General features: G+C 49.7%; 2 protein-coding genes across 4 annotated transcripts; one reads left to right on the top strand and one right to left on the bottom strand.

The window, feature by feature from the left end:
• The first annotated feature begins 44,330 nt into the window (after positions 1-44,330).
• On the top strand, positions 44,331-62,485 carry PEX2 (peroxisomal biogenesis factor 2). Of its 3 annotated transcripts, none has more exons than XR_005456238.1 (2): positions 44,331-44,459; positions 56,553-56,584. XR_005456238.1 is itself a non-coding variant. In XM_038766613.1 (2 exons), exon 2 carries the CDS (start codon positions 61,437-61,439, stop codon positions 62,334-62,336), a length of 900 nt encoding a protein of 299 aa, XP_038622541.1. In that variant the 5' UTR covers positions 44,331-44,459; positions 61,418-61,436; the 3' UTR covers positions 62,337-62,485. The 3 variants fall into 3 exon arrangements, 2 of the variants coding, with proteins under 2 accessions (XP_038622541.1, XP_038622542.1); XM_038766613.1 differs by lacking the exon at positions 56,553-56,584 and adding an exon at positions 61,418-62,485; XM_038766614.1 differs by lacking the exons at positions 44,331-44,459; positions 56,553-56,584 and adding exons at positions 56,762-56,779; positions 61,418-62,485.
• Positions 62,486-89,280: 26,795 nt separating this feature from the next.
• ZFHX4 (zinc finger homeobox 4) lies at positions 89,281-233,946 on the bottom strand. The gene is made up of 15 exons (XM_038766534.1): positions 233,877-233,946; positions 193,083-194,345; positions 191,923-192,803; positions 190,278-190,765; positions 159,423-159,657; positions 119,957-120,058; positions 109,099-109,235; positions 108,745-108,945; positions 108,081-108,198; positions 104,910-106,255; positions 104,301-104,840; positions 102,414-104,213; positions 102,155-102,260; positions 101,293-102,084; positions 89,281-90,515 (listed from the first exon to the last, which is right to left on the bottom strand). Exons 2-15 carry the CDS (start codon positions 194,297-194,299, stop codon positions 89,281-89,283), a joined length of 9,198 nt encoding a protein of 3,065 aa, XP_038622462.1. The 5' UTR covers positions 194,300-194,345; positions 233,877-233,946.
• Between the last annotated feature and the right edge of the window lie 54,412 nt (positions 233,947-288,358).

Genomic DNA, 288,358 nt, shown 5'->3' with positions numbered 1-288,358 from the left:
GTTATGGTACTTGTTAAGCACTTACTATGCCAAGCACTCTTCTAAATGCTGGGGTAGCTACAAAATAATCAGGTTGGCCACAGTCCCTGTCCCACATGGGGCTCACAGTCTTAATCCCCATTTTTCAGATGAGGCAACTGAGGCCCAGAGAAATGAAGTGACTCGCCCAATATCACCCAGCGGACAAGGGGAGGAGCTGGGATTCATTCATTCATTCGATCGTATTTATTGAGCACTTACTGTGTGCAGAGCACTGTACTAAGCGCTTGGGAAGGACAAGTCAGCAACATCAAGATGCTTCCGATTCCCAGGCCCAGCCTCTAGCCACTACGCGATGCTTATGCTCTGCTGCTACCCATATCTGGAATTGATTTTAATGTCCATCTCTCCCTCTAGACCATAAGCTCCTTGTCCGCAGGGGTCGTCTCTATCCACTCTATCCCAAGCGCTTAGTACCGTGCTCTGTCCTTGGTGAACGCTCAATAAATACCATTGATGGACTGAAGGATTCGACTGGACCTGCGGAAAGGTGCTGAGGTCAAACGCAGCAGGAAGGATCGGGGTGCTGTTTGCAATCTGATGTTCGGCAGCTACTATAAACTGCTCAGAATCGGGGGGCCCGGAGGGACTGGAGGGGGGGAACAGAGCCTTGAAATCCCGAGCTTAAAACAATTTAGTCTTTATGTGCTACCTTGGAATCCATTCATTCATTCATTCATTCATTCAATAGTGTTTATTGAGCGCTTACTGTGTGCAGAGCACTGTACTAAGCGCTTGGGAGCTACAAGTTGGCAACATATAGAGACAGTCCCTACCCAACAGCAGGCTCACAGTCTAGAAGGGCTTTCCCATTAAAGAGCATTTTGGAGAGGGTTCTGTCTACAAGTATCTTTAAATTCTATATTACTAAGTATTTATTTATATTAATGTCTGTCTCCCCCTCTAGACTGCAAGCTCACTGTGGGCAGGGACCATGTCTGCCAACTCTGCTGGACCGAACTCACTCGAGCACTTACTACAGCCCTCTGCACATAATAAGTGCTCAATGAGGATGAGAAGCAGTGCGGCCCAGCAGATACAGCCCGGGCCTGGGAGCCAGCATCATCATCATCAATCGTATTTATTGAGCGCTTACTGTGTGCAGAGCACTGTACTAAGCGCTTGGTAAGTACAAGTTGGCAACATATAGAGACAGTGCCTACCCAATAGTGGGCTCACAGTCTAAAAGGGGGAGAGAAGAACCAGAGAGCCAGAAGAACCTGGGTTCTAATCTCGGCTCTGCAGCTTGTCTGCTGCGTGGCCTCGGGCAAGTCACTTCACTTCTCTGGGCCTCACTTCCCTCATCTGGAAAATGGGGATTAAGACTGGGCGCCCCATGTGGGATGGGGACCGTGTCCACCCTGATTTTCTCGTATCCACCCCAGCGCGTGGTACAGTGCCTGGCACATGGTAAGCGCTTAAAAAACTTGTACTTCCCAAGTACTTGGTACGGTGCTCTGCACACAGTAAGCGCTCAATGGATATGATTGAATGAATGAATGAATACAGCAGACAAGATTAGAACCCCAGGCCCGCGCTCTAGCCGCCTTTATTTATTTTATTCTGTTAATATGTTTCATTTTGTTGTCTGTCTCCCCCATCTAGACTGTGAGCCCGTTGTTGGGTAGGGACCGTCTCTATATGTTGCCGAGTTGTAATTCCCAAGCGCTTAGTACATTGCTCAGCACACAGTAAGCGCTCAATAAATAATAATCATAATAATAATCATAACAAATACCACCATTATTATTATTCTCCCATCAATCGGTGGTATTTCTTGAGTGCCTGCTGTGTGCAGAGCACCGTACTAAGAGCTTGAGAAAGGACGCTCCCTGCTACAACGGGTCCCCTCCCTCCCCGCGACTTCTTTTTTAAACCCAACTTTCTGTCACCTACAAAGGATTGGCTACTTATGTGGCGCTTTTGGCCAATGGAGTGGAGAAAATGGCAGCACGGCGAGGAGTCCCAACTTTGACGGCAGCCACTAGATGACGCCGGCAGACCTAGCGGGCCCAGAGGACGCGCGCACACGGGCTCCCAACTTGAAAAATAAAATGCCGTTACTATGGCGACCGGCTGAGATGACGGATAATGAGACTACCATGTTTTCGGCTCTCTGAGGAGCTGTTGTTTTCCACATCTCGCTCTACGCCGAACCTTACCGACCTTCCAAATGGGTCGGAAGCGTTGCTCCTTCTCCTCGCTTCATCTCGGGGGAGGGACTCCTGCCCGGTCCCGTCTTCTTCCCGAGGGGCCCCGGTGCGGCTGGATGGGGCAGTGGTCCCCACCGAATAACGGCGAGGGGCATCGGGGATGAGAGGGCCGCCAGAGGTGTGACCGGTGGCAGACGTCGGAGCTCTTGAACTGGGTTGGCCCCGAGTTCCGGCCCGCGTTGCCTCTCCGGTCGGAGAGATAGGTCTGATCCTATCCAACGTAATGAAATCTCTCGCTTGAGAACGTTTCCGGATATGGACAGATGGACTGTCAACCCGGGGCCAATCTGGGAAACGTTTGATTCAATTACAGGGAATTTTGGACGACAGGCCCGCTCCTCCTTCAAGATCCGCTTTCACCCAGCAACGTAACAGGGATTGGAGAACGGATTCCACCCGTTCATTCATTCAATCGTACTTATTGAGCCCCTTGCTGTGTACGGAGCACTCTACTCTGTGCTTGGGATCCATTTTGGGCGGCAAACCGAAGAAACGCGCCCTTCCTAAGGTTCCGGCTCTGCAATAAATCGTGCTGATTCTAGTCGGGGGGAAAAGAGGAATAAAATCAAACAACCCGGGAATGTTTTTATTCTCTTCCTTAACCACCAACCGTGGGTTGATAATCCTCTCACCGCACCCAACAGACACGCCACGAATGAGTAGGCTTCGGAAAATCACAGCTTCTTTCCTCCAAACGCCAGTCTCTCGGGAGAGGGGAGACGTGGAGTCCCTAATAGAATTATGGCGTCTGCAATAACGTCTCACGGAGCACTTCTCCAAGAAAGAGAAGTCTCGAACGGCTGAGCCCAAGAGGGAAGATAAATGAAAAGATCTGAAAGGCGAATGGAGGAGGAAGGATTCCAGATGGATTTTCCACGATGGAGTTTTTCCATAATGAACACCACTGGAGAGGGAGAAGTAAAACTTGCCAATCAATCGACTGTACATATTGAATGCTTACTATGTCCAGAGCATTCAATCGTATGTATTGAGCGCTTATTGTGTGCACAGGACTGTACTAAGCGTTTGGGAGAGTACAATACAATAGAATTAGAAGACATGTTCCCTGCATGTAATGAGCTGACAGTCTAGAGAGGGAGACAGAACATTGATACAAAGAAATGAGCAACTTAATATATATAATTTAAAGATAATAACAATTGTGGTACTTGTTAAGCACCTGGCATTGTACTAAGCACTCGGATAGATAAAAGCAGCGTGACTTAGTGGAAAGAGCCCGGGCTTGGGAATCAGAGGTCGTGGGTTTTAATCCCGGCTCCGCCACTCGTCAGCTGTGTGACTTTGGGCAAGCCACTTAACTTCTCTGTGCCTCAGTTCCCTCTTCTGTAAAATGGGGATGAAGACTGTGAGCCCCAAGTGGGACAACCTAATAACCTTGTATCTTTCCCAGCACGTAGAGCAGTGCTTGGCACATAGTAAGTGCTTAACAAATACCAACATTATTATTATTATTATTATACAAGCAAATCAGGTTGGAGACAGTCCCTGTTCCACAGGGGGTTGTAATCCCAGCTCTGCTACTTGACTGCTGTGGGACCTTGGGCAAGTCACGTCCCTGCTCTGTGCCTCAGTTCCCTCATATGTAAAATGGGGAATAAGATCAGGAGTCCCATGTGAAACATGGACCATGTCCAACCTGATTCTTCCCCAGTGCTTAGAACAGTGCCCAGCACACAGTAAGTGCTTAACAAATAACATAAAAAAAAGACAGGATTCCCTGCCCTTAAGGGGCTTACAGTCTACTGTGGGCAGAGAGCTCTAATCAATCAATCAATTGTATTTATTGAGCACTTACTGTGTGCAGAGCACTGTAGGTGCTTAGGAGAGTACAAAACAACCCCTTGTCAAAACTCTTCTTTTGATAAGCACGAGTCCGGGAGTCAGAATGTCCTGGGTTCTAATTCCAGCTCTGCCACTTTGCTGCGTGGCCTTGGGAAACTCACTTCACTTCTCTGTGCCTCAGTTCCCTCATCTGTAAATGGGGATTAAGACTGTGAGTCCCGCTTGGGACAACCAGATTACCTGGTATCTACCCCAGCACTTAGTGCTTCGCACATAGTAAGCGCTTAATAAATACCATCATTATGATTATTCTTCCCCACTGCTTTCAAACATGCCTTTGTTTCCCCTGTCCTAAAAAAAAGGTCACTTGACTGGATGGCTCCCTCCAGTTAGTGCCCTTTCTCTCTCCTACCTTTCCTCTCCGAACTCCTTGAGTGAGTTGTCTACACCCTCTGACTCAAGTTCCTCTCCTCCAATTCTCCTTGACCCCCTCCGATCTGGCTTCCGCTCCCTTCACTCCACAGAAACCGCCCTCTCAAAGGTCACCAATGATCTCCAATTTGCTAATTCCAAAGGCTTCTACTCCACCCTAATCCTCCTGGACCGCTCAGCTTCCTTCGACACCTTGGACTAAATCCTTCCCCTGGAAATGTTACCTCATCTCGGCTTCACTGACTCTGTCCTCTCCTGGTTCTCCTCTAATCTCTGTAGCTGTTCATTCTCAGTCTCCTTCGTGGGCTTCTCCTCTGTCTCCCACCCCCTAACTGAGGGGGTCCCTCAGGGTTCAGTTTTGGGTCCCCTTCTATTCTCCACCTACCCCCTCTCCCTTGGAGAACTCACTCACTCCCATGGCTTCAACTACCACTTCTATGCAGATGATTCCCAAATCTACATCTCCAACCCTGATCTCTCTCCCTCTCTCCAGTCTTGCTTTTTCTCTAGCCTTCAAGATCTCTCTACTCGGACATCCTCCCTTCACCTCAAGCTTAACATCACCAAAAGAGAACTCCTTATCTTCCCACCCAAACCCTGTCCTTCCCGTGACTTTCCCATCGCTACAGATGACACCACCTTCCTTCCTGTCCCACAAGCCCGTAACCTTGGTGTTATCCTTGACTCCTCTCTCTCATTCAATCCACATTTTCAATCCATCACTAAATCCTGTCAGTCCCACCTTCACGACATGGCTAAAATCCACCCTTGCCTCTCCATCCCAACCGCTACAATGTTAATACAGTCACTCATCCCATCCCACCTGGATTACTGCATCAGCCTCCTTGCTGACCTCCCAGCCCTCTTTCTCTCCCCACTCCAGTCCATACTTCACTCTGCCACCCAGATCACTTTTCTACAAAAATGTTTAGGATATGTCACCCCACTCCTCAAAAAGCTCCAGTGGTTGCTCTTCCACCTCCACTTCAAAACTCCTCCCTGTTGGTTTTAAAGCTGTTTATCTCCTTGCCCGCCTCCTACCTCACTTCACACTCTTTTACTCCAACCCAGCTCGCAAACTTTGCTCCTCTAAAGCCAACCTTCTCCACTGGGCCTCCATCTCACCTATCTCATTGATGACCCCTGGCTCACATCCTGCCTCTGGCATGGGCCGCCTTCCCTCTTCAAATCCCACAGACAACCCCCACCGTCAAAAGCTTATCGAAGGTCCATCTCAATCAATCAATCGTATTTATTGAACGCTTACATCTCCTCCAAAAGGCCTTCCCAGACTGAGCCCCTCATTTCCTCTTCTCCCACTCCCTTTTACGTCACTCTGACTTGCCCCCTTTATTCAGCGAGAAGCAGCGTGGCTCAGTGGAAAGAGCCCGGGCTTTGGAGTCAGAGTTCAGGGGTTCAGATCTCGGCTCCGCCGTCAGCTGTGTGACTTTGGGCAAGTCATTTAACTTCTCTGTGCCTCTGTTACCTCATCTGTAAAATGGGAATTAAAACTGTGAGCCCCCCGTGGGACAACCTGATCACCTCGTAACCTCCCCAGCGCTTAGAACAGTGCTTTGCACATAGTAAGTGCTTAATAAATGCCATCATTATTATTATTATCATCCCCCCCTCAGACCACAGCATGTATGTCCAGATCTATCATTCATTTATTTATATTCACGTCTGTCTCCCCATCTTAACTGTAAGTCGTGGGCAGAGATTATTATCAAGTGCTGTCGAGGCATTTCCGATTCACAGCGACTCTATGGATAAATTTTCTCCGGAAAGTCCTGTCTTCTGCCATAATCCGTAACCTTTCTAACTGCTCTTCTGTCATGGTTGTTATGGTCTCTATCCACCTAGCTTCTGGTATGCCTCTTCCACATTTTCTCTGGACTTTTCCTAGCAGTGGGCAGGGAATGCATCTGTTTACTGTTCTCTTGTACTCTCCCGAGCGCTTATTAAAGTGCTCTGCACACAGTAAGCGCTCAATAAATACAACTGAATGAATGAACGAATGAACATTTATCTCAGCCGACGGTGTATGGTAGCTGCTTGTAAGACTCAGCTATGCTGGGCTAATTCCCACCTCTTCCTCTCTCCTTTTTCCACTCACCCCCTTCCTCCATTCTCTCCTTCCACCTCAGCCTCCCCCAACTCAGACTGGGGTCTCAATACCCCAGACTCAACTTTATTTTTTTTATAGTATTTGTTAAGTACTTACTATGTACCAGGCACCATACTATTCACTGGGATAGCCACAAGCAAACTGAGTTGGACGCAGTCCCTGGCCCACACAGGGCTCACGGTCTTCATCCCCATTTTTCAGGTGAGGGAACTGAGGCACAGAGAAGTGAAGCGACACGCCCAAGGCCACCCAGCAGACGAGTGGTGGAGCCGGGATGAGAACCCAGGTCCTCTCACACCCAGGCCTGGGCTCTTTCCAGTAGACCACAAGGCAGGCACCCAGTACAACAATCTGCACACAGTGAGTGTCCAGTACAGTGCTTTGCACACAGTGGATGCTCAATAAATATCACCACTACTACCTAGTGCACTACTGGAGGGCACCAAAGTGGTCAGAGATGAATTGGCAAGGGGCACAAAGGGCCCAGGCCCAGGGGAAAAATAATAATAATAATAATAATGGTTTTTGTTAAGCGCTAAGTGCAAGGCACTGTTCTAAGCGCTGGGGTATATACAAGTTAAACAGGTTGTTCCACGTGGGGCTCCCAGTCTTCATCCCCATTTTACAGAGAAGCAGCATGGCTCAGTGGAAAGAGCATGGGCTTTGGAGTCAGAGGTCATGGGTTCGAATCTCGGCTCCGCCACATGTCTGCTGTGTGACCTTGGGCAAGTCACTTATCTTCTCTGAGCCTCAGTTCCCTCATCTGTAAAATGGGGATTAAGACTGTGAGCCCCCCGTGGGACAACCTGATCACCCTGTATCCCCCTCAGCGCTTAGAACAGTGCTTTTCTTTTAGACTGTGAGCCCACTGTTGGGTAGGGACTGTCTCTATGTGTTGCCAATCTGTACTTCCCAAGCGCTTTGTACAGTGCTCTGCACATAGTAAGCGCTCAATAAATACGATTGATTGATTGATTGATTTTCACATAGTAAGCACTTAACAATTACTGTCATTATTATTTACAGATGAGGGAACTGAGGCACAGAGGAGTTAAGTGACTCGCCCTATGTCACACAGCTGACAAGTGGCGGAGGTGGGATTAGAACCCATGACCTCTGACTCCCAAGCCCGGGTTCTTGCCACTAAGGCGCGCTGCTTCTCAAACCAATAAACCAATAAAAAAACCAATAAATATGTCCCCTGTTGGTACCTATACCTGCTAGGTAGGTACATGGAACAAGACATCTGCCTGTCACCTCACCGGGTGACTGAAAATTCAGGGAGGCATCATCATCATCAATCGTATTTATTGAGCGCTTACTGTGTGCAGAGCACTGTACTAAGCGCTTGGGAAGTACAAATTGGCAACATATAGAGACAGTCCCTACCCAACAGTGGGCTCCCAGTCTAAAAGGGGGAGACAGAGAACAAAACCAAACATACTAACAAAATAAAATAATCAGGCATCAGGGAAGCTCACTCTTTTGTCCCCCCGCCGCCACCACTATCTTTAGTTCTGGCCTTTACTCGGGACTCACTGTGTGCCAAACACTGTGCAGAGCGCCGGCTGTAGATGCAGGATAATCGACTCGGACTCAGTCCCCGAATTACAAGGGGCCCATGGTCTAAGACTCAGGGAGAAGTTGGGATCTTCTCCCCGATGTACTGATGAGGAAACTGAGGCCCAGAGAGGTGAAGTGACTCGCCCAAGGTCACGCACAGAGTGCCGGGGGCCAATCTGGGACCCAAAGAGGATGTCCTGACCCTCGGTTCTGGGCTCTCTCCCTCAGGCCCCAATCTCCCTGTCCCACATGGGACACCCATTCTTAACCCCCATTTTACAGTTGAAATGACTGAGGCCCAGAGAAGTGAAGTGACTTGCCGGAGGTCAAAACCGGGATTAGAACCCAGGTCCTTCTGACTCCACTAGGCCAGGCCGCTACTACTAAAAAAATACCACGTTGCAGGAAATGGAATTTAAATCAGAATTGTGCTCGCCATCTATCTGTCCACTGTAATCGTACATTCGTTCACATACTATATTTAGCCTTGATGAATTTTGCAGTCACACAGGGGTGGCGGAATGCAAATCGTGTGGAATTAAATCTTCTTCCAATTTGCCGACAGAAGGACAAGAAATGCTAAATTTAAAACCTTCTTCCAACTACAATAAAGTCCAATTATTGTCATTATACAACAGTGTTTCTTCTCCGGCAGACCAAATCTATGGCAATGGAACGGCCAAAATCAACTTAACTCCCATTTTCAGCTGCCTTCGTCCAAACCAAATTTTTACTCTTCCTTGAAGCTGCCGTGACCCAACTTTAGAAAGAATTCTATATTGTAATTAAAGAGGTTGGCATTCCAACCCTCCGCGTCTGTCCAAACCATATCAAACTCACCCACAACGCGGAGACATTTTCTCCCCGAGACACTGCTGACGTGGCAGCGTAAAGAGGACGCAGCGTCTTTCCGCAAGGGTGTTTTGAAGAATTAAAAAAAAAAAGAACGTACGGGTAATATGAACATCAAACCCTTCGCCACCTTCCACTGGAAATCCTTAGCGGTTCTGCTTCGCTTGCAGAGAGGAAGAGTCAGCTTGTCGATCAGATGGAAAAATCAAAACCACTGGCTCATTCCCGAAAACTTCAGAAGCACTCAGCACCTAGTATAGCGCCTGGGGCACAGTGAACGCTTAACAAAATACATTAAAAAACCCGAAAAACATCAAAAGTCGTGCCTATGGGGTGCAAAATGCTATACTGAGTGACTCCCGGCTCCGCCACTTGTCAGCTGTGTGACTTTGGGCAAGTCACTTAACTTCTCTGTGCCTCAGTTCCCTCTTCTGTAAAATGAGGATGAAGACTGTGAGCCCCAAGTGGGACAACCTAATAACCTTGTATTTATCCTAGCACTTAGAGCAGTGCTTGGCACATAGTAAGTGCTTAACAAATACCAACATTATTATTATTATTATACAAGCAAATCAGATTGGAGACAGTCCCTGTTCCACAGGGGGTTCTAATCCCAGCTCTGCTACTTGACTGCTGTGGGACCTTAGGCAAGTCACATCGCTGCTCTGTGCCTCAGTTCCCTCATATGTAAAATGGGGATTAAATGACTACTTAAGTGACTACTTAATTATACTGAGTGACTACTGAGTGCAGAGTGCTGTATTAGAAACTTAGGTGCCCTACTAAAGTCATATAATAATGATAGTATTTGTTAAGCGCTTACTATGTGCAAAGCACTGTTCTAAGCGATGGGGGGTTACAAGGTGATCAGGTTGTCTGTCCCACGTGGGGGCTCACAGTCTTAATCCCCATTTTAAAGATGAGGGAACTGAGGCCCAGAGAAGTGAAGTGACTTGCCCAAAGTCACACAGCTGACAATTGGCGGAGCCGGGATTTGAACCCCTGACCTCTGACTCCAAAGCCTGTGCTCTTTCCACTGAGCCACACTCCTCCAAGAAGCCTGTTCTGACTTACCTCTCACTTCCCCACATTAACTACCTTCCCTTCTTTTCTTTTTTTATGACATTTGTTAAGTGCTTACGATGTGCCACTCGCTCTACTAAGCGCTGGGGATGATACAAACTGAATCGGACACAGTCCGTGTCCCACAGAAGGCTCACAGCCTTCATCCCCATTTTCCAGATGAGGAAACTAAGGCCCAGGGAAGGTCACACAGCATTCATTCATTCATTCAATCGTATTTATTGAGCGCTTACTATTTGCAGAGCACTGTACTAAGCGCTTAGGAAGTACAAGTTGGCCATATATAGAGACGGTCCCTACCCAGCAACAGGCTCACAGTCTAGAGGAAAGCAATGTTCTAAGCACTGGGGAGGTTACAAGGTGATCAGGTTGTCCCGGGGTTGGGGGCTCACAGTCTTAATCCCCATTTTCCAGATGAGGGAACTGAGGCCCAGAGAAGTGAAGTGACTTGTCCAAAGTCACACAGCTGACAATTGGCGGAGCCGGAACTTGAACCCATGACGTCTGACTCCAAAGCCCATGTTCCTTCCATTGAGCCACGCTGCTTCTCCAAAAAAATCAATTACAGATACGTACTTAAGTGCTGTGGGCTCTGTACTAAGCTCTCAGGAGAGGCTAATAAAACACAATTGGTAGACACGTTCCCTGCCCACAAGGAGCAACCAGTCTACAGCGGTTGATGAATCTCCCCCACTGGACGGGAATTCCTTGAGGCCTAGGGACCGCATCTTTCTCCGTCTCTTTCGAACATTTCCCAGGGGTCCGGCACGGAGTGGGTGTCCGCAGCACCCCAGGGGTGCCGTAGCCGACCCGGCCGCTGAGGAACTGAGGCACAGAGAAGTGAAGTGACTTGCCCCAAGTCACACAGCTGACAATTGGCGGAGCCGGGGTTTGAACCCATGATCTCTGACTCCAAAGCCCGGGCTCTTTCCACTGAGCCACGCTGGCAGACCCGGGATCAGAAACCAGTCAGTCAACCGTATTTACTGAGCGCTTACTATGTGCAGAGCACTGAACTAGGCACTTGGGAGAGTACGATAGAACAGAATAACAGATACTTTCCCTGCCCACAATGAGCTTACAGTCTGCAGCAGGGCGCAGTGGCTAAGCAGGAGAAGCAGCGTGGCTCAGTGGAAAGAGCACGGGTATTGGAGTCAGAGGTCATGGGTTCAAATCCCAGCTCTGCCAATGGTCAGCCGTGTGACTTGGGGCAAGTCACTTAACTTCTCTGTGCCTCAGTTACCTCGTCTGTAAAATGGGGAGAAAGACTGTGAGCCCCCCGTGGGACAAGATGATCACCTTGTAACCCCCCTAGCGCTTAGAACAGTGCTTTGCACATAGTAAGTGCCTAATAAATGCCATTATTATTATTATTATTATTATTATTATTATTATTAAAGCCCGAGCCTGGAAGTCTGAAGGTCCTGGGTTCTACTCCCAGCTCCACCATTTGTCCCCCTTTTAGACTGTGAGCCCACTGTTGGGTAGGGACTGTCTCTATATGTTGCCAACTTGTACTTCCCAAGCACTTAGTACAGTGCTCTGCACACAGTAAGCGCTCAATAAATATGACTGATTGATTGATTGATTTCTGTGCGACCTTGGGCAAGTCACTCCACTTCTCTGGGCCTCAGTTCCCTCATCAGGAAAACGGGGACTGAGACTGGGAGCCCCACGGGGGACAGGGACTGTGCCCAACCTGATTTGCTTGTCTCCATCCCAGCGCTTAGTACAGTGCCTGGCACATAGCATGCGCTTAACAAATACCATGATTATTATTATTACTATTATTCGAGTCCAGAAGGGATCTCTGTTGATCCAGATCCCTCTGATTCCCAGGCCTGTGCTCTATCCATTAAGCCACCCTGCCTCCTTCTGCGTCCACTATGCACTTAAGTCTGTACCCCTTTTAAGCACTTTGAAGTTCAGCGCAGCCCCAAGCCCACAGCATTTCTGTCCACAACTAGATTGTCAGCTCCTTGAGGGGAGAGGCTGTGTCTACCAACACACAAGCGCTGCCACTTGTCCGTTGTGTGAACTTCTCTGGGCCTCAGTTTCCTCATCTGGAAAATGGGGATGAAGACTGTGAGCCTTCTGTGGGACATGGACTGTGTCCAACTCCATTAGTTTGTATCATCCCCAGTGCTTAGAGACACACAGCGTGGCTCAATGGAAAGAGCCCGGGCTTTGGAGTCAGAGGTCATGGGTTCAAATCCCGGCCCCGCCAACTGTCAGATGTGTGACTTTGGGCAAGTCCCTTCACTTCTCTGTGCCTCAGTTACCTCATCTGTAAAATGGGGATTAAGACGGTGAGCCCCCCGTGGGACAACCTGATCACCCTGTAACCTCCCCGGCGCTTAGAACAGTGCTTTGCATGTAGTAAGTGCTTAATAAATGCCATTATTGTTATTATTATTATTAATAACTCGACAGTATTCTACCCTCCTGAGCGTTTAGTACAGTGCTTGGCACACAGTAAGAGCTTATTGAATACCACTGGTTAATTGACTGCTGGCATCTGCTACATGAAGGCAGTGTATGGTGTGCCTGCTATGTACAGGGCACCATGTTAATAATAATGTACTATTATTATGGTATTTGTTAAGCACTTACTATGTGCCAGGCACTGTACTAAGCGCTGGGGTGGATACAAGCAAATCGATTTGTCACAGTCCCGTCCCACGGGGGGCTCACGGTCTCAATCCCCGTTTTACAGATGAGGTAACTGAGGCACAGAGAAGTGAAGTGACTTGCCCAAAGTCCCAGTGGGTCTCGGTACACGATCCGGACTTTCTTATCCTTTGGGCTAGAAGCATCTAGCGCGGTGAGTCTCGATTTGTCGGAAGGAGCTGCCCGCTGCCCGGTCCGTACAGAGAGCTTTTTGTAAGCTTTCTGTACTAATTTTCTGTCTTTTAATTCCACCACATCACATTATCCTTGGCTAAAAGTTAGGGCTCCACAGCCTCAAAACAGGCCTTCATTATATCATCTGATTCTTGGATTCTCCTCTGAAAGAACCCAACTTATTTTTGGCACTAAACAGCCCCGTCTGAAGTCATAAAATTACCGACCAATAACCGCAATCTTCGAAGCCTCGTAAATTAACCGAGCCCATATCATATGCACTTGGACCGTAATTTTCCAATATTTTGCTGCGTAATTAAATCGCCAAAAAAAAAAGGGAGGTCTGAAATAATCCCGCCGACTGAACATCTAAGTACTAGTTACAGAAAGCGGCCTGACTGTGTAACGTTCAACTAACCGCATTTTATTTTGAAAAAATGATTTCGATTGGGACAAAGAACATGGGATCATCAAAGGCAGGGGAGAGGAGAGTAGGAAAGGCGAACTATTCAGGGTAACGACGATGCTGTTCGGAAAACCACCACGTCGGATAAATGTGGTACTCAAAAATACCATCGAGATTTCGCTCAGAACCCCTAAAACGCTTACCCTCATAAGGTTCTGAAATCAAATATCCCATTTAGACTGGAAGCTTCTTGAGGGCTGGGATCCTGTCTCCTCACTCTATTGTCCTAGAAGTGCTCAGTACAGTGTTCTGCCCACTGGAGCCTGCAAGCTCCTCCAGGGCAGGGACTGTGTATTAACTTTTTTTTTATTATGGTATATATTAAGTGCTTACTAAGTGCCAAGCACTGTACTAAGTGCTGGGATAGATACGGGGTAATCAGGTTGTTCCACGTGGGGCTCACAGTCTCCATCCCCATTTGACAGATGAGGTAACCGAGGCACAGAGAAGTTACGTGACTTGCCCAAGGTCACACAGCAGACAAGGGGCGGAGCCGGGATTAGAACCCACGTCCTCTGATTCCCAAGCCCGGGCTCTTTCCACTAAGCCACAAGCGCTCAGTACAGTGCTCTACACACTTTAGACTGTGAGCTCTTCAATGGCAGGGATTATGTCTACTAACTTTAGTGTTCTCTCCCAAGCGTTCAGTACAGAGCTCTGCACACAGTAGACTGGAAGCTCCTCAAGGGGAGGGATCCTGTCTACTAACCCGACCATGGACACGTACTGAAGCCTTAAAATGGGTGTGAGGTCTGCAATGGCTTCAGAGCTTGGAATTTATATCTATAATTTATATATTTCTATTAATGTCCGTCTCCCCGCTCTAGAGTGTAAAATCTTGGGCGGGGGAAGTGTCTACCAACACTGTTACATTGTAATAATACATTGTAATACATTGTTACATACGATTGATGATGATGATGATAATAATAATAATAATAATTTTGCTATTTGTAAAGCACTTATTTATCAAGGCCCTGCTGAGAGCTCACCTCCTCCAGGAGGCCTTCCCAGACTGAGCCCCTTCCTTCCTCTCCCCCTCGTCCCTCTCTCCATCCCCCCCATCTTACCTCCTTCCCTTCCCCACAGCACCTGTACATATGTATATATGTTTGTACATATTTTTTACCCTATTTATTTATTTATTTATTTTATTTGTACATTTCTATTCTATTTTATTTTGTTAGTATGTTTGGTTTTGATCTCTGTCTCCCCCTTTTAGACTGTGAGCCCACTGTTGCGTAGGGACTGTCTCTATATGTTGCCAATTTGTACTTCCCAAGCGCTTAGTACAGTGCTCTGCACATAGTAAGTGCGCAATAAATACGATTGATGATGATGATGATGATGTGCAGGAACTGTACTAAATGCCGGGGGTGGATACTGGAAAATCGGGTTGGACACAGTCCCTGTCCCATGAGGGGCTTACAGTCATTCAATCGTATTTATTGAGCACTTACTGTGTGCAGAGCACGGTACTAAGCGCTTGGGAAGTACAAGTTGGCAACATAATACATAATACAGTCTTAATTGCATTTTCCAGATGAGGGAACTGAAGTCCAGAGAAGTCAAGTGACCTGTCCGAGGTCACACAGCAGACAAGTGGCAGAGCCGGGGTGAAAACCCAAGTGCTTTTGACTCCCGGGCCTGGGATCTATCCACTAGGCTACGTTGCTTCTCTCCCGAGTGCTTGGTACGGTGCTCAGCACACAGTATGACCTCAATAATGAGCCCCCTTTTTCCTCTCCTCCTTCCTTCCCCTCCCCACAGCACCTGTATATATGTTTGTACAGATTTATTACTCTATTTTACTTGTACCTACTTACTATTCGATTTATTTTGTTAATGATGTGCATCTAGCTTTAATTCTATTTGTTCTGACGACTTGACACCTGTCCCCATGTTTTGTTTTGTTGTCTGTCTCCCCCTTCTAGACGGTGAGCCCATTGTTCCGACTTGTACTTTCCAAATGCTTAGTCCAGTGCTCTGCACACAGTAAGCGCTCAATAAATACGACTGAATGAATGAATAAATACGGATCGATTGATTGATGGATTGAGAGAGGGTGCCTCCGAACTCTGAATCTCCAGACTAAATTGTTATGGACAGGGGACGTGTCTGCTTATTCCACTGTACTGAACACTCCCAAACACTAAGTGCTGAATAAATGCCACTGATTGATTGATCGATCGGGACAATTAAGGCATAGAGAAATGAACTGACTCGCCCAAGATCACACAGCAGGCAAGTGGTGGAGCTGCGATTCAAACCCAGGCCCTTCTGTCTCCCAAGCCCGGGGTCTACCCATTAGGCCACGCTTCCCTTTTCTGCAAGCAGGCAGACCCCCGAGAGGGTATTTCAGTTCACGGTGCCATCGGGACGCTCGTTGCGGCAGTTCAAAACAGCATCTTTATTCGCTCATCAGCTCTAGCTTCATGAACTAACAACCGATGGTATTTACGGAGCGCTTATCATGTGCAGAGCACTGTACTGAGTGCTTAGGAGAGCACAACATGACAGATTGGGTATATACATTCCCTGCCCACAAGCAGCTTTTTCCCCTGTATTTTTATGCTACCTGTTAAGCGCTCACTACGTACCAGGCACTGTACTACGCACGGGGGTAGATACAAGCAGATGGGGTTGGACACAGTCCACGGGGCTCACAGTCTCAATCCCTATTTTACAGATGAGGGAACTGAGGCAGAGAGAAGCAAAGTGACTTGCCCAAGGTCACACAGCAGACAGGTGGCAGGGCCGGGATTAGACCCACGTCCCAGACTTTCCCCTAGGCCATGCTACTTCCCAATCTTGGGTTTTCCCTCCTTGAGCCCGTCTCCGGCCTGCAGCCCTGGCGGGCCTCGTTGGGCGGGCAGGGCGACCCCCGCGAAAGGGGTCCACCGGGTGACACTCATCCAGGCCGGGCAGCCCTTTCTCCCCTGCCAATCCTCCGCCCGCCCGCGTTTCCCGTGGGTGATGTTCGACACGGCGGCGGGGCTCGCCGGAACAATTAACCCCGCTGTTAATTAGAAGGAAATGTCAGCGTGACAGATGGTACCAGCTTGGCCGCCTGCCATCCCCACAACTGCGGCTGGGAACCGTTCCGCCACCGCTCCCAGCTGTTCCCTCCGTTTCCTCCCCGTAGCAGATGGGCCGACACGCCAGCTGACGGGGAGCCAGCCGGCCTGGACCACGGGGGTCGGGCGGGCGAGGCCGGGCACCTAAAAATGATAATTGGGCATTTGCTGGGCGCTTACTTTGTGCCAGGCACTGGACTGAGCGCTGGGGCTAGACTGTGAGCCCGTTGTTGGGTAGGGACCGTCTCTATATGTTGCCAACTTGTACTTCCCAAGCACTTAGTACAGTGCTCTGCACACAGTGAGCGCTCAATAAATACGATTCAATGAATGAATGGTGTGCAGATGAGCAAATCGGGCTGGACGCGTCCCTGTCTCACGTGGGGCTCACGATTCCCATTTTACAGATGAGGGAACTGAGGCCCAGGGAAGTGGAGTGCCAGCCAACAGAAAGAAAGAGGCCGCAAGAAAACAGTCTGTACTGGGTCTCAAAAGGGCAGAAGACGATTCTCTTAACTCGCAGAAGTCAGGTGCAGGGCGGAAATGATTCCACCTTTATTTCTTCCCGATGTTTGGACGATACAACATGGTTTGCACCTGGAAGGCTCTATTTCATACTCTAGACACAAAAGCACACAACTCCACATGTAGAAGGGCACGTCTGTAATTGATTTTCTCATCGTCATCTATGGTACTTATTGAGCACTTAGTGAAGTGCAGAAAAGATAATATGACAGAGATGGTAGACGCATTCCCTGCCCCCAACAAGCTTGCAGTCCAGAGGGCAAGATGGATAATTGCTATAAGTTAGTTATAATGTATAATTTATATAGTTCCGTGTCTCTCCCCTGTTAGACTATGAGCTCCTACAGGGCTGGGACCATGCTGACTAACTCTACTGACCCCTCCCAAGCGCTCAGTACAGTGCTCGCCACACAGAGGGCTGGAAGCTCCTTGACTTCTCAACTCTCCCTCCAGTGACGCAGCACAGACCACCCAATCCCTTTCTCTTCCGACTCCAGCCCTGACCCGGCCTGGACCACCCGACACCCCTGGCTCTCCCTCTCGGAACATCGATTTATCTACTAGATTTATCTACCTACTTTAGCAATAACCCTGTTCTCAGTGCCAACCTGTCAGGTGGCGGTCTCCTGGATAATGGAGGTTTCAGCTGAAAAGGAAATCCAAATTGGCTCAGAACACCAGGGCAAACAGGATGCGGTCAACTCCTGGCCCTGTGACTGTGAGGATTTTTTCCTAATTTAACAAGGGACTGCGGCTTCCGATTTGATAGCTTTGACTCCACAATTATTAATTAGCCTCCTGGCAATCAAGGCCATCTAAATAAATCAAAAAATCCACCCTGCCTTCCATTCCACGGGAACTAGCCTAGATAGGAATCTGTTACTTTACTGATTTCCATCTAGACTTGTAACTTCTCTTTTTAGTTCTCTTCCTCCTTTTCCTTCTCTTCCTCCTCCTTTTCCTCCTCATCTTTTTCCTTTTCCTCCTCCTCCCCTTCTCTTTTCCTTCCTCATCTTTGTCCCCTTTCTCCTCCTTTATTTGTCCTCTCCTTCTCTTGCTTTTTCCTTCTCCTTTTCCTCCTCCTCTTCTCCCTCGTCCTTCTTTTCCTCCTGTTTTCCTCTTTTCCCTCCTCCACCCCTTCTCCTTTCCCTCCTTATCTTTGTTCCCTCTTCCTCCTTTTCCTTCTCCTTTTCCTCCTCCTCTTCTCCCTCATCCTTCTTTTCCTCCTGTTTTCCTTTTCCCTCCTCCACCCCTTCTCCTTTCCCTCCTCATCTTTGTTCCCTCTTCCTCCTTTTCCTTCTCCTGGCCCCCTCCTCCTTTTCCTCTTTTCCCTTCTCCTGTTCCTCCTCCTCCTCTTCTTCCTCATCCTTCTCCTTTTCCTCCTTGTCCTTCTCTTTTTCCTCCTCTTCCTACTTTTCCTTTTCCTTCTGCTTCTCTTTGCCTCCGCCTCCTCATTTTCCAGTCTCCTTTCCTGACTCCTCCTCTTGAGTTACTAGATCTCAAGAACTATCCGACGCCTGGATTGTGTTATTTTGAACTTGGAGAGGAAGAGCTTTCACGTGTGAGCAGATTTTCCTCTCTTAATCATATGTGTAATGTGCAATGATATGAAATCAAAGATCTTGTCGTGCACTTGTAAGTTCAGGAAGAAAGCTGCGATTTCGAAAACGATTTTCAATCCGTGAAAGGTCATGAATGCAGGATACAAAATACAAAATCAAAACTCCTTGGGAATTAGAATAGGAAAGCCCCTCAAACCATTCCCATAGTACACCTGAAAGTCAAAGGGTGATTCCAGAGGAGCAAAGCGTTGAACATAAACTGTCCTCTCTGCTACTGGTTCTAGAAGGCAAGAAACATGTTTCCTAACTCTGTTGTATTGTAACAATAATAATAATTAATAATAATTATGGTACTAGTTAAGTGTTAACTATGTGCCACGCACTGTTCTAATCCCCACTCTGCTGCTTGTCCACTGTGTGAACCTGGGCAAGTCCCTTTGCCTCTCTGTGCCTCAGTTATCTCATCTTTAAAATGGGGATTGAGACTGTGAGCTCTGTGGGGGAAAGGGACTGTGTCCAACCGCATTACCTTGTATCTACTTCAGTGCTTAGAACAGTGTCTGGCCCATAGTGAGTGCTTAAAAAAACTACAATTATTATTATTATAATGATGGCACTTATTAAGCACTTACTATGTGCAAAGCACTGTTCTAAGCACTGGGGAGGTTACAGGATGATCAGGTTGTCCCACATGGGGCTCACAGTCTTCATCCCCATTTTCCAGATGAGGGAACTGAGGCTCAGAGAAGTGAAGCCAAAGGGGTTAGGAAGATACTTTGCTTCCTTAAAACTGAGAAACTGAAGCAAGGATTCAGACACCTCTTGGTTCAGCAAATGAATGTGGAGCTCTGCTTTACTTGGAGCTGAGGTTGGCTTAAAGTGTCACTACTACTACTAATTGTGGCATTTGCTAAGCGCCAAGTACTGTGGAAATTACACTGTAATAATAATAATAATGATGGCATTTATTAAGCGCTTACTATGTGCAAAGTACTGTTCTAACCGCTGGGGAGGTTACAAGGTGATCAGGTTGTCCCACGGGGGGCTCACAGTCTTCATCCCCATTTTACAGATGAGGGAACTGAGGCCCAGAGAAGTTAAGTGACTTGCCCAAAGTCACACAGCTGACAATTGACAGAGCCAGGATTTGAACCCATGACTTTTGACTCCCAAGCCCGGGCTCTTTCCACTGATCCAGGCTGCTTGTCATTATTATTATCATTCTTCTTATTAAAACAATCAGATCAGGCTTGGGTTTCATCTCAGCTGGGCCTCCCAGCAGAGGGGAGAGCTAGGATCGGCCCCCTCCACGCCCCGTTTTACAAAGGAGGAAATCGAGGCCCAGAGAGGTCAATTAATTAGAAAGCACTATGGCCTAGTGGAAATAATAATAATAATAATAATGGTATTTGTTAAGCACTTACTATGTGCCAGACACTGTACTAAGCGCTGGGGTGGATAAAGGCAAATAGGATTGGACACAGTCCCTGTCCCATGTGGGGCTCACAGTCTCAATCCCCATTTTCCAGATGAGGTAACTGAGAGAAATGAAGTGACTTGCCCAAGATCACACAGCAGACAAGTGGACGAGCCAGGATTAGAACCCATGACTTTCTGACCCCCAGGCCCGTGCTCTATCCACTAAGCCATGCTGCTTTACAGGCCTGGGAAAGAGCTTGAGCCCGGGAGTCAGAGGACCTGGATTCTCCTACGTGACTTTGGGCAAATCGCTTCACTTCTCTATGTCTCAGTTATCTCATCTGCAAAATGGGGATTCAATCCCTGTTCTCCCTTAGTCTGGGAGCCCCATGTTAGTATTTCAGATGTATTTATTGAGCGCTTATTGTGTGAAGAGCACTGTACTAAGCACTTTGGAGAGGACAAAGACTGTGAGCCCACTGTTGGGTAGGGACTGTCTCTATATGTTGCCAACTTATACTTCCCAAGCGCTTAGTACAGTGCTCTGCACACAGTAAGCGTTCACTAAATACGACTGAATGAATGAATATCACAGAAGCATTCCCTGCCCACAGTGAGCTTACAGCCTAGAGGACTGTGGGAATTGATGGTCTTGTATCCACCTCAGTGCTTGACAGCTAACTGCTTAAAAAAAAACTATTATTGTTACCATTTATTATTGTTATTATTATCATTATTATTATTGTCATTATTATTATTATTATTATTAAAGGACTTAGCCAAGATGCCACAGCTGGGCAGGAAGGGACAAGAAGTGGGGTCCTCCGGCCGCTGTGCTCTCCCCATTGGAGCACCCAGCCTGATCTCGTCTGTTATCACCCAACACCAAGGAGCGCGTGGGGAGCTCCGTCCCCCTCTTCCTGAATAATAGTAATTAATAATAATCATGGCATTTGGTAAGCGCTTCCTATGTGCCAGGCATCATACTAAGTGCTGGGGTGGATCCGAGCAAATCGGGTTGGACCCAATCTCCTTCCCACGTGGGGCTCACAGTCTCAGTCCCCATTTCTCCAGATAAGGCCCAGAGAAGTGAAGTGACTCACCCAAGGTCACCCGGTAGACGAATGGCGTGGCCGGGACTAGCGCCCAGGTCTTTGAACTGCCGGGCCCGGGTTCAACCCACTAGGCCCAACTGCTTCTCAAGCCGCTTCTGGAGCCAACCGATCCCTGGAGGACGTACTGATCTACGAGGGAGGGTCGAGAGGATCGCATCATTACACGTCTGAGGCCGCCCCCGCGACGCTCCCAGCAGCGGGGACTTCACTAATGTCGTCTCGACAACGAAGAACCATTCATGCCGCCTCACGGTCGGCCAGAGCTCATAAATCAGGCCCGGATCCTTCGCTCCCGGCCCGGCCGATTCCGAGCCAACGGAGACGGAGGGAGTGTTCGCTTTCCAAGCAGAGTATCGGCAGCCGCATTGATTTTAATTAGTCTAATTAGTTCATTACACTAAAAATCAAACAGATCGTTTATTACATCCCACCTAATGGCAGATGATCAAGGATTTAATATGATAATGAAGTAGATCAATTATCGCTCATAAAGGCAGTCATTAAGAAGTGTAAACATTGTCGAGCGGAATCCCATTACGGATTGTGAAGTCAGAGCGGAGGCATTTGCATAAGCAGGCTCCTCGATTTCTGAATCCAGAACGAGAATCTAAAAATGTTGGTATCTGTTGAGCGCTTACTACGCACCAGGCACTGTACTAAGCGCGGGGGTGGATACAAGCAAATCGGGTTGGACACGGTCCCTGTCCCATGTGGCGCTCAGTCTCAATCCCCGTTTTGCAGATGAAGTAACTGAGACCCAGCAAAGGGAAATGACTTACCGAAGTCCCCACAGCAGACAAGTGGAGGAACCGGGATTAGAACCCATGACTCTGTGATTGTTCGGCCTCAACGCCAATCTCGAAAAATTGTGCTTCTGAATTTCGCTGGTGCCCGCGAGGGAAAAGTTCAGCCCCCTAATGCATAGTGGGTAATAATAATAATAATAATAATAATAACAATGTCATTTATTAAGCGCTTACTATGTATCAAGCACTTTTCTAAGCACTGGGGAGATACAAGGTAATCAGGTTGCCCCATGCTGGGCTCACAGTCTTAATCCCCATTTTACAGATGAGGTAACTGAGGCACAGAGAAGTAAAGTGACTTGTCCAAAGTCACATAGCTGACAAGTGGCAGGGCTAGGATTAGAACCCATGACCTGACTCCCAAGCCCGTGCTCTTTCCGCTGAGCCACGCTGCTTCTCTGGTAAATCCTGGCTGATTTTTCTCAACGCGGCCAATCGATTGACGGATGGTGTTTATCGAGCGCTCACTGCGTGCCGGGTCAGTCGGTCCACCGTATTTTTTGAGCGCGTACTGTGTTCAGAACACTGTACTAAGCACTTGGAGACTACAAGATGACAATAAATGAACACATTCCTTGTCCACATGAGCTTATAGTCTAGAGGGAGAGATAGACATTAATATAAGTAATAATAATAATAATACTGGCATTTATTAAGCGCTTACTATGTGCAAAGCACTGTTCTAAGCACTGGGGAGGTTACAAGGTGATCAGGTTGCCCCACGGGGGGCTCACAGTCTTAATGCCCATTTTACAGATGAGGTAACTGAGGCACAGAGAAGTTAAGTGAGCCCACTGTTGGGTAGGGACTGTCTCTATATGTTGCCAACTTGTACTTCCCAAGCGCTTAGTACAGTGCTCTGCACACAGTAAGCGCTCAATAAATATGATTGATTGATTGATTGATTAAGTGACTTGCCCTAAGTCACACAGCTGACAACTGGCGGAGCTGGGATTGGAACCCAGTCTTCTAGACCGTGAGCCCACTGTTGGGTAGGGACCGTCTCTTTATGTTGCCAACTTGTACTTCCCAAGCGCTTAGTACAGTGCTCTGCACACAGTAAGCGCTTAATAAATACGATTGAATGAGTGAATGAATGAACGAATGACCTCTGACTCCAAAGCCCGTGCCCTTTCCATTGAGCCAGGGTGCTTCTTCAAATAAATCAATTACAGATACGTACTTAAGTGCTGTGGGGCTCTGTACTAAGCTCTCGGGAGAGGACAATAAAACACAATTGGTAGACACGTTCCCTGCCCACAAGGAGCGACCAGTCTAGAGCGGTTGATGAATCTCCCCCACTGGACTGGAATTCCTTGAGGCCTTGGGACCGCATCTTTCTCCGTCTCTTTCGAACATTTCCCAGGGGTCCGGCACGGAGTGGGTGTCCACTACACCCCAGGTGTGCCGTAGCCGACCCGGCCGCTGAGGAAGCCGGCCGTGAGCCTCATCGCCCAGCCCGTGGCCAACTGGGGGAGACGCTTAACCTCTCATTAACACTGCCGTTCCACATTTATTGGATGCTCCAGGATCGTAATTCGGGGCCGTTGAGACGCAGAGGCAAAAATAAAAAAGGACGTGGAGGGAATCCAGCTGGCAAAAATTCAACGGGATCAAAGGGAGGCTAATGACTGGGGAGGAAGAACTGTTTTTAAACAGCGTCTCGCTAAGAACACAAACCTCACCCTCAATTAAGAGCGGGGGCTGGTGGGGGGGGGAGAGAGCGGAGGGGGAAGAAAGATCCTAGTCGTTGGAGGGATGGAACAAGAAAACGGAATCGGGGGCTCGGCCTGGAATATGAGCAGGCCGTCCGGATGCCCAGGGCATGAGGGGAGGCCGCAGGGACACCATTTCCCACCGGCAGCGGGACCAGCCTCAAGGATTTCTCCCAGAGGAGCCAGAACACCAAAGACTCTCCCATTTAGGCCTCGTGAGTCCTTCTAATTAACAACCTGAAACACAGTTCTTAAGCTGGGTGGATCCACTTCTCTGCTGCCAGCCACGCTTCGATCAATTTCCTATCCACATTCAGCCATTCAGGGGAATTCCACAACAGACTGTCAATCAATCAATCAATCAATCAATCATAGAAAAGGAGAAGAAGAAGAAGTGTGGTATTTGTTAAGTGCTTACTATGTGCCAGGCACCGTACTAAGACCTGGGGTAGATATGAGATAATCAGGTTGGATATAACCCCTGTCCCCCATATGGCTCATAGTCTTAATCCCCATTTTACAGATGAGGAAACTGAGGCACGTTGTAGTGAAGTCACTTGCCCTAGGTCACACAGCAGACAAGTGGCAGAACAGGGATTAGAACCCGTGTCCTCTGACTCTCAGGCCTGTGTTCTTTCTACTAGACCAAGTTGCTTCCCCATTGAGCGCTTACTGTGTAATAATAATAATGATGGCATTTATTAAGTGCTTACAATGTGCAAAGCACTGTTCTAAGCGCTGGAGTGGTTACAAGGTGATCAGGTTGTCCCACGGTGGACTCACAGTCTTAATCCCCATTTTACAGATGAGGTAACAGAGGCACAGAGAAGTTGAGTGACTTGCCCAAAGTCACACAGCTGATAAGTGGCGGAGCCGGGATTAGAACCCATGACCTCCTGACACATAGTAGGCACTTAACAAATTCCAAAATTATTATTTTTATTACCGGCCCTCTCTCTGCCCTCTCCCAAGCACTTTGATATACTCATTTATTAACTGACTCACCCAACACTATATCTCGACTACTGTATTAGAAAAGATATTTTTACGTCAGTCTTCCCCGCTAGAGTGGATTCCTTGTGGGCAGGAAATATCGACCTCTTTTTTATGGTATTTGTTAAGTGCTTCCCATGTGCCAGGCACTGTACTAAGCGCTGGGGCAGATACAGGCTAATCAGGTTGGACCCAGTTTGTGTCCCACCTGGGGCTCCCAGTCTCAATCCCCATTTTACAGATGAGGTTTCTGAGGCCCAGAAGAGCCAAGTGACTTGTCCAAGGTCACACAGTGGACAGGTGGCAGAGTCGGGATGAGAACCCAAGTCCTCTGCCACCCAGGCCCGGGCACTTCCCAGTAGGGCGCACTGCTTCCTCGAGGGCCAGGGTGTGCCTACTTCAATCAATCGATCGATCCTATTTATTGAGCGCTTACTGTGTGTATGCAGAGCACAGTACTAAGTGCTTGGGAGAGTACAACAGAACAATAAACAGATCCATTCCCTGCTCACAACGAGCTCCATGGTATTTAATGAGCACTTGATGCCTTTGCTCTACTGTGCTCGCCCTAGTGCTCAGTACAGAGGACTTTTCCTTCATCTTCCTCCTCCTCCTCCTCCTTTCCACTGGACAGTTAATGGCTATTAGCACCACGCTTGACAGCAATTCCAGGATCTGGCTCCCGGCTCGGCCCGGGGCCCCCGGAGGGGGGACCCTTCGGATCGGGCGGACGGATGGATGGATGGATTTTTCCGGCGGGCCTGTCAAATCAGCACTGACTCCCGCCAGCCCGTTTCCGCTCGTGGCCTAGAAATCGATAAGCCCGATCCGAGGAGATCTCACTCGTTAACGGCGGGACGATTATGAAATATTGAACTCGGGCCCTTTGACTGCTCCCGGCCTTCCCTCCGGAGAACCGAGTCACGGCCCGGAGGCCTCGTGGACCCTGCCCGGGGGCAGGGGGAGCGGGAGGCAGCGGAGCTGGTCCGGAGAGGAGAGCCGCAGTCAGAACTGGGGGAAGAAGAGAATATCAGACCGAGTCATCAATCAATCGTATTTATTGAGCGCTTACTGTGTGCAGAACACTGTACTAAGCGCTTGGGAAGTCCAAGTTGGCAACATATAGAGACAGTCCCTACCCAACAGTGGGCTCACAGTCTAGAAACGACAGGAGGCCTTGAGGAGCCTAGCCCTCTCTCTCTGTTCTCTCGCCCGGGGAGGGGGGTGACACAAGCCCACCCTTGACTGTGAGCTCGTTGTGGGCACAGAATGAGTCAGTTTGTTCTGCTAGTGTACTCTCCCAAGTGCTTAGTGCAGTGCTTTGCGCAAAGAAAGCGCTCAATATATACGATTGAATTGGATGAAAACAGAGAGGCAGCACAGCCCAGTGGAAAGAACCGGGGCATGGGAGCCAAAGGAAGTGGGTTATAATAATAATAACTGCATTTAAGCTCTTACTATGTGAGAAGCACTGTTCTAAGTGCTGGGGGGGGGATACAAGGTGATCAGGTTGTCCCACGTGGGGCTCACAGTCTTAATCCCCATTTTACAGATGAGGTAACAGGCCCAGAGAAGTGAAGTGACTTGCCCAAAGCCACACAGCTGACAAGTGGCGGAGCTGGGATTAGAACCCATGACCTCTGGCTCCCAAGCCCGGGCTCTTTCTAATCCCAGCTGGGCCACTTGCCAGCTGCGTGGCTCACACTTTTAATCCCCATTTTACAGATGAGGTAACTGAGGCACAGAGAAGTTAAGTGACTTGCCCAAGGTCACACAGCAGGCAAGTGGCAGAGGCGGGATTAGAAGCCACATGCTCTGACTCCCAAGTCCACGCTCTTTCCACTAAGCCATGCTGCTGTACCTACCCCAAGTCTTAGTATAGTGCCTGGCACATAGTAAGCGCTTAACAAATATCATTAAAAAAAAAAGAGAGAGAAAATGAGGGCTCAGTCAGGGGAGGCCTCTTGGAAGAGATGTGATTTTAATAAGGCTTTGAAAGCGAGGGGAGTTTAAGGCTTTGAAGTTATACAATCAAGTATTTATGCATAATTTTGGATCAGTCTTTCCCCGTTAGACTATACATTCCTAAGTGGGTGAGAATCACGTCTACTTTTCCGGTGCTTTCCCAAGCGCTCGGTCCAGCAATCACCCCACAGGTAGTCATTCAACAAACCCTACAATCCAGTCCTTCAATAATGAATATTATTGTTATCGTCGTTATCATTATAGTAAGGGGATTTACTAGACTTTAACACACTGTTGGGTAGGGACTGTCTCTATATGTTGCCAACTTGTACTTCCCAAGCGCTTAGTACAGTGCTCTGCACACAGTAAGCGCTCAATAAATACGATTGATTGATTAATTGATTTACTAAGTACTTACTTTAAGCTCTAGAATGGAAGCTTGTTGTGTGGAACATGTCTATTATATTGTTGTAGTGTACTCTCCCAAGCGCTTAGTACAGTGCTCTGCAACAGTAAGTGCTCAATAAATACGATCGATTGATCCGTCAATAAGATCAGACACAGTCTCTGCTCCACGCCGGACTCCCAACCTGGGAGGCAGAACTGGTGTTTTAACTCCATTGTACGGGTGAGAAAACTGAGGCACAGGGCAGTTCAATGACTTGCCCAAGGTCTCCCGGCAGGCAAGTGTCAGACTCCAGGTCAACTGATGCCCTGCCCCGGGCTCTTTCCGCTAGGCCACACGGCCATCGGCGCCGCTACCTGATCGTTTGGGTGACAAGGAAAATCAAAAAAGCAAAACCACTCCTCAGAAGATGTAAGCTCCCTGTGGGCAACCTATCTACTGACTGCTATATTGTCCTCCCAGCGCTTAGTAGAGTGCACTGCCCTCAGTAAGCGCTCAATAAATACATATGATGGAATTAGGTCAGCGCTGTTCACTCCCCTACTTACTCGATGGCTTGGTTTTCCTTTTTTTTTTTTTTTCTGGGGAGGTTTTCAGCAACTCCATAAAATTGATGTCACTTTTGATTAATTCTTTCTCTACTCGGATGACAGGTAATGGAATGATTTGAAAGCTATTTGCTTTACAGAAAAAGATCCAATAGAGCTGCCTCCTGTGCCCTTTTTCTTAATGCTTTTTACTTCTTCTGCCTGAGATAATTAGGAAAAAAAGACGAGAGATTGCTGTAATTACTAAGCATTATAAACTCTATCTGGATGCCCGACTTTAGCAGGAACTGTCATTAAAATTAGATCACTTGTCTCCTCTTAATGAAATATCATTTTTACTATTTTGATAATATAATCTGAAAAAAAAATCTTAATGGCCTTCTTCCTCTCCAAATGGCGTGCTGTCCCTCTCTCCTGGAATTCCTGAGATGAAAATAATAAAGCTCCCAGTCGGCACACAACACTTCACCTCCCCGAAGCGTTTCCCAGTCCTCCATCTCATTCTCTCCTCACAAAAATCCCCAAGGGGTCCGGACGGAGATGCATTAACAGCCCCCTTTTGCAAGTGACGGAAACCGAGGTCCAGAGAGGTTAATCACCTTACCCGAGGTCGCCCAGGAAGCCGGAAGAGCGGAAGAGTATACACCTGTATATATGTTTGTACATATTTATTACTCTATTTATTTATTTATTTATTTATTTTACCTGTACATATCTATTCTATTTATTTTATTTTATTAGTCTGTTTGGTTTTGTTCTCTGTCTCCCCCTTTTAGACTGTGAGCCCACTGTTGGGTAGGGACCGTCTCTATATGTTGCCAACTTGTACTTCCCAAGCACTTAGTACAGTGCTCTGCACACAGTAAGCGCTAAATAAATACGATTGATTGATTGATTGATTGACTAGAAGCCGGCCCTTTCGATCCCCGCTCTTTCCCAGGAGGTCACGGATCGGGACCCTAGGATCCCGGGGGTGAGGAGGGTGGAAACTAAGATCGGAATCATGCCAGGCTGCAGTTCGAAGACTAACTCATCATCATCATCATCATCAATCGTATTTATTGAGCGCTTACTATGTGCAGAGCACTGTACTAAGCGCTTGGGAAGTACAAATTGGCAACATATAGAGACAGTCCCTACCCAACAGTGGGCTCACAGTCTAAAAGGGGGAGACAGAGAACAAAACCAAACATACTAACAAAATAAAATAAATAGGATAGATATGTACAAGTAAAATAAATAAATAAATAAATAGAGTAATAAATATGTTCAAACATATATACATATATACAGGTGCTGTGGGGAAGGGAAGGAGGTAAGATGGGGGGGATGGAGAGGGGGAAGAGGGGGAGAGGAGGCTGTGGGATTAGAGGGGAGGCATTCCAGGCCGTGGTCATTCCCTTCAAGATGTTCGCGACATTTGAGGGGGCAGCAGAAACGGTCCTTAGGCAGTGGATCGTATTTATTGAGTGCTTACTGTGTGCAGAGCCCTGTACTAAGCGCTTGGGAGAGTAGACGCATTCCCTGCCCGCAACGAGCTGGCCGTCTGGAAGACTATTTACTGAGCGTCCACTGGGCACGCCTTTACATAAATAGCTCCAGATCCTTCTCTTCCGCTTCAAACTGTGGCTTTCCCCATTGTCCAGGCCCTCCAGAAACCATTCCTCCCCCAGGAGGCCTTCCCTGATTAACTGCTGTTTTCCCCAGGCCCTATCTCTCTAACTACTCCCTCAAACCTTCTGGGCCAATTTAGGGCTTGGGTACTTGGGTCAATAATAATAATAATAATAATAATAATAATGTTGGCATTTGTTAAGTGCTTACTATGTGCAAAGCACTGTTCTAAGCAGTTGGGGGGATACAAAGTGATCAGGCTCACAGTCTTAATCCCCATTTTACAGATGAGGTAACTGAGGCTCAGAGAAGTTAAGTGACTTGCCCAAGGTCACACAGCAGACATGTGGCGGAGCCGGAATTCGAACCCATGACCTCTGACTCCAAAGCCCGGGCTCTTTCCACTGAGCCACGCTGCTTCTGCCAATCAACCCAGCAAGCAAGCAATGCTACTTACTGAGCATTTACCGCGTGCACAGCTCTCCGCCGGGCACTTGGGAGAGATTAGAGTTGGCAGACAACGATCCCTGCCCGTGAATTTACAATCCACCCGCACCATTTCTGAACAATCCAACCATCCAACTTCTAATCCCTGCTGTATGACCTTGGGCGAGTTGTTGGGTAGGGATTGTCTCTATCTGTAGCCGACTTGTACTTTCCAAGCGCTTAGTACAGCGCAGTGCACACAGTAAGTGCTCAATAAATACAGCTGAATGAATAAATGAATGAACTTAACTTCTCTGTGCCTCATTTACTTCATCTGTAAAATGGGGATTAAGACTGCAAGCCCCACGTGGGACAACCGGATTAAATTGTATCTACCCCAGCGCTTAGAACAGTGCTTAGCACAGAGTAAGTGCTTAACAAACACCCTTATCATCATCATCATTATCATCAGCTAACATTCCCTCCTACCGAAGCATTAACTCATATCACGTCCTTATCCACAAGACTCTCACTTCCTAACGCTCCTGTCCACTCCGTAGTTCAGGGCCCTGTACACAGGACCCTAAATTCAGCAATCGCGTCTAATAACTCTCTCGTCTTGTCCCAAGTGCTCAGTATAGTGCCTCGCACATTGTAAACTCTAAGCTCCTCGAGGCCAGGGATCCTGTCTATTAACTCTATCATTCTCTCCCCAGCGCTCTGTACAGTTAAACTCCTTCAGGGCAAGCATTGTGTCTATTAAATCTATTCTCTTCTCCCAAGCGTTCAGTACAGGGCTCTGCACAAGTAAATAACTCTGTTTATCTATTTTGATGCTATTGATGCCTGTCTTCTTGTTTTGTTTTATTGTCAGTCACCCCCATTCTGGACTGTGAGCCCATTGTTGGATAGGGATTGTCTCTATATGTTGCCAACTTGAACTTCCCAAGCGCTTAGGACAGTGCTCTGCACACAGTAAGCGCTCAATAAATACGAGTGAATGAATTGAAGTAAACCGTAAGCTCCTTGAAGACAGGGATCTAATCTACTAATAATGATGGTATTTGTTAAGCGCTTACTATGTGCCAAGCACTGTTCTAAGCCCTGAATTGTAACTGCAACTAACTGTATCGTCCTCTCCCCAGCACTCAGTACAGAGCTCTGTACCAGCAGACTGTAAGCTCCTTAAGGGCAGGACTGTGGCTACTAATTCTACAAGCACTCAGTACAGAGCTCTGCACCCAGGAGTCTGTAAGTTCTTCGAGGGCAGGGATCGTGTCTACTAACACTACCGGGTACATGTACTGAACCCCCCCATAAAACGGGTGCCGAGTTTGCCAGGCAAAGGTGGCAGAGCGGAGAAGGAGCAATAATTATAAAAATAATAATTGTGGTATTTGTTAAGCGCTTACTATGAGGCAAGCACTGTACTAAGCGCTGGGGTGGATACAAGGGACGGTCCCTGTCCCACTTGGGGCTCATGGTTTTAATCCCCACTTTCCAGATGAGGTAAGTGAGGTCCAGAGAAGCGAAGTGACTTGCCCAAGTCAGAGCAGGATTAGAACCCGGGTCCCTCCGACGACCAGGCCCGAAATCTAACCATTAGGCAGCCCGGGGGCCGGAGTAGGTGGGCCGGCTTTCGGCGAGCCATCGTGCGGACCCCCGCCCTATCGTAGCCCCCGATGTGGAAACCGCGGGTCACAACGAGCCCAACGGAGGAGAGTCGATGCCGCGCTTGCCAATTCATCCTCCCTTCCGTCCCTGGAACACGCAGTCGATTCCATTAAATGTGATAAATGAAATGGAAATTAAAATTTTAATAAGGTGATGGTTAATCCATTTGTTCCCGGCTAATTTGAAGTCAGTTAAATTGGTTCCTCATTATGAATATTAAAGATATGATTGCCACCAACCTCAAGGGCAAACCGGGGGACCCGGGTCCCACTGGGTTTTTTGTTTTGTTTTGTGTTTAACGGTACTTGTTGAGCGCTTACTGTGCGCCAGGCACTATACTAAGCGCTGGGGCGGACACAAGCTAAGGAGGCTGGATACAGTCTGTGTCTGACAGGACGCTCACAGCCTTAATCCCCATTTTACAGGTGAGGGAACTGAGGCCCAGAGAAGTGAAGAGACTTACCCAAGGTCACACAGCAGACCAGTGATGGAGAGTCATTCATTCAATCGTATTTATTGAGCGCTTACTGTGTGCAGAGCACTGTACTAAGCGCTTGAGATGGGATTAGAACCCAGGTCCTTCTGACTCCCAAGCCCGAGCTCTATCCCCTAGGCCACACAGCCTCTCAAGACAGACCTGCCGTGTGTGTGTGTGTGTGGCCCTGTACCCAATTCCTTTGAGAAAGCCAACCCGTCAATCGATGCTATGTACTGAACTCCTACTGAGAACTTGGGGGCATACACCAAGAACAAGATGCGCATTCCCTGCCCTCAAGGATCTTATGCTGTACTGGAGAGCTTGTACAAGGCTAAGCGCTTAGTACAGTGCCCTGCACACAGTAAGCGCTCAATAAATACGACTGAATGAATGAATGAGAGGGAAGGTCTTTGGCTTCCGTGGCTCCACAAATTATGAAGTGCAACAGAACCCTTGGAAAGCCACGCTTTCTGCTGGAAAGAAGAGCAAGTTATTAATATCAGATGGATTTTAGTCATTCTTTCTTCCAATCGATCGATCAATTGTATTTGAGTGTGTGAGTGTGCACAGCACTATACTGCAGTAGTAGACGCCATCCCTGCCCTCAAGGAACATAAAGCCTGTTTTGTACAGAGCACTGTACTAGGTGCTTGGGGCGACTACTGTAGAGTTCATAATGATGATAATTATTATTATGGTATTTGTTAAGTGCTTACCACTTGCCAGACGCTGTACTAAGCGCTGGGATAGATTCAAGCAAATTGGGCTGGACACGGTCCCTGTCCCACATGGGGCTCACAGTCTCTACCTCCATTTTACAGATGAGGTAACTGAGGCACAGAGAAGTGAGTTGCCCAAGGTCAGCCAGCAGAGAAGTGGTGGAGCCAAGATTAACGGCTCCAGAAGCAGCGTGGCTCAGTGGAAAGAGCACGGGCATTGGAGTCAGAGGTCATGGGTTCCAATTCTGACTCCAATTGTCAGCTGTGTGACTTTGGGCAACTCACTTCACTCCTCTGTGCCTCAGTTACCTCATCTGGAAAATGGGGATTAAGACTGTGAGCCCCCCCGTGGGACAACCTGATCACCTTGCACCCTCCCCAGAGCTTAGAACAGTGCTTTGCACATAGTAAGCACTTAATAAAAGCCATCATTATTATCATAGAGCCTGGGCCTGGGACTCAGAAGGAGCTGGGTTCCAATTGCAGCTCTGCCTGCTCTCTGACCTTGGGGAGGTCACTTCACCTCTCGGGATCTCAGTGACCTCATCTGGAAAATGGGGATTGAGATTATGAGCCCCATGTGGAACAGGGACTGTGTCCAACCCGATTTGTTGGTATCCACCCGAAGGCTTAGAACAGTCCTGGCACATCCCAGCTGTGCCACTTGTCTGCTGTGTGACCTTGGGCAAGTCACTTCACTTCTCTGTGCCTCAGTTACCTCATCTGTAAAATGGGGATTAAAAATGAGCCCCACATGGGACAACCTGATTACTCTGTATGTACCCCCATGCTTAGAACAGTGCTTGGCACATAGGAAGCGCTTAACAAATACCACAATTATTATAATTATTACTATCTGCCTAGTGTTCCCTCCAGCTGGCTGTTTGGGGACCCCACTGGCTCCTCGGAATGGGAGTGGGAAAGGCCATGCACTTGCGGAGAAGGAGGACAAAAATTCCCTCCACATCGAAGTCTGCCAGTCCGGTCCCAAAACATCTCCCCATGGATGCGTATTGAGGAGCGGAGCCTCAAGACGTCAAAGTGGTGTTTTGATTTTTCTTCTCACCTTTGAATATTAAAAAGTAAATTTCTGGAGTGAAAAAACCACTCCCTCGGAGAACCTTTCACGTACATGGAATCCTGCCAAGAGGGATCGTTTTCTGCAACAGAGCGGCCGACGTTAAAAGTACGGCACTGGCCGTTTCCACCAAGTGGGGCTTCCCTGGTTGGGGGCCACAGCTCGAACGAAAGCAATGGAAACGGGCCCGGGGGCCAGCGGAGGTCCCGAAAGTCAAGAAACCCACCCAGGCTGAGCTGGGGCATAATAATAATAATAATAATTGTGATATTTGTTAAGCGTTCACTATGGGCCAAGCCTTACCATGGCAGGAGAGTTCGCGTACACTGATGAAGTCATACAGGGCTACCCAAGGTCGAAGCCAAAGCGGCAAAGTCGATTCACCCATGGCAGGCAGCAGTGGCACAGGAAACAACAGTCAAAGGCCGATGATCAAGCGACCGAAACGTTGATTAAAGACAACGGCAGAGACTCAAGTTTTTACCGTGCGGCAGAAGGCAATGGTAAACCACTTCCGTATCTTTACCGAGAAAACTCTAAAGACTGCATATAGTGGAACGCTCTCTTCCTCCCTTCAAGGCCCTGCTCAGAGCTCACCTCCTCCAGGAGGCCTTCCCAGACTGAGCCCCTTCCTTCCTCTCCCCCTTTTCCCCCTCTCCATCCCCCCCATCTTCCCTCCTTCCCTTCCCCACAGCACCTGTATGTATGTATATATGTTTGTACATATTTATTACTCTATTTATTTATTTTACTTGTACATATCTATTCTGTTTATTTTATTTTGTTAGTATGTTTGGTTTTGTTCTCTGTCTCCCCCTTTTAGACTGTGAGCCCACTGTTGGGTAGGGACTGTCTCTATATGTTGCCAATTTGTACTTCCCAAGCGCTTAGTACAGTGCTCTGCACATAGTAAGCGCTCAATAAATACGATTGATGATGATGATGATGATGATGACAGAAGATAGGATGTTCTGGAGTCAATTGAGTCCATTGACACCTGTCTACCTGTTTTGTTTTGTTGTCCGTCTCCCCCCTCTAGACTGTGAGCCCGTTGTTGGGTAGGGACCATCTCTAGAGGCTGCCGGTTTGTACTTCCCAAGTGCTTAGTACAGTGTTCTGCACACAGTAAGTGCTCAATTCATTCATTCATTCATTCAATCGTAAATAAATAAATAAATACGATTAGAATGAATGGAGTCGTGATGGGTAAGAACCGACTCGACGGCATTTGAAGAAGAATTGGGCCAAGTGCTGCACTAAGCTCTGGGGTAGATACAAGAGAAGCAGCGTGGCTCAGTGGAAAGAGCCCGGGCTTTGGAGTCTGAGGTCATGGGTTCAAACCCCAGCTCCGCCAATTGTCAGCTGTGTGACTTTGGGCAAGTTACTTAACTTCTCTGTGACTCAGTTCTCTCATCTGTAAAATGGGGATGAAGACTGTGAGCCCCCCGTGGGACAACCTCATCACCTTGTCACCTCCTCAGCACTTAGAACAGTGCTTTGCACATAGTAAGCACTTAATAAATGCCATTATTATTATTATTATTCAAAACCAGCTCCGCCAGTTGTCAGCTGTGTGACTTTGGGCAAGTTACTTAACTTCTCTGTGCCTCAGTTCTCTCATCTGTAAAATGGGGATTAAGACTGCGAGCCCCGTGGGACAACCTGATCACCTTGTAACCTCCCCGGTGCCTAGAGCAGTGCATTGCCATCATTATTATTATTATTATACAAGAAAATCAGGTCCCACTTGGGGCTCGGATTATAAATGGGAGAGAGCACAGGTGCTGAATTCCCACTTTGCAGATGAGGGAACTGAAGCACAGAGAAGTGAAGTGACTCCAAGGTCACATGGCAGGTAAGTGGTGGAGCTGGGATTAGAACCCAGGTCCTCCAACTCCAGGGCCCGGGCTCTTTCCGCTATGCCACGCTGCTTCTCTACGGCAGCGGCGTCTGCAGAGTTGGCAGATATTTTCCCCTTGAATCTGTCCCAGGGATCCTGCATGTGGGCTTTAAACGTGGACACGAATCTTTGAAATTATATCAAGACCACTGCAGTGAGCGTTCGCCGAGAATGGTGCTGTACTGGACGTGGACTGTATGCAGATCCCTGGCCCAGGATCCTGCTTGGGCATCCTCTGAGGGGACCCTGGGTTGCCCTGGAAGGGAAACCACAGATGGGCACCCTCCTTTAGTGGCTCCCTGCAGACATGAGAAGACGGCACGGATTTTAGACTCTTTTAGCCTCTAAGATTTAAGATTTTAGACTCTTTTAGACTGTGAGCCCACTGTTGGGTAGGGACTGTCTCTATATGTTGCCAATTTGTACTTCCCAAGCGCTTAGTACAGTGCTCTGCACATAGTAAGCGCTCAGTAAATACGATTGATGATGATGAAGCGCTTAGCTCAGTGCTCCAAGTCCTTCCCTGACAAAGCCCTTTTTTCCTCTTCTCCCACTCCCTTCTGTCCTGCCTTTCCTTGCTCCCTTTATTCATCCTCCTTCCCAGCCCCTTTCATTCATCCAATGGTACTTACTGTGTGCAGAGACCATATCAAGACCACTGTAGTGGGCGTTCACCGAGAATGGTGCTGTCCTGGACGTAGACTGCATGCAGATCCCTGGCCCAGGAGCCTGCTTGGGAATCCTCTGAGGGAATCCTGGGTTGCTCCGAAAGGGAAACCGCAGATGGGCACCCTCCTTCAGTGGCTCCCTGCAGACATGGGAAGATGGCACAGATTTCCCTAAACCAGGCAAGGGAAATAAATGCCACTCGGGCGTCAGGCTGTTAATGCTACACTCTGGGGCATGGCTACCACGTGGCTGTTAGATTGTCCTCTCCCAAGCGCTTAGCTCAGTGCTCCAAGTCCTTCCCTGACTAAGCCCTTTTTTCCTCTTCTCCCACTCCCTTAATAATAATAATGATAATGGCATTTATTAAGCGCTTACTATGTGCAAAGCACTGTTCTAACCACTGAGGAGGTTACAACGTGATCAGGTTTTCCCACGGGGGTCTCACAGTCTTAATCCCCATTTTACAGATGAGGTAACTGAGGCACAGAGAAGTGAAGTGACTTGCCCAAAGTCACATAGCTGACAATTGGTGAGCTGGGATTTGAACCCAGGCTCTTTCCACTAAGCCACGCTGCTTCTCCTTTCTATCTGGCCTTGACTTGCTCCCTTTATTCATCCCCCTTCCCAGCCCCTTTCATTCATCCAGTGGTATTTACTGTGTGCAAAGCACTGCACAGTGCATTTGGGGTGGAAAATACAACACTAGACACATTCCCTAGAGAAGCAGTGTGGCTTAATGGAAAGAGCACGGGCTTGGGAGTCAGAGGTCGTGGGTTCTAATCCCGCCTCCGCCACTTGTCACACTGGATCAGGGTCAGGACTGAAGCCTGGAAAACCAGGAAGGGAGCAGGCATGACAAAGCCAGAACTGCCTCTCCCCAAATTCCATCCCACCAGGACACGGGGTGCCCGGGAAGCCGGAGGGAAGCAGCTTCGGAACGAACAGGGAAACACGTCTAGCCCGGTGGAGAGTCAGTCAGTCAATCATATTTACTGAGCACTTACTGTGAGCAGAGCACAAGGCTAAGCACTTGGGAGAGGACAATAGAGCAAGATAACAGATGCAATCCCTGCCCACGATGAGCTTCCAGTCTAGAGGGGGAGACAGATGTGGACAGAAATAATGTGCAAGTCAGGGAGTCCGGCCCATGTGGAGCCGGAACTGGGAAAAAGAGCAGGTCACCGATGGGCTTGGGGATGGATTTATGGAGGACTTTATGTGCAAATCCCTGGGGGAGAGTCACAGATGGACAGGGGGAAAGTCAGGGAGAGTGGATGGTCCGTGCTGGATCCCTGAGAGAGGACCAGGGATGGAGAGGGAAGGGTCAGCGGTGTTGGATGGTCCGTGCTAGATCCCTGAGGGAGAGTCGGAGATGGAGAGTGGTGTTGGACGGTCTGAGCTGGATTACTGGGAGAGAGTGAGGGATGGAGAGGGGAAAGTCAGTGGTGTTGGACGGTCTGAGCTGGATCACTGGGAGAGAGCGAGGGATGGAGAGGGGAGAGTCGGGGGGTCCGTGCTGGCTCAGTGAGGAGAATCAGGGATACAGTGGGGAGAGTCAAGGGTGTTAGGCAAGTCTATGCTGCATACTAGGGGAGAGTGAGGAATGGAGAGGGGAGAGTCAGAGGTGTTGGATGGTCCATGCTGAGTCCTGGAGGAGAATCTTGCATGGGGAGGGGAAGAGTAAGGGGTGCTGGACTAAGCTGGCCAGTGGGGGAGAGTCAGGGACAGAGAGAGAAGAAGCAGGAGTGTTGGATGGTCCATCTGTTACCATGATGGTACAGGGTCTGGGGGGACACCAGGACACGGTTCCTGCAAGCATCTTGGTCCCCCAGTAGGAAGCAGAGCCCTGGGCTGGACGGACGAGGGGCTGACCCATGGATGACCTCGTCCTCCTATCCACGCTCTCGAACGGGGCTGGGAGTCCCCACCCGATGCAGAATTAGATGAAACCCTTGCCGCTAAATTTCACTCCACATCATCCCGCCCCCGTCCCCAGTGAGAAAAGCCGGGGTGCTTTGGATTTCAAACTAGTCCGTGTTACACAGCAAAAATCCCATTTTTAAAAAGAGAATTCTCCAACAAAAGGAAATTGCCTTTCCTCCTGAGAAAACATGGCAGCATTTTTTCCCCTCATTAAAATTCACAGATTTAAGCCACGAGTGGCGGAGGAGAAGAGAAACAGAGGGTGCTTTGGGTTCCTTTCGTAGACACAGGCTGGGGGTTCTGAGGAAGGATAATGCGGGACTAGGGGGGAAGGAATCGGAAATATCATTGTTTTATTAGCCACTGGTCACATTTCCATGTTAAAATATACAGCACACTATCAGCGACGCCTCTGAAATACACTCAAGATCAAAAGCCGCCACAGAAAAAAAAAATCTGTAAATATTTATTCAAAAATCAAATATACTACGCATCTAACACTATGTAAATCCCCAAAGATTTGACTTAATATATTTTTCGATATTAGCCCTTGTAAATATCAGGGAAAGAAATGTGTTTTTATATTGCTTTTTGAATTATTCCCAATTACCGCACACTGCTTTCTTGTGCCATGGGAAGCTGTTGGGAAATATCTGTACTCTGGAAGACAGTAATTTTTCTTATTGGACTTGCTTAGAACAAGCTAAAGCTGACAACATTTAGTAGTAAAGCAGATATGCCTCCAAATGTGACAAGGAGTGTCAGGAAACTTGTAAAATCTAGTCATCTTCCATCCCCAGTTGGCCCCAACCCGATCCTTCAGCTTCTCTGTCTCTCTCGGACTCCTTTTGGATAATAATAATAATAATAATGGCATTTATTAAGCGCTTACTACGTGCAAGCACTGTTCTAAGCACTGGGGAGGTTACAAGGTGATCAGGTTTGGAAGTCGGAGGACATGGGTTCTAATCGCAGCCCCGCCGCTTGTCAGCTGTGTGACTGTGGGCAAGTCACTTCACTTCTCTGTGCCTCAGTTATCTGTAAAATGGGCATTTAGACTGTGAGCCCCACGTGGGACAACCTGATAACCTTGTATCTATCTCGGCGCTTAGAACAGTGCTTGGCCCATACTAAGCACTTTTTTGAGAAGCAGTGTGGCTCAGTGGAAAGAGCACGGGCTTGGGAGTCGGGGGTCATGGGTTCTAATCCTGACTCCACCACTTGTCAGCTGTGTGACTTTGGGCAAATCACTTAACTTTTCTGTGCCTCAGTTACCTCATCTGTAAAATGGGGACTAGGACTGTGACCCCATGTGGTACAACCTGATGACCTTATATCCCCCCCCACTAGTGCTTAGAACAGTGCTTGGCACAAAGTTAGTGCTTAATAAATACCATTATCATTATTATTATTAGTGGAAAGAGCACGGGCTTGGGAGTCAGAAGTCATGGGTTCCAATCCCGGCTCCAGCACTTGCCAGCTGTGTGACTTTGAGAAAGTCACTTAACTTCTCTGTGCCTCAGTTACCTCGTCTGTAAAATGGGATTGAGACTCCACGTGGGACAGGGACTGTGTCCAACACCTTCATGTATCCATCCCAGCGCTTAGCACAGTGCCTGGCACATTCATTCATTCAATCGTATTTATTACTACTACTAATAATAATGATGGCATTTAGTAAGCTCCGCCAATTGTCAGCTGTGTGTGACTTTGGGCAAGTCACTTAACTTCTCTGGGCCTCAGTTGCCTCATCTGTAAAAGGGGGATGAAGACCGTGAGCCCCTCGGGGGACAACCTGATCACCTTATAACCTCCCCAGTGCTTAGAACAGTGCTCTGCACATAGTAAGCGCTTAATAAATGCCATCATTATTATTATTACTATTATTAAGCGCTTACTATGTACAAAGCACTGTTCTCAGCGCTGGGGAGGTTGAGCACTTACTGTGTACACATAGTTAAGTGCTTAACAAATACCATTATTATTGGTAGTAGTAGTAGTAGTACAGTGCTCTGCACACAGTAGGCACTCATAATTCTAGACTGTGAGCCCGCTGTTGGGTAGGCACTGTCTCTATATGTTGCCAACTTGTACTTCCCAAGCGCTTAGTACAGTGCTCTGCACACAGTAAGGCCTCAATAAATTCAAATGAATGAATGAATGAATACAATGCACTGTTCTCCGCGCTGGGGAGGCTGCGCACTTATTGTGTGCACATAGATAAGCGCTTAATAATAATAATAATAATGGCATTTATTAAGTGCTTACTATGTGCAGTGCACTGTTCTAAGCGCTGGAATGATGCAAGGTGATCAGGTAGTCCCACATGGGGCTCACAGTCTTAACCCCCACTTTCCAGATGAGGGAACTGAGGCATAGAGAAGTGAAGTGACTTGCCCAAAGTCAAACAGCTGACAAGTGGCGGAGCCGGGATTTGAACCCATGACCTCTGACTCCAAAGCCTGGGCTCTTTCCACTAAGCCACGCTGCTTCTCAACAAATACCATTATTATTAGTAGTAGTACAGTGCTCTGCACACAGTAAGCGCTCAATAAATACGACTGAATGAATGAATAGTAGTACAGTGCCCAGCACACAGTAAGCACTTTAATACCATTTTAAAAATGAGGGTATTGGTTAAATCCTTACCGTGCCAGACACTAGGTTCAGTTCCCCTGTCCCCCCCAGGGTCTCACCTTCTAAGAGTCAGGGAGAGCAGGAATCTTCTTCCCCTACACCCAGCACCCAGTAAGCACTTTAATATCATTTAAAAAATGAGGGTATTTGTTAAATCCTGACCGTGCCATTCATTCATTCCATCGTATTTATTAAGCGCTTGGGCTTAGTACATCTAGAGACGGTCCCTACCCAACAGCGGGCTGCCAGACACTAGGTTACACACTGGGGCAAATTCAGTTCCCCTGTCAATCAATCAATCGTATTTATTGAGCGCTTACTGTGCGCACAGCACTGTAAAAAATGAGGGTGTTTGTTAAATCCTGACCGTGCCATTCATTCATTCATTCAATCGTATTTATTGAGCGCTTACTGTGTGCAGAGCACTGTAATAAGCGCTTGGGCAGTACAAGTTGGCAACATCTAGAGACGGTCCCTACCCAACAGCGGGCTGCAAATCAATCAATCATATTTATTGAGTGCTTACTGGGTGCAGGGCACTGTACTGAGCGCTTGGGAAATACAAGTTGGCAACATATAGAAACGGTCCCTACCCAACAGTGGGCTCACAGCTGACACTAGATTACAATCAGTCAATCATATTTATTGAGCGCTTACTGTGTGCAGAGCACTGTACTAAGCACTTGGGAAGTACAAGTTGGCAACATATAGAGACAGTCCTTACCCAAAAGTGGGCTCACAGTCGCCGTCCCACGTAGGCCTCATGGCCTTCAGCCCCATTTGACAGATGAGGGAACTGAGGCTGGAGGAGTGAAGGGATTTGCCCAGGTTACACACTGGGGCAGATTCCCCTGTCCCCCCCAGGGTCTCACCTTCTAAAAGTCAGGGAGAGCTGGAATCTTCTTTCCCTATGCCCAGCACCCAGTAAGCACTTTAATACCATTTAAAAAATAAGGGTATTTGTTAAATCCTTACTGTGCCATTCATTCATTCATTCATTCATTCAATCGTATTTATTGAGCGCTTACTGTGTGCAGAGCACTATACTAAGCGCTTGGGCTTAGTAATAATAATAATACATCTAGAGACGGTCCCTACCCAACAGCGGGCTGCAAATCAATCAATCAATCGTATTTATTGAGTGCTTACTGGGTGCAGAGCACTGTACTAAGTGCTTGGGAAGTACAAGTTGGCAACATATAGAAACGGTCCCTACCCAACAGTGGGCTCACAGCCGACACTAGGTTACACACTGGGGCAGATTCAGTCCCCCTGTCCCCCCCAGGGTCTCACCTTCTAAGAGTCAGGGAGAGCAGGAATCTTCTTCCCCTATGCCCAGCACCCAGTAAGAACTTTAATACCATTTAAAAAATGAGGGTATTTGTTAAATCCTGACCGTGCCATTCATTCATTCATTCAATCGTATTCAGTGAGCGCTCACTGTGTGCAGAGCACTGTAATAAGCACTTGGGCTTAGTACATCTAGAGACGGTCCCTACCCAACAGCGGGCCGCCAGACACTAGGTTACACACTGGGGCAGATTCAGTTCCCCTGTCAATCAATCAATCGTATTTATTGAGCGCTTACTGTGTGCAGAGCACTGTACTAAGCGCTTGGGAAGTCCAAGCTGGCAACATATAGAGACAGTCCCTACCCAACAGTGGGCTCACAGTCTAGAAGGGGGAGACAGAGAATCAATCAATCGTATTTATTGAGCGCTTACTGTGTGCAGAGCACTGTACTAAGCGCTTGGGAAGCACAAGCTGGCAACATATAGAGACGGTCCCTACCCAACAGTGGGCTCACAGTCTAGAAGGGGGAGACAGAGAATCAATCAATCAATCAATCAATGGTATTTATTGAACGCTTACTGTGTGCAGAGCACTGTACTAAGCGCTTGGGAAGTCCAAGCTGGCAACATCTAAAGACAGTCCCTACCCAAAAGTGGGCTCACAGTCTAGAAGGGGGAGATAGAGAACAAAACCAAACATACTAACAATAATAATAATAATGGCATTTGTTAAGCGCTTACTATGTGCAAAGCACTGTTCTAAGCGCTGGGGGGGGGATACAAGGTGATCAGGTTGTCCCACGTGGGGCTCACAGTCTTCATCCCCATTTGACAGATGAGGGAACTGAGGCTCCGAGAAGTTAAGTGTCACACAGCAGACAGGTGGTGGAGTCGGAATTCGAACCCATGACCTCTGACTCCAAAACCCGGGCTCGTTCCACTGAGCCACGCTGCTTCTAAAATCAATAAACAAAATAAAATAAATAGAATGTACAAGATATGTACCCTGTCCCCCCTCAGGGTCTCACCTTCTAAGAGTCGGGGAGAGCAGGAATCTTCTTCCCATCTTAGGGAGGGGGAAACTGAGGCCCAGAGGGGTTAGGGGCCTGGGCCTTGGTCCCCCAGCAGGGGAGGGGGGAGGAGCTGGGCCACCGGGGGGATCATGTTGGCTATAAGGGGGCAACCCGCGCAACACAGCTGGAGGCCCAGCAGCCCGGGCGCGTTATAACCGGGCCCAGGTGCGCTATAGCACTGAGAAGCAACGTGGCTCAGTGGAAAGAGCCCGGGCTTTGGAGTCAGAGGTCATGAGTTCAAATCCCGGCTCCGTCAAATGTCTGCTGTGTGACCTTGGGCAAGTCACTTAACTTCTCTGAGCCTCAGTTCCCTCATCTGTAAAATGGGGACTGACTGTGAGCCCCACGTGGGACAACTTCATCATCATCATCAATCGTATTCATTGAGTGCTTACTATGTGCAGAGCACTGTACTAAGCGCTTGGGAAGTACAAATTGGCAACATATAGAGACGGTCCCTACCTCACAGTGGGCTCACAGTCTAAAAGGGGGAGACAGAGAACAAAACCAAACATACTAACAAAATAAAATAAATAGGATAGATAGGTACAAGTAAAATAAATAAATAGAGTAATAAATATGTACAAACATATATACAGGTGCTGTGGGGAAGGGAAGGAGGTAAGATGGGGGGGATGGAGAGGGGGACGAGGGGGAGAAGAAGGAAGGGGCTCAGTCTTAATCACCTTGTCACTTCCCCAGCGCTTAGAACAGTGCTTTGCACAAAATAAGCGCTTAACAAATGCCATCATTATTAATCAATCAATCAATCAATCGTATTTATTGAGCGCTTACTATGTGCAGAGCACTGTACTAAGCGCTTGGGAAGTACAAATTGGCAACACATAGAGACAGTCCCTACCCAACAGTGGGCTCACAGTCTAAAAGGGGGAGACAGAGAACAGAACCAAACATACCAACAGAATAAAATAAATAGGATAGAAATGTACAAGTAAAATAAATAAATAAATAGAGTAATAAATATGTACAACCATATATACATATATGCAGGTGATGTGGGGAAGGGAAGGAGGTAAGAAGGGGGGATGGAGAGGGGGACGAGGGGGAGAGGAAGGAAGGGGCTCAGTCTGGGAAGGCCTCCTGGAGGAGGCCAATATAATAATATTATTATTATTATTATTATTATTATTATAGCAGGGATGCCAGGCTTCGCACAACGCGGTGGCCAACCACCGGGCGTGGTGACGTCACCACGCACGGGGTGGGGGGCGCCCGTTCCCGGTGCGTGCTTACGTCATCACGCACGGGGTGGGGGGGCGCCCGTTCTCGGGCCGGCGCGGAGTGCGCAGGCGCGCGCCGCCGGGCCTGAAGTCTCGCGAGGGCGGGAAATGGCGGGCGCCGCCTGAGGAGAAGGAGCGGCCCGTGACGGGGGGGGGTCGTCAGGGGTCGCGCCCGCCGCCGGTAAGGGGCCCGGGAGACGCTGCTGGCGGAGAAACCTCATCCCAGCCTGACCTCTGACCCCTCCGTTGTGTGTGTGTATTTGTGTGTTGTGTGTGTGTGAGTGAGTGACAGGCGACTGACCAACCGACAGACGGGACCGGCGGGCGGGAGGCCCAATACCCATCTTATCCTCATCAATATTATCGTTATTATGGTCCTTCTTCAACCCTCACAATGTCCCCACTGCTCTGCTAAGCGCTGGGGTAGATCCAAGTTAGTCAGGTTGGCCACAGTCCTGTCCCACATAGGCCTCACGGCCTTCAGCCCCATTTGACGGATGAGGGAACTGAGGCCCCGAGGTGTGAAGGGACTTGCCCAAGGTCACACAGCAGACGTAGTAATGATTGTGGGATTTGTTAAGCGCTTACTATGTGTCCAGCACTGGCCTAAGCGCTGGGGTAGATCCAAGTTAGGTTGGCCACAGTCCCCACTCCACATTTGACAGATGAGGGAACTGAGGCCCCGAGGTGTGAAGGGACTTGCCCAAGGTCACACAGCAGATGTAGTAATGATTGTGGGATTTGTTAAGCGCTTACTATGTGTCCAGCACTGTCCTAAGCGCTGGGGTAGATCCAAGTTAGTCAGGTTGGCCGTCCCACATAGGCCTCATGGCCTTCAGCCCCATTTGACAGGTGAGGGAACTGAGGCCTCGAGGTGTGAAGGGACTTGCCCAAGGTCACACAACAGACGTAGTAATGATTGTGGGATTTGTTAAGTGCTTACTATGTGTCCAGCACTGTCCTAAGCGCTGGGGTTGATCCAAGTCAGGTTGGCCGTCCCACATAGGCCTCACGCCTTCAGCCCCATTTGACAGATAAGGGAACTGAGGCCCCGAGGTGTGAAGGGACTTGCCCAAGAACAGCAGATGTAGTAATGATTGTGGGATTTTTTAAGTGCTTACTATGTGTCCAGCACTGACCTAAGCGCTGGGGTAGATCCAAGTTAGGTTGGCCACAGTCCCCGTTCCACATTTGACAGATGAGGGAACTGAGGCCTCGAGGTGTGAAGGGACTTGCCCAAGGACAGCAGACATAGTAATGATTGTGGGATTTTTTAAGCACTTACTATGTGTCCAGCACTGTCCTAAGCGCTGGGGTAGATCCAAGTTAGGTTGGCCATCCCACATAGGCCTCACGGCCTTCAGCCCCATGTGACAGATGAGGGAACTGAGGCCCCGAGGTGTGAAGGGACTTGCCCAAGGTCACACAGCAGACGTAGTAATGATTGTGGGATTTCTTAAGCGCTTACTATGTGTCCAGCACTGTCCTAAGCACTGGGGTAGATCTAAGTTAGGTTGGCCGCAGTCCTGTCCCACATAGGCCTCACGGCCTTCAGCCCCATTTGACAGATGAGGGAACTGAGGCCCCGAGGTGTGAAGGGACTTGCCCAAGCTCACACAGCAGACGTAGTAATGATTGTGGGATTTGTTAAGCGCTTACTGTGTGTCCAGCACTGTCCTAAGCGCTGGGGTAGATCCAAGTTAGGTTGGCCATCCCACATAGGCCTCACGGCCTTCAGCTCCATTTGACGGATGAGGGAACTGAGGCCGTGAGGTGTGAAGGGACTTGCCCAAGGACAGCAAACGTAGTAATGATTGTGGGATTTTTTAAGCACTTACTATGTGTCCAACACTGTCCTAAGCGCTGGGGTAGATCCAAGTTAGGTTGGCCACAGTCCCCGTTCCACATTTGACAGATGAGGGAACTGAGGCCTCGAGGTGTGAAGGGACTTGCCCAAGGACAGCAGACATAGTAATGATTGTGGGATTTTTTAAGCGCTTACTATGTGTCCAGCACTGGCCTAAGCGCTGGGGTAGATCCAAGTTAGGTTGGCCACAGTCCCCGTCCCACATGAGCCTCACGGCCTTCATCCCCATTTGACAGATGAGGGAACTGAGGCCCCGAGGTGTGAAGGGACTTGCCCAAGCTCACACAGCTGACGTAGTAATGACTGTGGGATTTGTTAAGTGCTTACTATGTGTCCAGCACTGTCCTAAGCGCTGGGGTAGATCCGAGTTAGGTTGGCCGTCCCACATAGGCCTCACGGCCTTCAGCCCCATTTGACAGATAAGGGAACTGAGGCCCCGAGGTGTGAAGGGACTTGCCCAAGAACAGCAGATGTAGTAATGATTGTGGGATTTTTTAAGTGCTTACTATGTGTCCAGCACTGGCCTAAGCGCTGGGGTAGATCCAAGTTAGGTTGGCCACAGTCCCCGTTCCACATTTGACAGATGAGGGAACTGAGGCCTCGAGGTGTGAAGGGACTTGCTCAAGGACAGCAGACATAGTAATGATTGTGGGATTTTTTAAGCGCTTACTATGTGTCCAGCACTGTCCTAAGCGCTGGGGTAGATCCAAGTTAGTCAGGTTGGCCATCCCACATAGGCCTCACGGCCTTCAGCCCCATGTGACAGATGAGGGAACTGAGGCCCCGAGGTGTGAAGGGACTTGCCCAAGAACAGCAGATGTAGTAATGATTGTGGGATTTTTTAAGTGCTTACTATGTGTCCAGCACTGGCCTAAGCGCTGGGGTAGATCCAAGTTAGGTTGGCCACAGTCCCCGTTCCACATTTGACAGATGAGGGAACTGAGGCCTCGAGGTGTGAAGGGACTTGCTCAAGGACAGCAGACATAGTAATGATTGTGGGATTTTTTAAGCGCTTACTATGTGTCCAGCACTGTCCTAAGCGCTGGGGTAGATCCAAGTTAGTCAGGTTGGCCATCCCACATAGGCCTCACGGCCTTCAGCCCCATGTGACAGATGAGGGAACTGAGGCCCCGAGGTGTGAAGGGACTTGCCCAAGGTCACACAGCAGACGTAGTAATGATTGTGGGATTTCTTAAGCGCTTACTATGTGTCCAGCACTGTCCTAAGCGCTGGGGTAGATCTAAGTTAGGTTGGCCGCAGTCCTGTCCCACATAGGCCTCACGGCCTTCAGCCCCATTTGACAGATGAGGGAACTGAGGCCCCGAGGTGTGAAGGGACTTGCCCAAGCTCACACAGCAGACGTAGTAATGATTGTGGGATTTGTTAAGCGCTTACTATGTGTCCAGCACTGTCGTAAGCGCTGGGGTAGATCCAAGTTAGTCAGGTTGGCCATCCCACATAGGCCTCACGGCCTACAGCCCCATTTGACAGATGAGGGAACTGAGGCTGGAGGCGCGAAAGGATTTGCCCAAGGATAGCAGACGTAGTAATGATTGTGGGATTTAAGCGCTTACTATGTGTCCAGCACTGTCCTAAGCACTGGGATAGATCCAAGTTAGTCAGGTTGGCCGTCCCACATAGGCCTCACGGCCTTCAGCCCCATTTGACGGATGAGGGAACTGAGGCCCCGAGGTGTGAAGGGACTTGCCCAAGGACAGCAGACATAGTAATGATTGTGGGGTTTTTTAAGCGCTTACTATGTGTCCAGCACTGCCCTAAGCGCTGGGATAGATCCAAGTTAGTCAGGTTGGCCATTCCACATAGGCCTCACAGCCTTCAGCCCCATTTGACAGGTGAGGCAACTGAGGCCGCGAGGTGTGAAGGGACATGCCCAAGCTCACACAGCAGACATAGTAATGATTGTAGGATTTCTTAAGTGCTTACTCTGTGCCAAGCACTATCTTAGCACTGGGGTAGATCCGAGTTAGGTTGGCCCCACACCCCATCCCACATGGGCCCCACGGCCTTCATCCCCACTTGACAGATGAGGGAACTGAGGCTGGAGAAGTGAAGGGACTTGCCCAAGGTCACACAGCAGACATAGTAATGATTGTGGGATTGGGTAAGTACTTACTCCGTGCCAAGCACTGTTCTAAGCGCTGGGGTAGATCCGAGTTAGGTTGGCCACCGTCCCCGGCCCACATGGGGCTCACGGTCTTTATCCCCATTTGACAGATGAGGAAATTGAGGCCCCGAGAAGCAAAGGGACTTGCCCAGGGCCACCCAGCTGACCAGTGGCAAAGCAGGGATTAAAACCCATATCCTTTGACTTCCAGGGCTGTGCTCTAACCAGTAGGCCATACTTACCTCTGACCCCCAGGCTCAGGGTCTTTTTCATCATCATCAATCGTATTTATTGAGCGCTTACTATGTGCAGAGCATATTAAGCCACGCTACTTTTGACTTATATGGTACTTGCCCAAATACTTTATAGGATTTATTAAGCCCTCTCTCTGTGCCAGGCACTGTACTGACCGCTGGTGTAGATACAAGAGCATCAGATCGGATACAATCCATGTCCCACATGTGGCTCCCCGTCTTAATGATCCCCATTTTACAGACGAGGTAACTAAGGCCCAGAGAAGTGAAGTAACTTACCCATGGTCACACAGCAGACAAGTAGCAGAGTCGGGATTAGGACCCAGTCCCCCCCCACCGTGCTCTATCCACCGGGCGATGCTGCTTGAGAATCAATCAATCGTATTTATTGAGTGCTTACTGGGTGCAGAGCACTGTACTAAGTGCTTGGGAAGTACAAGTTGGCAACATATAGAGACAGTCCCTACCCACCAGTGGGCTCACAGTCTAAAAGGGGCTCACAGTCTAAAAGAAGCAGCATGGCTCAGTGGAAAGAGCGCGGGTTTAGGAGTCAGAAGTCACGAGTTCTAATCCCGGCCCCGCCACTTATCAGCTGTGTGGCTTTGGGCAAGTCACTCAACTTCTCTGGGCCTCAGTTCCCTCATCTGGAAAGTGGGGATTAAGACTGTGAGCCCCATGTGGGACAATCTTATTACCTTGTATGTCCCCCAGCGCTTAGAACAGTGCTTGGCACATAGTAAGCGCTTAACAAATACCAAAATTATTATTATTATTTCTTAATAATTATTAAGTAGTAAGTAGTATTAGTAAGTATTATTTCTTATTATTTCTTCCCCTCATCCCCCTCATCTTACCTCCTTCCCTTCCCCACAGCACCCGTATATATGTATATATGTTTGTACATATTTATTACTCTATTTATTTTATTTGTACATATCTATTCTATTTATTTTATTTTGTTAGTATGTTTGGTTTTGTTCTCTGTCTCCCCCTTTTAGACTGTGAGCCCACTGTTGGGTAGGGACTGTCTCTATATGTTGCCAACTTGTACTTCCCAAGTGCTTAGTACAGTGCTCTGCACACAGTAAGCGCTCAATAAATACGATTGATTGATTGATTGATTAGTACAATGGGACATTCGAAGTATCAGATTTACTACTGATTTTGTACAGATTTATTACCTTTGTACAGATTCATTACTCTATTTTCCTTGTACATATTTACTGTTCTATTTATTTTATTTTGTTAATTTGTTTTGTCGTCCGTCTCCCCCTTCTAGACTGTGAGCCCGCTGTTGGGTAGGGACCGTCTCTAGATGTTGCCAACTTGTACTTCCCAAGCGCTTAGTACAGTGCTCCGCGCACAGTAAGCGCTCAATAAATACGACTGAATGAGTGAATGAATGAATCGGCCCACTCAGCAGCACTTAGAAAATACCACCGAGAGGACTTATGAAACGGTTAAATTCCTGGGACGTCCAGGCCAGGAGGACCCGGCCTGTCCAATCCAACTCCTACAATCTGTTCAATCAATCCATCTTTATTGAGTGTCCACTGTGTGCAGTGCACTGTACTGAGCGCTTGGGAGAGTATGCCAGGCATAACCCCTGCCCTTAAAGAGCTAACAGTTTGCAGCGTTGGCAGGCTCTAAAATAAATTACAGCTAGAGAAGGAAATAATAAAGTATAGAATATTTATACATAAATGCCCTGGGGGTGGTGAGTACTGAAATACTCACCTCACCGAACCACTGCAACTGGACTGACATACTTCGCTCCTCTAATGCCACACCAATCTACTCACCGTACCTCCTTCTTCGGGGCGGAGAGAAGAGAGATCGTGTCCACCTACTCTACTGTAAATATTGGTGGTATTTGGTAAGTGCTTACTATGTGCAAAGCACTGTTCTAAGCGCCGGGGGGGATACAAGGTGATCGGGTTGTCCCACGTGGGGCTCACAGTCTTAATCCCCATTTTACAGATGAGGCACGGAGAAGTTAAGCGATTTGCCCAAAGTCACACAGCCGATAGGTGGCGGAGCCAGGATTAGAACCCATGACCTCTGGCTCCCAAGGCTGGGCACTTTCCAGTGAGCCACGCTGCTTCTCTACTGTATTGTACTCTCCCAAGTACTTACTCATTCAGTTGTATTTATTGAGCACTTACTGTGCACAAAGCACTGTACTAAACACTGGAAGCAGCGTGGCATAATGGATAGAGTGCAGGCTTGGGAGTCAGAATGACCTGAGTTCGATGCCCGGATCCACCCCTTGCCTGCCGTGTGACCCCCTCTAGACTGTAAGCTCGTTGTGGGTGGGGAATATATCTGCCAGCTCTATTATACACTACTCTCCCAGCGCTTCGCACAGTGTTCTGCACACAGGAATTGCTCAATAAATATGATTTATTGATTGACTGGTATAGCTGAAGAGGTATATCAACGTGTACAAAAACACCAAGGGAGGTTGTGATTGCCAAAGTGCTGAGGAAGCTGATTTTTGAGAAGCAGCGTGGGTCAGTGGAAAGAGCCCTGGCCTTGGAGTCAGAGGTCATGGGTTCAAATCCCGGCTCCGCCAATTGTCAGCTGTGTGACTTTGGGCAAGTCACTTAACTTCTCTGTGCCTCAGTTCCCTCATCTGTAAAATGGGGATTAAGACTGTGAGCCCCCCGTGGGACTACCTGATCACCTTGTAACCTCCCCAGCGCTTAGAACAGTGCTTTGCACATAGTAAGCGCTTAGTAAATGCCATCATTTAAACACCTGAAACAATACAATAAACAGACACATTCCCTGCCCACAATGTGTTTATAATCTAGAGGACAGTGCCCTTCTCTCAATAAGTGCTCAGTAAATATCATTGATTGATTGATTACTTAGGTGACTCAGAAGTCCTGAACTGATAGGGGTGGGGGGGTAATAATAATAATAACTGGTATTTAAGCGCTTATTATGTTCCAGGCACAGTACCAAGCACTGGGGTGGATATAAGCAAATCAGGTTGGACACAGTCTCTGTCCCACAAGGGACTCACAGTCTCAGTCCCCATTTTACAGATGTGTAACTGAGGCCCAGAGAAGTGAAGTGACTTGTCCAAGGTCACAAAGCAGACGTGGCGCAGCGGCGATTTGAACCCAGGTCCTTTTGATGCCCAGGCCCAGGCTCTTTCCACTACGCCATGCTACTGCTTCTCTTAGACGGGAGAGAAGAGCGATTAATCAGTTCTCTGGTCAAAGTGATTTCAGGAGAGCTTTGAATCAATCAATCAGTGATATTTATTCAGCACTTACTATGTGCAGAGCATTATTATTATTCAGTCCAGACTCATCGGACCAAGTGGGAAAAGGATAATCAATCAGTAGAATTTATTGACTATGCCGTAAGCTCGTTGTGATCAGGAAATGCGTCTACCAACTCCCCGCTCCCAACCGCTTAGCACGGTGCTCTGCACACAGTGAGCACTCAACAAGTAGGATTGATTGATGGATAATTAAAATAATAATTGCGGTATTAAGCGCTTATGACACGCCAAGCATTGTACTAAGCACTGGGGTAGATGCGAGATGATCCGGTCGGACCCAGTCCCTGTCTCACAAGGGGCTCACAGGCTAAGCGGGAGGGAGAACAGGAAAGGAGAATCTTTGGGAAAATACAGTAGCGTTAGTGTATACGGTTCCTGCCCTCAAGGAACCTACAATCTAGCAGGGGAGGTAGACATTACAGTAACTCCTTCTGGGCACTGATTGACTAACTATCACACTCTCCCAAGCAGTTAGTACAGACAGTAATCACTCAATAAATAGCACTGATCATTCACCTATGGAACGGTGTGTGTCAGACAGTGACTCTCCCCCCATTCCAGCGCTTAGAACAGTGCTTGGCACATAGTAAGCGCTTAGCAAATACCAACATTATTATTATTATTAGTCAACATTGCTCGGCACATAGTAAGTGCTTAACAAATACCGTCATTATTATTATAGTTATATTATATATTATTGTATTATATATATTATATATATTATATAGTTATATTATTATAATTATAATAATTATTCAAAGCCTTTTTGAAGGCCCGTCTCCTCCAAGAGGCCTTCCCTGACTCAGCCCCCCATTTCTTCTCCCACTCCCTTCTATATCGTCCTGACTTACTCCCTTTATTCATCCCCCCTCGCAGCCCCACACCACTTAATGTCCATACCTGCCATTTATTGATTTTTATTGCTGTCAGTCTCCCCCTCTAAACTGCCAGCTCACTGTGGGCAGGGAATGTGTCTGTTTATTGTCATATTGTATTCTCCCAAGCCTGTAGTCCAGTGCTGTGCACACAGTAAGCACTCAATAAATAGCTGAATGATGGATCCGGCACACAGCAACCACTCAGTAAATACAATTGAATGAATGCCAGGGGAGTGGATCAAGGGCTTCCCTATCCCCTCCAGGGCGGATGCTATTTCCTGTGCGGAGACATCGCTGCTCGGGCCTGGAGCAGCGCTGCGCCCGGCTCCGCCTCTAGACTGGAAACTCCTTGTGGGCAGGGAACGTGTCTACCAACTCGGACTGTCCTCTCCCAAGCACCGAGTACAGTGCAATGCACCCAGTAAGCGCTCAATAAATACCACTGATGGACGTTAGGGCCAGGGAAATCCAGTCCACCCTCTGGGGGAAACCTGCTGATCCATCTAGTGATCCTCCTGTCAATTTACCCTCTAGACTGGAAGCTCTCTGTAGGCAGGGAATGTGTCTGTTATAGTGTCCTATTGTCCTCTCCCAAGCGCTTAGAACAGTGCTCCCGCATACAGTACGCACTCAGTAAATACGATCGACTGACTGAGTCACTTTTGTGCAGACATTTCTCTCTCGCTCCTCCTCCAGCGGGTTCCACTTTTGATGCAATCAGCCTCGTGTTCTTTCTCCAATTCCCGGGAGACCGTAGAGTCTCGGAGGAAATGTACTATGGGAACAGCGGTCTCACCCTTAGAGATTTCCTCTTGATCCTGCTGGTTGGAAAAATGATTGTGAAAACGAAAAAACAAAAAAACAAAAAAACAAAAAAAAAAAGAGGATGACAGTCAACTCTTCCCCACATTTTCAGCTGTTTTGGTGACTTGCCAACGGGAGGATCTGAGATTTAAGATTATAGAAAGGAGCTTTGATACCCAATTTTTGAGGGCTCCGGTAGCCCTTGGTGAAGGGAATTATGAGAAACACGGGTCATCATCAGTCGTATTTATTGAGCGCTTACTGTGTGCAGAGCACTGTCAGGTGGGCTACGAGAAATGGGGTCTGGGGGACGGGGGAGTGGGGAGGTTGGGTGGAAGGACCCACCTGGACTATGGGGTCTGTAAGCTTGTTGTGGACAGGGAAGGTGTCTGTTTATTGTTGTACTCTCCCAAGCGCTTAGTACAGTGCTCTGCACACCGTAAGCACTCAATAAATATTGAATGAATGAATGACTAGTCTGGGGCTAGTCCCCGTGGCTTTGGAGAACCAGGTGTGAGTCCTGTTGTGGGCAGAGCATGTGTTTGTTGTGTTGTTCTATTATCCTCTCCCAAGCACTTAGTACAGTGCTCTGCACACGGTAAGCACTCAATAAATACGTTCAACTGACTGACCTAATAATACTGGAAATATTTGTTAAGCGCTTATTACGTGCCTGACATTGTACTAAGCCCTGGGGTAGCTATAAGCTAATCAGGTTGGTCACGGTCCCTGTCCCACGTGGGGCTCACAGTCTTCATCCCCGTTTTCCAGATGAGGGAACTTAGGCCCAGAGAAGTGAAATGACTTACCCAAGGTCACACAGCAGACTGGTGGCAGGGCTGGAATTAAAATCCAGATCCTCTGTCTCCCAGGCCCAAGGCTCCATCCATTATCCACACTGCTTCTCTAGACGGAGACGGCTTTGGGGCGGAGCTGAGTTCCGAGGGAATAAGGGAAGGGGAGTTGCCCATTTTCCATTAAGGTTGTTCAGTGAGCTCTAGGTTTCTCTACATTCCCTGCGTTCCTGGATTTTGCACGACGGGTAGAAATATGTTTTCCTGGCCCTCGTTTTCCAGGGTAAGGAAACAATCTGGCTTGAAAGAACGATATAATCTTCAAGTAACGGCGAAGTGTCTTAAGCCCAGTGCTAACATTTTAAACAGATTTGATCATCATGGAGCTAATTCAGAAGTAAGATTCCTTCTGGTGCTTTGGGAAAAAAAGGGAAAAAAAAACAACAACCAAACATGAACTGTTTTTCCAGAGAGGGATTGCGTCCGCGTTGAGCTTCACAGCGCGTGACTTCCTGGTGTGGTTTATTCAGTCATAGCGGGAAAATTCCCGGGCACAAATGTAATGAAGATTTTTTTGCTTTGGTCCCAATTGGCGTCATTTTTTTTTGCAAGTGCTTTAGTGGGTGTTGATTTCAAAAAGGAGAGATTCAATTCGACTGGGAAATAGGAATTTTTTTTTATGGTATTGGTTAAGCGCCTGCTGTGTGGCAGACACTGAACTGAGCACCGGGGTAGGTAGAAGGTAGTTAGGTTGGACACAGTCCCTGTCTCCCGTGGGGCTCTCATTCTGAATCACCTTTTTACAGATGAGGTCACTGAAGCCCAGGGTCATAACGCTGAAAAGAGCAAAGTTGAATTCATGCAACGAACTCAAAGCCTCCTCATTTGATACCAGCAATCGATGGTATTTATTGAGCACTTGCCCGCGTGAAGAACGCGTTGAGGAAAAGCCAGAGCAAATGGTGCCACTTCTTCAACTATTTGAGCTGGACTGAAAAATAGAGCAATTGTACAAAACCAGTTGCTTTTTGGTAACAATAATAATGATAATTGTGGTATTTGTGGAGCACTTATTATATGCCGGTACTGAACTAAGCGCTGGGTTGGATATCATCATCATCAATCGTATTTTCTGAGCGCTTACTGTGTGCAGAGCACTGTACTAAGCGCTTGGGAAGTACAAGTTGGCAACATATAGAGACAGTCATCATCATCATCAATCGTATTTATTGAGCGCTTACTATGTGCAGAGCACTGTACTAAGCGCTTGGGAAGTACAAATTGGCAACAGTCCCTACCCAACAGCGGGCTCACAGTCTAAAAGGGGGAGAGGTTGGGCAACAGTCCCCATCCCATGTGGGACTCACAGTCTTCATCCCCATTTTACAGATGAGGGAACTGAGGCACAGAGAAAGGAAGGGACTCGTCCAAGGTCACACAGCAGACAAGTGGCAGAGCCTGGATTAGAACCCATGACCTCCTGACTCCCAGCCCCGTGCCCTGTCCACTACACCATGCTGCTCCGCACGGCTATGGGGTGCCCACCTCCGGGCAGACCCAATCAGTCAGTGGTATTTATTGAGCACTTACTTTGTGCACAGCACTGCTTAAAGCGCTTGGGAGAGGACAATGCGACAGAGTTGGTAGATACGTTCCCTGCCCACAAGGAGCTTACGTCAATGGATGAGTTCACAGTCTAGAGACCGTGAGATTCAGCAGGCATGCAATAAGTAGCATATGTAATCGATCAGTCATGTTTATCGAGTGTTTACCGTGTGCAGAGCATTGCACTAAACATGTCAGAGAGGACAACCCAGCAGAGTTGGTGGACACGTTCTCTGACCACAAGGATTCCCCCAAAACAGCTTAGGGAGAAAGGACCGGTCCTGGTGGTCCTAACCATCCATCCATCCCAGAAAAGGGGGTCCACTATTTGAACAAAGGTGCCCCCCGCCCGAAAAATGGGGCTAAGAGTGGGAGCCCCATGTGGGACAGGGACTGTGTCCAACTTGATTAACTTATATCTACCCCGGTGCTTAGAACAGTGCTTGGCATATAGTCAGCATCTAACAAGTGACATTATTATTATTATTATTATTTAGGAGAATGTGACCCTCATCCAGTTTGGCAGTGGTTCCCTTTTTCCGCAGATGTTTTTCTGGCTGATGACCCTTAAGGTGATACTGCAGAAGTTTTGAGACTGCTTTGGTTTTTAAAATGTTTGAAAAATTTGAATTTCCCACTTATTGCACAGAGAAGCAGCGTGGCTCCGTGGAAAGGGCACGGGCTTTGGAGTCAGAGGTCATGGGTTCAGATTCCGGCTCTGCTACTTGTCAGCTGTGTGACCTTGGGCAAGTCACTTCACTTCTCTGGGCCTCAGTTACCTCATCTGTAAAATGGGGATGAAGACTGTGAGCCCCCCGTGGGACAACCTGATCGCCTTGTAACCACCCCAGCGCTTCGAACAGTGCTTTGCACAAAGTAAGTGCTTCATAAATGCCATTATTATTATTATTTGCAATTTTCAACTCATGTTTCTAAATAGAATTAGGAAGGGAAACTGTTACTAAATCTTGTCTTTCAGTTATGCCATCAAGATTTACGTATGTATATATGTTTGTACATATTTATTACTCTATTTATTTATCTTACTTGTACATATCTATTCTATTTATTTTATTCTGTTAGTATGTTTGGTTTTGTTCTCCGTCTCCCCCCTCTAGACTGTGAGCCCGCTGTTGGGTAGGGACTGTCTCTATGTGTTGCCGACTTGTACTTCCCAAGCGCTTAGTACAGTGCTCTGCACACAGTAAGCGCTCAATAAATACGATTGATTGATTGACTGATTGATTTTCCCCGGGGTGCCCGGTTCCTGCCGCCCCTCTTCACGAGTGGCTGCAAACCCTCCAGACTCTGAAAGCGGCCTCGGAAACTGTCAACCCGATGGTTCCTTCGGGGACCTCCAGGGCAGAAACTGCCCGCAGAGAGAATGTGGCACCTAGAAACTGCCCAAAGAGAGAGTGTGCCATCCACAAATTGCCCGGGGATACTTGGAGTTGGAGACATCTCAGGTCAAGGGCCACAGGAGGAAACTGGAATGTATCAAGAAGCAGCGTGGCTCAGTGGAAAGAGCCCGGGCTTTGGAGTCAGAGGTCATGGGTTCAAATCCTGGCTCCGCCAATTGTCAGCTGGGTGACTTTGGGCAAGTCACTTCACTTCTCTGTGCCTCAGTTCCCTCATCTGTAAAATGGGGATTAAGACTGTGAGCCCCCAGTGGGACAACCTGATCACCTAGGGACCTCCCCAGCGCTTAGAACAGTGCTTTGCACATAGTAAGCGCTTAATAAATGCCACTATTATTATAAACGCCGGGCGGCTCATCATCACCATCAGCGGTATTTACTGAGTGCTGACCATTTGCAGAGCACTGTGCCAAGTGCTTGGGAGAGGACTGTACTAAGCGCTTGGGAGGATGCTTACTATGTGCAGGGCACTGTTCTGAATGCGTGAGCACAACAGAGTTGGCAGACACGTTCCTTGCTCGTCAAATTCTACACGCTGGAGAAGCAGCGTGGCTCAGTGGAAAGAGCCCGGGCTTGGGAGTCAGAGGTCGTGGGTTCAAATCCCGGCTCCACCACTTATCAGCTGTGTGACTGTGGGCAAGTCACTTAACTTCTCTGAGCCTCAGTTACCTGATCTGTAAAATGGGGATGAAGACTGTGAGCCCCCCGTGGGACAACCTGATCACCTTGTTAACCTCCCCAGTGCTTAGAACAGTGCTTTGCACATAGTAAGCGCTTAATAAATGCCATCATCATCATTATTATTATTATTATTATTATTACTCCCTCACTCCATAAGCGACAGGCTTAGCCCATTCATTAGAATCCTCGGCCTCACCGTTTCCGTTGGTTTGAGCAAATAAGAGTATTTGGAGTCCAAACTAGAGCAAAACTTCTGTATGGCCACTCCCTGGAGACCCAGTTGCGGGGGAAAAATAATTCAAGAGTGGGGTAGATTAGACCGTCAACGCCCCGAAGACCGTAAACTCCTTGCGGGAAGGGATTACATCTGTCAACTCTGTCGTACGGTACTTTCCCAAGCACTCAGTACAGCACACGGTGAGCGCTCCATAAATACCACTGATTGAACTGAGCACCAGTTGCACCAAGTCACATCCTTGTGTGGCTCAGTGGATCTGCGTGGCTCTGTGGAAAGAGCCCGGGCTTTGGAGTCAGAGGTCATGGGTTCAAATCCCGGCTCCGGCAATTGTGAGCTGTGTGACTTTGGGCATATCACTTAACTTCTCTGGGCCTCAGTTCCCTCATCTGTAAAATGGGGATTAAGACTGTGAGCCCCCCATGGGACAACCTGATCACCTTGTAACCTCCCCAGCGCTTAGAACAGTGCTTTGCACATAGTAAGCGCTTAATAAATGCCATTATCATCATCATCATCATCCTTTCACCGAACTCACGCATCCGTGGTCATAGCTTTAATCAAATCAGTAATACGTACTGAGCGTCTGCCATGCGCAGAGCACTGTAGTGAGCGCGTGGGAGAGTCCAGTCGAGACAGAAGATCCGATCCCTACCCGCGAGGAGCTTCCAGCGTACTGTGTACTGAGCGCTCAGGCAAGGACAATCAAGGTAGAAGACACGATCCCTGCCCGCCAGGAGCGTCCAGTCTACTGTGTGCAGAACGCTGTACTGAGCACTAGGGAAGAGACAATACAGTAGAGTCCGTGGACACAGCTCGAGAATTTTACAATCTAGTGAAAGCGTCACCATTGCGATCACCGGTCAAACACGAGTTTCCAGCGGCCCAGTAAATTTAAATGTAGAGTTTTCACCGGCCGCCCAAACGGCAATACATCTAGCACCGAGGATCTCGCAGTGGAGTCGATAATAACGCTTCTATCGATAGCGGCAGCGGAGGGGATGTTACTGGGTATTCTAGCTAAAAATCCATGGTGTCCCCTTAATCATAATTACAGTAATATCGACAGGCCCTTGACAACGCCACATTATTATTGATAGATTTCTGTCAATAACGAGGTTCCCGGTAAAATATATTCATTCAGAATTTGCACGGGGCCGTGAAATGCAGCCGCAGGAATCTCCACGTCCTTTAGTGATGTGCGGTGATCGGAGTGATCGTGAGACGGGGGGGATTTGGGGTTTGCCGTTACCAGAGACGGCGCCTGGGGGGGTCCATGGGGAGTGGGGGAGCCCCCTCTTCTGAGTAAACCCGTTTCTGATTGGGCTTGTTGGGGAGAGGAGCTGCCAGCCGGAGAGGAAGACCCAGAAAATGCTGGGTCTTCTAGACTGTGAGCCCACTGTTGGGTAGGGACCGTCTCTATATGTTGCCAACTTGGACTTCCCAAGCGCTTAGTACAGTGCTCTGCACACAGTAAGCGCTCAATAAATACGATTGAATGAATGAATGAAATGCCCACAGAAAGAATGTGCTGGGTTTCTCCCCGTGTTGCCGTGGCACGTCAGCTGCCCGCTATTTATAATAATTACGGTATTAAGTGCTTACTATGTGCCGAGCACTGTTCTAAGCGCTGGGGTGGATACAAGGTGATCAGGTTGTCCCACGTGGAGCTCACAGCCCTAATCCCATTTTACAGATGAGGTGACCGAGGCATAGAGAAGTTAAGTGACTTGCCCGAGGTCACACAGTAGACAAGATTAGAACAGTGCTAAGCGCTTAGTACAGTGCTCTGCACATAGTAAGCGCTCAATAAATACGATTGATGATGATTAGAACCCATGTCCTCTGACTCCCAAGCCGATGCACTTTCCACTAAGCCACGCTGCTTCTTTAACGTCTGTCTCCCCCCTCTAGACCGTAAGCTCATTGTGGGCAGGGAATGTATCCGTTTATTGTTCTGTTGTACTCTCCCAAGCGCTTAGTCCAGTGCTCTGCGCACAGTAAGTGCTCAATAAATACTACTGACTGATTCTAAATTCAGAATGTAGTGGGTCTGTGGGGGAAAAGTCCCGAAGATCAGGGCTATGCCCAGAAACATGTGGTCTTGGGAGCCTGGACCTTGATATTTAATCATTCATTCCATCGTATTTATTGAGCGCTTATGGTGTGCAGAGCGCTGTACTAAGCACTTGGAAAGTACAAATCGGCAACGTATAGAGGCAGTCCCTACCCAACAACAGGCTATTGAGCACTTACTGGGGGAGGGCACTGGGCTGAACGCTTGGGAGGGGTCAGCAGAGGTAGTTGACACGTTCCCTGCCCTCGGGGAGATTCCAGTCTACCATGTGCAGAGCATTGGGCTGAGCGCTTGGGAAAAGACAGTATAATTAGTAGTCAGCTTCCTCGTCCTTGAGGAGCTTCCAGTCTACTTTGTACACTGTACTGAGCACTTGGGAGAAGACGGATGAGGTAGTGGTCCCCCCCAACCCCCCAGCAGGGAAGCAACCTCACCGTGGTCTGGCAGGCGGTGAGACGGCGTTTCCCGTTGGCCTTCTCGGGCGGACTCCGGGGGTGTCTTCAGTCCCACTTTGACCTGCGTCTTCCATGAAGCAGCGTGGCCCAGTGGATAGAGCCCGGACCTGGGTTCGAATCCCGGCTCCGCCACGTTTCTGCCGCGTGGCCTCGGGGCAGTCACTTCACTACGCCTCAGTTCCCTCATCTGTAAAACGGGGATTAAGACTGTGAGTGGCACAGGGACCGCACCCGACCCGATTATCTTGTATCTACCCCAACGCTTAGTACAGCGCTGGGCACTGCCTAACAAATACCACGATCATTCATTCATTCAGTCGTATTTATTGAGCGCTTACGGTGTGCAGAGCCCTGTACTAAGCGCTCGGGAAGTACAAGTTGGCAACATATGGAGACGGTCCCAACCCAACAGTGGGCTCACATTCTAGATGATGATTATTATTAGTGCCTGGCACAGAAACAAGTGCGCAGTTTCTCCCCCTTTTAGACTGTGAGCCCACTGTTGGGTAGGGACTGTCTCTATATGTTGCCAATTTGTACTTCCCAAGCGCTTAGTACAGTGCTCTGCACATAGTAAGCGCTCAATAAATACGACTGATGATGATGAAGTGCCACGGTTATAATTATTATTCTCCGTGTCTTTCGCAGAGGCCTCCGGGGCGAAGACATGGGTCCTGAGGCGGAGCGGGCGGGGAGCGCCCAGCCGGTGCTCCGCGTGAGCCAGCTGGACGCCCTGGAGCTGGACCGGGCCCTGGAGCAGCTGATCTGCTCCCAGCTGACGCAGTGCTTCCACGGCTTCCAGCCCGGCCTCCTCGCCCGCTTCGAACCCGAAGTCAAGGCCCTCGTGGGGCTCCTCCTGTGGCGCTTCAGCGTCTACTCGCGGGACGCCACCGTGGGCCAGGGCATCCTGGGCATCCGCTACGACCGCGGCGGCCCCCTGAGCCGGCGCCAGAAACTGGGCTTCGCCGCCAGCGCCGTGGGCGGCCCCTGGCTGGAAGCCCGGGCCTTCGACCTGTGCCGCGCCCGCCGCCCGCTGCCCCCGGCTGGCCTCGGGCGCTGGGCCGGCCTGGCCGCGGGGCTGCTGAAGCTGGCCGGGCTGCTCAACTTCCTCCTCTTCCTCCGCGGCGGGCGGTTCGCCACGCTGACCGAGCGCCTGCTGGGCCTGCGCTCCGTCTTCGCCCGCCCGCAGGGCGCCCGCCAGCCGGCCTTCGACTACATGAACCGGGAGCTGCTGTGGCACGGCTTCGCCGAGTTCCTCATCTTCCTGTTGCCCCTCGTGAACGTCCAGAAGCTGAAGGCCAGGCTCCGGTCGTGGCGCTTCCCCGCAGCGAGGGAGACCCCCGGGCCCGAGGCCCCGGCCCCCCGAACCACCCGGGCCTGCGCCCTGTGCGGCCAGTGGCCCACCCTGCCCCACACCGTGGGCTGCCCGCACGTCTTCTGCTATTACTGCATCAAGACCAGCTGCCTGATGGACGCCCGCTTCTCCTGCCCCGCGTGTGGAGCAGAGGCGCAAGACCTGCAGCCCCTCCGCTCCTCCATCGAGATGGAGGAAGTCTCCGGGCCGTAGAGGCCGGCACCTGGGCCGCCGACTGGACTCTCACCACGCGGCTGCTGACCCACCCGTCCGAGGGGGCTCGGTTTCCGGGCCGCCGTACGGCTCCAATTTGTTCCTACCGCCCATCTCGCCCGACCCGCGGCCTTCGAAATAAAATCGTGCCCCCGGCCCTCTTGCCTGTCCTGTTCCGTACCGGGGCGGGGCGAGGATCACACCTCAGGTCGGGCTGGGCCGCCGCCTCCCGGCAGGCTTCCCCAATCCAATGGGGAGTCACTCCCTGTTCTCCCTCCTGTTTCGACTAGGAGCCCCAGTGTGGGACAGGGACTGTGTCCGATCCGATTAGCTTGTATCTATCCCAGCGCTTAGTACAGTGCCCCCCCTCAGTAAGTGCTCAACAGTGTGGCCTGGGTTCGCATCCCAGCTCCTCCACTCGTCTGCTGTGTGACCTTGGACAAGTCACTTCACTTCTCTGGGCCTCAGTTCTCCTGTCGTTCATTCAGTCGTATTTCTTGAGTACTTACTGTGTGCAGAGCATTCATTCATTCATTCAATCGCATTTAGAGAAGCAGCGTGGCTCAGTGGAAAGAGCCCGGGCTTTGGAGTCAGAGGTCATGGGTTCAAATCCCGGCTCTGCCAACTGTCAGCTGTGTGACTTTGGGCAAGTCACTTCACTTCTCTGGGCCTCAGTTCCCTCATCTGTGAAATGGGGATGAAGACTGTGAGCCCCCCGTGGGACAACCTGATCTCTTTGTAACCTCCCCGGCGCTTAGAACAGTGCTTTGCACATAGTAAGCGCTTAATAAATGCCATCATTATTATTATTATTATTATTGTTTATTGAGCGCTTACTGTGTGCAGAGCACTGTACTAAGCGCTTGGGAAGTCCAAGTTGGCAACATCTAGAGACGGTCCCTACCCAACAGCGGGTTCACAGTCTAGAAGGGGGAGACAGACAACAAAACAAAACATATTAACAAAATAAAATAAATAGAATAGTAAAAATAACTTTTAATATATCTCTACTCCTCAGATCTCAAGCACAAAAGGAAGGCCCGATCTGGGTGGCACCAGTCACCCTCGACACCCCAGCGTGGCACAGGTGGTCCGTTAACTCATGTTGAAAACAACCTACCTCGCCCCAGGCCCTGGTCCCAGCCCCGGTTCTGGCCCTGGTTCCCACCTACCCAGCTCACTACTAAGCGCTTGATTAGTATCAAGTATTAGCTGTCAGTATTAATAATAATAATAATGGTATTTGTTAAGCCCTTATGTCTTCTAGACTGTGAGCCCGTTGTTGGGCAGGGATTATCTCTGTTGCTGAATTGTACTGTCCAAGCATTTAGTACAGTGCTCTGCACACAGTAAACGCTCAGTAAATACGACTGAATGAAAGTCCCCGTCCCACATGGGGTTCACGGTCTCAATCTTCATTTTACAAATGAGGTAACAGGCACAGAGAAGGGAGTTGCCCAACCTGATTAGCTTGTATCCATCCCCGCAGTCAGTACAGTGTCTTCCACGAAGTAAGCGCTTGACAATTCCCATCAGAAAAAAGAGCCCAACCCCTGGCCCGGAGAAGCATCTTCCAAACAGCATTCCCGACGTCCACGCCCGGCCCCCGGAAGCACGCGGTCAGAAGGATCCATCAGCATCCCACCTCATGGACCAAGTGTAGGATTGAGAGGAGTCCCCGCCGCCATTCATTCATTCCATTCAATCGTATTTATTGAGCGCTTACCGTGTGCAGAGCACTGGACTAAGCGCTTGGGAAGTACAAGTTGGCGACATATAGAGACGGTCCCTGCCCCGGCCGCGATGGCAGACCCTCTCGGAAAGGTCGTCTCTCCTTTTACGAGATGGTGTGGAGCCCCCCGCACAACCACCGACCCCTCACCCCAGCTCAGGGGAGAGACACGCAAGACCTCCGACAGGAGAATTATTCCCTATTTTTTCCTTCGAAAGTGCAGGCAATTTTAGAGCTGTCAGTTTTCACCGCGTCGCTTTAAATACCCCTTCCTCCCCACGTCTAATGGGGCTGCCTGCGATTTTTAAAAATTCCATTATGGAAGTAATAGCCCCGTTTGGGTGTTTGTAAGCAGATGATATCCTCGCAAGAGTCTGTCTCTGCAGCCGCGCATTACTCTGAATTTTGAATTCTATTATTTTACATCCACGGCGGCTTAGAGTGTATTTTTTATAAACAGCAAACTTCACCTCATAAAAATTCATTACAGAAGGGCATAAACAGGCACTTTTCCTTCCAGTCATCAGCAGTAAGTGATTCATCAGTTTTCCACTGAAAACCAATTTCATCTCCGATGTTTTGTAATTTCCAATCCCCCTGAATTGTAGAACCGTATCCCGCAATCCCCACGCCCGGAATGGAAGGATTTTTTTTTTTTTCCCTTTCAAGAAGAAAGGGGGTATATGCTTAGTCGCTCTAATAGGATCGAATATCATTTGCTGTCTCATCAAGTTTGGTAAAATGACCCTAAAGAAATCGGTCTCTCAATCTTGCCTTTCCAACCCGGGGTGATTTTTTTCTCTTCCTGGGTGGAGCCCGGGAGGGAAAAGGGATTCTTCGAAGATCCTCTCGGCTGTCGGGTAATTTATTCTCTCCCCGTCTTCCGAGGTCGGAAGCAGAAGCGATGACATATGGAGAATTAAAAATAACATTCGGCTGAGAAGGGTCCCCTCGCCCTTCACACCCGTCTGCTTATCCGGTGCTCGTTTTCTGTCTTTCTCCATGCCGGGAAGAGAAAACGAAGGAGAAAAACGTCGCCGCCGCCGCCGTATTAGACCGACCGCAGGTTGGCGGAGAGCAAATCCCCACCGGGTTTGACGGCCTTTCTTACCCGATCGGCGAGACGCGCGTCGGGACGTTAAGTCGAACTGACCTGGAAAATAAAAACGATGCCGGGAAGGAAATAAATAAATTAACGAGGCCGGCTTGCTGAAAAACCTGGCTCCGAACCACGGCTGAGTCACCGGGCGCTTAGTGTGGTGCTGCGCACATAGTAAGCGCTCAATAAATACCATTGATTGATTGAGGAGGGTGGACGCGGAACCATCTGGGCCACCCCCCGCCCGTGACCCCATGACAGGAGGGGAGCAGGCCAAGATTTGTGACCGGGTGGCGGTGGTCATGGCTAATGAATGCCAGAGAGATCGGTGCTTAGGCCTGGCCGGCCTTTAAGTTGCTTTATTAATGATCTGGAAAGGGGAGCGATCTGGGAATTAAATTTACAGATGGTACTAAATTTAGAGGCATCGGGAGGCCGGCCAGATGTCTGAGCCTCCTCGGATGGCTCGTCTTCCCCGTCCCCGGGACAAGCTTCTTTCCCGATGCTCCTGGCTTCTGCCCCCCTTCATCCTGGACCCCCGGCCCAACCCCCACGGCCTACAGAAGCCTCTTTGTTCTCCAAAGTCCAGGGTGCTGGGTCTTGGGAGGGTTGGAAGTATCTCCCCGATCTTATCGAAGCACTGTGCACTAATAATAATAATAATAAAAATGGCATTTATTAAGCGCTTACTATGTGCAAAGCCATGTTCTAAGCACTGGGGAGGTTACAAGGTAATCAGGTTGTCCCACGGGGGGCTCACAGTCTTCATCCCCATTTTACAGATGAGGGAACTGAGGCCCAGAGAAGTGAAGTGACTTGCCCAAAGTCACACAGCTGACAATTGGCAGAGTCAGGATTTGAACCCATGACCTCTGATGTCAAAGCCCGGGCTCTTTTCCACGGAGCCATGCTGCTTCTCTGCTTCACTAGTGGCTAGAGCCCCGGGCCCTGAAGGGGCTGACAGTTCATTCATTCAATCGTATTTATTCATTCATTCAATCGTACGACAAAATTAGCAGACACGTTCCCTGCCCATAACGAGGGGCTTCTGTCTGTTCATTGTATGTTGGAGTCTCCCAAGTGCTCTGTACAATGCTCTGCACACAGTAAGTGTTCATTCATTCATTCATTCATTCAATCGTATTTACTGAGCGCTTACTGTGTGTAGAGCACTGTACTAAGCACTTGGGAGCGTATGATATGACAAAATTAGCAGACACGGTCCCTGCCCATAACGAGGGGCTTCTGTCTGTTCATTGTTATATTGGAGTCTCCCAAGTGCTCCGTACAATGCTCTGCACACAGTAAGTGTTCATTCATTCACTCATTCATTCAATCATATTTATTAAGCGCTTACTGTGTGCAGAGCACTGGACTAAGCGCTTGGGAAGTCCAAGTTGGCAACATCTAGAGACGGTCCCTACCCAACAATGGGCTCGCAGGCTAGAAGGGGGAGACAGACATCAGAACAGGTGGACAGGTGTCAAGTCATCAGAATAAATAGAAATAAAGCTAGATGCCCATCATTAAGAAAATAAATAGAATAGTAAATATGTACAAGTAAAATAAATATGACTGAATGAATAAATGAATAATCAGTCCTTACATGGCGAAATCAGTGAGCTCGGCGCACTTATGTTCCAGTCGGTAAGTTAGTGGTGTTTTTTGAGTGCTCACTGTGTGCAAAGCACTGTACTGAGCGCTTGGGAGAGCACGATAGAACAATAAACAGACAGTTTCCTTGCCCTCAAGGAGCTTACAGTCTAGCCAGTAACCTTGGTCCGATACTCCAGCGTTAGCTCCATTTATCCCACTTGGCTCCCTGTTCAGGACTTCTTCCAAGTTACCCCGTGGGCGGGGATGCTCTGGGGAGGCCTCGTCAGACACAATTTCCCCTGGATTTGGAAATCCGTTCCCTTTCCCTTCTTGGGGAAATTTCAGGCTAAAGGGTGATTTCCTGACGCAAACCCCCCCTCCCTCTCCCTTCCTATTCCCCGGTGTGGGGCTCAGAGATCCGTGGCCCGCCACGCTCGGGACGCTTCAGTGGGGCCGCGCCAGGGAGTCCAACCCTGATCTTCAAGCGAATTTAATGAGACTCCCGCTGTTTCCCAACTCAACCTCCTCCTTCCCAGCCCGTTGCCCTCCTTCCTGTGTCCTCTTGAGCCTCTCAGATTGGGGAGTTTGCCAAATGAAGGACCGGTAGCCGTGGCAACAGGCTGCAGCCTATTCTGCCCCTTCCTTGCCACTCAGATGCCCAGGGGCACGGGTCTGAGCAGAGACACGGGACGGCGAGCGGGCTCCACGTCCCAACGTGTTCCTGGCATGATTTTTGCCTCTCTTGTCAATGGACTAAGGCTGCGCCTCACTGCATCTTGACAGCATTTTCTCTCTGCCCCTTGCTTTCAGTTGCCCCATTCCAGCTCACTGTCCACGAACTTCTTGGGTATCCGGTCGCCATCCACTCTCCTCTCACGTAGTCAGGTCTCCTAATGTCATCCATTCTCTTCCCTTTTAGACTGTGAGCCCACTGTTGGGTAGGGACCGTCTCTATGTGTTGCCAACTTGTACTTCCCAAGTGCTTAGTAAAGTGCTTTGAACACAGTAAGCGCTCAATAAATACGATTGATTGATTGATTCTCCTCCCACGGTTGCGTCTTCTGCTGTCATCCGTTCTCCTCCCAAGGTTTACTCTCCTGCTGTCCATTCTCCTCTCACTGTTGAGAGGAGGCCTTCCCAGACTGAGCCCCCTCCTTCCTCTCCCCCTTTCTATCCCCCCATCTTACCTCTTTCCTTTCCCCACAGCACCTGTATATATGTATATATGTTTGTACATATTTATTACTCTATTTATTTATTTTACTTGTACCTATCTATTCTATTTATTTTATTTTGTTAGTATGTTTGGTTTTGTTCTCTGTCTCCCCCTTTTAGACTGTGAGCCCACTGTTGGGTAGGGACTGTCTCTGTATGTTGCCAACTTGGACTTCCCAAGCGCTTAGTACAGTGCTCTGCACACAGTAAGTGCTCAATAAATACGATTGATTGATTGATTGATTTCCATCCCCCCCACCTTACCTCCTTCCCTTCCCCACAGCACCTGTATATATGTATATATGTATATATGTTTGTACATATTTATTACTCTATTTATTTATTTATTTTACTTGTACATATCTATTCTATTTATTTTATTTTGTTAGTATGTTTGGTTTTGTTCTCCGTCTCCCCCTTTTAGACTGTGAGCCCACTGTTGGGTAGGGACTGTCTCTATATGTTGCCAACTTGTACTTCCCAAGCGCTTAGTACAGTGCTCTGCACACAGTAAGTGCTCAATAAATACGATTGATTGATTGATTTCTATCCCCCCACCTTACCTCCTTCCCTTTTCCACATATCTATTCTATTTATTTTATTTTGTTACTATGTTTGGCTTTGTTCTCTGTCTCCCCTTTTTAGACTGTGAGCCCACTGTTGGGTAAGGACCGCCTCTATATGTTGCCCACTTGTACTTCCCAAGCGCTTAGTCCAGTGCTCTGCACACAGTAAGCACTCAATAAATACGATTGAATGAATGAATGAATGTATAGATGTTTGTACATATTTATTACTCGATTTATTTTACTTGTACATATCTATTCTATTTATTTTATTTTGTTAATATTTTGGTTTTGTTCTCTGTCTCCCCCTTCTAGACTGTGAGCCCACTGTTGGGTAGGGACCGTCTCTAGATGTTGCCAACTTGGACTTCCCAAGTGCTTAGTACTGTGCTCTGCACACAGTAAGCGCTCACTAAATACGATTGATTGATTGATTGTCATGTCATTGTCCATTCTCCACTCACTGTTGAGTGTCATGTCGTTGTCCATTCTCCTCCCGCGGTTGGCTCTCCGGCTGTTGTCCATTCTCCTCTGACGGTTCGATCTCACGCCGTTGTCCATTCTCCTCAGATTGCTGGCTCATTCGCTTTCGTTCATTCTCCTCACATTGTTGGCTCTCCTGCCGCTGTCCATTCTCTCCACACGGTTGGGTCTCCTGCTGTGGTCCATTCTCCTCACAGGGCTGGGTATCCTGCCGCCGTCCATTCTCCTTGCAGGGTTGCGCATCCATTCTCCCCCAGACTGAGCCCCTTTCTTCCTCTCCCCCTACTCCCCCTCCCCATCTCCCCCGCCTTACCTCCTTCCCCTCCCCACAGCACCTGTATATATGTATATGTTTGTGCATATTTATTTTATTTGTACATATTTATTCTACTTATTTTATTTTGTTAAAATGTTTTGTTCTCTGTCTCCCCCTTCTAGACTGTGAGCCCACTACTGGGTAGAGACCATCTCTATATGTTGCCAACTTGGACTTCCCAAGGGCTTAGTCCAGTGCTCTGCACACAGTAAGCGCTCAATAAATACGATTGAATGAATGAATGAATGCCACCCAGTGCAGTAAGCGCTCAATAAATATGATTGATTGATTGATTGATTTATTGGGCCTTGTCAGGGATCTGGACGGGATCCTTCCTGAGACCTTCCTCCCACAAAGCTGTGGCCCCTCACCTCCGCAATGGGGAGCAAGGGTGGCCTAGTGGAAAGAGCATGGGGCTGGGAATCAGGCCACCTGGGTTGTTGTCCTGCTCTGTGACCATGGGCAATCACTCAAACAAACAACCAGCATGATCCAGTGGAAAAAACTTGGACCAAATGACCTGGGTTCTAATCCCAGTCCCACCACCTGTCTGCTGTGTGACCTTGGGCAAGTCACTTAACTTCTCTGTGCCTCTGTGACCTCATCTGTGAAGTGCATTTAGCTTTAATTCTATTTGTTCTGACGTCTTGACACCTGTCCCCTTGTTTTGTTTTGTTGTCTGTCTCCCCCTTCTAGACTGAGCCCATTGTTGGGTAGGGACCGTCTCTATATGTTGCCAACTTGTACTTCCCAAGCGCTTAGTACAGTGCTCTGCACACAGTAAGCGCTCAATAAATATGATTGAATGAATGAACGAATCAAGTGGGGATTTAGAGATTTAGAGAAGCAGTGTGGCTCAGTGGAAAGAGCATGGGCTTTGGAGTCAGAGGTCACGGGTTCAAATCCCAGCTCCACCAATTGTCAGCTGTGTGACTTTGGGCAAGTCACTTCACTTCTCTGTGCCTCAGTTACCTCATCTGAAGAATGGGGATTAAGACTGTGAGCCCCCCGTGGGACAACCTGATCACCTTGTAACCTCCCCAGTGCTTAGAACAGTGCTTTGCACATAGTAAGTGCTTAAATGCCATTATTATCATTATTATTATTTAGGCTGTGAGCCCCATGTGGGACAGGGACTATGTCCAACCTGTTTCTCTCCTTTCTACCTCAGCGCTTAGAAAAGTATTTGACACATAGTAATCACTTAAACATAATTATTCATCTTTATTACTAATATTTATCGAGCACTTACTTTGTGCAGAGCATTGTACTAAGCACTTGGAGGAGTACAATAGAACAGAGTTGGTAGGTACGTCCTCTGCACTGACCCTCTCTGGGCCTCAGTTTCCTCCTCTGGGAAATGGGGATAGGATCCCTTGCTCTCCCTCACTGTTAGAGGGGGAGCCCAATGGGGGACAGGTGTGTGTCCGATCTGATTATATCCTATGTACCTGAGTACCTAGCACAGTGCTTGGCACATAGGAGATGCTTAATCAATGCATTTAAAATGGGCTTTCCGGGTGCTGATAATAATAATAATAATGATGATGGTATTTGCTAAGCGCTTACGATGTGTCAAGCATTGTTCTAAGCACTGGGCTAATCAGGTTGCACACAGCCCCTGTCGTACATGGGGCTCACAGTCTTAGTCCCCATTTTACAGACGAGGTGACTGAGGCACAGTGAAATGAAGTGACTTGCCCAAGGTCACACTGCAGACAAATGGAGGAGCCAGGATTAGAACGGTGACAGAGTCCGGCCTGTGTGAGCTTGGACAACTTCTCTGTGCCTCCGTTTCCTCAACTATAAAATGTGGATTCACTACCTGGTCTTCCTCCTACTCAGACTGCGAGCCTCATGTGGGACAGGGACTGTGTCCAACCTGATTAGCTTGGATCTACCCCAGCGTTTTGAACGGTGCTTGGCACATTGTAAGCGCTTAACATGTACCATAAAAAACCTCTCTCACTTCCCCTCTCCTAGCTTTTCCTGGCCCGGGTCTGAGAGCAGGTTGAGGCCGGGGCCGGCTCACTGTGATACCAGCCCAAGCCAGTGCCGAGAGGGAGTGTGGCAGGAAGCGTAAGATGGGACGGTCTCTCCTCCCTCTGGGAAAACAATATCGTTGTGGGAATCTGACCACTTTCTGTCTGAAAGAGCCTTCCATGCCGCTTCCCAGCCCGGCCTGGTCCAGCCCGGCCCCTGCGAGAGCAAATCTTCCCATGACGGTCAATCCACATGCTTCTGTCGGGTCAGCAAAAATGGCCATTATGTCTTAGTGCTGACTTAGTGTTCTCCCTCTCCAGCCTCACAGACCTCTCCTTTTCTTTTTCAATCCTTTCTCTTCCTCTTTTTCCTCTCATTCTTGCTCCTCTCTCTTCCTCTCTCTCCTCCTATCTTTCACACATTCATTCTCTCCTCTCTTCTTCCCTTTCATTCTCTTTCTCCTCTCTTTTTCTCTTTCATTCTCTCTCCTCTCTTTTCCTCTTTCATTCTCTCCTCTCTCCTCCTATCTTTCTCGCATTCATTCTCTCCTCTCTTCTCTTTCATTCTCTCTCTCCTCTCTTTTCCTCTTTCATTCTCTCTTCTCTCCTCCTCTCATTCACTCTTCCCTCTCCTCTATTTCTCTCATTCTCTCTCTTCCTTTCATTCTCTTCTTTCCTCTCTTCTCTCTCTCCTCCTCTCCATCCTTATCTTTTCTCTTCCTGTTTCTTTCATTCTCACTTTCTATCCACTCTCTCTTCCTCTCTTTCTCTCTTCTCTCTCCTCTCTTTCTCTCATTCTCTCTCTTCCTTTCATTCTCTTCTTTCTTCTCTTCTCTCTTTCCTCCTCTCCATCCTTATCTTTTCTCTTCCTGTTTCTCTCATTCTCGCTTTCTATCCGCTCTCTCTTCCTCTCTTTCTCTCTTCTCTCTCCTCTCTTTCTCTCATTCTCTCTCTCTCTTCCTTTCATTCTCTTCTTTCCTCTCTTCTCTCTCTCCTCCTCTCCATCCTTATCTTTTCTCTTCCTGTTTCTCTCATTCTCGCTTTCTACCCGCTCTCTCTTCCTCTCTTTCTCTCATTCTCCTTCAGTCGTATTTATTGAGCCGCTTACTGTGTGCAGAGCACTTACTAAGTGCTTCAGCAGTACAAGTTGGCAACATACAGAGACGGTCCCTCTGGCTCACAGTGGGCTCACAGTCTAGAAGGGGAAGGCAGAGAACGAAACAAAACATATTAACAAAATAAAATAAATAGAATAAATATGTACAAATAAAATAAATAATTGTAATAAATAGATACAAACGTATATACATATATACATTCTCCTTCCATCCCTTCTTCCTCTTATTCTTTTTCCTCTCTTTCTCTCATTATCTCTCCTTTCCTTTCTCATTCCTCTCTTATTCTTTCTCGCTTTCTCTCTCACCCTAATCAATCAATCATATTGATTGAGTGCTTACTGTGTGCAGAGCACTGTATTAAGCACTTGGGGCAGTCCACTACAACACAGCTGGTAGATCCATTCCCTGCCCATAACTAGCTTAGGGTCTAGAATTTCCTCATTCTCTCTCTCTCTCCTTTCATTTTTTCTTGGGCAGATAAGCTGAGCCACCTCCCCAACCACGCTGGCACTTTCTTGCCTGCCACTAATCATTCGGGGGAATAAAATAGTAGTAAATTCCACAGATCATCTGATTTCCAAATTACTCAGTGTCTAGTTTAAAAGACACACATATATGTGCATATGAAGCAGTGGTCCTAGGGGAAAGACCCCAGGCCTGAGAGTCAGAGAAACTGGATTCTAATCCCAGCTCCACCACTTGTCTACTGTGTGACCTTGGGCGAGTCACTTCACTTCTCTGTGCCTCAATTACCTCATCTGCAAAATGGGGATTAAATCCTCCTCCATCCTATGAAGACTATGAAGACTCCCCCCAACCCTACCTATCCTCCCCGCCCTATCTCCTTCCCCTCCCCACAGCACCTGTATATAATAATAATAATAATAATAATAATGGCATTTATTAAGCACTTAGTATGTGCAAAGCACTGTTCTAAGTGCTGGGGAGTACAAGGTGATCAGCTTTTCCCTCGTGGGGCTCACAGTATTAATCCCCATTTTACAGATGAGGCCCTGAGAAGTAAAGTGACTTGCCCAAAGTCACACAGCTGACAAGTGGTGGAGCTGGGATTTGAACCCATGACCTCTGACTCCAAAGCCCGGGCTCTTTCCACTAAGCCTGGTATGTACAGATTTATTACTCTATTCACTCTATTTTGCTTGTACGTATTTACTCTTTCATTCATTCATTCAATCGTATTTATTGAGCGCTTACTTTGTGCACAGCACTGTACTAAGCGCTTGGGAAGTACAAGTCAGCAACATCTAGAGACGGTCCCTACCCAACAACAGGCTCACAGTCTAGAAGGGGGAGACAGACAACAAAACGTATAGAAAGGTGTCAAAATCGTCAGAACAAATAGAATTAAATGATCTGTGTCCAACCTGGTGAGCTTGTATCTACCCCAGTACCTAGTACAGTACCCGGCACATAGCAGCGTGGTTCAGTGGAAAAGAGCCCGGACTTTGGAGTCAGAGGTCATGGGTTCAAATTCCGGCTCCGCCACTTGTCAGCTGTGTGACCCTGGGCAAGTCACCCAACCTCTCTGTGCCCCAGTTCCCTCACCTGCATTTATTTTGTTAATGATGTGCATTTAGCTTTACTTCTATTTATTCCGACGACTTGACACCTGTCCACATCATCATCATCATCAATCGTATTTATTGGGCGCTTACTATGTGCAGAGCACTGTACTAAGCGCTTGGGAAGTACAAATTGGCAACATATAGAGACAGTCCCTACCCAACAGTGGGCTCACAGTCTAAAAGGGGGAGACAGAGAACAAAACCAAACATACTAACAAAATAAAATAAATAGAATAGATATGTATAAATAAATAAATAAATAAATAGAGTAAAAAAAAAATATGTACAAACATATATACATGCTTTGTTTCGTTGTCTGCCTCCCCTTCTAGACTGTGAGTCCGCTGTTGGGTAGGGACCGTCTCTATATGTCACCAACTTGTACTTCCCAAGCGCTTAGTACAGTGCTCTGCACACAGTAAGCGCTCAATAAATACGATTGAATGAATGAACGAAGACTATGAGCCCCATGTGGGACAGGGACAGGATTAACTGTATCTACCCCAGTGCTTAGAACAGTGCCCAGCATGTAGGAAGCATATAACGAGTACCGTAATTATAAATACACATGTGTGCACATGGATATTTGCATCCAAATCTTACAGTTCCTAAGAGAGCGGGCATTAGCTAGCTTTTGGCGATCTCCTTTCTAAAGCGCTATTTTTTCAGCCACCCCATCCATGACCCTGCCCGGCAAGAGCTGACACCGAGCGACACGCTGCTTTCTCGAGGCTCTCCGCAATTAATCCTATAAAACTTAATTTCACGTCTCCCGTCGGCCTGGCATCGCACGTCTAATGAATCCATCCAATTAACTGCAACGCGTTTGTTCGGTTTTCGCGAAGAAAGAGATCTAATTTGATTTCCCCCACCTCCCTCGTTGTTATTGATAAGAAAGCAAGAGCTGAGCCCTTTGTTAAATTGCCGAGAACGGTGTTATCAGCCCTAGAAATGTGCCCTGCTCTGCTCTCCCAGAGCCTGAGCTTTCATTCATGTTTACTGAGTGCTTGCTGTGTGTGGAGCACTGTACTAAGCACCTGGGAGAGAGCACTGTAACAGCCTCAGTAGGTACATTCCCCATCCACAACAAGCTTACAGTCTAGAGGGAGAGACGGACATTAGTAGAAATCAATCAATTATAGATATGAGAAGTAGCGTGGCTTAGTGGAAAGAGCATGTGCTTGGGAGTCAGAGGTCGTGGGTTCTAATCCCGACTCTGCCACTTAATAATAATAATAATAATAATAATAATAATAATAATAATAATGGCGTTTATTAAGCGCTTACTATGTGCAAAGCATTGTTGAAGGTGATCAGGTTGTCCCACGGGGGGCTCGCAGTCTTCCCCATTTTACAGATGAGGTCGCTGAGGCCCAGAGAAGTGAAGCACCTGTATATATGTATATATGTTAGTACATATTTATTACTCTATTTATTTATTTATTTTACTTGTGCATATCTATTCTAGTTATTTTATTTTGTTAGTATGTTTGGTTTTGTTCTCTGTCTCCCCCTTTTAGACTGTGAGCCCAATGTTGGGTAGGGACTGTCTCTATATGTTGCCAATTTGTACTTCCCAAGCGCTTAGTACAGTGCTCTGCACATAGTAAGCGCTCAATAAATATGATAAAAAAAAAGTGACTTGCCCAAAGTCCCACAGCTGACAATTGGCAGAGCCGGGATTTGAACCCCTGACCTCTGACTCCAAAGCCCGTGTTCTTTCCGCTGAGCCACGCTGCACTTATCAACTGTGTGACTTTGGGCAAGTCACTTCATTTATCTGTGCCTCAGTGACCTCATCTGTAAAATGGGGATTGAGACTGTGAGCCCCACGTGGGACGACCTGACTACCTTGCGTCTATCCCGGTGTTTAGAACAGTGCTTGGCACATAGTAAGCGCTTAACAAATACCATCTTTATTATTATTATATGCTGTGGTACTGAGGAGAGGGTGAAAAAAAGGAGCAAATCCAAACGCACTAGGGAAAGGAAATGTGATCTTGTGTGTCTTAAAGTAAAACCCGAAACAGCCGAAATTTCTGGATCTTTCAAAGGAGGCCGGTTTTCTGGAGGGAAAAGGCTGAGCCATGTCATAAGAAGAAGAATGCAGTTTGAAGCGTTTCATCTGATTTCTTTTTGTGTGTGTGGCATTTGTTAAGCACTTACTATATGCCAGAAACTGTACTAAGCGCTGGGATAGATACAAGATGATGAGATTGAACACAACCTATGTCCCACATGGGGCTCACAGTCTTAATCCCCATTTTACATATAATCAATCGTATTTATTGAGCGCTTACTGTGTGCAGAGCGCTGTACTAAGCGCTTGAAGAGAACTGAAGCATAGAGAAGTGAAATCACTTGCCCAAGGTCACACAGCCAGCCAAGCCCTGGTTGAAAATAAGGCCACACATTCATTGTTCAAACTGTGGGTAGCGTGGGTAGAGAAGAAGCATCACTAGAGAAGCAATGTAACTCAGTGGAAGGAGCCTGGGCTTTGGAGTCAGAGGTCATGGGTTCAGATCCTGGCTCCGCCAACTGTCAGCTGTGTGACTTTGGGCAAGCCACTTCACTGTGCCTCAGTTCCCTCATCTGTAAAATGGGGATTGAGACTGTGAGCCCCCCGTGGGACAAACTGATCACCTTGTAACCTCCCCAGTGCTTAGAACAGTGCTTTGCACATAGTAAGCGCTTAATAAATGCCACCATTATTATTATTATTATTATTATTGTAACCTCCCCAGCACTTAGAACATGTGCTTTGCACATAGTAAGCGCTTAATAAATGCCACCATTATTATTATTATTATTGTAACCTCCCCAGCACTTAGAACACATGCTTTGCACATAGTAAGCGCTTAATAAATGCCATTTAAAAAAAAAAAAAAAGAAGAAGCCCGGACCTGAGAGTTGGGACACCTGGATTCTACTCTAACCTCCTCTACTTGCCTGCTGTGTGACCTTAGGAAAATTGGAAAAGCTCTCTGCGCCTGACTTACCTCATCTGTAAAATGGGGATTAAAACTATGAGCCCCACATGGGACACGGACTGCATCCAACCTGATTAGCTTGCGTCTACCTCAGCGCTTAGTACAGTTTCTGGCTCACAGAAAGCGCTTAATGAATGCCATAAAAAAAATATGATGAATTGCTTCAAACCGCATTCCTCTTCTTGTGACATGGCTCAGCCTTTTCCATCCAGAAAATCGGCCCCGTTTGAAAGAATCAGAAACTCAGGCTGTTTCGGGTTTTACTTTAAGACACACGAGATCACATATCCCTTCCCCAGTGCGCTTGGATTTGCTCCTTTTTTTCACCCTTCCTTCAGAGCCGCAGCATGTATGTCCATATCCATAATTTAATGCCTGGCACATAGGGAGTGCTTAATAAATACCATTTTTAAAAAAACAAAGCTCTCACGCACCGCGTCCACGGAAGTCCAGCCCGGTCCGTCTCCTGGTCCCTGGACACCAGCGGGGGGAAGGAGGAAAGGGGCGTCCCACAGCCGGCGGAAACTGCGGCCGAGTTGCGTTTGCTGCAATGGTGAGGAGTTGCGCTGAGCCATCCCCACTCTCTAAGACCTCCACAGCAGCTGTTCCAAATAATTAACCCAGTCATGTTGATTCATGAGGCGACATGGGAAGCAGCGGGGATTACTGGTTAGAGCTCGTGTCTGGGAGTCAGAAGGAACTGGATTCATTCAATCGTATTTATTGAGCACTTGCTGTGTGTAGAGCACTGTACTAAGCGCTTGGGAAGTACAATTCGGCAACATACAGAGACAGTCCCTACCCAGCAGCGGGCTCGCAGTCTAGAAGGGGGAGACAGACCCGCCGCTCACCTGCTGTGTGACCTTGGACAAGTCACTTCGACTCTTTGGGCCTCAGTTCCCTCATCTGTACAATCAATCAATCAATCAATCGTATTTATTGAGCCTTTACTGTGTGCGGAATTCCCAAAGGGTTTCAATCAATCAATCAATCGTATTTATTGAGCACTTACTGTATGCAGAGCACTGTACTAAGCACTTGGGAAGTACAAGTTGGCAACATATAAAGACAGTCCCTACCCAACAGTGGGCTCCCAGTCTAAAAGGGGGAGACAGAGAACAAAACCCAATGTACTAACAAAATAAAATAAATAGAATAGATATGTACAAGTAAAATAAATAAATAGAGTAATAAATATGTATGTAAAATGGGGATTGAGTCTGTGAGCCCCATGGGGGACATGGACTTTGTCCAACCTGATTACTTTATATCTACCCTTGTGCTTAGAACCGTGACTGGTGAACATAGTAAGCGTCTATCAAATACCATAAAAACAAAAAAAAAACCAATAAAAAAAGCAGTCATCTGTGCAGGTCTACACAGTGGGCAAGCGTCAGAGCCGGGATTAGAACCCAGGTTCGCGCTCTTTCCAGTAGGCCACGCCGCTTCTCTGAATCCCGCCAGAACTCTCCTGGCAATTTGTTCCTTTTTTTCCAGAAACCTACACTCTCAGTTTGATCATGTCACGCCAATAGCAGGTGGAACCGCGTAAACAGAAGAGAAGCCCACAAGAGGTTTTTCCGCAGACACTTCCACACCCCCTCCCCCTAAATGCGAACATACGAACCGCCCACTTAAATAGAAACCGTCTTCGTGCCTTGCGACAAGTAATCTCCCCCTAAACTCCCCGTCTGAAGTCCTAATCCCACGGAGGGAAGCCCGTGGCGTTGATAAATGATGCCACCAGTTTGCCTGGCTTGAATTATGGCCTTAATTATTTACACCTGGCAGTCATTAGTCCCCGTATCGCCCGCTGTCCTGGCATGATCTCGTCCCGGGGTCAGTTGGCATCGCGCTGCAGTGCCAACTCCCCGTCCCAACATCAGAGCTGTTGAGCAGGTGCGGATTTGGTCACAGGGAAAGCAGTAGGGGTAGGGTGATGACCGCCCGCCCGATAATAATAATAATTATGATATCTGCTAAGCCCTTATTTTGCGCAGGGCTCTGTAAAATCAGGTTGGACACAGTCCCTGTCCCACGTGGAGCTCACAGTCTCCAGCCCCTTTTCACAGATGAGGAAACTGAGGGGCAGAGGAGGGAAGTGACCTGTCCAAGGTCACATTTCCGCATGTTCAGTGGTCCCCGGGCAGTTCAAAAGGCGGGCACCCATGGCTGAAATCAAGCAATCGATCAGCTGCACGTACTGAATGCCTCTTAATAATAGGATTTATTAATAATAGGATTTATTAAGCGCTTACTATGTGCAAAGCACTGTTCTAAGCGCTGGGGAAGTTACAAGGTGATCGAGTTGTCCCACGTGGGGCTCACAGTCTTCATCCTCATTTTACAGATGAGGTAACTGAGGCCCAGAGAGGTTAAGTGACTTGCCCAAAGTCACACAGCTGACAATTGGCGGAGCCGGGATTTGAACCCATGACCTCTGACTCCAAAGCCCATGCTCTTTCCACTGAGCCACGCTGCTTCTCTAATAATGATGGCATTTGTTAAGTGCTTACTATGTGCAAAGCACTGTTCTAAGCGCTGGGGGATACAAAGTGATCAGGTTGTCTCACGTGGGGCTCACAGTATTAATCCCCATTTTACAGATGAGGGAACTGAGGCTCAGAGAAGGGAAGCGACTTGCCCGAGGTCACACAGCAGACATGTGGCGGAGCTGGGATTTGAACCCATGACCTCTGACTCCAAAGCCCGGGCTCTTTCCACTGAGCCACGCCGCTTCCTCTTGCACGAAGAGTGCTGGATTGAGCGCTTGGGAATTAGCGGGGATGATCCCCCGTCTTCAAGAAGCTTACAGTCGACTGCGTGCGGAGCACTGGAGTTTTTATTGTTGTATTGTCCTCTCCCAAGCACTTAGTAAGAGCACACAGTAGGCGCTCAGTAACTGTTCTGAGCAGAAAACGTCACTGTTTATCGTCATATTGTACTTTCCCTAAGCTCTCAGTACAGTTGCTCTGCACACAGTAAGCGCTCAATACGAACGAATGAGTGGGAGTGAACGATAGAGTCAATAGACTTGATCCCCTGCCCTCAAGGAACTTACAGTTGACGGTGTACACAGCATGTGAGAAGCAGCGTGGCTCAGTGGAAAGAGCCCGGGCTTTGGAGTCGGAGGTCATGGGTTCAAATCCCTGCTCCGCCAGCTGTCAGCTGTGTGACTTTGGGCAACTCGCTTCACTTCTCTGTGCCTCAGTTCCCTCATCTGGAAAATGGGGAGCAAGACTGTGAGCCCCCTGTAGGACAACCTGATCACCTTGTCACTTCCCCAGTGCTTAGAACAGTGCTTTGCACATAGTAAGCACTTAATAAATGCCATTATTATTATTATTATTATTATTATTATTATTATTACTGGACTGAGCATTAAAAACACCAACTTCAGGAGGCCTTCCCTGATTGATCGCCCCCTTCCCCTGGTCACACCATCTTCTTGGCAATTCTTCCAATTAATGCCTACATTGCTCTGTTTTTTCCCCCTTATATATTCCTATCCATTTGTCATTCACTTTTATCATTTGCATCTGACTTTTCCCCCTTGTTCCTATTGTCCATTTTCTGCGTACTAGTCAATCGTACTTACTGAGCGCTTACCGTGTGCAGGGCACTGTACTAAGCGCCCTAGGCTTCCCATTCCCCACTAGGCTCCTCGAGGGCAGGGGCTGCGTCTCCTACTTTTATGGAGCGATCCCAAGTGGTCTGCACACAGTGGGCTCCCAGTACAGCCCTCTCCCCGCCGACAAGCGCCCAGCACAGCACTCTGCTCCTATAAGGGTTCCGTGAATATTGATGGCGATGAGGACTGGAAACGAAGTTTGGAGGCCCGGGAGTCGGAAGGACCTGGGTTCTAATCTCTGTTCTGCCACTTGTCTGCTGTGCCAAGCACTTAACGTCTCTGTGCCTCAGTGACCTCATCTGTAAAATGGGGATTAGGACTGTAAACCCCGTGTGGGACAGGGACTGGGCCCAGGCCAATTTGCTTGTAATAATAATAATGGTGGCATTTACTAAGCGCTTACTATGTGCAAAGCACTGTTCGAAGCGCTGGGAAGGTTACAAGGTGATCAGGTTGTCCCACAGGGGGCTCACAGTCTTAAGACCCAGTTGTATCCACCCCAACGCTTAGTACAGTGCCTGGCGTGTAGTAGGTGCTTACAAATACCATAATTATTAGTATTGTGATTTATAAGGGGGTCCCCCACTCAGAACAGAGGTTGCCAGGGCTCCTGGGATGGGGGCTGGGATGGGAGGGGGGCCCATGAGGCAGCGTGGGAGGCTTGGAGGCTGGGGGAAACACTTCTCTCCTGACCTGGCTGGACTCTGGGCCCCTTACAATGGAGGGGAAGGCCTCCCTCTGCCCATCCGCCAAGCTCGCTCTCTTCCTCCCTTCAAGGCCCTACTGAGAGCTCACCTCCTCCAGGAGGCCTTCCCAGGCTGAGCCCCTTCCTTCCTCTCCCCCTCATCCCCCTCTCCATCCCCCCATCTTACCTCCTTCCCTTCCTCACAGCACTGTATATATGTGTATATGTTTGTACATATTTATTTTACTTGTACATATCTATTCTATTTATTTTATTTGGTTAGTATGTTTGGTTTTGTTCTCTGTCTCCCCCTTTTAGACTGCGAGCCCCCTGTTGGGTAGGGACTGTCTCTATATGTTGCCAATTTGTACTTCCCAAGCGCTTAGTACAGTGCTGTGCACATAGTAAGCGCTCAATAAATACGATTGATGATGAGGGGAAGGGGCAGTTTACTCCGGGGTGATGGGCTGGTGGTTCTGGGCCCTGGCTCTGGGCGGGGGGATGGAACTGTTGAAATGATGAGATGGGGCTGGGGATGGTTTTCCCAACCACCCGTGGCACGTCCGTAGAGATCATTAATCCCCATTTGTACAATGGGGATGAAGACTGTGAGCCCCACGTGGGACACGGACTGTGCCCAATAATAATAATAATAAATAATAATGGCATTTATTAAGCGCTTACTACGTGCAAAGCACGTTCTAAGCGCTGGGGAGGTTACAAGGTTGTCCCACGGGGGGGCTCAAAGTCTTAAGCCCCATTTTCCAGATGAGGAAACTGAGGCACAGAGAAGTGAAGTGACTTGCCCAAAGTCACACAGCCGACAAGCGGCAGAGCTGGGATTTGAACCCATGACCTCTGACTCCAAAGCCAGGGCTCTTTCCACTGAGCCACACTGCTTCTCCAATCTGACAGCCTTGTAACTACCCCAGCATTTACAACAGTGCTTGGCACATAGTAAGCACTTAACAAATACCATCGTTTTATCTTTCCTATCCCTTTTTTCTTTTGCCTCCTATCTGTAAATTATTTTAGTGTGTTTTTCTCCTGCTAGATTCATTCGTTCATTCAATCGTATTTATTTTTTTCTTTTGCCTCCTATCAGTAAATTATTTTAGTGTGTTTTTCTCCTGCTAGATTCATTCGTTCATTCAATCGTACTCATTTTTTCTTTTGCCTCCTATCTGTAAATTATTTTAGTGTGTTTTTCTCCTGCTAGATTCATTCGTTCATTCAGTCATATTTATTGAACACTTACTGTGTGCAGAGCGCTGTACTAAGCGCTTGGGAGCGTGGCTCAGTGGAAAGAGCCCGGGCTTTGGAGTCAGAGGCCATGGGTTCAAATCCCGGCTCCGCCAATTGTCAGCCGTGTGACTTTGGGCAAGTCACTTAACTTCTCTGTGCCTCAGGTCCCTCATCTGTAAATCAATCAATCAATCGTATTTATTGAGCACTTACTGTGTGCAGAGCACTGTACTAAGCTCTTGGGAAGTACAAGTTAGCAACATATTAATCCCTATATAAAATGGGATTAAGACTGTGAGCCCCACGTGGGACAACCTGATCACCTTGTAACCTCCCCAGCGCTTAGAACAATCAATCAATCAATCAATCGTATTTATTGAGCGCTTACTGTGTGCAGAAGCGCTTGGGAAGTACAAGTTGGCAACATATAGAGACAGTCCCTACCCAATAGTGGGCTCACAGTCTAAAAGGGGGAACAGTGCTTTGCACATAGTAAACACTTAACAAATACCATTATTATTATTATTATTATTGCTACAATAGAACAACAGCCACATTTCTGCCCATGATGAATTCACAGTTTAGAGGGGGAGATGGCAAACTCCATGAGGGTAAGGTTTGTGTTTGCTAACTCTATTATGCTCTCCCAAGAGCGCAGTAGAGTGTCCTGTAGACTGTCAGCTCCTCAAGGGCGGGGACTATATCTGCTAACTCTACTGGACTCTCCCAAAGCACTCAGTACAGCGCTCTGCTCATCGTCGACTACAAGCTCTTTGAGGAAGGGGATCGTCTCTGCTGTGTCTTTTGGACTGTCACAAGCGCTCAGTTGTGTGCTCTGCACTATGGCCATACCACCCTGAATGTGCCCCATCTCGTCTGATCTCGGATGCCAAGGAAGGTCAGGCTGGTTAGTACTTGGATGGGAGACCACCTAGTAATACCGGGTGCTGTAGGTTTCAGCACTTAGTACAGTGCCTGGTACCTAGTAAGCGCTTAACAAATACCATAATTATTATTATTATTATTAGAGTGTGGCTCAGTGGAAAGAGCGCGGGCTTGGGAGCCGGAGGTCAAGTGTTCTACTCCCAGCTCTGCCACTTAGCTGTGTGACTTTGGGCAAGTCACTCAACAGCTCTGGGCCTCAGTTACCTCATCTATAAAATGGGGATTAAAACTGTGAGCCCCCCGTGGGACAACCTGATCGCCTTGTATCCCCCCCAGCGCTTAGAACAGTGCTTCACACATAATAAGCGCTTAACAAATGCCATCATTATTATCATTAGTCAGTAAGGTCCTACAGGGCAGGGATTATGTCTGCTCTATTAGCGTGGCTCAGCGGAAAGAGCCCGGGCTTTGGAGTCAGTGGTTATGGGTTCAAATCCCGGCTCCGCCAATTGTCAGCTGTGTGACTTTGGGCAAGTCACTTAACTTCTCTGAGCCTCAGTTCCCTCATCTGTAAAATGGGGATTAAGAGTGTGAGCCCCCTGTGGGACAACCTAATCACCTTGTAACCTTCCCAGTGCTTAGAACAGTGCTTTGCACATAGTAAGCACTTAATAAATGCCATTATTATTATTATTATTATTATTATTATTGTCCTCTCCCAAGCATTCAGGACAGCGGTCTTCTTAGCATCCGTGGGGCACAGGATCAGAGTCAGGGAAACAGACACTAGTTTCTTGATGGTGGAGCCTGGAGGGGCTGCAGAGAAGAAAGACAGGGTGATCCTGGCGGACCTGTGCTTTTTTTAAAAAAAAAATGGCATTTGTTAAGCACTTACCATGTGCCAAGCACTGTACTGAGCGCCGGGGTAGATACAAGGAAATCAGGTTGAACACGGTCCATGTCCCACGTGCGGCTCACAGCCTTCACCCCCATTTTACAGACGAGGTAACTGAGGCCCAGAGAAGTGAAGTGACTGGCCCAGGGTCACACAGCAGACAGGGGGTGGAGCCGGAATTAGAACCCAGGTCCTTCTGATTCCCAGGCCTGGGCTCTTTTTGCTGGGCCACACTGGTCTCAGAGAATGCCGGGGAAGGGGAGAATGGAGCTGCTCGGATGGCCACTGAGCCGGTGGGAAGAGGTGGGATTGGGCGGTGGGGGGCAGGGGAAGAGGTTCTAGGATCCCCCACCTCAAGCGACATTTTTCCCTCTGCATCCCGACACTAAACAATGCTCTGTCTGGCGCTAGCGGAAGGGAAGTCTTCCCTGCTTTACTGCCCAGTGCCCATCGCTGCCGTTCCACTGAATGTAGGAGCACCCAGAAGGAGCATCTGGGGCCATCTGGTCCTGTTGGAGTGGCAGGTGGAGGCCGAGCCTGGGTCCGTGTGACATCATTGCAGCCCAATGTGATAATAATAATAATGGCATTTATTAAGCGCTTACTATGTGCAAAGCACTGTTCTAAGCGCTGGTGATGACACCATCCGGAGGCAGGGGTAGGGAAGATGGCAGACGGCGTGTCTTTAGGGACCCCTCAGGAGCCCTGACTAGTAACCCCCGCCCCCCGCCCTTTAACAGATCAGGACCCCGTTGGATCAGAAGCTCCCCGGGGGACGGGATCGTGTCGCCTAATCCGACTGAATTAATAACAATAATGATGGTATTTGTTAAGCGCTTCCTATGTGCCAAGCACTGTTCTAAGCACTGGGGAGGTTACAAGGTGATCAGGTGGTCCCACGGGGGGCTCACCGTTTTCATCCCCATTTTACAGATGAGGTCACTGAGCTGCAGAGAAGTGAAGTGACTTGCCCAAAGTCCCGCAGCTGACAATTGGCGGAGTCGGGATTTGAACCCATGACCTCTGACTCCAAAGCCCGCGCTCTTTCCACTGAGCCACGCTGCTTCTCCAAACGCTTTGCACAGTGCTCTGCACACAGTCGACTGAAGGCTCTTTAAGGGCAGGTCTCATAGCTACTGACCCCTTTGTACATTCCCAAGTGTTCAGTATAGTCAGTCAATCGTATTTATTGAGCAGTCACTGTGCGCTGAGCACTGTACTAAGCGTTTGGGAGAGTATAACAGTAACCAGACACATTTCCTGCCCACAGCAGGCTCACAGTCTAGAGGACTGCACAGAGTGGACTGTAAACTCACTGTTGGGTAGGGACTGTCTCTATATGTTGCCAATTTGTACTTCCCAAGCGCTTAGTACAGTGCTCTGCACATAGTAAGCGCTCAATAAATACGATTGATGATGATGATGATGATGATAAACTCCACGATGGCGGGGATCACATCCGCTTGCGCTTTCCCAAGCGCTCAGTAGACTGGAAACTCCTGGAGGGTGGGAATCTTGTCTGCAGACTCTTACCATCTTCTCCCAGGCACCGTTTCAGCCGGCGCTCAGCACCAGGTCAGTGCTCGATGATTGGCGCTCCGGTTGGAACGCGCTCCGGTGGAATGAAAAGTTTCCCATCCCTTTTATGTCCATAATGGAAATCTATTTATTTTTATTAACGTCCCTCTCCCCCTCAAGAACCTGAGATCGATGTGGGCGGGAATGTGTCTGTTCTATCGTTCTACTGTCCTCTCCCAAGTGCTCAGTACAGTGCTCTGCACACAGTTAACGCTCAATAAATACGACTGACTGAACGATTGACTTTTTGGGCAGCTTAATCCAGCGGGCCCTCCGGTCGAATCCTCCCGATCCCTAACTACCCCCACAGAGGGGCCCTCACGACCAAAGGAGGAAGAAAACCTGGGTAAATATGCAGATACAGTTTTTAATGTATCACAATGAGCAACAAACATACCGGATGAACTATTTCCAGAAGAATAAGTTCAAATACCATCTACAATAAACATCATTTCAACTATGACGACAGGTCTGTGACAAACCCACCCTCCCCCCCCCAACAACAAAAAAAAAAGAGAGTTTTCAAAACCATGTTCTTGTAGCGTAATACGCTGCATTGGAGACGCCAGACAGTACGGTAACGAAAACTAATGAGACTACTCTCTATAGAAAACATCGATAACATTTTTGGTTTTAGTTTAAAGTTATAGCCATACGGGCTTCGGTGAAAAACCTCAGGATACGGCTCCGATGGCAGCCGTCACCGCGATCCCTTTTGATATCCCGGAAAAAAATAAAATTAAAAAAAAATCCCATTCTCCTTCTCAACCGATGGCGGCTGTCCTTTTTTTTTTTTTGTGGTTCTTGTGTCTTCGTTTTCGTTTCTCACCCTAGTAACGTCCGTCCAGTTAAAGCTGGGGTGGGGGCGGGGGGGTAAGGGAGAGGGTGGCTCGACATGTCCAAGTGTGACAAGCTCACACCGTGTGTACACCGTGTGTCCTCAGAGGCCCACGCCACGTGCGTGTGTGGGGGGAGCGGGAGGGGAGAGGGGCGACAGCGGCGGCTCGAACATTCACGAGAAAGGCAAAAAGCGATTTTTTTCGGAACCCTTTGGATTCAAGAAATGAGCTCACTATGCGGCGAAATTGCACTATTGCAGGCCATGTTGTCTCTTACGAAACACAATCAGAAAAAAGTGTCTTCGGGGTTAAAATCGACCTTTAAAATACTTCGGGAAAAAAAACTAAAAAAAAATAAAAACCGACACACGCGAAAAGAAAAAGACCGTCCGACTCGGGACCGCCGGGAAAAGTTCACCTCGAAACGCGGCGGAGACAGCTGGCCGGGATCGCCCCCCAGCCCGGTCCAAATGTTGTCCGGAGAGACGTGACTCGATCCTTTAAAAAGAGTTTGAAGCGCGGTTTGGGGATTAACTGTCAAACAGTTGCATTACATGCTACTTGTCCATCTCAGGATAGAGCTATCAAAAGCAATACATTTTTGCATTTCTTCATATTAATAATTTTTTTTTTAACCATGCACAGCCAACGACAAATATGTACAACAGGGTATTCAGAAGCCTTTAACTTTCTTACAAATAGCTTTCCGTTCCTTTGGAATGAACCACGTGGTCTGTCTACTATACCGAGCACAAAAGCGATTCATCAGACACCCTCGACAGCCTTCACATTCTTCAAGTTCCACGGCAACAGAAAAAACGGCGAAGCCGATAGCAACTGATAAATCGATTCATCGGGCGGGAGATGTCGGAATTCCAAGGCCGAAGGGAAACGTGAGCGGAGTAGCAGCAAACGTGGAGGAAGTTAATACTTTCTAACGCGTCTATGACCGACGAAAAGAAGAAAGGAAGGAAAAAAAGGGGGTTCGAAAGCGGGAATCGGACCGCCCTAACACAAGCGAGCCAAGTTTGGTTGAAGCCTTTCGGCCCGGTCGTTTAAAACTGCGGCGTCTGGGGAGGGCTTAGAGGTGGAACAGAATTTTAAGTTCCCCCTTATTGATTTTATTCTTTTGGTTTTTTTCTCCATCTCTTTATCTTTTGGGCAAAAGCTTCTCCGCCTTCCCGAGAAGCAAATCGACCTTTCCGTCGTCTTCTCGTTGTCGTCCTTGCTGTTCGACTCGCACGCCGACGGTTTCAAGTCCCGAAGAGAACGATTATCGCGACGCACCGGTTCCGTCAAGTGGGTCTTTGGCTCGTCAGGGGTTTGACCTGGCTAACGAAGGCCTTTCAAACCGCCGCCGCGTCATGCGCGGAGAGAGAAAGAGAAGGAGGGAAGGTGGGGGGACATGATAAAACAACCCCCCGCCCTCCACCCCAGACAGGACAAAACCATCATCTTCTTCGACTTTCACGCGGGCGACGAAATCATAAGTGCACTAGAGAGTTCAGAAGCGGGTGGGTGGGCCTTGACTGATGAGAAATGATCCGTTGGCAGAATCCTCGGAGTCTATCAAAACTAGAATTATTACCCTCGATCAGGAAAAGAAAAGAAGAAGGGGGGGCGGCGGCATTGATGAGATCAGAGGTAAAAGTGAAGGTTGGCACAGATCGTTAGAGTCTCCTACCAGAAAAGGGCGAGACCGGTATAAATACAGCTCGCGGTGGGATGCGTTTCTTCTCGGCCGGCGGACGGGGGTCTCCGGGCCTGGGGGTGGAGGTGGGGGTGGGCCTGCGTGCTGTCCAACCGGGCTGGAAAGTCTCTTTGTACACCAAACGCACCTAGAAAACGCTGTCTAATAAAGGTTGCCGTTGTTTTCGGAAGAAGTCACAGTTTTTCCAGGCTCCTTTGCTGCTTTGCACAAATGAGAAATGTTACGTTTCTGACCTGAGAATTTAAAGCTACTGAATCACACCTAACTAAACGCAGAGAGATTCTCTTCGAGCATACGGGGACTGCCCTCCCACACACAACATGCTAGCCGTTTGAAAGCCTACCGGCGGAGGTGTCGTTTGCTTTTTCCGGAGAGTTTTTGGCTTGAGACAAGCTTCCGAGAAGCTTGGGAGAGATTTATTTTCCTTGTCCATAGTTTAGCATATATTACAAGCACATTCAACCATCTGCACCAGTCCTGATCCTTTTTTTGTATTGCCAGCGCATCATTTTATGGGAAAGACAATCCTGAGTCAACCATTTGGTACTGTCATTTTTTTTTTTTGGGTTAGAGAAGCTTTGGAAACTGCAGTTAAAAGTCTTTTTTTTTTTAAATTTCATTTGGATTTTGAGTTTTTAAATTTTTTTGACATTTTCCTTTAGTCTTGTGTGTGTCGTGTGTGTGTGCGTGTGTGTGTGTGTGTGTGTATTTCCTTTTTTTTTTGTCGTTTTGGTTTTTTTTTTGTTGTTTCATTTTGTTTTGTTTTTAAAGCCGGGGCTCCGGTCTTCGCTCCTACACCCCGAAAAGATCCATCCGGAGGCTGCCGAAATTTCCGTCGAGGCCGGAAGCCGACTGGGCCTTGACTTCCAGAGAGTGGTCTAGGTCTTCCAGCTTCTGGCTCAGTTCGCTGTCGGACTCGTCGGAGCAACTCTCCGTGGGGAGCGAGGGGGGCATCCCCGAGGAGTTGCCCGAACTTGAGGTAACCGTTGAAGGCGGGGAGGGCGGGGGCGGGGGAGCAGCTTTCCTGGTGGAGGCTGGGAAGAGGAGATTTGGCCAGGACTTGATGGAGAAGGAGGACGGGGGCGGATAGGGGCCGTTGTGGGGAGCTGCGGAGGGTGAGGTAGATGTGGCGTGGGGGCTGGGAGAGCGGACTGAGTGAGGTAATAATCTTATATGCTCTTTGGCATTTCTCATTGCTTGTTTGATTGTTTTCTCTTTGTGGGCGCCGGCCCGGAGCTGGGGGGGCGGATGGTCCCGGGCCCCGGGGGCGGCGTCGCAAGGGCCGCCCGGAGGGCCGCCGGCCGGCACGCGGAGGACCGTCTCCCGCGGGTTGATGAGGGGCTGGTCGAAGTAGCAGAAGGACTTCTGGTGGGTCAGGGCCGGTTCCTCGGCCGCGAACATCATCCGGCACTTCCTGCAGATGAACTCGTACTTGACGGGAGCGGCGGCCGGGGGGTCCCCCTTGGCGCCGTCCGGGGCCGGCGGCTTGGCCGGGGCGGCCCGGGGCTGCGGGGCCGGGGGGTCCGGCGGCGGGGGCGGCGGTGGCGGGGACGAGCCCACGGGCCCGTAAGGGAAGAGGCCCTCCAGGCCGCAGGCCGGGGGCAGGAACCCGCCCGGCCCGGCCCCGGGCAGCTGGGGGGCCAGGTAGGAGGCGAAGCCGGGGAGGAAGTAGGGCAGGAACTGGCCACCGAGGAGGGCCGGCCCGTCGGGGCCCTGCGGGGCCGGGAGCCGGCTGTTCTCTCCGCCCGGGCCTAGCCCGCCTGGGCCTAGCCCGCCCGGGCCCGGCGCCATCTTCTCCTCTCTTCTGGGCGGCTTCTCCGGGTGGGGGGCGTCCGGCTCCTCCTCCTTGACCTTGCGGACCTTTCCGGGCCTGGGTGGCTTCTTGTCCGGCTCCCTGTCGGGCGGGCCGGGGCCGGGCGGGGGCGGCGGGGTCTGCGGGCCGGGCTTGGCGGGACCGCTGCTCGGGGCCGGAGATGAGGCCGTGGAGACGGGGAACCCCAGGAGGCCCGGGCTGGGAGATGACAGAGCTGAAAGTGACAACAACGGCAGGGTCAGATAATAATAACGATAATAATAATGGTATTTGTTAAGCTCTTACTATGTGCAAAGCACTGTTCTAAGCGCTGGGAAGGACACGAGGTGATCAGGTTGTCCCACGGGGGGCTCACAGTCTTAATCCCCATTCTACAGATGAGGGACCTGAGGCCCAGAGAAGTGACTTGCCCAAAGTCACATAGCTGACAAGTGGCGGAGCCGGCATTTGAACCCATGACCTCTGACTCCAAAGCCCGTGCTCTTTCCACTGAGCCACGCTGCTTCTCATGATGGCATTTGTGAAGCGCTTACTATGTGTAAAGCACTGTTCTAAGCGCTGGGGAGGATACAAAGTGATCAGGTTGTCCCACGGGGGGCTCACAGTCTTAATCCCCATTTTACAGATGAGGTAACTGAGGCACGGAGAAGTTAAGTGACTTGCCCAAAGTCACCCAGCTGGCAGTTGGCGGAGTCGGAATTTGAACCCATGACCTCTGACTCCAAAGCCCGTGCTCTTTCCGCTGAACCACTCTGCTTCTCTGGCATTATCACGACGGGGTGGGGGGGGTGTCAATCAATCGTATTTATTGAGTGCTTACTGTGTGCAGAGCACACCTCCCACCCGGAGGGACCCTGAAGGATGGGGAGTGGCATGCTCGTGGACCCTGGAACTTCTGGACGGCCCTGTTTTCCTCACTCCTGTCCCTCCGGTCCCCTCTCAGTTTCCCCTGAAACCCAGGAGACCCCACTCTCGCCGCAGCCCGGTGGGTGATCAGACAGATCCCATCTGGAAGCGTGGGCTGGGAAAAGGGTAATCCCATCTGGAAGCATGGCTGGGAAACAGGGAAATCCCATCCGGAAACGCAGCAGGGAATTGAGAAGAGCCCACCTGGGAGCGTGGCTGGTAAGTGGGGTAGTCCCACACAGGGGCATGGCAGGGAACCGGGCAGATCCCATCTGGGGGCGTGGCTGGGAGTCAGGGAAACCCCACATTGGAACCCGGCCAGGAATCGGAGGTGGAGCGTGCCAATGGAGTGACTTCCTGGGCTGCCTGAGGGGTGTAGCCCTCCCAGCCCGGCCCAGGACTGGACGAGGAAGTGCCAGCCTGCTCAACGTCCCCGCGGATGCCGACGACTCTTCCACTATTTCTCTGCCCGTTGTTCCCACTGCTCCCCGGCAGGCAGTCCGGCCTCCCTGCCCTTCACCGGAGTCTCAGACACGAATGCTCCTCTCAGACACGTATGACCTCCTCAGGCACATATGCTTCTCTCAGACACGCATGTTCTAAGCCCTCTTTTCCTCTTCTCCCTCTCCCTTCTGTGTCGCCCTGACTTCCTCCCTTTATTCACCCCGACATCCTCAGTTCCACTACACTTGGTACTAAGCAGCGTGGCGCAGTGGAAAGAGCCTGGGCTTTGGAGTCAGAGGTCATGGGTTCAAATCCCAGCTCCACCACTCGTCAGCTCTGTGACTTTGGGCAAGTCACTTCACTTCTCTGAGCCTCAGTTACCTCATCTGTAAAATGGGGATGAAGACTGGGAGCCCCACTTGGGACAAACTGATCACCTTGTATTCCCCCCCAGTGCTTAGAACAGTGCTTTGCGCATAGTAAGCACTTAAATGCCATCATTATTATTATTATTATTCTCTGAGCCTCAGTTACCTCATCTGTAAAATGGGGATGAAGACTGTGAGCCCCATGTGGGACAACCTGATCACCTTGTAACCTCCCCAGCACTTAGAACAGTGCTTTGCACATAGTAAGCACTTAATACATGCTGTCATTACTATTATTATTATCATTATCACGTACTTCTAGACTGTGAGCCCATCTTCTAGACTGTGAGCCCGTCCTCTAGACTGTGAGCCCACTGTTGGGTAGGGACCGTCTCTATATGTTGCCAACTTGTACTTCCCAAGTGCTTAGTACCGTGCTGTGCATACAGTAAGCGCTCAATAAATACGATTGAATGAATATCTGTAATCTCCTTATTTCTATTAATGTCCACTGTAACCATGTCGTGGGCAGGGAATGCGTCTGTTATATTGTTATACTGTACTCACCCAAGCCCTTAATACAGTGCTCTGCACTCAATAAGTACTACTGATTGACTGATACCCAAGCCGTCCTCGTGTTTCAGCCCGATTTCCGGCTTCCGGAAAGAGAGTTCCGGATGCACTGCGTGGGTTTCGGATTTCCAACCAAGCCCCCCGAGAGCGCACTCCTGTCGATGCCCTCTAAAGTCCCGAAGTCACCGTGCACAAAAGCAGCCGACCACCTGTTCTCGTTCCACCTGCTGCCCCGGAGCCTGCAACGAGGCTCAGCCTCCACCCGAGTTGACGCCAAAACTCGAGGAGAATTTTTCTCACGATGTCCGTGACTCTGGGCAGGTCACTTCCCCGGGCCTCAGTTTCCTCCATCGCGAAATGGGGATTCATTATACCCGTTCTCCCTCCTACTTTGTCTATGAGCCCCGTGTGGGACAGAGACTGTGTCCGGCCTGATTAACGTTTACCTATCACAGTGTATGGAGCGGTGCTTGACACATAGAAAGCGCTTAAGAAACACCATCTAAAGAAACGAAACAAAAACCAAACAAACAAGTAAGTAGACCTATTTCCTGCTCAGAAAGAACTTACAGTCTAGAGGGAGAGTCAGATGTTAAAATACATTACAGCTAAGGGAAATGGCAGAGTAGAGGGATACGGACCTAAGAGCTTTGGGGTCGAAGGCGGGGTGAATATTCTGTGCTTAAGGGGTACACGGCTAAGTGCTTATGTGACGCAGAAGGGAGGCCGCTTGAAGGAGATGAAGGTGCGGACAGCGGTGGTATGTCGGAGGTGAATTCCAGGCCACTGGGAAGCTATAGACGAGGGGTCAGCAGTGAGATGGAGGTACAGCGAGTAGGTTGGTAAAGGAGTGAGGTGTTCAGCCTGGGTTGGAGTAGGAGAGCAGCGAGTTGAGGTGGAAGGGGGGCAAGGGGATTGAGGGCTTTAAAACTGAACATGAGGAGTTTCTGTCAGATGTGGACGCAGATGGGCGACCAGGGGAGGTTCCTGAGGAGTGGGGAAACGCAGACTGAACCTTTTGGATAGAATAACGACTGTTGGGTAGGGACCGTCTCTATATGTTGCCAACTTGTACTTCCCAAGCGCTTAGTACAGTGCTCTGCACACAGTAAGTGCTCAATAAATACAACTGAATGAATGAATAACGACCTGGGCGGCAGAGTGAAGAATGGACTGGAGTTGGGAAGGAGGTCCGTGAGGAGGCTGATGATAATAATAATGATGGTATTTGTTAAGCACTTACTATGTGCAAAGCACTGTTCTAAGTGCTGGGGGGATATAAGGTGAGCAGGTTGTCCCACGTGGGGCTCACAGTCTTCATCCCCATTTTACAGATGAGGGAACTGAGGCCCAGAGAAGTTGAGTGACTTGCCCAAAGTCACACAGCTGACAATTGGCAGAGCTGGCATTTGAACCCATGACCTCTGACTCCAAAGCCTGGGCTCTTTCCAGTGAGCCACGCTGCTTCTCGGTAGCCAAGTAGCTGATGCAGTAGCCAAGGCGGGATCAGCATGGTAGCAGCTTGGAGGGGAAACGGCAGACTCTAGAGACTTTGGGAAGGTAGTCAGAGAGAGAGGACTCGAGGATAATGCAAAAGTTATGGGCTTGTGAGAGTAGGAAGAACGGTGGTATTGCCTACAGTGATAGGAAAGTCTAGAGGAAAATAGAATTTCAGGGACAAGATGTCCATTTTGGACCCGTTAAGTTCGAGGTGACAAGGGGACGTCCAAGTAGAGACGTCCTGAAGGCAAGAGGAAATGCAAGACTGCTGAGAAGGAGAGAGGTCAGAGCTGGAGAGGTCGATTTGGGAACCGTCCACGTGGACGACGTAGTTGAAGTGGTGGGAGCGAATGAGTTCTCCAAGGGAATGTGTGTAGTTGGAGAATAGAAGGGGACCCAGAACTGAGGCTCGAGGGACTCCCACAGTTAGAGGGTGGGAGGCAGAGGAGAACCCCATAAAAGAGACAGAGAAGGAGTGACCTGAGAAAGAGGAGGAGAGGTAGAAGACGACCATGTCAACGTTAGACATTTTTCCAGGAGAAGAGGGTGCACCCCAGTATTGAAGGCTGCAGAAAGGTTGAGGAGGAATAGGACGGAGTAGAAGTCATGGCATTTGGCAAGAAAGAGGTCACTGGTGATCTTAGAGAGGGCAGTTTCTGGGGTGGGAAGGGGGCGAAAGCCAGATTTCCGGGGATCGAGAGGAGAATTGGAAGAGAGAAAGTGGGGCCAGCAGGTGTAGGCAACCCGCTCATGGAGTTTAGAGAGGAATGGTAGGAGGGAAACGGGGTGATAACTGAAGGAAACCGTGGGGTCAAGGGAGGGGTCTTTTTCAGGTTAGGGGAGACAGGAGCACATTTGAAAGCAGTGGGGAAGAAGCCATTGGAGAGGGAACAGGTGGGGATGGTGGTCAAGGAGGGAAGAAGAGAGGGGGCGAGGGTTTTGATCAGGTGTGAAGGGATGGGGTCGGAGGTGCAGGTGGAGGGGGTGGATTTTGAGAGGAGGCGGGAGAGGTGCTCAGGATACTGCTGGAGAGGATGGGCGAGCCGAAGAAGCGGCAGCAGGGGCTGGGATTGGAGAGGAGCCGGGGTGGTTTCAATTTTATCACTGAAAATATGACAAATTAATGGCCACCAAAGTTTGGTGGGACTGGGCGATGGGTTAAAAATCTGAAACAGCTGGTACGGGCAATTGACGGGAGTAAAAAGGATGGAGGGAATGTGTCTATCATTGGAACAGTACTTTCCACATAGTAAGCACTTAATAAATGCCATCATTATTATATTGCTGTTTGTACTCTCCCCAGCTCTTAGTACGGTGCCCCTCACAAGGTAAATGTTCAGTACAGATGACTGATTGACTGAGAAGTATTTTTGTCTCTGAGGGCAGAGTTAAATCAATCAGTGCTATTTACTGAGCGTTTACTACATGCAGAGCACTGTACTTGGAAAGTACAACACAACAGAGTTGGTAGACACATTCCCTGCCCATACCAAACTTGCAGTCCAGAGGGGAAGACAGACGTTAATAGAAATAAATTGCAGATATGGATATAGCAGCGTGGCTCAGTGGAAGGAGCCTGGGCTTTGGAGTCAGAGGTCATGGGTTCAAATCCCGGCTCTGCCAATTGTTAGCTGTGTGACTTTGGGCAAGTCACTTCACTTCTCTGGGCCTCAGTTACCTCATCTGGAAAATGGGGATGAAGACCGGGAGCCCCCCGTGGGACAACCTGATCACTTCGTAAACTCCCCAGCGTTTAGAACAGTGCTTTGCACATAGTAAGCACTTAATAAATGCCATTATTATTATTATTACCTCAGAGCTTAGAACAGTGTTTGGCACATAGTAAGTGCTTAACAAAAATCACAGTTATTAAGTATTGTGGGGATGAGGGAGGGGTGGATACCAAGGCCCCAAAGAATAGAAGGCCCCTTCTAGACTGTGAGCCCATTGTTGGGTAGGGACCGTCTCTATATGTTGCCAACTTGTATTTCCCAAGTGCTTACTACAGTGCTCTGCACACAGTAAGCGCTCAATAAATACGATTGAGTGAATGAATGAATACAGATGCAAGTGCAGAGAAGAAGCAGAAGGAAGAGCGAAACGGGGAAAAGAAGGCTTAACTGGGGAGGGCCTCTTGGAGGAGATGTGACCTCAATAAGGCTTTGAAGGTGGGGGGCGGGGGGTGCTGGGGAATATGGAAGGGGAGGAAGTTCCAAGCTAGAGGGAAGACCTGGGAATGGGATCGGCGGTGAGACAGATGAGATGGAGGAATGGTGAGCGAGCTGGCAGAAGAGGAACAGAATGTGTGGTAAGGTGGGGCGGGGTGGGCTCACTGAGCACTTTTAAAGTCGACGGCGAGGAGTTTCTCTTTGTTGCGGAGGTGGATGGGCAACCACTGGAGGTCCTTGACGAGGGGGGGAAACATGGACTGAACTTTTTTGAGAAAAATTATTCTGGCAGCGAAGTGAAGTACAGCCTGGATGGAGAGAGATGGGAGGCGGGGAGGTCAGAGTAGAAGATGAGCTTCCGATTGACATGACAGCATTTTGGATGGAGAGGAAAGGGCGGATTTTAGCGGCGTTGTGAAGGTAAAAAATAAAAATAAAAATAAATGATGGTATTTGTTTAGCGCTTACTATGTGCAAAGCACTGTTCAAAGCACTGGGGGGATACAAGGTGATCAGGTTGTCCCACGTGGGCCACACAGTCTCATTCCCCATTTTATAGATGTGGTAATGCAGGCACAGAAGAAGTTAAGTGACTTGCCCCAAGTCGCACAGAGTACAGTGCTCTGCACACAGTAAGCGCTCAATAACTACGATTGAATGAAAGTGGCGGAACCGGGATTAGAACCCATGACCTCTGACTCCCAAGCCTGGGCTCTTTCCACCGAGCCACGCTGCTTCTCTAAGGTAGAACTAGAACTGACAGGACCGAGTGTGGGGGTAGCGTGAGAGGGGAGTCGAGGTCAATGCCAAAGTTACGGGCTTGTGAGGTAGGGAGGGCAGAGGTATCTTTTACAGAATTGGGAAAGTCAGGGGGAGGACTGGGTTCGGGTGGGAAGATTAGGAGTTTTATTGTGGACACGTTGAGTTTGAGGTGACGGTGGGACATTCAGGTACAGACGTCTCGAAGGCAGGAGGAAATACGAGATTGTGGAGGAGAACGGAGATCAGGGCCGGAGAGTGAAATTTGCTCTACACGCAGTAAGCGCTCAATAAATACATTGAATGAATGGGGATCATCGGGCTAGAGATGGTTGTTGAAGCTGTGGGCGTTCTCCGGAGGAGTGGGTCGAGATGGAGAAGATTAGGGGACCCACAACCAAGCTTGGGGGACCCCCAATGACAGAGGGTGGGAGGCAGAGGTGGGGTCTGCAAAAGAGACTGAGAAGGAGTGGTCAGAGACAAAGGAGGAGAACCAGGAGGGGAGCAGTACAAGCAAGTGAGAGGATGAGTTTAAGATGGATAAAAATAAAAAAAAAATAATGGCATTTATTAAGCGCTTACTATGTGCAAAGCACCGTTCTAAGCGCTGGGGAGGTTACAAGGTGATCAGGTCGTCCCACGGGGGGGCTCGCAGTCTTCATCCCCATTCTACAGATGAGGGAACTGAGGCCCAGAGAAGTGAAGTGACTTGCCCAAAGTCACACAGCTGACAATTGGCGGAGCCGGGATTTGAACCCATGACCTCCGACTCCAAAGCCCGGGCTCTTTCCACTGAGCCACGCTGCTTCTCTGGATGAGATCAGTTTGGGGTTCGGATTTCTGCCAGCAGGAAGCTCTGCACAAGACTGGAGGAGGTGATCCAGGTTAGAGGTCGCTGTGGACAGGGAAAGTATCTACCATCTCTGTTAAACTGTCCTCTCCCGAGCACTTAGTACAGTGCCCTGCACGCAGTCAGCGTTCAGTAAATACCACTGATTGACTGAGATAGATGGAGGGACGGGGGAGGAAGGGATTAAAGTTCCGTGGAGAGGGCAGCATCGAAGGTGTGGATTTTTGTGTCAAGAGAAGGTAGGTTGGGTAAGGAGGACAAATGCGGTAAGATGGCTTTGGAAAGTCGGAGAGGGTGAAAGACTGGAAGTCTCTCTAGGGGAAAGGACGGAGAAGCAGCGTGGTTCAGTGGAAAGATCACAGGCTTGGGAGTCAGAGGTCGCGGGTTCTAATCCCGCCTCCGCCACTTGCAGCTATGTGACTTTAGGCAAGTCACTTAACTTCTCTGTGCCTCAGTTACATCATCTGTAAAATGAGGATTAAGACTGTGAGCCCCAACGTGGGACAACCTGATTACCTTGTATCTACCCCAGCGCTCAGAACAGTGCTTGGCACATAGTAAGCGGTTAACAAATACCATCATCATCATTATTATCATTATTCTTATTCGCCGGGAAGAGAGAGAAGGCCAAGTGACCAGTCTGGTCGGAGAGAGAAATTTCCAAGTTGGGGAGGTTAGAGGCTGTACGGTGGGTAGGGATGATGAGATTGAAAGTCCCCAAAAATCGGTGGAGGAAGAGGGGGAAGTGAGAAAGGAATCAAAGTGGTTAAGAAAGTCGGAGGCGGGGGCCGAGGGGTGGTAGATTGCCACGCCTAGTAGCCTTAGTGGGTGGCAGAGGTGGATGATATTGGCTTCAAAGGAAGGGAAAGAAAAGGATGAGGGATGGTTGAAACCCTTGATAACTCATCTTCCAAGATGTCAGAATCCCCCTCCAAAAGGCCACCAAACACCACCAAGACTCTACAGGCCCCCACCATCCGCTACCAAGATCCCACGGGGCCCCCTCATTCACCTCCAAGACACTACATCCACCTCCAGGACCCCACCGCCAAGACCCCCAAGGTTCTGCGAGACCCCACCCTCCCCTCTTAGACCCTACCACCCGCCTAAAGACTCCACAGGACTCCGCCGTCCACCACCGGGACCCTACGGGACTCCACTACCACCCCCAGGACCCCACAGGACTCTACTGGAGAAGCAGCGTGGCTCAGTGGAAAGAGCCCGGGCTTTGGAGTCAGAGGTCAGGGGTTCGAATCCCATCTCCACCAAATGTCAGCTGAGTGACTTTGGGCAAGTCACTTCACTTCTCTGGGCCTCAGTTACCTCATCTGGAAAACGGGGATTAAGACTGTGAGCCCCCATGGGACAACCTGATCGCCTTGTAACCTCCCCAGCGCTTAGAACGGTGCTTTGCACATAGTAAGCGATTAACAAATACCATTATTATTATTATTACTGTCCATCGCCCAGACCCTATAAGACCCGGCCATCCGCTTAGTACAGTGATCTGCACACAGTAAGCGCTCAATAAATGCAATTGAATAAATGAATCCACTACACCAAGACCTCTCCGCCTACGACCAGGGTTCCACAGGACCCCACGGTCCACCTCTTAGACTATCGTCCACATCGAGACCCCACGAGATGCCACCATCCACCAACAGGACCCCAGCACGGGACTCCAGACTCGTTGTGGGCATGGAATGTGTCTGTTGATTGTTGTACTGCACTTCCCCAAATTGTGGGCAGAAAACGCATCTACCGCTCTGTTAATAATAATAACGATGGCATTTGTTAAGCGCTTACTATGTGCCAAGCACTGCTCTAAGCGCTAGGTTAGATACAAGGTAATCAGCTTGTCCCACGTGGGGCTCACAGTCTTAATCACCATTTTGTAGATAAGGGGACTGAGGTGTAGAGGAGTTAAGTGACTTGCCCCAAGTCACCCAGCTAAGTGGCAGGGGTAGGATTAGAACCCACGACCTCTGACTCTCAAGCCCGTGCTCTTTCCAGTAAGCCACACTGCTCTTTTGGACTGTAGTCTCCCAAGAGCTTAGTACAGTGTCAGTCAGTCTCATTTACTGAGCACTTAACGTGTGCAGAGTGCTTTACTAAGCGCCCAGAAGAGTACGATAGAACAGTAAGCAGACATGTTCCCTGCCCGTAATAAGCTTACAGCCTAGAAGACTGCAGTCATTATGATTCCTCCTTGACTGAGAAGCCCCCTGCCCTCTGTGGCTATGCCCGGGTTCATCGGGAACCCACGAGTCAGAGGACCTGGCATCTAACTTTGGCTTCGCCACTTGCCTGCTTTAGACCCTTCGGTGTCTCTGTTTTCTCATCTGTAAAATGGGGGTTCAATCCCTGTTCTCTCCCCTCCTTAGGCTGGGAGCCCCATGAGAGACAGGGACTGGGTCCGATCTAATCACCTTGTATCTACCGCAGTGCCCGGCATATAGCAGATGCTCAGCAGGTACCCCAATTCTTATTATCTTCACTAACACCCGCCCCCTTCCCTACTTTGCCCACTTTAAAGCCAATTTCCCATCGGCTCTGAGGCTGCAAGAAACCCTCAGATGGGACGGGGGAAGAATGCCCGCGTTGGCAGGGCTGGGGCAGGAGGTGGGGGTGACGGAGAGAGGGGCCGCCATTCAGGGGGGCAAGGGGAAATCTCTGGGTTTGGGATGAGAGGTCGGAGGTCACAGACCCAGGCCGGGGATGGGACGGTCACGGATCTGAACCGCCGTCCACGTCCGCGCCGAGCCAGGGGTTGCAGACCCCAGGGGTCTGCCCAGCCGGGGCCCCGGGACCGACCTGACAACTCCATTCATTCATTCATTCAATCGTATTTATTGAGCGCTTACTGTGTGCAGAACACTGTACTAAGCGCTTGGGAAGTACAAGTTGGCAACATTTAGAGACGGTCCCGACCCAACAGCGGGCTCACAGTCCTTACAAACGTCGGCGGAACGGAGATGGGTGGGGGGTCGGAGGTGGTCGCTGCCTTTTCACTCATAGATCCAGTCGCGGGCACAGGACTCCACGCTGGACCGGGGTCTCCGCCGAGGGAGATGGCCTGGACCAGCAGGTGCGCCTAGCAGTCGGGAGACTCAAGTTCGAGTCCCTCCCTCCGCGCCAGCTTGGGCGAGCAACTCGGCCTCTCTGGGCCTCGGGTTCATCCTCTGTCGGATGGGGGTCGGACCCTCGCTGTCCCTCTCTCCCCTCCCGGAGGCCGGGGTCGGGGGTCCACCCCGTTGGGCCCCTTTCGTATTATCTCCAAAGAAGCCCCGAGCCCAGGGCTCGGCCCAGAGTCCTCGGCCCCTCTGAGACGGGAGCCAACGAACGAAGCAGCCGGGGGCCGGTGACCTCTCGAGCGTCCCGGGTCGGCCCTGTCCCCCCTCCGTTACCGTTACCGTTACTTACCGTTGGGTCCTGGGGGGAAGCCGGGAAGAGGCGATGGCCCATTCATCCCAGGGAGGAGGCCGGCGGGGAGGGCGGGCAGGGCTGGGTAGGTGGTGGGCAGACCCCCGAGGCCCAGCAAGGAAGTGGCCCCGGGCCCGGCATCCCCCGGGCCAGGTGGCAGCGGGCCGGACAGTGCCAGGGCGTCGGCCGCCTTCTTGATGCGGTCCAGCTCCTGCTGGGCCATGAGCTGGCGGACCGTGGTGGGGGCCAAATAGTCTCGCTCGCGGTCCAGCTGGCTGCCCACCGTCTCGCGCACCTTGGCGATGTGCTGGCGGGAGAAGACGTGGTCGCGGACGGAGAGGCGGGCCGAGTACTTGACGCCGCAGAGGCCGCAGTCGGGCCGGGCCCCGCCGTCCGAGCCGGCCTGGGGGGCCTTGCCCGCGTTGACCTTGAACTTCTTCTCCTTGGCTCGGGCGTTCTGGAACCAGACCTGCACCACGCGCTTGGGCAGGCCGATCTCGGCCCCGAGCAGCTCGCACTCCTGCATGGTGGGCGTGCGGTAGTCGCCGAAGCAGGCCTTGAGCACCTTCAGCTGCAGGTTGCTCATCTGCGTGCGGAACCGCTTGTGGCCCGGCCTCTCGCCGCCCCGGGCCCGGAACGGGGGCCCGGAGCCCGGCGGGGCCGGCGAGCCGGGGTCGGCGGCGCTGGACGACTCGCTGCGGTCGGCGCCGTCGTCGGGGTCGTCGGCCGGGAAGGGGCCGGTGTCCGGGTCGCCGCCGCCGCCGCCGCCCCCCCGCGGGGAGGATCGGGGGGCTGGAGGGGAGAGGGGCAGGCAGGGGGAGGAGGGTGGGGTCCTGGTCGTCGGCGTCGGCGGGCCGGGGGCCGGGCCCGGGCCCCGCCTCCGGCTCCTCGGCCGCGGCGGCGTCGCTGACGGCCGTGTTGACGGACGACGTCTCGTCCGGCTCGGCCCGGCCCTGGTCGTCACCAGCCTCGGCCGGAGGGGCCCCGGCGGTCGCGGCCTCCGCCTCATCCTCGTCCTCATCCTCGTCATCCTCCTCCTCCTCCTCCTCCCCGTCCTCCGCCTCCTCCTCCTCCTCCTCCTCGTCCTCCTCGTCGTCCCCCTCGCCGGGCCCGCCTCCCGCCGGGCCAGGGCGGCCCCGCGGGGAGCGGGCGGGCGCGGGCCTGCCCTGGCCGGCCGGGTCCGCCTTGGCCAGCGCCAGCGCCGGGCAGTCGAAGAAGACGTACTGGCGGGGGACGCCGTCGGGCCCGTCGTCCGGGGCCGGAACGGGGCTGGGCGGGAGGCCGGAGCCCGCCCGCCGACCCTCGCTCCAGTGGCGCGAGCGCACGTGGCTCTCGAGGGCCGACTTGGCCTTGAAGAGGGCGCGGCAGAAGGGGCAGCGTCGGTGGGCCTGGGCGGGGCCCAGGGCGCGGAACTGGCCCTTCCGCTCGCGGGCCCGCGTGTTCTGGAACCAGACCTGCACCACGCGCTTCTTGAGGCCCACCTCGCGGGCGATGTGGTCCAGCATCTTCCTGGTGGGGTTGGAGTCCAGCAGGTACTTCTCGTACAGGACCTCCAGCTGCTCGGGGGTGATGGTGGTCCGCAGGCGCTTGTCCCGGTGCTGGTCCTCTCCCACCCCGCCGCCCGCCCCGGACCCCGCCGCCGCCGCGTCGTCCCGCTCCTCGGGCTTCCTCTTCGGGGGGCCGGCGGGCGGGGTGCCCGCCGGCGGGGGCGGCGGGGCCAGCGGGGAGGCCAGCAGCGGGTTGCCCGGGTCGAAGATGACGTAGGGCAGGTCGACGGGCCGCTCGAGGAAGGGCGAGTGCAGGAACTGGTTCTGGGCCGCCAGGAAGTGCACGTGCTGGTGTTCCTGCCAGAGCCGCAGGCTGGGCAAGGCCACGCGACACTGGTCGCACTGGTACTGCAGCAGCGGCGGAGGTAGAGTCGGGGGGAGCGGCGCCAGGGAGAGCGGCGGTGGCGGTGGAGGCGGCGGGGCCGCGGTCCGCCCGGGCCCGTCGGCGGGCGGGGGCGGCGTCCGGGTGGGCTCCGGCTCGGGCGAGCGGGCGGGCGGGGTGGCGGCGGCCTCCGGGGGCTCGTCGGCCGGGCTCTCGTCCGGGGCCTCGTCGTCCTCGTCCTTGTAGCAGTGCTTCTTCTGGTGGGTGATGAGGTCGAAGATGCGCGGGAAGACCCCGCCGCACTTCTTGCACTGGTACTGGAGGTTGGCCGTGCGGACGTAGCGCTCGTTGGTCAGCTCCCGCTTCTCGCTGTCCTTGGCCTCGGCCTGGTTCTCGTACGTCTTGCGGGCCTTCTGCCGGGCGTTCTGGAACCAGACCACGATGACCCGCGTGGGCAGGTTGAGGACCGTGGACAGCTGTTCGATCTCGTCGTCCTTGGGGTAGGCGTTGGTGTCGAAGAAGTCCTGCAGGACCCGCAGCTGGTAGTCGGTGAACCGGGTGCGGGACGACCTCTTCCCGAAGGCCGCCGGGTCGGCCTTGGAGGGGTCCGGCGGGGCCGGCGGGGGGTCGGGCTGCGGCTCGTCCAGGGCCGCGACCGGGGGGTTGCTGAAGTTGTAGGGCGAGTCCTTGTTCCTCTGCCGCTCCTTGAAGAGCGTGTTGCGGAACCAGTGCTTGATGACCTTCTGGGAGAGGCCGGACTTGCCCGCCATCTCCTGCACCTGCTCCTCGCCGGGGGAGTTGTTGATGTCGAAGTAGGCCCGCAGCACCTTCAGCTGGTCGTCCGTGATGCGCGTCCGCGGCCGCTTGAACTGCGCGGCGTGGCGCAGGGCGACGGGGTCCAGGCCCAGCTGCTGCTGGCACAGCCGGCTCAGGTCCGCCGCCAGGGCGTCCACGGGGGTCAGCTGCAGGGCCAGCTGCGGGGCCAGGGCCGGGTGCTGGACCGACGGCATCATGAGGGGCGGGAACAGCGGGAGGTCCAGGGTCACGGGCAGCTGGACGGCCGGCGGGGCCGGCGCGGGGGGCGGCGGAGGGGGCGGCGGAGGCGGCGGGGGCGGCGGCGGCGGGGGCGGCGGCGGGGCCGGGGCGGCCGGCGGCGGGGCGGGCGAGGCCGCGGCGGCGGGCCGGGGGGCCGCCGGGGGCTCGGGCGACGGGGGCGAGATGGGGTACTGCTTGTCGTAGGCCTCCCGGTAGCGGCGGGCGAACTTCTCCAGCGCCCCGTGGGGGAGGAGCTGCCCGTGCACGTGCTCCTGGTGGCTCTTGAGGATCAGGGCGTTGGAGAAGAGCTTGGCGCAGGCGCCGCACTCCAGCTTGGCCGGACCCTCGCCCTCGGCCCCCGCCGGCCGGCCTCTCTTCTGGGCCTTCTGGCGGTTCTCGTTGTACTGGATGACCAGCTCGAAGCCGAAGTTCTCCAGCAGGGCCTTGGCCGCGTTGGCCCGGGCGCCCGAGGCGATGCGCGGGGGCGGCACGCCGGCCTCGCCCGCCCGGGGCCTCTTCCCCTCGCGGAGCCCCTCGACCTCACCCGTCGGCTCGCGTCCGGGCGGCTCGGGCGCCTCCGCCGCCTCCCGGCGCCCCGGCGGGTCCCGGCCGGACGGTCGGTCCGCCGCGCCGCCCGGCTCGGGCTTCGGCCCCCGGCCCGGGGGTGGCGGCGGCGGCGGCGGGGGCGGCGGCGGGGGCTTCGAGGGAGGGACGGGGGGGATCTGCAGCTGGGAGTGGCCGCCGCGGTGCTGCCCCTGCAGCTGCTGCTTCAGATCTTCGAACGGGGAGCCGGCCGGGCCGGGCAGGGCGCACGGGGAGGCCCCCGGAGGCCCCAGGTCCGGGCCCAGCCCGAAGTCGGCGCCGGGGAGGTAGAACGGGAAGAGGAACTGGGGCTGCTGGAACTGCAGCAGCGCCTCGGGGGTCACGGGGAAGTGCGGCAGGAAAGCGGGGTGGAGAAACTGAGGCGGGAAGAAGGCCGTGGCCGCCGCGGCCGCGGCCTGCTGCTGCTGGAACTCGTGCTGCAGCTGCGCCTGCAGCTGGGCCGGGGCCGGGGGCGGGGGGCCCGCGGGGAGGTCGGGCGTCTGCTTCTTGTGGAACTCTTTGGCATCGGAGGGGGGCGGGTCCTTGGTGGGGCCGTCGGCCGGCAGGCCGGGGCTCCCGTCCAGCCGGGCGGCCCGGGCCTTGGTCTGGTGCAGGACGGAGCGGAGGTGGATCTCCAGGGTGGACGCCTGGCTGTAGGCCACGCTGCAGACGCCGCACTTGTACGGCTTGTGGTCGGCGGCCCCGGCGGGCCCGTCGGCCGGCCCGGGGCTGCCGGACGCCTCGCGGAGGACCCTCTTCAGCTTGTGCAGGTGGGAGACGGAGTTGTAGTGCACCAGCAGGATGTTCTTCTGCGTGAAGGACTCCTTACACACCGTGCACTTGTAGGGCCGCGACGGGTCGAGGAACTTCTCCACGGTGACGTTGGGCCCCTTGCGGAAGGGCAGGGTCCGCTTGGGCTCCACGCCTGGCTCCTCGGCCGGGGGGCCGCCCTCCGCGCCGCCAGCCTCCTCCGCCTCCTCCGCCGCCTCGGGGTCCCGGGCCGGCTCGTCGGGGGCCGCGTCGGGCCAGCCCAGGTCGCCGGGCAGGGCGGCGCAGAGCTGCCGCAGCTCGGGCTCGCCCAGCTCCGGGTGGGCGGCCTCCAGGTGACGGCGCAGGGCCGGTGGCGAGCGGAAGCTGCGCGGGCAGAGGCCGCACGTGGCCGCGGCCCGCAGGGCCTGGTGCCGCTGCTGCCCGGGCAGCTGCGGCGTCTTGAACGCCAGGCCGCGGGGCCCGCAGCGGGAGCCGGCCCCCGGGCGGTCGGCCCCGGGCGGAGGCCGTCGCCGCTCCCGCTCGGCCGGGGGGTCGGGCCCGGGCAGCGCGGCGTCCGGGCCGCCATCGCCGGTCCGGCTCCACTCGGGCGCGTCGGACTCTTCCGGGGGACGCGGGGGCGGCGGCTCCTCCTCGCTCTTGATCTCCAGCCCCGTCTTGGAGGCCTCGAGGCCTGGGACGCCCGGGTCGCCCGTCGGACCGTCGTCACCTGCGGAGCCGGTGGGGGGGGACGGAGGGCTGCTGTCAGTCAATCTGTCGATCATATCCATCGAGCGCTTACCGGGTGCGCGGCGCTGGACTGAGCGCTTTGGAGAGGACAACGGAACCGTCGCATTCTAGACCGTGAGCCCGCTGTTGGGCAGGGACCGTCTCTATACGTTGCCGACTTTTACTTCCTAAGTCCTCAGTACAGTGCTCTGCACACAGTAAGCGCTCAGTAAAGATGATTGCATGAATTTCCTGCCCACAACGAGCAGACAGTTTAGAAGGGGAGACTGATGTTAAGATACACCAATAAAGTTCCAGATCTGGGCCTAAGCGGTGGGGGGCTGGGAACAAGTCCCGGGGAGGCAGAAGGGAGTGGGAGAAGGGGAAAGGGGGGCTGAGTCAGGGAAGGCCCCTTGGAGGAGATGGGCCTTCGGTAAGGTTTCGAAGGTGGGGAGACTAACTGTCGGATATGAAGAGGGAGGGCGTTCCAGGCCGGAGGCAAGATGTGGGTGAGAGGTCAGCGGCGAGATAGATGCGACGGAGGCCCAGGGAGAAGGTTGGCATTGGACAAATCAAGTGTGCGGGCTGGGCTGGATTAGGAGAGTATTGAGGTGAGGCAGGAGGGGGCAAGGGAGTGGACTGCTTTAAAGCCAGTGGTGAGGCGTTTCTGTTTGATGCGGTGGTTCACAGGTGACCACTGGATGTTCTTGAGGAGAGGGGAAACACAGCCTGAACGTTTTTGTAGAAAAGTGATCCAGGCAAGTAGAGTGAATTACGGACTGGAGTGGGGAGAGACGGGGTCATTGAGGAGGCTGATACAGTAATCAAGGAGACATATGATAAGTGCCCGGACTAATGTGGTAGTGGTTTGGATGGAGAGGATAGGACGGATTTTAGCCGTGTTGTGAAGGAGAGACCAACAGGATTTAGTGACGGATTGACTATGTGGGTTGAATGAGGAGGAGGAGTCAAGGATAACGCCGATATTATGGGCTTGTGAGATGGGAAGGATGGTGGTACCGTCTACAGTAATGGGAAATTCAGGGGAAGGGTTTGGGTGTCCGGCAGCATGGACCATTCCCCCCCCCGCCACTGGGTGAGGGGCGGGGACCCCGCGTTTCTCTCCCTCCGATCCTGCCCCGGGTCGGCAACACGTCCAGCCGGGCCCGAGGCTCAATCTCCGATGGCGGCACCCCTCCAGCCCTGGGACCGTCTGACCCCCAGGGACTTTCGCCAGGTGACCCAGTACAGACCCTCCCCTGATCCCCTCTAGACTGTATGCTAGCTGAGGGCAGGGAATGCATCTGTTTATCGATCTCTCCCAAGTGCTTAGTACAGCGCTCTGCACACAGTAAGTGTTCAGTAAATGCAATCCAATGAATTAATGAATGCCTCGGGGGGAACAGATCCAGGGGGGAGGATCTTGGGGTCAGGGCCTGGGAAGATCGGTCAGGCTGGAGCGCTCTGGGCATTGGTGAATTCCCCGCCTCCTCCTCCTCTTCCCCCACTTTCTCCGCTTTCTCCTCTTCCTCGTCCTGAAGGCACAGCCACCCTGTCATCACCTGGGCTCCTGGACTCTCACTATCTTTGCCGAGCCCGTCCACCTCCCCTGTTAGACTACCGGCTCTTATGGGGTGGGGCTCAACTTTAGCTTTTCCCACGGTACTCGGCTAAGTGTTCGGACCGATCCGTTTGGGGGGCCTAGGCCGGGCTTCCCTAGCGACCAGCGAGGTGAACATCTGCGGGAGAGTCCCCCCGGCCTCCCGCCCCTCAACTCTTTGGGGTGGGCGTCTGCCCCGAGGTGGGCCAGGGTGGAGCGGACGCACCTGGCCGTCTCCCAACTCCCTCGGCGGCCAGCGAGGCCGGCGTTTCGTGCTCGGACTTGTCGGCCGCGGACGTGGGAAGCAGCAGGGTGGGGGGCACCAGAGCATCCGGGACGGGAACCTGCGGAAAGTGAGAGGGCGGCATGACACCCGCCGGTAGACCCCGCCTGGCACCGAAGGCGGCCTCGCCCACCCCATCCCCGCCTGGCACAGAATGGCCCACGGCATCTCCGAGGAACCTCTGTGCCCGCTGCGGCTCCCGTCCATCGCGGGTCTGTGTGAGAGCGTCGTCCCCCTCTCCATCCCCCCATCTTACCTCCTTCCCTTCCCCACAGCACCTGTATATATGTTTGTACGTATTTATTACTCTATTTATTTATTTATTTTACTTGTACATATTTATTCTATTTATTTTATTTTGTTAGTATGTTTGGTTTTGTTCTCTGTCTCCCCCTTTTAGACTGTGAGCCCACTGTTGGGTAGGGACCGCCTCTAGATGTTGCCAACTTGTACTTCCCAAGCGCTTAGTACAGTGCTCTGCACCCAGTAAGCGCTCAACAAATATGATCGATGATGTGGGAAACCACGTCCAGCGTCGAGCCCGATCCCTGGGCGCCCCGTCCGCCCCGTCCCCCGCCGCCCACCGCCGCGCCGCTGGTGTTCTTACGCTAAGGAGCAGCTTCTCCACGCAGTCGGGGGCCACGCTGTGCAAGTGGGTGAGATGGAGCTGCAGGTGCATTTTGCTGCTGAGGACGTCCTGGCAGAGGGGACAGCAGATGACCGGCTGCATGGAGTGCTGGGACAGGACGTGCACCTGGATGCGGCTGGGGTCCCTGCTGTTGTAGTTACAGTAAGGGCACTGATAAAACTGGAAAAGAGCCAACGGAGACGGCGGCAGCGGGTTAGGAGGCCCCCGTCCTTCCATCGCGACGCTCCGGGGCCCCGCTCACCGCCTCCCGGCCCGTGGGACCACCCCGCCCGGCTGGAGGCGACTTTCTGCCGAGGGAGCGGGCCCAGATACCTGCTCGGGGCAGAACTTTCTGTCCTCGGCGGAGCCGGGCCGTTTAGCCGGACCATCCTCCTCCTCTTCCGGTGGCAGGAGCGTTTTCGTCCCTACCCCGACGGTGACCTTGATCGCCTTCTCCGGGGTGCCTCGCCCTGTCGCCAACACACAAAACGGCACCACAACATCAGGGCCGTGACGACGCTCCCACCTGTCTCCCACCGGGCTCCCACGGGAAGTGGATCCATTTCCGAGCCTCTGGGATCGATGGGCAAAAGCGGCGGTACTTGTTCGGCACTCGCTATAATAATAATGATGGTATTTATCAAGCGCTTACTATGTGCAAAGCACTGTTCTAAGCGCTGGGGAGGTTACGAGGTGATCAGATTGTCCCACGTGGGGCTCACAGTCTTCATCCCCATTTTACAGATGAGGTAACTGAGGCACAGAGAGTCAATCAATCAATCAATCAATCAATCAATCGTATTTATTGAGCGCTTACTGTGTGCACAGCACTGTACTAAGCACTTGGGAAGTACCAGTTGGCAACATATAGAGACAGTCCCTACCCAACAGTGGGCTCACAGTCTAGAAGAAGCCAAGTGACTTGCCCAAAGTTACATTATGTGCCAAACACTGCGCTGAGCACACGAGATCGTGATGACTATAACACGTGGCATTTGTCTAGCGCTTAATGTGATGATGATGATGATGATTGTGGTATTTGTTAAGCTCTGACTGTGGGCAGGGAATGTGTCTGTTTAGTGTTTCATTGTACTCTCCCAAGTGCTTAGTGCAGTGCTCTGCACACGGTAAGCGCTCGATAGATATGATTGAATGAATGAGTGTGCCAAGCACTGTACTAAGTGCTGGGGTGAATACAAGCAAGTCAAGTGGGAGCCGGTCCCTGTCCCACATGGGCCTCATGGTCTTAAACTGAGTTCTTGGGCAGTGTGGCTCTGTGGAAAGAGCTTGGGCTTTGGAGTCCGAGGTCATGGGTTCAAATCCTGGCTCCGCCAACTCTCAGCTGTGGGACTTTGGGCAAGTCACTTCCCTTCTCTGGCCTCATTTACCTCATCTGTCAAATGGGGATTAAGATTGTGAGCCCCATGTGGGACAACCTGAACACCTTGTATTCCCCCAGTGCTTAGAACAGTGCTTGGCACATAGTAAGTGCTTAACAAATACCATCATTATTATTATTATTAATAAACATACATAGTACCCACCCACAATAAGCTTACAGTCTAGAGGGTGTCTGCCTTGGATCTCTAGTATCTACCTCGTGGCTTGGCTCCTCTTAACGGCTGAGGAAATAGTGTGGCCTAGTGGATAGAACATGAGGCTGGGTGTCAGAAGGACCTGGGTTCTAAACCCGGCTCCGCCACATGACTGCTGCATGACCTTGGGCAAGTCATTTCACTTCTCTGGGCCTCAGCTACCTCATCCGTAAAATGGGGACTAAAAGTATGAGTCCCATGTGGGGCAGGGACTGCGTCCAACCTGATTAACTTGTATCTACCCCAGTGCTTAGAACAGTGCTTGGCACATAGTAAGAGCTTAACAACTACCGCAACCATTATTATCATTATTATTATTATTATTATCATTATTATTATCCTACTGCTCTGCTGAGGGATCTTAACCTTGGGAAACAGCGGGGACTTCTAAAAAGACCCCGAGACTGGGAGGCAGAGGTCCTGGGTTTTAATCTTGGCTTTGCCATTTGCTTGCCAGGTGAACTTGGGTGAGTCACTTCACTTCTCTGGGCCTCAGTTTCCTCAACTGAAGAATGAGGACTCTACACCTGTTATCCCTCCTACCTAGACTGTGAGCCCCATGTGGAAAGGAACTGTATGCGGCACGATTAACTTTTATCTACGCCTGGGCTTAGGACAGTGCTTGACACATAGCAACCGTTTTACAAAAAACATTAAAAAAAAAAATCACTTCACCTCTCTGGGCCTCAGTTTCCTCATCCATGAAACGGGGATTAACACATCCAATCCGTCACCAAAACCTGCCAGTCTCACCTCCAAAACATCGTCAAGATCCACCCGTTTCTCTCAATCCAAACCACTACCTTGCTGGTTCAATCTCTCATCCTATCCCGACTGGATTACTGCAACAGTCTCCTCTCTGATCTCCCATCCTCCTGTCTCTCCCCACTTCAGTCTATACTTCACTCTGCTGCCCGGATCATCTCTGTACAGAAACGCTCTGGGCACGTCACTCCCCTCCTCAAAAACTCCAGTGGCTGCCTGTCAACCTATGAATCAAGTAAAAACTTCTCACTCTCGGCTTCAAGGCTGTCCATCACCTCGCCCCCTCCTACCTCACCTCCCTTCTCTAGCCCAGCCCGCACCCTCCGCTCCTCTGCCACCGCTCACCTCTTCTCTGGGCCTCATTCTCGCCCGTCCCGCTGTCGACCCCCGGCCCACATCCTCCCCCTGGCCCGGAGTGCCCTCCCTCTGCACATCCGCCAAGCTAGCTCTCTTCCTCCCTTCAAAGCCCTACTGAAAGCTCACCTCTTCCAGGAAGCCTTCCCAGACTGAGCCCTCTTTTTCCTCTCCTCCTCCCCATCGCCCCCGCCCTACCTCCTTCCCCTCCCCACAGCACCTGTATATATTTGTACAGATTTAACACTCTATTTTACTTGTACATATTTACTATTCTATTTATTTTGTTAGTGATGTGCATATAGCTTTGATTCCATTTATTCTGACGATTTTGACACCTGTCTACGTGTTTTGTTGTCCGTCTCCCCCATCTAGACTGTGAACCCGTTGTTGGGTAGGGACCGTCTCTAGATGTTGCCGACTTGGACTTCCCGAGCTCTTAGTCCAGTGCTCTGCACACAGTAAGCGCTCAATAAATACGACTGAATGAATGAACAAATGAATTAAATACCTGTCCCCGCCTCCTACTTGAGAGGTGAATACTCCCCCATTGTAACCCAGCCTGCACACTTGGCTCCTCTAACACCAACCTTCTCACTGGACCTCCATCTCATCTATCTCGCCACCGGCCTCTTGCCCACATCCTGCCTCTGGCCTGGGACATCCTCCCTCCTCAAATCCCACAGAGGATGACTCTTCCCCTGCTTCGAAGCCTTATCGAAGGCCCATCTCCTCCAAGAGGCCTTCCCCGACTAAGCCCTTCTTTCCCCTTCTCCCGCTCCCTTCTGCGTCGCCCTGACTCGCTCCCTTTCTTCATCCCCCCTCCCAGCCCCGCAGCATTTATGTCCATAGCGGTCATTTATTTAGTTCCACTAATGTCTGTCTCCCCTTCTAGGCTGTAAGCTCACTGCGGGCGGGGAATGTGTCAGTTTATTGTTCTACTGTAATAATGATAATAATAATAATGGCATTTTTTAAGCGCTTACTATGTGCAAAGCGCTGTTCTAAGCACTGGGGAGGTTACACGGTGATCAGGTTGTCCCACGGGGGGCTCGCAGTCTTCATTCCCATTTTACAGATGAGGGAACTGAGGCCCAGAGAAGTGACTTGCCAAAAGTCACGCAGCTGACAAGTGGCGGAGCAGGGATTTGAACCCATGACCTCTGACTCCAAAGCCCGGGCTCTTTCCACTGAGCCACGCTGCTTCTCTACTGTACTCTCCCAGGCTCTTAGTACAGTGCTCTGCACACAGTAAGCACTCACTAAATGCAACCAAGCGAGTGAATGAACGAATGACAGGGATTGGGTCAAGCGCAACGATTCTTTTAGACTGTGAGCCCACTTTAAGACTGTGAGCCCACTGTTGGGTAGGGACTGTCTCTATATGTTGCCGACTTGTATTTCCCAAGCGCTTAGTACAGTGCTCTGCACACAGTAAGCGCTCAATAAATACGATTGATGATGATTCTGACCCTTCCCCGGCGCTCAGTTCAGTGCTTGGCACCTAGGAAGCGCTTACCCCATAGAGCATCCGTCCTTAGGCTCCCAGCGATTTCAAGTGAGACGGAGCAAAGCGCTAACCTTTTGTCGCGTGTGTGGCTGGCGGAAAACGGCCCTCGGAAAATGCAAGATCACACTTGTATTCCGTCCCTCGGCCGAGGGGACTCTATCGATACCTTTCAGAAGGGAGTCCTCTCCCTCCTGTTTAGATAACCTCGGGTTGCCTTCAAAGATTAATCGATGACAGAGACCTCCCACCAGCATCTCCAGCGGACTTCGACACGGAACGGAATCGACTCCTCCCTCGGCCAATCCTGCCGCTCGGGTTGCGCTGGCAACGGCCCCCCGGCCCACGGCGGCGAGGGGAGACCCCAGGGAGAGGCGGCGGTCTCCCGCCCGACACGAAGCCTCCTTTTCCAGCCAATCGCATCCTGTCACGGCACCGTCCCACCTTCTCGCTGCTGTTTATCCTGAAGATTTCTAATTTTAACTTTCAATTTGCACCCTCTTCCAGTCAATTCGAGACGGAATGATTTCCCGGGCGAGGAGGCCGTCACCGGACCACGTCCGAGGGCGACGGAGCCAAGCCGTCGACCCCCACCGGCACGGCCGCAAACAGAGACCGGGCCTGAGTGCGGCCCCCGATTGGGACTGGGTCCAACTTGATAAACCTGTAAGCACCCAGTGCTTAGAACAGTGCTTGGCACAGAGTAAGCGCTTAACTAATACCATAAAACAAGCAAAACAAACAAGTTCCAACCGCGGGAGGCTCGTGGAATGAAGGCAGTGCACCTCGATGACCGAAAACCCGGTTTCCATTTGAACGTAAGGACAGAGGGGATGAGAGGCAGTATGAAAAAGAACAAAGAAAATCCATCCCCTCTCCTCTCGGGGGGCGGGAGGGGCAGAACACTAGAAGGCAGAGGAAGGGTGTGAATTATGTGTACTTCCCAAGCACTTAGTACAGTGCTCTGCACACAGTAAGCGCTCAAGAAATAGAATTGAATGAATGAATCCCCGCCCCCAGAAGAAAGCGGAAATGATAGGGATGGATGGATGTTGTTCATTCATTCATTCAATCGTATTTATTGAGTGCTTACTGTGTGCAGAGCACTGTACTAAGCGCTTGGGAAGTACAAGTTTGCAACCTATAGAGACGGTCCCTACCCAACAGCGGGCTCACAGTGACTGGGTTCCCTCCGCCTTTCTGATTAGCCGGGATTTTTTTCCAGTCGGCCGCCGAGAAGCGAGGCCATGGGACGGCCAGAGAGATCCCAGGCCGTGCGTCTCCCTGAGCACAGACGCCTCCTTCCCCTTCCTCGAACCCATTCTGGTTCCGACTGACTCGAATAGAGGGATCCAATCCCGGGACTCATTTAATAATAATGATGATGATGGCATTGGCTAAGCACTTGCTAAGCACTGGAGTAGACACAGGTTGGACACGGTCCCTGTCCCACACAGGGTTCACGATCTTAATCCCCATTTTCAGATGAGGGAACTGAGGCACAGAGAAGGGACTTGCCAAGGTCACACAGCAGACAAGTGGTGGAGTCAGGATTCTTATTATTAATAATAACAATTAATAATTATGGTATTTGTTAAGCGCTTACGATGTGCAAGGCACCGTACTAAGTGCTGGGATGGATACAAGCAAATGAGAGTCCCTGTTCGCAGTGGGGCTCACGGCCTCAATCCCCACTTAACTGAGGTAACTGAGGTACAGTACAGTGCTCCGCACACAGTAAGCGCTCAATAAATACGATTGATGATGATGAGGTACAAAGAAGTTAACTGACTTGCCCAAGGTCACACAGCAGACCAGTGGCGGAGCCAAGGTTAATAATAATAATAATAATAATAATTAATAATTATGGTACTGTTAAGCACTTACTGTATGCAAGGCACTGTACTAAGCACTGGGATGGATACAAGCAAATCAGAGTCCCTGTCCCATGTGGGGCTCACAGTCTCAATCCCCATTTTACAGATGAGGTGACTGAGGCGCAGAGAAGTTAAGTGACTTGCCCAAGGTCATACAGCAGGCAAGCGGTGGAGCCGGAATTAGAACCCATGACCTTCTGACCCCCAAGACTGGGCTCCAGCCACTAGCACTGGAGCACAGCGAGGAGAGCTAGTCAACTAGGGAGGCGGAAGGCAACTCGGAAAATGCAGTGACGGGTTTCCGGTCACTGCTTGAGATCAAATTCTGGACTTGCCCAAATTCTTGCCCACAGTCGAATTCTAGACTGTGAGCCCGCTGTTGGGTAGGGACCGTCTCTATATTCATTCAATCGTATTTACTGAGCGCTTACTGTGTGCAGAGCACTGTACTAAGCACTTGGGGAGTACAAGTTGGCAACATCTAGAGATTGTCCCTACCCAACAGTGGGCTCGCAGTCTAGAAGGGGGAGACAGACAACAAAACAAAACGTATTAACAAATGAAATAAATAGAATAAATATGTACAAATAAAATAGAGTAATAAATACGTACAAACGTGTATATATATATATATACAGGTGCTGTGGGGAGGGGAAGGAGGTAAGGCAGAGGGACTGGGGAGGGGGAGAGGAAAAAGGGGGCTCAGTGTGGGAAGGCCTCCTGGAGGAGGTGAGCTGTGAGGAGCCGACTTGTACTTCCCAAGCACCTAGTACAGTGCTCTACACACAGTAAGCGCTCAATAAATACGACTGAATGAATGAATTCACGATCCTCCATTATTGGACTGGTCATCAAACCAACCCCCTCCCCCGGGTTTCCCTTTCCCCTCTCAGCTCTCCGCTGGCTCCCTGTTCACACCCTCCCATCCCGGAGAAAGAAGCAGCATGGCTCCGTGGAAAGAGCCCGGGCTTTGGAGTCAGAGGTCGGGGGTTCAAATCCCCATTTTACAGGTTCATTCATTCATTCAATCATATTTATTGAGCGCTTACTGTGCGCAGAGCACTGTACTAAGCGCTTGGGAAGTACAAGTTGGTAACACATAGAGATGGTCCCTATCCAACAGTGGGCTCACAGTCTAGAAGGGGGAGATGAAACCACTTCTGTATTTTTACCAAGAAAACTCTCTGGAAACGCCACCGGAATGATTGCAGATGGAGAGCAGGGCGTTCTGGGAGAGATAATAATAATAATAATGATGATAATGATGGCATTTATTAAGCGCTTACTATGTGCAAAGCACTGTTCTAAGTGCTGGGGAGTTTCCAAGGTGATCAGGTTGTCCCACGGGGCTCACAGTCTTCATCCCATTTTACAGATGAGGGAACTGAGGCCCAGAGAAGTTAAGTAAACTTGCCCAAAGTCACACAGATGACAAGTGATGGAGCCGGGACTTGAACCCATGACCTCTGACTCCAAAGCCCGAGCTCTTTCCTCTGAGCCTCTGTGTCCGTGATGTCGGAAACTTGACGGCATAAGACAAGACAACTGAGGCTCAGAGTAGTGAAGTGACTAGTCCAAGGTCACCCAGCCGACAAGTGGCGGAGCTGGGATCAGACCCCAATATGTTAGTATGTTTGGTTTTGTTCTCTGTCTCCTGCTTCTAGACTGTGAGCCCGCTGTTGGGTAGGGACCGTCTCTATATGTTGCCAACTTGTACTTCCCAAGTGCTTAGTACAGTGCTCTGCACACAGTAAGCGCTCAATAAATACGACTGAATGAATGAATCAAGTCATTCTGATACCCAGGCCCGTGCTCTGTCCACTAAACCGTGCTGCTTTTCAAGACGGCAGTGTGAAAAATGTTTACAGTTTGGGGCGAGCGGGGGAAAGTAAGCTCCTCCCCGCCACCCAGCCGAACCCCGGATACCTCCCTACAAAGCTCCACGTGTGATCGGGTCGGGCAACTCAACGCCAAGTGATCCCCGAATTCTAATTACTGGTGTAGTGTTCCTTCTAATTATCCTAGAATGAAAGAATAATTTTAATTGCAATAATGAAGGTTAATTTCCATCTTCCTCCTGTTTACCACCTTATTAAAATCCGCTCCTCTCAGCCACGGTGGGGACGTATTCCACTTTCAATGCAAATGGATTAATCTGGATAAACTCCATATTAATTCTCACACCGCATAGAGCTGTAATTTGGATTATAATTAATCTAAAGTGGCACTAGATTTCAATGACAATATAAATGAGGCATTAGGAGGCTTTTGTGCCACCGATGAATATTCAAGCCGGAGAAAGGGCCTCTGCTCAGGGGGGCCGAGATCGGAGACGTGGGCTGGACGCTGGGGTCCGGAACGGGGGACCCCCTTCTCTCACCTCCCACGGCCTGAACCCAGCGGGGAAGAGTCCCGCTGGCTTCCCACCCGGCTGGTCGGGACCGGGATCGGTGCCTTGCTTTTCCCGGGAATCTTCTGATGGGCCCAGAGCCTGGGATGCTGGAAGCCCCAATCACTGACCAATTATCTTCGAGCGGGGATGCCCATCTCACCGCCATCTCCGCCACTTGTCTCCTAGGTAACCTTGGGAAGGTCACTTCACTTCTCTGGGCCTAAGTTCCCTCGTCTGTAAAATGCTCCCTCTAATCCAGCGCTTAGTACAGTGCCTGGCACATAGTAAGCACTTAAGAAATACCACAGTTATTCCCTAGCCTGTAAGATCGTTGTGGGCAGGGAATGTGTCTGTTCTATAGTACTCTCCCAAGCGCTTAGTACAGTGCTCTGCACTCAGTAGGCGCTCAATAAATACGATCGACTGAGTCGGGGTGCCGCCCTCTCCGCCCTGCCCCACCCCAGTGGTCCCTCACGACGGGCCCTCACTGGCCCCAGAAGCTGTGACCGAACGAACCAGTCAATTAGAGAAGCAGCGTGGCTCGGTGGGAAAGAGCACAGGCTTTGGAGTCAGAGATCATGGGTTCAAATCCCGGCTCCGCCAATTGTCAGCTGTGTGACTCTGGGCAAGTCACTTAACTTCTCTGGGCCTCAGTTACCTCATCTGTAAAATGGGGATGAAGATTGTGAGCCCCCCACCGTGGGACAACCTAATCACCTTGTAACCTCCCCAGCTCTTAGAACAGTGCTTTGCATATAGTAAGCGCTTAATAAATGCCATTATTATTATTATTATTATCATTATTATTACAGCCCAGTGGGGAGGAGGGATGGGCCTCACCGGCCTGGGGCCCTCGGCTGCCCCGTGTCCCCACCTGGCGTGTCTGCGTCTTAGAAGCTGTTCACTCAGAGGCGGTCAGCTCCCCCGCCTCAGCTCCGGGAGGAACTGAGGCCCGTCTGTCCCTTTCCGGCGATTCGATCCGAAACCTCGCTGGGCAGAGACCGCGGGATGGACCCGGGGCCTCCGTTCGGGCATAAGTAAGCTCCCGCAGAAAAGATTCCCTTTGGCACAATCCAACCTCGCCCTGGTGGATGGGACATATGTTGCCAATTTGTACTTCCCAAGCGCTTAGTACAGTGCTCTGCACATAATAAGTGCTCAATAAATACGATTGATGATGGGACCCTTTCTCTGAGGATAAAAGCCCACCGTCCCTTTCGGTTGACTCACGGCTGCAGCGATGCCATAGTTCTGAGGGGCGATGTGCCCGCTGAGAACGGGGGCAACCGTGGGGGACCGCTTCTGGCGAGGCCCGACCCAGCAAAGGCCGACAGCAGGTCAGTGTCTGAGAAAATGGTAGGACACGGGCCGTCCAGGGGCAGAGACCCTCGCCCTCCCACGCCTTTCCATCCAGTCTCAGGCTCCCACCATGATCCAGGGGCGAGACGGGACGGAGAAGCCGCCGGGCGGCAAAAAAATGCCGATTTCTGGGAGGCGGCCGGCTGCTGGCGGGACCAGAACTCAAGTCCTCGCCCAACCCCGGGCTGATGAAAAATGAATATGTCATCGGAGGAATTGCTAGTACGGCAAAGATTAATGAAAGACGCTTAGAACATTACAAGCCCACAAACTGATTTGATTAAAAAATAATCTCACTGGTCGCCCCTTAATATTCTCCAACTTATCTGCATCTCTCCCGTCAGATGGTTGTGATTAAAAACAGGTCAACGGGAGGGTAGCGGCGGTGCTCCCGGGGCGGACCCCACCCCTCGGCCCCACGCCCAACGCGCACGGCGAAGGGCGGGAATTCCCCGTCCGTTCGGACGGGCTCCGGCGGGAGGGACCGGAGGAAGTCTCGGGAACACGTGCAAGAGGTCGAAGGTCACTCCTCTAATGCCAACCTACTCACTGTGCCTCCATTTCCCCACCGCCCCCTCACTCATGTCCTGCCTCTTGCCTCGAATGCCCTCCCTCCTCAAGTCCGACGGACAACTACTCTCCCTGTCTTCAGGGTCTTAGCCAAGGCCCATCTCCTCCAAGAGGCCTTCCCTAAGACCCCCTTTCCTCTTCTCCCATTCCTTTCTGTTCACCCAGATTTGCAAAGAGCCCGGGCTTTGGAGTCAGAGGTCATGGGTTCAAATCCCGGCTCCGCCAATTATCAGCTGTGTGACTTTGGGCAAGTCACTTCACCTCTCTGTGCCTCAGTTACCTCATCTGGAAAATGGGGATGAAGACTGTGAACCCCCCCATGGGACAACCTGATCACCTTGTAACCTCCCCAGCGCTTAGAATCGTGCTTTGCACATAGTAAGTGCTTAATAAATGCCACCATTATTATTATTATTATCCCCCCGTCCCAGCCCCTCAGCACTTCATTCATTCATTCAATCGTATTTATTGAGCGCCTGCTGTGTGCAGAGCACTGTACTGAGCACTTGGGAAGTACAAGTTGGCAATATATAGAGACGGTTCCTACTCACAGTGGGCTCACAGTCTAGGGCTCACTTACGTTCGTATCTGCCATTTACTTATTTCTATTCACGTCTGTCTCCCCAGCTCTAGACTTAAGCTCCCTGTGGGCAGGGAATGTGTCTCTTTGTTACTGCTTTGTCCTCTCCCAAGCTCTTAGTACAGTGCTCTGCACACAGTGAGCGCTCAAGAAATACGGGTGAATGAACGAACGAATGACTGAAGGTCTCACCTGCATCTCTGCCGGCCTTCTTGGCTTGACGGTCGTCTTGGTCACCCAGGGCCCCGTCCTCGTCCGCCTTCACGGTAGCGTCCGGCTCCTCCCCCGGCTCCTCTGTGGGGGGAAGCAGAAGAGAGCTCCCTTATTCATTCAGCCATTCAATCGTATTTACTGAGCGCTTACTGTGCGCAGAGCACTGTACCACCTCTTAGGGATGGGGGTCTCTCCGGGCCGTGATCCCCGAAAGGGAGAAGGAGCATGGTGTACTGCCTAGAGCCCAGGCCTGAGAGTCAGAAGGACCTGGGTTCTAATTCCAGCCCCGCCTCTTGTCTGCTGGGTGACACTGGACAAGTCACTTCACTTCTCTGGGTCTCAGTTTCCTCATCTGTAAAAGGGGAGTTAAGACTTTGAGCCCCATGTGGGATGGGGACTGTGTCCAACCTGATTTGCTCGTATCCACCCCAGAGCTTAGCACAGTTCCTGGCACATAATAAGCACTTAACCACCACTACCATAACTATTATTATAATTATTATTACTGTGTGCAGAGGACTGTACTAAGCTCTTGGGAGAGTACAATACTACGATATGTTCTGTTAGCCCCAGAGTCCCGGGCTGGTCGATGATTCCTTGCGGGGGTGGCGGGGGACAGCGAAGCCACCCCACTCTCCCTGCCACCACCTGGTCACCTCGCCGCTGGACGACACGAGAATCTTCGCAGTAACTCAATCCCGTTCCGTTCTTCCGTCCATTTTCGCCGGGCCGTGGCCGGCAGATTAATCCGTAGCTGCGGCCAGAGAGGCCCACGTGCACGGGGGGCTTCGGCCGGGCCTCTGGTATGCGTGCGGACCGCCGATCCCACCCGCCCTGCCCCCTCCTCATCACCGTCTCTTGCCCATCAGAACCGGACTGGAGCGACCCCGGGCCCTCCTGCCAGTCAGACCCCCAGACCCTTCCCAGCAAGACCCCCTCCACCCAAACAGAAACAAACAAACCGACAGACAAAAAAAAAAAAATCCCATTTCCCCACCCAGGCCGGCCCTGTATAAATTAAGAGCTGGCCAAATGGGATGCAAACAGCCAGGCTGCTCAATTTCATAAAATCTTTAATGACCATATAAATTAACCCTGGGAAGGGGAAAGGTCGCAGACCCCATTTGCATACCATCCCTGCCCCCCCCACCCCCCCAAGTCGCTGGCGATAAGCAGAGAGCCAGGAGAGACGATTAACCCTTCAGGAACCGGGCCAAGCGCTGCCTCGGCCGGGGGAAGTGTCAGGCATTAACTGGAAATTACACACACTGCATAAAATTTTCATTGCAGATGCTCCAGAGACTGAGGGGTGGGGCCGCGGCCCCCCAACCCTCCCCGTGCGCCCCATGTTTTATTAATCACGCTCTTGACAGCGGAATGAAATATCCTCTGCCATCCGCACCAGCTGAGCTCCCAAAATTGCTACTTAGCGTCTGACGGTCCGGCCCCGCGGCCCAGAGATCAGGGATCGGGGAGGGGGGTGGTGGGGGACGGACCCCGGTTAGAGAGGCCCCCACCACGCTGCCCGCCGAGGACAAAGAGAGGCGCCTCCGGCCTCCTGGGCGCCGCCTCGAAGCCGGCCCGCTGCTTCGCGGCGCGTGGACCGAGGATGGGGACGGGGGCCCTCATCCCCGGGCCCCTCATGGCCCCATGGGCCCCTTCCAGTCCTCCATCACGCCGGCCTTGCACCCATCTGAGAGTGGAGCAGCTGGAGGGGCTTAGGGTCTGGGGGTGCGGGGGGTGAGGTCACGGGGGTCACGGTAGAGGGCCTGGATAGAGCCTGGGCCTAAGAGTCGTGTCACTTGTCCGCTGAGTGACCTTGACCGAGTCACCTCACTTCCCTGGGACTCAGTCACCTCATCCGTAAAATGGGGATTAGGACTGGGAGCCATGTGGGCCGGCCCGATTTGCTTGCAGCAGCATGGCTCATTGGAAAGAGCCCGGGCTTTGGAGTCGGAGGTCACAGGTTCAAATCCCGGCTCTGCCGATTGTCAGCTGGGTGACTCTGGGCAAGTCACTTCACTTCTCTGGGCCTCAGTTCCCTTGTCTGTAAAATGGGGATTAAGACTGTGAACTCCACGTGGGGCAACCTGATCACCTGGTATCCCCCCTCCAGTGCTTAGAACAGTGCTTGGCACATAGTAAGTGCTTAACAAATACTGTTGGGTAGGGACTGTCTCTATATGTTGCCAATTTGTACTTCCCAAGCGCTTAGTACAGTGCTCTGCATATAGTAAGCGCTCAATAAATACGATTGATGATGATGATGATGATGATCATTATTATTATTATTATTATACATCCCAGCACTTACTACAGTGCCCGACATGTAGTAAGCGCTTAACAAGTACGGCCATTATTAGCGTCACTGGGTCCCGAGGGACGAGCCAGGAGGGGAAAGGGGTGTCCGGCCTGGGGAGGGGGGTGTATGTGCATCCCCGCTTACCCCCTCTCTCTCTCTCCCGCCCCTCTGGTATGCTTTTCAAGTGTTTCCAGCGACTTTCCCAGTTTCCCAGACATCTTCTATACATCATCTGCGTAGCTGACCTCGCCCTGACCCTGGCGACAGTTTGAGAAATCTGAATGGGAACAAAGGGTCTGTGTAGAGCGGGGAGCCAACTCGAACACACCACTCCACCCTACCCTGCTTGGGCCCGGCCGGGCCGCCCGCTTAATCCTCCTGTGGACCAGGCCTCCCCACAATAATAATAATAATAATAATAATAATAGCATTTATTAAGCGCTTACTATGTGCAAAGCACTGTTCTAAGCGCTGGGGAGGTTACCAGGTGATCAGGTTGTCCCTCGTGGGGCTCACAGCTTTAATCCCCATTTTACAGATGGGGTAACTGAGGCCCAGAGAAGTTAAGTTACTTGCCCAAAGTCACACAGCTGACAATTGGCGGAGCCGGGATGCCTGCGGACCGACCACGGTGCTCGTGAGCGGCGGGCCCGTCGACCGGCAGGGGTGGAACCAGGGAAGTCCCGGCCGACGCTTGAATCGGGAGAAAAAAGGACCAGGGACACTAGTGACAACTGTGGTAAGTGCTTAGTACAGTGCTCTGCACACAGTAAGTGCTCAATAAATACGATTGATGATGATGGTATTTGTTCGGGGCTTACTATATGCCAGGCGCTGTACTAAGCGTTTGGATCGACCCAAGGAAATCGGACTGGACGCGGTCCCTGCCCCGCATGGGGCTCACGGTCTTAATCTCCATTTGACAGATGAGGTCACTGAGGCACAGAGAAGTCAAGTGTCCTCCCCAAGGTCACCCAGCAGACGTGTTATGGAGCCGGGATTAGAACCCTTCTGATCCTTCCGACTTCCAGGCTTGGGTTTTCAGGTCATGGGTTCAAATTCCAGCTCTGCCACGTGTCAGCGGTGTGACTTTGGGCGAGTCACTTAATCAATCAATCAATCAATCGTATTTATTGAGCGCTTACTGTGTGCAGGGCACTGTACTAAGCACTTGGGAAGTACAAGCTGGCAACAACATATAGAGACAGTCCCTACCCAACAGTGGGCTCACAGTCTAAAACTTCTCTGGGCCTCAGTTCCCTCATCTGTAAAATGGGGATGAAGACTGTGAGCCCCCCGTGGGCCAACCTGATCATCTTGTAACCTCCCCAGCGCTTAGAACAGTGCTTTGCACGTAGTAAGCGCTTAATAAATGCCATTATTATTATTATTATATTATTATCCGCTAGGCCAAGATGGTTCTTGTGCCCAGAGCATGCTGATGCAAACCCACGGAGGGTCCCGGTTGCCTCGGGGTCTGGCAGGTGCCCGCGGCGGGCAGGGCGGCCACTTCTCCAGCCACTCCCGTGCCTGGTGCTGAGACCCCGGGGGCCAGTCCCCCGGCCCCCCCCCGACTCCTACAGAGCCCAGCCCCACGCTCATCTCACCGGGTCAAATCCCACCTTCTCCAGGAGGCCCGCCCCGCTCCCCCACAAGCCCCACCAGCTCTCCCACGAGGCCCGAGTGCCCACGGGCTCACACGCGCCCACTCTGTGGCCATCGGACCCCGGTGCCCTCCATGGCATCCGCCTCCCCGGCTGGGCAGTCGGCCTCGAGGGCAAGGCCTGCGACTCCTGCTCCTCCATGGGGACGCGGTGACATCCCACCTCCACCAGCAGACCCCGTGGTTCATTCAGTCGTGTTTATTGAGCGCTTACTGTGTGCAGAGCACTGTACTAAGCACTTGGGAAGTACAAGTTGGCAACACATAGAGACGGTCCCTACCCAACAATCAATCAATCAATCGTATTTATTGAGCGCTTACTGTGTGCAGAGCACTGTACTAAGCGCTTGGGAAGTACAAGCCGGCAACATATAGAGACAGTCCCTACCCAATAGTGGGCTCACAGTCTAAAATCATAATTATTATATTATGATATAATATATAATGATATAATACATTATATATATATTATATATAATATTATTATATTATTATAATTGTTCACCCACCCTCTTAGACTGGGAATCCCACGTGGGATAAGGATTGTCCAACTTAAAGTTCCATGTAGCTCAGCCCTTAGAACATAGTAAGTGCTTAACAGGTACTACCATTATTATTATTAATATTATTATTATTTTGCTCATTACCTTTCTCTGAAAAGTCCCATCCAGGGCAGCCACGATCACCGTCTTCCCAGCATTGGCCATGGCCTCACTGAACTCCACGATATCTGGAAACTTTTCCCGGAGAACATGGGCCCGAGGATCACCACAGCGGGCGTGGTTCTCACCTCACCATCAGGACCCTTCCAGGACCCTTCCAGAACCCACCAGGGTTCTCCCCACAGCCCGAGGTTTGTTCCCGCGGTGCCTAGCCCACCGCTCCCACGGCATAGGATTTCTGGCAAGACACATTCCCGGACTGGAGGCAGGGGGGTGGTCCCGGAGAGCCGGGGGCGAGCTCAAAGCTGGACCACCGATGCCCTCGGGGACCCCATTCCCTGCCACAAAGCGGGTTCTCCTCACCACTGCCTTCACCGCTCTCCTGAGGCAAAGGAAGGGTGGGGTTGGAGCTATGAGACTGTTCATTCATTCATTCATTCAATTGTATTTATTGAGCGCTTACTGTGTGCAGAGCACTGTACTAAGCGCTTGGGAAGTCCAAGTTGGCAACATATAGAGACGGTCCCTACCCAACAGCGGGCTCACAGTCTAGAAGGGGGAGACTCCTCCCCATCACACCTGCCAGGCCACAGCTCAGAAAGCCCACCTCCTCCAGAAGCTTTCCCAGCTTTGCCCCACCCACTTGTGGCTCACCACGGCCCTGGGAGTCAGAAAGACCTGGGTTCTAATCTCTGCTCCCCTTCATGCCTGCCATGTGACCCTGGGCAAGTCACTTCACTGCCACTGAGAAGCAGCGTGGCTCAATGGAAAGACCCCGGGCTTGGGAGTCAGAAATCATGGGTTCCAATCCTGGCTCCGCCACTTATTGGCTGTGCGTCTTTGGGCAAGTCACTTCACTTCTCTGGGCCTCAGTTACCTCATCTGTAAAATGGGAGTTAATAATAATAATGGCATTTATTAAGCACTTAAAATGTGCAAAGCACTGTTCTAAGCACTGGAGAGGTTACAAGGTGACCAGTTTGTCCCACAGGGGGCTCACAGTCTTAATCCCCATTTTACAGATGAGGGGACTGAGGCCCAGAGAAGTTAACTGACTTGCCCAAAGTCACACAGCTGACTATTGGCGGAGCTGAGATTTGAACCCATGACCTCTGACTCCAAAGCCTGTGCTCTTTTCCACTGAGTCACGCTGCTGTGAGCCCCACGTGGGACAAACTGATCACCTTGTATCCCCCACAGCACTTAGAACACTGCTTTGCACATAGAAAGCGCTTAACAAATACCATTATTATTATTATTATCATTATCATCATTATTCTCTGTGCCTCAGTTACCTCATCTGTAAAATGGGGATTAAGACTGTGAGCCCCACATGGGACAACCTGATAACCTTGTATCTTACCCCAGCATTTAGAACAGTGCTTGGTACACAGTAAGTGCTTAACAAATACCATCATCATCATCATCATCATCATCATCAGACCCTGAGTGGCACTGGCGGCGTTTGATCCCTAGCAGCTTCCACCCCTTGGCTACCGACTTTCCCTAATGGGCTCTCACGGAGGTTTTCTCCCCGGCCTTTTGAAACCACCCATCGGGGCCGTCGGCCAGTGGTGTTCCATCCGCGTTCTCCGTGACGGTCCAAGCGGCCGGATCTCGCCCTCCTCACCCGCCAGATCTGCCACTCCAGGCTCCCCCGGCTCCGGGAGGCTTCGCTTAGCAAGTATTATTATTATTACTATTATCATTATTATCATCGCTATCATGCTCCAACTGCTTTCACAGGGGATAGACCCGCTCCCTGCCCACAGCAAGCTTCTGGTCTAGAGGGGGTCTCACTAGCAAAGTGGCTGGCGTTGCCCTTGGGGAGGAAGGGGTGACTGCTGGGGTCAATCATATTTATTGAGTGCTGACTGCATGCCGGGCCCTATACTAAGCACTTGGGAAAGAATAATACAACAATATAATAGGCACATTCCCTGCCCACAACGAGCTTACAGTCTCAAGGGAGAGACAGACATGAATAAAAATAAATAAAATTACAGATATTACCGCCATGTAATTGCCGGTGTGAGCGAAGGCCCTCAAGCCGTGATGGAAGGATCTCTGGTTGTGAAGGTGGGGAGCCAGGATGCCTGGGGCCAGCAGGCCTGCCGTGAGACCTGAGCAAGTGATCGAAACTCTCGGAGCCTCGGTTTCCCCAGCTGTCAGAGGTGGACAGATCCTCACACTCCCTCCAGGCCCCGCTGGGTCGGTACAAAGTCGGCGCTCAATAGATACCATAACCACTGGAGAAGCAGCGTGACCTTAGTAGAAAGGGCCAGGCCTGGGAGTGAAACATACCGGGTTCCAATTTTAGCTCTACCACTTGTCCACTGGGTGACACTGGGCAAGTGGCTTCGCTCCTCTGGGCCTCTGTTTCCTCCTCTGTGAAATGGGGATTAAATCCTCCTCCCTCCTACTTAGACTATGAGCCCCATGACAAGCAGAATTCAGTATCCAACCTGAATATCTTGCACCGACGCTTGAACAAATACCATAATATTATTTTTATTGTGCTGTGGATGGAGGGAAGATGGGCACCTTTCAGTAAGAAGCAGTGTGGCTCAATGGAAAGAGCTCAGGCTTGGGAGTCAGAGATCGTGTGTTCGAATCCCGGCTTCACCACTTGTCAGCCGTGTGACTTTGGGCAAGTCATTTAACTTCTCTGTGCCTCAGTTACCTCATCTGTCAAATGGAGATTAATCAATCAATCAATCAATCAATCAATCGTATTTATTGAGCGCTTACTATGTGCAGAGCACTGTACTAAGCGCTTGGGAAGTACAAATTGGCATCACATAGAGACAGTCCCTACCCAACAGTGGGCTCACAGTCTAAAAGGGGGAGACAGAGAACAGAACCAAACATACCAACAAAATAAAATAAGTAGGATAGAAATGTACAAGTAAAATAAATAAATAAATAAATAAATAGAGTAATAAATATGTACAACCATATATACATATATACAGGTGCTGTGGGGAAGGGAAGGAGGTAAGACGGGGGGATGGAGAGGGGGAAGACTGTGAGCCCCACGTGGGACAAACTGATCACCTTGTATCTACTCCAGTGCTCAGAACAGTGCTTGGCACTTAGTAAGCACTCAATCAATCAATGGTATTTACTAAGCACCTAGTGTGTACTAACCACTTGAGAGTAAGACATAACAATATAACCGACAAACTGCAATCGACTGATTGTGCCTATCAGCCCTATTTTACTGTATTCTCCCAAGTGGCTAGTACAGTGCTCTGTGCATAGTAAGTGCTCAGTAAATACCCCTGGTCGACTGATCCACTGATTCACAGGTGAGCGTGGGAGGGGCCCGACAGTGATAGGAGACTCGCCCGAGCAATTATATTCCAGAAGGAAGAGAGGGAGAGAAGGGGGAAGTGGGGAGGGAAGGAGAGAAGAGGGGAAAGGGAAGATATCCAAGTCCATAAGCTATTTCCCACTGAGGAAAAGTGTCTCCGGAATTCCCTTTCTGAACGAGATGGAAACGTACCAGCCAAAGAACGAGGGCTGAACGGACCGCAAAAGAACCCGGGAACAATTGTTCTTTTAGGAGATATTTATGGAAAGAAACCCCTTGCCTGGATTCATTTTCGGCTGCTCCGATATTTATTTCCAGATGATGGCTATCGTATTTCTGAGAAACAATCTCCTCCACCCAATGAGTAAAAAACCTTCCAAAGCAGTGGGGGGCTGGGGGGTAGTGTGAGAAGCCGCGTGGCCTAGTGGATAGACTAGATTGTAAGCTTGTCGTAGGCAGGGAATGTGTCTATTGTTACACTGTACTCTCCCAATCGCCTAGTACAGTGCTCTGCACTCAGTAAGCACTCCATAAATACAACTGAATGAAGGAATGAATAGAGCACGGGCACAGGAGTCAGAAGGACCTGGGTTCTAGTCCCGGCTCTTTCACCCGTCTGCTGTGAGAACTTGGGCAAGTCACTTGACTTCTCTGTGTCTCAGTTACCTCATCCAGAAAATGGGGATGAAGACCGTGAGCCCCATTATTCTTCCCCCCCCTCCCAGCCCCACAGCACTTATGTACATATCCGTAATTTATTTATTTCTATTAATGTCTGTCTCCCCCACTCTAGACTCCGAGCTTGTTGCGGGCTGTTTATTGTTGTACTGTCCTTTCCCCAGGGCAGTAAGCCCTCAATAAATGTGATTAATTAATTAATTAATTAATTAATGCGGGACAGGGACTGTGTCCAACCTGATTAGCTTGGATCTCCCCCAGCACTCAGAGCAGCACTTGGCACATAGTAGAGAAGCAGTGTGGCTCAGTGGAAAGAGCATGGGCTTTGGAGTCAGAGGTCATGGGTTTGAATCCTGGCTCCACCACAAGTCTGCTGTGTGACCTTGGGCAAGTCACTTCACTTCTCTGAGCCTCAGTTACCTCATCTGTAAAAATGGGGATTAAGACTGTGAGCCCCACGTGGGACAACTTGATCACACTGTATCCCCCCAGCGCTTAGAACAGTGCTTTGCACATAGTAAGCGCTTAACAAATGCCATCATTATTACAGTAAGCGCCTAACAAATACCATTAAAAAAGAAACAACGTGCCACCAACCCTGATCCGCTCAAACCACATCCCTCAGTCCAGACTGCAGTCGGGGAGAGGACAATTTGCCCGGTCTCCCCCTCGCCCTCCGTCAACCAGACGGCACGTCCAGAGGGGCAGAGGCCGGGGGAGAGGAGTGGGCTTTTGGGGGTGACCAGAAGAGTCTGCCATCCCCAAAGGGGTCCGCATACATGACTTTCCCCCTCCCCGCCCTGATCGTTCGGGCCGAAACTCCCCGGGTACCAAACACACCGTATGGCCCGAACCGAGACCACGATCGCTGCCGCTGCTGCAAAACCTCACTCTCTTCCCCAACCTGGGCCTCGAGACAATCTCCTGGGCACCAGGTGGGGTTCCCTTAAGCCCCCCAAGAGCAGGGGGTAGGTGGGCATAAGGGAGAGAACCCCCCCACCCAGCTCTGTAGCATTTGCAGCCCAAAATAACCGAACGACAAACAGTTTTAATTCTAGGCTTTGCACCAGGGGTGGCGGCGGCGGAGGGGGGGTTGTCATTTCGAAAGGAAATATAATTACGGGGGTATTTTCACTTTTCAGACAAATGTCAGTCACCGTAATTGCAGACCGTAGTTTTGCTTCAGAGCGAGGTGACATCACCGAAACCAAAAATGCATATTGTGGCCGAAATGGACTATTTATAAACTTTTAATTGGCCACGATTAATCGGATTTCTTTCTGTAATCCAAGCTGAGCATTTCGGCTAAAAAGCCCAACGCAAGCTCCACAGAGGCTAAAATTACCTTTCTCAAAAAAGACACAGGGAAAGGGGGATATTGGAGGATTTTTCCCTCTGATTTATGCCTTTGGGAATAAAATTGGGGGTTAAAATGAAAGTGTGGGGTAGGTTTAGGAAAATCGTGCTTAGATGTCAGATGCAGTCTGCCTTTGTGCTGTGCTCAGCAAGGGCCAGCGGTGTGTACGTGTGCCTTTGTGAGAGAGCAGTTTGCACGTGGTGCGTAAACACGCAGGCATGGTGTGTAGTGTATGAATGCTTGTGGTATGTGTGTGTCTGATGTGTGGACTATGTGCAGATGTGATGTGTGTGTGCTGATAATAATAATAATAATAATGATGACGGTATTTGTTCATCATCAATCGTATTTACTGAGCGCTTACTATGTGCAGAGCACTGTACTAAGCACTTGGGAAGTACAAATTGGCAACATATAGAGACAGTCCCTACCCAACAGTGGGCTCACATTAAGCGCTTACTATATGCAAAGCACTGTTCTAAGCGCTGGGGAGGTTACAAGTTGATCAGGTTGTCCCATGGGGGGCTCACAGTCTTCATCCCCATTTTACAGATGAGGGAACTGAGGCCCAGAGAAGTGAAGTGACTTGCCCAGAGTCACACAGCTGACAATTGGCGGAGCCGGGATTTGAACCCACGACCTCTGACTTCAAAGCCCGTGCTCTTTCCACTGAGCCACACTACTTCTCTGCTGATGTGCTGAAACCTAGTAGAGCCACATTTCCATGATTAGGTTAATCAAGACGAATCTTAGGAAATGTGATTTGTCCCATTTCGACTTGCCCGCCGCTTTCTGGGCCTGGGCCAAGGGTCAGCCCGGGCACCGTGGCCCGGGTTCCCTCCCCCCAACAAGTCTGGTACACCCCCGGGCCCCCACCCACCCATCCAAACACACACCTCCGACACAGGGGCCTGGAAATGATTGTCGACCTCTTTGGGCTGGCCCCCGGCAGAGACCCAGAGACCCAAGACCCCGTGGGAAGAGGTTGGGGGGCCAAGGGGGGCACGAACCCCTAAAACCGGGCCTGGGAGAAGGGAACCCTGGGGTGGGTGGGCGCCACGCGCCCGGAACAGATAACATCATGCCCGGCGGCCGTTTGGGGGAACACCTGTCAATCGTGCGTGGAATGAACTGATTGTGGGCTATTGATTGCATTTAAAGAAAGTTGTTGCGAAAAACGAAAATCAGCTAACAATTCGTGTAGAGCGGGCCGGTCGATATTTAAATGACTCCCTTTATTGATTTAAAATTAACTTTCAATTAAAAGATCCATAGGACTCTTAACTGCGACACTTATCCATTCAAGAGAAAATAAAGGTACATTTATCGATACACTTAAACAGCGGTGGCTGTTCCCTATCGATTCGGTCTTCTGCTCCGGGAACCGTCCGCGGCCTCGGGCTTCGGCTCGCTTCGGCTCCGGGGCTTCCCCGCGTGGAGGGGGCATCCGGAAAGGGTGGGAGCCTGGAGGGTCCCCCGTCCCCTCCTGCCCCGTCCAGACCTGGGGGGCGTCCAAGCTGGTCGGACCAACAAAATCTCTATGGGACTCATGAGGAGGAAGGGCCCGGCGAGAGGTTATCTGCCTTCCCCCTCTAGACTGTAAGCCCCCTGTGGGCAGTCGGTCAGTCAATTGTATTTACTAAGTGCTTACTGTGTGTACAGCACCGTACTAGGCTCTTGGGAGAGTACACTATTATATTATATTATATTATATTTTAGACTGTGAGCCCACTGTTGGGTAGGTACTTTCTCTATACGTTGCCAATTTGTACTTCCCAAGCGCTTAGTACAGTGTTCTGCACATAGTAAGCGCTCAATAAATACGAATGATGATGATATTAAAACAGACACACTCCCTGCCCATAACAAGCATACAATCTAGAAGGGGAGACGTTGATAGAAATAAATCAATTACAGATATGGACATGTGGCTTAGTGGAAAGAGCACAGGCTAGGGAGTCAGAAGATGTGGGTTCTAATCCCGGCTCTGCCACTTTATCAGCTGTGCGACTGCGGGCAACTTCTTGCGGGCACTGAACTTCTCTGTGCCTCAGTTACCTCGTCTGTCAAATGGGGATTAAGACTGTGAGCCCCACCCGGGACAACCTGCTGAACTTGTATCTACCCCAGTGCTTAGAACAGTGCTTGGCACATAGTAAGCGCTTAACAAGTACCATTATTATTATTATTATTATTATTGTTATTAAGTGCTGTGGGGCTGGGATGGAGGATGAATAAAGGGAGCGAGTCAGGGTGATGCAGAAGCGAATGGGAGAAGAAGACCTGGAGGACACCTCAAACTTAACATGTCCAAGTGGAATTCCTCACCTTCCTATCCATACTCCGTCTTCCCCGGGCTATCCCACAGCTGTAGACAACACCCCCGTCCTCCCAATTTCACGCGCCCGCAAACTCGGCATCATCCTAGACTCATCTCTCTCATCCACCCCGCGAATTCAGTCTGTCACCAAATCCTGTCAGTCTGCCTCCCCTTCTAGACTGTAAGCTCGTGGTGGTCAGGGGATGTTTCTGTTTATTGTTATACTGTCCTCTCCCAAGGGCTTAGTATAGTGCCCTGTACACAGTAAGCGCTCAGTAAACACAACTGTCTGACTGACTGCCTCCTACGTTCACAACATGAGATGCCCTTTCCTCTCCATCCAGACTACTTCTGTACTGATCCAAGCACTCAGTCTATCCAGGCTTGATCACTGCACCTGCCTCCTGGCTGACCTCTCAGCCTCCTGTCTCTCCCCACTTCGGTCCTTCCTTCGCTCTGCTATTCAGATCGCTTTTCTGAAAAAACATTAAGCCCACATCTCCCTTCTCCTCACAAACCTAGACGTCAAATGGAAACTCCTCACCGTTGGCTATCAACCCAAACTGCACGCTTCGCTCCTCCAACGCCAACGTACTCACTGTACGTCCATCCCACCTCTCGCTGCCGATCCCTTGCCCAGGCCCTCCCTCGGGACTGGAACTCCCTCCCTTTCCCTACCCGACAGTCCACCGCTCTCCCCAACTTCAGAGTCCTCCTAAACTTACAACTCTTCCAAGAGGTCTTCCCTGACTAAATCCTCAGGTGCTCACTCTCCCTTCTGGATCACTTGGATCTGTCTCCTTTAAGCACTCGCTAATCGCCTTACCCCAACCCCCCAGCTCTCAAGTACATATCCTAATAAACTCTCGTATCCTCCTGTCATATCTTCTCTCTATAAGTTATCCTAATTTTTGTCTTCCTCTCTAGGCCTTAAGCCCCTTATGGACACGGATCATGTTACCCATTCGATTGCACTGTACTCTCCCACTGCTTGGTACGACGCTCTGAACACAGTAAGCACTCAATAAATACCACTGACTGATTGATTAACATGATCCCTGACCTAAAAGAGGTGATAATCCATGAGCAGAGCATGTACGAGTCCCTTTTCTTATTATTATCGTGCCGTCGCGTCGTTTCCGATTCAGAGCGACTCTATGGATATACTTTCTCCAGAACGTCCTGTTCTCTGCCATAATCCGCAACCTTTCTAACGGTTCTTCCATTATCGTTGTTAGGGTTTCTATCTATCCAGCTGAAGGCCTGCCTCTTCCACTTTTTCCCTGGATTTTTCCCAGCATTAGTGTCCTCTCCAGAGAATCAGTCCTCCCGATGATGTGTCCAAAATATCCTAATCTAAGTCCAGTCATTTGGCCTAGTGGCTACTATGAGCACCCTGGAAGAGGACGATAGAATCGGAGCACTGTACTGAATGTTTTGGGACAGGGCACTAGAGGTAGTGGATTTGATCCTTGCCCCCAAGGAACTCATCGCCTGCTGTTTGCAGAGCACTGTGCCAAGCCCTTGAAAGAGTAGTGATTGTGATATTTAAGACCTTCCTACATGCCAAGCACTGTACTAAGCGCTGGGGTAGATACAACAGATGCAGATTGGACACAACCCCTGCCCCACATGGGGCTCACAGTCTAAGTAAGAGGGAGAATAATAATAATAATAATAATAATAATAATGGCATTTATTAAGCACTTACTATGTGCAAAGCACTGTTCTAAGCGCTGGGGAGGTTACAAAGTGATCCAGTTGTCCCACGGGGGGCTCACAGTCTTAATCCCCATTTTACAGATGAGGTAACTGAGGCCCAGAGAAGTGAAGTGACTTGCCCAAAGTCACACAGCTGACAATTGGCAAAGCTGGGATTTGAACCCATGACCTCTGACTCCAAAGCCCGTGCTCTTTCCAGTGAGCCATGCTGCTTCTCCTACAGAACAGATATAATGATAATGATGATGGTATTTGTTAAGCGCCTACTCTGTGCCAGGCACTGTACTAAGCGCTGGGGTGGATACAAGCAGCTCGGGATGGACACAGACCCTGTCCCGCAGAGGGCTCCAAGTCTTATTCCCCATTTTACAGATGAGGTAGCTGAGGCCCGGAGAAGAGAAGTGCCTTGCCTAAGGTCACACAGCAGACAAGCGGCGGAGTCGGGATTAGAACCCATGACCTTCTGACTCCCAGACTCTCGCTCTATCCACTATGCCAAGCTGCTTCCCAACTGAGGCCCGGAGAAGTGAATCAATCAATCAATCATATTTATTGAGCGCTTACTGTGTGCAGAGCACTGTACTAAGCGCTTGGGAAGTACAAGTTGGCAACATATAGAGACAGTCCCTACCCAACAGTGGGTTCACAGTCTAAAAGGGGGAGGCAGAGAACAAAACCAAACATACTAACAAAATAAAATAAATAGAATAGATATGCACAAGTAAAATAAATAGAGTAATAAATATGTACAAAAGTGAAGTGACTTACCCAAGGTCATTCAGCAAACAAATGGTGGAGCCGGCATTAGAACCCAGGTCCGGGCTCAGGCCTGAGCTCTGCAGTGTGTCCTGGTGGCTAGAGCCCGGACCTGGGTTCTAACCCCGGTTCCGCCACTTGTCTGCTGAGTGATCTCGGGCAAGTCACTTCACTTCTCTGGGCCTCAGTTCCTTCATCTGTAAAATGGGGATGAAGACTGTGAGCCCTGTGTGGGCTTGGGGACTGTGTCCAGACCGATTATCTCGTATCTACCCCAGCGCTTACAAAGGAGCTTGGATCATAGCAAGCACTTAACAAACACCATCGTTACTATTATTATTATTGTCACGTGGCTTCTACCGTAGAGTACGGAGACACAATCGCTACCCTCAAGGAGTTTACAGTCTAGCGGTATTTCCCTCCCAGCCTGTTCAGTGGAGCCCACAGGACCACGGGGCTGACCCTCCCACAACGGCTCCGGGGCCAGTAGAGTAGTCCCCCTCCCTTCCCCCCCGTCTCTGTTGACTCTGTTTTAGCCTCCAACCCTCAACCGCGTTTCCCCTTGACCAGACGCATTCCAGCGGCCGCGTGACCACGACCATCTTGGGAGGTCACGGACCCCCTCAGATGCCCCGTCTGCTCCACCGAAATTCCCGGGGGAACGGGATGGAGGGGTGCATGTGGGGGGACACGCTGGGGAGGGCGAGCAGAGTCCAAGGGTCAGCAGGCCACAGCGACGATAACAACAGCAGCAAGTCAGTCGGTCAGTCGTATTTATTGAGTGCTTCCTGTGTGCACAGCACTGTACTAAGCACTTGGAAGGGTCCAATATAGCAATATAACAGACGCATTCCCTGCCCACAATGAGCTTACAGTCAGGAAGAGGAGACGGACATTAATAGAAAGAAATAAATGGCAGATATGGACGTAAGTGGCGTGGGGCTGGGAGGTGGGGGATGAATCAAGGGAGCAAGTCAGGGTGAAGCAGAAGGGAGAGGGAGAAGAGGAAAGGAGGGCGCAGTCAGGGAAGGCCTCTTGGAGGAGATGGGCCTTCTACAAGTCTCTGAATGGGGACAGGGGGGAGTCATTGTCTGTCAGATTTGAGGAGGTAGGGCGCTCCAGGCCGGAGGCAAGACGTGGACGACGTAGCAGGAGGATGAAGTCCGGGGAGAGGGGGGCCGGGAGTTTTATCACCGCCATCCCACAGGGAGCATAGCCCGTGGCCTCCCCCTCGCCTGGCTGGTCACCGCCCGTGACCGCGCCCACAGTCCTCCCCTGTCTCTTTCTTTCGCCAGAGCGGGAAGCCCCCACCCCCGCCCCCCAACCACCGGCTCACGCGGGAAGTCTGCTTTTTCATCAAAGCTCAGGAGAGCTCGGCAACAAAATCAATGCCTGCACGTTCACAGCCGTTTCCCGGGTTTTGTAAGACAAATCTTTCAAACGGGAGCTAGTTGAACGCTATCGAGCCGGGCTTCGATCCGCCGGAGGGGGCCACGGGCCCGGAGGCCGCGCCGGAAAGCTGGAGTTCGAGGGTACGGCCCCAAGCTGGCCACCCCAGATGACCTCTCCTCCCTGACCCCTCACCTGGCCTGAACTGGTCAGTCAGTCAGTCAACCAAATTTATTGAGCGCTTATTGTGTGCAGAGCACTGGACTAAGCGGTGAGGAGAGGGCAATACAACAATAAACAGACACATTCCCTGTTCTAGAGGGGGAGACAGACAAGAGTTTAAATGAAGAAATGACGGACATGGACATAAGTGGTGTGGGGCTGGGAGGGGGGATGAATAAAGGGGGCAAGTCAGGGCAACGCAGAAGGGAGAGGGAGAAGAGGAAAGGAGGGAAGTAAGGGAAGGCATCTTGGAGGAAATGGGCCTTCCACACATCAGTCAACCGTATTTATTGAGGGCCTACCGTGTGCAGAGCACTGTACTAAGAGCTTGGGAGAGGACAATATAGTAGACACATTCACTGCCCGCAACAAGTTTAAAGACACACATGATGGTTCAGTTTTCCTGCGCTGTGGGAGTCTTGTCTCTTCAGGGGTGGTGGCACCTCAGTTCTGGCCCTCCTCCTCCTCCTTCTTTTTTTAATGGTATTTGTTAAGGGCTCACTCTATGCCAAGCACTGGGTAGGTACAAGCTAATCAGGCCAAATCAGGGAAGCAGCGTAGCCCAGTGGAAAGAGCCCGGGCCTGGTTTGCAGAGGACTGGGTTCTCATTCGGGCTTTGCCAGTTGCCTTCTGCGTGAGCTTGGGCAAGTCACTTCACGTCTCTGGGCCCCCGTTGCCTCAACCGTAAAATGGGGATTCAATAGCCGTTCTCCCTTTCCCACGGACCGTAAGCCCTATGTGGGACAGGGACTGTGTCCGGCCTAATTAACCTACCCCAGCACTTAGAACAGTGTTTGACACATACCGAGCACTTAAAAAATACCATTAAAAAATAAGAAAAACGGGCCCGGGATTCGGAGGACCTGCATTCTAATCTGGACTCTGCCACTTGCCCGCTGTGTGGCCTTGGGCAAATCATTTAACTTCTCTGGGCCTCAGTTGCTTCTACCATAAAAATGGGGATTGGATCCCTGTTCTCCCTTCTACTTCGACTGTGAGCCCCACGTGGGATGGGGACTGGGTCCGACCCGATAGATCTGTTTCTACCCTAGCATTTAGAACAGTGTTTGACACACAGTAAGAGTTGAACAAATCCCGTTAAAAAGAAAAACAAAACAAAAAAGCAGTGAAGTACGAAGGGCCCGGTAGAAAATGTTCCTTCCATTCATTCAATCGTATTTATTGTTTATTCTGTGCAAAGCACTGTACTAAGCGCTTGACTAACTGCTCATGGACAGGTCACAGTCAAATACATCACTGCCTCCAGCAGAAAGATTCCGGCTTCCCCGAGAGTCCATTCTCTCCCCGGGATGTTAGTCGGGCCCTGCAGGCCCATCTTACTGCTGCAGTAATAATCATAATTATTATCAATTCCCTCATCTGTAAAACGGGGATTAAGATCGTGAGCACCATGTGGGACAGGACCTGCATCCAACCTGATTAGCTTGTGTCTACTCTAGCGCTTAGTACGGTGGCTGACACATAGTAAGTGCTTACCAAATACCACACTATACTTGACGTATAGTAATAGGAATAATTATAGTATTTGTTAAGCACTTCCTACCAGACATGAGATCACCCGATTGGACTCAGTCCCCGCCCCACCCAGTCTAAGCAGGAGGGAGAATGGCTATTGAATCCCCATTTGGGGGAATCCCCAGGAGAGCCCCCCACCTCAATCCGCCAGGCGACCCTCCGCCTGGCTTCACGCCGGACAGTCCGGAGGTCGGCGGGTCTGTCCAGCCTAGCCCCAGGGTGTCTCCATGGTCCCCAAAGTTGGCCCGGATCCCTCCGGCCTCAGGCGGTGGCTTCTTTGGCAGCAGATGGGCGAGATGGCCCCGTGCCAGGTTCCACAGGTTTTGAAACCTAGGAACACGTTGGCTTGTCGGTGTTGGAATCGGGCTCTTGCCCCTCTTCTTCACAGTCTTGTCCAACATGCTCATAGCCGGACAAATCTCTAACAGAGGGCCGGTGAGTCTGGCTCGGTCACCCAATAAGCCATCAACTCCCTGACCTTCATAGAGGTGACCCTCAAGACCCCCTCTCTGGTCCCCATTTTGGCTCCAGGAATGACGGGTCTTTCCTGCGATGTCGCCTCTCGACGACAGCAACGCAGAGGACAGGGCGGGCGAGGTCTCCGGGAAGGAATGAGCTCGCTGCGGGCGGGGAGTGTGTCTGTTCATTGTTTTATTGTACTCTCCCAAGTGCTTAGTACAGTGTTCTGCACACGGTAAGCGCTCAATAAATACGATTGAATGAATGAGTGAATTAAAGTAGGGGGATATAGCTGTTACTTGTCATCAACAGCATCGATTAGAGTGCTGGAAGACTGGACTTTGCAGTGATTTCTCCGGTCGGCGAGCCTTCCATCTCGTCTCCCTGGGCATTTGAAGATGACAGTGTGTGCAGTGAGTTTATTAATAATGATGGTATTTGTTAGGCGCTCACTATATGCCAGGCACTGTACTAAGGGCTGGGGTGGATACAAGCACATCGAGTTGGACCCAACCCCTGTCCTACATGGGGCTCGCGGTCTCAATCCCCATTTTACAGATGAGGGAACTGTGGCCCAGAGAATAATAATAATAATAATGGTATTTGTTAAGCACTTAATACGTGCCGAGCACTGTCCTAAGCACTGGAGTAGATACAAGGTGATCAGGTTGTCCTACGGGGGGCTCCCAGTCTTCATCCCCATTTTCCAGATGAGGGAACTGAGGTCCAGAGAAGTTAAATGGCTTGCCCAACGTCACACAGCAGTCAAGCGGTGGAGCCGGGATTAGAACCCAGGTCCTTTGTCTCCCAAGCTGGGTTCTTGCCACTAAGCCACACTGCTTCTCTGGACTAGAGAAGTGAAATGACTTGCCCAGGGTCACACAGCAGACAAGTGGCGGAGCTGGGATTAGAATCCAAGGCCTTCTGACTCACGGGGCCGGCCTCTATCGGCTTCACCATTTCCTGAGTGCAGAGAACCATATGCTAAGCACTCGGGAGGTACAAATCTTGCATCTACCCCAACGCTCAGAACAGAGCCCAGCACATAGTACGTGCTTAACAAATATCACCACAAATCCAAGAGTGGGGTGACCCATTCCCCGGCCGCGATGAGAAGCAGAGCAGCTGAGTAAGAAGCGGCCCGGCTTCATGGATGGAGCCCAGGCCTGGGAATTAGAAAGTCCTGGGTTCTCTTCCCGGCTCCGCCACATGTCTGCTGTGAATCCTTGGGGGAGTCACTTCACTTCTCTGTGCCTCAGTGACCTCATCTGGAAAAAATGGGGATTAAGAGTGTGAGCCCAAAATGGGACGGGGACTGTTCCCGACCTGCATCTACCCCAGCGCTTAGAGCAGCGCTTGGCACACGGTAAGCGCTTAACGAGTACCAGAGCTTAGAGCCGGGGTCGCCTCCGGAGCCGCCGTCAGGAGTGGTTTCTGGGCACATCAAAGCCGGCCCAGCCAGCTCGGCTTCGATGGCTCCCTCTTTATGCTCCGCATTGAGACTTGCTAACTGTTGGTTATAAAATTCCTTTGATTTTTCTGTAGGTAATAAACTACTTTGGCAATTACTATCGACAGTCCCGGATAATCTGGAAGGCCGTCTGGCCCGAAGACGATGAGAGTTGCAAATCACACTCCGCTGAAAGAGGGCAGGGGAGCGGGAGGGTGTAGAGGCCGGCTTTCAATTTCACCCGTGCTGATGATCTCATTCCCGATTCCATATGCACGCCTGAATCACAGAATCCCTCAAGCAGCTCCGTGGCCCTTCTCCTTGGAAAATGCCTATTACGCCTTCGTACCTCTCCCGCTGTCTGAATGAAGAGGGCCATTTCGCCGGGCTTAAATAGCAGAAAATTGCACTCGTTTCCTCGGACCGGGCTCCTCAATCTCTATTAAGCGACCCTGGGACAAAGCGGGGAGATGGTCCGACGGGGGCGGGGAGGGGGTTGCTTTTTCCCTTCGTGGGCACCGATCTACCTGCTCCCGTGTGCGGAAATATTTTTCCGGCACCGGCCCCCTCGGTGCGGACAATGAGGGAGGGTATCCGGATCTCCCTCGAATCCCCAAAACGCAACTGGTAACAAAGAGATGAGACCGAAGCCTTTGTCTCTGTGCCTAGGAAGGGGGATCCCTAGAGAGGCAGTGTGGTCTAGCGGACAGCGCCCTTGCCTGAGAGTCGGAAGGACTTGGGTTCTAATTCTGGCTCCATCCCTCACCTGCTGGGCGATCTTGGGCAAGTCGCTTCACTTCTCTGGGCCTCAGTGACCTCGTCTGTAAAACGGGGATTTGAGATGGGACGGGGAACGTGTCATCATCATCATCATCATCAATCGTATTTATTGAGCGCTTACCATGTGCAGAGCACAGTACTAAGCGCTTGGGAAGTACAAATTGGCAACATATAGAGACAGTCCCTACCCAACAGTGGGCTCACAGTCTAAAAGGGGGAGACAGAGAACAAAACCAAACATACTAACAAAATAAAATAAATAGAATAGATATGTACAAGTAAAATAAATAGAGTAATAAATATGTACAAACATATATACATATATACAGGTGCTGTGGGGAAGGGAAGGAGGTAAGATGTGGGGGGATGGAGAGGGGGACGAGGGGGAGAGGAAGGAAGGGGCTTAGTCTGGGAAGGCCTCCTGGAGGAGGTGAGCTCTCAGCAGGGCCTTGAGCTCTCAGCAGGGCCTTGGGTGTCTGACCCGATGGTTTGCTTGTATCCACCCCAGCGCTTAGCACAGTGCCTGGCACACAGTAAGTACTTAACACATACCACAGTCATTATTATCATTAGAAGGGGCCGCAGCTTAAAGAAGAGGGCAAAGGGCGAAAGCACCGTGTCCTTGTCACTCTTTTCCTGCCTGCTACCAGGAAAAACGGGGCTGCGGCGGGAAGGGGAATTGGGGGATGCCCGGTTCGACTCGGAACGAGGGGCCTGGATGAGAGGGACGCTGAGCAGAAGCAGGCCGTCAGCCCGCACACTTGGCTCCTCTAATGCCAACCTTCTCGCTGGGCCTCCGTTTCGTCTATCTCACCGCCAACCCCTTCCCCACATCCTGCCTCTGGCCTGGAACGCCCGTCCCTCCTCATATCCGCTAGACGATGACTCTTCCCCTCTTGGAAGTCTTCTTGAAGACCCATCTCCTCCCAGAGGCCTTCCCTGACTAAGCCCCCTTTCCCCTCCTTCCACTCCTTTCTGCATCACCCTGACTTATTCATCGCCCCTCCCAGCCCCACACCACTTATGTAATAATAATGGTATTTGCAAGCACTTACTATGTGTCAAGCACTGTCATATCTGTAATTTATATTAACGTCTGTCTCCTCCTCTAGACTGTCATAATAATAATAATGATGGCATTTATTAAGCATTTACTATGTGCAAAGCACTGTTCTAAGCGCTGGGGTGGATACAAGGTGATTAGGTTATCCCACGTGGGGCTCACAGTCTTCATCCCCACTTGACAGATGAGGTAACTGAGGCACAGAGAAGTTAAGTGACTTGCCCAAAGTCACACAGCTGACAATTGGTGGAGCCGGGATTTGAACCCATGACCTCTGACTCCAAAGCCCGGGCTCTTTTCCACTGAGCCATGCTTCTTCTCATAACAATCAATCAATCAATCAATCGTATTTATTGAGAGCTTACTGTGTGCAGAGCACTGTACTAAGCGCTTGGGAAATACCAGTTGGCAACATATAGAGACAGTCCCTACCCAACCGTGGGCTCACAGTCTAAAAGGGGGAGACAGAGAACAAAACCAAACATACTAACAAAATAAAATAAATAGAATAATATTATTGGGTCAAGTCCAATATTATTGGACTGTAAGCTTGTTGTGGGCAGAGAATGTGTCTGTTATAGTGTTATATTGGGACCGTCTCTATATGTTGCCAACTTGTACTTCCCAGGCGCTTAGTACAGTGCTCTGCACACAGTAAGCGCTCAATAAATACGACTGAATGAATGAATGAAATACGATTGAATGAATATTGTCCTTTCCAAGCGCTTAGTACAGTGCTCGGCACATAGTAAGCGCTCAGTAAATACAACTGAATGAATGAATGAATTTGACAGGTAGAGGGAAGGATGCCCAGTTCTTTTTATCCGGCCATATGAAATGCATCTTAGAACAGTGCTTTGCACATAGTAAGCGCTTAACAAATACCATTATTATCATTATATTATTATTATCTTGGAACTCCAGCAGGGCCCACAGCCAAAATGACACTGGGGCTCCCTACCCAATAAATCGTATTTTTTGCCAATTATTATTATTTGTCAATAATTTTTGTCAATAATAATAATAACGATGGTATTTGTTAAGTGCTTACTATGTGCAGAGCACTGTTCTAAGCTCTGGGGGGATACAAGGTGATTAGGTTACCCCACGTGGGGCTCAGTCTTAATCCCCATTTTACAGATGAGGCAACTGAGGCACCAAAAAGTGAAGTGACTTGCCCGAAGTCACACAGCAGACAAGTGGCGGAGCCAGGATTAGAACCCGTGACCCCTGACTCTCAAGCCCGGGCTCTTTCCACTGAGCCACGCTGCTTCTCTTGTTGTGCAGAGCACTGTACTAAGCACTTGGGAGGGTGCAATATAACATTACATGGACACATCCCCCGCCTACAATGATGGAGCTGACAGTTCAGAGAGGAATTCTGATGAGTTCCCCCTGTAGAAGCCGTGTGGCCTAGTGGATAGACCCCGGGCCTAATTGTCAGAAGGACCTGGGTTCTAGTTCTGACTCCACCACATGCGTGTTGTGGGACTTTGGGCAAGTTCCTTCATTTCTCTGGGCCTCATTCATTCATTCAATCGTATTTATTGAGCGCTTACTATGTGCAGAGCACTGGACTAAGCGCTTGGGAAGTCCAAGTTGGCCACCTATAGAGACGGTCCCTACCCAACAGCGGGCTCACAGTCTAGAAGGGGGAGACAGATGACAAAACAGAACGTATTAACAAAATAAAATAAATAGAATAAATATGTACAAATAAAATAAATAGAGTAATAAATACGTACAAACATGTATACATATATACAGGTGCTGTGGGGAGGGGAAGGAGGTAATGCGGGGGTAAGGTAATCAATCAGTAGTATTTATTGAGCGCTTACTGTGTGCCGAGCACTGTACTAAGCCTCAGTTATCTGCTCTGTAAAAAGGGGATGAAAACTGTGAGCTGCTTGCGTCCAACTTGTATCTACCATAGTGCTTGGCACATAGTAAGCACTTAAATGAGAAGCAGCATGGCTCAGTGGAAAAAGCCTGGGCTTTGGAGTCAGAGGTCATGGGTTCAAATCCCAGCTCCACCACTTGTCAGCTGTGTGACTCTGGGCAAGTCACTTAACTTCTCTGTGCCTCAGTACCCTCATCTGTAAAATGGGGATTGACTGTGAGCCCCCCGTGGGACAACCTGATCGCCTTGTATCTCCCCCAGCGCTTAGAACAGTGCTTTGCTCATAGTAAGCGCTTAATAAATGCCATTATTATTATTAAATACCATAATTATTATTATTATTTGCTCTTCTGACGAATCTCTGGCCCGTTCTCCGCCATCGGCCGAGGACGAGAGACCAGGCTTTTCTTCAGGGTTGTTTCTCCCGCCGAATCTGAAATCCCAACTCTGACTCCAGGGTCCGCGTGGGGAGGGGGCAGGAGGAGGGGAGAAAAGCCAGAGGAAGAATCAGCTCGTCTTCACCATTTTCCTCGGAAAGCAAGGTGATCATCATCATCATCAATCGTATTTATTGAGCGCTTACTGTGTGCAGAGCACTGTACTAAGCGCTTGGGAAGTCCAAGTTGGCAACATATAGAGACAGTCCCTACCCAACAGTGGGCTCACAGTCTAAAAGGTGATGCGGTCCCTCCCCTCACTGCCCCGAAACCGGGTCGTTTGGCATTTTGAAAAGACGAAGAATAATAACAGTGGTGGTTTTTAAGCACTTAATATGTGCCAGGTACTGTACTGAGCACTGGGGTGGATCCAGCGTGAGAAGCAGCGTGGCTCAGTGGAAACGAGCACAGGCTTTGCAGTCAGAGGTCCTGGGTTCAAATCACGGCTCCGCCACTTGTCAGCTGTGTGACTTTGGGCAAGTCACTTCACTTCTCTGGGCCTCAGTTCCCTCATCTGGAAAATGGGGATGAAGACTGCGAGCCCCACATGGGACAACTTGTACTTGTACTTCCCAAGCACTTAGTACAGTGCTCTGCACACAGTGAGTGCTCAATAAATACGATTGATGATGATGACAACCTGATCACCAAATACGATTGATGATGATGATGATACGTTGATGATGATATGATGATGATGATATGTTGCCAATTTGTACTTCCCAAGTGCTTAGTGCTCTGCACACAGTAAGCGCTCAATAAATACGATTGATGATGATGATGATGATGATGACAACCTGATCACTTTGTATCCCCCCAGCGCTTAGAACAGTGCTTTGCACGTAGCAAGCGCTTAATAAATGCCATTATTATTATTATTATTCTCCAAGAAAATCAGGTTGGACAGACTGTCCCACGTGGGGCTCACAGTCTCAATCCCCATTTGACAGATGAGGCAACTGCGGCACAGAGAAGTGAAGCGACTTGCCCAAGGTCGCCCGGCGGAGCTGGGATTAGAACCCAGGACCCTCTGAATCCCAGGCCCGGGTTCGAGCCACTACGCCGGGCTGCTCCTAAAACAGCAGTTGGTGGGTAATCGGGGAAGGGGCTCAAATTTCCCGTTGAGAGGTGGCTTTCGCCGGGAGGCCCGGCAGGGAGGATGGAGGCTGAAGTGCAGAGGTGACATAACAAAACCAGCTGCCTGGTCCTAACACAGACTGGAGCGGGACTTCGGGGGGAAGGGAGAAAGGGAGGGTGCATGCCTGCATACGTATGTGCGTATGTGCACGCGTGTGCGCACATGGCCGGGCATTGTGTTTTCCCTTCCCTTTCCGCCGCCAATAAAAATTTAAAGTGTTTTGCCTGCTTTCTCTAAACAGCGCACTTAAGTTTTTATCATCTCGTCCATCTTATTAAGCGTGAAGCCCGCCGAAGCCTAAATTATTCATAACGCGGGCCAGACTGATTAAGATTGGCTTGTTAAGGAGCACGAGAAGCAATTAACCTGACAAGGCTGCGTGGCCTTGATGTACACATTTATTATCCCGAGGATCCCCAAAGTGGGGAGCCTCCCGGAGCCGGGAATCCGCCTTCCCTACCCACACGCCACCGTAGCTTGGCCTGTCGGAGCGGAGCCGGTGGAAGTGCCAACTTGTACTTCCCAAGCGCCCAGTACAGTGCTCAGCACACAGTAAGCGCTCAATAAATGCGATCGAATGAATGAATGCAACGGTGCCAAAGGGTGGAGGATTCCGGAATGAGCCTCTCAGCCCCGGCCTGCTGCTAATAAATCCTGACTGCTGCATTAATTACTTGATAGCATCCCATCAAAATGCAAATCAGGCCCTTGACCCCCAGGAAGAGAGCTCGCCGGCTGCAGGCTTCTTGGGGCGCATTGGGGTGGTCCATTTTTGCGGATCCCAAGGGGCCAGGACCCCGCCACTCACCCCCTCCGCCCCCCGCACGCCCGGGGGTCCGGCCTGCGGCCTCGGCCTCCCTCCAAGGGATGGTCCGACCGGCCGGGGCGACGAAGCTCCGGTGACTGCGGGCGGGATGACCACATCTCTGTAATAATAATAATAATGGCATTTGTTAAGCGCTTACTATGTGCAAAGCACTGTTCTAAGCACTGGGGGGGATACAAGGTGCTCAGGTTGTCCCGCATGGGGCTCTCATCCCCATTTTACAGATGAGGTAACTGAGGCTCCGAGAAGTTAAGTGACTTGCCCAAGGTCACACAGCAGACGCGTGGTGGAGCCGGGCTTCGAACCCATGACCTCTGACTCCAAAGCCCGTGCTCTTTCCACCGAGTCACGCTGCTTTTATGGTACTCATTCATTCATTCATTCAATCAATGAATCATTCGTTCATTCAGTCGTATTTATTGAGCGCTTACTGTGTGCAGAGCACTGTACTGAGCGCTTGGGAAGTACAAGTTGGAAGCATTTACTATGTGCGAGGCACTGTACTAAGCGCCGGGGGAGATACAAGCTAATCGGGTTGGGCCCAGCCCAAGTCCCACATGGGGTGCACAGTCAGTCAATCAATCACGTTTAGTGAGCGCTTTCTGTGTAGAGCACTGTACTAAGTGCTTGGGAGAGTACCACAGAATAATAATGATAATTACGGTACTTGTTAAGCACTTAACTGTGTGCCAAGCATTGTTCTAAGCTCTGGGGTAGATGCCAGCGCTTAGAACACTGCTTTGCACGTAGTAAGCGCTTAACAAATACCAACATTATTATTATTAATATACAAGTTAAGTTGGACAGAGTCCCCGTCCCCCATTCATTCATTCAATCATATTTATTGAGCGCTTACTGTGTGCAGAGCACTGTACTAAGTGCTTGGAAGTACAAATCGGCAACATACAGAGATGGTCCCTACCCAACAATGGGCTCACAGTCTAGAAGCAGCCTGGCTCAGTGAAAAGAGCCCGGGCATTGGAGTCAGAGGTCATGGGTTCAAATCCTGGCTCCACCGCGTCTGGGCAAGTCACTTCTCTGTGCCTCAGTTACCTCATCTGGAAAATGGAGATAAAGACTGTGAGCCCCATGTGGGACAACCTGATCACCTTGTATGCTCCCCAGTGCTTCGTACAGTGCTCTGCACACAGTAAGCGCTCAATAAATACGATTGAATGAATGAATGAAAGTGCAGAGCACCGGGCTCACGGTCTTCATCCCTCATTTTACTGATGAGGGAACTGAGGCCCAGAGAAGTGAAGTGACTGGCCCAAGGCCACACAGCAGATACATGGCAGAGCCGGGGTCAGAACCCAAGACCGCCTGACCCTCGGGCCTGTGCTCTCTCCACTAGGCCGTTCTCGTTACGCACAGTAAGCTCCCGGCACGGGGCTTGGTGCAAAGGAGGCATCCAGCACAGCCCTCTGCAAACAGTAGGTGCCCATTACAGGCTCCTCATGCAGCGCAGCACCCTCTACACGGTAGGCGTTCAATTAATCCCCTCGATTTATGGACTCGTGGGTGTTCCCTTGCCCGCTGGTAGCAGCCTGGTTCCTCCCCGGAGTCCGATTCCCCGGGGCACACGACACCCGTCCACATGTTTTGTTTTGTTGTCGGTCTCCCCCTTTTAGACCGCGAGCCCGTTGTTGAGTAGGGAAGCACAAGTCGGCAACATCTAGAGACGTGTGCTTGCTTATTGTTGTACTGTCCCCTCCCAAGCGCTTAGTACAGAGCTCCGCACACAATAAGCTCTCAATAAATATAACTGACTGACGGAGGATGAGGCAGAAATCCCACCGGGGGGCCTCTAGGCCATTGAGCGGATGAGAATAATAACAATAATAAGTGTGATAATAACTGCGGTATTTGTTAAGCCCTTACTATGTGGCAGGCACTGTACTAAGCGCTGGGATGGATACGAGCAAATCGGGTTGGACACAGTCCCGGGCTCACAGTCTTAATCCCCATTTTACAGATGAGGTCGCTCTCAATAAATATAACTGACTGACGGAGGATGAGGCAGAAATCCCGCCCGGGGGCCTCTAGGCCATTGAGCGGATGAGAATAATAACAATAATAAGTGTGATAATAACTGTGGTATTTGTTAAGCCCTTACTTTGTGGCGGGCACTGTACTAAGCGCTGGGGTGGATACGAGCAAATCGGGTTGGACACAGTCCCGGGCTCACAGTCTTAATCCCCATTTTACAGATGAGGCCGCTGAGGCCCAGAGAAGTGAAGCAACTTGCCCCAGGTCACACAGCGGACAAGTGGTGGAGCTGGGATCCCGTAAGTGGGTCTCTAGGCCACTGGGCAGACTAGAATAATAATAATAATGATGCTAATAATCATTATATAATGATAATAATAATAATAAGATAATAGTAATAAGAGAAGCAGCACGACTCAGTGGAAAGAGCCTGGGTTTGGGAGTCAGAGGTTATGGGTTCTAATCCCAGCTCCACCACTTGTCAGCTGTGCGACTCTGGGCAAGTCACTTCACTTCTCTGTGCCTCAGTTACCTCATCTGTAAAATGGGGATTAAGACTGTGAGCCTCCCGCGGGACAACCTGATCACCTTGTATCCCCCCAGCGCTTAGAACAGTGCTTTGTACATAGTAAGCGCCTAACAAATACCATCATTATTATTATTACACGAGTACAAACGTGCAATCCAGCAGCACCGCACCACGTAAAAAGCTGTGGGCTCAAACGGCTATACGTAAGTGCGTGTAGACGTGGATACTTCTTTCTTGCACTTTCAAGCGCTTAGTACAGTGCTCTGCACACAGTAAGCACTCAATAAATGTGACTGATTGATTGATTGCACAATCAAAAGTACCGAAACACCCCTTCTCCCTGCAGAATGGCAGGTGGGGACCCAGGACCCCCCACCCTAGCGATGCTTTTTGGCCGGCAAATGGACATTTCATCCCCTTCCCCTCTGGCCCGCACGAAGCTTCTCTTTCACAGTAATTCCCAGTGATTACTAAATAACCCCGCCGAGTTGCTTTGTCTTTTGAATTAAAACACACACACACACAAACGCACACGAGTTTGCCGTGAGCAATGGATTTCATAAAGCAGTAGCTCTCAGGCTTGATGAATCATTCTTATTTTATGCAGCACCGTGTGACGGAGAACGGTCAAGGGGGAGGAGGGCGGAGAAAATATTCCATCCACCAGCCATCCCACCGCCTCCCCCGGCCTGGTGATGATAGACCTGCCTGAAAGATCGGACTGATCGGATTCGGTTTTTATTTCAAACGGGAGCGATCCGAAAACCCCGCGTTTTTAATTTCCATATATTAGCGGGCTTCGGATGGAGCAAAATAGCTACGAGCGAATTCGCTCACGCAGAGGCTGCTGTCCTTGTATAATGGGCTTCCCGGCAACGATTACTCACCAGTGAAGTACCAGATAAAAAAGAAGACAAAGGGGTCAGGGGGAAACGGTGCGGAAGAGGAATCAGGATTCGCACCGATTACTGAACCCCAATCATCATCATCAATCGTATTTATTGAGCGCTTACTATGTGCAGAGCACTGTACTAAGCGCTTGGGAAGTACAAATTGGCAACATATAGAGACAGTCCCTACCCAACCCCAATGAACGTCGCGTCTATATCTGCTCCGGTAACCATGCCTTAACACCTTCCTCTGGTTTGATTTCCAAATGCAAATCGGATTCGACTCCCACTCCGAACCAGGAACCTGACTCCAACCGATCCTTCTCTCCAGGATCGGTTCCCTCCTCCCTGCCCCAAACTCTCTTCCCATTATGGGAAAGACAGCCACGTCCCGGTGATAATAAATCATCGTGCTATTTGGTAATAATAATAGCTGTAGTATCCATCGAGCACTTACTACGGGCCAGGCACGGTACGAAGCGCCAGGGTGGATACGCGTAAATTGAGTGGGACACAGGCTCACGGACTCGATTCCCATTTTACAGGTGAGGTGACTGAGACACAGAGAAGCGAAGCGACTTGCCCAAGGCCACACAGCAGACAAGTGGCAGCGCTGGGGCCTGTGAACTACTGATTCCCAGTACCGAGTTCTATCCATTACGTTATAAGCAGCGTGGCTCAGTGGAAAGAGCCCGGGCTTTGGAATCAGAGGTCACGGGTTCGACTCCCGACTTCCCCACATGCCTGCTGTGTGACCTTGGGCAAGCCACTTAACTTCTCTGAGCCTCGGTTCCCTCATCTGTACAATGGGGATGAGGACCGTGAGCCCCACGTGGGATAACCTCATCATCATCAATCGTATTTATTGAGCGCTTACTGTGTGCAGAGCACTGTACTAAGCGCTTGGGAAGTACAAATTGGCAACATATAGACACAGTCCCTGCCCAACAGTGGGCTCACAGTCTAAAAGGGGGATCACCTGATCTCCTTGTATCCCCCCACACTTAGAACAGTGCTTTGCACATAGTAAGCGCTTAATAAATGCCATTATTATTATTATTATTACTTATGAAGCGCTCACTGTGTGCCAGACACTGTTCTAAGTCCCAAGCGGGGCTCACAATCTCCACATAAGCAGCTATCGCGGAGACGGTATAAAACGTCAAAGATCCGAATGCATATTTTTGGGGGTCTTTGTTAAGCGCTTACCATATGCCAGGCACTCTACTAAACGCTGCGGTAGATACAAGCTAATCACGTTGGATACAGTCCCTGTTGGGGCTCACAGTCTTAAGCTCCATTTTAATAACAATAATTGTGGTATTTCATTCATTCATTCATTCATTCATTCATTCATTCATTCATTCATTCATTCAATCATCTTTACTGAGTGCTTACTGTGTGCAAAGCACTGTACTAAGCCCTTGGGAGCATATGGGAGAGTACAAGAGAGTAGAGAAGTAGCGTGGCTCAGTGGAAAGGGCACGGGCTTTGGAGTCAGAGGTCATGGGTTCAAATCCCGGCTCCGCCAACTGTCAGCTGTGTGACTCTAGGCAAGTCACTTCACTTAGTGCTTTGTATATAGTAAGCGCTTAATAAATGCCATCGTTATTATTATTCTCTGTGCCTCAGTTACCTCATCTGTAAAATGGGGATTAAAACTGTGAGCCCCCGGTGGGACAACCTGATCACCTTGTAACCTCCCCAGCGCTTAGAACAGTGCTTTGCACATAGTAAGCGCTTCCCCTCTCCATCCCCCCCGCCTTACCTCCTTCCCTTCCCCACAGCACCTGTATATATGTATATATGTTTGTACGTATTCATTACTCTATTTATTGATTTATTTTACTTGTACATATTTATTCTATTTATTTTATTCTGTTAATATGCTTTGTTCGTTCTCTGTCTCCCCCTTCTAGACTGTGAGCCCACTGTTGGGTAGGGACCGTCTCTATATGTTGCCAACTTGGACTTCCCAAGCACTCAGTACAGTGCTCTGCACACAGTAAGTGCTTAATAAATACAATTGAATGAATGAATGAATCATCATCATCATCATCAATCGTACTTATTGAGCGCTTACTATGTTCAGAGCACTGTACTAAGCACTTGGGAAGTACAAATTGGCAACATATAGAGACAGTCCCTACCCAACAGTGGGCTCACAGTCTAAAAGGGGGAGACAGAGAACAAAACCAAATGAATGAACAAATACCATCATTATTATTATTATTACAATACAACAACAAACAGACACATTCCCTGCCCACTGTGATGCTCGCGGTTTATTAAGAGCTTACTCAGTGCCAGGCACTGTACGGAGCGCTGGGGCGAACACAAGCAAATCGGCTTTGATGCAGTCCCTGTCCCACGTGGGGCTCAGGGTCTTCACCCCCACTTTACAGGTGAGGGAACTGAGGCACAGAGAAAAGAAGCGACTTCCCAAGGCTTCACATGGCAGAGGAGTGGCGGAGATGGGATGAGGGCCCAGGTCTTCCTTCCCTCCCAGGGCTGGGCTCTATCCACTGGGCCGTGCTGCTTTTCCCGTGTGTGTTAACTTCCCTCAACACCCGTGTGTGTTAACTTCCCTCAACACACACACACCCCGGGCACCTCCAAATTTCTGGCAGGGGTGGACGGGGATAGGGGGTGGGAACGGCGGGAAGCGTTGAACCAAACCCCCAGACTTCTAGGAAAATCCCTCTTCTGCCTCCCTCCCTTCTCCAGCAGACGGACCACGGGATCGAACCTGAATTCCCTCCAGCATCATCAAGAGACGTTTTCTGCCACCTCCGTAGATCTGAAAAGCTTCCTACATTTAGTGGAGATTAGGTGATGCCGCAAGCAATCAATACCAGCTATCAATTCTATCCCTCGTTCGGAAGGACCGCTTGATTAAAGGGAGCGAGCGGGATGGCTGCAAAGGGATCCTTCTCCGGGCTCCGCGGGAGCTCGGAGTGGGGATCATTTCCCCCGGTGGGAGAGGAGACGGGAAATTTAAGCCTCCGTCCCTGAGGCCGGGAGAGCACCCTTGGGGGGAGCCTTGAGAAGCAGCATGGCCTAGCGGAAAGCGCCTGGGCCTGGGACTCGGAAGAACCTGGGTTCGAATCCCGCCTCCGCCACTTGTCTGCTGTGTGACCCTGGGTAAGTCACTTCACATCTCTGGGCCTCGGTTACCTCGTCTGGTAAATGGGGATTATGATCGTGAACCCCATGTTGCCAACTTGGACTTCCCAAGCACTTAGTACAGTGCTCTGCACACAGTAAGCGCTCAATAAATACGATTGAATGAATGAATGAATGTCAGAAAAAGGACTGCATACATCCCAATTTACTTGCATCTAGCTCAGTGCCTAGTACAGAGCCTAGCACATGGTAAGCGCTTAGCAAGTCACTTAACTTCTCTGTGCCTCAGTTTCCTCATCTGTAAAATGGGGATTAAGACTGTGGCCCCACTGCGACCTTGTAACCTCCCCAGTGCTTAGAACAGTGCTTTGCACATAGTAAGCACTTAATAAATGCCATTATTATTATTATTATTATTATACCACATATCTTCTTCTTATTATTAAGGTGCTCCCTGGGTGAGGGCAGTGACTTGCCCAAAATCACACAGCTGACAATTTTCGGAGGCGGAATTTGAACCCATGACCTCTGACTCCAAAGCCCGGGCTCTTTCCACTGAGCCACGCTGCTTCTCTATGGATGGGCAACCATGGCTCCATCACCTCCAAAGGCCCATGCAAGAGCTACAGCTCGACCGTCTCCTGCCCACCTGGCTCAGTGGAAAGATCCCGGGCTTTGGAGTCAGAGGTCAGGGGTTGAAATCCCGGCTCCGCCAATTGAGCTGGGTGACTTTGGGCAAGTCACTGCACTTCTCTGGGCCTCAGTGACCTCATCTGTAAAATGGGGATTAAGACAGTGAGCCCCACGTGGGACAACCTGATCACCTTGTATGATGATCATCATCATCATCATCATCAATCGTATTTATTGAGCGCTTACTATGTGCAGAGCACTGTACTAAGCGCTTGGGAACATATAGAGACAGTCCCTACCCAACAGTGGGCTCACAGTCTAAAAGGGGGAGACAGAGAACAAAACCAAACATACTAACAAAATAAAATAAATAGAATATGACAACGATGGCATTTATTAAGCGCTGTTCTAAGCGCTGGGGAGGTTACAAGGTGATCCGGTTGTTCTACATGGGGCTGACAGTCTTGATCCCCATTTTACAGATGAGGTGACTGAGGCCCAGAGAAGTGAAGTGACTTGCCCAAGTCACAAAGTGGAGCCGGGATTGGATCCCATGACCTCTGACTCCAAAGCCAGCGCTCTTTCCACTGAGCTACGCTGCTTTTCTTGTATCCCCCGCCAGGCCTCAGAACAGTGCTTTGCAAATAGTATGCTTAATAAATACCATTATTATTATTATTATTATTATTATTATTATTATTATTATTAATTATTATTATCTCCAATGCCCCACACAAGCTTCCACCACATGGCTCTGTCATCTCCAGTGGTCCACGTCTACGCCAAAGCTCAACCTCCCCTTCTCCACTCCACGATTCGATCACCTCCAATGGCTCTTGGCCACCCAACCCTCGCCAATCTCTCCCCCGGCCCCAAACTGCCCGTCAGCCCCCTCCTGCCCACTCATTCATTCATTCATTCATTCATTCATTCATTCAATCGTATTTATTGAGCACTTACCGGGTGCAAAGCACTGTACTAAGTGCTTGGGAAAGTACAATACAGAAATAAAGAGAGACAACCCCCGCCCACAACGAGCTCACAGTCTGGAGAGGGGGAAGATAGACATCAATACAAGTGAACGGACATCAATATAAATAAAAAAAAATCACAGATATACACGTTAAGTGCTGTACTGAGCGTGTACTGTGTGCAAAGCACTGCACTAAGCACTTGGGAGAGTGCGGTAGAATAATAAACAGACACATTTCAATCCGGCACCACAGTTCCATCATCTATGAGAAGCAGCGTGGCTCAGTGGAAAGAGCCCGGGCTTTGGAGTGAGAGGTCATGAGTTCAAATCCCAGCTCCACCAACTGTCAGCTGTGTGACTTTGGGCAAGTCACTTCACTTCTCTGGGCCTCAGTTACCTCATCTGGAAAATGGGGATTAAAACTGTGGACGCCCCCCGTGGGACAACCTGATTACCTTGTAACCTCCCCACCGCTTAGAACAGTCCTTTGCACATGTTCATTCATTCAATCGTATTTATTGAGCGCTTACTGTGTGCAGAGCACTGTACTAAGCGCTTGGGAAGTCCAAGTTGGCAACATATGGAGACGGTCCCTACCCGACAGTGGGCTCACAGTCTAGAAGAGCGCTTAACAAATACCATTATTATTTATTTTTTTAAGTGCTGTGCTCAATAAATACGATTGCATGAATCTCACACTCACCCCACAGCTCGACCGCCCGTCGCGGCCTTCACCCTCGACAAAGATCAGCTACGTCCTGCCCGCCGGACAGACCCACACTGGCCGCCCAGCCCAATCATCTGCCCACCCCCGGGTCGACCCCCTGCCCCGACCCCCGCCCCGTCAGCCCCGCTTCTCTGAGGACATCATCATCATCATCATCAATCGTATTTACTGAGCGCTTACTGTGTGCAGAGCACTGTACTAAGCGCTTGGGAAGTACAAGTTGGCAACATATAGAGACAGTCCCTACCCAATAGTGGGCTGTGGTTCAGACGGAGGGATGTTTGCGGAGAAGGTCCGACGCGGAAGAACGGGGATTGACGGCGTCCTCAGAATGCCCCCTAGGGACCACCTCACTGGACCCCCAGGCCAGCGGCGATCCCTTGGCTCCAATGAGGCTCGGTCTCACCAGCCTCCCTCCTAACTGCAGAATCCGGGCGACAGTCGAGGGCCCGCGCCATCGTGGGAGGAATACGAGAAAACGGTGGCCTGCACATAAGCACGTCACCCCGGGCCCGGGTGATGACAGGACAGATTAGAATGTCGATTAAATCTCGCCGATGAGTACTTTTCTGGATCAAGGGAAGGGAAGGCTTGTCTTCCGGCCATACGCTCGCTCTCTTCCTCCCTTCAAGGCCCTACTGAGAGCTCACCTCCTCCAGGAGGCCTTCCCAGACTGAGCCCCTTCCTTCCTCTCCCCCTCGTGCCCCTCTCCATCCCCCCCATCTTACCTCCTTCCCTTCCCCACAGCACCTGTATATATGTATAGATGTTTGTACATATTTGTTACTCTATTTATTTATTTATTTTACTTGTACATATCTATTCTATTTATTTTATTTTGTTAGTATGTTTGGTTTTGTTCTCTGTCTCCCCCTTTTAGACTGTGAGCCCACTGTTGGGTAGGGACTGTCTCTATAGGTTGCCAACTTGGACTTCCCAAGCGCTTAGTACAGTGCTCTGCACACAGTAAGCGCTCAATAAATACGACTGATTGATTGATTGAGTGCCACAATCATTACTATTATTGTTATTACTATAGATATATCAGCGTCCCTGATATATACCGCTGAAAATGCAAACTTGCCAAACTAGTTCTCTTCTCCCCTTCAAAGCCCTACTGAGAGCTCACCTCCTCCAGGAGCCCTTCCCAGACTGAGCCCCCCTTTTCCTCCGCTCCTCCTCTCCTTCCCAATGCTCCGACTCCCTCCCTCTGCTCTACCCCCTCCCCCGCCCCACAGCACTTGGGTACATATTTATTACTCTATTTATTTTAGTAATGATGTGTATATATCTATAATTCTATTTATTTATATTGATGGTATCGATGCCTGTCTAGTTGTTTAGTTTTGTCTGTCTTCCCCTTCTAGACTGTGAGCCCGCTGTTGGGTAGGGATTGTCTCTATCTGTTGCCTAATTGCACTTTCCAAGCGCTTAGTACAGTGCTCTGCGCACAGTGAGCGCTCAATAAATACGACTGAACGAATGAATGAAACTCCCTCATGGGCCTAGCTTGGGGAAAGGCCTGTGTCTGAGGCCATTCCCTCTTGCTTTGGGGTGAGAAAAACCACCGACCAGTGCGGGCCACAATCCATCCATCGGTGGCATTTATTGATCGCTTACGGTGTGCAGAGGACTGTACTGAGCACCTGGGAGAGGACAATACAACAGAACGAGCAGAGCTAACAGAATTACTCAATCAACCGATCGTTCGACGTATTTACTGAGCACTTACTACGGGCAGAACACTGTACTGAGTGCTTGGGAGAGGACAATACAACAGAGTTAGCACTTTCCCTTCCCGTAACGGATAACTCAACCAACCAATCGCTCAACATATTTTTTCGAGCGCTTACTGGGTGCAGAGCTCTGTACTAAGCGCTTGGGAGGGGATAACACGACAGCATTAGTAGCCGCATTCCCAGCCCGTAACGAGCTTGGTGCCGGGAAGAGGGGGGCCCGCTGCAGCCACGTGGGAGGGCCTGGATGTCCACCCCTGGGCTTGCTTGAGCGACCCGCTGCCAACACCTCGCCCCCCACTCTCTCCCGCTTTCAAAGGATTGGGCCTTGGCCAGCCCCCACCCCCATCCTGACCCCGCCACCCGGGATGACAGGCCAGATGACCGGAGAAGGGGCCGGGGTCCAACCCTGAGGGTCCCGCCGATGGTTCAGTGTAGACCAAGCCAGCCAGTCGGCGAAAAGCAGGGCCCGAGGAGGAGCGCGGGTTGAAGAGGGGCAGGCCCGGGTGGACTCCGACCCAACACCCCAGAGACCAGTCCACGGCCACCCCTTTCCCACCCTCGGCATGGCCCAACCAAGGCACGGGCACCCTCCGCCCCCCAGTGCCGCCGGGGTCCCAGTGTTGGGCGAGGCCCAAGCCAAGAGCGGGCCGGGCACACATCCGAAGCCGACCACTTCTCGCTTCTCCCGGAGAACCCTAAAAAGCGACTCCGACCTTCCCCGCCTCCGGCCACCGCTTCTCCCCCGCCTCCCAGCAGCCCCGGGCCAGCCGTCGCAGAGAGCCCCTCTCCTTCATTCGGTTTTCCATCCGGACGCGTAAAAACCGTTCCTCTAAAGAGCGCGAGCGAGGGACCAATAAAAGATACGACGGCAGAGGTTATGAAAACACTATCCTTATTAATCAGAATTTTTCCTCCCTGATATCACTGAGGGTTTTGTCGGGTGAGTCGCCCCCCGTCCCCCCCAGACCCTGGAGTTTCCCGGGAAGCGGGGATGTGGGCTTCTCCCTCCGGGCCCCCCACGCCCAGCTCCGGGTTTGGAAGGAACACATGGAACTCACTTCCTTCCCTCCGGCCCACACCGAGCCGGTCAGTCGATTGCATTGATTGTGTGCTTACTGTGTGCAGAGCACTGTACTAAGCGCTTGGGGAGAGTCCAACAGAACAATAAGCAGACACGTTCCTTGGCCACAGCGAGCTTACGGTTGCTCGGTCATCACCACCGGTGGACTGACCGGCAGGCCGGCCCGTCCAGAAGACCCCCGTGGGGAGGTCGAGGGTGGGCAGGACCTCCAGGAGGTTAGCGGGAGTTCGGTGCCGGGGGGACTGGGCGCTTGTCACTTCCACACCCCCCCAGCCAGGCCCGCTGGACCTAGCACCCCCTCCACGGTGTCCTCGAATGCAGGTCCGACGCCGGCCCACGACCGTGGGTGACCAATTCCCAAGGCCGCAGTAAAATAAAAACCAAAACGCGCACGTGAGATCTCTTTACAGGTTCCCCATTGGGGTCTCTGCTGCCGACTGCGGCCTAGGCCCCCCCCCCAGCCACATCAAAAGTGGGCCGGGGGGCTGTGGGGGTGGAGGAGAGAGAGAAGGGGGGAGAGAGAACACCGCCCCATAAAATTTACAGTCGCACGTGAAGGACCGAACAATTAGTCCGCTATTAGCAGTTCATTAGGGCGCCGTTTGATTTCCAAGGAGGACGGGCTCCCCAGCTGCCGGACGGGGGTGGGGGGCGAGCGGGCAACGGGGGGCAGTCGGGGGTGACCAGTCCACTGGCCGTCCGGGCGCCCACCGGGGAGAGAGGTGGACCGGGGGCCCTCCCACGACCGGTCCGAAACCGGCCCGGCGGACGTCGAGACCGAAACCGGGGTCGTTTCTGAACACTGGGACATTTATAAAGGTGTACTGCATAAATACATCTTCTGACAGATTTAAGACGAGGCCTCCTCTTGCCAAAAATTTTGGGGGGGGGGGGCGGGAAACGGGCGTAGAAAGGGAGAGGGAGGAAGAGAGAGAGAGAGAGCGAAAAACGGTCTTTTTAAATGCATAATAATGATTGATCTAAATCAGTCCTTCTTTCTTTCTCAGTGCACCCAAACCCTCAAACCACCTTTGATCCGTTTATAATTAAAACCAAAAGCACAGCCGTCTCATTTAATTCCAATATGGGCAGTTTTAATGCATAAAGTTTCGCATGTGGCTTTTAGCTTAAGACCATCTGTTTCTGGATTTCATATATAAACAGGACACTTTGGGGAACAGAGATTAATTCAGTTTGGGAATGCCATTCAAAACGTGTTAGCTGTTTCCCCGCACCAGGTCAACTAAAGGAAAAACAAGTTAAGCGCTCATTCTGCAAAGTAGCATTAACATTGGAATTATTGTATAATGGGCCTTGACTGGGTCTTATGTTTTAAATTACTGGTCTCTCTCAAATAAAACTATTAATCTTTTTTTCTCTCAGAATGTTTTACAGTCCTGTTATACTTATTAGCTGCTGGCAGCAAAGAAACTTTTAAATGAAAGCCAAATTGCTTTGGTCATGAGAAAGGAAATTAAAGCTCACTCTAGGGGGAAAAATTTCACTGTGAGATCCTCCTTAAGGTAGGGTTTCATAACCTCCTGCATGCCTGCTAAAGATGTCACCGCATGCGGGACTCTGCGTATGGTACTGATATAAAAAGAAAGTCGTAATGGGAACAATATGTTCATTTCGGAGAGATTAAGAGCTGCCGTGTTTTACACTGGGGGCCGGGCTCGGAGTTTGCAGAGTCTGGGGTGTGTACACGTTATGGGGGAGCGGGAGGGGATGGGGGAAGAGACACAGGACCGGAGGTGGGGGGCGAAGCGGGCGTCCACTCACCCAGCGTCTCGGGCGGGCAGTCCCTGACGAAGAAGATCTCGCTGAGGTTCTCCTCGTCCTCGGGGGGCAGGCCCTGCTGGTGGAGGTGCAGCCGGCGCAGCCCTTCCGTCTGGTGGTGTCTGACGGAATGCACGTGCTGGACCAGACTCAGTTTCCCCTTGGTGGAGTAATCGCAGAGGGCGCAGTAGTAGTAGCAGGAATCGGGACTCACCGCCCCCTCGTGCTTCTGCAAGTGCTGAAAGGGAGGAGACGGCGCTCAGAGGGCGGACGACGCGGGGCGACCGGGTGCGACGGGGGGGGGACACCCCCATCCCCGCGCCCCGGGGATGCCGGACCCCCTGGACGGGGAGGGAGGGCCCGTTTCCTCTTCTCCCGCTCCCTTCCGTGTCGCCCCTTGCGCTTGGATTTGCTCCCTTTATTCACCCATCCCTCAGCCCCACACCACTCATGTCCAGATTTGGCACGGTCTGATTTCTGTTCACGCCCTCGACCGGCCTGGAAGCTCGCTGAGGGCAGGGACCGAGCCGACTCTGTTATACTGTCCTTTCCCAAGCGCTTAGTACGGTACTCCGCACACGGTAAGCGCTCAACTAACACCATCGATCGATGGATACAGTCCTCCTCTGGACTGGAAGCTCGTCGTTGGCGGGGAATGTGTCTATCGACTCTCCCAAGTCCTGAGTATTGCGGTCTGCCCACGTTGGGTGCTCAATAAATAGCACCGATTGACGGACCCGACTCTCAAAGCCCCGGACGTCCGTGACTCGCCCCTCGTCTCCCCAACCCCTCCACCGCAGAGAGAAGCTCCCGGGCCGGGGGAGGTCTTCCCGCGGAGCACAAACTCCAGGGCCGGGAGAGACGGCGGAATTCCGATCGAGGCCGGCTTCGGCCTGGCCCCATCTTAGAGGGGTTACTCTGTTTCCAAAACTGACTCAAACGTAAATGTTTATTTAAATTTTCCATAAATCTGCATGCATGGAATAAACTTACATTTTCTATAAACAAAAATGTTTCTCTTAATTATATGTTAGATACACTAAAAAGTTAAGTAACTTAATTTGAAGTTTAACCTAATGCAAAACAGACACTATGATGTGAAACTCTCTTTTTTTTTTTTACCATTCACAGTGACCCGCAACAAATTTTTGTGAAAAAAAAAAATCTGTTTTCGCAAGCACTGCTGACTCTGATTTCAGCCCACAGCATGTAACAGGAGCCTTCCAAATTCTGATTTTTTCAATGGAAAAACTTTTACAACTTCCAAACATATTCGGTTACAGTAGTTTTATTTTTAAAAAACTTTTTTCCTTTTTTTTTTTTTTAATTTACTCGGGGTGGCTCCATTTCAGGCAACCGACGTCAGTTCCCTGCAAATGGGGAGCAGGACAGAAATGGGGGATGGGGACGGGGGGAAGGGGGTGCTCAGATAACGTGGGGTGGGGCGGGACCCCCGGACCAAGCCTCAGCTGTCCGGCCTCGGCGTCTCTCACCTACCGAGGGGCTTCATCGATTCGGTTCGGGGGAGGGAGTTGGCCCCAGGACAGGTGGCGGTTCAGTGGTTGGCGTTCCACGCTCAAGGACTGTCTCCCCCTTTTAGACTGTGAGCCCACTATTGGGTAGGGCCTGTCTCTATATGTTGCCAACTTGTACTTCCCAAGTGCTTAGTACAGTGCTCTGCACACAGTAAGCGCTCAATAAATACGATTGATGATGATGAAGGACTCTCAGTGAGTCACCTGGCTCTGGCCGCCGCTCAAATAATAATAATTGGGGTATTTGTTCAGCGCTTAGGATGTGCCGGGCCCTGCGCTAAGCGCTGGGGGGGACACAAGCAGATCGGGCTGGACACAGCTGACCCACACTGGGGCTCACAGTCTTAATCCCCCTTTTACAGATGAGGGAACCGAGGCCGAGTGAAGTGAGCTGCCCAAGGTCACACAGCAGACAAGGGGCGGAGCCGGGATTAGAACCCAGGTCCTTCGGATTCCCGGGCCTGGGCCCTAGGATATGCTGGAGACGCGAGCCCCGGCTTGGACGTCTGAAAACGGTTAGGAGCCAGCAGACCAACCCGTTGGCGACTCTCCCGGAGACCGGGCCGCCCGGCCTCGTGTGCCGGGGTCCCTCTCTCGGGGACGGCCTCGAGGACAGTCACCGCCTCAGACCGTTCCCCTTCCCGGAAAGCACCGGGGCAGGCCGGCACCTGCAAGTTGGACGCCGTCACGCCGAACAACGCGACCTTCCTGATCCTCCCTACTGGAAAAAAAATAAACGAGCCCCCGGATCGAGCTTCAAGACAGTAACGCCTCCCCGTCTCCCCACCCATCTCTCCCCCGACTCTCCCGGAGTCTCTGTCTCTCTCGGCACAGGCCCCGACGGCTTCCGACGGCGGCCTCGCCGGGGCCGTTCAAGGAGACCTGTATATATGTTTGTACATATTTATTACTCTATTTACTTATTTATTTTACTTGTACATATCTATTCTATTTATTTTATTTTGTTAGTATGCTTGGGTTTGTTCTCTGTCTCCCCCTTTTAGACTGTGAGCCCACTGTTGGGTAGGGACTGTTTCTATATGTTGCCAACTTGGACTTCCCAAGCGCTTAGTCCAGTGCTCTGCACACAGTAAGCGCTCAATAAATACAATTGATTGATTGATTGAGACCGTCCCTGAGGAATGAACATTCCTCAGGGAAGGAAACCGAGCCAGGCCCGGCGGGCCTGAGGCCGTAGACAGGACTGCCACACGCCATGCGAGCTCGTTGGGGATCAGGATCGTCACTGTTTATCGACGTACTGTTCTTTCCCCATCGCTCTGCACACAGTGAGCGCTTAATAAAGATGATTGAAGGAATGAAATGAGGGCGTGCACGCGTGTGAGAGAGAGGTTGGGGGAAGAGGTTGGCCGTGACGGAACAGGCCCTTCATCGGGTTGGGGGTGAGGAGATGGGAAACGAAACTCCCGCTCTGGTGGCCCCAGGGCAACTGCTGGCGAGTCACGGCCCCTTCCGGGGTTCATTCTGATGCTGGACCCCCAAAATGGGTCTCTGGATCCCCAAAGAGCCGAGGGGAATGGATGGAAGGGCAGTGCACACCCCTCTCTGGGGTCTTGAGAGGAGGGGACGGAAGCGAGGAGGTCGGGGTCCGCGGGCCCTTCACGCCTCACTGACCGGGCGGCTCCGTCCGCCCAGCCCCCTGCCCCTTTAGCTAGAGTGGCCCCCCACCAGTCCGTCCGCCCCAAAGCGGGGTCTCCCCCAGCCCCACCTTCACCCCGGCCACGGGGGCCGACCTCCCTCGCGGCCTAACGAAGGCCGCACAAAACCAAAGAGGCCCGGCGCGGCCTCCATTCTCTGATCTTCCGCAAGACACAAAAAGGGCCCTTCTTCTGAGCGGCGCAGGAAGTGCGGTGGGGGGGAAGAAATGGCCCTGCAGGTGTGGGAGCCGGCTCAAAGGAAAGGCGACAGACGGCAGGGCGGACGCGCGGACGGACGGACGGCTAAAGAGCTTCTTTCAGTGACAGGGATTAGAGGCCTGGCGCTGGAACACAGCTCTTCCTTTAATTTACAAAATTTTCTCACGAGCCTGGAAGAACCCGCCCCATCGGGGGCTTTTCGGAGCCCCATTGAAACGTCTTAAGTTTTAATTAAGTTGGAGTTGTCAGAAGAAAGCTTTCTTGGCCCAGAGCTGGGGTCATTAATTACCGCTATCTTTGTTTCTTTCTGAAAAGGGCTCTGCCAGAGAAGGAGAGGACGGGCCCTCCCTCCCCCTTGCTTCCCTCCCTCCTCCCTGCCTTCTCCCTTGCATTCATTCATTCCCTCGATCGTCTTTATTGAGCGCTTACTGTGTGCAGAGCGCCGTACTAAGCGCTTTATTTATATTGATGCCTGTTTACTTCAATCAATCAATCAGTCATATTTATTGAGCGCTTACTGTTGTGAAGAGCACTGTACTAAGCGCTTGCGAAGTACAAGGTGGCAACATATAGAGACAGTCCCTACCCATTCGATGCGTATATATCTAGAATTCCATTTATTTATATCGAGGCCCGTTTACTTGTTTTGATGTCTGTCTTCCCCCTTCTAGACTGTGAGCCCAGTGTGGGCCGGAATTAACAAGAATAATAATAATAATAATAGCACTTATTAAGCGCTTACTATGTGCAAAGCACTGTTCTAAGCGCTGGGGAGGTTGCAAGATGATCGGGTTGTCCCCCGGGGGGCTCACAGTCAATCCCCATTTTACAGATGAGGTAACTGAAGCCCAGAGAAGTGAAGTGACTTGCCCAAAGTCACACAGCTGGCAGTTGGTGGAGCCGGGATTTGAACCCAGGACCTCTGACTCCAAAGCCCGGGCTCTTTCCACCAAGTCACGCTGCTTCTTTATTGCTGAGCTGCTTTTCTGTCCCCCCAACCCCTGTCCCACAAGGGCAGGATTTAATCCCCATTTTTACAGTTGCGGAAACTGAGGCCCAGAGAAGTAAACTGACTTGCCCACGGTCACTTAGCAAGCAACTGGGAGAGTCGGGATTAGAACCCAGGTCCTCCAACTCCCAGGCCTGGGCCTTTTCTGCTAGAACACACTGCTTCTCGAGGTGCATGCAAGGTCTTACTGGGAGTCCCCTGTGTACACTGGGCTCTGCTGGGCAACTATGGTGGGCTCAGCGCTGTATTGGGTGCCTACTGCATGCAGGGTGCTGTACTGGATGCCTATTGTGGGTAGAAGACTGTCCTGGCTGTCTGGAACATTGTAGCGGAGGCCTACTGTGTGCAGAAAACTGAAGGCAGCATGGCCTGGTGGCTAGAGAAGCAGCGTGGCTCAGTGGAAGGAGCCTGGGCTTTGGAGTCAAAGGTCATGGGTTCAAATCCCGGCTCTGCCGCTTGTCAGCTGTGTGACTTTGGGCAAGTCACTTAACTTCTCTGCCTCAGTTACCTCATCTGTAAAATGGGGATTAAGATTGTGAGCCCCACATGGGACAACTTAATCACCTTGCATCCTCCCCAGCGCTTAGAACAGTGCTTTGCACAGAGTAAGCGCTTAACAAATACCAAAATTATTATTATTATTATTAGAGCCCAGGCCTGGGAATCAGAAGGTCATGGGTTCTAATCCTGGCTCTGCCGCTTGTCTTCTGTGTGACCTTGGGCAAATCACTTTGCTTCTCTGCGCCTCAGTTCCCTCATCTGTAAAATGGGGATTGAGACCGTGAACCCCGGGTGGGACAGGGACGGTGTCCAACCCAATTTGCTCAAGTTCCTCTCCCAGCTCTTAGTACAGCGCCTTGCACGTAGAAAGCGCTTAAGAAATACCACAATGTATGTATGTTTGTATGTAGAAGGCGATCCCTGCCTTCAGGGATTTGATTTAATGGGGGAAGTGGGGAGAGACAGGCTCTCAGGACAATCACAATCTCCAACTCCACATCCCGTGGCCAGTCATTCCCTCAGCTCATCCAATCCCAGGAGAGGCTGCGGGAATAATAATAATAATAATAGTAGCTGTTAAGTGCTCACTGTGTGTCAGGCACTGTAATAATAATAATAATAATGGCATGTTAAGCACTTACTATATGCAAAGCACTGTTCTAAGCGCTGGGGAGGTTACAAGGTGATCAGGTTGTCCCTCGGTGGGGCTCACAGTCTTAATCCCCATTTTACAGATGAGGTAACTGAGGCACGGAGAAGCGAAGTGACTCGCCCGAAGTCCCACAGCTGACAACTGGCGGAGGGGGGATTGGAACCCATGACCTCTGACTCCAAAGCCCGGGCTCTTTCCACTGAGCCACTGTACTAAGCACTCGGATGGATACAAGCAAATCAGGTTAGACCCAGTCCCTGTCCCGCGTGGGGCTCCCAGTCTCCATCCCCATTTTCCCGATGAGGTAACTGGGGCCCACAGAAGGGAAGTGACTTGTCCAAGGCCACGCATGGGACAAGTGGCAGAGTCGGGATTAGAACCCGTGACTTTCTGAGTCTCAGGTCCGTGGTCTAGCCGCTACGCCGCGCAGCTTCTGAAAAGAAACGGCTCGGGCCTTCTGGAATATGCCCACTGTTGGGTAGGGACTGTATATGTTGCCAATTTGTACTTCCCAAGCGGTTAGTACAGTGCTCTGCACATAGTAATCGCTCAATAAATACGATTGATATGAACACTTGATTAGGTCTGGATGCTCCCGGCCGGGTCTGACATACAGTCGTCCAACTATGGGACCACTGGGTCTCTTATTTCCGGGTGGTATGTTTGGACGGCTTGGAGCGACTAATAGATACCGGTTAACGGGCCGGGGTTGCCGAGGATCTCTACCGTCCTAACTTGTAAACGCATCCGAAGCCACCGCCGCTCTGAGCCGGGAGAAACGTGGATCATTACAAATAAATTGCTCCTCCATCTAAATTAATTTCGTTTAATCAAGTCTCCGGAGTCCCAAAGCTGTGGGACACAGCTGCGACCAGAGGCGCGGCGCTTTCGGTCCGAAACCACCTTCTCTCCGGGTTATTTCTCTCCGTGCTCCGGGAAGCAGCGTGGCTCATGGGAAGGAGCCCGGGCTTTGGAGTCAGAGGGCATGGGTTCAAATCCCGGCTCCGCCAATTGTCGGCTGGGTGACTTTGGGCAAGTCACTTCACTTCTCTTAGACTGTGAGCCCACTGTTGGGTAGGGACTGTCTCTATATGTTGCCAACTTGTACTTCCCAAGCGCTTAGTACAGTGCTCTGCACACAGTAAGCGCTCAATAAATACTACTGATTGATTGATTGATTCTCTGGGCCTCAGTTCCCTCATCTGTAAAATGGGAATGAAGACTGTGAGACCCAAGTGGGACAACCTGATCACCTTGTATCCTCCCCAGTGCTTAGAACAGTGCTTTGCACATAGTAAGCACTTAATAAATGCCATCATTATTTATTATTATTCAGAGGGTGGGAGATCTGAGCCCAGTCCTTTCCCAGCATCGCCATTTGACAGCAGCGGGCCAAGAGCCTGCGAGTCAGAAGGTCATGGGTTCTAACCCCGGCCCCGCCACTTGTCTGCTGGGTGACCTTGGACAAGTCACTTCACTTCTCTGGGCCTCAGAGAAGTCAAACGGTGATTGACCCTGGGAGCCCCCCATGCAACGGGGACTGTGTCCAACCCGATTTGCTTGACCCACTCCAGCGCTTAGTACAGTGCCTGGCGCTTGAATACCACAACTATCATTCTTCTTATTATTTGGACGGGCCAGAGAAGCAGTGTGGATCAGTGGAAAGAGCACGGGCTTTGGAGTCCGAGGTCATGGGTTCAAACTGTCCGCTGTGGGACTTTGGGCAAGTCACTTCACTGCTCTGGGCCTCATCTGTAAAATGGGGATGAAGACTGTGAGCCCTCAGTGGGACAACCTGATCACCTTGTAACCTCCCCAGTGCTTAGAACAGTGCTTGGCACACGGTAAACGCTTAATAAATGCCATTATTATTATTATTATAATGGATCAGTGAGGGAGGGTGAAGGGACACGTCCCCCTCTCCATCCCCCCAATCTTACCTCCTTCCCTTCCCCACAGCACCTGTATATATGTATATATGTTTGTACACATTTATTACTCTATTTATGTATTTATTTTACTTGTACATCATCATCATCAATCGTATTTATTGAGCGCTTACTATGTGCAGAGCACTGTACCAAGCACTTGGGAAGTACAAATTGGCAACATATAGAGACAGTCCCTACCCAACAGTGGGCTCACAGTCTAATACATATCTATTCTATTTATTTTATTTTGTTAGTATGTTTGGTTTTGTTCTCCATCTCCCCCTTTTAGACTGTGAGCCCACTGTTGGGTAGGGACTGTCTCTATATGTTGCCAACTTGTACTTCCCAAGCGCTTAGTACAGTGCTCTGCACACAGTAAGCGCTCAATAAATACGATTGATTGATTGATTGATTGATTGGTAAACACGTAATAAATGCCATTATTATTATTATAATGGGTCAGTGAGGGAGGGTGAAGGGGCAGAGTGGATTATAAGTGCCCCTGCCCACCTTCTTCAACCTACTCCTCTCCAAGACATGGGGGGCACCCCCAGGGCTCAAGAAAGTGTTAAAAGAGGTGTTAATTAGTCCAGCCTGGAACCCATCCTACAAGGACTGGGGGGAAATTTGGATTTTAAACCCCAGGGGGGAGGGAGCCATAAAACCCACACATCCTGGACAGTGTGCTGAGCAGCCAGTGGCCTAACAATCAATCAATCAATCGTATTTATTGAGCGCTTACTGTGTGCCGAGCACTGTACTAAGTGCTTGGGAAATACAAGACACCCAAGAGTGGCAGTCTGTGTCACAGTCACAATCCACGGGGCATAAGGGGGGCAGAGGGGCCTGGGCCTGGGGCAGCTAGAGAGGCTGGCAGGAATTCCCCCAACATCCCCTGATCCTCGTGTTCATTTAGTCATTCAATTGTATTTATTGGGCGCTTACTGTGTGCAGAGCGCTGTACTAAACCCTTGGGAGAGTACGATACAACAGTCAACAGACACGTTCCCTACCCACGGTGAGCTTACGGTCCGGAGTGGGGGAGACAGATGTTAACTGAAATCAATAAATTACAGATCTGTGCCTAAGTGAGAAGCAGTGTGGCTCAGCGGAAAGAGCCCGGGCTTTGGAGTCAGAGGGCATGGGTTCAAATTCCAGCTCTGCCAACTGTCAGCTGTGTGACTGTGGACAAGTCACTTCTCTGGGCCTCAGTGACCTCATCTGGAAAATGGGGATGAAGACCGTGGGACAACCTGATCACCTTGTAACCTCCACAGTGCTCAGAACAATAATAATAATAATAATAATGGCATTTATTAAGCGCTTACTATGTGCAAAGCACTGTTCTAAGCGCTGGGGAGGTTACAAGGTAATCAGGTTGTCCCCTGTGGGGCTCACAGTCTCCATCCCCATTTTACAGATGAGGGAACTGAGGCCCAGAGAAGTTAAGTGACTTGCCCAAAGTCACACAGCTGACAATTGGCGGAGCCTGGATTTGAACCCATGACCTCTGACTCCAAACAGTGCTTTGCACAGTGCTTTGCACATAGCAAGTGCTTAATAAATGCCATCATTATTGCAAATGGTGTGGGGCTGGGATGGGGGATGAATAAAAGGAGCAAGTCAGGGTGACACAGGAGGGAGTGGGAGGAGAGGAAAGGGGGGGTGCAGTCAGGGAAGGCCTCTTGGAGGAGGAGGGCCTTCGATAAGGCTTTGAAGTTGGGGGAGAGTGGTTGTCTGTGGGGTTTGAGGTGGGGGGGGCATGTTCCAGGCCAGAGGCGGGATGCGGGTGAGCGGTTGGTGGCCAAATGGATGAGATGGAGGCCCAGTGAAAGGTGAGGAGCAAAGTGTGTGGGCTGCAACGTGGCTCAGTGGAAAGAGCCCAGGCTTTGGAGTCAGAGGTCATGGGTTCAAATCCCGGCTCCGCCAATTGTCAGCTGTGTGACTTTGGGCAAGTCACTTGACTTCTCTGGGGCTCAGTTCCCTCATCTGTAAAATGGGGATGAAGACTGAGCCCTACGTGGGCCAACCTGATCACCTTGTAGCCTCCCCAGCGCTCAGAACAGTGCTTTGCACACAGTAAGCGCTTAATAAATGCCATCATTATTATTATAAGGAGGAGGAGGAAGAGGAGAGCAGCGAGGTGAGATAGGAGGGGGCAAGGGGATGGACGGCTTCAAAGCCGACGGGGAGGAGTTTTTGTTTGATGAGGAGGTGGATGGGCAACCCCTGGAGGTTTTTGAGGAGCGGGGAGATGTGTCCTGAACGTTTTTGTAGAAAAATGACCCAAGCAGCCAAGTGAAGTGCAGACTGGAGGGGGGAGAGACAGGAGGTTGGCTCCGGGGGGACGCCCAGCGTAGCATTATTTGGTCATACCCTTACATTTCAGTACTTCTCATGTCCGCCGCTCCCTCTCCCTCCAACTCCAAGGAGAAGCAGCGTGGCTCAGTGGCAAGAGCAGGGGCTTTGGAGTCAGAGGTCATGGGTTCAAATCCCGGCTCTGCCAATTGTCAGCTGTGTGACTTTGGGCAAGTCGCTTCACTTCTCTGGGCCTCAGTTCCCTCATCTAGAAAATGGGATGAAGACTGTGAGCCCCCCGTGGGACAATCTGATCACCTTGTAACCTCCCCAGTGCTTAGAACAGTGCTTTGCACATAGTAAGCGCTTAATAAATGCCATTATATAAAAAAACTCCCTTGCTGTTGGATCTGCTCCTTTGATTCACCTTTCCCTCAGCCCCGCAGCTCTGCCATCCACGTCCGTAATTTACTTGAATGCCTGTCCCCCCATCTAGACTGGAAGCTCGCTGTGGGCAGGGAACGTGTCTACCAACTCTGTTCTACTGTCCTCTCCCAACAGTACAGTGCTCTGCACACAATAAGCGCTCAAGCAATATGAATTTGTACATATTTATTACTCTATTTATTTATTTTACTTGTGCATATCTATTCTATTTATTTTATTCTGTTAGTATGTTTGGTTTTGTTCTCTGTCTCCCCCTTTTAGACTGTGAGCCCACTGTTGGGTAGGGACTGTCTCTATATGTTGCCAACTTGTACTTCCCAAGTGCTTAGTCCAGTGCTCTGCACACAGTAAGCGCTCAATAAATACGATTGATTGATTGATTGATTGATTCCTCTTACTGTCCTGTTCCCCACACCCCATTAGACTGTAAGATCCTTGAAAGCAGGAATAATAACAATAATGATGGTATTTGTTAAGCGCTTACTCTGTGCAAAGCACCGTTCTAAGCGCTGGGGAGGTTACAAGGCGATCGGGTTGTCCCACCGGGGGCTCACAGTTTTAATCCCCATTTTCCAGATGAGGTCACTGAGGCACAGAGAAGTTAAAAAAAAATCCACTGTCTAATTGCTAGTGGAGTGAACTGACCCCCTGAATCTGATGTGCATAGACAGAAAGCTATCACGATAATAATGAACTGATATATTCAGAGACAGGGAAACTTTTCAATAGATACCTCACTTTTTTTTTTCCAAAAGACAAATCTCAGGGGGCTTCATTTATTTTCCAAATGTAAACTGCAGGATGATATAATCCCCTCAGGCACCATGTCCAGAGAACCTGCGGACACACTCTGCACACGGCCCGTGAAACTGCGGAATACACGCTTCCCCACGGAGAGGCTCCATTCAGCGGGAGCAGGGCGGCGGGTCAACTGGAAAAAAACGGGACAACTTGGGGGGTCCCCTTGACGGTTGCGGGGACACTGGATTTAACAAATCCGAGAAGCGGTGCGGCCTAGCCGGACCTGCGAGTCAGAAGGACTTGGGTTCATTCATTCATTCAATCAATCGTATTTACTGAGCGCTTACTGGGTGCGGAGCACTGTACTAAGCGCTTGGAAAGTACAATTCGGGAATAAAGACAATCCCTGCCCATACCGGCTTTACAGTCTAGAAGCGGCTTACAGTCTCCGCAAACAAATCAGGACTGCGGCCCACCACCAAGACACCCAACTTCCCACCTTCTCATGAGTGATAAGATCGAGCACTTACTCTGCACCAAGCACTGTGCTGAGCACTATTGGATCGATTGACTTCATTTCATAGGCCTCAGTTTCCTCAACTGTAAAAACAGGGATTCAGGACCCGTTAATTAATCGCGGTACTTGAAATGTGGTGTTGGAGAAGGCTTTTGGGAATACCGTGGACTGCCTGAAAACAAATGCATTTTGGAGCATATTAAGCCAAAGGGGTCTTTGGAAGGCCGCGTGACTCGACTAAGATTAGCCGATTTTGGACACATAATCGGGAGGACTAATTCCCTGGAGGAGACACTAATGCTAGGAAAAGTCCAGGGAAAACGTGGAAGAGGCAAACCGGCAGCTAGATGGATAGAGACCCTAACAACGATAATGGTAGAACCGTTAGCAAAGTTACGGATATATATGGTTGCACATATTTATTACTCTATTTATTTATTTATTTATTTTACTTGTACATTTCTATCCTATTTATTTTATTTTGTTGGTATGTTTGGTTTTGTTCTCTGTCTCCCCCTTTTAGACTGTGAGCCCACTGTTAGGTAGGGACTGTCTCTATGTGTTGCCAATTTGTACTTCCCAAGCGCTTAGTACAGTGCTCTGCACATAGTAAGCGCTCAATAAATATGACTGATTGATTGATTGATTGATTGATTCCGGCGGAAGACAGGACGCTCTGGGGAAAATATACCCATAGAGTCGATACGAATCGGAAACGATTCGACGGCACTTGATGATAATCATAATAATAGGACTTGTTAGGCGCTTACTACAGTTCTAAGCACTGGGGTGGATACAAGCTAACAGTCCTGGTCCCACATGGGGCTCGTAATTTTATTCCTCATTTTACAGATGAGGATACAGATACAGATACTCATTTTAAGCGCTTAGTACAGTGCTCTGCACATAGTAAGCGCTCAATAAATACGATTGATGATGATGAAGGAACGGAGGCCTTTAGAAGTGAAGTCACTTGCCCAAGGCCACACAGTAGTGCTTAGTACAGTGCCTGACACATAGTAAGTGCTTAACAAATACCATCATTATTATTATTATTATTATTATTAAGTGGCGGAGCTGGAATTAGAACCCATGACCTTCTGAGTCTCACGCCCGGACTCGAATTCGCTACAACAATGCCACCTGTCCCCAACAGTTGCTCAGTGGGGTGACCAAAAGTCACGCGTCACAAGCAGGTGACCACCCTGCGCACCTTAGCCCGCTCGGGACCAGAGCAGTGACATTACGGGGCAGGAGATGAGCACCCGTCCCCCTCTGAAGGGTCTTCCTGACTCAGTTCTCTCATCTGTAAAATGGGGATAATAAAGATGGCATTTGTTAAGCGCTTACTATGTACGATGCGCTGTTCTAAGCGCTGGGGAGGATACAAGGTGATCAGGTTGTCCCACGGGGGGCTCACAGTCTTCATCCCCATTTTCCAAATGAGGCAACGGAGGCACAGAGAAGTTTAGCGACTTGCCCCAAGTCACCCAGCTGATGAGCGGCGGAGCCAGGATTTGAACCCATGACCTCTGACTCCCAAGCCCGGGCTCTTTCCACTGAGCCACGCTGCTTCGACTGCGACTTGTATCCACCTCGGCACTTAGAGCAGTGCGTGCCACGCAGTAAGCGCTTAACGAATGCCATTAAAAATTTCTACAGAGGAGCAGCGTGGCTCAGTGGAGAAGAGCCCGGGCTTTGGAGTCAGAGGTCATGGGTTCAAATCCCGGCTCCGGCACATGTCTGCTGTGTGACCTTGGGCAAGTCACTTAACTTCTCTGAGCCTCAGTTCCCTCATCTGTAAAATGGGGATTAAGACTGTGAGCCCCATGTGGGACAACTTGATCACCTTGTATCCACCCCCAGCGCTTAGAACAGTGCTCTGCACATAGTAAGCGCTTAACAAATGCCATTATTATTATTTAAAAAGTGCGCAAGGGAGGGAGAGAAGCTGGTCTGTGGTCCAGGGGTCTGGCCATGTCCACTCAGATCATCATCATCATCATCATCAATCGTATTTATTGAGCGCTTACTATGTGCAGAGCACTGTACTAAGCGCTTGGGAAGTACAAATTGGCAACATCTAGAGACAGTCCCTACCCAACAGTGGGCTCACAGTCTAAAAGGGGGAGACAGAGAACAAAACCAAACATACTAACAAAATAAAATAAATAGATAAAATAAAATAAATAAAATAAAATAAAATAATAGATGCGCTTCCCTGGACCATCGTTCGTTTTAAAATTCAGGGCAAAAGCCGTTTGTCTTTGGACAAAACCCGGCTGCCCCTCCGGGGCCCAGCTGGAAGTCAAGATGCACAGACACGTACACAACACTCCTACAGACACACACAGATAACAAAGATACACCTAGAGACACACACACACTCGCTGCTCTAGGCTGGAGGTTGAAGTACTGACACACACACAACACTCCTCCAGATTCACCCCCACACAGAAACCCACAGGTAACAAAGACACACCTACAAAGACACACACATTGACTCGCTGCTCTAGATTGGATGTTGAAGTATTGACACACACATACACACAACACTCCTACAGACTCACACAGACACACACAGATAACAAAGATACACCTAAAGACACACACACACACGTATTCCCTGCTCTAGATTGGATGTTGAAGTATTTAATAAAGGCATTTATTAAGCACTTACTATGTGCAAAGCACTGTTCTAAGCGCTGGGGAGGTTACAGGGTGATCAGGTTGTCCCATGGGGGAGCTCACACTCTTCATCCCCATTCTACAGATGAGGTAACTGAGGCACAGAGAAGTGAAGTGACTTGAAGTGAAGAGAAGCAGCGTGGCTAAGAGAAGCAGTGTGGCTCAGTGGAAAGAGCCCGGGCTTTGGAGTCAGAGGTCATGGGTTCGAATCCCGGCTCCGCCACGTGTCTGCTGTGTGACCTTGGGCAAGTCACTTGACTTCTCTGGGCCTCAGTGACCTCATCTGTAAAATGGGGATAAAGACTGTGAGCCCCATGTGGGACAACTTGATCACCTTGTATCCCCCCAGCGCTTAGAACAGTGCTCTGCACATAGTAAGCGCTTAATAAATGCCATCATCATCATCATCATTGCCCAAAGTCACACAGCTGACAGAAACACTCACAACATTCCTACAGACTCACACAGAAACACACAGATAACGAAGACACACCTACGGACACACACACATAACACTCCTCCAAACTTGTACCCACGCAGACACACACAGATTACAAGGACACATCTAAAGACACACACATACACACTTGTTGCTCTGGTTTGGTTGCTGAAGTATTGGCAGACTCACACCCTCACAGACACACACAGATAACAAAGACACACCTAAAGACAGACACACACACACACATTCCTTGCTCTAGATTGGATGTTGAAGTATTTAATAAAGGCATTTATTAAGCACTTACTACGTGCAAAGCACTGTTCTAAGCGCTGGGGAGGTTACAGGGTGATCAGGTTGTCCCACGGGGGAGCTCACACTCTTCATCCCCATTTTACAGATGAGGTAACTGAGGCCCAGAGAAGTGGTGACTTGCCCAAAGTCACACAGCCGATAGAAACACTCACAACATTCCTACAGACTCACACAGGTAACAAAGACACACCTACGGACACACACACATAACACTCCTCCAAACTTGTACCCATGCAGACACACACAGATTACAAGGACACGTCTAAAGACACACACATACACACTTGCTGCTCTGGATTGGATGTTGAAGTACTGGCAGACTCACACCCTCACAGACACACACAGATAACAAAGACACACCTAAAGACATACACACACACATACACCCACTCGCTGCTCTAGACTGGATGTTGAAGTATTAACAGACACATGGAAACACACACACACCACTCCTACAGACTCACACCCCACCCAGACACACAGGGAAAACAAGGACACACCCACAAAGACACACATTTGCCGCTCTGGACTGGATGTCGAAGTATTGTTAGGAGAATGCCATTTTTTTTAAAAAAAATGATATTAGAGAAGCAGCGTGGCTCAGTGGAAAGAGCCCGGGCTTTGGAGTCAGAGGTCATGGGTTCAAATTCCGGCTCTGCCAACTGTCAGCTGTGTGACTTTGGGCAAGTCACTTCACTTCTCTGGGCCTCAGTCCCCTCATCTGTAAAATGGGGAGAGAAGACTGTGAGCCCCCCGTGAGACAACCTGATCTCCTTGTAACCTCCCCAGCGCTTCGAACGGTGCTTGGCACATAGTAAGCGCTTAATAAGTGTCATTATTATTATTATTATTATTATTATTATTATTAATGCCTAGAGGATAAACATTTATCCCCTGAGACCCAGAGGATACAGACGTTAATGGCGTCTTGCTTGGGGATTCAGCACGAATCAGGCGAGAGATGAGTTTCCATCTCCCTAAAACTAAATTACATCATCATCATCATCAATCGTATTTATTGAGCGCTTACTATGTGCAGAGCACTGTACTAAGCGCTTGGGAAGTACAAATTGGCAACATCTAGAGACAGTCCCTACCCAACAGTGGGACTTTGGGCAAGTCACTTCACTTCTCTGGGCCTCAGTCCCCTCATCTGTAAAATGGGGATGCAGACTGTGAGCACAAACCCAACGTGTGCCATTTGCAAATTATATCTCGCTCTCCGAGTGGCACTGACCCCCTCACTCTCCCTAATCCCTAAAATCGCAAAGACAGCCCGGACTCCGCTCCTCCGAAGGGATAAATTACCTCGAAGGAAAGCAAAATCCGGATGAACTAACATGTTCCCTGCTCGCAATGAACTTACTGTCAATTTCCTAGGGGCTGGAGCTTGGCTGGTTGACTGAAGGGGTAGAAAGGTCCAGAATCAATCAATCAATCAATCAATCATAATTATTGAGCAACTACTGTGTGCAGAGCACTGTACTAAGCGCTTGGGAGAGGACAATAGAACGGTGAACTGACATGTTCCCTGCTCACAATGAACTTACTGTCAATTTCCTAGGGGCTGGAGCTTGGCTGGTTGACTGAAGGGGTAGAAAGGTCCAGAATCAATCAATCAATCAATCAATCATACTTACTGAGCAACTACTGTGTGCAGAGCACTGTACTAAGCGCTTGGGAGAGGACAATAGAACGGTGAACTGACATGTTCCCTGCTCGCAATGAACTTACTGTCAATTTCCTAGGGGCTGGAGCTTGGCTGGTTGACTGAAGGGGTAGAAAGGTCCAGAATCAATCAATCAATCGTACTTATTGAGCACTTACTGTGTGCAGAGCACTGTACTAAGCGCTTGGGAAGTCCAAGTTGGCAACATATAGAGACAGTCCCTACCCAACAGTGGGCTCACAGTCTAGAAGGGGGAGACAGTTCAGAAATGATTCATATTCCACTCCTCGACCTCCCCGCCTACCTCTGGTCACCCCCAAAATCCCTGGCAACCAAGTGAGGGTGGTGAGGGGAGGCCTGGTCTCCCCATCACCCAACCACTCCCCCGTGCCTCAATTTCCCCAACTGTAAAAAGGCGATTGAAATACCTGTTCATTCATTCACTTGATTGTATTTATTGAGTGCTCACTATGTGCAGAGCACTGTACTAAGCGCTTGGAAAGTACAATTGGGCAACAAATGAAGACGATCCCTACCCAGCAATGGGCTCACTGTTCTTCCTCCAACTTAGATTGGTAGCCCCTTGAGGGACAGGGACTGTGTCTGACCTATTGAGCTTTTAATAACGATGGCATTTATTAAGCGCTTACTATGTGCAAAGCACTGTTCTAAGCACTGGGGAGGTTACAAGGTGATCAGATTGTCCCATGGGGGGCTCACAGTCTTAATCCCCATTTTACAGATGAGGTAACTGAGGCCCAGAGAAGTGAAGTGACTTGCCCAAAGTCACACAGCTGACAATTGGCGGAGGCGGGATTTGAACCCATGACCTCTGACTCCAAAGCCCGGGCTCTTTTCCATTGAGCCACGCTGCTTCTCTTGTACTTACCCCAGCGCTTAGTGCACTGTCTGATACACAGTAAGCACTTCACACATACCATAAAACAAAAACAAATCCTCTCCCGAAGCTTGTCCTAGAAGGGAAACGGTTTTCTGTCTTGCAGCATCTTCACTCTGACTCTTTCCAGCTCGGGAAGGATCAGGTAGTGGGGGAGGGAGGTCCCGGACGATTTTTCACATTCACGGCAACCTCTGAAATCGGGATTATCGTTCGCGTTCTCGGCTAATTGTATTAAATGATTTAATGAGCCAGCCACGCTCAGAGGCATCCACGGATTCCAGCTCGCTACTGGGACGGAGAACAGGACCGTGAGTGATCTCACAAGAGGGAGAGCCAGAGAGGGAGAAAGAGAGAGCAAGAGGGAGAGAGACGTGGAGGAGAGGAGGGAATTCCGGCTCAATTCCCTCTGCCCAGGGAAGAGAGTTGTTCCTTGCCTTTCTGCATTGGGAATGAAAAGCAGAGTGGTCTAGTGGGTAGAGCCCGGGCCTGGGAATCAGAAGGACCTGTGTTCTAATCCCGGCACCGCCACATGTCCGCTCTGGGATCGTGGGCGAGTCACTTCACTTCTCCGGCCCTCAGTTCCCTCATCTGTAATAATAATGATGGCATTTATTAAGCCCTTACTATGTGCAAAGCACTGTTCTAAGCGCTGGGGAGGTTCCAAGGTGACCAGGTTGTCCCACGTGGGGCTCACAGTCTTAATCCCCATTTTACAGATGAGGGAACTGAGGCCCGGAGAAGTGAAGTGACTTGCCCAAAGTCACCCAGCTGACAAGTGGAGGAGCCGGGATTTGAACCCACGACCTTTGACTCCAAAGCCCATGCTCTTTTCCACTGAGCCATGTTGCTTCTCCATCTGTAAAATCGGGATTAACCGTGAGAGTCCCGTGTGGGACAGGGACTGTATCTTCTCCAGCGCCTAGAACCGCGCTTGGCAGATAGTAAAAGCTTATTAATAATAATAATAATAATAATAATAATAATAGCATTTGTTAAGCGCTTACTATGTGCAGAGCACTGTTCTAAGCGCTGGGGGGATACAAGCTGATCAAGTTGCCCCACGTGGGGCTCACAATCTTTTAATCCCCATTTTACAGATGAGGTAACTGAGGCTCAGAGAAGTTAATTGACTTGCCCAAGGTCACACAGCAGACAATGTGGCGGAGCGGGATTTGAACCCATGACCTCTGACTCCAAAGCCCGTGCTCTTTCCACTGAGCAAAATGCACCATAATTATTATTATTATTATCACTATTATCTACCCCAGCACTTAGTACAGTGCCTGGCACATACTAAACACTTAACCCCACTCCCAGCCCCACGGCACTTTTGTTCACATCTGTAATTTATTTATTTACATTAATGTCTGTCTCCACCTCTAGACCCTGAGCTTGTCGTGGGCAGGGACTGTGTCTGTTTATTGTTAAATCGTCCTCTCCCAAGTGCTTAGTACAGTGCTCTGCACACAGTAAGCGCCCAATCAATATGATAATGAATGAAGGAATGCTGTTAAAAAAAAAAAAAAAATCCCGCTTGGGTTTCTCCCGACAGAAACTGGCGGGCCCCGTTTTTCGGATCAAAGCTCAGGTGTGCTCTTGCAAAATTCGAAGGAATGGCCGGCCGGCCTTGGGTCGGCCAGGTGAACCAGAAAGCAGAATTTCATCACCTTTGAAGCGGATAAATAAAGGTTTCCCAACCGTCCCTGCCCGATGGCTACCTCCGCGCACAGATTAAACAAATCCAAAGTCTGCTCCCCTCATGCCAGGCTCTCGGTGGAGAGAGACCAAATGGAGGAGGGGGATCATCATCATCATCATCAATCGTATTCATTGAGCGCTTACTATGTGCAGAGCACTGTACTAAGCGCTTGGGAAGTACAAATTGGCAACATCTAGAGACAGTCCCTACCCGACAGTGGGCTCACAGTCTAAAAGGGGGAGACAGAGAACAAAACCAAACATACTAACAAAACAAAATAAATCTGTAGACTGATGTAGTCTGTACATCTACAGCTACAGTCTACATCTGTAGTCTTCTAGACTGTGAGCCCACTGTTGGGTAGGGACCGTCTCTATATGTTGTCAACCTGGACTTCCCAAGCGCTTAGTACAGTGCTCTGCACACAGTAAGTGCTCAATAAATACGATTGATTGATTGATTGATCTCTCATCAGCCTTCGACTCTGTTGACCGCCCCCTTCTCCTGGAAACATTATCCAACATCGGCTTCACGGACACCATCCTCTCCCAGTTCTCCTCCTCTCTCTCTCTGGCCGCTCATTCTCAGTCTCCTTCGCGGGGTCCTCCTCTGCCTCCCACCCCCTAATTTTCTAGACCGTGAGCCCACTGTTGGGTAGGGACCGTCTCTATATGTTGCCAACTTGGACTTCCCAAGCGCTTAGTACAGTGCTCTGCACACAGTAAGCACTCAATAAATACAACTGAATGAATGAATGAACTGTGGGGGTCCTTTGGGGCTCAGTTCTGGTCCCCTTCTACTCTCCACGTACACCCACTCCCTTGGAGTACTCATTTGGCACAGAGTAAGCGCTTAATAAATACTATCATTATTATTATTATTCGCTCCCATGGCTTCAACCGCTACATCTAAGAGTATGATTCCCAAATCTCCGTCTTTTATGATTCCCAAATCTCCATCTCCCTCTCTGCAGTCTCTCATTTCCTCCCGCCTTCAGGATATCTCCGCTTGGATGTCCTGCTGACACCTCAGACTTAATATATCCAAAACAGAGCTCCTCATCTTCCCACCCATTCATTCACTCAGTCAATCGCATTTATTGAGCGCTTACTGTGTGCCGAGCACTGGACTAAGCGCTTGGAAAGTACAACTCAGCAACAGAGACAATCCCTACCCAACAACAGGCTCACAGTCTAGAATATCCAAAATCCTGACTTTCCCATCGCTGAGGACAGCACCCCATCCTCCCTCTGTCACAAGTCGGTAATCTTGGCGTCCTCCTTGACCCGAGATCCTCGACTCCCCTCTCTCATTCATTATATGTTGCCAACTTGTATTTCCCAAGCGCTTAGTACAGTGCTCTGCACATGGTAAGCGTTCAATAAATACAATTGAATGAATGAAATTCAACTGGCGTATTCAACCTGTCACCAAATCCTATTTGGAGAAGCAGCGTGGCTCAGTGGAAAGAGCCCGGGCTTTGGTGTCAGAGGTCGTGGGTTCAAATTGTCAGCTGTGTGACTTTGGGCAAGTCACTTCACTTCTCTGGGCCTCAGTTACCTCATCTGGCAAATGGGGATGAAGACTGTGAGCCCCCCGTGGGACAACCTGATCACCTTGTAACCTCCCCAGCACTTAGAACAGTGCTTTGCACATTGTAAGCGCTTAATAAATGCCATTACTATTATTATCCTATCAGTGCTACCGTCACTACATTTTAAAAATCTGCCCTTTCCTCTCCACCCAAAGGGCTGCCAAGCTGATCCAAACACATCACAACCACGGCGTTATCCTTGACTCCGTCGGTCGGTCAGTTGTATTTGTTGAGCGCTTACTGTGTGCAGAGCGCTGTACTAAGCGCTTAGGAGAGGATAATAGAACAATCGGCCAGACACTGCCACGGCCCCAACCCAAAAAAGAAGAGAAGTCGGATGTGATCATCTTCGTGCCAGAAATCCCATCCTCCCTGTCCGGTTCGCTTCCCCTCCGTGTGAAATCCGGTACCTTCCCAAGCACTTAGTACAGTGCTCTGCGCATAGTAAGTGCTCATTAAATACTATTGATGGATTGACATTAAAATCACCACTGTGAGAATCTGATTCCAGTAAGCGCTCAATAAATACGATTGAATGAATTTTGCTTGCATCTTCAGCTGTCGTGGGCGCTAGACTTTTTTTAAAGGAGACTGTGAGCCCGTTGTCGGGTAGGGACCGTCTCTATATGTTGCCAACTTGTACTTCCCAAGCGCTCAATACAGTGCTCTGCACACAGTAAGCGCTCAATAAATACAATTGAGTGAATGAATGAATGAATAATTTGTTAAGTGCTTACTATGTGCGAAGCACCAGGTTGGACACAGTTCCTGACCCACAAGGCGCTCATGCTCTGAATCCCGATTTTAATAATAAAAATAATAATAATTGTGGTGTTTCTTAAGCGCTTACTATGTGTGAGGCACTGTACTAAGTGCTGGGTAGATAATAAAAACGACGGTATTTTTTAAGCGCTTACTATGTGTCAAGCACTGTTTTAAGCACTGGGGTAGACAGAAGATAATCAGGTTGTCCCATGTGGGGCTCATCGTCTTAATCCCCACTTGACAGATAAGGGAACTGAGGCACAGAGAAGTGAAGTGGCTTGCCCAAGGTCACACAGCAGAGAAGTGGCGGAGCCAGGATGAGAACCCAGATCCTTCTGAATCCCAGGCCCAAGCTCCATCCATTAATAATAATAATAATGGCATTTATTAAGCGCTTACTATGTGCAAAGCACTGTTCTAAGCGCTGGGGAGGTTACAAGGTGATCAGGTTGTCCCACAGGGGGCTCACAGTCTTAATCCCCATTTTACAGATGAGGTAACTGAGGCACAGAGAAGTTAAGTGACTTGCCCAAAGTCACCCAGCTGACAATTGGCAGATTCAGGATTTGAACCCATGACCTCTAACTCCAAAGCCCGGGCTCTTTCCATTGAGCCACGCTGCTTCTCAATCGTCGTGTGATTCTCTGTGTTCATTCATTCATTGATTCAATTGCATTTATTGAGCGCTTACTGTGTGCAGAGCACTGTACTAAGCGCTTGGGAAGTCCAAGTTGGCAACATATAGAGACGGTCCCTACCCAACAGCGGGCTCACAGTCTAGAATGAGCGGACTCACAGTCTGTGTTGGGGTCTGTGAGAGAAGTTGATCATCATAATGATATAATAATAATAATAATAATAATAATAATAATAATAATAATGATGACAGCATTTGTTAAGCGCTTACTATATGCAAAGCACTGTTCTAAGCACTGGAGAGGTGATCAGGTTGTCCCACAGGGGGGTCCCAGTCTTCATCCCCATTTTCCAGATGAGGTCACTGAGGCCCAGAGAAGTGAAGTGACTTGCCCAAAGCCACACAGCTGACAATTGGCAGAGTCGGCATTCGAACCCATGACCTCTAACTCCAAAGCCCGCGCTCTTTCCTCTGAGCCACGCTGCTTCTCCATCCCGCTGCTCCCATTCTTTCAATCGCATTTTTGCTCAGCCATTATTTATTGAGCGCTTACCGTGCGCAGAGCACTGCATTAAACCCTTGAGAGAGTGCAGCGTGGCTCAGTGGAAAGAACCCGGGCTTGGGAGTCAGAGGTCATGGGTTCAAATCCCGGCTCCACCACTAGTCAGCTGGGTGACTTTGGGCATGTCGCTGAACTTCTCTGGACCTCAGTGACCTCATCTGGACAATGGGGATGAAGTCTGTGAGCCCCCCATGGGACAACCTGATTGCCTTTTATCTCCCCCAGCGCTTCAGTGCTTTGCACATAGTAAGTGCTTACTAAATGCTGTCATTATTATTATTGTTGTTGTTATTATTACTATTATTATTATTATTATTATTATTATTATTATTATTGTAGAACGATAGGCACCTAGCCAAACGTCCTGCCCTTGGCCATCTTTCAGCTCGGACCTGAAGCTCAGGGCATTGTGCCGCTCCAATAAAGGAATCCTTTTTAACTGGCTAACGCAAAAGCCGCCCCAGTTCCTGCCCAAAGCATCGAAAAGCCATCTGCTCAACAGATTTTCATTACGTCGCTCAGTTGGTAGGTAAGCAGCTAAGCAGGGGCTGATGTCGAGCTCACCTCTGACCTCTGACCTCCGACCTCTGACCTCTTCCCTGGAATTTGGCCACCCTCCCGTCTCCGGTCTGAGGTCCCTTCCGAGGAAGTGTCTGCGGGACCGGCCATCCAGGGAACTCCTGTACTGTCCTCTCCCCGGCGCTTAGTACAGTGCCCCGCACCTAGTCAGCGCTCCATAAATACCACCGACTGATTGATTCGATCGAGCTACGGATCGACCTGTATATATGTTTGTACATATTTATTACTCTATTTATTTATTTATCTTACTTGTAATAATAATAATAATAATAATGGCATTTATTAAGCACTTACTATGGGCCAAGCCCTGTTCTAAGCGCCGGGGAGAAACACAGTAATCAGGTTGTCCCCCGGGGGGCTCCCAGTCTTCATCCCCATTTTACAGATGAGGGAACTGAGGCCCAGAGAAGTGAAGTGACTCGCCCAAAGTCACCCAGCTGACAAGTGGCGGAGCCGGGATGTTGAACCCATGACCACTGACTCCAAAGTCCTTGCTCTTTCCGCTGAGCCACGCTGCTTCTCCAGCCACGCTATGTGCTTTGTACAGATCTATTCTATTTATTTTATTTTGTTAGTATGTTTGGTTTTGTTCTCCGTCTCCCCCTTTTAAACTGTGAGCCCACTGTTGGGTAGGGACTGTCTCTATACGTTGCCAACTTGTACTTCCCAAGCGCTTAGTACAGTGCTCTGCACACAGTAAGCGCTCAATAAATGCGATTGATTGATTGATTGATCAATCCACCCATCGGAAGCAGCGTGGCTCAGTGGAAAGAGCCCGGGCTCTGGAGTTAGGGGTCGTGGGTTCAAATCCCGGCCCTGCCAATTGCCAGCTGTGTGACTTGGGGCAAGTCACTTCTCTGGGCCTCAGTGACCTCATCTGGAAAATGGGGATGAAGACTGTGAGCCCCCCCGTGGGACAACCTGATCACCTTGTACCCTCCCCAGCGCTTAAGACCGGTGCTTTGCACATAGTAAGCGCTTAATAAATGCCATCATTATTATTATAATTCTGGTATTTGTTAAGTGTCAGGCACTGTACTAAGCGCTGGGGTGGGGACAAGCAAATCGGATTGGAAACATTCCTTGTCCCATGTGGGGCTCACAGTCTCAATCCCCATTTTACAGATGAGGTAACTGAGGCACAGAGGAGTGAAGTAACTTGCCCAAAGTCACGCAGCACACAAGTGGTGGAGTGCCACTGAGTGTCAACTGGGGCACTGTACCTGTGTATATGTATATATATATACCTGTATATATGTATGTATGTTTGTATGTATTTATTACTCTATTTATTTATTTATTTAATTTGTACATATTTATTCTATTTATTTTATTTTGTTAATATGTTTTGTCTCTATCTCTATTTATTTATTTATTTATCTCTATTTATTTATTTATTCATCTCTATTTATTTATTTACCTCTATTTATTTATTCATCTCTATTTATTTACCTCTATTTATTTATTTATTTATTTTGCTTGTACCTATCTATTCTATTTATTTTATTTTGTTAGTATGTTTGGTTTTGTTCTCTGTCTCCCCCTTCTAGACTGTGAGCCCACTGTTGGGTAGGGACTGTCTCCATATGTTGCCAGCTTGGACTTCCCAAGCGCTTAGTACAGTGCTCTGCACACAGTAAGCGCTCAATAAATACGATTGATTGATTGATTGATTTGTTCTCTGTCTCCGTCTTCTAGACTGTGAGCCCACTGTTGGGTAGGGACTGTCTCTATATGTTGCCAACTTGGACTTCCCAAGCGCTTAGTACAGTGCTCTGCACACAGTAAGCGCTCAATAAATACGACTGAATGAATGAAGGAATGAATGAATGAGCGCTTGGGAGTGTATGATAGAGTTAGCTAGGACACGATCCCTGCCCTCTGAGAGCGCCCAGCTTGGGAGGAGATGGCAGATTTAGTTAGGGCGTGATTCCGGCCCCCTGGGACTTTACTTACCCATCTGTCATCAGAGGAAAAAGTCTTTTTTACCGTAAAAGTGGATTTCATTCTGACACCTAACAGCGTGGCCCAGCGGACAGAGCCCAGGGCTGGGAGTCCTAAGGACCTGGGCTTTCATCCCAGCTCTGCCACTTGCCTGCTGTGGGACCTTGGGTGAGTCCCTTCACTTCTCTCACCAGCACTTAGAACAGTGCTCGGCGCTTAGAACAGTGCTTGGCACATAGTAAGCACTTAACAAATGCCATTATTATTATTATTATTATTCCCTTGGTCTCAATTCCCGCAACTGTAAAATGAGGATCAAGACTGTGAGCCCCACGTGGGACAGGGACTCTGCCCAACCTGCTTAACTCATATCAACCCTAGCACTTAGTACAGTGTCTGGCATATAGTAAGCTCTTAGCAAATTAGAACAGTGCTTGGATATAGTAAGCGCTTAACAAATGCCATTATTATTATTATTATTATTATTCTCTTGGTCTCAATTTGCTCAACTGTAAAATGAGGATCAAGACTGTGAGCCCCACGTGGGACAGGGACTCTGCCCAACCTGCTTAGCTCGTATCAACTCTAGCGCTTAGTACAGTGTCTGGCATATAGTAAGCTCTTAACAAATTAGAACAGTGCTTGGACACAGTAAGCGCTTAACAAATGCCATTGTTATTATTATTATTATTCTCTTGGTCTCAATTCCCTCAACTGTAAAATGAGGATCAAGACTGTGAGCCCCACGCGGGACAGGGCCTCTGCCCAACCTGCTTAACTTGTATCAACTCTAGCGCTTAGTACAGTGTCTGGCATATAGTAAGCTCTTAGCAAATTAGAACAGTGCTTGGATATAGTAAGCGCTTAACAAATGCCATTATTATTATTATCATTATTATTCTCTTGGTCTCAATTCCCTCAACTGTAAAATGAGGATTAAGACTGTGAGCCCCAAGTGTGACAGGGACTCTGCCCAACCTGCTTAACTCGTATCAACCCTAGCGCTTAGTACAGTGTCTGGCATATACTAAGCTCTTAACAAATTAGAAAAGTGCTTGGCACATAGCAAACACTTAACAAATGCCATTATTATTATTATTATTCTCTTGGTCTCAATTCCCTCAACTGTAAAATGAGGATTAAGACTGTGAGCCCCACGTGGGACAGGGACTCTGCCCAACCTGCTTAACTCGTATCAACCCTAGCGCTTAGTACAGTGTATGGCATATAGTAAGCTCTTAACAAATTAGAACAGTGCTTGGCCATAGTAAGCGCTTAATAAATGCCATTATTATTATTATTATTTATTCTCTTGGTCTCAATTCCCTCAACTGTAAAATGAGGATTAAGATTGTGAGCCCCACGTGGGACAGGGACTCTGCCCAACCTGCTTAACTCTAATCAACTCTGGTGCTTAGTACAGTGTCGGCATATACTAAGCTCTTAACAAATTAGAACAGTGCTTGGCACATAGTAAACACTTAACAAATGCCATTATTATTATTATTATTATTCTCTTGGTCTCAATTCCCTCAACTGTAAAATGAGGATTAAGACTGTGAGCCCCACGTGGGACAGGGACTCTGCCCAACCTGCTTAACTCGTATCAACTCTAGCACTTAGTACAGTGTCTGGCATATAGTAAGCTCTTAAATACTATAAAAAAAAGTTAAGCTATAGTGCTGGACGGCCCGTGGCGGCTGGTGGCTGGAGAACTGTTAATCCCAGCACTTGTCCTACCCAGATCCAAATCGAGACACCCCCCAATCCCAATTCTGCCATCTCACCAGGGCCCCCCCGAAATCAGCTCCCGGCCCCGGCCGTTTCCGCATTCATTCATTCAATCGTATTTATTGAGCGCTTACTGTGTGCAGCACACTTGATGTCTCCCAAACACAACCTCCTCTCTCACATCCGTTCATTCAATTGTATTTACTGAGCGCTTACTTCATGCAGAGCACTGTGCTATGTGCTTGGGAAAGGATAAAATACCAATAAACAGACACATTCCCTGCCGACAACAAATTTACTCTCGTTGGCCCGTTTCCACTTGGAAAAGTCTGTATTCATTCAATTGTATTTATTGAGTGCTTACTGTGTGCAGAGCACTGTATGACTGTACCTATCCCAGCACTTAGTACAGTGCCTGGCACATAGTATGTGCTTAACAAGATGCTGCTTAATAATAATAATAATGGCATTTGTTAAGCGCTATGTGCAAAACACTGTTCTGAGTGCTGTGAGGGATACAAGGTGTTGTCCCACATGGGGCTCACAGTTTTCATCCCCATTTTCCAGATGAGGTAACTGAGGCTCAGAGAAGTTAAGTGATTCACGTCACTTCTCTGGGCCTCAATCACCTCATCCGGAAAATGGGGATTGAGATTACGAACGCCGCATGAGGCTGGGATTGAGTCCAACCTGACTGGCTTGTATCCACCCCGGCACTCAGTACAGTGCCTGACCCAGAGTAAGCACCAAACAAATACCACAATTATTATTATTATTATAAAACAAATACTATAATAATAACAGCAATTATTATTATAGTAAGTGCTTAACAAATAACACACAAAAAAACAAAAAAAGTCACGGAATATTCCCAAGAATCAGAGGAGCGCGGTCCCATCACTGTCCACTTCCGGACGTAAGGCTGGACAAGGCCGGACAATGCTTTTCCATCCCCCGTCTCCCTGCCGGAGCGCTCCAGGGGCTGGGGGTGCTACCCGAGGTCAGACGCATTCCCCAAAGATTCCCAACCACCCAGGCACCCGCCTATACCCAATCGCCCCACAAAACACCCCGGATGAAAAGTCGGAGGAGCTCCCAAGACAGCCCAGAGAGGGTGGTCCGCGGGATAATAATGATAATAATGATGGCATTTATTAAGCGCTTACTATGTGCAAAGCACTTCTAAGCGCTGGGGAGGTTACAAGGTGATCCGGTTGTCCCACGGAGGGCTCACAGTCTTAATCCCCATTTTACAGATGAGGTAACTGAGGCCCAGAGAAGTGAAGTGACTTGCCCAAAGTCACATGGCTGACAATTGGCGGAGCCGGGATTTGAGCCCATAATAATAATGATGGCATTTATTAAGCGCTTACTATGTGCAAAGCACTGTTCTAAGCGCTGGGAAAGTTATAAGGTGATCAGGTTGTCCCACGGCGGGGGGGGCTTATAGTCTTAATCCCCATTTTACAGATGAGGGAACTGAGGCCCAGAGAAGTGAAGTGACTTGCCCAAAGTCACACAGCTGACAATTGCCGGAGCCGGGATTTGAACCCAGACTGAGCCCCTTCCTTCCTCTCCCCCTTGTCCCCCTCTCCATCCCCCCATCTTACCTCCTTCCCTTCCCCACAGCACCTGTATATATGTACATGTTTGTACATTATTTATTTATTTATTTATCTTACTTGTACATATCTATTCTATTTTATTTTGTTAGTATGTTTGGTTTCGTTCTCTGTCTCCCCCTTCTAGACTGTGAGCCCGCTGTTGGGTAGGGACCGTCTCTATGTGTTGCCGACTTGTACTTCCCAAGCGCTTAGTACAGTGCTCTGCACACAGGAAGCGCTCAATAAATATGATTGATTGATTGATTGATTGATTGATTGACCTCTGACTCTAAAACCTGCGCTCTTTCCACTGAGCCATGCTGCTTCCCGGCATGGGATGAAACGCCACAGCACGAGCTGCCTCAGCCTCATGGTTATTTTTGACGACAGGCTTACGACTCTCTTCTAGCTTTCAACCCATTCTTACGGCAACGACGACATTAAGAAGCAGCGCGGCCTAATCATCATCATCACCACCATCATCATCATCATCATCAATCGTACTTATTGAGCGCTTACTATGTGCAGAGCACTGTACTAAGCGCTTGGGAAGTACAAATTGGCAACATAACGGCTACAGCCCGGGCCTGGGACTCAGAAGCACCTGGGTTCTAGTCCCGGCTCCGCCGCTCGTCTGCTGTGTGACCTTGGACAGGTCACTTCACTTCTCTGGGCCTCAGTTACCTCAACTGTAAAATGAAGATTCAATCCCTGTTCTCCGACACAGCCCGAGAGTCCCAGGTGGGACACCGGGACTACGTCCGACCTATTTAACTTGTACGTAGCCCAGAATAATGATGGTATTTAAGCACTTACTATGTGCCAAGCACTGTTCTAGGCGCTGGGACAGATACAAGGTTATCAGGTGATCCCACGTGGGGCTCACAGTCTAAATCCCCTTTTTACTGATCAGGTAACTGAGGCACAGAGAAGTGAAGTGACTTGCCCAGAGTCACCCAGCAGACAGGTGGTGGAGCCGGGATTAGAACCCTCGACCTGTGACTCCGAAGCCCGGGCTCTTTTCGCAACAGCGTTTGACACAGAGTTAGCGCTCGACCGGTACCGTAAAAAAAGATAAATATCACTGATTAATCGATCTCCATCTGACGGAGGAGGACAAGAAGGCTCAGAGAGGCTTCGGTCCATTTCTGCGCCTCGACAAATCGGCCAACCGTTCGAAGTCCACTTTCGGCAAGACAGCCCCGCTGGGGCCGAGAGGCCAGACTCGCACCCAGACCCAAACCCTCCCTCCTCCCGACGCCCGGATACCGGAATCCGCCGGTGACTTCTGCTACCTCACTTATCTTTGATTTCTGGTATCGATCGATAGATAGCGCTTGCGAAATGGATTTTGTAATCATATTTAGGGCTGGTTACGGTGACTAATGGGTGGCCGGATTTTTCTGAATTATAATAGCCGCCGGCCAAAAGAAGTTCCTCATCGGGTGCCGAGATACCCGGCCCAGGAAGGGATGCGCCTCGCTCAGGCGTGAGCCAAAATAAACCGTCTGGCAGGGAGGGTCCGGATCAAGCCCGGATGGGAAGGGACCTCGTCCCTCCGTCTTCCAGACTCTCAGCACTTAATAATAATAATAATGGTATTTTTTAAGCGCTTACTATGTGCGAAGCACCGTTCGGATCTGCAGAGCCTTGTCGGGGACAGACGAGAATTCGCCTTCCGCCGAACCCGCCTCCGCCCGGCCCGGCCGGATTCATCCAGCGGCATTTACGGAGCTCTTATAATAATAATATAATAATGATGGCGTTTGTTAAGTGCTTACTATGTGCAAAGCACCGTTCTAAGCGCTGTGGGGGGGGATACAATGTGATCAAGTTGTCCCACCTGGGGCACACAGTCTTAATCCCCATTTTTTACAGATGAGGCAACTGAGGCTCAGAGAAGTTAAGTGACTTGCCCGAGGTCACACAGCAGACTTGTGGTGGAGCCGGGATTCGAACCCATGACCTCTGGCTCCAAAGCCCGTGCTCGTTCCACTGAGCCACGCTGCTTCTCTTACGGTGCGCGGAGCACTCGGGAGGGGACGACGGGACGACAGACAGACCCCTTCCCTGCCCGTGACGGGCTGACGGTCGCCCCGCCACCCGGGCACCGCTTCGAGCCGCGCGTGATCTCCTCTGCCCCCCGAGCGCGGCGGGCGGTCTCTTCGGCCCGCGGCCCCGAGGGGGGCGAATCCCCGCCGCCCGTCCGCGTCCACCCACCTTGTAGAGCCTGAGGGCGGCCTCGTGCCGGTGGTTGGCCGTGTGGAGGTGCAGCTTATCCACGCTGTTGGCGTAGTGGTCGCAGGCGTTGCACTTGAGGTGGACGGGGTTGCCGACGGCGAGACATTTGAGGCGCCACTCGTTGCCGCGGCCCCCCTCCTTGATGTGGGCCACCAGCTGGTACTTCTGCACGTGCTTGTCCGTCTTGCAGTGCAGCTGGAAGTTGGCCTTCAGCTGGGTGTTATAGTTGCAGAGGCGACACAGGTAGAGGTCCCCGACGACGGCGCGCCACTCCTCCTCGGGCAGCGCCCGCTCGCTGCCCACGTGCACGCTCAGGGCCTCCAGGCTGTCCGAGCTGAAGCGGTCGCAGACGGCGCACTGGAAGATCTTCAGGGCCGGGTCGCCCGCCGCCCCGGGCAGCAGGGCCAGGTCCTCCCCCACCAGCTGGGCGCCGGCCAGGCGGAGCTCGGACGGCAGGTCGCCGGCGACTGCGGGGGGACACAGAGCGGACAGGAGGATGGAGGCCGGGAGGCGGCGAGGCCGGGGACGGCGCTGGCCGCAACGCGGCCGTCCATCGCTCTACCGCCCTCGCCCCGGGGCTCAGTCCAGTGCTCCGCACGCAGCAAGCCCTCCGCAAATCATCATCATCATCAATCGTATTTATTGAGTGCTTACGGTGTGCCGGGCACTGGACTAAGCGCTTGGGAAGTACAAATTGGCAACATATACAGTCCCTACCCAGCAGTGGGCTCACAGTCTAAGAGGGGGAGACAGAGAACAAAACCAAACATACTAACAAAATAAATAGAATAGATATGTACAAGTAAAATAAATAGAGTAATAAATATGTACAAACATATATACATATATACAGGTGCTGTGGGGAAGGGAAGGAGGCAAGATGGGGGGATGGAGAGGGGGACGAGGGGGAGAGGAAGGAAGGGACTCAGTCTGGGAAGGCCTCCTGGAGGAGGTGAGCTAATACGACCGAACAAACGAATGAATGGGATGGACCAGCCTCCGCCTGGGCGAGCGGGCAGGAGGGACACGGCCACGGGCACCCGCCGCTGGGTGACCTTGGGCAAATCGCTCAACTAGAAGGAGCGTGGCTCAGTGGAAAGAGCCCAGGCTTTGGAGTCAAATCCCGGCTCCGCCAACTGTCAGCCGTGTGACTTTGGGCAAGTCGCTTCGCTTCCCTGCCTCAGTTACCTCATCTGGAAAATGGGGATGAAGACCATGATCCCCCCGTGGGAAACCCGAACACCTGGTAACCTCCCCAGCGCTTAGAACAGTGCTTTGCACATAGTAAGCGCTTAATAAATGCCATCGTCATCATTGTTGTTATTATTATTATTATTCTCCGGGCCTCAGTTCCCTCGTCGGGAAAACGGGGATCGAGACCGTGAGCCCCACGTGGGACGGGGACCGTGTCCAACCCGACTGGCCCGGATCCAGCGCGCGGTACAGTGACCGGCACATGGTAAGCGCTGAACAAATATCCCAATTACCACTAACCGGGATGCTCCGCTACCCACCATCTCGTCGCATCTGCCCCGGGAGTCGGCCCGGCTTTAAGCCCCCCCCCCCCCGCCTCCGGGCCTCTTCCGCTCCCCTCCCCGACCCCGGGGGGCCACCGGACACTCACCGAGTCCCGGGGCCAGGGCGGCGGCGTCCAGCTGGAAGGGGCTGACGAGGAGCGGGGGGTCGGCCGTCCCGTCCAGCTTGAGGCCGGTCAGTCCCAGGTTCTGGGCCACGTAGTACTGGTACAGCTCGGCCTCGGCCGGAGCCAGGCCCAGGTGCAGGTCGTGCTGCAGCTGCTTGACGTTCTGCTGCAGGAGCAGCACGTTGTGCATGTGCTTCTCGCTCGTCATGTGGATGCGCAGGTTCCGGGCCACGTTGGTCTCGTAGTCGCAGACCTCGCAGCGCCACGTGGCCTTCTGCTTGGGCCTGGCCGGGGAGGGTGCCCCGCGGCCCGGGAGGGCCGGGGCCGCGGGGGCGGCGGCGGGGGGCGCGGGGGCGAACGGGGGCTCGCCGCCGCCCGCGGGGCCGCCACCCTGCAGGTTCTGGACGTTGTTGAGGTGCTTGTCGGACTGCATGTGGATGCTGAGGTTGCCTTTGGTCGTGGTGGAGTAGTTGCAGACGCCGCAGCGGAAGGGCTTGTAGCCGCACGTGTAGCTCTCGCCGCGGGCCAGCCGGGGGTGGGCCTGGCCGCTCTTGCAGTAGGCGCAGGAGCCTCCGGGCTCCGGGTGCTTCTCCTTCATGTGGGCCTCCAGCGTCTGCTGGTATTTGTAGTGCCAGTTGCACTTGGGGCACTTGAGCGTCTTGCACGAGTTTCGGGAGTGCATCATCGTCATGTGGCCTCCCAGGGAGCGGGAGGAGCCCAGCACGGTGTCGCACTTGGGACACTCCACCCCGCTGCCCGGGGACCCGTCCGCCGGGCCCGGGGGGACCGGGGCGGTGCCGCCGCCGGGAGGGGGGCCGTGCTGGGGAGCGGCGCCGGGGCCGTCGTCCGCCGGGCCCGGCCGCCTGGCGGGCGGGGGGTCCGGGAGGGTCCCCGTCGCCACCGTGGAGGAGGAGGAGGAGCAGGTGGAGGAGGAGGAAGAGCAGGAGGACGAGGACGAGGAGCAGACGGAGGCGCCCTTTTCCATGAACTTGAGCATGCTGGAAGCCAGGGGAGAGAGGCTTTGGTTTAGCAGAGAGAAATCCTTGCTCCCCAGACGGTCTTCCAGCGCCCGCAGAGGCGCCCCCTCTTCCTCCTCCTCCTCCTCCTCTTCTTCCTCCCCCTCCTCCTCCTCCTCGTCCGGCCCGTTGAAGTCGCCGTCCCCGTCCTCCTCGTCCGCGGGCTCGCTCTTGACGGGGCACCCGCCGTTGGGGAGGCCCGCCAGCGGCCCCGGCCCCCGGCCGGGCTCGGGGGGAGAGGGCGGCGAGGGCCCGGGCCCGCCCTGGAGGAAGGCCAGGCCCGCCTGCAGGGCCTCGCCGTTCTCCACGCGGAGGGCGGCCCACAGGCCGCGGAAGGCGGGGTCCGGGCCCGGCGGGCCCGGGGCGGGGAAGCAGGGGTAGCCCGGGGCCGGCCTTTTTGGTTCGAGAAAGCTGACGAGAGGTTCTTGGTCTTTGCCGATCCCCTGGATGATGGCGGAGACGTGCTTGTGGGCGAGGAGCTTCTGCTCCTGCTCGTTGAGGACCATGCGGTGGTCGAGCACGGCGTGGCTGACGAAGGAGCGGGCGAAGCCGAAGGACAGCTTGCACAGGAAGCACATGAGGACGGGCTTCCTCTTGCCGTCGCTCACGCGGCCGTCGAAGCGGGACAGGTCCACGTCGCCCGGGGCATCTTTGGACACGCAGGAGTTTTTGGCGGAGCCGTCGCCGGCGAGATAGTCCCGTTCCCTCCGGTGCCGGAGGTCGTAGACCCGGAAACTGTGCAACACGGGAACGGAGCCCGCCGGCGCTGAGGTATTTGGGAAGGCCGGGTCGGCCGCGAAGGGCTTCCCCAGGGCCGAGGCGATGTGGAAGGTGTTGATGATCTGAGGGTAGAACGCCACGGGGGCGGGGGCGGGCGCGGGGGGCCTCTCCGCCTCGGCCGCCGCCCCCGGCCCGCCGTCCCTGGCGCCCTCGATGATGTAGGCCGAACCGTCGGGCTGGTAGACGATCTCCCCGCTGAGGTTCTCCACGTCGCTGTCCTCCGGCTCGCTGGACTCGCTCTCCCGGTCCTCCTTCAGGACGGGCAGGCGGGCGTTGGGGCAGTGATGCTCCATGTACTTCTGTAAACTGGAGAAAGAAGCGGCACACTCGTGGCAGGGGATGCGGGCCGCGGCGGGGGCGGGCCCCCTCCCCGCCGGCGGGCCGGGCCCCGGCCCCTCGTCTGTCCTCGGGGCCCCGGCGGGCGAGGCCCGGCCCCCGTCCGCCTCCGGCCCGGCAGCCTTGTCCGCCCCCTCGCCCTCCTGCGGGGCCGGGCCACGGGGCTTGGTCGCGCTCCTTGGTCCATTCTCCTGCCTTGAGATGGGAGAGGAGTCACAGGTTTCCATGACGATCGCTACATGGGGGTCTCATTTCATCCGGCCTGTCAGAGACCTGGAGAGGACAGAAGGGGAGAGGAGCCATCTTTTATTCAACCGCCAAGCGGCTCGGCCGGGGCTCGCTCTACCTGGCTCTCTTCGGAGGCGGGCAGAGGGAACTGGGCCGTCGCTTTCCTCCTCCCGGAAACGTGGAGCGAGGGCCCCGAACGCACGTGGTCCTCAGCGGCCTCGTGTCGAGTCCCCCCGACGCCCACCGCCTACCCTGGACCCCCGTGCTTCCGGAGTGGCGAGGTTAAGCCTCTTCTCTGGCAAGCGGTCAGTCCAGACCACTGACCGTGGCGCTTCAGCCCCCACTCCCGCTCTCCGAAAAGGGCCAGAATCGGGGAGCGGGCCGGGACCCCGACCGGAAAGGGGTGTCCCCGGTCCCCCACCCCAGGCCTCAAAGGCTCCAAGTCGGTCTTCCTGTAGAGCCCTCGCCGGCCCTCCGACGGTGACCGGAGATTCCCGACAATGCGGGCGATTCCCGCCGCCCCGAGGGACTGTCACATGCGACATGGCCACACTTCCCCCTCTTCCTCCTTTTCTTCCTCCTCCTCTTCCCACTTTATTCATTCATTCATTCAATCGCATTTATTGAGCGCTTACTGTGTGCAGAGCACTGTACTTGAGACACCTTTCAGATCTCACCGACACGGGTGAGCCACAAACCAACTAGGGCCTGGGTGGACCCTCACCTCCCCGACGCTAACAAATTGTGTGTGTGCTCGTGTTTGTGTGCATCACTCCATCTGTCCCTGGGATTCCTGATGGTTGCCCTCTGCGAGGAGCCATTCCCCCCGCGCCCCGGACGACCGTTGGGACTGTTTTGGGTAACACCGGGAGGGTCGAGGGGAATGGGGTGGGAGGGAAGGCGAGACTGACCCCGATTAAGGTTCTGCTCCCCTCCATTTCCAATTGTGTGCGTGTGACTGTGTGTGCGTCCTCGTACGACTGCACTGAGTGCACACGTGTGGGTGTGCGTGTTCGTGCACGGGTGTGGGAGAGTCTGGCTGTCACGTGTTTGTATAAACTTTCATTCATTCATTCAATCGTATTTATTGAGCGCTTACTGTGTGCAGAGCACTGGACTAAGCGCTTGGGAAGTCCAAGTTGGCAACACATAGAGACGGTCCCTACCCAACAGCAGGCTCACAGTCTAGAAGGGGGAGACGGATAACAAAACAAAACATATTAACAAAATAAAAGAAATAGAATCAATACGTACAAATAAATAAAGTAATAAATCCGTACAAACATATATACATATATACAGGTGCTATGGGGAGGGGAAGGAGGTGAGGCGGGAGGGATAGGGAGGGGGAGACCACGTAGGTGGAACCACGGCCTGCTATCTTCTCCAGGAACCACAGCCTGGAGAAGCAGCATGGCTCAGTGGAAAGAGCCCGGGCTTGGAAGTCAGAGGTCATGGGTTCAAATCTCGGCTCTGCCAACTGTCAGCTGTGTGACCTTGGGCAAGCCACTTAATTTCTCTGTGCCTCGGTTACCCCATCTGCAAAATGGGGATTAAGACTGTGAGCCCCCCGTGGGACAACCTGACAACCTTGTATAATAATAATAATAATGACGGCATTTGTTAAGCGCTTACTATGTGCAAAGCACTTTTCTAAGCGCTGGGGAGGGGAAACAAGGTAATGAGGTCCCATGTGGGGCTCACAGTCTTAATCCCCATTTTACAGATGAGGTAACTGAGGCTCGGAGAAGTTAAGTGACTTACCTAAGGTCACACAGCAGACATGTGGCTGGGATTTGAGCCTATGATCTCTGACTCCAAAGCCTGTGCTCTTTCCACTGAGCCACGCTGCTTCTTCTTGTATCATCATCAATCATATTTATTGAGAGCTTACTGTCTGTAGAGCACTGTACTAAGTGCTTGTGAGCCCCACGTGGGACAATCTGATGACCTTGTATCACCCTCCAGCGCTTACAACAGTGCTTTGCACATAGTAAGCGCTTAACAAATTCCATTATTATTATCTCGGGACTCCTTTGGATGCTCAGCCAGGACTCTCCTCTCGGGCAGAGAACCCCTGCCCACCGCTCAACCCTAAAACCCTTGACTGCTGCAGGCCCCTACGGCACGACGATCCGGCACGTTTCTCTCTCCTTCCAAGCCTTGGAGAAGACGGAGGCGTCAGGGAAACTCAAGGGCATATTAAGGAAGGCCGAGAGCTGCTTAATTCTCTCTTCGCCGTAATCAAATCTAAACCTGTCAGCCGAAACAGAGAGGGGAAGTGATCAGTTTAGGAGGCGTCGGAAGATCCGCGGAGATCGAAACCCAACGCAAATTCGTTTCGGTAGCCGAGGTGGCTGAGACGAGCGTCTAATCGCTCCGGGATCCGACATCGCAGAGCGTGTCGTTTCCATCACTGACGAACCCGGCTTAATTATCGGCGCGGGTCGGGGCTTCGAAAGCCCTCGGAGAGCGTGGAAAGCGGAAGCGTTTTCTAAGTAATAATAATAATACTAAAGATGACATTTGTTAAGTGCTTACTATGTACAAAGCACTGTTCCAAGCGCTGGGGAGGATACAAGGTCATCAGATTGTCCCACGTGGGGCTCACAATCTTAATCCGCATTTTGCAGATGAGGTAACTGAGGCACAGAGAAGTAATAACAATAATAATTTTGGTGTTTGTTAAGGGCTTACTATGTGCAAAGCACTGTTCCAAGCGCTGGGGAGGATACAAGGTCATCAGATTGTCCCACGTGGGGCTCACAATCTTAATCTGCATTTTGCAGATGAGGTAACTGAGGCACAGAGAAGTTAAGTAATAATAATAATTTTGGTGTTTGTTAAGGGCTTACTATGTGCAAAGCACTGTTCCAAGCGCTGGGGAGGATACAAGGTCATCAGATTGTCCCACGTGGGGCTCACAATCTTAATCCTCATTTTACAGATGAGGTAACTGAGGCACAGAGAAGTTAAGTAATAATAATAATAATTTTGGTGTTTGTTAAGGGCTTACTATGTGCAAAGCACTGTTCTAAGCGCTGGGGAGGATACAAGGTGATCAGGTTGTCCCACATGGGGCTCACAGTCTTAATCCCCATTTTACAGATGAGGTAACTGAGGCACAGAGAAGTTAAGTAATAATAATAATAATTTTGGTGTTTGTTAAGGGCTTACTCTGTGCAAAGCACTGTTCCAAGCGCTGGGTAGTATACAAGGTGATCAGGTTGTCCCACGTGGGGCTCACAATCTTAATCCGCATTTTACAGATGAGGTAACTGAGGCACAGAGAAGTAATAATAATAATAATTTTGGTGTTTGTTAAGGGCTTACTATGTGCAAAGCACTGTTCTAAGCGCTGGGGAGGTTACAAGGTGATGAAGTTGTCCCACGGGGGGCTCACAGTCTTGATCCCCATTTTCCAGATGAGGGAACTGAGGCCCAGAGAAGTGAAGTGACTTGCCCAAAGTCACACAGCTGACAATTGGCAGAGCCAGGATTGGAACCCATGACCTCCAACTCCAAAGCCCGGGCTCTGTCCACTGAGCCACGCTGCTTCTTTTAAGCGTGGTTAGTAAGCGCTCAGTAAATACGATTGACCGCCTGTCTGATGACTTTTCTCTGGTTCCTCCGGCATCCCTCAGGACCCGGTTCTAGAGTCACGGCCCTGGCAAATCATCATCATCAATCGTATTTATTGAGTGCTTACGATGTGCAGAGCACTGTACTAAGCGCTTGGGAAGTACAAATTAATGGCCATTTCACCCTGATACAAGCCCGCGCTGATTCTCCGGACTCACGTTCATTCATTCATTCCTCCAATCGCATTTGTTGAGCGCTCACTGTGTGCAGAGCACTGGACTAAGCGCTTGGGAAGTACAGGTTGGCAACGTCTAGAGACGGTCCCTACCCAACAGCGGGGCTCACAGTCTAGAAGGGGGAGACAGATGACAAAACAAAACATATGAACAAAATAAAATAAATCGAATCAATATGTACAAGTAAAATAGAGTAATAAATATGTACAAACACACACACACACACACACACACATATATATATATATATATATATATATATATATATATATATATACAGGTGCTATGGGGAGGGGAAGGAAGTAAGGTGGAGGGGATGGGGAGGAGGAGAGGAAGCAGGACATGGGATGCAGGGGTGGGGGAAAGGGGACGAATGGATTACAAGGTGAAGTTTTACACACACACACACACACACGCACACACACACACACACACACACACACACACACACACACACACACACACACTCCAGCCCCCCCTTTGCTCCAAAGTGGGCTCAGGTCACGAGGCCCCATCCACTTCCAGAGCCGTCACCCCTTCACAGCAAGCGTCTGCCGTGTGACTCAGTTCTCTGTGCCTCAGTTCCCTCATCTGGAAAATGGGGATTAAGAGGTCTCAGCGGAAAGAGCCCGGGCTTTGGAGTCAGAGGTCAGGGGTTCTAATCCCGGCTCCGCCAACTGCCAGCTGTGTGACTTTGGGCAAGTCACTTCACTTCTCTGGGCCTCAGTTATCTCATCTGTAAAGTGGGGATGGAGACTGTGAACCCCCTGTGGGACAACCTGATCACCCTGTAACCTCCCCAGCACTTAGAACAGTGCCTTGCACATAGTAAGTATAAGTACTATAAGTCTTATAGTACTATATAAGTACTAAGTATCGTATACTTATAGTATATAATATATATAAGTATAGTATACTTATAGTATATAATATATACATTATATATTATATATAATAATATATATTATAGTATAGTATATACTTATACTTATAGTATACTAAGTATATAAGTAGTAGTATATAGTACTATATACTGTATAAGTACTATAAGTACTATAAGTATAAGTCGGCATTATATGGTTTGTTTTGTTGTCTGTCTCCCCCTTCTAGACTGTGAGCCCGTTGTTGGGTACGGACCGTCTCTATATGTTGCCAACTTGGACTTCTCAAGCGCTTAGTACAGTGCTCTGCACACAGTAAGCGCTCAATAAATACGATTGAATGAATGAATGAGGCCTTCCCAGACTGTGCCCCCTCCTTCCTTCCCCATCCCCCCCACCTTACCTCCTTCCCCTCCCCACAGCACCTGTCTATATGTTTGTTCAGATTTATTGCTCCATTTTACTTGTACATATTTCCTATTCTATTTATTTTATTTTGTTAATATGGTTTGTTTTGTTGCCTGTCTCCCCCTTCTAGACTGTGAGCCCGTTGTTGGCTAGGGACCGTCTCTATATGTTGCCAACTTGTACTTCCCAAGCGCTTAGTACAGTGCTCTGCACACAGTAAGCGCTCAATAAATACGACTGAATGAATGAATGAATGGAGAGACGGTCCCTCACAGCTCAATAAATATGATTTTAATGAATGAATGAATGAATAACTCAGCACTTAACTCAGTGCCTGACACTCAGGAAGCGCTTAACAAATGCCATTTTAAAAAAGTGACCGATTTTCCCATGTTTACATTCTTATAAATACTTTTAGGGCCCCAGAGATTGTACAAGGGGGACGGGGCTTACGCCATCAATCGGGAACCAACGTCGACAATTAGGAGGGCGGGAGCGAATCCAGGCAAGCACAAACCTGCTGGTTGGTGGGGATTGGGAAGGGGCTGGGGGTGCTCGGGGGGGCCTTCGGGTCAGGGGCCTCGATCATCTGAACTCCCTTTCCGGACCCAGATGGCGGTCGGAAGACAAGAGGTCACGGTGAATTCTCCGCTCTCCTCCTGAAGTAGCGGTTCTCCAAGCCCCCGTCAGCTAAGTGAGCAAACCCACCTCCATGGAGATTTGCTAATGGAAGAGGCAGAGGCCGGGAAAGAGCCGCTGGCTTCTGGACAATAAGAAAATTCCTCCCCATTTAGCAGGCAGAATTCCCAATGGAACAAAGCATTAGGAATGCCAGTTTTACCGCCCCCCCCCCCAGCCTTTTTTTGTCTTTAACTGAGATTGTCCATCACCCCAGCCCTTCTTCTCTGGTCCACGGAGACGGCGTTTGTGAAATGAGTAAAAAAGGGCGCGATCTGACGGCGAGGTGAGAATAATGGGAAAGGAATGCCAAGTTGAGAAAGGAAACCCTTCGGGTTCCCGGGGCCCTGGTCCTTCCTCGTCTGGTCTTTGCCGAATGACTCCTCACATCCCCAGTGTCCGCTGGCTCCCTTTAGACAGGTTAAAAGTCGCACATACAAACACATACGCATGCACGCACGCTCACCAGAATTCGGTAACAAGTTACCCTTCTTTAAAAGAGAGGGAGAGCGCGCGAGCGAGAGAGAAAATAAATAAAAATCCTTGAACGAGCTCAAGTTTCCCAAAGGTCACCACTGTCTCCACCGTGGCCTTTTCCCCCATACCAAATCTCCTATCAATATGTCATAGTGAGTTAGGTAAAGACAAAAGACAGACTCAGTGTGAAAACTGCACATATATCTAATCCTGACAAAGCGGTGAATAGACAGGCCTCCACCGGTATAATTATACTTGTTTATTTGTTACCACGGATGGAGAACTGAGGGAAAAAATCCAGCATTACGCAGGCACCGAGAGCTCCTTTTCTTTGGTTGCTAAAACCACACTGAGACTTAAATTCCTTATTGTTAAAATTCAGAAGAAAAAAGGGGGTGGGGGGAGTAAAAGGTTTGGCCTGGCCCTTTTTTTTCTTCCTTTCATCAATTGCTGATAGATCTTTTGTGCCCAAAGCATTACTGGTTTCATCACCTCCCCCCGCATCCCTCCACCCCAATCAACCCGCAATCCACTGTACTTATTGAGTGTAGAGCACTGTACTAAGCGCTTGGGAGAGTACGATCAGCGCTTAAAACAGTGCTTGGCACCTAGTAAGCGCTTAATACCATCATTATTATTATTACAATATAACAGAGTTGATGGACACGTTCCCTGCCCTCAACAGGCTTACACCGCAGAGGGGAAGACAGACATTAATATAAACACATAGTAAGCACTTAACAAATACCATTATTATCATTATTATTATTATTATTAAACCAATAAATTACAGATATGCACCTAAGTGCTGTGGGGCTGAGGGAGAGGTGAATTAAGGGAGCAAATCCGAGTCCAAGGGTGATGCGGAAGGGAGTGGGAGAAGGGGAAATGGGGGTCTACTACGGGAAGACCTCTTGAAACTGTGATTTTAGGAAAGTTTTGAAGGTGGGAGAGAGTGGCGGTCCGTAGGATATGAAGGGGGAGGGCGTTCCATGCCAGAGGCAGGATGCGGGAAAGGGGTCGGCAGCGAGATGGACGAGCTGGAGGGACAGTGAGTAGGCCGGCGTTAAAGAAGCGAAATGAGAGAGCGTGGAACCGGTTACCATCCCATGGAGAGGGGCGGGAGACGCCCTCCCGTCACCTGGTGAGTGACTGAGGCCGGCGGAGGAGACGTGACCCTCCTTTCTCCCGGGCCTGGACAAGACTCGAACCTGGGGGGTGGCCAGGCCCTGAGGCGGGTGAGCAAACCTCTCCAGTGCTCCCCCCGAGACGAGGCAGAGACGACCGACCACGGCTCAAGTTGGCCTGGAAAGAGGAAGCCAAAATGCTGAAGCAGCGTTATTTATTGAGTGCCTACTGTGTGCAGAGTGCTGGCCCAAGTGCTTGGGCGAGTACAATACAACAATAATAATAATAATAATTTTGGCATTTGTTAAGCGCTTACTATTCTTCTAAGCGCTGAATGGACACATTCCCTGCCCACAACGTCTACTAGGGAGAGAATCCAGACCTGAGAATCAGAAGGACATGGGTTCTCATGTAGACTGTTCTCTCTTTTAGATTGTGAGCCCACTGTCTTTTAGACTGTGAGCCCACTGTTGGGTAGGGACTGTCTCTATATGTTGCCAACTGGTACTTCCCAAGCGCTTAATACAGTGCTCTGCACACAGTAAGCACTCAATAAATACGATTGATTGATTGATTGATTCTCATCCCGGCTCTGCCACGTGTTCGGCGTGGGACCTTGGACGAATCACTTTGCTTCGCTGGGCCTCAGTTCCCTCATCTATAAAATGGGAATTAAGACTGTGAGCCCCCTTTGGGACAGGGACTGTGGCCAACCTGATTAACTTGGATCTACCCCAGTGCTTAGAACAGCACCTGGCACATAGTAAGCGCTTAACAGATACCATAAAAAGATACCTTGGGCAAATCACTTTATTTTTCTGGGCCTCAGTTCCTCATCTGTAAAATGAGGATTGCTTTGCTTCTCCAGACCTCAGTTCCCTGATGGACAGTGAGCCCCATGTTGGCCGCGGACTGTGGCCAACCTGATTAACTTGTATCTATCTTAGTGTTCAGTACAGTGCCTGGCACGTAGTAAGCGCTTACCAAATGCCATTAAAAAAATTTTTTTTAAACCCCACCACTACACGGCCACGATGCTCCAACGTGATCTACATCCAATGACTTTGCCAATGAGCCTTCTCTCTGATGGGGACCGGGGGTGGCAGGGGACCTCAAGGAGAGGCCGGGAAGAAGAACCCAAGGAGATTCTTTCTCGCCGGATGGAGGCCTATCGGAGCGAAAGCAATCTGCATAGTTAATGTTTGTGTGCGTTCCAATTTAAAACTGAAATGCTGCCATTTTTTCCCCGCTGGCAATCTGGAAACACTCTAGAGTTAATTACAACTGATTCGAACTGAACCACACAAACAAAGACCAGTCTATGTCCAGACAATTATAGTGCATTAACCAGCTTACAGCTTCCTGCTGATGTTTCAGAACGATCGCCGGGGATACACCCTTCTCCCTTTCCTAGGGCGGTGGAAAACGCGAGGAGGCCTTAATGAAGAGAACTGCCAAAGAATGTGTGGCCCACCCCTCCTGACACTGCCGAAACTTTCCACCGTGTCACGACAAAGGGAAGAAGGTAATTAAGTTTGAAAAGGGAGATGTAACCAAATCCAGTGAGCACTGAAAACCGAACAAATTTAAAAGGGGTTTGGGGGAGCGGAGGGGAGGGACGGTGGGGGCGGTTGAAAGGGAAAGTTTACAAAGACCGAATCTGAGTGAGCTCCTCAACCAAATCATATTCTCCCATTTTCCTCTTATCTTCCTCATTAAAGCTTCAATTACCTATCAAAGGATAATCTCTCCACAAACAAATCCCACGGGGGTGAGATGCTCTCTCCACCTCTCAGCCCCCCACCTCCCTCTGAGGGGACGGGAGGCGGGCCGTGGTACAGAGAAAGAAGCCAGGAGGACTGGGCGTCTCGGGCCACTTGGCAGACCCTCGGACCGGCGAATCCCGCTCCTCGGGAGCAGAAAATCAGTCGGAAAATCGGCTCAGGTAGGTACCCACCCCCGCCCGGACCCCCATCCCCCTTCCCTTCCAGCCAAAAGGGGCCTCAACGACGCGGTAGCCTCGATCTCATCTAGGCCAAGCACGACAAGAAGTAAGAGCGTCTATGATCCCTGTGATTTCCTCTCCCTAAAATAAATATTAATCGGCAAATCAATCCGGTTCTGTACTCTGAACGCACCCGATACGTGCTATGAAAATACCCCAAGGTCATGTAAATCACCCGCAATTGTACCTGCAACTCATTACAGAGGCGGGCCCAGGTTTTCTTCCCTTATATCGGAAAGTTCAAGTTAATAAGCCCATTCGAAACCCCGGTTATATTGGAAAGTTCAAGTTAATAAGCCTGTTCGACGTGAAGTTTAGCCATAGACGCCATTAGACTTTCTCCTTCAAGGAAAGTCACCGAATTAATCACTTGAGTATGCTCGTTTTGGACAGGGACCGTGTCTGCTCATTCTGTTGTACTGTGCTCTCCCGAGTGCTTAGTTCGGTGCTCTGCACATAGTAAGCGCTCAATAAATACGACATTGAGAATGAGGAATTAATGAGTCAGCTACAGCACGAGCTACTGTGCGCATCGCTAGCTCTGGTCTAATGTACCAAGACCTCATCTCTCCCGCTCTTCGCCGCCAAAAATAAATACATTTTTGCCAAAAATTGCCAAAAAGCTGCCGACTAGAGGAAGATCTCGCACTCTTGGAAGGAATGAAATGGAAGAATCCCCAGGCCATATGTTTGGCGTTACCCGCGGTTCTCATGATCCGCAGAATCCAGGAGGCGACGGTGTCCTTTTTCCACGTTCGCACCACGGGAGACTTCCCGCTCAGGTCCGGTCCAGTTGGAGAGGGAGGACCAGTTTTTCCCGGGCCTGAGGCCGGAGTGACCATGACCCTTCCCACGGTGTCCTCCCTGCGACTTAGACTGTGAGCCCTGTGTGAGACGGGAGACTGTGTCCCACCTGATTATCTTCTACCCACCCCGGCGCGTACTACGGGGATCGTTACACAATGAACGCTTAACAAATAGCATTAAAAAAAGACTTCTGCTGGGTTCGGACCCTCTCTGACATCCCCGATCGGAGAGGCCGCGTCCGAGCGGAGCCGTCGGGCAGGGGAAGGGGGACGGTCCACGTCTCCGTCATCATCAATCGTATTTATTGAGCGCTTACTATGTGCAGAGCACCGTACTAAGAGCTTGGGAAGTACAAATTGGCGACATATAGAGACAGTCCCTACCCAACAGTGGGCTCCGTCGTCCTCACGTCGTCGATATCGCCGTGACACGAAGGACCAGCGCTGCGGACACGGGGAGGAGACTCTGCCATCCGGATGACGGGAGGGGTGGGCACCACACCTTGCCACTCCAACGGCCAAACCTTGGCAAACATCAGGCTGCTTTTTTCTTAAAAGGCCGGCATTTGACAGATCTAATCCTTCAGAAGGCGGACCTCCAACCACCCCCCAATTCTGGACATCCCTCCCAAAGCGGGCCACCTCTTTACGCCCCCTCCCACACACTGAAAACCACCTCACACTAGAATCAGCGGACAGTCACTGGGAGAAGAGGTTTTTTTAAAAAATCAGCTATTAATAAACCCCGTCCTTTCTTTCCCGCACGAGCCGGTGGCAAGTTTGCTCTTCGAGCTGCCCGTCTGGTCCTTGTTTTGCGCCGAAAGTTAATTTCGCTGTGGTGCGGAGCGCAGTGAGCAATTCGGTAATTAACTTTTGTGTTCTAAAATGTACGAACTTTAATTAGATTGCATTATAAACAAACAAATGCCGACCATAATTATAAGCTCCTTGGTTTATGCACATATTATCCCTTCTCAAACAAACTTGATGTCAGACAAATTAAAATCAAACAGCCAGCAATTTCGAGCCGGGTCTTAACATGATCTGCCAGTAACTTGATTACTTTAACTTCAATATCATTACAGGAAAAGTATTTCAGGAAAAATAATTACAAGAATCCCAACAGGAGACAAGCTTAATTGTATTGATTCAAAAGATGCATGTACGGAGGAGCTATATTGAAAGAATAATGTTATCTCCAAATCCATAGTTTCTATTAAAATGAAATTGTCTGGCTCGAACCAGGCAAGGCGAGATTGGTGTCTGCAAGACTGGGGAGACCTAAACCGGGCTAAAATAATGATTTATCTCCCCCCCGACCCTGCATTTTCAAATACCCAGAGCATGGCAAGGCAGGGCAACAGGTTTAATCAGCGCCTTTAGTAATAATAATAATAATAATAATAATAATAATAATAAAAATAATAATAATAATGATAATGGTATTTGTTAAGCCCTTACTACGTTCAGGCTCTGCACTTGGCGCTGGAGTTGGACACAAGCAAATCGGGATGGACACAGGCCCCGTCCCATGTGTGATCGCGGTCTCGATCCCCATTTTACAGATGAGGGAACTGAGGCCCAGAAAAGTGAAGTGACTCACCCAAGGTCACGCAACAGACAAGGGGGATTAGAACCCATGACCTTCCGATTCCCAGGTCCACCACACCGCGCTGCTTCTCTACATTACTGAGCGGTGCAAGGAAAAGAGTGACAAATGAAGGGAAATGATTAGTCAGCCCGGAGACCGAACTCTTCTTCGCTGCAATAAGAGTTAATTAAAGTTTACCGCCAAACATCAACCAAAGCAGAGTGCTTCTCGGGTTTCGGCATTAAGTGCAGACAGACAATGGTGACCTTACCCGATTAGTGCGGATATCAAATGACATGCACCGATAATTATACATTTAAAACAGCTAAAGAGCTAAAAAATGAAAAAAAAAAAAATCCCACCGAAAAAACACCCCTCCTAATCAGCCTCTTTGACTGCAGATACTCAAAGGGCAGGAAACAAGTATCAGATTATTTCACTTTAACGCTGTAAATCAATAGAATTAAACAAGAAAAGGTTGTATAAGTGCATTATCTAAAGGGGAACAATTCCCTGACTGTGGAATGAAATAAATCTGTGGGCTGGGATCTGGCCAAGATAAGAACTTCCAGGGCTGCAGAAAATAAGTGACTTTTCAATTAAAGTTTAGAAGGAAGAGTGGAGAAAGAAAGCGCACACCCTGTCCCCTCGACACACACATACATCCCAGGAGGGGTATGTATTAGTAATAATAATAATAATAACAATAATAATTGTAGTATTTGTTAAGTGCTTACTAAGTGCCTTGGTTACCTCATCTGTAAAATGGGGATTAAGACTGTGAGCCCCACGTGGGACAACCTGGTTACCTTGTATCTAGCCCAGCTCTTAGAACAGTGTAGTAAGCGCTGAACAAATATTCATTCATTCGATCGTATTTATTGAGCGCTTACTGTGTACCATCATTGTTATCATTTTTCCTATGTCCAAGAAATGGTTCTAAGCACTGAGGGAGATCCAAGCTAATCAAGTTGGACACAGTCTCTGTCGTACAATGGGGCTCACTCTCTTCATCCCCATTCTATAGACGAGGTCACTGAGGCCCAGAGAAGTGAAATGACTTGCCCAAGATCACACGGCAGACAAGCGGCGGAGCCGGGATTAGACTGACCTTCTGACTTTCAGATCCAAGCACTACCCATTAGGCCACACTGCTTCCCTACTAGGCCATGCTGCTTCTCTGATTTTACGAAGACGCCCCGACATTTCAGCTTACGGAGTGTCTTGAGAGGGCGAGACCCTGGTCTCAGGCATGGTGGACTCATCTCTGCCCAAGGAATAATAATAATAATAATAATAATAATAATAATAATAATAATAATGGCATTTACTAAGCGCTTACTATGTGCAAAGCACTGTTCTAAGCGCTAGGAAGGTTACAGAGTGATCAGGTTGTCCCACAGGGGGCTCCCAGTCTTAATCCCCATTTTACAGATGAGGTAACTGAGGCCCAGAGAAGTGAAGTGACTTGCCCAAAGTCACCCAGCTGACAATTGGCGGAGCCGGGATTTGAACCCATGACCTCTGACTCCAAAGCCCGGGCTCTTTCCACTGAGCCATGCTGCTTCTCTAATAATAATAATAAAAATAATAATGGTATTTGTTAAGCATTTACTGTGTGCCAGGCACATGACCTCTGACTCCAAAGCCCGTGTTCTTTCCACTGACCCACGCTGCTTCTCTAATAATAATAATAATAATAATAATAATAATAATAATAATAATGGTATTTGTTAAGCATTTACTGTGTGCCAGGCACTGTACTAAGCACTGGGGTGGATACAAACGGATCCCCCCATCTTACCTCCTTCCCTTCCCCACAGCACCTGTATATATGTATATATGTTTGTGCATATTTATTACTCTATTTATTTATTTATTTTACTTGTACATATCTATTCTATTTATTTTATTTTGTTAGCATGTTTGGTTTTGTCTCCCCCTTTTAGATTGTGAGCCCACTGGTGGGTAGGGACTGTCTCTACGTGTTGCCAATTTGTACTTCCCAAGCGCTTAGTACAGTGCTCTGCACACAGTAAGTGCTCAAGAAATACGATTGATGATGATGATGATGATGATATTGGACACAGTCCCTGTCCCAAGTGAGGCTCACAGTTTCCACCCTATTTTACAGATGAGGGAACTGAGGCACAGAGAAGTGAAGTGACTTGCCCGAGGTCACACAGCAGACGAGGGGTGGAGCCAGGCCGCCCCCTTGTCCTCCGCTCCTCCTCCCTCCGCCCTACCCTCTTCCCCTCCCCACAGCACTTGTGTCTATTGGTACGTATTTATTCCCCTATTTATTTGATTAATGATGGGTATATAGAAGCAGCGTGGCACAGTGGAAAGAGCCCCGGCTTTGGAGTCAGTGGTCGTGGGTTCAAATCCCGGCTCCGCCAACTGTCGGCTGTGTGACTTTGGGCCAGTCACTTCACTTCTCTGGGCCTCAGTTACCTCATCGGTACTTGCCCAAGGTCACACAGCTGACAAGCGGATTTGAACCCCTGACCTCTGACTCCAAAGCCCGGGCTCTTGCCACTGAACCACACTGCTTCTCTATACTGTACTATACTATACTGTAATATCCTATATACTATCCTATTCCCAAGCGCTTAGTACACTGCTCTACACACTTTAACCGCTCAATAAATAAATACGATTGAATGAATGAACGATACAGTTCCCAAAGCTTTATCTTCCTGTATATATGTATATATGTTTGTACATATTTGTTACTCTATTTATTTATTTATTTTACTTGTACATATCTATTCTATTTATCTTATTTTGTTAGTATGTTTGGTTTGGTTCTCTGTCTCCCCCTTTTAGACTGTGAGCCCACTGTTGGGTAGGGACTGTCTCTATATGTTGCCAACTTGGACTTCCCAAGCGCTTAGTACAGTGCTCTGCACACAGTAAGCGCGCAATAAATACGATTGATGATGATGATGATGATGATGAAATGGGGATTAAAATTGCGTGAGCCCCATGTGGGACAACCTGATCACCTGGTAACCTCTCCAGCGCTTAGGACGGTGCTTGGCACATAGTAAGCGCTTAGCAAATGCCAACATTATTATTATCGATAATTCTATTTATTCTGATGGGATTGACGCCTGTCTCCTTGTTCTGTTTTGTCGTCTGTCTCCCCCTTCTAGACTGTGAGCCCGCTGTTGGGTAGGGACTGTCTCTATATGTTGCCAACTTGTACTTCCCAAGCGCTTAGTACAGTGCTCTGCACAGAGTAAGCGCTCAATAAATACGATTGACTGATTGATTGATTGATTGAGTGAGTGAATGAATGACCTTCTGACTCCCCAGGCTGTGCTGGACCCGCTATGCCATGCAGCTTCTCTACCCTGTGGTATCAGCCCCGCTGCATCAGTCCAGCTCCGAGGGCATTCCCAAAATCCAAAAAAAACTCTAAAAAAAGTCCAAATTCCCTGCAGAGGTGCGTCTTGTGGATCGTGGGTTAAAAATAATAACAATCGTGGCATTCGTTAAGCGCTTACACTGTTCAAGCGCTTAGTACAGTGCTCTGCACACAGTAAGCGCTCAATAAATACGATTGATTGATTGATTCTAAGCGCTGGGGTGGATGCAAGCTCATCGGGTCAGACACAGTCCCTGTCATCATCATCATCATCAATCGTATTTATTGAGCGCTTACTATGTGCAGAGCACTGTACTAAGCGCTTGGGAAGTACAAATTGGCAACATATAGAGACAGTCCCTACCCAACAGTGGGCTCACAGTCTAAAAGGGGGAGACAGAGAACAAAACCAAACATACTAACAAAATAAAATAAATAGAATAGATAGGTACAAATAAAATAAATAAATAAATAAATAAATAGAGCAAAAAATATGTACAAACATATATACATATATACAGTCCCACATGGGGCTCCCAAGCTTGCTCCCCATTTAATAATAATATGTTGCCAACTTGTACTTCCCAAGCGCTTAGTACAGTGCTCTGCACATAGTAAGCGCTCAATAAATACGATTGATGATGATGGCATTTAGGAAGCGCTTACTAAGTGCAAAGCACTGTTCCAAGCATTGGGGAGTTGCGAGGTGATCAGGTTGTCCCTCGGGGGGCTCACGGTCTTCATCCCCGTTTTCCAGATGAGGGAACTGAGGCCCAGAGAAGGGAAGCGACTTGCCCAAAGTCACCCAGCTGACAAGCGGCGGAGCCGGGATTTGAACCCATGACCTTCTGACTCCAAAGCCTGGGCTCTTTCCACTGAGCCACGCTGCTTCTCTAATTTGACAATCATTTGACATTTGGCAGTGAGGGAAGTGAGGGACAGTGAGGGACATTTGACACTTCTCAACAACAATAACAACAATGTTGGCATTTGTTAAGCGCTTACTATGTGCAAAGCACTGTTCTAAGCGCTGGGGAGGTTACAAGGTGATCAGGTTGTCCCACGGGGGGCTCACAGTCTTAATCCCCATTTTACAGAGGAGGTAACTGAGGCAGTATGATGTGGTGCGTAATTCATTCATTCATTCAATCATATTTATTGAGCCCTTACTGTGTGCAGAGCACTGGACTAAGCGCTTATCCCAGCTCCGCCAACTGTCAGCTGTGTGACTTTGGGCAAGTCACGTCACTTCTCTGGGCCTCAGTGACCTCATCTGGAAAATGGGGATTAAGACTGTGAGCCCCCCGTTGGACAACCTGATCACCTTGTATCCCCCCAGCGCTTAGAACAGTGGTTTGCACATAGTAAATGCTTAACAAATGCCATTATTATTATTATTATTATTATTATTATTATTATTATTATTATTATCTGCGGTCGAGAGGTCAGCAGCCACAGAAATCAGAGCCAAGCACAGTGTCACGCGTCATGTGGAGGCATGTGTATATATGTGTATATATGTTTATATATTTGTGTGTTATACATATATGTTTATATATATGTATATATATGTATATATGTAGACATGTGTATATATGTTTGTACATATTTATTACTCTATTAGTTTATTTTACTTGTACATATCTATTCTATTTATTTTATTTTGTTAGTATGTTTGGTTTTGTTCTCTGTCTCCCCCTTCTAGACTGTGAGCCCACTGTTGGGTAGGGACTGTCTCTATATGTTGCCAACTTGGACTTCCCAAGTGCTTAGTACAGTGCTCTGCACACAGTAAGTGCTCAATAAGTATGATTGATTGATTGATTGATTGATTGTACATATCTATTCTATTTATTTTATTTTGTTAATATATTTGGTTTTGTTCTCTGTCTCCCCCTTCTAAACCGTGAGCCCACAGTTGGGTAGGGACCGTCTCTAGATGTTGCCAACTTGGACCTCCCAAGCGTTTAGTACAGTGCTCTGCACACAGTAAGTGCTCAATAAATACGATTGATTGATTGATTGATTGATTGATTGATTGATTGATTGAGCCTGGCTGTAGAGAAATGAAGATGCGGCGGGGAGTGGTCAGCCATGGGACCACTCGAGACCACGGACCATGGGACCAGAGAGAAGCAGCGTGGCTCAGTGGAAAGAGCCCGGGCTTGGGAGTCAAAGGTCATGGGTTCAAATCCCACCCCCGCCCCTCGTCAGCTGGGTGACTTTGGGCAAGTCACTTCACTTCTCTGCGCCTCAGTGACCTCGCCTGGAAAATGGGGATGAAGACTGCGAGCCCCACGTGGAACAACCTGATTAACTTGTATCTACCCCAGCGCTTAGAACAGCGCTTGGCACATAGTAAGCGCTTCACAAAAACCATCATTATTATTATTATTATGGGACGGAGACGTGCGCAGAACGACATTTGAGAAGATCGATCTGGACAGCAGAGAGGGGAGAGAGTGGAGGCAGGGAGACCAGTAAGGAGGTTTAGTACAGCGCTCTGCACACAATAAGCGCTCAATAAATATGACTGAATGAATGAATGAGGCTGATACAATAGCCCTGCCCATTATGGGCATCCAGTACATGCCCCTGCCCACTCCGGACATCCGGTACAGCACCCGATACAACTCCCTGTTCACCACGGACATCCAATTCAGCCCCCTGCTCACCCCAGGCATCCAGTACAACTCCCTGCCCTCCACAAGCACTTAGTAATAATAATAATAATGATGGTATTTGTTAAGCGCTTACTATGTGCCGAGCACCGTACTAAGCGCTGGAGTGGGTACAAGCCAATCGGGTTGGCCGCAGTCCCTGTCCCCCATGGGGCTCACAGTCTTCATCCCCATTTTCCAGATGAGGTAACTGAGGCCCAGAGATGTGAAGTGACTTGCCCAAGGTCACACAGCGGACAATTGGCAGAGATCAGATCAGAACCCAAGACCTTCTGATTCCCAGGCGATGCTGCATTCACTATGCCATGTTGCTTCCACAGACATCCAACACAGCCCCCTGCCCAACATCATCATCATCATCAATCGTATTTATTGAGCGCTTACTATGTGCAGAGCACTGTACTAAGCGCTTGGGAAGTACAAATTGGCAACACATAGAGACAGTCCCTACCCAACAGTGGGCTCACAGTCTAAGGGGGAGACAGAGAACAACATGGGCACCCAGTACAGCTCTCTGCCCACTGTGAACACTCAGTACAGCTCCCTGTCCATCACAGACATCCAATACAGTCCCCTACCCAACACAGGCTCCCAGGGCAGCTCCCTGCCCACCATGGGCACCCAGCAGAGATCTCTGCCCACCACAAGAACCCATTACAGCCTCTTGCCCACCACAGACATCCAGTACAGTCCCCTACACAACACAGGCACCCAATACAGCTCCCTGCCCACCATGGACACTCAGTACAGCTCCCTGTCCACCACAGACATCCAGTACAGCCCCCCAACTAACACAGGCATCCAGTACAGCACCCTGCCCACTACAGACACTCAGTACATTTCCCTGTCCATCTCAGACATCCAATATAGCCCCCTACGCAACAGAGGCACCCAGTACAGCTCCCTGCCCACCATGGGCACCCAGCAGAGACCCCTGCTCACCACAAGAACCCACTACAGTCCCTTGTCCACCACAGACATTCAGTACAGCCCCCTGACTAACACAGGCACCCAGTCCAGCTCCCTGCCCACTACGGACACTCAGTACAGCTCCCTGTCTATCACAGACATCCAATACAGTCCCCTACCCAACACAGGCACCCAGTACAGCTCCCTGCCCACCATGGACACTCAGTACAGCTCCCTGTGCCCCACAGACATCCAGTACAGCCCCCTAACACAGGCATCTAGTCCAGCTCCCTGCCCACTATGGACACTCAGTATAGTTCCCTGTCCATCACAGATATCCAATATAGCCCCCTACCCAACAGAGACACCCAATACAGCTCCCTGCCCACCATGGGCACTCACTACAATTCCCGGCCCACCCCAGGGGCCCAGTACAGCCCCTTGTCCACCACAGGCATCCAGTACAGCCCCCTGTCCACCACAGACATCCAGTACGGCCCCTTTACTAACACAGGCACCAGTACGGCCCCTTGTCCACCTCAGGCATCCAGTACAGTCCCCTGCCCACTACAGACACTTAGTACAGCTCCCTGTGTGACACAGACATCCAATACAGCCCCTTACTCAACACAGGCACCCACTACAGCTCCCTGCCCACCAAAGACATTGAATTCAGGCCCCTGTCCAACACAGGCATCCAGTACAGTCCCATTCAATTCATTCAGTTGTATTTATTGAGCGCTGAATGTGTGCGGTGTGTATTACTCTATTTATTTATTTATTTATTTTACTTGTACATATATATTCTATTTATTTTATTTTGTTAATATGTTTGATTTTGTCTCCATCTCCCCCTTCTAGACTGTGAGCCCGCTGTTGGGTAGGGACCGTCTCTAGATGTTGCCAACTTGGACTCCCCAAGCGCTTAGTACAGTGCCCTGCACACAGTAAGCGCTCAATAAATACGATTGATCGATTGCAAGGCACTGTACTAAGCGCTTACCCTGGAGGCTTTTGGGTCTCAGAGGAAGAACAACAAATGTCCGCTCCCCCAGCTCCACTCGATCCCAATTCTCCCGGCTTCTCGGGAGTGGCCGGTGGCCATCGGGCCTCGACTTTCTCATCTGTAAAATGGGGATGGAGACTGTGAGCCCTATGGGGGGCCAGGGACTGTGTCCAGCCCGATTTGTTCAGAACCACCCCGGTGTTTAGTACAGTGCCTGGCACATAGTAAGCGTTTACCAAATGCCATAAGTATTATTATTGCTATTACTATTTTCCTGGGAGCACCAGCGATAATAATAATAATAATGATAATGGCATTTATTAAGCGCTTACTATGTGCAAACCACTGTTCTAAGCGCTGGGGAGGTGACAAGGTGATCAGGTTGTCCCACAGGGGGCTCACAGTCTTCATCCCCATTTTCCGGATGAGGGAACTGAGGCCCAGAGAAGTGAAGTGACTTGCCCAAAGTCACACGGCTGGCAATTAGCAAGTGGGGATTTGAACCCGTGACCTCTGACTCTTTTCCACTGAGCCACGCTGCTTCCCTGGTGATTGGAGGAGCCTGGCGGGGGTTTTTATGGTATTTGTTAAGCATCTAATATGTACCAGGCGCTGTACTAAGCATTGGGTAGATACAGTCCCCCTATACACCGTAAGCTCATTGTAGGCAGGAAATGTGTCTATTTATTATAGAAAAGCAGCGTGGTTTAGTGGAAAGAACCCGGATTTGGGAGTCAGAGGATGTGGGTTCTAATCCTGGCTCCTCCACTTATGTGCTTCCATCTCCTTCCCTCCTCCTTTCCCATCTCCTTCCCTCCTCCTTTCCCTTCTCCTTCCTTCCTCCTTTCCCTTCTCCTTCCCTTCTCCTTTCCCATCTCCTTCCATTCTCCTTTCCTCCTCCTTCCCCTCCTCCTTTCCCATCTCCTTCCCTCCTCCTTTTCCATCTCCTTCCCTCCTCCTTTCCCATCTCCTTCCCTCCTCCTTTCCTCCTCCTTTCCCATCTCCTTCCCTCCTCCTTTCCTCCTCCTTTCCCATCTCTCTTAGACTGTGAGCCCACTGTTGGGTAGGGACTGTCTCTATATGTTGCCAACTTGTACTTCCCAAGCGCTTAGTACAGTGCTCTGCACACAGTAAGCGCTCAATAAATACGATTGATGATGATGAGGATGATGATCTGCTGTGTTACCTTGGGCAAATAACTTCACTTCTTGTGCCTCAGTTCCATTATCTATAACAAGGCAAAGCAGCGTGGCTCGGTGGAAAGAGCCCGGGCTTTGGAGTCAGAGGTCATGGGTTCAAGTCCCGGCTCCGCCAACTGTCAGCTGGGTGACTTTGGGCAAGTCCCTTCACTTCTCTGGGCCTCAGTTCCCTCATCTGGAAAATGGGGATTAAAACTGTGAGCCCCCCGTGGGCCAACCTGATCCCCTTGTAACCTCCCCAGCGCTTAGAACAGTGCTTTGTACATAGTAAGCGCTTAATAAATGCCATTATCATTATTATTATCCAGCGCTTAGAACAGTGCTTGGCACATAGTAATCGCTTAATCAATGCCATCATTATTCTTATTATATTATTATAAACAATATTAATAATAATGATGATGACATTGGTTAAGCGCTTTCTATGTGCCAAGCACTGTTCTAAGCGCTGGGGGAGATACAAGGTAATCAGGTTGTCCCACTTGGGGCTCGCAGTCTTCACCCCCATTTTGCAGATGAGGGAAACGTGGGGAAGACGCGAGAAAATCGGGCTGGACACAGTCCCTGTCTGACACAGGGCTCAAAGTCTAATCCCGGCTCCACCACCGGTCTGCTGTATGACTTTGGGTAAAGCTTCTCTGTGCCTCACTTACCGCATTTGTAAAATAGTATTTGGTATTTTATTTGGTAATAAAATTTATTAAATAAAATTTATTTTATTTGGTAATAAAATATTAGACTTTTAGACCTTTTAGACCTTTCAGACTGTGAGCCCACTGTTGGGTAGGGACTGTCTCTTAATGTTGCCAACTTCTACTTCCCAAGCGCTTAGTACAGTGCTCTGCACACAGTAAGCGCTCAATAAATACGATTGTTGTTGTTGTATTTGGTATTTGATTACTCTATTTATTTATATCTTACTTGTACAAATCTGTTCTATTTATTTTATTTTGTTAATATGTTTGGTTTTGTTCTCTGTCTCTCCCTTCTAGACTGTGAGCCCGCTGTTGGGTAGGGACTGTCTCTTTGTGTTGCCGACTTGTACTTCCCAAGCGCTTAGTACAGTGCTCTGCACACAGTAAGCGCTCAATAAATACGATTGATTGATTAAGCGCTTAGTATATGACAGGCGCTGTACTAAGCGCTGGGCTAGCTACAAGCTAATCAGGCCCCGTCTCACATGGGGCTCACAATCTTCACCCCCATTTTTCAGATGAGGGAACTGAGGCACACGGAAGTTACGTGACTTGCCCAGGGTCACACCCAGCGGACAGGTGGCAGAGGCAGGATTAGAACCCAGATCCTTCTGACTCCGGGCCCGGGTCCTACCCACTAGGCCACGCTGCTTCCCTAAACTGAGCTCCATCTGGGAATCGGACGGAGTTCAACCTGAGTATCTCGTATTTTCCCCAACTTTTAGTACAGTGTTCAGCACAGAATAAGCCCTTAACAACTATTTCATTCATTCAATCATATTTATTGAGCGCTTACTGTGTGCCAAGCACTGTACTAAGCGCTTGGGAAGTACAAGTTGGCAACATATAGAGACGGTCCCTACCCAACAGTGGGCTCACAGTCTATTTATTATTATAATAGAAGCAGCGTGGCTCAGTGGAAAGAGTCCGGGTTTTGGAGTCAGAGGTCACGGGTTCGAATCCTGGCTCTGCCAGCTGTCAGCTGTGTGACTTTAGGCAAGTCACTTAACTTCTCTGGGCCTCAGTTCCCTCATCTGTAAAATGGGGATGAAGACTGTGAGCCCCACGTGGGACAACCTGATCACCTTGTAACCTCCCCAGCGCTTAGAACAGTGCTTTGCACATAGTAAGCACTTAATAAATGCCATTAATAATAATAATAACACTAATAATAATACTAAGCAAGTGCTTAGTACAGTGCTCTGCACACAGTAAGCACTCAATACGATCGAATGAATAATAATGATAATGATGCCATTTATTAAGCGCTTACTACGTGCAAGGCACTGTTCTAAGCGCTGGGTTCATCATCATCTCTTACCTCTACTGAACTGTCCCATGTGCTTAGTACAGCGCTCTGCACAGTAGGCCCCGATAATTACTACGGATTGATTTTTTTTAATCTTTCCGTCTCCCAAATACCTCGTACAGCGCTCTGCATATAGCCAGCACCCAATATAGTACTCTGCACACAGAAGGTGCCCAAAAAAGTGTTCTGCCCTCAACAAGTACAGAGCCCTGCTTACCGCGGGCACTCAGATTAGTGCTCTGCCCCCAGCAAGAACCTGAAAGGTTTTCTACACTCAGGAGGCACCCCGGACGGTGCTCTGCACCCCGCCCATGCCCGATAATAATAATAATAATAATGATGGCATTTATTAAGCACTTACTACGTGCAGAGCACTGTTCTAAGCACTGGGGGATGCAAGGTGATCAAGTTGACCCACGTGGAGCTCACAGTCTTAATCCCCATTTTACAGATGAGGTAACTGAGGCTCAGAGAAGTTAAGTGACTTGCCCAAGGTCACACAGCAGACATGTGGCGGAGTCGGGATTCGAACCCATGACCTCTGACTCCAAAGCCCGTGCTCTCTCCACTGAGCCACGCTCCTTCCCTTTAGCCAGGCTCCTTCCCTTTACTAGACTGTATCCTTCCCGACACAGTCGTGCCACCCAGAAGATGCCCAGGACAGTGCTTTACCCCCCAAGCACATCCCCAGTATTGCTCTCTTTCTCCGGCAGGCGTTCAGTACTGTTCTCCGCATTCGTTGGGCATCTAGGGCAGCGTCCTGATACCCAACAGAAGCCTGGGCACGCAGCGGGCACCCAGAACGGCATCAGAAGATGCCCGTCCCCAGCAGATGCTCGGTCATTTCCAGAGAGGCCCACCAGATTTTCTTTCCTTTCACGCCGCAAGACACGGATTTCTTCCCTTCATTCCAATGCAGGAAAAAAAAAGGAGGGGGAGGTTATAAAATCCACATTTCTGACCCCGCCATCTGTCAATCTTCTTGGCTGGAATGATCTGGGGGGGGGAGAAAATACACGGAGCATCCTTCCGGTGATCCAGGCTGTGGACTCGGGAGCAATCCGGTATCGACGGTGGGCACTGCCAGTCACGGGGGCAAGGTCGCGTGTCTATCCGGCTGGACGTTGGCAGGGTGTGTCCGCTTCCCGGCTCTTTCCAACGCCACCGGCTGGCCTGGCTCCAAAGCATCCGAGGCCCAAGGGACAGCATCCGGAAAGACCGACAGATGCCCTTGGCTTCCACCCTTGGGGACAACTGCCCTATGGAGACAATCGTTGAGAAATCGGAGCCGATTCCACCATCCGAAGCACCTGAAGGTGGTTCCCGTTTTCTTCCTCTCACCCCTGGGGAGCTGGGGGCCGCGGATGAAACCGGACGGAGCTTTTCCGGGAACATTGGGGCTGGGGGAATTTGGGGGTCCACCCCAGAGGTACGGAGACACCCCACTCTGGCAAGACATCAGCGGTCACGTGAGAATCGGGCCCCTGGACCGTATGCTCTTTGCCAGGATGCTCGAAGGCCACGTCCCAACCGTCAGAGAAGCAAGAGCAGCGCTTGGCACACAGTAAGAGCTTAACAAATACCACACACACAAAAAAGGAGACCCAACAGGCTCTCGCCTCGCTCCCATTCACCCCAAAATAAGTCTCCTTTTCCTGTCTCGTCCACTCAGTCCTGAAATCCCCCCTCCAACCAAAGCAGGCTGGCACCGTCTCACTGGGCACCAAGAGCCGTGTGTTACCAGCTCCCAACTGGAGAGCTGCCAGGGACAACACATGTGCCTGATTAACAATATTTTTCAAATAACGATGGATTTATTTTTCAAATGAACACGCTTTGTGGGGGGGGACATCTCCCCTTCTAGACCGTGAGCCCGCTTTTGCGTAGGGAGCCTCTCTATATGTTGCCGACTTGTACTTCCCAAGCGCTTAGTACGGTGCTCTGCACACAGTAAGTGCTCAATAAATACTACTGAATGAATGAATGGTGTGAGGTGGCGGAGGAGAAGGAGATGGGGCGGGGGGGAGACCAGTTCTCTCTCCCTGAGCTATGGATACTGCTTTTCCAAAGACTGCTTCGGGACACGTCAGCTCAGGAACCCAGAATTCCTTCGCCCCAGTACAGCGTTGGCACGTCTTTCCGTGATCAATTCCCAACCCAGAATTCCTTGTGCCCTGTTGTCAAGACCCCAGTTAAGCGTTGGGACGCCCTTCCGTAATCAACACCCAAATCGAGCCCCCTTTTTCCTCTCCTCCTCCCCACCCCCCTTCTCGACTGTGAGCCCACTGTTGGGTAGGGACCGTCTCTATATGTTGCCAACTTGTACTTCCCAAGCACTTAGTACAGTGCTCTGCACACAGTAAGCGCTCAATAAATACGATTGAATGAATGAATGAATGAATCCCCCCACCCTACCGCCTTCCCCTCCCCACAGCACCTGTATATATGTTTGTACAGATTTATTACTCTATTCATTTTACTTGTACATATCTACTATTCTATTTATTTTGCCAGTGACGTGCATCTAGCTTTATTTCTATTTATTCTGATGACTTGACACCCGTCCACGTGTTTTGTTTTGTTGTCTGTCTCCCCCTTCTAGATTGTGAGCCCGTTGTTGGGTAGGGACCGTCTCTAGATGTTGCCAACTTGGACTTCCCAAGCGCTTAGTACAGTGCTCTGCACACAGTAAGTGCTCAATAAATACGATTGAATGAATGAATGAATGAAATCCTCCCCCTCCACCGGCCACCAACCGAACAGACCCCAGCCTCAGATCCCTGGCCTCTCCCGCTTCAAATGTGATCCATCTATTTCCCAATCATCATCATCATCATCAATCGTATTTACTGAGCACTTACTGTGTGCAGAGCACTGTACTAAGCGCTTGGGAATCAATCCATCAATTCCGAACCACCCCGCAGCTTCCAAAGCCACCATGCTCTAAGCCAGGACCCCGAGAGACCCCCCCAACTCTCCCCTACAAGGACCCAATCCGTCTTTCCGAATCCCCTTTTTTTTAAATGGCATTTATTACGCGCTTACTATTTGCAAAGCACTGTTCTAAGCGCTGGGGCGGTTACAAGGTGATCAGGTTTTCCCACGGGCAGGCTCACAGTCTTAATCTCCATTTTACAGATGAGATAACTGAGGCCCAGAGAAGTTCAGTGACTTGCCCAGAGTCACACAGCTGACAATTGGCGGAGCTGGGTTTAGAACCCAAGACCTCTGACTCCAAAGCCCGGGCTCTTTCCACCGAGCCATGCTGCTTCCAACCAATCGATCCACCAACGGTATTTATTGGGTGCCTACTCATTCATTCATTCAATGCTTTCAATCGTATTTATTGAGCACTTACTGTGTGCAGAGCACTATACTAAACTCTTGGAAAGTACAATTCAGCAACAAATAGAGACAATCCCTGGCCAACAACGGGCACACAGTCTAGAAGGGGAAGAGACAGGCATCACGTGCAGAGCACTGTACTGAGCACTCGGGAGAGTCCCACGCTGCAAAAATAGCAGACAAATCCGCGTCCAGCCTCATCCTGCGATTCTCTTCTCCCACCCGGGACTTGGAGGGATGCGAGGGGGTGGCATCGTGGGGGAGAGGAAAAAAATTAAATGATGGTATTTGTTAAGCGCTTGCTATGTGCCAAGCTGGGGGAGATATGAGAGAATCAGGTTGTCAGGTGGGGCTCACAGTCTTCATTCCCATTTTCCAGATCAGGTAACTGAGGCCCAGAGAAGTGAAGTGACTTGCCCAAAGTCAAACAGCTAAGTGGCGGATCCGGGATTAGAACCCATGACCTCTGACCCCAAGGCCCCTTCTCTTTCCATAAGCGGTGTGGCTCAGTGGAAAGAGCCCGGGCTTTGGAGTCAGTGGTCATGGGTTCAAATCCCAGCTCTACCAATTGTCAGCTGTGTGACTTTGGGCAAGTCACTTCACTTCTCTGGGCCTCAGTTACCTCATCTGTAAAATGGAGATTAACTGTGAGCCCCCCGTGGGACAACCTGATCACCTTGTAACCTCCCCAGCACCATTATTATTATGCCATTATCATTATTATTATTATTATTATTCTAGACTGTGAGCCCACTGTTGGGTAGGGACCGTCTCTATATGTTGCCAACTTGTACTTCCCAAGCGCTTAGTACAGTGCTCTGCACACAGTAAGCACTCAATAAATACAATTGAATGAATGAATGAATGCTCTTGCCATAAGCAGCGTGGCTCAGCGGAAAGAGCCCGGGCTTTGGAGTCGGTGGTCATGGGTTCCAATCCCGGCTCCGCCAACTGTCAGCTGTGTGACTCTGGGTGAGTCACTTCACTTCTCTGTGCCTCAGTTACCTCATCTGTAAAACAGGGATGAAGACTGTGAGCCCCCAGAGGGACAAACTGATCACCTTGAAACCTCCCAAGAGCCATTATTATTATGTTATTATTATTATTATCATTATTATTATTATTATCATTACTAGGCCATGATGCTTCTCAGGGAGAGGGAATGAGGCTGATGGCTCAGCCTCCACAGCTGTGGCCTCCTCCAGCCTTGGGCCAGTAGCCCCCCGAGGGAGAAGCCCAGTCAATCAATCAATCGTATTTATTGAGCGCTTACTGTGTGCAGAGCACTGTACTAAGCGCTTGGGAAGTACAAGTTGGCAACATAACATGGTGATCAGCCCGTCCTGGAGGAAGGGTCCACATTTCCAGACTCCTTTCATCTCAGACATCCAGTCAACCATTCAGCGCCCCATTCAACCCAGCTTTGCATTATGCAAAAAAAAAAAAAGAAAAAAATGCTAATCCTTTTCTGATGCTTTTCACACTTGTAGAAACGCCATTCCCGCCACTGAAAAGCAATTATATCAGTTTACCTTGCTGTCCAAAAGAGGATGAATATTCCCAAAGCAGAAGCCCCTGTCTCCCGTTTGGGGATGGAGGGGAGGGGATTCTTGGTGGAGGGGTCTGGGATCATAAATAGCATCACCATCCTTCGGATGGAGGATGGGAAAAGCCCCCCAAAGCTCACAAAACTCACAAAACAAAACAAGAAAAATCCAAATATCCCCCCACCGTTCCGCCCCCCCCCCGCAAACCCCACACCAAAACCAAACGCCCTAAACAAACCACACCAAAAAAACCCCAAAACAAAACACACATACACACACACAAACCCAAAGTCAATGGCTGCAAAACCTTTTTCACAACAAAACACATACACACACAAAACCCAACTTCAGTTGCTGCAAAAAACTTTTTCATACACACATACAAACCCCAACCTCAGTGGCTGCAGAAACTTTTCCTTAACAAAACACACACACACACAAACCCCCAACATCAATGGCTGCAAAATTTTTTCTCCAGCATCAGTGGCTGCAAAAACTTTTCCCCACCAGAACACACACACACAAAATCACCCGTGCGTGGCTGCAAAAACTTTTCCCCACCACCCCCTCCCCCAACACACACAAACACAAAAAACCAACATCAGTGGCTGCAAAACCTTTTCCCTACCAAAACACACACAAAAAAACCCACCTTTCGTGTCTGCAAAACCTTTCCGCCACCAAAACCCACCTCCCACACACACACAAAAACACCCAACTTCAGTGGCTGCAGAACCTTTATCACAACAAAACACACACACCTGAAAACCCACTTCAGTGGCTGCAGAAACTTTTCCACCACAAAACATACATACACACACACAAACTCCCAACTTCAGTGTCTGCAAAACTTTTTCCCCACCCAGCACCCCCCTGCCACAAAAACACCCAACTTCAGTGGCTACAAAACCTTTTCCCCACCAAAACAGACCCACACAAACCCCCAACATCAGGGGCTGCAAAACCTTTTCCCCACCCACCCACGCACCCACAAACACCCCCCCACACATACACCGACACAAAAACACCCAACTTCAGTGTCTGCAAAATCTTTTCCCCACCAAAACAGACCCACACAAGCCCCCAACATCAGTGGCTACAAAAACCTTTCCCCACCAAAACTGACTCACACAAACCCCCAACATCAGGGGCTGCAAAACCTCTTCCCCACCAAAACAGACCCACACAAACCCCCAACATCAGGGGCTGCAAAACCTTTTCCCCACCCACCCACTCACAAACACCCAAACAGACACAAAAACACCCAACTTCAGCATCAGCAAAACCTTTTCCCCACCAAAACAGACCCACACAAACTCCCAACATCAGTGGCTACAAAAACCTTTTCCCCACCAAAACAGACCCACAAATCTCCCAACATCAGTGGCTACAAAAATCTTTTCCCCATCAAAAGACCCACACAAACTCCCAACATCAGTGGCTACAAAAAACTTTTCCCCACCAAAACAGACCCACACAAACTCCCAACATCAGTGGCTACAAAAACCTTTTCCCCACCAAAACAGACCCACATGAACCCCCAACATCAGGGGCTGCAAAACCTTTTCCCCACCCACCCACACACACATAGACACAAAAACACCCAACTTCAGTGTCAGCAAAACCATTTCCCCACCAAAACAGACCCACACCAACTCCCAACATCAGTGGCTACAAAAACCTTTTCCCCACCAAAACAGACCCACACAAACACCCAACTTCAGTGTCAGCAAAACCTTTTCCCCACCAAAACAGACCCACACAAACTCCCAACACCAGTGGCTACAAAAACCTTTTCCCCCCCAAAACAGACCCACACAAACCCCCAACATCAGGGGCTGCAAAACCTTTTCCCCACCCACCCACACACACAGAGACACAAAAACACCCAACTTCAGCGTCAGCAAAACCTTTTCCCCACCAAAACAGACCCACACAAACTCACAACGTCAGTGGCTACAAAAACCTTTTCCCCACCAAAACTGACCCACACAAACTCCCAACGTCAGTGGCTACAAAAACCTTTTCCCCACCAAAACTGACCCACACAAACCCCCAACATCAGGGGCTGCAAACCCTTTCCCCACCCACCCACACCCCCACACCGACACAAAAACACCCAACTTCAGCGTCTGCAAAAGCTTTTGGTTGCCCAGAGCCCCTCTTCCTGGGCCAAGCCCCCCAGCCGGCTCCCCTAATGAGAACCCAATTATGAAAGAATGCAGCCCAACGGGTTGACACCCTCCTCCATGGGTCGTGACCAGTTGTCGACTATCGCGACATAAACCGTCTCTGAGGGAGTCGCAGACAGCCCCCGACCAGTGTCATCCTGGAGGCGGATCAGGCCCAAAGACGCTGGCTATTTGGGGGACGCCCCCTCCTCTCGATTAAAACCAGTCCTCCTCATCAAACTTCGCCCCGGGAGGTGTTAAATTACTTTCATTCATTCATTCAATCATATTTATTGAGCGCTTACTGTGTGCAGAGCACTGTACTAAGCGCTTAGGAAGTCCAAGTTGGCAACATATAGAGACGGTCCCTACCCAACGGTGGGCGCACAGTCTAGAAGGGGGAGACGGACAACGAAACAAAACATCCATTTAAAGATGTTTCCACAACTGGAAACTCCTTATTGGCCCTATTTAGTGTCCTTTCCAAGCGCTTAGTCCAGTGCTTTGCACACAGGCTCTGCCCCTCCTCTGCTGTGTGACCTCGGACAAGTCACTTCACTTCTCTGGGCCTCAGTTCCCTCATCTGTCAAATGGGGACTGAGGCTGTGAGCCCCACGTGGGACAACGTGACTACCTTGTAATAATAATAATAATAATGGTATTTGTTAAGCACTTACTCTGTGCAAAGCACTGTTCTAAGCGCTGGGGAGGTTACAAGGTGATCAGGTTGTCCCACGGGGGGCTCACAGTTTTAAGCCCCATTTTAAGATGAGGTAACTGAGGCACACAGAAGTTAAGTGACTTGCCCAAAGTCACACAGCTGACAGTTGGCGGAGGCAGGATTTGAACTCCTGACCTCTGACTCCGAAGCCTGGGCTCCTTCCACTAAGCCACGCTGCTTCACAGTGCTTAGAACAGAGCTTGGCACACAGTAAATGCTTAACAAATACCATCATCATTATTATTATTATTGTTAAGCGCTCGCTTAGTACAGTGCTCTGCACACAGTAAGCGCTCAGTAAATACGATTGAATGAAATATGGTTGAATGAATGAATGGATAATGATGGTATTTGTTAAGCGCTTACAATGTTGCCAACTTGTACTTCCCAAGCTTTTAGTACAGTGCTCTGCATACAGTAAGCGCTCAATAAATACGATTGAATCAATCAATCAATCGTATTTATTGAGCGCTTACTGTGTGCAGAGCACTGTACTAAGCGCTTGGGAAGTACAAGTTGGCAACATAAAGAGACGGTCCCTACAGTGGGCTCACAGTATAGAAGGGGGAGACAGAGAACAAAACAAAACATATTAACAAAATAAAAAGAATAGATATGTACAAGTAAAATAAATAAATAGAGTAGTAAATACCTACAAACATATATACATATATACAGGTGCTGTGGGGAAGGGAAGGAGGTAAGGCGGAGGGGATGGAGAGGGGGAGGTTGAATAAATGAATGGACAATGATGTTTTGTTAAGCGTTTACATTGTTGCCAATTTGTACGTCCCAAACGCTTAGTCCAGTGCTCTGCACACAGTAAGCGCTCAATAAATACGATTGAATGAATGAATGTGCCAAGCTCTGTTCTAAACGCTGGGGTAAGAGACTGTGAACCCATTGTTGGGTAGGGACTGTCTCTGTTGCCGAATTGTACTTTCCAAGCGCTTAGTCCAGTGCTCTGCACACAGTAAGCGCTCAATAAATACGACTGAATAAATGAATGGATAACGATGGTATTTGTTAAGCGCTTACTGGGTGCCAAGCGTTGTTCTAAGCGCTGGGGTAAGAGACTGTGAGCCCGTTGTTGGGTAGGGATTGTCTCTAATTGTTACCGAACTGGAGTTTCCAAGCACTCAGTACAGTGCTCTGCACACAGTGAGCGCTCAATAAATAGCGTGCATTTATAAATGACTGGCTCCGAAGGCCGGCGGAACTGTGCTCGGGCCCTGGGGCCTTCCCTAAAGGAACGATTTGCATATGTTAATGTAATTAAGCGCTAATGACATGAAAGTTGTGTCCAGTTTCCCCGGGGGCCCCGTCTGCAAGTTTTAACCCTTGGCTGGGAGCTGGCCCCCGCTCTTCTTACTCTATTTATTTATTTTATTTGTACATATCTATTCTATTTATTTTATTTTGTTAGTATGTTTGGTTTTGTTCTCTGTCTCCCCCCTTTTAGACTGTGAGCCCACTGTTGGGTAGGGACTGTCTCTATATGTTGCCAGTTTGTACTTCCCAAGCGCTTAGTACAGTGCTCTGCACATAGTAAGCGCTCAATAAATACGATTGATGATGATGATGATTCATTCAGTCAGTCCATCGTATTTATTGAGCGCTTACTGTGTGCTCAGCACTGGACTAAGCGCTGGGGAGAGTACAAATCCTCAATAGATAGAGACAGTCCCTACCCAACAACGGGCTTACAGTCAAGCAATCAATCAATCGTATTTACTGAGCGCTTACTGTGTGCAGAGCACTGTACTAAGCGCTTGGGAAGTACAAGTTGGCAATATATAGAGATGGTCCCTACCCAACAGTGGGCTCACAGTCTAGAAGTGGGGGGAGACAGACAGCAAGACAGAACAAGTAGAGAAGCAGCGTGGCTCAGTGGAAAGAGCCCGGGCTTTGGAGTCAGAGGTCATGGGTTCAAATTGCGACTCCGCCAACTGTCAGCTGTGCGACTCTGGGAAAGTCACTGCACTTCTCTGTCCCTCAGTTATCTCATCTGTAAAATGGGGATTAAAACTATGAGGGCCCCATGGGACAACCTGATTCATTCATTCATTCAATCGTATTCATTGAGCGCTTACTGTGTGCGGAGCACTGTACTAAGCGCTTGGGAAGTACAAGTTGGCAACATATAGAAACGGTCCCTACCCAACAGTGGGCTCACAGTCTAGAAGTCTAGTCAGTCTAGAACCTGATCACCTAGTAACCTCCTCAGCGCTTAGAACAGTGCTTGGCACATAGTAAACGCTTAACAAATGCCATCATTATTATATGTACACACAAGTGCTGTGAGGTGGGAAAGGGGGTAGAGCAGATGGAGGGAGTCGGGGAGATGGGGGGGAGGACCAGAGGAAAAGGGGGCTTCAGTCTGGGAAGCGCTTAGTACAGTGCTCTGCACACAGTAAGCGCTCCATAAATACGATTGAATGAATGAATGAATGGGAAGGCTGAGGAGGTGAGCTTTCAGTAGGAAATTAATTATTATTCTTCCTTTCTAGACTGTGAGGCCGTTGTTGGGCGGGGATTGTCTCTGTTGCTGAATTGTACTTTCCAAGAGTTTAGTAGGGTGCTGTGCACATACTGAGCGCTCAATAAATACGATTGAAGGAATGAATGAATTCCAAGACCCAACAAGGCCTGAAAGAGAGAGAGAGAAAGAGAGAGAGAGAGAGAGTGTGTGTTTGTTTTGGAGATGGTGGAGGTGGAGTGAAAGAGGTCGTTTGGAAGGAAAAGACCCATGTGAGTCCCTTGTTTGGCAGGAATTGTCTGTATTTATTGCTGCATTGTACATTCCAAGCGCTTAGTACAGTGCTCCGCACACAGGGAGCGCTCAATAAATACGACAGTGAATGAACTATTGGGTAGAGACTGGCTCCCAGTATCCTCTGACCTAAGTTTATGCCGGGCAACTCGGGAAGATTTAAAATGCCCACGAAATTATTGGCTGCCGTTGGACAAGGGCCTCTAAGGCTCCAAAATGGACCCAAAGTCGACCTGGTTTGAAGACGGAGCTTTGACCAATTCAAAGGAGGGGGAAGGAGGGAAAAGGGGGAGGAAATAAATAAAATTAAATTAAGAAAAAGGGGGGACGACGACGACTAATGAGTTTGCCATAAATACATGCCAGAGACAATTAAGCCATGTTAATTACGATGACAGCGGTTAATTGAATATAATTAGATATTTTAAGCCGCTGAATAAAGCATAGTTAGGATTAATTTTATTGAGATTAATTGTAAATAAGAATAGATGAACCATGTGTTTTGACAGGCATAAGAAGTCATCCTGCAAATTAAACGGGAGAGCAACAACAAACAGAGAAATCATATATTATTTTAATGTCACACCTCCGAATCGTCTCCTCAATAAACATGACTTTTCAAACCCAAACAGACAGGAATCTCGAAGAAAAGCAAACAGCTCGCGGGAGATTAAAGGGGCTTTTGTCCTTTTTCATGTGCATTTCTTTTAGCAGACTAAATTAGGCGAGTCTGGTGGACGTTTTGTAGGAAGAAACGTTTCACACTGAATGGAAAAAATGTTCTATCACATATGAAATTCGTGCAGCTGGGCCAGCTTAGTCCAGATGGTAGAAGGACTATAAAACAACACCCCGTGATGGACAAGCAGACACCTTCACAAGATCAGGGGAGAGCGAGTCCTGGCCTCTAATTCTGTCCGAAAAGCCCGGCCCTGGCCCGGTTCTCTCTGCTTCCATGTCCATCTCTCTTTCCCCCGCATTTCCATGGCGAGCAAACGATCCATTTTCCCACAGACAGAAATAAAAAAAAAAATACAGATCTCCCCCTTTCTCCCCTCCACCGCCCTTTTCCAGGAGGGAATGATCAACTATTGATTGACAAAAGACCTTTCCCCGACCCAATATTCCTGCTCCTCCTCCTCCTCTCCCAGATGCAGTCTGAGACGACAGCTCTCTAGGCCTTACATCCAGAACGTCCCTTACGAGATCTTGGAAGGAAATATTGTTCGGAAGAGAAATTCCCCCCGCCCGGCAACGCGCATCACCTTCGGACGAAGCCCCTCTTGAAGAAAAGGGAGCGCAAATGATGAAGAAAAGCTGAACAAATCGCTAATAAGAATGGAGCCTCGATTGATTTTGAAATAAATCAATAGGTGATTAACACAATATTTTTTAAAGCAGTAGCGTGTGTATATATATATCTCTCTATATCTATGTTTAGATATAGAGAGATATATATCTATTTCCCAAACACATATATTATATTTTCAATACCTTTTTAGCTCTTAATCGAAACAGGAGCTTCTCCGCTACTGAGAGCCTGTCTCTACATCGACTCGCCGGGATGCCTTGTCTTTTATAACGAAAATCCTAACGCGGTCGGGAAAATAAGGCACGACGAAGCCATTCTGCAGTGAAAGATTTTAAATCATCCAGCCTCTTCTAATAGACTTGAGACTTATTGAGGTAGAAACCATAAAAAATGAAGAAGGGAAATTTAATCCCTGAAATATTGATTTGCACATTAATATCATATAGGCAGCGGGCAATTTGGCTTCGTGGCAATGACACATTGTCGACCCTTAGCGAAGTCGGAGCAAATGTAACTCCGAACATGTCTGAATTTCAAGAGTTATTAAGGGTTTCCCTTCTTGCCTTTATGACTTTTCTGCAGCCTCGCAATGCAATCTTAAATGTATTATCTTTAAGAAATAATGGTAAAACCTCAGGGGTTTTCTAGTTAATGGGAAGGCGGGCTAAACCACATCAGATCCTGAAATGCAACATTAAACTCTTGCAATCAACAAAACCTCCTCCATTCCCATCCATCCAGGACAGGAGCTAATATTGTTATTAGAGATAATCAAATCGCATTGTGCAAATTTAGGCTCCTGCTCGGAAGAGGGGGCAGGGGCGGGGGGGATTCGGGGTGGAGGGGGTGGGTTGCTGTTGGGAGGGGGGCTTCTCTGCAGACCCCCAGCCCGGGTGGGGGGCTCGGCCACCCTGGAGCAAGGGATTTGGACTCCGGTTGTAACTTTGGTTATCAAGGGCCACTAACTTGCCCTTGGGAACCGGCCTAGACAAGGCCCGTCCCTGCCTCCTAGCCTGCCAAAACTCGAGGGGAGAGAAAAAGAGGGAGATTTTGTGTGTCTGTATGTGTGCGCGTGTGTGTGTCCATGTGTCTGTGTGGGGGGGTGTCTGTGTAGGGGCTTAATGGCAAGAGCATTATGTTGCCAACTTGTACTTCCCAAGCGCTTAGTCCACTGCTCTGCGCACAGCGTTCAATAAATACGATTGAACGAATGAATGAAGAGAGCACGGGTTTAGGAGTCAGAGGATGTGGGTTCTAATCCCGTCTGCCGGGTGACCTCGGGCAAGTCATTTCCTTCATTCCATCATCATGATTGAGCGCCGTGTGCAGATTACTGGACTAAGCGCTGGGAAAGTCCAATTCGGCCAGGGAGATGATCGCTTCTCTGCACCTCTGTAAAATGGGGATGAAGCCGGGGGGCCCCAAGTGGGACAACCTGATGACCTTGTCTCTACCCCAGCACTTACAACAGGGCTTGGCCCCTAGTAAGCGCTTCACGGATACCGTTATTATTCTTATGATTATTAGGGCATAGTAAGCGCTTCACAGATACTGTTATTATTCTTACGATTATTAGGGCATAGTAAGCGCTTAACAAATGCCATCATTATTAGGGGAGAGGTTATTGGGGAAAAGCCAACGGGGGTCGCCGGATCCCGCAATGCACCCCCATTCCCACAGGCACGCACACACACACACACACACACACACACACACACACACAGACACACACACACAGACACACACAGGACACATTTCCAAGGAGGAAAGGGGTTGGAAGGAACGGCCAGGTAAAGAAGCTTCCAACAGCTGGCTGGTCGTCTCGTGGTGTGTGTGTGTTGTATGTGTGTGTGTGTTGTGTGTGTTTATGTGTACACGCGTGTGTGTCGCCCCCTCCCCCCGCAGGAGGGGGACGGGAGGGCGAGGGGTCGCCGGTCCTGGGCCCACAAATTGCCCCCAACCCCAATCCCGCCTCCAGCAGGCATTCGAGGCTCGGGGTCGGGGGTCAGGGGTCAGGGGTCGGGGGTCGGGGGTCGGGGGTACCTACCCACAGGCCGGGCCGACGGAAGGGCCCTCCGACAAGTCGCGACTCCCGCAGCTCGGGCCGGCGCCGCCGACCTCGCCCCCTGCCTCAGTTTCCCCAGCGGTGTCCCCCCACCCGCCCCCCGCCCCGGGGGTCCGGGGGGTCCTCGACCAATCCGGAGAGAGGCGACGAGCCGGCCAAGATGAAAGAGCCGCGGCTGGGATGGGGGGCGCGGGGGAGGGGGAGAGCCCTGCGCCCAACGTGCGGGGGAGGGTCGGAGCCGGGTGGGATTGAGCTGTCACAGGCCCGGGACGAAGGGGTTTCCCATTAACCTGGAAGCGCCCCCCTCCCCCGCACCTCCATCCCATCCATCCCATCCAACCCATCTCATCCATCCTATCCATCCCACCCATCCCACCCTATCCATCCCATCCATCCCATCCCATCTCATCCATCCTATCCATCGCATCTCATCCATCCTATCCATCCCATCAGATCCATTCCATCCATCCCTCCGTCGGGGTACCGGGATGGGGGGGGAGGGGCAAGGGTCGGGGGGAAAGAGGGAGGGGAAGGTCCTCAAGGTCCCGGATTGTTCTGGAGGCTGGATCCGAGGGGTCGGGGGTCGCCCAAAGACCCGGCCCGGGAAGCCGGGGGGACGCCGGAGGAGGAAAATGCCAGCCTGCCCGGGGAGGGAAACTTTGCTAGCATCGCCCTGAGATTTTATTTCTTCCCATGGAAAAATGAAAAGGGAAGCGGGGAGCTGGGGGGAGGAGGGGAAGGGAAGGGAGGGGAGGGGGGCGCAGAAGAGAGATCGCCGAGAAAACCGCTTCCACGCTAGGACACGGGGGCCGATGCAGCGAACCAGTCAAACAAGGTTGGGCCGCTCCCCGTTCCCCGACTCCTCTCCCCGTTCCCCGACTCCTCTCCCCGTTCCCCGACTCCTCTCCCCGTTCCCCGACTCCTCTCCCCGTTCTCCGTCTCTTCTCCCCATTCCCAGTCTCCTCTCCCCATTCCCCTTCTCCTCTCCCCTTTCCCCGTCACCATCTCCTTCCACTCCCAATCTCCTGTCTCCATTCCCCATCACCTCTCCCCGTTCCCAATCTCCTCTCCCCATTCCCCGTCTCCTCTCCCCATTCCCAATCTCCTCTCTCCATTCCCCATCACCTCTCCCCGTTCCCAATCTCCTCTCCCCGTTCCCAATCTCCTCTCCCCATTCCCCGTCTCCTCTCCCCATTCCCCGTCTCCTTTCCCCATTCCCCTTCTCCTCTCCCCGTTCCCTGTCTCTTCTCCCCATTCCCTGTCTCCTCTCCCCATTCCTTGTCTTTTCTCCCCTCCCCACTCCCGGTCTCTTCTCCCCATTCCCCATCTCTTCTCCCCACTCCCAAACTCTTCTCCCCATTCCCAATCTCCTCTGCCCATTCCTTGTCTCCTCTCCCCATTCCCCGTCTCCTCTCCCTATTCCCCGTCTCCTCACCCGATTTTTCTTCTCCTCTTTCCATTCCGTCTCCTCTCCCCATTCCCCATCTCTTTTCCCCATTCTCCGTCTCTTCTCCCCATTCCCAATCTCCTCTGCCCATTCCCCGACTCCTCTCCTCATTCCCCGTCTCCTCTCCCGATTCCCCGTCTCTTTACCCCATTCCCCGTCTCCTTACCCCATTCCCCGTCTCCTCTTTCCACTCCCTTTCTCCTCTCCAAATTCCCCGTCTCTTCACCCGATTCATCTCCTTTTTCCATTCCCGTCTTCCTCTCCCGATTCCCCGTCTCGTTTTCCTCATTCTCAATCTCTTCTCCCCATTCCCCTCCTCTTCTTACCCCATTCCCCTCCTCTTCTTACCCCATTCCCCGTCTCCTCTTTCCATTCTCCTTCTCCTCTCCAAATTCCCCGTCCCTTCTCCCCATTCCCAATCTCCTCTCCAAATCCCCCTTCTCGTCTCTCCATTCCCAGCCTCCTCTCCCCTTTGCCCATCTCCTCTCCCCCTCCCCAATCTCCTCTCCCCCCTCCCCAGTCTCTTCTCCCCCTTCCCAATCTCTTCTCCCCCTTCCCAATCTGGCCTCCCCGCTGCCCGTCTCGGCTGCCCCACCGCCTCTCCGGGGGCCGCGGCTCTTTGGGATGGAGGGAGGAAAGGAGGAAGGGAAGGGATGGGGGGGTGAATGTGTCCCGGACCCCCTCCAAAGCCCCCCCAGGCCTCTCCTTAGCCCCCCACCCCTCGACCCAAGGCCAGTCCTTCCTCTGCGCCCGCACATCTCGCTTTAACGCGCTCCGGCTTGGGCGGGGAGAGGGAGGGAGGGGGTGCCCTTGGCCCCAAACTTTGGCCCCCAGGATGGGGGAGGCTGGGGATGGGGATGCAATCCCCCTCCCCCCAAACTTGGGGAGGGGGCCGGGGGGCTTCGTCCAGAGGAGGAAGTGGGGGGGGGATTCCCTGACAGGTTCCAGAGGGTCAGATCTGACAGGTCCAGGGCAAGGCCAAACCCGGGAGAAGGAGGGGGGGGCGGGTGGGAGCCACCCCCAGGCTCAGGACCCCCCAAAAACCGGGGAGCTCCCCACCCACCCCTGCCCCGGGCGACCCCAGTGTGGGTGTGAGTGTTTGCGCGCGAGAGAGCCAGAGACGGCAAGAGCCAAATAAGCCAAGATCGCGCAGGACCAGCCTGGCAAGCTAATCGATCGGCGACCCCAATTGAACACAAACTACTCAATAAAAGTTAAAGAAAAAACTTACTTTCCATTCCCCTGCAGATGCTATTCGATCTTCGCTCCTCTCCTGTCTGTCTCTCTTTCTCTCTCTCTCTCTTTTTTTTGGGGGGGGGGGGTGGGAGAGAGGCGGGAGGGTGGGGAAGCTTTGTTTTTATTTGACTCACAGCTGATCGCATCCAAGGAAAACCCCAGGGTTCACGAGGGGGGTGGAGGGAGGGGAGAGGGGAAGGGAGGGGGGGGAAAATTAAAAATAATCCTGGAAGTTTATTGGGTCCGGGGCCGGGCGAGGTGTCGGGGTGTGCGGGCTGGGGCGGGGGGGCGGCCCGTTGGCGGGGTGCGGGAGAGAAGGGAGAGGAAATGAAAATCCGATATGTCTTTATTCTGCTAATTATGATCGTTTTAGCCCCTGTTTCAAAAAAATGGCTGATTAAGTTGAGTGCGCATGTCTTCGGGAAGCCGGGCCCGATTTGCACTCTGGGAATGGGGAGAGGGAAGAGGGGGGAGCGGGAGAGGGAGCGGGACGGAAAAAGCAGGAGGAGCAGGAGCAGGAGCAGGAGCAGGAGGGAAAGACGACGCAAAGAGGAGCAAGGGCCCGCCCAGACCTCCTAGGACACGCAGAACACGGGCACACTCCCAGGGAGACGCAGGTGCACACTTTGACACACACACACACAGCTCAGGAACGAACGTGCACGGAGTTCACAGACACACATACACCCACAACTCGGGCGTGGATTTCACAGACACACACACACACACACAGCTCAGGCATATGCACGGAGCTCAGACACACACAGCTCAGGAACGTGCACGGAGTTCACAGACACACATACACCCACAACTCAGGCGTGGGCGTGGATTTCACAGACACACACACACACACAGCTCAGGCATATGCACGGAGCTCACTGACACACACAGCTCAGGAACGTGCACGGAGTTCACAGACACACATACACCCACAACTCAGGCGTGGGCGTGGATTTCACAGACACACACACACACACAGCTCAGGCATATGCACGGAGCTCACTGACACACACAGCTCAGGAACGTGCACGGAGTTCACAGACACACATACACCCACAACTCAGGCGTGGGCGTGGATTTCACAGACACACACACACAGCTCAGGCATATGCACGGAGCTCAGACACACGCAGCTCAGGAACCTGCACGGAGTTCACGGACACACATACACCCACAACTCGGGCGTGGATTTCACAGACACACACACACACAGCTCAGGCATATGCACGGAGCTCAGACACACACAGCTCAGGAACGTGCACGGAGTTCACAGACACACATACACCCACAACTCAGGCGTGGGCGTGGATTTCACAGACACACACACACACAGCTCAGGCATATGCACGGAGCTCAGACACACACAGCTCAGGAACGTGCACGGAGTTCACGGACACACATACACCCACAACTCAGGCGTGGGCGTGGATTTCACAGACACACACACACACACAGCTCAGGCATATGCACGGAGCTCAGACACACGCAGCTCAGGAACGTGCACGGAGTTCACAGACACACATACACCCACAACTCAGAGGTGGGCGTGGATTTCACAGACACACACACACAGCTCAGGCATATGCACGGAGCTCACACACACATAGCTGGGGAGTGTGCACGGAGCTCACAGACAAACATACAACTCAGGAATGTGCACGGAGTTCACAGACACACACAGCTCAGGAATATGCACGGAGTTCACAGACACACATACACACACAACTCAGGCAACTGCATGGATTTCACAGACACAGCATAGGCATATGCACGGAGCTCACACACACACAGTTTGGGAGTATGCACGGAGCTCACAGACAAACATACAACTCAATCGTATTTATTGAGCGCTTACTGTGTGCAGAGCATTGTACTGAGCGCTTGAGCACTGTACTAAGGGCTTTACCAGGAATATGCACGGAGCTCACAGACACACACACACACACATACAGCTCAGGCATATGTACGGAGCTCACAGACACACACACAGCTCGGGAGTATGCACTGAGTGCACAGACACACTCACACAGCTCAGGAATATGCACGGAGTTCACAGACACATACAGCTAGGGAATATCCACAGAGTTCACAGACACACACACACAGCTCAGGAATATGCACGGAGTTCACAGACACACACACACACAGCTCAGGAATATGCACGGAGTTCACAGACACACACACACGGCTCAGGAATAGGCACGGAGTTCACAGACACACACACAGCTCGGGAATATGCACAGAGTTCACAGACACACACACACAGCTCAGGAATATGCACGGAGTTCACAGACACACACACACAGCTCAGGAATATGCACGGAGTTCACAGACACACACACACACGGCTCAGGAATAGGCACGGAGTTCACAGACACACACACACACGGCTCAGGAATAGGCACGGAGTTCACAGACACACACACACAGCTCAAGAATATGCACGGAGTTCGCAGACACACACACACAGCTCAGGAATATGCACGGAGTTCACGGACACCCATACACACACAACTCAGGCATATGCACGGAGCTCACAGACACAGATAGACACACAGCTCACAGGTATGCACGGAGTTCACAAACACACACACACACACACACACACAGAGCTCAGGCATACGCCCGGCGCTCACAGACACAGACACACATACATACACACAGCCCAGGACTATACAAGGAGTTCACAGACACACACAGCTCAGGAATACATCCGGAACTCACAAACACACACACACACACACACAGCTCAGGACTATACACGGAGTTCACAGACACACACAGCTCAGGAATACGTCCGGAGCTCACAGACACACACACACACACACACACACACACACAACCACAGACACCCACATCCTTCGTTCCACACAACCTCGGAAAACCATATACATGCCTGCAAACTTCATTAGTCGCACACACACCCACACACACGGGAATACACACCGGGGCTCGAGCACACACAACACGACGAAGAAGGGGGAAAAAAAACCCCTTTCTTCTAGAGAGTTCACACCAAGTGGAGGCCAATTAATTAGTAAGGGAGGGAGGAAGGGGTTTTTTCTCTTATTTTTTTTTCTTCTTCCCTTAATATGGAGATTGGGGGTGGGTGGGAAGGATGGATCCAGGTTTTGGGAATTCGTGTGTCACGGTATTGTAGGGAGACACACCCGGGTGTGTCGAGGAAGCAGCGTTTTGCACGCAGCGTAGTGATGCAAGCCCACTGTTGGGTAGGGACTGTCTCTATATGTTGCCAATTTGTACTTCCCAAGCGCTTAGTACAGTGCTGTGCACATAGTAAGCGCTCAATAAATACGATTGATGATGATGATGATGCCCACGCGGTCCTGAGGTCCACGTACTTTGCTCCCCACACCCACGGGTGAGCATTCACGCCCCCCATATTGTGTAGGTGGGGACCCACACAAACACACACACACACACAGCCCACGCCATCCACACTCCCGGGATCCGCGCGTGGGCGCCATTCATTCATTCATTCAATCAATCGTCTTTATTGAGCACTTACTGTGTGCAGAGCACTGTACTAAGCGCTTGGGAAGTACCAGTTGGCAACATACAGAGGCGATCCCGACCCAACAGCGGGCTCACGGTCTAGAAGGGGGGAGACGGACAACCAAACCAAACATGTGGACAGGTGTCAAGTCGTCAGAACAAATAGAATTAAAGCTAAATGCACAGCATTAACAAAATAAATAGAATAGTAAATAGGTGCAAGTAAAATAAAGAGAGTGATAAATCTGTACGAACATATAGAGAAGCAGCGTGGCCCAGTGGAAAGAGCCCGGGCTTGGGAATCAGGGGTCATGGGTTCGAATCCCGGCTCTGCCAAGTGTCAGCTGTGTGACTCTGGGCAAGTCATTTCACTTCTCTGGGCCTCAGTTTTCTCATCTGTAAAATGGGGATGAAGACTGTGAGCCCCCCGTGGGGCAACCTGATCTCCTTGTAACCTCCCCAGCGCTTAGGACAGTGTTTCTAGACTGTGAGCCCACTGTTGGGTAGAGACCATCTCTATATGTTGACAACTTGGACTTCCCAAGTGCTTAGTACAGTGCTCTGCACACAGTAAGCACTCAGTAAAGACGATTAAATGAATGAATGAATGCTTGGCACATAGTAAACGCTTAATAAATGTCATTAATAATAATAATAATGGCATTTATTAAGCGCTTACTATGTGCAAAGCACTGTTCTAAGCGCCGGGGAGGTTACAAGGTGATCAGGTTGTCCCCCGGGAGGCTCACAGCTTTAATCCCCATTTTCCAGATGAGGTAACTGAGGCCCAGAGAAGTGAAGTGACTTGCCCAAAGTCACACAGCTGACAAGTGGCAGAGCCGGGATTTGAACCCATGACCTCTGACTCCAAAGCCCGGGCTCTTTCCACTGAGCCACGCTGCTTATTATTATTATAATATACAGGTGGTGTGGGGAGGGGAGGAGGAGAGGAAAAAGAGGGCTCAGTCTGGGCCCCCATTCCCACCGCATTCCTGGAGTTGGGAAGAGTGGGGGGGGATCTGGAAGGGGGATGGAAGGGGGCTCTGCCGGAGGGGCGGAGACAGAGGGGCGCCTAGTCGGACTCGGAGGGTCATTTGAAAATCTCATTATCCGCACCCGGGCCTCCAGATGTGACGAAGGGTGACCGCGGTCAGTAGAGGACAATTCGTCAAATGGAAGGAGGCGCGCCCCCTCCCCCCCCCACCGGCTCTCCCGTCCCGAGTGGGGGCGGGGGGGAGGGGGCCGGAGAAGGGACTCCCCTCCCCCTACCTCGGAGAGTAAGTGCTTAACAAATGCCATAGCGCTTAGTACACAGTAAGCTCTCAATAAATACGATTGAAGGAACGAATGAACACCTCGCTACCTTGGCAAGGCCACGCGTGACCAGTGGATTCCCCCACCCACCCAACCCGGGTGGGCGAGGCTGGATAATAATAATAATAATGATAATAATGATGGCATTTATTAAGCGCTTACTATGTGCAAAGCACTGTTCTAAGCGCTGGGATGGGGAGGTGGCTTGGGTCCAGATCGTTTCCCCCAGGGAAATGAGCTGGGGAGGGGCCGGTCCTTGCCCCTGGTAACTGGCACCCCCTCCTACCCACCCCTCCATCCCCCACAGCCCTCCAGGGACACACACCTCCAAGGAGACACTCAGACACTGCCCACAAACACACACCTCCAGAGACACTCTGTCCACTCCGCCCGAGAAACACACAAAGTATTGTCGTCCTGTAAACACAGTGTCCACACAGAGTGTCAACACAGCCACTCAGGCACATCCCCTCAAAGAGCACATAGTCTCTCTCTCACAGACACACACATACACACAGACACACACACATACACACACACACACGTCTGGCGAGGTCAGGGGCTTCGGGAAGCGCGGAACCGGACAGGGCCTGGATGGAGAGCCGGTCCGGGGACGAAAAGAAAACCCGCAAGCCTCGAGCTTTCTTCTGCTTTTTCCCAGAGGAAGGAGGAGAAGGAAAAGGAGGAGAAGGAAAAGGAGGAGAAGGAGGAGAGGAGAAAGAGGAGGGAGAGAAGGAGAAAGAGGAGGAGAAGGAGAGTAAGGGCTTAACAAATACCATAATTATTATTATTAAGGAAGAGGAGAAGGAGAAGACGAAGGAGGAGGCGGAGGAGAAGGAAAAGGAGAACGAGAAGGAGACAGAGGAGGAGATGGAGAGCAAGCGCTTAACAAATACCATAATTATTATTATTAAGGAGAAGAAGGAGAAGGAAAAGGAGGACGAGGAGACAGGAGAAGGAGAAGGAGAGTAAGCGCTTAACAAATACCATAATTATTATTATTAAGGATAAGGAGGAGAAGGAGAGGAAGGAGGAGGAGGAGAAGGAAAAGGAGGACGAGGAGGCAGAGGAGAGCAACTACTTAACAAATACCATTATTATTATTAAGGATAAGGAGGAGGAGGAGGAGGAACAGGAGGACGAAAAGAAGACAGAGGAGAAGGAGAGCAAGCACTTAACAAATACCATTATTATTATTATTAAGGATAAGGAGGAGGAGGAGAAGAAAAAGGAGGGCGAGAAGGAGACAGGGGAGGAGAGGGAGACGGGAGGAGAAGGAGAGTAAGCTCTTAATAAATACCATTATTATTACTATTATTAATTATTATTATTATTATTAAGGATGAGGAGGAGGAGGAAAAGGAGGACGAGAAGGAGACAGAGGAGACGAAGGAGAGTAAGCGCTTAACACATATCATAATTATTATTATTATTAAGGAGGAGGAGAAAAAGGAAAAGAAGAGACAAGGGAGAAGGAGAAGAACGTGGAGGGCGGAGGAGTCTCCCCCATCCTCCGGGCCAGGGGCGGGTCCTCACCCCCATTTTACCGATAAGGGAACTGGGGCCCTCATAATAATTACGGTATTGGTTAAGCGCTTACGATGTGCCAAGCACCGTTCTAGATACAAGATGATCAGGTTGTCCCGCGTGGGGCTCACAGCCTTCACCCCCATTTTACCGATGAGGGAACTGAGGCCCAGAGAAATGAAGTGACTCGCCCAAAGTCACCCAGCTGATAAGCGGCGGAGGCGGGATTAGAACTCACGACCTTTGACTCTCAAGCCTGGGCTCTTTCCGCTGAAGCCACGCTGCTTCTCTAGTATAGCTCACAGACATTCCCCCCTCGTATGGAAGGGTACACGGATACACACACGCACACACATCCACGCACACCCAGGCGCCTCACACCCATATACCGGGTTTCACATGCGCATCGAGTCTCCTGCACACGTCCTATAAACCCATTGATTCACCCCATCGTATTTATTGAGCACTCGCTGTGTGCAGAGAAGCAGCGTGGCTTAGTGGCAGGAGCCCGGGCTTGGGAGTCAGAGGTCTTGGGTTCTAATCCCGCCTTCGCCTCATCAGCTGCGTGCCTTTGGGCCAGTCACTTCATTTCTCTGGGCCTCAGGTCCCTCATCGGTAAAATGGGGGGGACACGCGGGACAACCTGATCATCTTGTATCTAGAACGGTGCTCGGCACCTTGTAAGCGCTTAATCAGTACAGTAATTATTATGATTAGAGGACTGTACTACGCGCTTGGAAAGTACAAATGCAGCAATAAAGAGTGACAATCCCTGCCCACAAAGGGCTCCATCCATTCCCATCCACAGCTGGCACACACATCTTTCCGTGGCACATCTATACCCTCCCCCCACAAGTAAGACCCCCTTAGCCCCCATCCATGGAGACCCCTCTCCAGGGGTCGCAGGTGGACAGGGTCCCCAAGCTGGGAAAGGGGAAGGGAAAAGGGGAAAGGAAAAGGGGGAGGGGAGAGGGGAAAGGGGAAAGGGGAAGGGAAAAGGGGAAAGGAAAAGGGGGAGGGGAGAGGGGAAAGGGGGAGGACAGTTTCCGCATTTTAAAGCTTTCCAGGCTCCCGCCCTTCCCAGGCTCGCCCCTTCCCTAAAAATAGGAAGAGGAGGGGGGCGGGGTCTCCTCCAGCCCCTCCCCCCGGGCCGGGAGCGGTTTTCCAGATCCTAGATCCCGCGTGAAGCAGCGTTCCTCAGTGGCAAGAGCCCGGGCTGGAGAGTCAGAGGACCTGGGTTCTAATCCCGGCTCCGCCACTCGTCTGCTGGGTGACCTTGGGCCAGTCACTTCACTTCTCTGGGCCTCAGTTCCCTCGTCGGTAAAATGGGGATGACGACTGTGAGCCCCGCGGGGGACAACCTGATGACCTCGTCTCTACCCCAGCGCTTGGAACAGGGCTTGGCACATAGTAAGCGCAGAACGAATAGCAGAATGATTATTGTTACGATTCATTCATGCAATCGTATGTATTGAGCGCTTACTGGGTGCAGAGCACTGTACTAAGCGCTTGGAACCGCCAAGCAGCCGGGGGAGGCCGGAGAAGGCCAGACAGGTTTGGGGAATGTGGTGGGGGGAAGAGGGGGAGTGGAGTGCTCTGCACACAGTAAGCGCTCAATAAATACGATTGATTGATTGATTGATTGAGACTGTCTCCCCTCCCCCAAAGTATTGTCTTCCTCGGGGGCTCCCTAGAGAGGGTCGCACCTCCCTGTCTCTCGGGGTCCTGACTTGGGACCCCAAGGTCGGGAGAGGGGTCCCTACAGCCCCGGCCCCGTCCTGTATTAAAGACACGCAGACTCACACACAATTCAGAGTACACACACCCTATACACCAAACAGCAGCGTTGTTCAGTGGAAAGAGCCCGGGTTTGGGAGTCAGAGGACGTGGGTTCTAATCCCGGCTCCACCGTTCGTCTGCCGTGTGACCTGAGGCAAGCCACTTCACTTCTCTGGGCCTCGGTTCCCTCATCTGTCAAATGGGGATGAAGACTGTGAGCCCCACGGGGGACAACCTGATTACCTCGTCTACCCCTACGCTTAGAATAGTGGTTAGCACCGGGTAAGAGCTTAACAAGCATCATCATCATCAAACACAGAATTAAGCAAGGCATTTCCAAGGACACACACTCACACAACGTACATGCGCTCACCCACGGTGCTTGGCACCTTGGAAGCGCTTAACAAATACCATCATCATCAAACACCGAAATAAGCAAAGCATTTGCACGGACACACACTCACACAACATACATGCGGTCTCATACTTTTCATTCCCACCCTTTCCCTCGTCCGGAGAATCGGTCCCTTCCGTCCCCGGGATTGCGTGAATCGCAAGGTTGTGCACAACACGAGCAAGTGAGCAGCAAAAAGAAGTAAAGCCGGCGACCCGTTCGATCCCAGAGTTGGAGCCAAAAATATTCTCTTTCCGCTCCATCCAGGACCATCCGCCTCCCTACCAGATTGTGCCCCGCGGAGCCGGGAGAACGCAGGATCCAGGAACCGGGGAATAAAAAGTTCTCTCTGTCCCCCCAAAAATGTCCCGGTAAAAGGGTCGATTTTAGAGAGAAATCAAAAGCCCCTCCTCGGCGTGCCCGTGAAACCTAAACCCAGATCGAAGGCTTAATTAAAGCCAACTTGAAGTGCAAAAAGCAGCGAGCAAAAGCTTCAAGGAGTCGTCGTCCTCACCCCTCGCGCCTCCACCGAAACCTAGACCCTCACACCACGCGCGGCTCTCCTGGGTCTAGAGATGACATCTAAGCACTCCTACTCCCGGGAGCAGACAAAAATCGTGGAAAGAGAGAGGGAGGGAGGGAGAGAGAGAGAGAGAGAAAGACAGAGGGAGAAAGAGAAAGACAGAGGGAGAAAGAGAGAGGGAGAAGGAGAGAGGGAGAAGGAGAGAGGGAGAAAGAGAGAGGGAGAAAGAGAGAGGGAGAAGGAAAGAGGGAGAAAGAGAAAGATAGAGGGAGAAAGAGAGAAAGAAAAAGACAGAGAGAAAGACAGGGAGAAAGAGAGAGAAAGAGAAAGACAGAGAGCGAAAGACAGGGAGAAAGAGAGAGAAAGAAAAAGACAGAGAGAGAGAAAGGGAGAAAGAGAGAGAAAGAAAAAGACACAGAGAGAAAGACAGGGAGAAAGAGAGAAAGAAAAAGACAGAGAAAGAGAAAGGGAGAAGAAGACAGGGAGAAAGAAAGATAGAGGGAGAAAGAGAAAGAGAGAAAGAAAAAACAGAGAGAGAAAGAGAAAGATGGAGAAAAAGAGAGAGATGCAGAAAAAGACAGAAAGAGAGAAAGACAAGGAGAAAGAGAAAGATAGAGGGAGAAGGAGAAAGATAGAGGGAGAAAGAGAAAGAAAAAGAAAAAGACAGGGAGAGAGAGGGAGAAGGAAAGATAGAGGGAGAAAGAGACAGAGAGAAAGGGAGAAAGAAAGAGAGAAGAGAGAGAAAGAGAGAAAGACAGGGAGAAAGAGAAAGATAGAGGGAGAAAGAGAAAGATAGAGGGAGAAAGAAAGAGAGAGAAAAAGAAAAAGACAGAGAGGGAGAAAGAAAGAAAGAGGGAGAAAGAGACAGAGAGAAAGGGAGAAAGAAAGAGAGAAGAGAGAGAGAGAGAAGAGAGAGATCAACTCTAAGGATTTCCCAACTTTTCCTTGAAAATGACCGAGAGTCCGGTTGAAGCTTGGGAGAAAAGGCGAAGGATTCCTCTACCTTCAAAAGGAAGAGAAGGTCTCCTTTTTCCTCTTTGTCTCTCAGTCTCCAGTTAAGGCATATGGCAAATGTTTTCAAAAGGCCCAGACCCGATCCCCTGTCATCGCCAAGAGAGGAGCGCGGTGATGTCGGGCCGGAGCCCGGCAAATCAATGCAGCGCTGGGGCTCTCGCCGGGCGGATTTATCTCCCTTGGATGGAATATTCCGCCAGGACCGAAGGGTCGCCCGGAATCGCTAGGATTTCTCAGGGCTCTGGGCTTCTCCCGAGCCGGAGAGGCGGGTGGGGGCGGGGGGGGATTTGGAGAGAGCGGAGAGCTTCCAGTTGGAAAACTGGGAAGCCGGCTGGAAGCGCGCAGGGGAAGCCTGATTAAACTCGCTCCGAGCGCCGGATCCAAAAGCCCAGCACGGTTGTTTGTAAAACACTAAACCTTGAATCGATTTATTGGCTTCCCGATCGATTCGATAAACGGAAATCGATAGCCGGCATCGAAGCCTCCCGAAAGGTGGCTAGCTCTCCCGGCTGAACCAAACTTTGCTCGGCAGCCGGGGCAATCTCCAGCCAACGGGCCCGCGGGAAATTCTTCAGATACCAAATGACGATAATCAAATTATTTCCACCAGGAAAGGGATAATGACATTGATGATAGTAATTACGCTAATGAATAATTCAGCCGCCCTTAGACTTCAACGGGGAGAGCCGGCTCGGAAGCGGGTTTTTTTTTGTTTGGTTTGCTTTTTTTTTTTTTCCAAATCCTCGCTTTCAACAGGGGCTGCGGGATGGGGAAGGGGAGAAGGTCATGGGTTCTAATCCCGCCTCCGCCGCTTGGCTGCCGGCTGACCTTGGCAAAGTCACTCATCATCATCAATCGTATTTATTGAGCGCTTACTATGTGCAGAGTACTGTACTAAGCTCTTGGGAAGTACAAATTGGCAGCATATAGAGATAGTCCCTACCCAACAGTGGGCTCACAGTCGTCTCTGGGCCTCAATTCCCTCCTCTGTGAAATGGGGATCGCGACTGGGAGCCCCGCGTGGGATGGGGATTGTGTCTAACTCAATTTGCTTGAATCCCTCCCAGCGCTTAGTACGGTGCCTGGCGCATAGTAAGCGCTTAATAGGACTCCAGCGCTTAGTACGGTGCCTGGCGCGTAGTAAGCGCTTAGTAAGACTAGATTGTAGATCCTTGTTGGTTGGGGATTGTCTCTGTTGTGAATTATACTTTCCAAGCGCTTAGCCCGGTGCTTTGCACCCAATAAGCGCTCAATAAATATGATTAAATTGAATGCATGAACAAATATTATTATTATTATTATTATTATTATTATTATTAATAGCGTTAATCGGACGGGGAGTAGGGGGGAAGGGGATGCAGTCGGTGGCCGTCTGGGTAACATGTCGCGATTCACGTGTCGCGATTCCTAGGACCGACGGCCCCCTTCCCCACTGCCCGGGCTTGGGAGTCAGAAGGACCTGGGTTCTAATCCCGCCTCCTCCACTCGTCTGCTACGTGACGTCGGGCGGGCCATTTCTGTGGCCCAGCTCCGCCACTTGTCAGCTGTGTGACTTCGGGCAAGTCACTTCACTTCTCTGGGCCTCAGTTCCCTCATCTGTAAATTTGTAGTACATTTGTAGTACAAATTTGTAGTACAAATTCCAATTTGTACTTCCCAAGCGCTTAGTACAGTGCTCTGCACATAGGAAGCGCTCAATAAATACGATTGATGATGATGATGATGTAAAATGGGGATTAAGACTGTGAGCCCCACGTGGGACAACCTGATTACCTTGTATCTACCCCAGCGCTTATAACAGTGCTTTGCACATAGTAAGCGCTTAACAAATACCAACATTATTATTATTATTATTATTTCTCTCCTCTGGGCCTCAGTTCCCTCCTCTGGAAAATGGGGATCAATCAATCAATCAGTCGTATTTATTGAGCGCTTACTGTGTGCAGAGCACTGTACTAAGCGCTTGGGAAGTCCACGTTGGCAACATATACAGACAGTCCCTACCCAACAGTGGGCTCACAGTCTAAAAGGATGAAGCCTGTGAGCCCCACGTGGGACAACCTGATGGCCTTGTCTCTACCCCAGCGCTTAGAACAGTGCTTGGCACAGAGTAAGCGCTTAACAAATCCCATTATTGTTATTATTATGATGTAAATGGGAGAGTCTGGAGGAGGAGGATTGGGGGGAAGTGAATCTCCGGCCTCTCTGTACCTTGGGTCCCTAAGGGGAAAGGGGAGGGGGCGTCCACGACCCCCCCAAAGCAGAAGGCGATTTATGAGGGGAGGTCCCGCCCCCCGAGCCCGTAGTGGAGGGGCGGTGGGCTGTGGGCGGGCTACAGAGGGAAGGGGGAATCATTCAATCAATCAATCAATCAATCGTATTTATTGAGCGCTTACTGTGTGCAGAGCACTGTACTAAGCGCTTGGGAAGTCCAAGTTGGCAACATATAGAGACAGTCCCTACCCAACAGTGGGCTCACCGTCTAGAAGGGGGAGACAGAGAACAAAACCAAACATACTAACAAAATAAAATAAATAGAATAGATATGTACAAGATAAATAAATAAATAAATAAATAGAGTAATAAATATGTACAAACATATATACATATATACAGGTGCTGTATAGACTGTGAGCCCACTGTTGGGTAGGGACTGTCTCCATGTGTTGCCAACTTGTACTTCCCAAGCTCTTAGTACAGTGCTCTGCACACAGTAAGCACTCAATAAATACGATTGATTGATTGATTGATTGCTGTGGGGAAGGAAAGGAGGTAAGACGGGGGGGATGGAGGGGGGACGAGGGGGAGAGGAAGGAAGGGGCTCAGTCTGGGAAGGCCTCCTGGAGGAGGTGCGCTCTCAGTAGGGCCTTGAAGGGAGGAAGAGAGGGGAGGGGAGATCCATCGGAAGGAGCCCTGGCACTGCCCATTTCAGAAAGAAAAATCGACGGGAGGGGCGGGAAATGGGGCGGGGGGCGTCCCTCCGGGGAGATGGGGATGGCCAGCGGGCCGAGTCCATTCATTCATTCATTCATTCATTCATTCAGTCGTATTTATTGAGCGCTTACTGTGTGCAGAGCACTGGACTAAGCGCTTGGGAAGTACAAATCAGCAACGTATAGAGACAGCTCCGCCTCTGGGAAGCCCAGGAAATCCGCCCCCTTCCTTCTCTTCTCTGTCCCTACGCGCTTAGTACAGTGCTCTGCACAGAGTAAGTGTTCAATAAATACGATTGAATGAACACATACACGTCCAGTTAATAATAATAATAATAATGGTATTTGTTAAGCGCTTACTATGTGCAAAGCACTGTTCAAAGCGCTGGGGAGGTTACAAGGTGATCAAGGTTGTGCCACGGGGGGGCTCACAGTTTTCATCCCCATTTTACAGATGAAGGAACTGAGGCCCAGAGAAGTGAAGTGACTTGCCCAAAGTCACACCAGTGACAGTTGGAGGAGCCGGGATTTGAACCCATGACCTCTGACTCCAAAGCCCGGGCTCTTTCCACTGAGCCACGCTGCTTCAAGTTGCCCCCTTCCTTCTTCTCTCTGCCCCCTTCAAGACACACACACACATGCCCAGTTCATTCATTCATTCAATCATATTTATTGAGCGCTTACTGTGTGCAGAGCACTGGACTAAGCGCTTGGGAAGTACAAGTTGGCAACATCTAGAGACAGTCCCTACCCAACAGTGGGCTCACAGTCTAAAAGGGGGAGACAGAGAACAAAACCAAACATAATAACAAAATAAAATAAATAGAATAGATATGTACAAATAAAATAATTCCTTCAATCATATTTTTAGAGCGCTTACTGTGTGCAGAGCACTGCACTAAGCACTTGGGAAAGTACAACACAGCAATAATGATAATCCCTGCCCACAACAAGCTCACAGTCTAGAGTGGGGGAGACAGACATCAATCTCCCCTCTAGACTGTGAGCTCATTATGGGCAGGTGATGTGTTTGTTCCATTGTTCTATTGTCCTCTTCCAAGCGCTTAGTACAGTGTTCTGCACACAGTAAGCGCTCAATAAATACCGTAGAGTGAATGAACCTGAAGCCCTGAAGCCCTGGGCAGTCCCCCGCAAAGAAACTGAGCCCCCTTTTTCCTCTTCCCCTCCCCACAGCACCTGTATATATGTTTGTACAGATTTATTACTCTATTTATTTGACTTGTACATATTTACTATTTTATTTATTTTGTTAATGATGTGCATTTAGCTTTAATTCTGTTTGTTCTGACGACTTGACACCTGTCCACATGTTTTGTTTTGTTGTCTGTCTCCCCCTTCTAGACTGTGAGCCCGTTGTTGGGTAGGGACCGTCTCTGTTGCTGACTTGTACTTTCCAAGCGCTTAGTACAGTGCTCTGCACACAGTAAGCGCTCAATAAATATGATTGAATGAAAGAACCCACCAAGGTTACCCCCCTTCCCCGGCCCCGCGCCCGTCCCTGGGGTCACCTTCACATCTGGGGCCGGGAAGGATGACCTTTCCCATCTCCAATGGCCCTGCCCACCACCAAGTCACAGGGTCAGGGAGGGGCGAGAAGGGACTGGGAGAGGAGGGAGATGAATCAATCAATCAATCTATCAATCAATCAATCGTATTTATTGAGCGCTTAGTGTGTGCAGAGCACTGTACTAAGCACTTGGGAAGTACAAGTTGGCAACATATAGAGACAGTCCCTACCAAACAGTGGGCTCACAGTCTAAAAGGGGGACAGAGAACAAAACCAAACATACTAACAAAATAAAATAAATAGAATAGATATGTACAGGCAAAATAAATAAATAATAGAGTAATAAATATGTACAAACATCTATACACATAGACAGGTGCTGTGGGGAAGGGAAGGAGGTAAGATGGGGGGATGGAGAGGCGGACGAGGGGGAGAGGAAGGAACGAGGAAGGATGAAAAAGGGTTAGCGCTTTGTACAGCACTTAGCGCTTAGTACAGTGCTTTGCACTGCTTAGCACTGCTGTGCAGTGCTTTGCCCTGGGAAGCAGTGTGGCTCAGTGGAAAGAACCAGGGCTTTGGAGTCAGAGGTCATGGGTTCAAATCCTGCTCCGCCACTTGTCAGCTGGGTGACTTTGGGCAAGTCACTTCACTTCTCTGTGCCTCAGTTCCCTCATCTCTAAAATGGGGATGAAGATTGTGAGCCCCCCTGTGGGACAACCTGATCACCTTGGAACCTCCCCATCGCTTAGAATAGTGCTTTGCACATAGTAAGTGCTTAATAAATGTCATTATTATTATTATTACATAGTAAATGCTTAATAAATACTATCGTTATTAAGAAGGGGCCGGGATGAGGGTGAGAAGGTGATCTGGGGGAAATGCAGTGAGGGAATGGGGGGCTGGGCAATAGACTTTTATCCAAGCGAAAGAAGTTCAGAAAATGGAAAGGAGGCAGAATAATAATAATAATAATGATAGCATTTATTAAGCACTTACTATGTGCAAAGCACTGTTCTAAGCGCTGGAGAGGTTACAAGGTGATCAGGTTGTCCCACATGGGGCTCACAGTCTTCACCCCCATTTTACAGATGAGGTAACTGAGGCACAGAGAAGTGAAGTGACTTGCCCAAAGTCACACGGCTGACAAACGGCGGAGCCGGGATTCGAACCCATGACCTCTGACTCCTAAAGCCCGGGCTCTTTCCACTGAGCCACGCTGCTTCTCCTGCATCTTCTCTAGGGAAGAGTTGGGGGCCTTTCGCAAGGACTCTACAGTCTGACATTGATGACGATGATGATGATGGTAGTTGTTAAGTGCTTACTATGGGTCAAACGCTGGGGTAGATACAAGGTAATCAGGTTGGACACAGTCCCTGTCCCACATGGCGCTCACAGTCATAATCCCCATTTTGCAGATGAAGGGACTGAGGCACGGAGAAGTGAAGAGACTTGCCCAAGGTCACATAAGAGGTGGTATTAGGACCCAGGGCCTTCTGACGCCCCGATCCGTGCTCTATCCACTAGGCCGCACAGCATTCCTGACACACGCACACATATGTATGTGATTCACGTACAAAAATATGCAGACAGGGCATATGGGAGCAGGTACACACAAGCACACATACATTCTTTAAATCTCTAGCTCTCTAGACTATAATAATAATAATAATGGCATTTATTAAGCGCTTACTATGTACAAAGCACTGTTCTAAGCGCTGGGGGATACAAGGTGATCAGGTTGTCCCACGTGGGGCTCACAGTCTTAATCCCATTTTACAGATGAGGGAACTGAGGCACAGAGAAGTTAAGTGGCTTGCCCAAGACCCCACAGCTGACAAGTGGCGGAGCTGGGATTCGAACCCATGACCTCTGACTCCAAAGCCCGTGCTCTTTCCACTGAGCCACGCTGCTTCTCTATAAGCTTATTGTGGTCAGGGAATGTGTCTACCAACTCTGTTGTATTGTCCTCTCCCAAGCGCTTAGTACAATGCTCTGCATACAGTAAGCCATCAATAAACACGATCCCTTCCAGGGGCATGGACCATGCGCTTAGTACAGTGCTCTGCATTGTATTGTCCTCTCCCAAGCACTTAGTACAACGCTCTGCATACAGGAAGCCCTCAATAAACACGATCTATTGATTTCGATGGTGAGCCCTTCAAGTGGCATGGACCATGCGCTTAGTACAGTGCTCTGCATCGTGCAGCGTGGCTCAGTGGAAAAGAGCCCGGGCTTTGGAGTCAGAGGTCATGGGTTCAAATCCCGGCTCTGTCAATTGTCAGCTGTGTGACTTTGGGCAAGTCACTTCACTTCTCTGGGCCTCAGTTCCCTCATCTGGAAAACGGGGATTAAGACTGGGAGCCCCCCGTGGGACAACCTGATCACCTTGTAACCTCCCCAGCGCTTAGAACAGTGCTCTGCACATAGTAAGCGCTTAATAAATGCCATCATTATTATTATTATTATTGTCCTCTCCCAAGCACTTAGTACAACGCTCTGCATACAGGAAGCCCTCAATAAACACGATCTTTTGATTTAGATGGTGAGCCCTTCAAGAGGCATGGACCGTGCGCTTAGTACAGCGCTCTGCACACAGTAAATACGATTGAATAAATGTATGAATGACCATGCCTCATTCCCATTTGCCCATTCATTCATTCATTCATTCACTGTCGTATTTATTGAGCGCTTACTGTGTGCAGAGCACTGCACTAAGCGCTTGGGAAGTACAAGTCGGCAACATATAGAGACGGTCCCTACCCAACAACGGGCTCACAGTCTAGAAGGGGGAGACAGACAACAAAACAAAGCATGTGGACAGGTGTCAAGTATGGCCTAGTGGCAAGAGCACAGGCTTGGGAGTCCGAGGTCGTGGGTTCTAATCCTGGTTCTGCCACTTTAATAATAATAATAATAATAATAATAATAATAATAATAATAATGGTATTTGTTAAGCGCTTACTATGTGCAAAGCATGTTCTAAGCACTGGGGAGGTTACAGGGTGATCAGGTTGCCCCACGGGGGGCTCGCAGTTTTCATCCCCATTTTACAGATGAGGTAACTGAGGCACAGAGAAGTTAAGTGAGCTGCCAGACAGAGGCAAGAGTGGAAAACTACTCCAGGGAGGGAGTCACACTATCGCATTAACCCTGGTCTCGAGGAATTAAATAAACAGAAGACACCGGTTCCATCGATCCCGTAATGGAGTTCACTCCGAAAGATAAACAGGCCCTCTGAATTTCTGAATTTCATTGAGTCTCCCCTCTCCGGCGATCCATTATTGATGGGCCCTGGCTCTCAGCCCAAGAGATTTCCAAGCAGAGAAGAGGAGCCCCTTCAACCGGCACCATCAGGTAGCCCCGGATGTCGGGGAGCAAAACGCCGCCGTTTCAATGAGTCGTTCGCAATCAATCAATCAATTGTATTTATTGAGCACTTACTATGTGCAGAGCAGTGTACTAAGCGCTTGGGAAGTACAAATTGGCAACACATAGAGACAGTCCCTACCCAACAGTGGGCTCACAGTCTAAAATCACACATTTTCCTCCACCAGGCCAAGGGCTGTCGTGTCTTCCCGCCAGCTTGTGGGTCTGTGCTGAGATGCCGCGACGCTCAGTCCTCCAGCCCGAAAGCTCACTGTGGGCAGGGAACGTGACTACCGATTCCACTATAGTGGCCTCCCATCCGTGCCTTCATTCTTCCAGTCGTACTTATTGAGTGCTCATTGCGTGCAGAGCAGTGTAATAAGTGCTCCCCCTCCCCGTCTTACCTCCTTCCCCTCCCCACAGCACCTGTATATATGTTTGTACGTATTTATTACTCTATTTTATTTGTACATATTTATTCTATTTATTTTATTTTAATATAAATAAAATAAAATAAATTTTGGTATTTGCTAAGCGCTTACTATGTGCAAAGCGCTGTTCTAAGCGCTGGGGAGGATACAAGGTGATCAGGTTGTCCCATGGGGCGGCTCACAGTCTTCATCCCTATTTTACAGATGAGGGAACTGAGGCCCAGAGAAGTGAAGTGACTTGCCCAAAGTCACCCAGCTGACAAGTGGCGGGGCCGGGATTTGAACCCATGACCTCTGACTCCAAAGTCCGGGCTCTTTCCACTGAGCCACGCTGCTTCTCTAATATGTTTTGTTTTGTTGCCTGTCTCCCCCTTCTAGACTGTGAGCCCGCTGTTGGGTAGGGACCGTCTCTAGATGTTGCCAACTTGGACTTCCCGAGCGCTTAGTACAGTGCTCTGCACACAGTACGCGCTCAATAAATACGATTGAATGAATGAATTGGGAGAGGACAATAATAAACACTGTCCCTGCCCACGGCTCTCCCAGATGCTTAGTGCAGTGCTCTGCACACCGTAAGCGCTCAATAAATAAAATTGACTGACTGTTTATCTCCTCGCTGATGGCAAACACTCTGGAATTTTTAGACTGTGAGCCCACTGTTGGGTAGGGACTGTCTCTATATGTTGCCAATTTGTACTTCCCAAGCGCTTAGTACAGTGCTCTGCACATAGTAAGCGCTCAATAAATACGATCGATGATGATGATGATGATGATGGAATTTGTGGGCCTGGAGAACCGGGGATGGTGATTTCAGCGTGGCATAGTGGATAGAGCACAAGCTCGGGAGTCAGAAGGTCCTGGGTTCTTATCCCAGCTCTGCCACTTGTCTGCTGTGTGACCTTGGGCAAGTCACTTCACTTCTCTGGGCCTCAGTTTCCTCATCTGGAAAACGGGGATGGAGACTGAGAGCCCCACATGGGACCGGGACTGTGTCCACCTTGGTTCGCTTGTATCCACCTCAGAGCTTAGTATGGTGCCCGGCACATAGTAAGCACTTATCAAAACCCATCATCATCACCATCACCACATATTTCCCATGAGTTCGGAGCTCGTTTTGATTCCCTTGCCTGCTTTGGATAGAGGAAACCAGTGCTCTGCACACAGTAAGCGCTCAATAAATACGATTGATTGATTGATTGATTGCTGGTTTCCAATGAAACTACAGGAGTTCAGTGCTTCCTCCTGGAGCAAAAGTCTTCCCGTGCTTGTTAATAAAGATAGGAAGGGGGAGGACCCCTTACCTGGATTTTACTTTGCAGGGTTATTTTTTTTTAAAAAAGCATTTGTTAAGCGCTTACTATGTTCCAGGTGTTGTACTAAGCACTGGGGTAGATACAAGATAATCCGGTTGGACCCACTCCCCGTCCCCGATGGGGCTCACAGCTCTAATATCCATTTGAGAAGCAGTGTGGCTCAGTGGAAAGAGCCCGGGCTTTGGAGTCAGAGGTTGTGGGTTCAAATCCCGGCTCTGCCAATTGTCAGCTGTGTGACTTTGGGCAAGTCACTTCACTTCTCTGGGCCTCAGTGACCTCATCTGGAAAATGGGGATGAAGACTGTGAGTCCCCTGTGGGACAACCTGATCACCGTGTAACCCCCCCCAGTGCTTAGAACAGTGCTTGGCACATAGTAAGCACTTAATAAATGCCACTATTATTATTCTTTCACAGACGAAGGAACTGAGGCCTAGAGAAGTGAACTGACTTGCCCAAGATAACGCAGCAGACAAGTGGTGGAGTCAGAATTGGTCATTCATTCATTCAATCGTATTTATTGAGCGCTTACTGTGTGCAGAGCACTGTACTAAGCGCTTGGAAAGTACAAGTTGGCAACATCTAGAAACGGTCCCTACCCAACAGCGGGCTCACAGTCTAGAAGGGGGAGACAGAGAACAAAACCAAACATACTAACAGAATAAAATAAATAGAATAAATATGTACAAGTAAAATAAATCAATAGAGTAATAAATCCGTACAAACATATATACATATATACAGGTGCTGTGGGGAGGGGAAGGAGGTAAGGCGGGGGGGATGGAGAGGGGGAGGAGGGGGAGAGGAAGGAGGGGGCTCAGTCTGGGGGAGGCGGCTCAGTCTGAATTAGAACTCAGGTCCTCTGGCTTCCAGGCCCATTTCCTTTCACTAGGCCAATGAGAGGAGGAAATGAATTAACAAAAATTATTCTGTTATTTCTTTGAGCAGGACAACCACAGTGATCACTGTTCCAAGTTTGTTCTGATTCATTCATTCATTCAATCATATTTATTGAGTGCTTACTATGTGCAGAGCACTGTACTAAGCGCTTGGAAAGTACAGTTCTGATGGTCCTGTATCTGCCCCACTGACTAGCGCGGAGCCTGACACATAGTAAGCGCTTAACAGACTCCACCATCATTACAATTATCATTTAGGAAGGAATAATTATTCTTTTTCATTCATTCAATCATATTTATTGAGCACTTACTGTGTGCAGAGCACTGTACTAAATGCTTATAAGTGCTAATTAAGGTATTGGGGAGCTTTGGCAATATTTGTTAGCCTGTTAAATTTATTTTCATTAACAATCGTATTTAAAAATGCCATTCCTTCCTCTTTTATGGTATTTGATAAGCGCTTACTGTGTCTCAAACACTGTTCTAAGCTCTGGGCGAAGTCCAAGTTAATTAGTTCGGACACAGTCCCTGTCACACAAGGAGCTCACGGTCTAAGTAATAAGCACTCAAAAAATACCACTGATTGATTGATTACTGTACCTTCCCAAGTGTTCAGTACAGTGCTCTGTGCACACAGTAAGGGCTCAATAAATACGATTGATTGATAATGATAATAAGCACTGTTCTAAGTGCTGGGGGACATACAAGGTTATCAGGTTGTCCCGGGGGGAGCTCACAGTTTTAGTCCCCATTTTACAGATGAAGTCACTGAGGCACAGAGAAGTTAAGTGACTTCCCGAAAGTCACACAGCTGACAAGTTGCAGAGCCATGATTAGAACCCACAGCCTCTGACTCATAAGCCCGTTCTCTTTCCACTAAGTCACGCTGCTTTTCTAGTTGACTAGAATGTATCTACAGACCCTATTGCATTGTACTCTCCCAGGTGCTTAGTACAGTGTTGTCTCTGCACACCGTAAGTGCTCAATAAATCAGATTGATTGATTGGAATGTATCAGAGAAGCAGCGTGGCCTAGTGGCAAGAGCCCGGCCTTGGGATTCAGAGGTCGTGGGTTCTAATCCCAGCTCTGCCGCTTGTCTGCTGTGTGACCTTGGGCAAGTCACTTAACTGCTCTGGGCCTCAGTTACCTCATCTGTAAAATGGGGATTAAGACTGTGAGCCCCCTGTGGGACAACCTGATCACCTTGTAACCTCCCCAGCGCTTAGAACAGTGCTTTGCACATGGTAAGCACTTAGTAAATGTCATTATTATTATTATTACCTCAGCGCTTACCACAGTGCTTGGTACAGAGTAAGCACTTACCAAATACCATAATTATTATTATTACTCATGTATATACTCATGCTGTTGCACTGTTCTTTCCCGAGCGCTTAGTACAGTGCTCTCTGCACACAGTAAGCACTCAATAAATATAACACTGATAGAGACCAGAGTCTTCCGGCCCCGTGTGGGCTAGGGACTGTGTCTGGTCTGGGTGTCTGGTGTTTGTACCAGCACTTAGCACATAGTGAGAGCTTAATAAAGGTCATGGTGATACTACTACTACTACTACTATGACTACTACTACTCTCAGTGGAAAGAGCCCAGGTTTTGGAGTCAGAGGTCATGGGTTCAAATCCCGGCTCTGCCAACTGTCAGCTGTGTGACTTTGGGCAAGTCACTTCATTTCCCTGTGCCTCAGTTACCTCATCTGTAAAATGGGGATGAAGACCCCCATGGGACAACCTGATCACCTTGTATCCTCCCCAGCTCTTAGAACAGTGCTTTGCACATAGTAAGCGCTTAATAAATGCCATCATTATTATTACTCTCCCTCTCTACACTGTGAATGCCCTGCGTGTCTACCAAATCTGTTAGATTGCAGTAATAAGGATGGCATTTGTTAAGCGCTTACTATGTGCAAAGCACTGTTCTAAGCACTGGGGAGGATACGAGGTGATCAAGTTGTCCCACGTGGGGCAGATGAGGGAACTGAGGCCCAGAGCAGTGAAGGGACTTACCCCAGGTCACGAGACAGACAAGTGGCGGAGCTGGGATGAGAACCAACATATTTATTCTATTTTAGTTTGTTAATATGTTTTGTTGCCTGTCTCCCCCTTCAAGACTGTGAGCCCACTGTTGGATAGGGACCATCTCTATATGTTACCAACTTGTACTTCCCAAGCGCTTAGTCCAGTGCTCTGCACACAGTAAGCGCTCAATAAATATGATTGAATGAATGAATGAACCAAGGTCCTTCTAACTCCCAGCCCCAGGGCTTTGTCCACTAGACCACGCTGCTTCTCGTGGACTTTACTTATGGACTTTCCGTTCAATAAATACGATTCATCGATTGCTTGTCCTCTCCCTAGCGCTTAGTACAGTGCTCTCTGCACACAATAAGCTCTCAACAAATACTACCAATTGATTGATCACAAGTGCTGAGAGCAATCATGATTAACTGGTGAAGAAATGCGGCCTTGTCAGAAGAAGAAATCTCACCGGCTGCTTTGGAGGTGTGGGCTGGTCTCGTCTGGGTGTAGATGTTGGGGGGTGGGTGGGATGGGAATATGGGGGCTTGGGGGAGGAGAAGGGGAAGAATGGGAATAGGTTTGGTTGGGAAAGGGTGGGGCTTGGAGCCTGAGTGAAAGGCCAGGTGATTCCGATTAAAGTCCGTAACTTGCTTTGAAATTTAAAACAGATTGAGGAGTTTTTTTTTCCAGCAAAAGTAAGCCCCTCCCCGAGTAAAGCCCCATCTCCATGCCGGAGTGATAGCTTTAGGAATTTTGCAGCTAATAACCGTCCACGCGCCCATTTCAGTCGTTATTCTCCACGATAACAACAGAACGGGGGCGAAGGATTCGTGCTTGCCCATAAAAGTGCTTTGCCTACACGAGAGAGGAATAGTAGAGATATAGAGAGTTTGAACTCATGGAGCTGCTCAAGCGAAACAAGGAATAACCGCAGTTGACTGCATCCGGATAATGTTGGAACACTGAGCATTCTGGGAATCTTGCAAACAATAGCGGAAAGGTCCAGGGAAAAATGGGGATTGGTTTTTCGGCAACAGAAAGTTTCAGTAAATGGGATGTTTGGTTTTCGTTTTTTGTGGGAGTTCCAAACTGCCTGAAAAACAATATCGATCGCTACTGAAAATCAAGTCCGCTGAATATTTTAGGTGGAATGAAATCGGTATTATGGAAAAAAGAGCTGTTTCGTCTTTATGGGCATTGCTCCGCTCCTCTCTGGAAACTCGCAAATAAAATAGTCACTGGTTGTGTCACAAAGAGTCCTATCCAAACATCACCTAATTCACGGACTGGAAGAAATGGTCAGAAAGAGAAGCAGGTGGCACAGTGGACGGACCCCAGGCCTGGGAGTGAGAAGGATCTGGGTTCTAATCCTGACTCCGTGATTTATCTGCTGTGTGATCTTGGGCAAGTGACTTCACTTCTCTGTGCCTCAGTTCCCTCAACTGGAAAATGGGGATTTAACACTGTGAGCCCCATGTGGGACAGGTCCTGTGTCCAACCCGATCACCCCAGTGCTTAATACAGTGTCCGGCACATAGTAAGCGTTTAACAAGCACCATTAAAGAAGAAACAAGCAAAAAAGAACAGAATCAATCAATCAATCAATCGTATTTATTGAGCGCTTACTGTGTGCAGAGCACTGTACTAAGCACTTGGGAAGTACAAGTTGGCAACATAGAGAGACAGTCCCTACCCAACAGTGGGCTCACAGTCTAGAAGGGGGAGACAGACAACAAAACAAAACCTAATGACAATAAAATAAATAGAATAGATATGTACAAGTAAAATAAATCAATAGAGTAATAAACATGTATAAACATATATACATATATGAGAGACACGCTGTGACCTCACAGAAACGTTAACAACTTTGTGATTTACCCCCACCTTGGCCCAGCCCCGTCTTACAAGGCAGATTCCGATAGGTGATGGGGAAGGAAAAAAAATCATTTTCCACGGCTCCACGAAAGGTTTTGAGCCCAATTATTTTTAAGTATAATCCAACCCGTGTCTCCTCACACTTAACTGCGTCGGGTGACGCGGTTTTGTGGCCCAGCTGAGACTGGGTCTGTCTGTCAGTTTCCGAATGGCCGTAATAAAAGTGGCTCCGAAGGCGGATCTGGCGATTTTGCGTTTCTAATCAGTCATCTGTGAAGAACACTTTTGCTTTGATTCAGCACACTGGTGACAACGGTGATGGATAGCACACGGAGATGAAAAAAGGTTATTAACTGTCTCCCTATTAAACTCAATGTATTATCTCTCTAGGTGCCCCGCATACTTTAAGTTAAAGTACTTATTCAGGTAAGGTCATGGATGAAGTCTATAAACATGGCACCCCTGAGGAAGATGAACGGGAAACTTCCCGATGTGTTTTGGGTTGGTTTTTTCTTGGAGGGGGGCACGGTTGGAATTCCACCCAAGCCATACTGGAACACCACTGGCTTCTCCGTCGCTTTACAAATGGGAGAATCCCACAACCTGCTATGCTGCCTGCCTCAAAGCCCTCATGGCATTGACACACTTTCATTCATTGATTTAATCATATTTATTAAGCACTTACAGTGTGCAGAGCACTGTACTAAGCTCTTGGGAGAGGACATCACGAGCTTCATGAGCATCAAGAGAAGCAGCGTGGCTCAGTGGAAAGAGCCCGGGTTTGAAGTCAGAGGTCATGGGTTCTAATCTATTTATTCTACTGATTTTATTTTGTTAATATGTTTTGTTTTGTCGTCTGTCTCCCCCCTTCTAGACTGTGAGCCCGCTGTTGGGTAGGGAACATCTCTAGATGTTGCCAACTTGGACTTTCCAAGCGCTTAGTTCAGTGCTCGGCACACAGTAAGCGCTCAATAAATATGATTGAATGAATGAATGAATTACTCTATTTATTTTACTTGTACATATCTATTCTATTTATTTTATTTGGTTAATATGTTTTGTTTTGTTCTCTGTCTCCCCCTTCTAGACCGTGAGCCCGCTGTTGGGTAGGGACCGTCTCTATATGTTGCCAACTTGTACTTCCCAAGCGCTTAGTACAGTGCTCTGCACACAGTAAGCGCTCAATAAATGCGATTGATTGATTGATTGATTGACTGCAGAACAATAAACAGACACATTCCCTGCCCACAACAAGCTTGCAGTCTAGAGGGAGTGGCGGAGTTGGGGGTCAATACCCCATAATAAAAATAATGATGACATTTATTAAGCGCTTACTATGTGCAGAGCACTGTTCTAAGCGCTGGATGTGATCAGAGCCACACCATGTGGGACAACCTCATTACCCTGTATCTACCCCAGGGCTTAGAACAGTGCTTTGCACATAATAAGCACTTAACAAATACCATCATCATCATTATCATCACCTATTCTTCCATGCGGGATCTTATAATAATAATTGTAGTATTTGTTAGGCACTGGCTATGTGCCAGGCATTGTACTAAGCACTGGGGTAGATATACAAGTTAACAGCACCTGTCCCCAATTAATCCGCATTTTACAGATGAGGTAGCTGAGGCCCAGAGAAGTGAAATGATTTAAACGCTTAGTACAGTGCTCTGCACACAGTATGCGCTCAATAAATATGATTGAATGAATGAATGATTTGTCCAAGCCCTTGGGAGAGTACAGTAATTAATCAATCAATCAGTGGTATTTATTGAGTGCTTACTATGTGCAGAGCACTGTACTGAACACTTGGGAGAGGACAACTCAGGGGTAGATACAAGGTAATCAGGTCTGACACAGGCCCTGTCCCACGTGGGGCTCACAGTTTTAATCCCCATTTTCCAGATGAGGGAACTGAGGCCCAGAGAAGTGAAGTGACTTGCCCAAGCTTACCCAGCAGACGTGTGGCAGAGCTGGGATTAGAACCCAGGTCCTTCTGACGCCCAGGCCTGCGCTCTCACCACTAAGCCATGCTGCTTCCCTAAAGCAGTTGACATGTTCCATGTCTGCAACAGTCTCTGAGAGACTTAAATACCTACAGCTATGAATTCTGCATTCATTCATTCATTCAATCGTCTTTGTTGAGCGCTTACTGTGTGCAGAGCACTGTACTAAGCGCTTGGGAAGTACAAGTTGGCAACATATAGAGACGGTCCCTACCCACGGACACATCAGACACAAAGGTGAATTGTCCACTTTCCTCTCTTCCTGTTCCTGTTTCTATCCCCCGTAAAGAGCTCCAAGACCCAGGTGGTTCAGACAGACAGGGCCCATGTATAGATCTCTTCCAGCATTTCCACTGATTCTACAAATGGGAAGCAAAATAATAATAATAATAATAATAAAAATGATGGTATTTGTTAAGCGCTTACTACGTGCCAAGCACTGGGGTGATACGAAGTAATCCGTTTGTCCCACATGCGGCTTTCAGTCTTACTCTTCATTTTGCAGATGAAGTAATTGAGGCCAAGAGAAGTGAAGTGACTTGCCCAAGGCCACACAGGATTAGAACTTATTCATTCCTTCATTCAATCGTATTTATTGAGCGCTTACTATGTGCAGAGCACTGTACTAAGCACTCGGGAAGTACAAGTTGGCAACATCTAGAGACGGTCCCTACCCAATAGCGGGCTCACGGTCTAGAAGGGGGAGACAGACCACAAAACAAAACATATTAACAAAATAAAATAAATAGAATAAATATGTACAAATAAAATAAAACAATAAATAGAGTAATAAATACGTACAAACATATATACATATATACAGGTGCTGTGGGGAGGGGAAGGAGGTAAGGCGGGGAGGATGGGGATGGGGAGGAGAGGGAGAGGAAGGAGGGGGAATTTATGTCCTCTGGCTCCCAAGCCCATGTTCTTACCACTAAGCCACGCTGCTTCTGAATTCATTCCTTCAATCGTATTTATTGAGCGCTTACAGTGTGCAGAGCACTGTACTAAGCGCTTAATCCAGGGGCGTGTTTCTGATCACCTTGAAACTTGTATCTATTCTAAAAATCTATGTTGCCAACTTGTACTATATGTTGCCAACTTGTACTTCCCAAGCGCTTAGTACAGTGCTCTGCACACAGTAAGCGCTCAATAAATACGATTGATTGATTGATTGATAACAGTAACAATAGTCATTCAATCGGATTGATCGAACGCTTACTGGGTGCAGAGCAGAAGTGCTTGGGAGAGTCCGATTCAATGAACAGATACTTTCCCTGCCCACAATGAGCTAATAACAACAACAATAATAACAATAATATTAATAACCACACATAATGCCTCTTGTGCTTGCACTGAATCATCATCATCATCATCATCAATCATATTTATTGAGCGCTTACTGTGTGCAGAGCACTGTACTAAGCGCTTGGGAAGTACAAGTTGGCAACATATAGAGACAGTCCCTACCCAACAGTGGGCTCACAGTCTAAAAGGCGCGGGGGGGATAATAATGATGGCATGTATTAAGCGCTTACTATGTGCAAAGCGCTGTTCTAAGCGCTGGGGAGGATACAAGGTGATCAGGTTGTCCCACGGGGGGCTCACAGTCTTCATCCCCATTTGACAGATGAGGGAACTGAGGCCCAGAGAAGTGAAGTGACTTGCCCAAAGTCACCCAGCTGACAAGTGGCGGAGCCGGGATTTGAACCCACAACCTCTGACGCCAAAGCCCGGGCTCTTTCCACTGAGCCACACTGCTTCTCTAGCCACGCTGCTTCTCTGGAATGGAATGTAACTTCCACCAATACTTATGTTTTTTTAATATGGTATTTCTTAAGCACTTACTATACAGCGCTTAGAGCAGTGCTTTGCACATAGTAAGCGCTTAATAAATACCATTATTATATAGCAGGCACTGTACTAAGTAGATACAAGTTAATCGGGATGTGCCCAGCCCATGTCCCACACGGGGCTCACAGTCTTCATCCCCATTTGGCAGAAGAGGGAACGGAGGCCCAGAGAAGTGAAGTGACTTAGTGACTTAAGCGCTTAGTACAGTGCTCTGCACACAGTAAGCGCTCAATAAATACGATCGATTGATTGACTTGCCCAAGGTCACCTTGCAGAGAGGTGGTGGAGTGGGATTAGAACCCAGGTCCTTCAGATTCCCGTGCCCAGGCTCTATCCACGAGGCCACCCGCTTCACGTGGCCTTTACTTAACGGACTTTACGTTCGGAAAGCACGGGAATGCCTCAGATTTCACTGGAATCCGATGATCTTTTCCAATAACTTGCTATAATTCAGTCAAAATGCTATTCTTGGTAGCCATGCGACAATTTCCCACGTTAAGTTGGTGGTTTTAATATGTTTTCCTAATCCTCATGAAAAATTGACACGCTAGCACTGACAGCTGTCTAAATCTCATATTAGATATGTATTTAAATGGAATCTGTAAACATTAAACAAAATGTAATTACACGCAGGGGCAATACAATCTAAAGGAAAATAAGTCATATTTCAGTGCACTTGGCTCGTTGGCTGGAGATGAGACTACGGATCTTCTCCCAAGAAAATACCTCAAATATTTTTAAAAAATTAAAGAAAATGAACCACTCATTCATCACTAAATGCATCCTAGAATACAGAATTTTTCTTTGATTTAAGACACACATAAAGAGATCCAGTTCTTGGTTGAAGAAGACATCAGAGGAGGAAAAAGAAACTATTCCTTTGTTCCCAAGCTTCAGCATTTCAGGAATTTGTTTTCCTTTTAAATATACTATATTCAAAGAAAAAAAAACACGCTTTTCTTTGGTGGGGCAGAGAGGGAATTGTAATATTCTGTAAGCAAATCATTGGATAAAATGTAAAGATAAGGGGAAGGGCACAGCGGATTATATTTTATAAAATAATCTCCCTTTAGGAGAAAGGGAATAATATACTCCCTTTATTCTCCTGCCCCTCCTCAGCCCCAGAGCACTTATATCCTTATCTGTAATTTCTTGATTTCTATTAATGTCCGTCTCCCCCTCTAGACTGCCAACCCGTTGCGGGCAGGGACTGTGTCTGTTTATTGTTGTATTTTGCTCTCCCAAGCATTTAATACAGTGCTCTGCACACAGTGAGTGCTCAATAAATACGATTGATTGATTGACTGACAGATGACAGCATAAATGTGATTTTTTTTCAGATGGCCCTCAAGCAGGGTGGAAGGATGGGTATTTCGATTATTTTTCCGCATAGAAGGCAGACTGAATAAATAGGGCGAATTTGTCAGTCATCACAGCCCGTCCTCTTCCCTCTCCCCACAACGCCTTCCCCTCTTTCCCCAACCAGTTAGCTACTGGTTTTTCCGAGGTGGCATCTGATGATGATCTGTATATCTGTATATATGTTTTATACATATTTATTACTCTATTTATTTTACTTGTACATATCTATTCTATTTATTTTATTTTGTTAGTATGTTTGGTTTTGTTCTCTGTCTCCCCCTTTTAGACTGTGATCCCACTGTTGGGTAGGGACTGTCTCTATATGTTGCCAACTTGTACTTCCCAAGCGCTTAGTACAGCAGTGCTCTGCACACAGTAAGCGCTCAATAAATACGATTGATGATAATGTATCCCACTGGATGTAATGTAGCCCATGTGATATAGTTTTCCACGCCATGCAAAGGAACCCACGCGATCTCTTGTCAGCTGTGTGACTGTGGGCAAGTCACTTCACTTCTCTGTGCCTCAGTTACCTCATCTGTAAAATGAGGATGAAGACTGTGAGCCCCATGTGGGACTACCTGATTACCTTGTATCTACCCCAGTGCTTAAAGTAGTGCTTGGCACATAGCGCTTAGCAAATACTACCACCCCCATCATTATTATTATTATTATTATACTATGCATCACACACGATGTATTGTTGCCCTTGTGATAATAATAATAATAATGATGGCATTTGTTAAGCGCTTACTATGTGCAAAGCACTGTTCTAAGCACTGGAGAGGTTGCAAGGTGATCAGGTTGTCCCACGGAGGGCTCACAGTCTTAATCCCCATTTTCCAGATGAGGTAACTGAGGCCCAGAGAAGTGAAGTGACTTGCCCAAAGTCACACAGCTGTCAACTGGTGGAGCTGGGATTTGAACCCGTGATCTCTGACTCCTTTGAACCCACGACCTCTGACTCCAAAGCCTGTGCTCTTTCCACCGAGCCACGCTGCTTCCCCTGATACACAGCATCCCACACGACACAACGTATCCCACGTGATACACAATATCTCACACGATGCTATGGACTCCACATGATACACACATGTCCCTCATGACAAAACACACCCCGCGTTATTCTGGCTCTCCTATGAATCAATGCCGTATTGTGGCAAACCATTTCTGCATCTTTACCAAGAAAGCACCTTGGATACGGGTCCAGGAATCATCATCAATCGTATTTATTGAGCGCTTACCGTGTGCAGAGCACTGTACTAAGCGCTTGAATGACTTTATGGGAGAAGATGGGGCATCCTGGAGAGGGTGTATCCATGGAGTCGCTTCGGGTTGGAAACGACTCGACGGCATTTGAAGAAGGGACGTTATTCCAGAAGCTCTGGGCCAGCGCCTCGAACGGCACGCTCGGTCTCCCGAGCTCTTCTTAGAGTGTGGAATGATTTTATCGGAGAGCCTGGAATAGAACTGAGTATTTTTAAATATGGAGAAGGTGGCAAAGGAAGATTTGCCCTTGAGATTTTAACATATGGGGAATTGAATCAATTCGGTGAGGGAGTTTAGAAGCATTGCGGCAATTAGTAATTTAATAGGAAGAGACATCCTTCCCGTGTAAATGTTCACCTTGCAACTGAAGCATCTAATAATAATAATGACGATGACGGTATTGGCGTGGCTCAGTGGAAAGAGCCCGGGCTTTGGAGTCGGAGGTCATGGGTTCAAATGCCGGCTCCGCCAACTGTCAGCTGTGTGACTCTGGGCAAGTCACTTCACTTCTCTGGGCCTCAGTTCCCTCATCTGGAAAATGGGGATTAAAACTGCGAGCCCCCCGTGGGACAACCTGATCCCCTTGTAACCTCCCCAGCACTTAGAACAGTGCTTCGCACATAGTAAGCGCTTAACAAATACCATCATCATTATTATATTATATTATCATACAATAATATTATTTTATATGATAATATTAATATTAATATAATATTAATATAATATTATTATTATTATATAATAATATACTATATTATTATTTTTTAGACTGTGAGCCCACTGTTGGGTAGGGACTGTCTCTATGTGATGCCAATTTGTACTTCCCAAGCGCTTAGTACAGTGCTCTGCACATAGTAAGCGCTCAATAAATACGATTGATTGATTGATTGACTGTCTCTATATGTTGCCAATTTGTACTTCCCAAGCGCTTAGTACAGTGCTCTGCACATAGTAAGCGCTCAATAAATACAATTGATGATTATTATTACTAAGCGCTGGCGTGGATGCAAGCAAATTGGGTTGGACACAGTCCCTGTCCCCCATGGGGCTCACACTCTCGATCCCCATTTTCCAGATGAGGTAACTGAGGCACAGAGAAGTGAAGTGACTTGCCCAGGGTCACACAGCAGACGAGTGGTGGAGTCAGGATTAGAATTCATAACCTTCCAACTCCCAGGCCTGCGCGCTATCCACTGTGCCATGCTGCTTCACACTTCTAGCCGAGTCCACAGATCAAAAAATAATCGATGTTCTGGTTTACCACTCTGTCAAACCTAGACAGTTTCTCCCTGGCCCCTTAAAATTCATAGAACCAGTAGTAATACTGGCTATTTTATTGTTAACTTTATAACTAACATATTCCAATATATGTAATTAATATCAATCACATGCTAATAAGCTAATTAAATATTTATATTATAAATGAAAAATAGCAATATACTTAACTGATATTAATACAGACATTGATATTAATTGATTATATTTATATTGATTAATATTATTTTACTATTGATATTAATAGAGAAGCAGCATGGCTCAGTGGAAAGAGCCCGGGCTTGGGAGCCAGAGGTCATGGGTTCTAATCCCGGCTCCGCCCATGTCTGCTGTGTGACCTTGGGCAATTCATTTAACTTCTCTGAGCCTCAATTCCCTCAACTGTAAAATGGGGATTAAGACTGTGAGCCCCGTGTGGGACAACATGATCACCTGGAGAAGCAGCGTGGCTCAGTGAAAAGAGCCCGGGCTTTGGAGTCAGAGGTCATGGGTTCAAATCCTGGCTCTGCCATTTGTCGGCCGCGTGACCTTGGGCGAATCGCTTCACTTCTCCGGGCCTCAGTTCCCTCATCTGGAAAATGGGGATTGAGACTGTGAGCCCCACATGGGGCAAGGGACTGTGTGCAACCCGATTTGCTTGTATCCTCTCCGGCGCTTAGCACAGTGCCTGGCACATAGTAAGTGCTGAACAAATTATTAGTGAGGGGACTCACGGTGAGCAGACCGGTAGCGAGCACAACAACAGCGGGGGGATCGACAACGGACAGACCATTAGCGAGGGCTTCTCTAGACTGTCAGCTTGTTGTGGGCAGGGAACGTGTCTACCAACTCTGTTGCCTTGGACCCTCCTGAGTGCTTAGAACAGTGCTCTGCACACGGTAAGTGCTCAATAAATACCACTGATCGATTTCAGCATTTGAACCACAAATCATCAAATAAGAAGCACCGCTAGTATAGAAAAGAGAACTGGGTCTCCACCACAAATCTTTGTCCTAACAATAATAATCATCATCATCATCGATCGTATTTATTGAGCACTTACTATGTGCAGAGCACTGTACTAAGCACTTGGGAAGTACAAATTGGCAACATATAGAGACAGTCCCTACGCAACAGTGGGCTCACAGTCTAAAAGGGGGAGATAGAGAACAAAACCAAACATACTAACAAAATAAAATAATAATAATCATCATCATCATCATAACCTTAATAATAGTAATCATCATCATCATCATAACCTCATATCATCAAATAAGAAGCACCAATAATGTAGAAAAGAGAATTGTGTCTCCACCATAAATCCTCTTCCTCCTTATACTACCACTACTACTAGCAATAATAATGATATTTATTAAGTGCTAACTCTATGTCAGGTATTCCCCTCACATGGGGGTCCCACTTTAAGAGGGGAGCAGCGTAGGAACCCCCTCCGTATTTTACAGAGGAGGAAACGGAGGCCCAGAGAGGTACGCGTCTTGCCCGAGGTCACACAGCAGCCCTGTGGCAGAGCCGGAACTAGAACCCAGGTCTTCTGTGTTCTTTCCCGTTGGCCACACTTTCTCAAATTTATAATAATAACATTGCAGTCGGATCATCAAGGAAGAGACACCCCCTCAACCCCACCAAATATCTGCTTCGGATGATTTGAAGAATAAATCACGGGTGAAAAAAAACTGCCACGGAATCTAATTCCTCCTTCAGAATGATTTTTCTCAGTCAAATAATCTCAGCTCCTACTCCCTTCTCCACGAAGCCAAAGTTTACACTCCTTTGTAAAATATTTCCTTTTAACATATCTTCGTTTAATTTACCTTTAGCCGACGAAACACCCAGGTTCACTTGGGAGACCCCTTCCAACATAATTTAGCCGGACCCTTTCTTCAGGACAGAATTCTGGTTTTCATTTTCACTTCATATTCTCAAATAAAAGATCCTTTGTTGTCTACCATTTGATTGGACTTAATGAAAAACACTCCATTTGAACTTAACATTATTTCCCTTTGAATTTATTATATTTAAGGACACTGTCAAAAATCAAGCATTTACGCTCAGGTTTTTTTTTTTATACTTTAAAATATATTACTATCATATGGCCCGGTGAGGTGGTGTAAAACGTGGATTGAGGAGATTTCGAATGGAAAGGGGACAGCAAAAAAAAAAAATTAAAATTAAAAAGGAGCCTCATTTGAATGGCGACAAGGACGGGCCCTGAACACGTGGAGACTGATTTTTAAAGACAGACCCTGGTGTCCAGAGAGATGAAGACCATAGTTCGTTCATTCAATCGTATTTATTGAGCGCTTACTGTGTGCAGAGCACTGTACTAAGCGCTTGGGAAGTACAAGTTGGCAACATATAGAGACGGTCCCTATCTAAGTTAAACCTTATGGTATGGACTGATTGAGGATTTGGGTGGGGGATGATGTCTCCTTTAAAGAATTCTGGGTGAATTGGGAACCTGGAATCTGTGAGAGCAATTCGTTCATTCATTCAATCGTATTTATTGAGCGCTTACTGTGTGCAGAGCACTGTACTAAGCGCTTGGGAAGTCCAAGTTGGCAACATATAGAGATGGTCCCTACCCAACAGCAGGCTCACAGTCTAGAATGGAGCAGGGATATGGAAGTGGAAACCCTCCCTGTGGGCTTAGCACTGGCTGATCATTGCAATGATGATGATAAAAATAATAGTAACAATGGTATTTGTTAAGCGCTTACTATGTGCCAAGCACTGCTCTAAGCACTGGGGTAGATATAAGGTAATCAGGTTATTCCACTTGGGGCTCACAGTCTTAATCCCCATTTTACAGAACTGAGGTACAGAGAAGTTAAGTGACTTGCCCAAGGTCCCACAGCAGACAAGTGGCGGAGCCGGGATTAGAACCCACGACCTCTGACTCCCAAACCCGGGCTCTTTTTACTACCCTCAGGGAAGGGAATAATAACGATGGCATTTATTAAGCACTTACTATGTGCAAAGCACTGTTCTAAGTGCTGGGGGGATACAAGGTGATCAGGTTGTCCCACATGGGGCTCACAACTCTGCTCTTTCGGCCTCTCGGAGGCACGTAGCACAGTGCTCTGCACAAAGTTAACTCTTAACAGGATTGAAGCACTTTGGGAAGAGCCCGGGCCTGGGAGCCAGAGGACCTGGGTTCTAATCCTGGCTCAGCCACTTGCCTGCTGTGTGTCCAGCAGAAAGACATTTAACTTTTCTGTGCCCCAGTTTCCTCAACTGCACAAAGGGGGATTCGATGCCTGTCCTCCCCCCTACGTGAGCCCATCTCTATATGTTGCAAACTTGTACTTCCCAAGCGCTTAGTACAGTGCTCTGCACCCAGTAAGCACTCAATAAATACGATTGAATGAATGAATGAGCCCCGTGTGGGACAGAGACTGTGTCCCACCTGATTAACTTGTATCTACCCCAGCGCTTCGAACAGTGCTTCCGTCAATCATTCAGTCATTTAGTACAGTGCTCTGCACATAGTAAGCGCTCAATAAATACGATTGATGATGATGATGATTCAGTCATATTTATTGAGTGCCTCCTGTGTGCAGAGCACTGTACTAAGCTCTTGGGAGAGAACAATACAACAACAAACAGACACATTCCCTGCCCACAGTAAGTGCTTAGAACAGTGCTTGACATATAGCAAAGGGTTTAACAGATGCCATGAAAATACGAAACAATGATGTATTGACCGTCAATATTTGGGAAGGGTTGGGAGCCGGGATAATTGGGAAGAGAGGAGTAGGTGTGTCAGGATACAGCAAACCGGAACAGCAAAACCAAGCCCTCAGAAGATGTCATATATGTATATATATATATATGTATATATACATATATATCATCATCATCACCATCAATCATATTTATTGAGCGCTTACTGTGTGCAGAGCACTGTCTTAAGCACTTGGGAAGTATATATGTATATCCTGTATATATGTATATATGTTTGTACATATTTATTTACTTGTACATATCACATTGTTTTAGACTGTGAGCCCACTGTTGGGTAGGGACTGTCTCTATATGTTGCCAATTTGTACTTCTCAAGCGCTTAGTACAGTGCTCTGCACATAGTAAGCGCTCAATAAATACGATTGATGATGATGATGATATTTATTACTCTATTTATTTTACTTGTCCATATCTATTCTATTTATTTTATTTTGTTAGTATGTTTGGTTTTGTTCTCTGTCTCCCCCTTGTAGACTGTGAGCCCGCTGTTGGGTAGGGGCTGTCTCTATATGTTGCCAACTTGGACTTCCCAAGCGCTTAGTACAGTGCTCTGCACATAGTAAGCGCTCAATAAATACGATTGATGATGATGAGGGAGGGAGGGTCAGAGGTTAGCGACACCCCCATTGTCCAACCCAGTCCAAAGCCCCCGGGATGACTCTCAGCTCTCCAGATGGCCGGAGGGACTCATCGGTCAGTCCGTTGTATTTATTGAGCGCTTATTGGACGCAGAGCATGTACTGAGCACTTGGGAGAGGATAATACAGCGCAACAGTCACATTCCCTGCCCACAACAAGCTCACAGTCTCGAGGGGGGTGGATTAGGAGGGATAAGGCCTGGATAAGGAGGAGGGGGGACATCCCTCGGACTTCTCGTTGTGGGCAGGGGATGTGTCTACCAACGCCGCTATTCTGGAATAATAATGGTATTCAATCAATCAATCAATCAATCAATCGTATTTATTGAGCACTTACTGTGTGCAGAGCACTGTACTAAGCGCTTGGGAAGTCCAAGTTGGCAACATATAGAGACAGTCCCTACCCAACAGTGGGCTCCCAGTCTAAAAGGGGGAGACAGAGAACAAAACCAAACATACTAACAAAATAAAATAAATAGAATAGATATAATCATCAATCGTATTTATTGAGCGCTTACTGTGTGCAGAGCACTGTACTAAGCGCTTGGGAAGTCCAAGTTGGCAACATATAGAGATAGTCCCTACCCAACAGTGGGCTCACAGTCTAAAAAAATGTGATATGTACAAGTAAATATGTAGATATGTAGACATGTAAATATGTAAATATGTAATATGTAAATATGTAAATAAATATGTAAATATGTAGATATGTACAAGTAAAATAAATTAATAACAATAGTACTTGTTAAGTGCTTACTACATGCCAAGCACTGTTCTAAGTGCTGGGGCAGATACAAGTTATTCAGGTTGGACACAGTCTGTGTTCCTCATGGTTCTCACACTCGACAACCCCATTTTCCAGATGGGGTCACTGAGACCCAGAAAAGTGAAGCGACTTGCCCAATGTCACACAGCAGACCAGCAGCGGAGCCTGGATTAGAACCCAGGGCGTCCTTCTGACTCTTCTAGACTGTGAGCCTGCTGTTGGGTAGGGATTGTCTCTGTTGGTGGCCGAATTGTATTTTCCATGCACTTAATAATAATAATAATAATGACATTTATTAATCACTTACTATGTGCAAAGCACTGTTCTAAGCGCTGGGGAGGTTGCAAGGTGATCAAGTTGTCCCATGGGGGGCTCACAGTCTTCATCCCCATTTTCCAGATGAGGTCACTGAGGCCCAGAGAAGTGAAGTGACTTGCCCAAAGTCACACAGCTGATAATTGGCAGAGCCGGGATTTGAACCCATAATCATAATAATAATAATGGCATTTATTAAGCGCTTACTATGTGCAATGCACTGTTCTAAGCGCTGGGGATGTTACAAGGTGATCAGGTTGTCCCACGTGGGGCTCACAGTCTCAATCCCCGTTTTACAGATGAGGCAACTGAGGCACAGAGAAGTTAAGTGACTTGCCCAAAGTCACACAGCTGACAATTGGCGGAGCCGGGATTTGAACCCATGACCTCTGACTCCCAAGCCCGGGCTCTTTCCACTGAGCCACGCTGCTTCTCAGCAGTACAGTGCTCTGCGTAAAGTAAGCACTCAATAAATACGATCGGATGAGTCCCAGGCCCGCGCTCTAACCACTGCATGGTGATCCGCACACAGTAAGTGCTCAATAAATACCACTGATGGATTGAATAATAATAATAATAATAATAATAATAATAATAATAATAATAATAATAATAATAATAATAATAATAATAATAATCAATGACTGTTTTCCCGCGCTGGCTTTGGGAGGGCCATGAGGATATGCCCCCGGGAGGAGGAGGAGGGTGACCAGCAGCAGGGGAGGAAAGGAGAAACGGGCGATGAAGTACCGGCTGCCCAGAAAACATCCACTTCAGAGAAGCAGCGTGGCTCAGTGGAAGAAGCCCGAGCTTTGGAGTCAGAGGTCATGAGTTCAAATCCCGGCTCCGCCACTTGTCAGCCGGGTGACTTTGGCCAAGTCACTTCACTTCTCTGTGCCTCAGTTCCCTCATCTGGAAAATGGGGATTAAGACTGTGAGCCCCCCGTGGGACAACCTGATCACCTTGTAACCTCCCCAGTGCTTAGAACAGTGCTTTGCACATAGTAAGCGCCTAATAAATGCCTTCATCATCATCATCATCATCATCATCCTTCCTCGGGCAGCACGGCTTTCCTGATGGAAAGCTCTCCAGAGGGCTGCTCCCAACTTCCTCCTGGTGCCCATCTCAATCCGCGCGTGGTCAATCCATCGATCCATGGTATTTAATAATAATAACAATAATAATAATAATAATAATAATAATAATAATGGCATTTGTTAAGCACTTACTATGTGCCAAGCACTGTTCTAAGCTCTGGGGGGATACAAGGTGATCAGCTTGTCCCACGTGGGGCTCGCAGTCTTAATCCCCATTTTACAGATTCAGAGAAGTTAAGGGACTTGCCCAAGGTCACACAACCGACATGAAGCAGTGTAGCTCGGTGGAAAGAGCCCGGGCTTTGGAGTCAGAGGTCATGGGTTCGAATCCCAGCTGCGCCGCTTGTCAGCTGGGTGACCTTGGGCAAGTCACTTCACTTCTCTGTGCCTCAGTTACCTCATCGGTAAAATGGGGATGAAGACTGTGAGCCCCCCGTGGGACAACCTGATTGCCTGGTAACCACCCCAGCGCTTAGAGCAGTGCTTTGCACATAGTAAGCAGTTAATAAATGCTATTATTATTATGTGGTGGAGTCGGGATTCGAACCCATGACCTCTGACTCCAAAGCCCGTGCTCTTTCCAATGAGCAGTGAGGCTGTGGGGGGTTGTGCCCCCACCCCCCTTTGTGCGGGACCCCCACCCCAAAACTGGGGGCACTCACTACAAGGCCATGGGAGATCGTCCTGACTGAGCTCGGCCTCTAGATTGTCTAGGTTGTGAGCTCATCATCATCATCAAACATATTTATTGAGCGCTTACTATGTGCAGAGCACTGTACTAAGCGCTTGGGACGTACAAATTGGCAACATATAGAGACAGTCCCTACCCAACAGTGGGCTCGATGTGGACAGGGAACGTGTCTGCTAATTGTGTTGGATTGGGTCCTCCCCAGCGTTTAGTACAGTGCTCTGCACATAGTAAGCGCTCCGTAAATACTCTGGATTGATGGATTGACCCACAGAGGCTGACCGTCTCTGTATGTTGCCAACTTGTACTTCCCAAGTGCTTAGTCCAGTGCTCTGCACACAGTAAGCGCTCAATAAATACGATGGAATGAATGAATGAATGAATGAATGAGCCACGCTGCTTCAGTATTTATCAATCAATCAATCAATCAATCGTATTTATTGAGCGCTTACTATGTGCAGAGCACTGTACTAAGCGCTTGGGAAGTACAAATTGGCAACACATAGAGACAGTCCCTACCCAACAGTGGGCTCACAGTCTAAAAGGGGGAGACAGAGAACAGAACCAAACATACCAACAAAATAAAATAAATAGGATAGAAATGTACAAGTAAAATAAATAAATAAATAAATAGAGTAATAAATATGTACAACCATAATAAATATTTATTGAGCGCTTATTGCATGCAGAGCTCTGAACTGAGCGGTTGGGAGAGTCCAATAGAACAGAGTTGGCAGGCGTGTTCCCTGTCTATATCCCGGTCTGTTGTATCGTTCTACTGTCCTCTCCCAAGCGCTTAGTACAGTGCTCTACACACAGTAAGTGCTCAACAAATGCCATCGATTGATTGACCCCAGAACGCTGTACTAAGCGCTTCAGAGAGTCCAGTATAACAGAGTTATATTGGAAAATGGGGTTGTCGAGTGTGGGAACCATGAGGAACGTGGACTGTGTCAACCTGATTAAGTTGTATCTGCCCCAGCGCTTAGAACAGAGTTGGTGGACACGTTCCTTGCCCACAGTGAGCTTGCAGTCTAGTTTACAGCGTTTAGAGAAGCAGCTCAGTGGGAAGAGCGCGGGCTTTGGAGTCAGAGGTCATGGGTTCGAATCCCGACTCCACCACGTCTGCTGTGTGACCTTGGGCAAGTCACTTAACTTCTCTGAGCCTCAGTTACCTCATCTGTAAAATGGGGATTAAAAGACTGTGAGCCCCATGTGGGGCAACTTGATCACCTTGTATCCCCCTCCAGTGCTTAGAACAGTGCTCTGCACATAGTAAGCGCTTAACAAATGCCATCATTATTATTATTATTATTTACAGTCTAATAATAATAATAACACCGATGGTATTTGTTAAGCTCTTACTGTGTGCCAGGCACCGTACCAAGAGCCGAGATGGTCACCACAAATCGGGTCGGACACAGCCCCCGTCCCACGTGGCGTTCACAGTCTCAGTCCCCATTTTACAGGTGAGGTAACTGAGGCACAGTTACCTCCTCCCCCTCCCCATCCCCTCCGCCCTACCTCCTTCCCCTCCCCACAGCACCTGTATATACGTATATATGTTTGTACATATTTATTACTCTATTTTATTTGTACATATCTATTCTATTTATTTTATTTTGTTAGTATGTTTGGTTTTGTTCTCTGTCTCCCCCTTTCAGACTGTGAGCCCACTGTTGGGTAGGGACTGTCTCTATATGTTGCCAATTTGTACTTCCCAAGCGCTTAGTGCAGTGCTCTGCACATAGTAAGTGCTCAATAAATACGATTGATGATGATGGTGATAGAGTGACTTACCCAAGGTCACACAGCCGATGATAAGTGGTGGAGCTGGGATTCGAACTCAGGTCCTCCTGATTCCCAGGCCCAGTCTCCCCCCGTTATGCTAGAGGCTGAAGGTTTCCGCCGCTCCGTTCAACAACGCCGCCCTCTCCGGGATCTGTAGCAGATGTTTTTATTGCGCCGCGCTTGCTATCTGGATTATATCAAGGAAGAGCGATTACTCCGTCAGATGAAAAGGTCAGACCCCGGGTTTTTTAAATTCCAAGGCTACGGAAGAAGCCGCTCGTCTGAGACGTCCGTGTCCGGCCCCGGGAGTCGGAAGGCCTTGGATCCGAATCCCGGCTCTGCCACTTGTCTGCCCTGTGACCTTGGGCAAATCACGTCTCTGGGCCTCAGTTCCCTCATCTGTAAATTGGGGATGAAGACTGTGAGCCCCACGTGGGACAGGGACTGTGTCCACCCCAGCTCTTAGTTGCATCCGACTTATGTCCACCCTGGTGCGTAGTACAGTGCCTGGCACATTCATTCAATCGTATTTATTGAGCGCTTACTGCGAGCAGAGCACTGTACTAAGCGCTTGGGAAGTACAAGCTGCTTGAGAAGCAGCGTGGTTCAGTGGAAAGAGCCCGGGCTTTGGAGTCAGAGGTCGTGGGTTCAAATCCCGGCTCCGCCAATTGTCAGCTGTGTGACTTTGGGCAAGTCACTTCACTTCTCCGGGCCTCAGTCACCTCATCTGTAAAATGGGGATTAAGACTGTGAGCCCCCCGGGGACAACCTGATCACCTTGTAACCTCCCCAGTGCTTAGAACAGTGCTTTGCACATAGTAAGCACTTAATAAATGCCATTATTATTATTATTACTAAACACTGGGGTGCAAACAAGCAAATCAGGTTGGACACAGTCCCTGTCCCATGTGGGGCTCACAGTCTTAATCCCCATTTTACAGATGAGGTAACCGAGGCCCCCCAAAGTCAAGTGACTTGTCCAAGGTCACACAGCAGACAAGTGGTGGAGCCGGGATTAGAACCCAAGACTAGACTCCCAGGCACGTGCTCTATCCACTACGCCGTTGCGCAAATTCTTTACCAACCCCCTGACCCTCCCCTTGTAGTGTTTGTTTGCTTGTTTGTTTGTTTTTACACTGGTATGTACAGTTCATAGGATATTTGTTACTCATTGACTAGATAGAGGTTATCTGTCTACAAGACTTTCTCCAAAAAATGAAATTCTCCAATACCCTGCTATGGGGCAAGGAAGATTCAGATGCTGGCGGTAACAAATATTTCTTTCTGCATCAGATATTTGAGAGACACCTATAAGACTGTGTTGAAAATACAATTGAGGCTTTTTCCTCTTGGCTGGGTCATCACAACACTATGTTAGGAAATATTTGGACAGTGTTAACAGCCATCGGAAAACGTTTAGTACATATTTACTATTCTTTTTATTTTGTTAACGATGCGCAAAGAGCTTTAATTCTATTTGTTCTGACGATTTTGACACCTGTCTGCATGTTTCGTTTTGTTGTCTGTCTCCCCCTTCTAGACTGGGAGCCCGTTGTTGGGTAGGAACAGTCTCTATATGTTGCCGACTTGGACTTCCCAAGCGCTTAGTACAGTGCTCTGCACACAGTAAGCGCTCAATAAATACGATTGAATGAATGAATTGTTGCTCCTTCTCGCCATACCTACCATCTTCCTGACGTACTCTACAGGAAGATGTTGGATTCTTTTCATTCATTCGTTTATTCATTCACTCATTCATTCATTCATATTTATTGAGCGCTTACTGAATCTTGCTGGTCTGGGCTGGTTCCGGTGGGATTCACTTCAAACTGAGCCTAAATAATAATAATAATAATAATAATAGCATTTATTAAGCGCTTACTATGTGCCAAGCACTGTTCTAAGCACTGGGGAGGATACAAGGTGATCAGGTTGTCTCACGTGGGGCTCACAGTCTTCATCCCCATTTTCCAGATGAGGTAACTGAGGCCCAGAGAAGTTAAATGACTTGCCCAAAGTCACACAGCTGACAATTGGCAGAGCCGGGATTTGAACCCATGACCTCTGACTCCAAAGCCCGGGCTCTTTTCCACTGAGCCACGCTGCTTCTCTGATTCAGGGGCACAGCCAAACAATCCATCCATCCATCAATCAATCAATCAATCAGTGGTATTTACTGAGCTCTTACTGTGTTCAGAGCACTGTACTAAGCACTTGGGAGAGTACAGTATTAATGTCTGTCTCCCCCTCTAGACTGAAAGCTCATTGTGGGCAGGAAATATGTCTGTTTATTGTTCTATTCATTCATTCATTCAATCGTATTTATTGAGCACTTACTGTGTGCAGAGCACTGTACTAAGCGCTTGGGAAGTACAAGTACAAGCACTTGGGGCAGCAGCGTGGCTCAGTGGAAAAATCACGGGCTTTGGAGTCAGTGGTCATGGGTTCAAATCCTGGCTCCACCAATTGTCAGCTGTGTGACCTTGGGCAAGTCACTTAACTTCTCTGGGCCTCAGTTACCTCATCTGTAAAATGGGGATTGACTGTGAGCCCCCCGTGGGGCAACCTGATCACCTTGTATCCCCCCTGCGCTTAGAACAGTGCTTTGCACATAGTAAGTGCTTAATAAATGCCATTATTATTATTACAAGTTGGCAACATATAGAGACGTCCCTGAGCACTTACTGTGTGCAGAGCACTGTACTAAGCGCTGGGGAAGTACAAACTGGCAGTATATTGTACTCTCCCAAATGCTTAGTACAGTGCTCTGCACCTGGTAAGCTCTCAATAAATACAATTAACTGACTTACTACAGTAGAGCAATATAGCAGTCACATTCCCTGCCCGCTATAGGCTTCCAGTCTAGAAATTAGCTTCCAGTCTAGGAGGTAAGATCTCAGATCCAACTGTTGGGTAGGGACTGGCTCTATATGTTGCCAATTTGTACTTCCCAAGCGCTTAGTACAGTGCTCTGCACGTAGTAAGCGCTCAATAAATACGATTGATGATGATGATGATCCAACTGATTAGTTCATCTCGTGCCACATTTCACTTCTGTCCCCCCAAAAACCCAGAAATTGGACTTCTCACATCCCCGCTCCGGTCCGTGGTAAAAACCTCCCTGGCAGAAAAGGCCACGATGTGCGGAGAAGAATACATTTCATTCTTCCTTGAGCAATGCACATATATTTCCATACATTTTCCCTCCTGAGGGAACCTCCGAATGCATTCAATAAATACGAAACTATAAACTATAATTCCTGAAAGAGGGAAAAGGGGGATTTCAATTTCCAAACTCAGCGCGTGACCTTCGCTTTAAAGGCTAAAAATGCAATGGTTTGTGAGGATTTATGACTCGAACCCAGCTAGGTGCTACCTGCAGTTATTGGAAAAATATCTCCGGCAAGAGTTCCTGGGTGGAAATACATTTCTGGATCCCATTAGCTTATTTATGTTGAAGGGAATTGCAGCTGGACCTTCTAATGCAGAGAGAATTCCGCCTGCCGGGTTGTTTTCCTCTGGGGTTGGAGCTGGGGGAATCTCTGCTCCCCTCTTGTCTTTGAAAGAGCCGAGGAGCGGAGAGGGATAGGCAGAGGGAGATGGGGGAGCAGGAAGAATAATGTGTGGAAAAAGGACTTAGCCATCATCTAGATTGGAAGCTCACTGCGGGCAGGAATTGTGTCTACCAAATCCATTGGATTGTACTCCCTGTAGAGTGCTCTGCACCCAGTAAACACTCAATAAACACCATCATTCATTCATTTCATCAATCAATCAATCAATCGTATTTATTGAGCGCTTACTGTGTGCAAAGCACTGTACTAAGCGCTTGGGAAGTACAAGTTGGCAACATCTAGAGACCGTCCCTACTGGGTGCAGAGCACTGTACTAAGCTCTCGGAAAGTACAATTCAGCAACAGATAGAGATAATTCCTACCTGTCAACAGGCTCACCATCTAGGACGGGAGGGACGGACAACATGGGTAGGGACTGTCTCTATATGTTGCCAGTTTGTACTTCCCAAGCGCTTAGTACAGTGCTCTGCGCATAGTAAGCGCTCAATAAATACGACTGATGAAGTAAACGGGCATCAATTTCATCAATACCCCCTGTTGGGTAGGGACTGCCTCTATATGTTGCCAACTTGTACTTCCCAAGCACTTAGTACAGTGCTCTGCACACAGTAAGCGCTCAATAAATACGATTGACTGATTGATTGGTTGATCAATAGAGAAGCAGCGTGGCTCAGTGGAAAGAGCCCGGGTTTTGGAGTCAGAGGTCATGGGTTCACATCCCAGCTCTGTCAATTGTCAGCTGGGTGACTTTGGGCAAGTCACTTCACTTCTCCACGCCTCAGTTACCTCATCTGTAAAATGGGGATTAAGATTGTGAGCCCTCCATGGGACAACCTGATCACCTTGTAACCTCCCCAGCGCTTAGAGCAGTGCTTTGCACATAGTAAGCGCTTAATAAATGCCATCATCATCATCAGAAGCCCCCGTAGAACAACCTGATCACCTTGTAACCTCCCCAGCGCTTAGAACAGTGCTTTGCACATAGTAAGTGCTTAATAAATGCCATCATTATTATTAGGCTCAGAGGCAGTGTGGTCTAGTGGAAAGAGCCCAGGGCTGGGAATTGGGAGGTCTGGGTTCTAATCCCAGCCCTGCCCTGGACCTGCTGTATGTCCTTGGGCAAGCCAATTTACCCCTCTGAGCCTCATGGAGAAGTGGATAGAACCCGGGCCAGGGGTCAGAAGGTCATGGGTTCTAATCCCTGCTCCACCACTTGTCTGCTGTGAGACCTTTGGCAAGTCGCTTCACTTGTCTGGGCCTCGGTTACTTCATCTGTAAAATGGGGGTTGAGACCATGAGCACTTACTGTGTGCAGAGCACTGTACTACGCCCTTAGGAGAGAACAGAATGCAACAGAATTAGCTGAATACAGCGAGAATTTGTCTGCCGTGTGACCTTGAGCAAGTCACTTCACTTTTCTGGGACACAATTTCCTCAACTCAATAAATACGACTGAATGAATGAACTGCAAAATAGGGATTCAATACCTGTACTCCCTCCTATTTAGATGGTGAGCCTCGTGCGGGACGGGGACTGTGTCCGCCCTAATTAAATTATACCTACCCCAGCGCTTGAAAACCCTCTGGTTTCACTGCCAGAACGACTGCAGTTGGAGAGTGGGTCACTCTGGGAGTGATGTGTCCCTGGAGTCACTATGGTTCGGAGAAAACTCGACAGCATAAGACCACAGCATTTCGAACAGCGTTTAACACATAGTAAGCAAATACCACTATTGCTGACAAAAGCCATTAAAAAGAGTTAGCGGACACATTCCTTGCCCATAAAGAGCTAACAGTCAAAAGGGAGCGATAGAATTTAGCACCTTATTTATCCCCCTTTCTGCATCGCTTGTGCACTTTGATCCTCTCATCCTGAGCACTTTAATACTCACCCCATCCTCCCCCCCAAAGCATTTATCTCCTGTTCTTCATATGCTCCTGCTTCCCTCATCTGTAACTTATTTTATGTCTGTCTCCCCCGGCTAAATTGTAAGCTCCTTGAGGGACGGGAATCCTGTCAAGCGACTCAACTGTATCACGCTCTCCCAAGTAATTCAATTCAATTGTATTTATTGAGTGCTTACTGTGTGCAAAACACCACACTAAGCACTTGGGAGAGCAAAAGACTACAATAAACGGATGCATTCCCTGCCCACGAGTGTACAGTCTAGAGGGGGAGACAGACAATATGACTATTGTTTTGTTGTTGTCTCCCCCTTCTAGACTGTGAACCCGTTGTTGGGTAGGGACCATCTCTATATGTTGCCGATTTGTGCTTCCCAAGCGCTTAGTACAGTGCTCTGCACACACTAAGAGCTCAATAAATACGATTTAATGAATGAATGACTAAAGTACACAATAATAATAATAATAATGGCATTTGTTAAGCACTTACTATGTGCAGAGCACTGTTCTAAGCACTGGAGGGGATACAAGATGATCAAGTTGTCCCACATGGGGCTCACAGTCTTAATCCCCATTTTACAGATGAGGTAACCGGGGCTCAGAGAAGTTAAGTGACTTGCCCAAGGTCACACAGCAGACATGTGGCGGAGTCGGGATTCGAACCCATGACCTCTGACTCCAAAGCCCGGGCTCTTTCCACTGAGCCACGAAATGCCATGGAGGTGAATAAAGGGAGCAGGTCAAGTACAGTGTTCTACACCGAGTGAGTGCTCAATAAATACTGATTGACAGGGAATGTGTCTGTTTCTTGTCATATTGTCCTCTCCCAAGTGCTTAGTACAGTGCTCTGCACATAAAAAGCGCTCAATAAATACGACTGAATGAAAGATTGGCTGTTAAAAGACGTCTCTCAGAGAGAGCCCCGAGCCGAGCTGCCCTAATCACGATAGGTCTTTAAAACCCGAAATTTACCGACGATTCCAATCCCGAGTGAAATAAGTCTCCTGTTTCCATATTTCTCACCTCCGGCCCAATTGGGAGATGACAGTGAGCGCTTAGAAAGTCAGGAATCATTTCTTTTCGTCGGGTTTGACGCTCACAGCCTTCTCTCCTCCAACCGGGGCCTCGGGAGAGGTCCTTGGGGAGCCAAGGCAAAGTTCAAAGGGCAGGAGAGGGCCTAGCTCGCCGGATTTCAGGGATCGCTCCCCGAACTCGGCCGACCCCGGTTCCCACTCACGACCCAGCCACCCCCTTTCCACTTTCTCTCAACGTTAATTATTTGCCCCCGATGATCCGTCATTTCATCGCCGCCCATTTATTCACACACGATCCTTCAGGCCGGGGCCTTTTTTTTTCTTCCCTGAAGCACGTGCAACTCACCGGCGGAGCCAAGGGTCACTGAAGAACTTTAATTAGTCTCGCAAATTTGAATCCCGTTTTCATCGCGGGCATAAACCGAGGCTGCGTGGGACTAGTTACCCTCTAGCGAAACAAATGGGAACTTAAATAACCGCAAGGAATTCCGTAAACGAAGCCCGTCCAGAATATGGCTGGAGAGCGGTCCTCCTTTTTAATCGGTCGGCTTGGAGATGATTGCTTATTAATGTGTCGCTCATCTAACGTCCTCTTAAACAGGAGATTTGGGGATTGAAGTCTGTGGATCCCAAAAGAAGGCAGAGAAGGGGGGGGGGGGGGATGTTGGAAGGAGGCCATTAACAGCCCTGACTTTTATGATATCGCACACAGTCGATTTAGATAGCCAAACCTCAAGGTAAATCCCGTTTTGAGTCACAGAGGTGAAAATGAAAAATCCCAGAGCGATTTTTCCCAGGAACCTGGGTTGGTTTTTTTTGATGTTCCCGGCTTATTCCCTCTTTTGACACCCTCCCCACCCCAAAACAACCACCTCCAGCTCCCCTTTCGGTAAAATCTTGCCTCATTCCTTTGTTTGTTTTTGTTTCAAAATAGTATTTGTAAGTGCTTACTAAGTGCCAGGTGCTGTACTAAGTTCTGGGGCAGATAAATGGGGATTAAGACTTTGAGCCCCATGTGGGACAGAGACTGTGTTTAGAATAGTGTTTAGAATAGTGTTTGACACACAGTAAGTGTTTAACAAATGCCAACATCATCATTGTTATTATACAAGAAAATCAGTTTTAATTCCCATTTTCCAGATGAGGTAACCGAGGCCCAGAGAAGGAAAGGGACTTGCCCCAAGTCAAAGAGCAGATAACTGTGGTATTTGTTAAGCATAGAGAAGGAGCGTGGCTTAGTGGAAAGAGCACAGGTTTGGGAGTCAGAGGTTGTGGGTTCTAATTCCGGTTCCACCAATTGTCAGCTGTGTGACTTTGGGCAAGTCACTTAATGTCTCTGTGCCTCAGTTACCTCATCTGTAAAATGGGGATTAAGACTGTGAGCTCCACATGGGACAACCTGATTACCACTGGACTGAACACTTTATAATAATAATAATAATAATAATAATAATAATAATAATAATGATGGTATTGGGTAAGCACTTACTATGTGCCAAGCACTGTCTAAGTGCTGGGGTGTTGATGATAATAATAATGGTATTTGTTGAGCACTTACTATGTGCCAAGCACTGTTCTAAGCACTGGGGTAGATACAAGGTAATCAGAGTGTCCCACGTGAGGCTCACAGTCTTAATCCCCATTTTACAGATGAGGCCCCTGAGGCACAGAGAAGTGAAGTGACTTGTCCAAAGTCACACAGCCTACCAGTGGTGGAGCCGGGATTTGAACCCACGACCTCTGACTCCCAAGCCTGGGCTGTTTCCCCTAGGCTACGCTGCTTCTTTTGTAAACTCCTCAAGGGCACAGTACAGTGCTCTGCATATAGTAGATTTGTAATAATAATAATAATAATGATGGTATTTGTTAAACGCTTACTATGTGCCAAGCACTGTTCTAAGCGCTGGGATAGATACAAGGTAATCAGATTGTCCCACGTCAGGCTCACGGTCTTGATCCCCATTTTACTTGGGAGAGTACGATGGAGTTAGAAGACATGATCCTTGCCTTCGAGGAAGTTACAGAACACAGTACTGAGCCCTTGGGAAGTGACAGAGAAGCAGCGTGGCTCAGTGGAAAGAGCCCGGGCTTTGGAGTCAGAGGTCATGGGTTTGAATCCCGACTCCGCCACATGCCTGCTGTGTGATCTTGGGCAAGTCACTTAACTTCTCTGGGCCTCAGTTACCTCATCTGTAAAATGGGGATTAAGACTGTGAGCCCCACGTGGGACAACCTGATCACCCGGTATCCTCCCCAGCGCTTAGAACAGTGCTTTGCACATAGTAAGCGCTTTATAAATGCCAATTATTATTATATTATTATATTATTATTATAAGAGAGTGAGTGGACACAATCCCTGCCTTTGGAGCTGGGCAGAGCGCAGAACTGAACACTCGGGAGGGGACAATGGAGTTAGCCGACAGAATTCATTCATTCATTCAGTTGTATTTATTGAGCGCTTACTGTGTGCAGAGTACTGAGAATCCCTGCCTTCAAGGAGCTGACAGTCCAGAGCATGGATTGGAGTGCTTGGGATAGGATAAACAGACAAAAAGGGAAGCAGCGTGGCTCAATTGAAAGAGGCCGGGCTTTGGAGTCAGAGGCAATGGGTTCAAATCCTGGCTCCGCCACTTGTTAGCTGTGTGACTTTGGGCAAGTCACTTCACTTCTCTGGGCCTCAGTTCCCTCATCTGGAAAATGGGGATTAAGACTGCGAGCCCCCCGTGGGACAACCTCATCACCTTGTAACCTCCCCAGCGCTTAGAACATCATCATCAATCGCATTTATTGAGCGCTTACTGTGTGCAGAGCACTGTACTAAGCGCTTGGGAAGTACAAGTTGACAACATATAGAGACAGTCCCTACCCAACAGTGGGCTCACAGTCTAAAAGAACAGTGCTTTGCACATAGTAAGTGCTTAATAAATGCCATTAAAATAAACAAAATGCATGTTCCCTTCCCAACAAGGTGAGCCTGCCTCTAGCACCCTGGTATTTCACACCACAAAACCCTTTCAAAATGCTGGGACAATTTGTGGCCAAGGGGTATGAATTGCCCCCAATTTACCCATAGAGACAAAGCTTATTTTAGCCCAGAAACGGTGATCCCAATCCCTCTCTAATAACGGACTCCTGGAGAACAAGATGGGAGTTGACAATAAACAGGACCAAAAAAAAAAAAAAAAACCACAACCCTCCCCGCCTCCCCAACTTCTGTTTAAAAAAGAGGGAAAAAAAAGAAAATCACTCAATTAAAAACCCCTCTAACAAAGGTCAATGCATTATGCAAGGTTGCCTAGAGGAAGGTCTAATTTGTGCCCTGGCCACTAATGAAAGTTTTATGTGACTATTTACTTCTCTATGAAATACAAATTCAGGGGTTATCAGAGCAACCTCAGCAAATGGCCGCTCGGCCATTATTTCTCCTCGTTTATAAGTGAAGAAGGGGTTGATGACCTTACACTTCTCCTTGGGGAGGGCAGGAGAAGCAGAGAAGCCCTTGCTGCAGCAGAAAGAGCACAGGCCTGGGCATCAGAAGGTCATGGGTTCTAATCCCGACTCTGCCTCTTGTCTGCTGGGTGTCCTCGGGCGAGTCGCTTCACGTCTCTGTGCCTCCGTTGCCTCATCTGTAAAACGAAGATCAAGACTGTGGAGCGCCATGTAGGGACCTGGACTGTGTCCAACCCGATTAGCTTACATAATAATAATAATAATAATAATAATTATAGTATTTGTTAAGTGCTTAACTATGTGCCAGGCACTGTACTAAGCGCTGGGGTGGATACAAGCAACTCAGGTTGGACACAGTCCCTGTCCCATGTGGGGCTCACAGCCTCAATCCCCATTTTACAGATGAGGGAACTGAGGCCCAGAGAAGTGAAGCCACTCACCCGAGGTCACCCGGCAGACGAGTGGCGGAGCCAGGATTAGAACCCATGACCTTCTGATTCCTAAGCCCCGGCTCGATCCACTGTAGCGTCTACCCCAGTGCTTAGTACAGTGCCAGCTGCATAGTAACGGCTGAACAAATATTATAGAGAAGCAGCGTGGCTCAGTGGAAAAGAGCCCGGGCTTTGGAGTCGGAGGTCATGGGTTCAAATCCCGGCTCCGCCAATTGTCAGCTGTGTGACTTTGGGCAAGTCACTTAACTTCTCCGGGCCTCAGTTACCTCATCTGTAAAATGGGGGTGAAGGCTGTGAGCCCCATGTGGGACAACCTAATCACCTTGTATCTGCCCCAGGGCTTAGAACAGTGCTTTGCACATAGTAAGCGCTTAATAAATGCCATTATTATTATTATTATTATTATTATTATTATTATTATTATTGTCAGCTGTGTGACTTTGGGCAAGTCACTTAACTTCACTGGGCCTCAGTTCCCTCATCTGTAAAATGGGGATGAAGGCTGTGAGACCCATGTGGGACAACCTGATTACCTTGTATCTCCCCCAGCGCTAAGACCAGTGCTTGGTACATAGTAAGCGCTTAATAAATACCAACATTACTATTATTATTATCATAAAAGGAGATAATAATGGTGGGAGGAAGGAAGTGTTTAAAGTGGATAGAGGTACAAGTCATATAGATGACGAGTCCTGCACTGCTCAACCAAACAGTGGTGTTTATTGAATGCTTACTATGTACAGAGCACTGTACTAAACATTTGGGAAAGTACAACACTACAGAAGCAGCAGACACCTTCCCTGTCCATAATGAGCTTACAGTCTAGAGATAAATAAACAATACATTAAAATGATAATAAGTATCTATCTGCTTGTCTGGACTACAGTTCTGACTTATGAGAAGCAGCGTGGCTCAGTGGAAAGAGCCCGGCCTTGGGAGTCAGAGGTCGTGGGTTCTAATCCCGGCTTCACCACCCACTTATCGGCTGTGTGACTTTGGGCAAGTCACTTCACTTCTCTGTGCCCCAGTTACCTCATCTGTAAAAGGGGATTGAGACTGTGAGCCCCATGTGGGACAACCTGATCACCCTGTATCCCCCCAGCACTTAGAACGGTGCTTAGCACATAGTAAGCGCTTAGCAAATGCCATCATCATCATTATTATTATTACACCTACAAGATGTTGACGATGGTAATGAAAATGGTATTTGTTAAAGTGTTTATTAGGTACCGGGCACTGTACAGTAGATACACGATGCACAGGTTGGACACAGTAGCTCATTCATTCATTCATTCAATCATATTTATTGAGCACTTACTGTGTGCAGAGCACTGTACTAAGCGCTTGGGAAGTACAAGTTGGCAACATATAGAGACGGTCCCAACCCAACTGTGGGCAGTAGTTGTCCAACCTGAAGGTCACAATCTAAGGGGGAAGGAGAACAGGTCACAAATCCTCATTTTACAAAATTAAGGCACGGAAAAATGAAAGTTCAAAGAGCAAGCCAGTGGTGGAGCCAGGATTAGAATGCAGGACCTCTGGCTCCCAGGCAACAGTAATGATAATAACAATAATTGTGATATTTATTAAGCGCTTTCTATGCGCCAAGGACGGTACCAAGTGTTGGGGTATTCATTCATTCAGTGATATTCATTGAGTGCTTACTGTGTGCAGAGCACTTGGAAAGTACAATTCAGCAACAAATAGGAGCGTTCCCTGCCCACAACCGGCTTGCAGTCTAGATGGGGAGAGACAGGCATCAAAACAGGTAAACAGGCATCAAATAGCATCAATATCAATAAATGGAATTATAGATCTATATACACATCATTAATATAAATAAATAGAATTATAAATGCATACATATATTCTCAAGTGCTTTTTTGGGGGGGAGGGGAGGGGTAGATACAAGATAATAATAATAATGATACTGATGATATTTGTTAAGCGCTTACTATGTGCCAAGCACTGTTCTAAGTGCTGGGGTAAATACAAGGTGATCAGGTTGTCCCACTTGGGGCTCACAGAATTAATCCTCATTTTCCAGATGAGGTAACTGAGGCTCAGAGAAGTTAAGTGCCTTACCCAAAGTCACACAGCTGATAAGTGGTGGAGCCGGGATTAGAACCCACAACCTCTGACTCCCAAGCCTGGGCTCTTGACACTAAGCCACGTTGCTTCTCAAGATAAACAGGTCCCACATGGGGCTCACGGTCTGAGAAGGAGAGAGACCAGGTATTGAATTCCCATTTGGCAGAGGAGGGAACTGAGGCTCAGAGAAGCAAAGTGACTTGCCCAAGGTCACACAGTAGACAGGTGGTGGAGCCGGATTAGAACTCAGGGCCGGTGCTCTTTCCATTAGGCCACTCTGCTTCTTGTGATGAGAGAGACTCTGATGTCCCCATCACCATGGGAAGGCTGGAGGGCAGGGGGAACGGGGAGGTTGCTGAGGAAGTGAGGGAAAAGCGGGAAATGGAGGGTCTCATGGGAAGAACAGGGCGGAGGCTCTTGAGAATCGCTTCCCCTGTCCGCGCCCATCCCATTTTCCATAATTCCCAATCCTAACATGGCTTCTGAAGGGTGTCCCATCGGAGTCGGGATTTGAATTCCACACCGGCCCAAAGTTTCCCATTCCCCGTATTGAACTTAGATTCTCTGTTCTATTCTCCATTCTCATAATCAACTATGTCTAGACTGTGAGCCCGTTGTTGGGTAGGGACCGTCTCTACATGTTGCCAACTTGTACTTCCCGAACGCTTAGTACAGTGCTCTGCACACAGTTAGTGCTCAATAAATACGATTGA

Source organism: Tachyglossus aculeatus, chromosome 25 (assembly GCF_015852505.1).
Source record: "Tachyglossus aculeatus isolate mTacAcu1 chromosome 25, mTacAcu1.pri, whole genome shotgun sequence".
Taxonomy (NCBI): Eukaryota; Metazoa; Chordata; class Mammalia; order Monotremata; family Tachyglossidae; genus Tachyglossus; species Tachyglossus aculeatus.
Note: the sequence above shows the minus strand (reverse complement) of the source record. Positions and strands in the feature narration are given on the sequence as shown.

Bases quoted from the DNA above. Each gene is read 5' to 3' on its own strand.
- PEX2 (XM_038766613.1), top strand. From the start codon at position 61,437: ATGGGTCCTGAGGCGGAGCGGGCGGGGAGCGCCCAGCCGGTGCTCCGC.
- ZFHX4 (XM_038766534.1), bottom strand. From the start codon at position 194,299: ATGGAAACCTGTGACTCCTCTCCCATCTCAAGGCAGGAGAATGGACCA. The intron at 108,946-109,098 runs GTATCTGGGCCC...GCTCTTTTCCAG, and splicing joins GAAAGTTCTGCCCCGAGCAG to TTTTATCAGTGCCCTTACTG. The intron at 104,214-104,300 runs GCCCCGCCGCCG...CCGGCCGTCCAG, and splicing joins CCCCGCCGCCGGCCGCCCCG to CTGCCCGTGACCCTGGACCT.